Source organism: Grus americana, chromosome 26, assembly GCF_028858705.1.
Source record: "Grus americana isolate bGruAme1 chromosome 26, bGruAme1.mat, whole genome shotgun sequence".
NCBI classification, from domain to species: Eukaryota; Metazoa; Chordata; class Aves; order Gruiformes; family Gruidae; genus Grus; species Grus americana.
The window spans coordinates 331630-619987 of NC_072877.1; the positions used below are offsets into that span (position 1 = coordinate 331630).

Consider the following 288358-nt stretch of genomic DNA (forward strand, 5'->3'; position numbering starts at 1 on the left):
TGAACCTGCATTTTTCACATACAAAAAATTCTCAGTTATAGTAATAACTATGGGTATACAGTAAAATATGCATATATTTTTTCCCTTGTACAGAGTAAATCATGAGAGAACCAGTAGTGAATAGATGAAGCAGAATTTAAGATGGCCATGTACAAGCACTAGTGCTATGTGGTGTTTTGCTTATTCTGCAATGAAGTCCTGAGGAGCAGAGTTCAAGATTTCCATAGTTCCATACTCTTATTTCAGGTTACTGTCCTGTAAAGCCAGGAGGTAAATCATGGCTCAGTGCTGGCAGCTTTGCATAGTGGTATTGATGGAGAGAAACCTCTATTGGATGGGTAAAGCTGATCGTTATCTCTGCAACAGAGTGACTTCATATGTTCTGCAGTCTTTTCTATGGACTTCTTTCCTCTTACATTTCTCCTCAGGTATAAGAGGACCTGCCTGGCTGTAAATCACTGTCAATGTGCGTTACATTGCCTCTTCTCGGCTTGATTCAGTATGTGATGCTCCAACTTCAAGCGGTAGGATCTGCCTTGGCAGCCCAGGCTGTAGACAGTCAAGTCTTCTGTTCCAGTCCAATCCCTGGCATTGACAAAGGTGGTGGAAAGCACGTGCCACGTTAATGTGAGCGTACTGGACCTGCTGTGGTAGAGGTTCACCTTCTCTTTCATTGCAACAGAACTGTCTTTCCTTTACCATGACAGATGCAGATAAATCAGTGAATATTTTATTACCCACATGCCATCCAAATTGCAAGACCAATGTTGGCAAAGCAGTCGCAGGCAGAAGAGAGGAAATCCTTTGAAAAAAGAGAGAATATTTTACTCTTATATTAATGTTGCCCTTAATTTGATTTGTACATTAAATAGCAGCAAAAGTCCTACGGCCTCAGCATACACATGCGCACGCAGACCTGCCTAGAAACAAAAACAAAACAAAATGAAGGCAGTTTGGAGGCATTTCCTGGGAAAAAGATTCATGATTCTGTTTCCATGGAAGCGACAGCACATCCCAAGTGGCAGTGAGAGCTGACAGAGCACAGCTAGAAGAGTTAAAGTGCCATCTACTTCTTCCTAGCAGAGTAGGGAGGCAGAGGTGGGGGGAATCGCTTTTAAAAAGAATACAGAAAAATTTGAAAGGACAGATGGACATATGGTTAAATGGAAAGTCTGGAGATCTGGGTTGGTTCTCAGCTCTGCCATAAACTTCCTGTGTCCCTTTGGGCAACTCACATAAGACATCTTCCAGCTCCCGCTGAAATCAATAATTGATTTCATTGGGCACTAAATCAGAGCCTTAAGCATTCTGGACAGTGTTCAGACTGTCTCCTTTGGCCCCCAAGCAGTCTATGATGTTTCAAGTTCAAGTTCAGCTTAGTTTGCCTGTTGATCTTCTACTCTCTCCTTAGGAATAAAATGCTCTTCATTTTGCATGGTTTCTGAGCTCCTCAAGACTAAGGCTTTTAATATATGCCCGTTCAGATTTTTATACAAAAAATGTTTGTTAGATCCAGTACTAGCAACTTCACAGAACTAAAGATATGGCACCTTCAGGGAAGTCTTTCTTTGGATCAGATACTTAAATTTGTCACTGTGTATTTTTTTAATTTTAGATATGACGTGATGAGTAGAAGAGTTAAAGAATGAGAAGGGGACAAAGGATAAGGATTTTGGGAAGAAAATCACTCTAGAGTGTGTGCAAATATTAGTGATTGCGTTGAAAATTCTTTCTCCGTACCTGCGACAAGCCTCATCCAGAGACAGGAGAACAGATTGAAAGGACTGCTGTTCTCATGTGATAGGACCTGAGATTAATTGACTTTAGAAATGAAAGCACAGTGTAAAAGGACAGAAGAATATCGAGCTGCAGCTTATTACAAATATCACATATGTTTTTGTTCTGATCTCCCATGTTCTGCTTTCTAGTTCTTCACTTCTTTCAACCTGAAAAAGTGTAGTTGGCTCAGAAAAGCTTTTCTTTGTAATGTTTTAGGGGCATAGAGAGCAGATTGCAACAAAATTCTGTTCTTTTACAAAATTATTTTGTAATAATTTTGACTGAAGCTTATTTAGTTTGCTGTTTAAACTTAGCCTTTGCCCACTGGGACAAAGAGTATGATGGAATCTCCATCTTTCCTCTTCTCCACAGTTTGACCGAGTGCCTTTTTGGAAATTGTACTTTAAAGAAGCAAGAGTTGGTAAGCTCAGTTCAAGGGCAGTTGGTGAAATTCTCTAGCCTGTGCTATACAGGAGATTGGGCTAAATGCTCTGGTGGTATTTGCTGACCTTAAAAGCCAAGAAATAATTCTACGGGCTCCTGGGCCTGTGCAAGGACTTCTGCAGATCCCCACTAATAACAGTGGGTTTGCACAAGGTCTGGCTACAAGGACTTCCTTACGTATTAAGAATCAAACCCAGAATGTTGGCAGTGCACCTACTCACTGTTCAATGCATTAATTAATATGACTGTTGAATTTCAATCCTCTTTCAAAGAGCTTTAACTACTACTACATAGATAGAACTGGGGTGCAGGGTTGTAAGCACCAGGCAGGACTAATAGTTGTAGTGCTCTGGGTTGCTGGTTGTTTTTTGTTTTGTTTTGTTTTTTCCAAATGGTTTCTGGCAATGCATTACACTGAGGTAAGTGCTTTGTTTCTCCCTCAAGTGGCACTCAGGTCCCTAGGGTTTCCTTATGAATGCTTCAGGAGAATGTCTACTCGGGTTTATTTTTGTTATGTATGTACCATACAAGCTTTTGGCTGTCTTTGCCAAAGGAAAAGACAGGTTACTGCTACTTAAAAGAAATATTTTTAATTGCATACTATTGATTTTCTTTTTTCTTGGTGGAGTGTATGTTTTGTTGTTGATGGATGTAGTAGAATACAGGGCTGGTTTCTGTGGATAGATTAGCACTGAAATAATAATACAATTGAATGGGTTTTAAACCCATTCAGTTATTTTGGTGCAAGTGTGTCTGTATGTCAGCCACCCAGAATCTGGCTTTCCTTTTGATTGATTTAATGAAATACACATAACTGAGTGTTTTCCTCTTTCTCTCTCATACTTTCTGCACTATTGTAACACCATAGCAGCATAAGACAGCCACCAGTATCTGAACCGACCCGATGTGGCTACCATACGTTAGGTGTTAGATTCCTCCTGTGGCCCTCTGTGGCTTGGAGGGGAGCAGGGCTAGGGGAGATGGTCCTAGATTTTTATTTTGCTATGCCTTGCAAAATAAAACAAGCTGTAGAGCCCTCAGCGTCCCCAGATACACCTCAAGGGAAAAAACAGTAATTTTGCAAATGCTTGGATATAAACAGGTTAACATAGAACTGTGGTATATAACCCTTTCCTTTATCATTGCTCTTATGTGTTATGATAATGTGCAGTTCAGAGCTGGTAAAAGACACATGCATGTTGATACAGGACCAGGGAGTTCTAAAATTGTTTTCACATTTATATGTAAAGCAATTACTGATTATTTTTTTTCTCTGCCTCATAACCTGAGAAGTGGAGCAGACATACAGGAAGTCTTACTTTTTATTTCACTCTGGTAGCCTTGTAAAGCATGCAGCTCTGGTGTACAATGCAACAAGAGTCAAATGAAACTTGAATTTTTTTTTTTATTGCATTACTTGTAGCCCCATAATGCAGGCAGATACCTTTAGATTAGGGAAGGGGGTAAGTGAAAGAACAGCATATTCTGACAACTGACTGTACAATCATTTCAGATAGATATGCATTCATGATGATCAGTGTATCAATTCTAACACATGTTTCTGTCTACTCTGGTTGTTCTAATCTGTCATATTTAGGGCACTGGGGAATACAATTTTTTTTTTTTTTTTTTTCCCCCCCACCAATTGTTACTTTGGAAACTGCTCGGTAAGACACTCCTTCAAGCCTACATATTCTTTCATGAGGTCTAATTAATTCATTTGCAGAGTGTGTGTTTCTCTCCATGCTCATTCTGCAAAGGTGCTAAGTCTTGTAATCAGAGAGAAAGAACCTGAACAGATTTGTTTACACATTCTACATTTCAAAGCTGATTGAATCAGACCCAGCAGCTTTGTGCTGGAAGAAGAGAGATGATCTTGTAGACTAACAACAGTGCTTAGGTCAGGACTATCCAGAGTCAAGCCCTCCTCATGCCTCGCTTTTCCACCCAGCCCCTGGAACGTGTGCTTTATACTGACAAGCAAAATTGGGACCTATTTGTCCTCAGCTTTAGAGCAAAAGGCACGCTCTGCCACAGCCACTTGGTTTACTCAAGGAAAGTGTACAGTTTTCCACCCAGAAGTGGAAACTAAGGGAAAGCCACTGAGTACATCTATCACCAGTAATTAATAATCCATTACCTGACCATTACCATAGCCTAATCTGTGGCTCATGTTCATGCACAGGCATTTGGCAAATGAATGTGATAGTTTATGGCCTCCATAAATGGAGGGGCAGAGGTGAAGGTGAGCAGTGATGTCTGGCTACATCTCCCATCTACCTTTGGGCTTTATACTTGGGGTTCTGCAGCCTGTCGTTGCAATTTTGCATGAAAAAAACAGGAATGAGAATCCTAGATGGCTCTATGGAGTCTCTGGAGCATCTGCTTTTATTGGATCTGAACTCTGTTTCTGTAAGTGTGGCTGCCCAAAGATTTCAGGAGTGGATGGGACTCTGCACTGACGATGGGTTCCCATTGTTTGAGCATCATTTTTAAGGGCTAGAAGGACTCTATGAAGATTTCATCTTCTGAAAGATATTGGTTTGACACAGTATCTCTCAGATGCTGGATCCACATCCTTTAGCATTCCTTCATTTGGGGACGGGGACAGCAGTTATTCTCAAGATTTTAAAATCATAACTACTGCTATACCAAAGACTGGTGAGGGGTTTATTGTAGGGTCAAGGCCTAAAATGTTTATTTTCTGCAGAAGCTGGATGTGCTGGACCCTAAAGCACTTCGGTAGTCTCTATAAGCTGTATGGCATCCTAAATAAATGTATTTAAATGTGCTGAAAGGCATCTAATCAAACAAATTAGATGGCAAAATACCTCTGAATATTTCAACTTTCCAGGCACCTTCTGACATATGGACATGACTAGTTCAAGTTTGACTGTATATGCTTATTTTAGTCTAATATATGTAAAGGTGCTGTTAGAAAAGTACATGACCTAGGGTGCCTTCCTGGGGAGGAGGAGACAGGGAGAGGAAATGGCAAGGAAGTGAGAGGCTGTACAGTAGCTCTAGAAAAAGTCCACATTGTCAGGGTTACAGTTTTTAGAGTTCTTCCTGACCAGACAATTTTTTAATTTTTAAAGCTCAAGGCTTTAAAAAAATAAGGGAAAAGGCTGTTATTAACAATAATTTATTGTGGAAAAATATTTACATAGATAAAAACATTTCACTCAGCATGTTAGGACCAGGAATAAACCCCATCTCTTGTCCTGTAGCTCTCATATATTATTCATGCTTGCTGTTTGGCTCTTTTCATGTAGAGATCTCAAAGCACTTTGCAAATGAAGATGTAAATTGTTATCCTTATTTTATATGAGAATGGCTTAGAGAAATGACTGCACTGTAGGACTACCAGAGACCTAGAACTAAAGCCTGGTCCCTACTGTCTCAGTCCAGTGCCTTATTTGACTGGATTCTGTAGATGCCATTTTTGTTAAGGGTGAAAAACACGATAGGATTAATTAGCTCAGACGAAAAAGCAAGGTGGAGAGGTTACTGGCAGGGAAAGGAAGGGGAAACACAATACCAAACTTTGAGAGGATTTAGAAGAGACAGAGAAAGCAGATGTTGGGTAAGGAGTAAGTGAGGAGATTTTTCTCTATGGTTGGAGTGGACTAAAATTATCGAAGCTGACAGCAACAGGAATATATGATGCACGTGCTCTGATTCTCAGTGCTGTCCAGTAGCGTTCAGGGAGCTGGACAGAACTTCCAGAAGCAACTGCATCCATTGCTTTTCCAAAACCATCATAGGCATTTAACCTGCAGCCCTTTAATATGCCCAGGGGCAGAGGCACCCCACTTGTTTTTGTACTTTTGTAACGAACAACAAATATCTAACTAACTTTGCAAATGGGAGAATTCATACTTCAATGCCTTATGAGTCTGCTGTTAAAATATGACCCCCTTGTCCTTGTGCTCATTTGCAAATTGCATGACATAGAATCCACATACCAATAACGTTAATGGTTCTGCTTCTGAGTATTCATAATATGCCCATCCAGTTGACAACAGATCTTAAGTTTCTGAAACTAAAAATGTCACTCTGGGCCTGGAAGAATGTTTGATTTCATTCCAGGCATAAAGTAACAAATTGCCTTTAATAGCTGCATCACTAGAAATAGGCCTCCCTCACTTTTTCATGTCACTTTCAAGTGCCTCGTTGATATTTTTATGGATTTTTATTATACAGCTTGTTATGCAGCAAGAACAACCATGCCAGGTTCTTGGGGATCAGTATGCAGGGGGGGGCTAAGCTATAATAAGAACTTGTATACTTGTGGTTTTAATATCTTTTACTTCAAAGCAAGAAGTTGATGTGATCTTTCATCATCTCAGCTGTTGTTTACCAGCTTCCTACAGATGCTGTTTGAACTAACAAACCCCACATTTCCTGGTTGGAGTGAGTAATTCCCTTGGCAGTTGCAATCCGTTCACTTGGAAGCTTAGTAGTCCTGATTGAATGATGCCACTAACAAGAAGGGGATAAACCATTTAAACGTTCAGTATCACCTTTCAGTCAAATAATAACTGGCCAAATTAGTTTGGCTTAGCTTCTCAGCCCTGCTCCTTATTTACTGCTTTGAGGGAAAACGACCAACAAGTCCAGGGCTGTATTTGGGGTCAATTTACTCCACATAGCAGCAGCAGACAGACGTGTTCCTGATACAAGGGCTTCTCTTTGGCACTGATCTATGAACTGTGTTTTGTTTCCTAGCAGTCTTTTAAATCAGCTGAAATTTAGAAATTACAGATGAGGAAAGAGCTGCAAGGTCATCTGTTCTGAGAAGATCAGAGCAAGTTCTTTAGTGCCTGTGGTTATAGTGTGTGAGTATCTGTAATGGAGAAACTAGCAGCAGCCGCAGACAGGTTCCTTCCCCCCCCCCTCCTTTTTTTTCCTTTTTCCTCAGCCCATCCACAGAGTTGTCCTGCTACAGAAGCTGATGCAACTTTGAAATAAATATATTGTAATAAAAATAGGCTGAGGCATTTGTGTGCCAGATTGGCTCTTCAAACAGATGCTGCTTTTCCTTTTAGTGAACAGGATAGTAGTACCAGGACTTCTTTCCCTGTTATTTATGTCTGAAAGCCCATTCCAATCTCTTCCTGTGCTTGTATGTATGTTTATGGTAACAATATATTGTTTAGCCGTGGGAACATCAGAACATTACGCCTGTGTACCCCTCACATACAGTGTCCCTGTCCCAAGTAGCTGATGGTCTGAGGAAGGAAGTGTTGGGAAGAAAAGCAGACTTGGGAAGGGACTTGCTCAAGGTTATTTAGCAAGTCGATGGCAGCAATGGGAAACAGAATGTGATTCTATGGGCCACTTTTTGTTCTGTTGTTCTCTAACACATACTGTTTGATGGAGTGTTATTGGTGAAGAAATGCTCTTTAAAGTTGAGATTTGTGACAGACCTGGACAGTATGCTGCAGGAATCAGTGCTGCATTGAAAATTGTCTGCTTCTATAAAGGATGATCTCGCTGTAATGAGCTTCACAGTGCTAAAGAGTAGTGGTGGACAGTAATAATCATTTTAGAATTATGGCAATTTTATATCTATATATAGGCAATTTTATATCTATATATGTACGTGTAAATATATCTGAGTTTAGAGACCATGAATCCCATGAAGATGTGAGTCAGGAACTGTGTTATAGTCTATGGAGTGTAGCTGTGCTGAAGGGCCATAATTCCCTTTGGTTGTTCTGAGCATACTTCTGGAGCCTCTGCAGGTTCCCCTCCTCCTTTTCTGGGCATTTATGTGGAAAATTGTAGGCTCAGAAACCACTTAGGCACCACCAGCTTAAAATGCCCCTTTTTGGGTGCTAGCAGGTTACAATCAATACCTCATGTTCTTAGACTCTTGCCTCCAGTGCAATTTTGCTGAACAAAAGTTTAATTGACCTGAAAGAGAAACTTAACTGATTTTCAAAGCCATCAGTGCACCTAGCAAAATAAACATTCTGTAGGGCAACTTCCATGTTATTTCTAGGTTGACTTTCTGTTTTTTTCCCCTGCCAAACAGCCACCTCTTAGAGCAAAGGGCAAAAGCACCGTGTTGGAGTCTACTCTGCTCTTAATATTTCCTAATAAAACAGCATTCTAAAATGAAAAGGAATTTTTCTAAGAAGTGTATGTGGGAAAATGATGGAGAGTCTTGTTTCATACATATCCAAGAATAATTTTTCCACTGTTCAGGATGCTTGGCTATTTAGTCTGCATCAGAGGCATGGGACCTTTATCAATCAAAGAGCCACTTTGTCATTAAATGGAATCTGTGAGTCGCACTGAGATTAAACTCCGTGTAGAATCTGTGAAATAAGGGTCTGATTCTCAGTTACACTAAGGCTCCTTTGTGCACCTACAGTGGCATAAGGCCCCCAAGACGTTATTTGGTATCAGATCTTTCATAAAATCTATTCACCCAAAGTGCTTTAGGGTTAAAATTAATTCAGTTAATGAGTTAAATAACTGCCAAGGGAGAGAGAAATTAAGAGTCATGGGCAAGGGGGAAAAGAGATGCTTCCAGCTGAGTTTAGAAGAGACTGTGAATGAGTTGAAGGGGAAAAGAGATGCAAAGAAGATGCACTGATGGGCAAGAGCTGCAGAGGAGAAAGCTCTTATGCCCTGGGGGTCAAATTATATGAAGGAAGGAGGAAGGGCCCTCTTTCTGCAGGAGAATTGCTACCAATGGAAGTTGATGTAACACATATTACAGAAGTAGCAATATAAGCTGAGGTTTTCACTTACTGTAGCTAGTTGCTATAAAGTCTTCACAGGCTGTACAAACATTCATCTTTTATTGTTTGTTTATAATGCAATAGAAATTACCCATGGAGTAGATTCCTATTGCATCAGGCATTTTAGGGAAAGAAAGGCAGTCTCTGACTAGGTCTTTTGACTCCCAGGATCATTTGGGCCAGATAAACTGTACTTTTTCCAGTTCCAATAAAGAGAGTATCCTATCGTTAAATTCTTCCCTGATCTCATCAAAGCAAAGGCTCTTGTAGGGCTGTGTGGATAATCTGCCTCTGGATCACGACTGCAAACAGCTGCTCTTTCCTGAACCCCGGATTACTTACCTTCTACCTTCAGGGTTAGATAGAGCTCTCCAGCTATGACCTGCAAGTATTCTTTCCTGTTCAGCTGGATCTACAGATAGGGATGAGGACCATTGTGCTAAAAGATGCTTCCCTTTATTGGTAGCGATTTACAGCTTGTGACTATGCTTATAAGACAGATTTTGTAGCCAATCTAAAGCAAGTGGTAGCCAGTGTGTATTTGTGTACTCTCCACATCCCCGGACTGGTTCACATCGGTAAAATCAGGAAGACTGTAGGGTAATGTGCTTTCAGAGCTTGCCATCTTGTACTACTTTATGTAAATGTAGAGATTTATTTTCTTCTATTTAAATGTTCCTTTCTTCCTCTTTTTTCTCTTCTGACAGTGATTTCTATAGATAAATTACTTCCTGCAAATTAAAAAGAATCAAATTGAGCATGTGTAAATTTTCCATTCCTCTTAATTTTTAAGAAAGAAAATTTCACAGTCCCCACAGTAGCAATAATTTTATTTATAGTTCTTATTAACCAGAACCAGAAGAACAAAGTTTAGTTGGGCACAGAAATATGTGGACAGGCACCTAGAAGAAGCTACAAAATAATTTTAATCATGCCTAGCACCACATGTCAAAACTCTACTGGAGACGGTGGAGTTTATGTATCTCCTCCATGTTACAACTACACTGAAATCTTGAAAGTAACTGCTAGGCAGTGTGGCGCTGGAAGCACGGTACCAATGGCAACCCACAACTTGGAATGGACTTTAAATTTAGCTTTTTTCAGAAAGGTGGATAAATTAACCTCTCCTGCATCTACTTGCCTCTCTACTTTAGCAAGCCTTTAATTAATACTTGTTGGACTCCTCTGGGTCTGAATCTATCAGTGGTCTAGACAACAAAGAATATTTGAACAGATGTTTTTCAAGTGAGCCATTCTTTCCTAATTTTAATAAAACGTCTAACTTCATGCGAGGCAGGACCTTATCTTAAGTGGCTCTGAACCTAAAAGAAACTGTGCTAAATCAAGCTTTAAACAAGTCACAGTTCCTATCGTGGTTAGACTGATGACGTTCCTTATGCTTTAAGAAGCCTCTGAGGCTCACAAACAGTTTTACATTTAATAGTTTGGATACTAACAGCCTTGATTCATTTCCCTCAGTTTTATATCACTGCTCTATCCTGGTGCAAGAAGGTGCCTTGGAAGCTTGGAGAATAGTAAATGCAAACCTGGCTTTGCTCAGCAGAACTTGTTCAGGGCTTTACAAGAAATTTTCAGACAAACTCATCTGACTAAAGTTGGTTTTAAAAAAACCAAAAGCCCAAGAACCCAAAAGCCCAAGTGCCTTATTTGAGGTATATAAATAAAACACGTCCTGGATATTCTCTTAACTGGTATATAGCCAGCCTTTGGGTGATGTAAGAGGGAATTTGCCCTCGCTTAATGTTCACTCTGTGTGAAGTTTGCTGTTATGTCCCAAGTTATTGGAAGCTCTTTAAATCAAGGCAGTGAGAATGGATAGTGAGAGAATGAACTGTGAGCTTTATTGATTGTAGCTACACAGCATGGGGCTGAAAAATACCTCCCTTTACATGTGGGTGGGTTCAGTGTAAAATACAATGAGGATTCTCTGGAGACACATTTCTTCCAAAGTCCCACTTAGAAATTTGGGGGAAGGATTCCCAGGACATTGTGTGCTGCAAGTTCTGCTTGAGAAGGTCCTATAAAACAGCTCTGGGTAAGACAGACATCCACAAGGGTTTTCCTGCAGGCCCTAGAGCTTGAAAAGACTCGTATTTCCATAAATCCTTTTGTGAACCTGGAGGCAAGATGTGGATTTAAGACATTGACTTTGTGCCAGTTTGCCAGGTCTAAAACCAGAACTGAGTACCTGTTTTGAGGGGAAAGAACAATTAAGATAATTTTTCTAGACTGTATATATTCTGTGCTGATGCACTCATCCCTCCCATATGCTCTTGTTTCTTCTCATGCATGCAAGTCTGGTCTCTGTGGCACAGGGATGAAAATATAAACCTCTTTAAAACAGGGTCTGCCTCTAGTCTGTTGGTTTTGGATTCTTGTGCATGCCTCTGTTTGATTTGGACACACCTAGAATCACAAAGTGTGAGTCTAAGTGAGTTTCTCTGCAAGCCTCATTTTCTTCTCATCTGTAAAACAGGATAGATAATTTCTGCCTTACAGGCATGTAAATTTTAATAGTTTAGTCCCCAGTTCAGCAAAACACTTGAGCACATTCCATTGGAGTAAATGGGATTTTAATTCTGTGATTACATTGTTTGGTGAACTAGGGCCACAATAAAATACTTTGAGATCACTGGAATTAGAGGTGTTATTGTAAGATGCCATTATCAGTATTTTGCAGTAAACCACAGTGATATTTTTTCCCTACCTCCAGCAAATAATAGATGTTTGATGTTTGGGTCATCTTAAACATATTTTAGATTTGAAAAATAGCCTGAGATGCTAGGGAATAATGGTTTGGCTGGCTGGTTTTGGTTTGTTTGGGTTTTTTAAATGCAATAACTTGGTGGCCTAATGAACTTTTCTGGACTTTGGAAATGCAGTTTCATTTCCTTTCTCTTAGATAGTTGAATCCACAGTTCTTAGATATGTGCGTCTGTCAGAGAATGGCTGTTAGTTTAGGATTAGGAGTTCTTAATCCATCCTGTTGCTGATTCTGTATTTTGCATAAATAGTGTTATAAAATAAATAATACCTGTAAATGGCCAAACCCTAAGTCTCAGTGGCTAAAGTATTTTCTGTGTTCTGCAACTGTAATGTCTACAGCTGGCTGGTTTCTAACACCAGAGCCACCAGATGCAGAGCAGGAGAGTTGTAGAGAACAGCAGACACGGAGGAAGAGTACAAGAGATCCCCAGAAAAGGAAGGAGGAGGCTGAAAAGGAAAACGTGGTGGCTAGGCAGCTTGTTTAGATCACCTCGGAGAGCTGATTGCATGCTTATCACACACAGCACAAAGCTCAGTTGTCTAGACAATCGTCTAATTGTCTTTACTCAGTAAGTAGCAGCCCTGGTGACATTCCAGACCTTGACCTCTGCCCTGTCCAGCGCCAAAAAAGTGCCGTTAGGAATCATGTAACACTGGGTATTAAAGATTGTTGGAAAAGGCCATGGGGTCAACCTACTGTGGCGCTGTAGCAGCAATGCTGAATATAGCTGACTGACTCTCCTTCCTCCCTTCCTCTTGAGACTTGGGCTCATTGTATGAGAGTGTTAGTATGATTCCTGTGCTTAAACTAAGAGATGAGGCTGTGCCAGAACCGCTTGGGGCTGTGTTGGGCAGGAAGAATGTACAGAGTCTAAGACTGCTGAGGCATACCATCCTTCTTTTTATAAAGAGCTTGGGCAATCCTTGGTCAAGAAATGTGCTTCTGAACATTCTAGTTGGGCGCTGTGGCTTGGGATGTCAGAGAATAAGTCTGCAAAGAGACTGCTAGCTAGAGCAACTGGGTTATGTGTGTTATAGCACTATAAATAACAACAATGGCTGTGGTTTGGGGATTTCAGAGACAGGAATTAGAGTGCCAGCCGCTGCTGAAAATCTGTACAAACCTGCTGAGGGGATGGTGAGGGAAAAGGCTAAAAAAGCTTGTGATTGCACTAGGAAACATCTGGGCTTTCAGAAAAATTTCTGTATTCAAATCCCTGGTCTCCAAAAGGGAACCTGTGCATAACCTATCCTAGATGAGAATCCTTGTTGCTATTGCTGTGAAAACCCCTACCTTCTGCACATGCTAGTCCACATAGGTGCCATTGGAAATGTAGTTTCTTGGCACATCGGAGGAATAGGCACTGAGCGTATAAACTGAGGGTCCAGTTTAGGGAGATAATTAAGCATATTGATAGTTTCAACTAGACCTCACATTAGAGATGTCCTGAAATACATTCTCAAGTTAGACTGAAAATCTGTTGTTTAATAACAGCTATTCTTATTGCATGAGTTTGATTTTCTATGAAGTATTCAAGTTAAGTCTTTTCTTTTAAACGATGAGAAATTTGTTTGAGCCTTTAGATGAAGTAAATATATAGAAATTCTTAGTGAACTCTCCAACTGGTGTAAACTGAGGTAACTATTAAAATCAGTGGAGTTATGCCAGTTTACATCAGTTAAAGATCTGACTTTCTATTCCCAGGCATGTTAAAGGAGTTACTGCACAAATGACTGCAAAAATTATTGCTGAAAGGTTTTATGCTCAAAGGCAGATCAGGTATCTGGTCCAGGGAGGGTACATCCATTGCTGCAGCTTGAAATAAAGGAGAGAAAATTGTGAAGCGTTAACTGATATTTTTAGAAGCTTTATAATGACAGGTCACATTCCCAAGGACTATAAAGTGGCAAATGTAACACCAATTATTCAAGAGGGGCAAAAAGATACTGCAAGCAATTACGGTTTAACACCGGTTGTGGGAAAAATATTAGAAACCATTTTATGGGGTTTGGGGAGTGAACAGCTTGAGAAGTGTAATTTGATTAGAGATGGCCAACGTGGGTTTTTGATGTGGGTTTTAACTAACTTAGGATTCTTCAAAGGTATTGCTGCTGTGGGAGGTAAGGGATCTTGATTGGATGGCATGTACTTACGCTATGTTTTTGAAGTGGCAAACTGGGATGCAACTACAGAGCTCCTCTTAGTTTTGTTGAACTGTGCTGCTGAACCTATTTGAAATGTGTTTAAATGAGTGGAATGATGAATCCTCTTAGCTGGTGGGGGGAAGGGGAGGAAGCCAGAGTTCGAAGAGGTGAAATGAAGTGCTGGTTTTGGGGGGGGTGGGTGGGGGGGTGGGTTTGCTTTCTACTTCCTGAAAGTCTTAAAGACATGGGGAAAAATGGAAATTGGGCAAGCTGTACTCCCATGCCAAGCTGTGTCACCTCAGGGAAGCTACTCCAGGGAAGGTTCTCTCAAATGAGCTTTTCTAGGTGTCTAACTGCAATTGAGATGCTTTCCTTAAGTCATAGATAGATCAGAGCAGTATAACTGTATCAGCAAGTCTTTGCCTAGGCACACAAATCCTCTGTTTGTGTGAATCAGTTTGAAAATAAAATGCTGATGTTTTTTATATTGCAGGCTGCAGCTCAGGGAATGTTTCTGGTGTGTTCCACTCTTGCCTTGGCCACGGAGGCTGTGAATCTGGCCAGGTCTCTTCCTCTGTGCTCTTGTTCCCTCTCAAACCTTCTCTGTTACAAAGAAGGGGCTGGGACAGTCTCCTGCCAACCTGTGCAGCTAGCACGAAGTGTCCCTGGTCTCAAAGTCCCCAACACTCCTTGATGCTACTGGATAAAAAAGACTAATAGAAATAGTAATAAAAATAACTTTAAACAGAGAAATGGAGATAGGATTATACTCCTGAACTACCAAAAAGCAATTTAGGATCTGGTACAAGTTTTATTTACTTTTAAAAAAAATATATTTCAGAAGAGATTTGCTGATAATTTCAGGGATAAGGCCAGAAGTTAGGTTACTAAACTGTGACTTAGGCTAATAATTAACTGGATTATTTTTTTTTCTTTTCCCAAAGTATCAAGCATCATAACTACTATTTGTTTAGCATTTTCGAGTTTCGGCTTTTTGGGCATGATGCTTCAAAAGTACTTGCATGCTTTAGGATTTTAAGTTATGTAGGTGCTCTTGAGAATTTATCTTTCCAGTATTGCCTTGTGTATGTATGGGAACTGAATATCTTTTAGGTTATTTTTTTTCTGAAAGCGGAGGATGTACTGAGCAAGGAGGTAGCAGTGCCACGCCCTTTAGACGTGCTTGAGTCTGTCTGAGGCCAAAAGTGGAGCATATACTTTTAATGCAGACAAACATAAAATGCTAAGTCTTGGGGGCAGTGCACCAAAAGTGAGAGTACACATTGGATGGAAGAGTGGTGCAGCATACTGATCAGGGAGGGGATTTAAGGACTGTGGTAGAACAGTCCTTCAAGCCTTCATGCCATCATATTGCTGCAGATGGAAAAAAAAAGTAGCATAGTGTAAAGCATCAATAGGAAGGAGAAAAAAACAGCTTAAACGGACGATCATTTAATTGTTCTCTTTCTTTGGTGAGGCTTCAAGAAGATGCTTGCTTCCTCCCAGGGAGCAAAGCATTTGCTCTGTTTGTGGGACTCAGACACACAACAGAGTGCTGATTCCTTAACTTTTCCCAGTGCTTGTAACCGAGGACAGTCTGGTGCTGATGAAATTATTTCCCCGCAGGAAATGGAGGCCAGAGAACTTCTGTAGACAAATGGAAGTATTCAGAATTACTAAGGGGCCTGAAATGCTGGAAGTAATAAGAAAAGCGGAGCTGAATGCTTGAGGGTCAGGCCTCAGCTAGAATCAGCTGTCACAGTGCCACCACTGGCACTGGCACAGACTGAGCACCAGGACCCGAACCCCAGTTCAGAAATGGCCTTTGGTCCTTTGCCATCAGCCCCTGTCCCCGGTAACACCTTGGTGTGCAACATCTTACAACTGCTGTAAAAGCACTTACAGACAGAGCAACACAGCTCCTGTGTCTACTAGCCAGTAATTACCAGACTGTTAATATCTCTTAATGTGCAACTCTGCAATTACAGATTTCCCACTGAAATGTAACAAACATATTTCCTGCAACCAGAAAGTGCCCTGCCTATTGCGTTTGGTAAACAGCTGATACGCGTCCCAGGAAAGGGATGGCACTGGGGTGTAATGAGAGTCTATAGGACTTGTCCCACTTAATGAGGTTATTCCAAGATAAAGGTCTTTAAATTTCAAGTGATGAAAGATGAATCCTAATTCCTGAAAACAAAAGAGCTAATACAAAATGGGGGGAATGCTGGAGAAGGCAATGGGGAATCAATACAACTGCTATGGACTTGATCACTTCTGTGGGTCAAGTCAGTTAACCTCATTTTTTTTCTTTATGCTGCTATCTGTTCACAAGGAATAATAAGTAGTCATCTTTTTAGAAAAATGCCTTGTGGTGCTTCAGTGCTAGATGCCGCGTTAGGTGTAGAACTATTGACGAGATTCAGAACGAATAGGGAAACTGAATTAAGCCTTGGCTCTCCTCTCTATGTCTGTGCATGCAATCTGATTTTTGCTTCCACAGCTGATCAGCCTGCCCTTAAGTACCTCCAATGGTAGGCGCTGCTTTTGATTTCAAAAGTTGAATTCTAATATTTGAAATGTGTTTATTATTTTTTAAATACGTTAGCATCGCCTGGGTAGATTCTAAGATAAGATTTGTTGCTTGTGTATATTCTACTCTCCTTAAGGCCAGTTCTTTGCCTGGACATGATTTAGCCAATCCCTACACCAAGGAATTTGTTATCTAAACAGATGGGACAGTTACAGGGGGACAAAGCGAAACTGAGGTACAGGGAGCGTTATTAGCCTGTGGTATGCAACAGGTCTCTTGGCAGGGCCAGCAAGCAGCCTTGGTCCCAGACAGACAGTGTGTTAGACTGTGCTCTCCACTGGATCAGAAATGTAACTTTGTTACCCAGAGATACCCATTTGGGAGGGAATAATTGGAATACTGGAACCAGGTCTTCTAACTCAAAATGCTTCTTCAGCTCAGCTGTAAACTCTTTGGGACCAGCTATTGCCTTCTTTTTTTTGTGATTATAAACACCTTAACACAGTGGAGTCATGGTCCATGACTGTCTTCCCTAGGTGCTGCTTCAGTACAAATAACAGCTACCCTAAATTGCCATGTCCTGCAAGGAAATGGTTGGGAAACGTTGAGCAACTGTGTGCTTATGTTATTGTAAAACCAGAAATGTTTACTCATTATATTTAAATAGGTTTGGATCATTGTGGATGAAAGTGAAACAAGATATAAGCCTGCAATGACATGCATAAATACATAATTAAGTATATTTCCTTTCCATATGGAGAGGATTAGCTTCCTTGCCTCAGCAGGGAGTTGCTTTATTTGGTGTCTGCTTTGGTGTCCCTTTCTTTTTGACAGCTTACAGAGGTACACTGAAAGGGAATTTCACTCACTGGCTAATGAATGTTGGAATAAGGACTTTGAGGGCATATGGAAAAGAATAAGTGATTCCCTCAGAAAACAGAAGTTTAGGGACCTGAAGGGCTGTCCTATTATCCTGACTTCTCTTTTTGACCTTAAGTGGGCCCTATGGGATGATATTGCCCACCTTACCAAGACTTATTGCTTAGTCATAAATCAAGACAGAGGGAGAGAGAGACACATGTGTCTAGTAAATGCTGAAGCGTCAGCAAAAGCTCCTTAACTCAGGTTTCATAACTTGAGAAATATTTTATCACCCTTGTGAGTCAAGCCTCTGAAAAATCAATAGAACTCGAGAGTTGCCTGTATTGATCTGAAAGGCTGAGTTGTATTGAAATATTCATGGCGAGGGGTGTGTGTGTGTTTGTATATGTGCGGTTCGGGGACTAAGATGTAGGTAGCTTTCAGAGAGTGAAACATTCTCAGTTTTTGTTTAAACTAGATTAAGACTATTAGGTGACTTGCAAAGCATATACTTAAAAGGGAATGAATTTGTTTGTCTTACATCAAGGCTTCTGACAGTTAGAGAGAAATGCGTTCTCGTTATTACTATTTTTCTTAAATGACACACTGTTGGGAGGAAGAAGTCAAGGAGATCTGATAAAATTAGCACCACGCTCTCTTGGGGATCTCTGGGCTTGCTTTGTTTGCAAAGCCAATTTGGACACTGTGTCTTTGATCTTCACTTTCAGTATTTGAGCAGGCATGTTTAGTATCACTCATTTCACAGGAGATTTGGGATTCAAGTTTCTTCAACAATCTAAAAAGCAGTACATTAGAAGGGGAATTGTCTGCCAGTCGTCTTAGAATCTCAATACCCTTGATACTAATTTGATATGATGCATTTCACCAGATGTGTCTACCTGAACGATGTTTTATGCCCAAGAGGTTTGTGCTACTGTAGAGTATTAAAGTTGGCTCTTCCCCCTGCTCCCTCCCCTCCCTTTTTCTTCCAAGAGCAATTGAATGAAAAGCATCCGTGATTTTAATCTGCATATAGGCGTTACAAATATGTGGAAAGAAGAGAGCGTGTCAGGCAGGATTCATGCAAAGAGTAGAACAGAACCATGAAGTAAACCACTGTCAATGCTGCGTCAAAAACATTTTAAGAAATGTATATAGCCAACAGATTCGTATATTCACCCAAAGACCCACCCTTTCCTACAGTACCTTTGTCACTTCTGGGACATAGGTTCAAGTCTCTGCTGATCTCACAGACTTCAACTGGGCTTTGGGCAAATCACTTAGGGGCACGATACTTCAAGGCACTTGGGCATTTGAGTGTCATTGATTTTTGTGTGTTCCTTAGTGCTTTGGAGCCATTTCTGTAAAACCACAGTGCTGCCCTGCCTTGTGGGATTCAACAACTGGGAGATACTCAGTGACTCTGGTCGTGGAAGTTCTTCAGACAGATCCGTAATTATGGATGTAAAGGGAAAGGCTGAGTGGAGAAAGGAGGACTGGAGAAAAGGTAACAATTATTCTTTAAGAAAAAAAATATTGGCCATATAGGCTGCTGGTGGGCTGAAAATACTATTATGGGAATAGGCACCTCCATAATCTGTATGCCAAGACACATAATGCAGTCAAGGGTTTGTGCTGTGTGGTTATGGAGTCCAGATCTTAAACAAAAGGGAAAATAAGGGCAATTAGAACTGATTTCTTTCTTAACTCTCCATCATGTGTAAACTCACCCATGGTTAAAAATAGTTATATGAAATAAAAACAAGCACCCTTGAGAGGCATTACTTCAATCAGTGGCTCAAACTAGGCAGAAGACCAGGCTTTGTGCATCTGAGATTTGCTAGTACTGCTGAAGAGAAAGGGAGCAGCTTGTTCCCTCAGTCCATGGAAGTTGCATGTCCCCAGGGAATGGGCTGCGAAGGTACCTGCTGTTGGGTTAGGATCTGTGGTATCAGCATTTGCTTCCCTCACCCCCTTTAAAAAAAACAGCAGCAAAATATCAGAAATGTTCGTGCTGACTGGGGCTTATTAAAAAAGGGAACCTCTAAACTGTATGGCCAAATATCTTGGAGCAACGGCTGCAAAGTGTGTAAATACCAACTGCTGGTTGAACCCTATTCAGCGGCACTGTGTGCAAGAGGCATGCTGGCATTTCTGAGATGCCAGAGAGCTGCTGGCACATGTGACACAAGGTTTGGTTTAGTTAGTCTGGGAGGGCATCATTCTGTTGCACGAATCAGTTTTATCCAAAGCTTTCCTGTAGTAAGTAAAACAAAAGGAGGAAAAAAAACGCCCCATACTTGCCATTCTTTATGTATTTCCATTCCTCAATGGCAAAGTAAACTGAATGTTTAAGCAACTGACATCAAAGATTTGCTTTCTCTGAAGCTAAAAAGCCTACTAACCACAATTTTAAAGTGTTCTTTAATTACCCTGTAATAAAATGACACGCGCAGAGCAGGAGGAAAAATTGTATACTTTTAGAGTTCCTCATGCTTGTTTGTGTTTCAAATCTCATCGGAAATCCTTGTTGATCCCTCTTGCTTCTGCTGCTTAATTCTATTCTACCACAGCTATTGTGTATCGTTTAGCTATGTTAACGGTACACAGTGCAATTCTGAGGCAGAGAAAAAGCATGTAGGGAGAACAGGTTTCTAAGCTGGTTTTGGGAGGATATAATAGCAATGGAAACTTCCTCTTCTGAGACAATTAGGAGGCCATGGAGTGCAGAGTTTATCCGGGGGTTGAAGGCAGTGCTGGCGCTGAACCCCTTTGCCCAGCAAGTGTATTTATTTGGGCCACAGGGACCATTCCCATATGGTGAATTTGATGGGCGCTGTGGCGCATCAGGACTTTGAGTCTGTGTGGTGTCCTGGGAGAGGAGGAGCTAGAGTCCCTCTAAATAGCAAACTGGGAGGAAAAGAACCAGTTGATGGTGCTCAAGATGACAGAGCACAGCCTGGAGTGGTGCAGGGCCATCCAGCTCCTCCTGTCTCCACAGGTCTGGGCTTCACCATTGAAAATGGCCTCTTGATAAAAGGATTGAAACGAGGAGATAAGTAAGAGACACAGGAGTGGTTTTGGTTAACACTGTAAGGATTGTGAGCTATCAAAACAAAATAGCGATAAGGAAAAAGGCAAAGTAATTCTTTGTTAAAACCTCTTTGTAAAACTATCGATTTTGTAAAGGACGGAGAATGAAAAATGAAATCAGGGTGGACACCCAGCTCTTCCTTTTATGTTCTGAGATTGGTGCTCAGGGTCATGGTGGTAGAGAAAAGCTTGGAAATATGAAGCAAATCCAAAGGACACCAAAATCATAGACCTTACCAAAAATAAAAGTCCCACAATGTTTAATAAAACTTTCCAGGTCCTGGAAACCTATCACAAGTTTTTAATACTTGAGATTATTCATAAAAATGAGAACATCAATTGCCAGCATGGAAGCAGACTCCAGAGCTGCGAACCCTAGCTCTTGGAGCAGTATTAATGACTGGGAGGAGAAATGACTGGTAGCTGTAGGTGGAGGATGCTGCAGTCCCCTCTTCTGCCCGTAGTGGATTTGGCTGATATGGTTTGGGTTTGAATTTGCTGCTATTCGAAACTCAGCCAAGTGGGTAACATTGTGAGTTGATCTGTTTTCAGACCCAGACAGTTGTTAATGAAACAGTTGCTGTTTTGTTGACAGAACATTAATTACTTGATCTTAGGACTTGGTAATTGCACGGGCCCCCTCTGTATACATCACTAATTACATTAGCAATTATATGGCATTTTAAAGACAAAGAAATGACTACAGCAATTGCAGTGTCATAGGGACCCTGCTGCTAAATTTAAATAAAGTTCCTACACTCTCCGTGAAGCGGTGAGGAAGTCCTCTTCCATCCGAATCCTGCAGCAGTATTGGTCTGTTATGGCATATTGCTGCAGCCACTCAAACCATGCAGCCTCGAGAACAGGAGGGGTACTTGACTTCCTCATCAAGGTTAGGTGCATTCTCAAAATTGATTTGAAGCGTTCTCAAAAGCCTACTTGCTATTGGAAGTATTTCGTTCTACTGTCAGCTCTATTAATCCTAGACATAATTGAGAGTCATGTCTTAGAAAATCATGACTTGGATTAAAAATAATCACAATTGTAAACATACTCATCAGTGCCTTTCTGAAAAGCTGCATTGTATTTTTAAGGATCTTCCTTTGCAAATTAATAGGCCAGAAAGTTACTTAAGCAGCTGGAATTCCTCTGCCTCCGTTTATTCCCCCATCCCACTCTCCCTTTTCACTGTTCCCCGAGGGCTATTGCGCTATGCAATTTCTGACCGATTCTACCCAGAATCCCGTTCGTTAAAGCTTGACCCTGCAATTAAGTAAGGTAGGTTTGAACCTGCCACTGATTTTTAATGGTGGAAGGATTGCAGCCAACACCTTCTTGTAACAGAGTTACCAACTTGTATTCAAAACTGAGGGGTGCCAGCCTATATGTCCACGCTGGACTGCATTTGAGCATACACACAAAAAATGAACTGGGATGAGTTTTCCCCAAGCACACTGTGCTGTAAATCTGGCAGAAGACTAACAAGAAAACAGTGTGCTCCATCCCCCCCCCCCCCGCCCCGGAAAAGGAACTGGCAATGGACAGGCTTGTGTTTTGTCATTCCGTGTCTTTTTCTGTTGTTGTTGTGTCTTTGCATAAACACCAAGTAAGCAGGATAGCAGATCTGGCTTCCCCTAACCTTCTTATATTGCCTCCATGGGGCAGCATCTTGGTGCTTTCCGCTTTGGGAGGGGGAAGTGTTGGGTTTCCTGCTTCCCCTATCTCCACTGATGTTTGCTCAACACTGGCTCTGTCATGGCTGCTCTGTCTGCACCCTCTGCTATGGCCACCAGCTGTCTGTTTAGTCCAGTCCTGCAAGCGGAGTTAATGAGACATTCCTACTTAAATAACCTGGTGCGATTAAAGCTTCAGATCTTTGCACCTCAACAGCTGTGTGTTGTCACTGAGATAAATATTTTAACTGGTCTGGCAATTCCCTAGCTGCCCTGTGTAAGTGGTTGAATGAGTGGCTATTGTTTCACCATTTATTAAAGTGAAATTCAAGTTCTTGTAAAACAGCTGTCTAGAAAAGACCTGTAAAGGGAAAAAAGAAGGTGGGAGGAAAAAATCTGCTTTTCTAGAAGGTCTTTCTTAACCGGGGCATCGTGTAGTTGGCAGCCCAGCCGTGTCCCACTGCAATCGGCTGCTCCCTAGGTAAAGCCTAACAGGGCTTTCACTGGCTGCTTATGGGGGAGGCTCTGTTTATTGCTACTGTTAAGAGAACTGTTCCTTCGGTGTTCTTGGCACTGCACAGGTTAACAGCTCTCCAGATACCTTGCCTTTGGAAAAGGACCACTTTCTATGTTTGAGGTGAGAAATGTCGCTAAATTCTTTGCGGAGCATGGCAGCACTCTTACAAAGGAAGAACTATTTGGTCTTCATGTAAAACTTGGTGCATTAAGGCCTTAAGAAGGTTGCAGATTTCTGGCCTTTATTGGTCTTAACATGGGCCAAGAAAAATCTTTTCACCCTGGCTTTTAAGAATTGGGCAAGACTGATAATAAAATAGGTTCAGCATGACAATGTTAACTGATACTTGAGAGTGTTTGGGGTTTGTTTTTTGTTGGTTTTTGTTTTTTTTTTTTTTTTAAAATAGAGATTCCCTTTCGGTACAGACTTGGATGAAACCATCTAAGCTACTTGGGGTTGGAGGGAGTTGTTTGTATGTTTTTTTTTTTAATTTAGGCCTTAATATTTTTTTTCTGACACTGTCTTGCTGGAGTATTTTGTGCATCTCCTCCCCTCGCTCAGCATTTTATTTGCAATTTGCTCAGACTACAGGATGGCTCTGAAGGTGAGAGCGGCAACATATCACAGGCGCACGCTGCATTTGTACATCATCAAGTCGTTAAGAGGTAACAAAGCTGTAGTGGAACACAGTAGATAGCCAGGCTTTCATCTGCATAATAAACTTCCTGCTTGACTATAACAGTAGGTCACTGTTAAAGACTAAGAATATGTTTCAAAGTAACTGTTAGTTTTATCACTAAAATCGTCACTTAATACACTGCTGGGACTTCTTGCGGGGGGGGGGGGGAGGAGTGGAATAAGATTTTTTCAGCAGAATGGGCCTCTGTTCAAGAGGAGACGAAGGGTATTTCAGCAGGACAGTGGACAACTTGGGTTTCAGTGCTGGGAAGGTCATCTACTCATGACGTGTTCTCCCTGAATGAGTAATTGAAGCAGATCACCAAAAAAACCCCGTTTTCTTCTCTGCTGTTGGTTGATAGTGCCTAATGTTTTCAGATGCTTTCACTGACATCTGGCAGTAGTTTAAACACTGACTCATATTCCAGCTTCTGTTAATCAAAAAATGCCAATAAAAGTGAGTTTCATCATTAAAGAAAATTTTCATTTGTTGGAACCTTTCCAGTGATTTTTCACACAAGACAACGGAATATTCCTGGTTTAGATAACCAATTATTATTTTCCAAGACACTTTTCAGCACTCTGGTTTATTTTTTTTTCTGATAAGATAAAGCTAACTTACCTTTTTGCTCCATGCTCTTACAAAGGGAATAGAAATTCCCTATCTTACATATGCTTGCTCTGGGCTTTGGCAGCCAGCGTATCTTACTCATCCCGAAGACCAGGTAAACCGGAATGCAAGGGCAGGAAGGCCTCTGCGGCTTGGGCTCCTTCACTGGCCAGAGCCCTGGAGCCACAAAGAAGTGTTATTTATGCACCCCAGTGACTAAAACATGCACTCTGTTGCAAGAGGGAGTAGCTACACTGCAGGGTTTTTCCCTTAAGAGCCAACATGACTCATCTCTGCAGTGTGTTATCCTTTGCTCAGAGTTGTGCACAAAGACAGTGCCTAAGCGAGGACCAAGGAACAACCCCAAATTCATTCAGCAGTCAGAGCCCAAGAAAAGGCCAGTATCAGCCTGAGGTTTGTTTTCTGATTTTGTGCCTTGACCAATTGTACACAGTTAACAAAAAAGGGGAGGTTTCCAAGCAGGAAGCTACGGCTGTCCTACCTTTTGCCTCCGTTCCTCCCCCAAAAGGACTAAACTCTCACAAAGGTGTTGTCCACGTTGTAGCTGTGGAATGCTCAGAACAGAACATTACTGTCTTGTTCTGTGACTGGCATCATCTAGACCTGGCCCTACCAAATTGTGGGTGGACGTCTTACAGACAAGCATGAAGGCTTGATTTGAAAAACTGCCATATAGCAGATAATTAACCTTTTTTAAAGTGTTATTGCTGTAACAGTACCTTAAGCAACCCATGAAGATGATAAAGAATAAAGCATATTGAAAACTCTGAAATTAAGATAATGCCCCCCCTTGTTTACAGTACAAAAATTTTATTTTTTTTTTTTTGTTAGGATAATTTAAAGTTTAAAACTGAAGTAGACATATTCATTTTACAAACAAGATATTCTTCCATAAGTAGGACCATTAAAAACAGTAAACAAAAAAAGCTATCTTTACAAAAGCTCTGTGCATAGCAACTTTGTACCGTATATAACTGACAAAGCAAAAAAAAAAAAAAAAAAAAGACCAGCCAACCCCAAACCAACCCCAAAAACTATACAGTAGGGAGACATGAGGTCTTAATTTACAGAAGGGAGAAAAACAGTCTTTAAAACCCATGCATATTGGAAGTGTGCAAAGAAATAGGGAGAGATGCTATACCAAGATAAATAATGAAATAAAATGTACTCTTTCAAAGTTATGATAAAATTTGTAGTTACCTATCGCAACACTTTCATCTTTCTAGTAGCAAAAAGGAAAGCTGTTAGGGAATATTAAACAGTGATAACTAAAAGAGGACAGATTTGCTTATTACATTTAAAAAAAAAAAATCCTTACACATAAATTTTTTACATGATTTTTCCTTTTTTTTTTTTTTTTTTTTTTGGTGCTTTGCCATTGCCAAAGTCCCTCTTTCATGTTCAAGGATTTCTGATTGTATTTATTTACACACTTTTTTTTTTTTTCCTTTGTAAAGCTACCAGTAAGTTCTATGCTCATCTTGAGTATGATGATTTCCACACATGAGCAAAATCCACATTCTAAATCATTCCTATGTTTAATTTTTTTTCATTTGTTTGGCTCAAACCAGAAAAAAAAAAAGTCATTTTTCCATGTTTACCTCAACCTAGGCAGCTCCATTTGTTTCTCTTCCTACAAGTACCTGACATAGCTTTCTAGGGAGGTTTTCTTTTTCATTTGGACTCATGGCTCTCCCACTTGAGCAATTGGACAGAGCTAATAAAAATAACTGAAGGGTGAATGGAATGTCAAGCATTTCAGAACCTTTTCTTTTTTTTAAGCCAGTCATTTTTTTCCCCTGAATCTTCTTGAAATGTCAGTGATGATTTTTTTTTAATGTGCCTGTGCTGACTAACCAATAATTAAAAAAAAAAAAAAAAAACCACACAAAAGAGTGGACCATTAACAGAATAGCTTTTCCCAGGAAATGTCTCTTTTTTTTTTTTTTTTTTTTTTTAAATTGGAAACCTTTCTGACTGAGATTTTGTAATGAAAATCTGATTTGGTTTAAAAAAAAGTGAGAGGAATTAGGGTAGCAAGCTGCTGCTTTTCAGCATGTGGTCCAGAAATGCCTGTCATCTGGGATATTTGCTGGGCATAGAATTTTGAGTCTAAGCAGAGATGCTAAAATTTAAAAAGTAGGCTGTACAGGAAAGGGGTGGGAGGCGAAATCCACCATCTTTATGCTTTGGAGCTATTTGGGGGTTTTTAGTAGTTCAAAAAAAGGGGGCAGGGAAGATGAGAAATGAGTCTGGTTCATCAAGGTTATTTTGTTTGAAATCTAGGACTCAATGTAGTATTCACTGAAATTTATGGAAGTTCTAATGCCAGCTCTAATAATCCTCAATCTCTTTTTTTTTTTTTTCCCCCTGTATGAATGCAGAATTCCAAACATGAATTTGGACCTCCCATTCTTAGCCTCGCTGGGATATCAGTACCTATGAAAGTCTGAAATACTTTGTTGTTTTGTTTTGTTTTTATTCCAAATAACAACGATCAGGTTAGCCAGTGCACCCTGTTGTGTGCAAAGGTGTCCATACACAGTTACAGCTCCAGACTGCTTGACACCTGTGATTCCTTCCTATTTCAGAGATCACCTGGCTCCGAGGCTGGGTGCCTTGTTGACCTCCAGTGATCGCCACTTCCTCGATGGCATGAAGGGCACGTAAAGAATCTGCAGCATCAACAAACTTGCAACCATCATTAATGGTGAGTTATTTTATTTCATCTTTTCTGGAATGTAGACACTTTCAGTAGCCTGACTATAAGACTCTAACTATATTCATGCTTCTTAAAAACACATTATTCCCACCAAATCTCTCTTTAAAGTTGCTTCTAATCGCCTTTTTTTGCTGATACGATAAATTCGGCCTTGAGTTCGAGAGGCCTGTAAACCCCCTCCAGCTTTTAAAAAAGGAATTCAATAGCATTGAAAAGGCACCAAGCAAAGCCCCTACTGAAAGTCTGTGGGATTGACAGGAGTAGCCTGGCTTCATTGTCTTTCCAGTCCCCTGGCTTCTCCGCTGTGCTGCGTTCTGGTTAAGAAACGCATCCTGTAAAGCTTCACGTACACCAAATACATTCCTCTTGTAGGCTGAACCGTATACTACACTTCACGGAGGACCCCCCCTCACGCAGGGGAAGGGGCAGTCAGCTCTCCTGCACTGGGCTGTTGGAGGCAACGATTTGACACCGTTGCAAAATGCAGTCCTACGCCAAAGGCCTGTCCGTGGGCGAGGGTCTATCGAGTCGTATACCACACATCACCAAGCCTCAGTCGCTAATCACTGCTGCTGGATTTGAACCAGGGATCTAGCTGGAGGCTTTCTAGCCTATTACTAACCCAAATTAGCTCTGCAGTAGCTCCAAATGAGCTCCAGAGTACCTCAGCATTGCAAGTTGTCGCTGTTTTCACCCTCCTGAGTCCAGTACTGAATTGAATATCTTCTATCATATATAAGGATCACCAAGAACACTATTTTACTCACCCATCGATTCTGGGCAAACAGACAAGTACAGTTTCAGGGGGCCATATATTAAGGGTTTATTTATTAACATAAAGATGTTATCATAGGAACAACTATTCACGCAGCTATGAACCATGTGTATTTTAGTGGGGTGTAAGTAGTGTAGCTGATTTATTTTTTTCTTAAAAAAAGGCTTTCCAACAATCAAATTCTTTTGAGTGGTCTCTGGTTTAGTCAGATAACTAGTGATTTTTTTTTTTTAGCATTAGACTTGTGCTCACCTTCCAATTTCAGGAGAGGAGGTGTGAAGGAGAACTAAACCTATTTTATGCTAAAATGCAGGAAAATTCAAAGCAATTGCTTACTTCTATGAACTTCAATATATAAATGGAAAATACTTACCATTTTTAATGACTCAGGATAAAAGTGCATAAATTAGTCAAATACATATTTACCCTTTATAAATGCACCTTTAATGTGAAGTATAACTGAACTTAAGGTGTTCTAACTACATGGAAAAACACTATGTTAGAGAACCCTTTCCCTCCTAATTCATACATTGAATCTAGAAAATAAACTCAGTACCTCATGAAAAACCTGGTTTGTTCAAATCCCTAAGTGCCACTCATTTGCCATTAGGGTCTTTGACACTTCCCAGTTCGTCTTAGTACCTGAATAGTTTAATTGAAACCAAAAATGGCAGCGGGAAACATGGGGTGGGGTGGGGTGGGGTGTGCAAATTCATACATGAATCAGTGACCTGTATACCACAATGTCTGTAAAAGTTTCTGATGGTTTTGTTAACCAGAAAGAATCCTATACATCCTTGCACATGAATTCAGTAAGAGGGAAAAAGTGAGGAGCAATTGCAGCAGTAATAATATATCTCAAACTTATCACTACATTTTTGCATCATTTTTCTTCATTGTACAACTGGAAGAAAAAAAATCCAAAAAAAGGTTTAAGTTCTACCTCTACATACAATAAGTTACAAGTTTATTATTTAAATAATTGTAAAACATCTTACATTTTTTAAAGAGGTTAAACTATAAGCAAATACACACATACACCAACGTTCCATCATTCATGTCAGTTTGTCCTAGAAACTCTTTCATGCTGGTACCCTGTTTTGTTGATTTTTTTTTTCTGCATAAACTAAATTGATATCTGATAGAAAATAGAAACTTCAACTTTTTTCCCCTACAAAGTAAAACAAATTGTATCCAAAATATCAAGCTTGAATCATTTTGCCAATTTCTTTCTCCTGTTAATATTTTACAAATCTTAGGAAGGTTTCATGTCTTTCAAGAAAGACTTTGCATTTCTGATTCCGTTCTGCCAACTGTTGTTCGTGCTGGCTCCTGGCTGATTCTTCATTCGCAATGTTTTAGGAGTTGACGTGGTTGTGTCAGAAATATGAAACAGGTAAAAGATGCAGACTTCTATCTTGTCCAATTCATAAAAAAATGTTCCTTTTTTTTTTCCTGGGCCTGACTTTCCCCCAAAAAAGAGCTTGTAGTGCTATTTTTTTTTTTTCTTTTTAGTGGTCCATCACAATAAGTAGTTTTGTGCTGTAAAAGAAAAATGAAAAAAAGAGGAAAAAAGGGAAGAGGGGAGAGGAGCAAAGCTGCCTCTGCCTTACATCGGGGGAACGACAAGACCAGTCATGGCTGAAAAAGAAAATTGACAAAGATGAAATTCTGACAAATTTTTATGGAACAAAATATATTTGAGCCCTTCACCCTTCTGTGTGCAGTCATGAGTTGCAGCAATGGCCTCATCTGCAGGTTAAACTAGACCTTCAGTTCCTTCCAAGAATTTTAGGTTTTAGCAAGAACATGGTGAGACTGACAATGATGATAGACAAGGGACAATCTGCTATTTCACAGAAAATTCACCAAAAGCCATCTCCTGAAAGATGGCCTTGGAGATGGATGTTGCTCAGAACTGTCCCCAAAAATTCAGGCTTTTAATGCTTTCTCAAGTCGAACTCTCAAAGTCATTCTTGCAAAACAGAATCGAGCTGGGTCCTCCCTTTCCCACTTGGCCTGCTCATGCAGAAAGGGTGATGTTGTGGGTGAGGAAAGCTGTGAAAGCAAACGGGATTCACCCATGCACTGCTTATGGGACCTAGCCATAGAATTACACGTCTCAATTCACTGACAATGACCAGAGCTAGGGTTTGCTAATTTAGTTTCCGTGGCAATAATGGACCAGCCTCTTTCTCACTCAGTTTACCCCCTATGTCTGAATTGCTGTAGTCTTACCTGGCATGGTCCCAGAACATTGGGCCTATGTGAATTATTTTAGTCGCTCTCACTGCCTTTAATTGCAGCTATATTCTTCATAACTGACAACAGCAACATCTGAAGCTGTCTGGAACTGATGCTGTTCCCGAAGGTTTGGAAGGGTAAGTTAAGTTTATATGTATTTATATAACAAATGAGTGAGTCATATTTTCAAAGGGGCCTCAGTGCAGTGCAAGGTCCTAATCCTGCAAAGATTTATGTTCACTGAAATTTGCGGGATTATTCATGTGTTTACAGCCTTGTCCTCCAAGAAGGAATTTCACCCTTGTGTTCATAGTGTTTAAAACAATGCTTAGGGCAAGATCCTCAGCTAACATCACTCTTTTATTGGAGCTGTGTTGATTTTAAACAACTGTGGATTATGGCCTATGATTTAATACAATAGGAAAATAAATATTTTCATGTTTTGGCTAGAAGTCCCTGCCAATTTTGGCAGATAGCTGAAAGAGAAAGTGAAACCCAGCAGTCTTAAGTCAAATACCTACTCTTTTTCATTGCTTAGGAATTTGCTATTATTTTTCAAAGGGGCAATTTACATAACCTTAAATAAAGTAGGTAAATATTTGTATGCCTGTTTTCAGCAGGGGGGGCACATTAGAAGTAGAGAGATTTTCTGATAACACTAAGGAGGCTGCTCCTTTCCTTCTCCTCACCCCCAAAACCAAAAAACATTACTCCAATGGTAGTGTCCCAGCCTGACACTGGAGAGCCTTCTCCCTGTGATTAACCACAAGCCTGCCTTTCTGTCCTCTAGAAAATAAAACCTGATTTAAGTCTTGGATTGATGCCCTCCACCGGATTCTGCTGGGCTGGGAGCAGAGGAAAGTGCGTGCCCTCAGCTGCTCACCACCATCGCACAGGTATCCCAATGGAGCAGTCTGTGTGAGCACTTCTTATCTGCTTCAGGCAAAATCATCCAGGTTAGCTCAGAGAATTTAAACTGTTTGTCTAAGGTAACCTGGCCGTGTCTTTTGCCTGAAGCAAAGAAAGGAGCACTTACACAGACCATGCCTGGCCGAGCTGTATGTGCAGTAATCTGTCCTCCTGGCATAGCCAGAGTCAGGCGCTGTCTGTGGCTGTGTAGATTGTCTGTGCAGAGTGGCAGCAGACCCTGGTATAGCTAGCGTGATTTAATTTGAGACACGCAGAGTCTGCTGCCAGTGTAGTTGAAACTCTGTTCCCAAGGAGGATAGGCCATACTGGCATAAATGCTTTTTCTGATACTATTGTTATCAACATTATTTTCATTTTTTTAATCAAGGAAAACTTCCAGCAGATCAAAGCAAAGACAAAACCTGAGTTTCTGCTATGTGTCTTCAAAAATATTTTAAGAATAGTTGTAGGTGCAGCATTTTGGAAAGTTCCTTAAATTTAAGGGAAAGTACATTTTAACTGTACTATTAATATTATGTTAGCCAGCAGTCCTGGACTCAAACTAGTGATGGCAACAGTAAAATTGCCATCTGCAATCAGGAGGAGGATGTTATTACCCTTGGGGTTCTAGTGATCCTTCTTTTGCCTCCCTTCCTCTCCTGAGCAAGTAGGAACTCCCTGCATTCCTCACCTTCCTTGTGCCTCCCCCAGGTCAAGTCTGTTTGTCATTCCAGGTTGTAAGTCCCCCAGAGCACAGATCCCCTCAGAAGTTGCTAGGACAGAGCCTGTCAGCGGACAAATTCAGGTAAAACTATACTATAACAGAGAAAAGACATGCAAACACTAATCATTGCACTGGCATTTCATCCTGATGTTGCAACTTCACCTCACCTCCTTCTGCAACAAAGAACAAGTAGGTTGAGGAATACTGGCCATCATTTCTCACCTGTTTTCTCATCTAAAGGGCTTTGCTCTGTGGTTCTCTCTCTTTTTACATACCCTCATCTGTCCATTTCCACCCCACCTCTGCTCCCCTTTGGGGCTGCACTGTCAAAAGCCTATTCCCAGCCTGTATCGCTTTTTATTGAATGTTTGTGAGGTTTGGATTAAGGTCTTACACTGCTAGCAAAGCTGTAATTATTTTTGCCTGTATTACTAGATATTGAATCGATGTAACTTTTCAATAAAGGTGGTTCAATGCAGGACACTCCCTGATGAGTTGGGAATATAGAAACCACAGTCATTATCCCAGAGGGTCTTTTTTTTTTTTTCTTGGAGAGAAATGGAAAAGGAATTAGAGATGAGCCTTATTGTATTAACCTTGACAGCTTGCAATTATCAACTGAAACACTTGATTAAAATTGTCACAAGGTTGGAGAATTTTTTTATAAATAAATAATCAAACATGGATAGTACCCAGATGCTATGGTGATAGGCACCTTTAATGGGTGTAATTAATAATGATCATAAGCCTAGTGTGTATAAGTGGCCCCTGAAAATGCTGTCTGTCTTTGTAGAGGAAAAGAACTCTGCAATTCAAACAGCCATTTGGTCAGAACGGGAGAGGGGCTTAGTGCTCTATAAATGCACACGTCTATGCACATTTGCACACACTCATCTCATTTTTCAGAGACCCCAGGTGCTTTGTTGGTGTCTAAATTATGACCTGGTTTAAAACCCATGCTTTCTAGAGAAGATAGGTGTTGAGCATTTTCAATCACTGTCACATAAAACATCTTGCTCTTTTTGGTTTTCCTCTTGCCACTGAGTTTCCGGCAAACTCCAATCTTATCATTCTACAGCTCTTTGAAGAGGCAAATGAAGCACTTCAGTGGTGCTACTCTGAGGATCCAGAATGAAAGTCCCTACCCTGCAATGCCAGAAACATCTCTGTGCACAAGTTGTCCTGTATAGAAGGTGAGTTTGCATGTTGGAAGCCACCAAGCTGTTGAGATCAGAGCAAGTTTCTGTGTAACTTGGTCTAATAAAAGGTGCAACTTACACCTGCACCTTCACCTTAGTGATACCTCTGACTCCCAGCATGGCTACAAATCTGCAGTTTTACTTTCAATATTAAGACCACGGAGATGTTTGTAAAGCAACGCACGCATTCATTGTCTATCATTTATTATTATGAAACTGAAAATGATAGAGAAAAGAAAGGATTTTCAGAGGAAGGCACAGCTGGCTTTCATCTAGCAGAAAATATCAGTGGCTTGGACGAAGGGCACCATCTTCCTTTATACTAGAATGTAAGTGAACTAAATTACAGCTTCTGTGAAGGATGGTTCCAACTAAGACACTAAAAAGTAGCCAAAAGCTTCAAGTTTTTCCTAAAGAATTTCTTTTTATTTTTTCCTGCATAGGAAAATAACACTTTTTCTTTTTTTTTTTTTTTTCTTCAGAAATTCTCTATTTGGATGGAAGATTTTCATTCATCCATTCATGACCATGTAACCACAGCCAGGTGAGATATTTATAAATAAGCACTGGGTTTGTCTCTTTTAGATGATAAGCAGGTTAAACCATATTTTATGTAACATGTTTTTAAAAAATCTAGACAAAACCATTGATAGCTAAGAGATGGAGAAGTTAACTTGGCCTCATCTATTGAATTGCATTGATGTAGTTACTGTCTCACCATGGTGCTAAGCTGTACGTGCACAAAGGGCTGCCTGCACAATTACTTTGATTTAGTTCAAGTTAATTAGGAACACCCTTAAAATCAAAATATGTGTTTGCAAAGTCAGATATGCATTAGTTTAATTATTAAAGAACACAGGAATGTATAGCCACTCTGCGGTTATATATTTTTCCAATTATACTAGAAAGTGGCTAAGTTTTCATCTGCAAAGGAGAAGTCAATATTGAATCTAACCCCAAATCCTCTTTTTTGTGTGTGACAACTAACAGTCTCGAATATTTTCTTCCATTAAAAAAGGCAGATTTTTGTTTTCTCCCATTAAAAATGGAGATCTTGTCTAGCCTGAATAAGTCTGTGACATATGAGGAGCTACTAAAATTAACATCTCATCAACTGAAAGGTAAGTAATTAATAGTAATAGGAGATATTTTTGTTAAGTGTGTTAGCAAGAAGTTTTAAATATCTCTTAAGGTTTTCTTTATTTTGAAGCAGTCTGTGCCGCTTACATCTCTGCCAATAAACCGGGGAGAAAAATGTGCTTCATCCTTCCAATATATCAAATTTAATCAGATGACAGATACATACTTTTCAAATCTATTGACATCACGTCTCTATATAATTTGCAGCCTTCGGCATATTTAAATCACTGTCTAGGCTCTGGAACCATTCTGATTCAGGCGAAGCACATTGCTGAACGTTCTGAACATGGAAATGGCCTGATTATTTTTACCTGGTTAGAATATATGTTGAAAAGTTATTTTAAATGCTGACTGGAGCCAGGCTTCGACATGGAACAGCAGGTCAGGCCCTGGACTGGTAACAATCAGGAACCATTGCTTTGTAAATGCGAACCAGCCATTTCTCCTGAATCCCACCCCTTTGCAAACTTTTCCGAGCAACTATTTTTCTTGTTGCCTGTTTGCAGAGCCTTTTAATGCAAAGGGACTGGAATCCCCAGTGCTGTTGACTCCCCTAACTTTGTCAAGATAAGATATTAATAATTAGGGTCTTCAACTCAAATATCTGCATTCCTTTGGGGAATAGTGCAGATGTCCCCTTTGCTAAATTGAGGCTGTTCCTAAGGGTATCAAGACTTCAATACCTTTTGGATTGGCTAGGATCCTGATGGTTAATGGACCATCTGACCTTCTGGAGCTTGCCTGCTATTCCTTGTAACTGAGCTTGCATTTTTATGTTGAGATGTGCTGAGCTGGCCAAAGGTAATCTGGGCAGTCAGCGGTCCATGCTGTTCCAGCAGTTTCCAATTTGCTTGCTTTTCCCATCAGCTGCCTTCCATCTGAGATGAGATGATTAGGCATTTGTGTATTTATGATGCCGTGTTGCGTCATGTCACATTGTATCTTCCCGGTGCCTTTTTTAAACTGCCTTGACATATGACATGAACAGAGCATGCAATTGTTCTGATCAGGATCACCTGCTCTCAATTTGGAGAGTATATAGAAGTGAGTGGTGTCCAGTATGGATTGCTGCTTGCTCTCTACCTATCAAGTCCTGTTACACTGTAAGAATGTATAGCAGATGGCAGGTGAAAGAGGTGAGCAGGAACACATGGCACCGGGGGTTATCTGAGGGTATTCCACATGTCTTGGCTGTGGTGTGCAGCTCCAAGCTGAAAGCCAGTAGATAGGCAAGTTTCATGCTTAGCTAATACCTTTGAGTTACAATAGATTTTTTTTTACCAGCTGTCCTACTGTTTCCGGCAGCTTTTAAGCATCACCAAGACTTTCCTCCCAAAATACAAAATTTGCAGCAGTACTATAAACTGCCTGGAATAAAGGGAATGCTAATTTGAGGCTGAAGCTTATACAGCTCCTTCTGTTTAGACTAGTTTTAATCCAGGCTTAATCACTGCTGTGGTTAACATACGTGGAAGCTATATTCTAGATTTTCATTGCTGCTTGTAAGTAGCGTGGCATGCCCTGAGGTGCTGGTAGTATTTCTAACATTCTCACTGCAACAGGATGCAGTAAGTAGGATGGAGACCGTATCACCAGGAAACTTTTGCCTTTGAACAAAAGATGTAGCCAAAGTACATTGCAAACATTACATTAAAGCTCAAAAAAAACCTGGTTCGGGAGATGTTTGCTCCATATTATGGGTGGGGATATTGAGAGGTAATGTCACAACACTGGCCTGAAGCGCTCTGGGAGGGAGCCTGCACATACTGCTTGCTCTGTGCTTCTGCTATTCTGTCTCCATCAGTATTGGCTCATGGCTAAGTTTGATAAGTAAGTAAGTAAATAAATTACATTACCAGCACATCTATTCTTAGTTTTATAGTATAGGGTGATGGCATAGCAGAGGAGATTAACAATTTCCCCTAGCTGCAGCACAGTAAGTCCATTCAAGGAGCCTCTCTGGGACCCGCCTGTTGACTTTCTGGCCGCATCTGTCTGTCAACACTATGGGAACGTTAATTTGGATATCAGGCTGTGTGTATCTGGATCCTTTCCAAAGCATGTGCTCCCCAGCTTGCATCAATTTAAATATTTCAGTTGGAAAGAAGAATTTGCATCTATGGCTGAAATAGTTAAATAGTTACAACGACCTGGCATAACAAACTTTGGGCAGATGTATGTGACTCTGTGAAGCAACTACTACCTTTGCTGTGAGTCACATCTGTTGTTGCTTGTTGTTGCAGTCTGACTGTCAAGTCCCATTGTACTAGTTACTGTATCTGCTGAAAACTTATTTAAATAACAGTTGTAGCATATCACTTTATTTATGTATCAGGATGTTGATGTACAAGGGGATATCCCACAAAGAAAGGGATATGGTTAATAACTTTTGTATGGGTTTATCCATGCCAGCATCTCTATGTGCATAAATTATTTCAGTAAGTAATCATAACCTTAATGGATAGATTAATCCTAAACACCTCAAGAGTGGACTTTTGTCTGTAAAAATGCATGGATGTGAGGACTGGGGTTTTAGCTTTGAGATTTTATGTTATACTTAATATTGAAGTTCCATTTTTAGAATCTTGTAGTGATTACTAACTTATAGATTGGATAAAATATATTGTAAACACTAAATGGTATGAACGGCACCAAATGGTCTCTAGCACTTTACCTGTTTACAAAAGGGTTAAAAGAGTGAGAAATTCTTGCTAAGCAGACAGGACAGACATGGTAGGTTATGGAAAAGTATTAAATAAAAAGACAGTTTCATCTGTCCATTTTCTGTCTCCCAGAAACAATCTGAATGGTTTTCTCATGGAACCGATTTGTGGTTAGCACTACCTTAGGTAACTTCTTCATAATTAGGCCTTCTCAACATAGCAGTTAGACAAGTTTAACTTTAAAGCAGACTTAAATCTATTCTGAACGCACTGATTTGTCTTTAGATTATAGCACTGTCCAACTGGCTTAAGCTAAACAAGCACGCTATTCTTAAGTTGATAGGCCTTCCTAGTTAAATGTGTAACTAAATCGGTTTAAAATGACATTACCTTGGAGCAGTTCCCTCTCATTTTTTTATAAATATGCAGTGAAATCAATACATCCCTTCATAAGCTGATACAAAGAACACCTCCCACCCCAACCCCCCAAAAAAGAAAAAGGAAAAAAGTTAACTGCAGATCAGGTAGTGATGAGACTCTTCAGACACTGTGATCAGAGTAAACATTATCAAAGATAAAACCCTTTCTAAACGGTTTAGATAAATAGCTACAACTGTTGAGCCAACAAAACTTTCTATACCTATAGTTTAAAAAAATTGCTTCAAATCCTTCTTTTCATCTTCTTTAAACAGAGTGGAAGGAAATAATATTCCCTGTCAACGTGATACCTCTGCATTTACGTGGGTAGATCAATGTGTTTTATTACTGGGGAGAAGATGATCTTAGAGAAGCATGGAGTTTGGTGTAATTGGGGCAGAGGAAGAAGCTGTTTCAGATATATAGCAGAATTCTCTAAGTTAGCTTTTAAAAATGTAATTGTTTTTGTTCAACACACTTAGAATTTCCTTATTATATAAAATAATCACAGTTTATGTCAGTCCCTGTGGCCTAGCTAAGGATTTATAATGCACCCAAATCAACAGGTGCGGTTTGTAGGGCTCATTTTAGAATTACCACTGGCTCTTGGCATGGCTGAATTCCCAGAGTTGTGTTTTCTGTGGTATCTCTAGTGAAGTCTGAAGGAGCCAGATGACTTCTCAGGCCCTATAAAGGCTTTTTTTATGGAGACTTGGAGCATATTTATGTGCCGCTGCCCCCCCACAGCCTGTTAAATGAAAGAATTTAGTGCAGGTTTCCATTCTTATCTTAATACTCACATTTGTTTTGCAGATCACCTTTAAAAAGGCTGTAAATGCACTATAGGGTTCAATTCCTGGTATGAGCCTAAACCTTGCAGCAGGTTTCAAGACATCGGCTGTTACGTACAGAGCTGTGTATTAACTCTGCAGGGCAGACGTTTGTTTTACAAGTCTCTGAAGCCTAAGGAGAAGTCATTCCTCACAAAAGAGCTGGTATTGAAATGCAGCGTGGGTCAAATCCTTCTTGGTGTAAATTAGTGTCTGCCCCCCGTTGTTTTAAAACCGAACAGACAGAGCTTGAAGCATTGCTTTAATCCAGTTGGATTGGGTCAGATTTTCACTACTTAGTCCTGTAATATCAGTGTAATGGTATTCAGATGATTACTGTGTTTACCTAGGCTAGCACAGTGTGCTGTACAGGCTGGTTATTAATTGCACATTTCTTACCTCTAAACCCATTTCCATTGCCACTGGAGCAGGCAGGAGAAGGAGACCCTTGGGGTCTGATGACAGGAGCAAAGGCACTCTTCTGTTTGACAGCAGGAAAGACGGAAGAGGAGAATGGAAGGATGGAAGAAGTGCTGGAGGAGCCAACTGTTGGACTCGAAGACATTACTGCGAGAGAAAAAAATGAATCCTCATCAGAAATGCAATTATAGAAGTTTGGTAAAACTTCTTAAAATGTCTACCTTCTGATTACTCATTTTACTACTTAATGAAGATCTCATTCTTGCATTGACTTGGCTGTTTACAATAAGTCTAAAGTAGAGAGGTAGTTAATTTTGAATAGTTTAGCAAAGAGAGTGCTTAATTATTTACAATGAAGGGTGAGGATATCAGAAAATGGTAAATCATCAAGGGAGAGTCAAGATGAACAAACAGTAGACAGTAATGGCCTGTCCACTTATAGTCTGTGCCTGGACATTGGGAAGGCCTCCTCAGCTTTTAAAATGAAGATTTCCTTGGTTAGACATGAGGGGGGATGTTTTAAGCTGTTGCTTAGATTTTAATCTAAATTGGCTTCGTTTTAAAGAAGTCTCTTGCAAGAAAAAGTCCCATTACATGTCCAATAGCTTGTTAAGCAGCTGTTTGCTTACCTTCCAGGAAAAATATCAGCTATTTCTTAGCAAAATGAGGAACAAATAACCATATTTCATGTGGGTGCAAGTGAATCCCCAAGTCTCATGGCAGTATTAGTTTGAAATCAGAATAACAATACACTGCAGACTCAGTCCTTTCCTTATGAAAGTCAATGGCAAAGCTCCAGAATAGGAGAAGTATCAAAAGCACCTGAACATCCTTCGAGTTGCATCTTAGCCTTAAATCACAGCTCTAAGTGTGAGGATATTGTTTAGCAGGTTTCAGATCAGCAAGGAGCCTTCATCATCGCTGCAAAGTGGGTCAGTCCTTATGCAGATGATGGGAATGTAAATGAAATAGTATTTTGCAGGATAGCAGGTGTTTTCTGGAACGGCGCGATCCTGACGTAGGGAGCTATACCCTCCATCAGCTACAGTGTAGGTAAATAATTAAATAATAAGCGAATAACTAAATAGCTGTTTAACTGTTTGTCCTCTTTTTTATATATACTTTTTTTTCATATATATATATATATATATATATATATATATATATATGTTACACACACACACTTTTGCCAGAGGGAAATCAAGGCATGAAAGGAAGAGTGACTCGCTCATGGTAAAACTAGTAACTAGAAGCACGATAATACTAACTTCCAGATTCAATTCCATCGTTGTTATATTTCTGGTTATCGAGGTTATATAGTTTCACAGGAAATTAATCCACAATTCTGCTCTCAGTTATTGTTAATTAGAGTGACTTTTACATAGGATACAGAGTAACCTCTGTGCTAAAAGTAATGGTTACTTGCTTAATCATCTAAAGTTGTAAATTGTACCTCATTTCTCACTGTGGCCTTTGCCACTTAGGAATCTGTATAAGGATATAAGAAATGAAGGAAAAAACAAGTAAGATTCAATATTGCTCTATTTTTCTTGAAAAATGGGGACATTTTCTAGTTCGTACTAAAAAATACCAGATCACAAATCAGAATCTTTTACAAAAATCTTCCCTAAATCTTGAGAACTTCTCTTGAAAGACATCACTTGCTGCATTTGTTGATGTGCTAAATTAAATGGAGCAGGAGCAAGAATCAAATATGAAACAATATAAAAGCAGCAAAGCACATACATCCGTAGGGGGATCCTGTTGGAGAGCCGTTAATGAACCCAGGTGAGCCTGGAACGCCCAGGTTGGACATGGGGACATTGCTGTAGCCGTTCATACTATTGCTGGAAGTGCTGTAATTGGACTGTTGAGGTGTGGAACTGGATGAGTAACCTCGGGGTGAGATGCTGCTTGTATTACGGATATAACCTAGAAAAAAAACCCACACACATTTCAAAACACATCAATGGATTTGGCTTTCTCCTGTATAGTCCCTGCTTAAATAAAGAACTTATTTAAATCCAGATTAATTAAAACATTTAAGCAAGTACCATTACATTCAGTATTTTTTATGCACGTGCTATCAAGTTAAGCAATATTAAGTTTTAAAACAATGTGGGAAATTAACTTTTGGAATTGAACTGATGATATTTTGTTAATCAGATTTTATTTGTTAAAAAGTCGAAATTTGTTCTAAGACCTGGGGAAAAAAAAGTGTGTGCTTATCTTTTTCTGAGGTAGAATTTATAATATATGTGGGATTTTCTACAATTTGGGGGGGCGGGGAGGGGGAGTAGGTTATGCTTTTCAAATTCTTGATGAATTGCAAAAAAGCAAGTACGTTACTAAGGGCAAATTATAACCAATATATAATTAGCAGCTTGAATTTGAAGATAGTCTACTTGGGGGAAAGAATAAAGCGGCTAAGTAAAAACAATTTTTTTTTGTCTTTTAAAAAATAATCACAAATATTTGAGAACCAAAACTTACCCTCTTCTTTCTCCAGAGAGAGACTTGAAGAACACCACAGCTATCAGCATTAAAGTATGAGGCTATTATTACAGCTGCAGAAGGTGTTTTCCACACAAAGCTTTCATTAGAAAGATGTGATCCAATAGCTACTTTAAAAGTGGTTACCATTTAGATACCACGTCAGTTTATTTCTGCCTATTTATATTATGAAGTTGTAATTCAGGGCTAGTAAGACCTTATTAAAAAAACTAGCAAAATTATCTACACGATGACTTTTGACATGGCACATGCAATATTAACTTTATATGACATGGTTTTTCTGCCTTAGACTGTTAAACACAGCTATTCACGCAGTCAGCCACAGATTGTACGTTACTGGAATTGAGTGCTAAAAATCAAAATATTCAAGAGTCAAAAAAGGCGCAAAGTTGATATTGCTCCCATGACGTATTACTGTTAATATGTCATTTTATGGGATGTTTTCCTAACAATCAATAATATATCTGGAGTAAATGTAATACATACAACATATGCAAGTTGATAAAATTAACACTGAAAAAGAAGCCTTAAAAAAAAAAGAAGAAAATTCCACAACTCTTTAACTGTGAGAGTTTGTTTTCCAGTTGCTGTCCTTGTCTTTTATGCAAACAGAGATATAACCAAAAATTGAGGGGAACAGGGAAAGAATTCAGGGCTAACTTGGTATCAAAAAATACTCAAAAATGATTATTTCAGCCACAGCCAATGTGGCAACTGAAACCTAGTGCAGACACAGCATCATCCAAAATGGCACCACCCATCCATTTTGAATGTTGAGAGCCATCTTTCCATTCATAAGCTGAGCAGTTAGAGAAGTTAAAGAAACTACTGTGGAAGCAACTGTGATCCAATTTTTCGTTGTTTAAATTAACACTATACTACTTGCAGTGTTTACCTTGGTTGTTCCCCTGTGTTGACTCTGAAATGCTGACTCCTAACTGGCTGCCATAGGAGTTAATTCCCATCATACTGCTGTGAGCTGGAGAGCTAGACAGTGCGGGGATCTGCGCAGGATTCCTTGGTACGCTGTAGAGAGCTTCTGCGATGTCTGCAGCTCGTTTCAGAATGATGTCCTGCAGAATGAAGGGGGAAAGTTCAGAAGTGTGCTTGGAGAAATGTTCTAGGGTTTATTACTAAACCTGAACGTTTACCATTCCCCTGTTGAGAGTACTCGTTCTGACCTGGTTGTTATGTGGCGTTCCATACAATGCTTCAACTAGGTCAGCAGCTCGTTTCAATAGCATTTCCTGGAGGATGAGCAGATGCATAAAATTGAAATTTTAGTAGAAAAGGATTTCAGTGCAAATAAAACTATGGGCTGGTATTTTCTGAAGTGTTTGTGTGTGGTCATTTGGAAAACCAGCTCCCTTGAAGACTTGTTATTTGCCACTTATCTGAAAAAACTGAACCCCTTACAGTATCTCACACTAGACATCCAAAAGCATCAGCCCCTTGGGAAAGCGGTGACGCGCATGCAATAAAACGTCCAGCAGCGCCAACGGCTGCGCACACAGTGCTCCATCTTGGGCTCGGAGCTCTCCGCAGTCCTGAAGCTGCTGGGAACACTCCCCTTCCAAAATGGAGGCAGGCTTCAGATACCCACTTTAAACAGGAACCCCTTTCCCTCCTGAATTCCAATATACTCTTTTGCATAGACACATTAAAAATCTGATTAATCTCCATGACCATTTTTTTTTCTCAATAATGGTAACCAAATAAAACACTTTAGCTAGTAGCTATCTTATGTTACCTCTGGTTGTAGGGAAAAAAAATTACACAGTATACTATCTGAATTCAATAGTCTTTCATCATGCAAAGACAATAATATGTACTTTTGGTACTGCACTAAAATCTAGGAATATAGTCATTAATGCCACTGTCATTGTGCTAGGTGCTGCATCAACACAGTGTGCGGTACTACAGATAACACAGAATCCTGAGCTGTTTCAACACATGCATACTGCAGTTGTTGCTACAGAAAAAGTTGAGCTTTAAGTGTTTTTTATGAAAAAAAAAATCCCTTAAGCTTAGACCTCTGCAACAAATCCTTTATTTGTATCTTGTGTCATTTAGGTTCAGAGATTTGCCAGTATGGATAAATGCAAAGGGCCATGAATATGAACTGGGAAGGTATCTGCACTGGACTGTTGTTTTAGCAGCCGGAGAAGTTCACGGATAGTGTTTGAGCTCCAACAGATAAAAATTACTGGTAGCTGTGGGTTCTGCATGATTGTGTTCTTGTTTGGATGACCAACTAACTGGTGAACATGTTCAGATGGAATTGTCATTTAAGATACAGTTTTGTCTCTTTTATGAGTTAGAAGTGAAAGAACGTATTTAGTGGGCTCAGTGAAATGCTTAAAAAATATTTTACCTTAGCTAGTCTTTCAGGGTCACCAGGATGTCTTGGGATGACCTTTTGCAGTCTTTGGAAACCATAATCTATGGTAGGTTCATTTAAAGCTGAAAGGAAAACAGAAAAACACACCCATATTATATGAGTATATATCTTTGTATGACTTCAGGTTTCATTACCTAAGAAAGATGGATTTCACAGCTGCTCCCCAGAAAACCTCTCCTTGCCTGGGTTCCTAGAGGGTGAGGTACGTTGTACATTGTATCTACTGCTCAGGTGAGCCCTGATCACTGTGTGTAAGACAGGCTCAATAGTAAGCTCAGCTTGAAGATCCCTAATCTCTTCTCAAAGGGAATACTTTTTCTAATACAAATTAGAACAGGTCCTCTACTATGTTGGTTATACAGTCAGAAATCAAGGCTACCATATTTGCTCATCTAATAAACACATCACACCCCCACCCCCACCCCCAATATTTTGCCATCACAAACTAGGGCACAGCTATTCGTTAGACACATGAACTTCTTCAATTGTGTGCAGCTATTATGCATACATAGCCACTTCCCTGTAATGATGTTATTCTCTAGTGGATAAACCAAGAGATTTTTGACCCAGATCCTCAGTAATAGCTGGTAGAGCCTTGCTGGCATCGCTGATTTCATAAAACTTCAGACACTTTAATACTCTCTACTATGAAATCTTGGCAATAATGATGTAATTTCTGATTAGTCAAAATTTCTGATTATTCAAAACTCCAAATTAATACAGAAACCAAAAGTCAGTTCTTTAGCGTTCTGCAAGCTCACAGGCTTTGACTGCCTCGACTACATGAGGGTTACTAGTGTTTACTAATACAGTTACAGGTATGAGGTTTTTAGAATTTCCTTCTACTTCAGAATGTGCATTGTAATTCAAAAGACACATTCATGAAATCACATGCTGAAAACTTTGCTAAGAATTCCATGATGCATTTAATAAGTAACAGATGTAAGTCCGTTAGCACTATCCTCATTCAGTGCTAGCCGCTTCTATCCTCTTGTACCATTTGTGGTTCTTTTGGGGGAAAAAAAAAAAACAAAAACCCAAACTGGTGACATCAGCACAGCTGAAAACATGATTCCAAGAGACACTGATGGCACTTACTGAATCTTACAGAATATACTCAGCACCTTACAGGATTACCATCTCAGATGCTGGAAGAATGAAACTATCAAGTGAGACAGACTATTACACTGATCCAGATTCTCTGTTTATCTGTGTCTGTCTTTGGTATAACAACATGAAGGTAAAAGGTCATATTCCCCACTGAGATACATTTTATATTTACTTTTTATTAAATAATTATGGCATGGCATGAGGTTTAAATATTACAGGAGATAATCAAGTGGGAATTGAGTAGAGAAAACCCAGACCTGAGAATTTAGTCTTGGCTGTACTTAGAATGTCTTTGCTTTCCACTGGGAGCCATTCTGGTTTGCTTAAGGAGTTTAATAATACACATTTCAACTGCCACAGAATCTACATCCCATTTGGGAAGAGGGGGTTTTTTTTGGGGAGTGGGGTTTTTTGCCAATAATCCTGAGAATTATAGGCCAATTCTCTCAAGAGCCTATACATCATTATGTGCCATTTCTCTTCTTGATTACAAGTCTAATCAGTGAAGTTATATATCTTAAGCAAAAGCAATGTAAATTATATAGGAATTCAAACATATACGTATACATAGTTCACTAAAAATAGCTAATGGGAACATACAAAATGCTAATTCAAGAGGAAGAAATTGGCTATTATTCAACAAACATTTTTCCAATGGACTGACATGGACATTTTCATTCTGATAGATAAATAGCAGCAAATCATTTCTCAACAATGTTGAATTGTTCGAAGAAGTCAGCCATTTTGAATCAATGTATATATTATGTCTTTCAGCACAAAAGGTTTTCTGTACAGCTTGTAACAAAATTGCTTATTACTAGTTTTACTCATTAATGAAACAAAAATATCTGTGTCATGAAATCCTGTTAAAAACCAACATCCAACATTTGTAGAAGTAAATGGCGCCTTTTCAACTGAAGGGCAAGATGTAGAATCCACCAGCAAATTTAAACAGATTCACCACAATACCACTTCCACTGAAAAAAGAGCTACCAGATCAGTAGTGATTTATCTCTTGTTACAAATAAATATGCCAAAATTATATCCAAATGCTTTTGGGTTCATGGGTTCAGAGACCATTACTTCCTACAAATCAGATATCTGAGATGAAACCCCCAAGAAAACTGATTCAGGTACAGCAAAATCCCTTTGGCAACTCTCAAATCCAGGTGTCAGGCACAGGGGGGTCTCTCGAATTTCCCACAGCATAGTTTCAAAAATTGTGCATGACATGATATAATGTATGCAAAAAAGGAGCAACTTCTAGTGAATAAACTAAATTGCTGGTTAGTCTATAAACCTCACTCCAGCATAACTGTTTTAACAACAGAATAGTTACAGTCAGCAGTAGGGAGAGGTCTAAATACCCCACAGTCTGCCAGACTTTATGACAAGGCTCAGAGTATGGCACAGTGCTTCTTCTTTTATATTGTTCCTTATGCTCAAAAATCCATGCTCCAAAATCGATGCTTTCATTTTAAATACAAGTCTCCATATATTATGACTCACTAGAATAGGAGAAAAAAAAATTCTCACACTTGAGCAACCAATGCCATGACATCTGTCTGCATTTGCAAAACCTGAAACAACAGCTCAGTCCATTCATCTCAATGGGGACTAACTCAGATATCCAATGATAACAGTGCTGACATTTAAAGTATTAATTATTTCACCACACATCAAAGCACATAAGACTGCTGAAGGAAGATGATGTTATGAAGATCTGCACTATTTACCATGAGTGACAGCTCATTCCAATATTGCCAGTGTACGCCTTGGGAGAGGCGCACTCTCCCTCTGCGCCACTCAAAAAGGCCACACTCAAGGACCTCATCAAAGTTCTGCAGCTCACCTTTGCTTTACTCCATGATGCAGACCAAAGGGCAACAAGTCCTCTGTTTGCAAACTATGAATGAGAAGAAACAAAATATGCATACCTCTAGAAATATCCTGAACCCAGGGACTACATCCTGAGCCAGAGGGACTATAGTATTTGGAGTGCGATGCCTAATCTTCTTAAAGATGTTAACCTTGACAAAAAGGCACTAGCAGCCTTTAAAGCTTGAATTCCAACTTTGCACTAGTGACTACCTTTGCTCAAGCCAACAGCAGAGAGATGCTCACAGTGTCCACCCTGCAGAATAAACCATTTCCATGTTGTCAGCTACAGAAGCTCACTTGCTATAATCATGCTAATCCTGGGCTTGGGAAGTGCCTACACACTGGTCAGCCTCTTCTGAGGGGTACATTGTGGTCTGGAGCTGGAAGGATGCTGCTACAAGTGTACTGCAGTGATCCTGTGTTATATTTGCTGTGTTGGTAACAGCTCTTCCAAACACCCTACTCCCAACACAGCGTTGCCTCCTGTTGCCTGTGTCTTTCCTGGGCTAAAGCAGTGGTGGGAGTTGTTCTCTGCAAACACTTTGTGTCACATCAGTTGTGTTCTGGCCAAGTGAACTCGCTCTTCCAATTTGTAGAGCTCACTTCATCCTTTTAAGTATTGTTTCCCACAAGCAGATAACAAGACCTTCTCAAATCTACTTACGAGCTTTAGCAAACCAGTACCTACCATCCTTGGTACCTGGCATAGAGACTGATACAGTGCAACCCGGGAGTCCAACATAGCCTACAGATTATTTTATATTGCATTGCTCTGACAAGTTAACCCCTGGAGGATTTCTGCTCAGCAAGGAAAATTATGTTCAAAATCTCCCTAATATACACATTTCCAGGTTAGCGTCTCCATGACAAAGTAAATGCAGAGCTGTGATCAAACTTAAGATATGAAAGCCTACGAGACACATCCTCAGCTGGCATAAACTGATGTAAGCGTTATTAAAGTCAAGGGGACTATAATGGAACTACTTATAGCAGCAGAGAATTTGAATTTGTGTAGTATTAAAAGCAGAATATGAGGCTCCTGCTAGATTAGCAGCAGAGAACAAATTTCTTACTATTCTAGGAACAGCTGATGAAAGAAAAGTAATTCAGAACATGGAGATGTATGTATAACCTGTATTCTCACCACATTAAGGTTCACATGCAGACTAAATGTTTAGTTGCGGTGATTTAAAAATAGACTTTTTATCTCTCACTTTAAGTACATACTTAACTACTAAAGTATGTGAGCTGGTTCAGCAACTGCCATTAACATATAACAAGCCATTTCTCTAGATTTTTGCCTTACTCTGTAGTACATCGTTACATGTCCATGGAATCCTGTTGGCTTCACTCTCAGAAAAGTTTTCCATCTGGGAATCTTATGGAAAAGTCCACCCATCACATTTCGGCGATGACAGGAATTTGATGGCTGAGTTGCAGCACCCTGAATGATAGCACTTAAGAGTGGAAATGCTAGCACAGCACACTGCAAGGAACCCATTATAAACACACATTACAGGACATGTATGAGCTCCCATAACAGCTCCATTGTGGCATTTAGTTTTACCCTTGAAATTTATATCTAATTTTGATATTCATCTTTTTAACAGTTTATCATTTTCATCTTCAAACAACCTGTTTTATTGTGGCTCTTTAAAAAAAAAGAAAAAAGCTCAAGTATAATCAGGTCAAACATTAATATTTGATTGTATATTTAATATTGAGGACATAGGCAGATACGCACAATACTAAGATCTGTTTCCATGTTTTAAAGAGTATTGGTGTTCTGGTGATTAAAGGATCTGAATAGAACCTGAGAGATCTATTTCCCTATCGCCAGCTTTCCTGTATAACCACAAGCAAGTGGTTAATCTTTCTTAGGCCTTCTGTGGCAGTGTCTCATGTATAAAATGAAGCATGTGTCCTTCTGTAACTGGTTGCCCATGTCTGATGCAGTGATGCCCTGATGAACCCTCTGAGGTCTGGTTTTATATGAATAATTATTCTTGTTATACCTGTGAAGTGCCTACAGCCAGCTACTCACTATTTTTCATATGACTTGACCCTTCCTGCTTTTCATCTGAGGTTATATCTCAGCACTTAATAATTATGGAGGACTTAATACAACATGACCCTGAGAGCACCTGGCTGCTATTTGTTGCTGCTGTTACTAGTTCTGACAGAAGTACATCTTCCCATGCAGGATTTCACACTTTTCAGTCTCCTGGGCTTGATGTTAATGTCTCTGCATTTCTTAGGCTTTTGCCAAGTGCAGGCTGAATGTAAAGGGAAGGTGTTTTAGAGGAGAAATTCTCATTTAGAGAGGCAACTACCATTGAAGAGGGAAGTGGTCTTATTTGTGACTCCAAGCCTACTGCATTCTCTGACATGTTATCTACAAACTTTGTGACAGCTTGGAGCAATAAATTACAATATAAAGTACTAAAAGTATCAAGTAAATGATAAACTTCAATAATCACCAAAAAAATCCAGATTTTTGTTATGATACACAGAACTACCTCATCAATACTTATAAAATCTATTGAACTTTCCTCTTCAGTATTTTATGATACTTTTCTGCTACACTCTACCCAACAAATAGGTGCACTTCTGTGCTGCTACTGAGTATGTTTTCCAGAGTGCTATGGATACACACATGCATTCTGTGGGTAGTGGCATTTAAACCACCTGGTTTCCTGAGGCTGTTTGCTGGTAGCTTCTCTGCTGTTTAATAACATCGTTAAGCTCTTCACCCTTTCTTTTGGTGGAGGATTAATTCAGATCTCTCTCACCATTTTCTGTTTTCACAAAAACATGCTGGAACTGTGCATCTTTGATGATCCTGCCTTTCTGATAAAATCTGATACAAATTGGTCAAGAAGTTCAAAAGTTGTTGTGGAAGTTCTGAAGACAACTTACAGGCAGGAGGACCTGAACTGCCCGAATAAGGCTTGCCTAGGTTAAAAATCATTTGTTCATAGCAGGATCACAGCAGTTTTCTGACAGCACAGCCACGGAAAGAAAAAAAAAATGCCACCATGTTATTTTCATAGCTTAGAAGTTGTTTTTACTGCTGTTAGCAGCAACAACCTGGGGGAATTGATTACACAGGTGAGCCTCTACCTAATAGCTGTGTTTATCATTTTGCCTGCCATGGTGGGAGAACTGCAGGTTCTTGAATAGACAGATTGAAAAGTTGTCTGTTCTACCCTCGCTCTAACAGCTCAGCCATCTTCTGTGAAATGCTGTTTTGTAACATATGGCAGTAAGCACCCACTCACTCCTCAGAGAATGCTAACAGATATCCCTATGCCAGTAACAGCAGCAAAACAGGGATAGTATATTTAACTTTCTCCTCCTCTGCTGGCTCCTACATATATCTTCATGTCCTTTTTTGTGGAAGCAATCTAATTAACATGTTAAAGAACTGCACTGCAGTCTGACTCAAGCCCCCCCTAGATGGTACAAGTAAGTCTTGCACTTAGAACAGCTTTACAATAATAAGATGACTTTTCTCCACAGAGGAATGCACGTTTCTGTTACGCATCTCTGTATCACTCCACTCCTAAACCTCTTTCAGCACAGGTACCAACGGCACGAGGATGGTGGCCCTCAGTAACCCTTGTGTTGAGGACACTGTGAGAGCAAGGCCTCCAGAAGCAGAAAATGGCACAGAAGACCTTAACATTTAAATCTGCAACAGTAACTAAAGAATTAACAGTCTCTCTCTCTGAAGGTGAAAGCGTCAGGCCTAGTGCAGCCCCTACAAGCCCTGTCCCGCACATGAATCAAGGACACCGTCGCTTTGCTTAAGGACTGCCAGGCTCCGTAAAGTTAACCTGTCCCGTCTCTTTAGGAACATGATTGCATTTACATGCAAATTTGAATCTTTAACCTGTTTGATGGCTTTGCCAATTGTCTCTCAGGAAAAGGAGATGGGTTTAACCTGCTCAGACATCAGATTTGCCTTTTCCCAGAGACCAGTGAATCAAAGCACTGCCTCAGAAGAAAATGTATTTCAAAAGCTTTTGGCCAGATCCTGATCTCACAAGCCCAGGAATAATTCCAGAATGACTTTGCACTGCACTGGGGTTACTTGGTGCAAAAAAAGAAGAAAGTCCTAATCTCTTTGAGCTTGATTCAGAGTCAGTTCCAGTCAACGGATATCACTTCAGTATCTTCAATTAACTGTGGATCAGATGGACCTCTATTATAACAAAAAGAATCCTTTGTCAGTTAGGCTTATATTTCATTAGAGTACCTGGTATAATTGAAGACACAATTCTTGCTGCAGGTTCCTAGGTGTGGCAGTTGTATGAATAAATACCTTTCTGCATTAGCATGTGTACTAATAAAGGGTATATAAACTGGCAAAAGACAGTAGCAGGTTCTTCACAAATCCACTTTTGGAAAAATTCTAACCAATTCACTCAACAGGTGGTTAAAATTTTTAATAAAAAATTTCTTGGACTTTCATTATTATTTTTTAGTTAAATTATGATTTTAAATATGTCAAATATAATACACAAAGATTATTTAATGAGGATTGTTGGTGGTAAGAGGCTTTTAAACATTAAATAAATTCTTCCATTTTGAGAAATCTGAATATGATTTGGTGGGAGCAAGTCATTCAACTTAAATATAAATCTACCCTTTAGAATTTGGCACACCATTATTCTCCAGCATAACAAGCTACAGAAACTTTATTGTATACGTTGTATGCCATCATTGTTACTACTGGTACTGACGGTTCAATAAGATGGTCATCTGGTCCCATCTGATTTTTTTCTTTCAGATCTCTAGATAATGTACTCCTGCTAGCAGAGGTAAATATAGGACACTAAATAAGTTGATAATACATTTAAGAATAAAAAAAAACCCAACGGATTTATTTTCCACTCAGCCCATTGGTGTCTCTTGATACAAGATGCTCTCCTTGTCCTCTGGGATTATCTTGAAAATGAAAGGTTACCCCCAGCGAGAGAGAAATGTAAAATAAATACTGTTATAAATAAAACATCTTCCAGTATGTGGAACAACACTATCATGTTCCTGTACACTCAATATATCTATAGGCAGACCCATATCATAACAGCATGAGCGCTAATCTGGAAAAAATATTAGCATGTGTAGGAACAGTGCCTTAACACCTCTGCACAACAATGAAGCTGTCTCCTTACACGTCCAAATGTCGCAACTAGCAGAGTGGCCTTCAAACAGCAAGAGGCTAAATAAATAAATAAAGCAAGCAAGCAGAGTTGTCAATACCGACTACTGAATCGACAAGGGTCTGAGCTCCTCCAGCGGAAATTGCAATCACTTACCTGTGTAAATAAACCTGCCTGGTGCACCTTTGCAAAACTGTTTGGATTTGTATGACAATGTCACTTCAACCACTCCAGGAATGTGACGTGGAGGTGTCTGAACTCGAATGGCATGAGGTGTGATAAGCTGGGAAATAACAAAAGGACAGGCACGATTAGGACATGTCTGTGTTACTCCTCCCGCTTTCACTTTTCACCCTCCAAACATACTGTATGAGTAAATGCATTGCTTATTCCTGTATAGGAGCCACTATAGATCAGGCAAGTGATACATCTGCTCTAGTTTCTTGCTTCCAGGAGAGGAAGACACATTTTAGGGTAAATTGTCATCAGGAAAATTGTACTGTTTATGCCCATGGGTTAATGCTGGCTTATTTCTGGACCTAGGGGGAATTTTTTCTCCTTCCCAAACTCTAACCCTTTCTTTATTTCTTTATTTGTCTCCAGACATATTCCATGAATTTCCTTCACACAGGTTTCTATGGCCCGCCTTACATGCCACTGTTTTTGTACCATTATTGGATTAGGAATTAACACTCTTCCCCCTCTGCTTTCCTCAGAACAGGTAGGGAGGCACCTCTACCTACCTCACTCCATACAAGCATGGTTCCAAATACAACTTGCAGCCCATCAAAGAAGTTGTCTCCAATAATGATCACCATTGCACCCCCTGTAGTCCAACCCTCACTCGGGCTGATTGCTTTGATGCACGGTGTGGCTAAACAAAACAAAATGGATATCAGAGCATCACGTTGTTAGTTTTTTCCCCACACAGTTTTGCGACTGTTTGCAATCCTGAGTGTAAACCCTTGTAGCAGATGGGTGCAAGCAACTTCTGTGCACATTAAGCAGTCCTGAGTCGTATTGATGCAAACTGAAGCTTAGAGCAGCTTCACCTGTCCGCTCCTGGGAGTTTCTGCACTGCTGCAGCTTCACGGCTGGCGTGAATTCCCAAGGCCTAGGACAAGTTGTTTCCAGCCATTCACCCATGAAGCCTGCTTTACCATTCCATGAAATCCAATAAATAAATAAATAAATAACATGTTTTCTGCCTTGCTAGTGTTAATTACTTGCCTATTCATTACTGGCACTTAACATCGTGTCGTTAAAGCCTAATAGGCAAACTGTAGTGGGTGTAAAAATGAAATGCTTAAATGATTGTGCAGAGGCTGCTTAAACTGCACCCCCCCCCCCCCCCCCGAAACTCTTAGGATATGATCACACAAAAGCTAAACCCTGTGGAAAGAGAGGTAGATTAAGATTTATTAAATTTATTGATGGGTAAAAAAGATATGGGAATATCAAATGTTTCCTCCAATTCCTATCAGGAGACAATTTCTCATAATTTTCTTGATTTTATAGATGAGATTTTTTTTCTCCTCTCTTCCATATGTTCAAGGCCTCTGGACTATACATCCCATCAGGAACCCAATATGGTTTCCAGGCCATAACCAAAGTCAATCCATCACTCCATTCCCAATGCTGACAGGGTCAGAGGTGGAGGGGAACTTTGGCAGTGCTCCAAAAACATGAGACTCCTTTGAACAGCCAGTCAATCACATCCAATCAGTCAAGGAAAAACTGGATGGCTTCCTAGGCTAGGAATCTTGGGATTTTCCTTCTACCATTTCACTGCCCGCTGGGGGAGAATTAACACCACTCTGAATTCTTTACTGATTCAATCATTTTCTTCCAGTTCATTAATTCTTCTTTTAGGTTGATATAGGGCACAGTTAAGAAGTGGGGCAGCAAAACATTATAATGAAATAATATCCTTGCTTGTCTTTTCTACTAACATCACTAGCTCTTCTCACTTTCACTAGCTGCAGGGGAGGGAAAAGTAGACACAGATAGCATTTTCTAGTAATCCAGAGTACTGTCTGCATGAGAGAGGTGGAATGCGTTGGTAATGAATGTATGGGAAGAGGGAGAGGAGGGGGCCAATCATTTTGAAGCTTAGCAGATACAACTATTTGTAATTGCTTTAATATAGTCCAAAACCCATCCCGTGGATGGCCATGAGTCTTGCTTAGCCAAACAAACTAAAATCAATTAGTGTCAGCTTCCTTCTGTGCATCGTTATGCTTTACGCGTAGTTGTTTAAGGGAACCAGTGACACTTTTTCATACACATCTTGTGCTGTAACAGTTCTGTTTAACTAAGATGTCATGTTGCCTAATTTGCTTGAAATCAAATCTATCCCAGCTGAATGAGAAGTCTGAAATTTAGATAATACTTAGTGTTTCTATGTTTTTCATCTTTGCAGTACGAACTAATTAATAAACTGGGGGTGGGTTGGGGGAGCCAGTATCTTAGACATAAAGAGGATCATATTTTGCATGCAGTAGACACTGTTTTCCTGCCTCTTCCTTCTCTAAACCCCCTGAGGTTCTATAGTCCCCCCCTTAGCTGTCCTTCCTTCCTGAAAACAAATGGAAATTGAAGAATGGGTAATAGGCTTTTGCATTCATTTGTGTACTGTTCTTCATACAAAAATCTTACCTTCTGAGGGGTCAAGTCTCCTTGCTCTCCGTCCATGCTTGGAATTGTTGTGAACAAACATGTTGTCAGAAACTGCCAGTACGTGCCCATCGACATTCACTGTTGTTGATAGCACAACCTAGATATTTAGAAAGGGAAGAAAAAGGAGGCAGGTAAACAATTTACTTTGAAATTGAACTTGTAAAGTACTAATTATTCAGTTTAGTTAAAATCCTGTTCTGTTTGTAAAATGGCATCATGTCCTGCAGGGTTTACTCCCTAACAAGAAGAGGAGGAAGTATTTTCAGCCTTCATTCTATGCATTAATTCCATTTAACATAGCATCCTAAGGGCTGTATAAAGTCCTTACTGTATAATGAACCAGCTACTGCAGATGGCCCTAAATTTAGTTTCCTGTGATGCACTGTAGCATGGCTGATGGCAAAGAGGGCTATACATACCGACCAGGAGGGCAGGCTGCAGAGCACCACAGCAATTTGCCCTCTGATACATACATGCAGATTCAGAGCCATCTGCTGTACTGTGCACACATGCAAATGTATCTGCATCTGCTCCGAAAATACAGGTCTCCATTGACTGAGCAAAATGGAAGCTCCTACTACGTGCAAACAGTACCTAATATCATGTCTGGTTTTTGACCTATGCCTGCTTAGAGCCTTTTGAAAATCATCTGAGCTTGAGGACCCCAAATCAAGCAGTAGTTTTTAAACCTTAGCCTCCATGACTTATGTTGTTGGGTTCCAATAGCATACGAATTCTTAGAGGAAGTAACTGTGTATGTTAATTAATCCCACTTAGTTTTCCTTTACAATACAAGATCCAAAGCTGCAAGTGCTATAAATCCATAAATATATGTGCCTTTAAACCACAAACTTTTAGGAAAAAATTAACAAACTGTGTTTTAACTACTGAAAGAAGATGCATCTTATTGAAACTTCCAGGTTTCAACCATCAGTTGGTGTAAATCAGCTTAACTCCATTCAGCTGCCACACAGCTACAGTAATTCACAGCTATTGAGAATCTGATCCTGGATGTGTTCATGAATTTTCACAGATATAGCTGTCACAGTCTAGGTAAGAGAATGTCAAGCTCTAATTGTTGATAAGACTATATTCAGCATATAGCAGGAGAAACCTTGCCCTCCTACAGGATTATGCTATCTTAAAGAATACTTTCTTTCTTGAGACAAGTTTAATTCATTCCAAAAGGCTCTTGTCATACTGTACTCATACTTCTCAAGCATTCTTGTCACAAAATGTGTTGCTTTTGTGTGCCAACTGATTTCATCATTGCACATTTGGGTGGAGTGCGACTCCTATCCACAGTGAACATTTCCCGCATGACATAGCTGAACCCACTCAGATGCACTTCATTATTTTCCGTTAAACAATGGAAATAAATTTTAATCTCTCACTGGCCAGCACAGAGCACACTATGGCAACAGGGGAATAGACCTGAATTATTCCAGTGTCTGAAATATTTACGACAAGTGTTTAAATTGTAACCAAATGTAAATAAAAAGTATATCATATGTATACAGTTACACTATATAATATATACATATCTGACCTCACATACACAAGGTACGTATGTGATAAACACACACCCACATACTCTCAGTATGAGATCTTTAGAATATATGCAGACTTCAAGTATACACACATTCCCTGTTTGAATAACCATTTGGGTATAAATGTTGTGCGCAAAACAAGAGCCACATTTCAGCAGGAGCTGTAGAGATCCCTGTAGCATGAGTAACAGCAAGAGCTAATCCTCTGTTTAGAGATAAGCGCTAAGCATCCTCTATTCCCTGAGCCAGCAGGAATGGAAGATGCACTTTCAGACCTCTCTCCATGAGCAGTTCCATTTTTATTCACCTCTCCCATTCATCATAGGAGTGTCAAAGCCACTTGGCATTTCACAGGCTGGGACCTAGAGTAAATAAACACAGCATTCTCAGGGACAGGACAAAAGGCAAAGTTCAGATCTGGACCAGAACCTTCCTAACGATTTGGGCCTTATTTGCAGTAATCTCTAAGGTACTGTTGGAATTCAGCAGAGACCTTTGTCATCTTTGCTACAACACTCCTAGTCAACTCATTATCAACGAGGTGGAGAAAGAGCGTGTGAGATTACGGACATAAAAATTACTGAACTTCTTCACTTTGCTCCAGTCATTCCCTCTTCCCTGATGAAGACGACAATCCAATTGTTCTATACTGAAGATTAAAACCCAATGTTTTATGGATAAAAGGAAGAGGAATGTGCATTCCACCATGGTCTCTAACTCCCAGGCCCTTCCCTTTCACGAGCCAACTGCTTTCCCCCAGTGAGTATTTCCTGGGTCATGAAGGGTGACCCTTTCCATCTGGAATCAATCAGTCAACTCCTGACAACTTCCTGAAACACCTCACTCCATTTCCTGTTCTCTCCCCCTTCCCTCTTTCCCCCTGGTTTGCTTCACTCTTCAAAACTGCAGGCCACAGCAGCTTAATGTTAGAGGGTCAGACACAGTTAGACTCCAAAACACTACACAAGAACACCTTTGACCTTCAAAAATCTTTACATCTTAGCTAAACAAATCAAGGTCAACATTTCTTAGCGTTACCTTGTTAACCATTTATATGCATTTTTGCCAATACCCTTCTGAACACATACTTATCAATAACACTTGTTCTCCTAACATCGTAAAACATAGCAGGCCTTTTTTTTTTTTTTTTAAACCTGTATTTAATGCTGATGAAAGGTGATGTGCAAACTTCCCTGGAGATTTAAATTCTCAGATTTGTCCACAGCACTGGCAAATTACTGGCAAACGGTTTTGGTGCGTTTTTGTTTTCCTGATCTGATGGCACTACTTCTTGTGTATGATAATTTGGCTTCTATGCCTATTCAGTTGATGGTCTTTTACCTAAAATCAGTAGTTAATGCAAAACATAATCCTATGGGAATGATCTGAGAACATCAAAATATGTCAGGCAGGCCACGGATTCTGGTAATTGTAGCTTAGGGCCAAATTTGACACAGACAGCATAAAGACTAAAGATTTTGTGCCGCTCAACAGCTGGATCAACTCGCGACCTCTGTTGGAGTTTCAGAGGACAACCGATCAAGCAAGAGATAGACGGGGCAATGTGTTATTCCTTCATCCGTCCAAACGTGGGTTCCATCTCTAGGAAGAGTGAGGGAGTTACAGGCTTCTAAGTGCTGTTTTGGGCAGTTCTTAAGATTCTCTCTGCAAATCTGCAAGGGTCTTGTTATTAGCTGTGAACCCACAGACATAAACCAATGATTCCCCAGCAGTACTGAAGAAATGCATGCGCTGTATCTCCACATTATTTTTGTTTCCTGGGTATATTTCTGTAATGTAATCCCTGCTCAAAAACCACAATGAGGGTTCCCCTACCATGGCATTCAGTCAAACTGTCTTCAGCATGTTAAACTCAGGTTCTCTGAGCTGCACTGCCCCTCTTTCACTTCCATGCACAGTACAAAGTGGTGTATTTCTTTACAAATCCTTCCCTGGGTACTACAATCTTTCCTACCCCATCTACACATTAGATCAGTATTTCTATATTCTAAAGTATGCTTCTCTTCAAATCACATATATACAAGTAAATACACATCATCACGTATATAAAAGCTGTATCAGTCACAGACACCTATTTAGACATATGGTACAAACATTCCAGGCATACAGGCATTTACTTATATGTAACATATCTCATCACTGTGTAAATGATCTCTCTCAAAAAATTCCTGTTACCATTCCAAGTGTGGAAAAAATTCTTTATGACATTGTACATCTGGAAACAATATTACATTCCTGATGCACTTTCCCTTAAAACTCTCTGGTCACAGCACCATGTTATTTTAACTTTTCAAAAGAATAACTACTATGAGGATTTAAAAAATTATCATCATTATTATTATTTTCCAGCTGGGTGGAAGAAAAGATGTCAGGCCTCATCCTGCTTTCTTCACTTGGACAGGGCTCCCATTGATGTCAACAGGCGTTTTGGTTGAGCGAGTAATACAGGAGTAGATGCTAGAATATAACGTGTTGGCTTCATAGTTGGATTAGGAAGAAGATAAACAATGTGAAAAATGCCAGCAGTGTGTCTCTGCTCAAAACTTCCATTGAATTCTTTGGGAAATCCTCCCTGAGACCCTGAGCCTGCTGCAAACTCTAGGCTAACAGATAAAGCTATGCACATGGCCTTTGTTTCAGGAATGGGGCCTCCTCAGATTATAGGGGCACAGGCGTAGGAGATAACTCCTGGGTTGCTGACATCTAGTCTCTTGCTATTACAGACAACCAAAGCATGTAGCTACTTTTATAAAATTGTCTTCAACTAGTTCAAGCTTCTGCCTTTGGTACTCCTCTTGTTTTAAAGCCTGCTTGTCCTGATTTGTTAGGGAATTTATTCCTAGTCAGTTTATAGTTAAGACTAGCTTTAAAATTATTATTACTATTATTGTTATTATTATTTCCCATTTTGATGTACCTTAGGATATTTTTATACAGCAGTTATGTCCCTTCTCAGTGCATGTCACTGAAGTATTTGAGCCAAGCTCTTGTCTACTCCCCAGTCACCTTAATGACCCATTCCTGCACCTGTTCCAATTTAGTTTTCATTCTCTTTTGAAGATGGTTAAACCAGTATATTGTATTTCAAACAAGATATCAGTAGGGTACAATCGTACAAATGCATCCTTCCTTCTACTGGAAAAGCTTACCTGAGACATAGTGGAATCTCATCTGTGGTTTGTTTCTAATAGACAATACACAACTCTGGCAACTCACTGTCACAATGGCCATCTGGTCTTCAGATCTGAGCACATTAAGCTCCTTGAATGTGTTTTTTTTCTTTGGCAGTTGCAGTCAGTCCCTCCCTTACTCTTATAGAATCTAAAATAACATCACCTTTTGTTGGGTCAGTCACTGATAAAGAAATCTGCCACCCAGTAATAGCTCCGGACTCTGCTGATACCAGTTGCGTTTGTTTCACAATTTAGGCCTGGGAAATTAGTCTCCCATAACGACATTCATCTTTCTAACAACAGTTCAACAATCTCTATCCATATCCAGATCTGACCATGGCGGTCTCTGGCACAGTCTTTCACCATCAGTCTGAAAAGGATTTTGATTTAGACCAGTTATGTTTTATTCTTGCTATCCCATTTTGTTTCTTCACAGTCTACAACATTCCTAAGTCACAATATTATCCCCACCACTCTTACCAATTTTTTTTTTTTTCCTGAATGACACAGATCTTTCAGTGCTTCATATTAAAAGCTAGCTGGATGAATTCTCAAATGCAGCCAGCTTCGCTCACGTGCCTGATGATGAACTGATCCAACCACTCTGAGGTCAGGAAGGAAATCTCCCCAGGGGTACACCTTGTTATTTTTCCTTTCCCTTTCTCCCTAGAGCACCTAGAGGGGGATACCTGCCAGGAAACATTCCATGTCATGATTTCTGCTGAAAACAGAGGGCAATTGCTGACCTTTCTCTTTTTGTTTCTAAAAAAGCATGTTGGTTCAAAGACGACCATTGTTAGTATTGATGTTCTGTTACCTTGTACCACTCCCTCGACCGTAGCACTGTAGGATCTGTTTAATCAGGATGTTACTGGATGAAGCAGAATTCCCAATCAACAGGAGTCTAATGCATTAGCACCAGGTCTCAGCTGAAGCATTTTAGCTGAAGTGCCTCATCTTAATTCCACAGAATTATTGTCCCCCATTACACACCGGTTGTTACCATTAAGTATCACTGGGCTTCAATCAAGTTCTCTAGGAGGAGTCATCATTAAATGGAGGGGTTTTTTGGTTTTTTTTTTTGTTAATTCTGTTCCTGGGAGAATCACTCACTGAGAATACAGCAATGACAGTAAAGACAATACCTATGAAAACATCGATTCGCAGACTAGCTGAACTCAAATAGTCAGCACTATGGTCTGAATAGGTGATTTTCACATGCTTTTTGTTTTGGCTTTCCACTGACAATCTTTATTCAGAAATATTTTAATTAATAAATAATCAATATTTGCTTCAGTTAAATTCACAAGGGCATATTACTCAATCTGCACACATATTTGGGCAGCCATCAAGTAACCATGAAAATATCCATTAGTTCTAGAAAGATCCCCTTTAGCCACCGACAGACACTAAAGTAGTGAGTGATTCACAATAAAATTATGTTACTACTGGGGAAAAGAGCCCCACTAAAATAATGATCATACACCCTTTAACTTCTGAGGTCACATCACTTAACTTCTGAGGTATAACAAGTTTTTCAATAGTAGAGAACCTTTGTATTTGATTATAAAAAATTAAAGTTAAGAGATTTTCATTGTGTCTTTGAAGCTCTACTTAATATCAAAGCAAATTTCAAGCAGTTAATGTGATCACAAAGCAGCTGGTGTTGCTCTCCAAACTAAAGAATTATACTTAAAAAAAAACCCTCTTCAGGCATCTGGATCTGTATTAAATTTACAATGCAGTGTTAATGTAACCTTTCCACCCCTTTTTCTTCCCACCCCCCTTTTTTTAAGTGGGCGTGATATAAGTGAAATTTAACATTTAATTTCATTTAATATATCTTAACTATACTATAAAATATCTAAATCTTATACCGTATCTAGAAATGAGGCCGAGGCCAGGCTCAGAGACTGGATCCCAACGCCCTGGAACTTTGGTTATCAGCCAAATCAAGCCCAAACTGTGTAGCTTCACACCCATCTCTAATCAGAAGCATTAACTTGACACTTTTCCAGACATGAGTAACCATTCCTCCACGCTGGAAGAACTCAATAAGATGCATCGTACAGCACTATTTCCATGTCTCTTATTTATATTTGTGTCTCAACAACAAAGCCTGAGGTTTGGGCTTTCATTCAATCTCCATTAAAGACCAAAAATGTTTTTTGATGAGACCCTTTCAGTTCCACATTTCAATAGCAATGAGAACTTTGATGTAAGGATTCACTCCTGGTTTGGGGTTTGTTTTTTTGTTTTGGTTTTGGTTTTTTTTTTTAATAACCATAAAAAGGAGTATCTTAATGTCTCCTGGAGATCTGACAGGCATTACTCCATTGAAAATGAATATATGTGGTTCTGCAGAAAAACACAGGTACAAATCAAAAGATACTCAACTGAGCATCACTGCTGAAGTCTGTTTGCATTAGGAAAGTTAAATGTATAGAAATGTTTGAAAATGGAAGGCCTTAATAATAACAGCTGTTCAAATAATTTATTAGGAAAAAACAACAAAGGTTTTAGATGTGCCCCAAGAATAAAACATAATTAATTAAATCATAAAGTGAATAGAGTATCCTTTAGTATCCTATAGTATCCACTGTGCTTTTTGACCCTGCTTTTACTCTGCTCACATGTTCCTGTACTGGTAGGACGAATGACTGTCCTTTCAAAACTAATAAACAATTCTGCACATTAATTACTTTGCCTAATGTAAATCTTAACAATTAAAATGTAAATGAACATGTTCACAGTGTGCAAGCACACCACTAATATTTGGAGTGACCTATCTTTTTTCCCCCCACTTCTGACTTTGAGAGTAGCTGACAGACCATGCTCAACAAGCAGCAGGCAAAAACGTGTTTGCCCAAATTTAAAAACAAAAACCAAACCAAACCAAAAAAACCCACCAAACAAACCAAAAAAAAAAGGAGGATCCAGAAAACAGAGACAGTGGAGCATTTCAGAGCAATCTTAACTTTGGTTACATTCAGGGAAGTCATGCTTCTATCCTTAGAAACAACGAGGCAGACAGAAAACAAGCTGTCTTTGCTTATTGTCTTTACAGTTCATCATGGCTAATTTCCTTTGGAACAACAGTGCTTTTGTACTCCCAATGTGTAAAATTTTAGCAATTGAACTACTTTTTTATCGGTTTTTATACATACTGACCTGTGTAGCTGAGAACAGAGCTTATCAACCGACACGTCCAGTTTTGAACAAGCCTGAATGAAGATCCTGCTTTCACTCAAAACCTCAAGCATTTTGCCATTTGTCTCAAAGGATTCATTTTTGTAACTCTGAAACAAAGTCTTGTCAACATTTTTGGTTTTGACCAAAACTAAGATAAACGTATTTGTTTTGCCTGATCTTAATTAATTTGGGGGTTTGAACTTTAATCTCACAATGAAACTCAAAGGGTATGAACTCACATAGACTGAAAGTGCAAAAGGAGTTTAAGTCAGCCCTGCAAAACAGAACCAGAGAGTTTCACTTGGCTCCATTTTTCCGGCTTGGGATGGTGTAAGGCAGAAGAACCCAGATGAAGAGTCTACCAGCCCATTTTCTTCTCCAATAAACTGTTGATTTTGGTACAAAGATCAAAAGCAAGGCCATACTTTCTCACATACAAGAGGCATACCAGCTGGATGGGCTGAAGGAACGAAGGCATTCCATCAGTAACCACGTGGGTGCTGCAAGAGTCAGCTCAGTTTCCCTCTTCAATATTTCACTGGAAATTTGGAGCTGTTTAGGCTCTGCAACATCACGATTTCGAGTGTGGAGATAGAGGTAAACAAAGAATAAGGCTGATACTAGAGATCAATTTCTGCCAAAAAAACCTAGATCCAAAATCCTCCTGCAGTTCAGCACCTGATCAAAATCTAGGATTTTAGTTTCACTCACCGTAGTGAGGGGGCAGCTAGCATGAGATTGAAATCAGATCTGAATTTCTTCGGTGTTCAGGTGTGTTTGGATCCAGATTTTCTGTTTTGGCTGTTACAACCAATATTATTTGTAATATGGCAGTGCCTAGAATCCCCAGGTGCTAATCAGCATACCCTTGTGCAAGATTTTTTACAAATTCATAACAAAACAAAAAAAGCGACTCTGTATTTATGTTTCATTACATTCCACAATCAGCTATTCTTGCTGGCTCAGATTGCTAACAAGATCTGTTTACATGCTATACGTTGAGTTTTACTTTACTCCCAGATTTTTTTTCATTCTTGGCCGATCATATCTAATTGGTGTTTTTTCTTTATGAAAATTGCCACTTAAAAAAAAAAAAATCAGTATAAGTTTCCTAACAATGAGCATCTCTTTTTTTCTCACATCTTATCATCTCTAAAAACACAGAATGAAGAAGTCACTGCAGTCTCTTTAAACTACTAGTGAAAAAAATTAACTTGGTCAGGAATTTTGCTTTAAATTTATTTCTGCTCAAAACAAAAAATTAACAATGCTTTTATATTTTTTCTACATTTCTTTAGAGTTTTTTGAGCTTTCAGCAGTTTTCACTTTGCAGTATTTCACTTAAAAGTTGATTTAATTTTTTTTAATAAAAATATACCTCCTGTGAATTTTTCATTGCTAGTAAAAGTAAAAAAAAAAAAAAAAAAAAAATCACTTGTCTGTGAAATCCTGTTTTGGTGGAAAGTTTTAAACAGCTCCGTAAACTCGGAGTTTTAACTTCATTTATAAATGAGGAAGCTGATGCAATTGCACAAGTAATGAAAAATGAATTGCCAAACCTAAGGATGTCACCTTCCCATTACAAGTCTTGTGAGTCTACAAGAAAAATCACACATCCCTCAATTAGCTAAAATCCAATTTGTATCAGGGATGTGACAATGTGAAGGTACAACAGTAATCATAACAAGCGGTAACAGCATTGACGAGGATAGTCCTGATTTTCATCACTAGATTCCAAAGGCTCTGGCTGGCAAAGCACGCACTTTCTCAAACGCTGTTCTGAATCCAGACCACCAAGTTTTACCAAGGTGAGCAACCCCGTTTGGAGAGGTGGAAATACATACTAAAAGAAAGGGAAAATGGCTCATCAAAGGTCACCCAGTGAATTAGTGGTGAAGTCCAACCATCTGACTTGCAATCTTGCTGCCTCACCCTCAATTGCATGAGAGTTGGTTCTAGCACCACTTTTTTACAGCATTCTCTGCCGTGCCACCTTTCACGCCACACAGAGACATAACAGTGCAGCCAGGACGTAAAAGGCTTGACCATTCCTTTTACATTTTTGTGAGGGCTAAGTTACAGGTAAAATACTTATTTATTAAACACGGTTGTTTAAAAGGGTATGAAAGAAGGGAGACTAAGGCTGCCTTTCTCTTCACCACTGACACACTTCACCTCCTTCTGTGTTTTTATTAGCTGGTATTCACAATACATCAGCGACAGCTATGATGAAACCAGTGGCAGATTTCACTGCAAAGCAGCTGGGTCATTGTCCCATGGGTCTTGTTGCTTTGCTGCGTGAGATCTTAAAGTGACCATCACTATTTTGGCTCCTTTTTTTAAAGAAGTTGAAAGGGAAGGCATGAGAGAGTTAAAAGGCGAGAGAGATACGGAGTGGAGGGAAATGAGGAGAGTGCTTGTGTACCACGTACAGAGCTACTTTGAAAAATTCTGAGGCATCTAAGTATCACAAACATGATCCCTGCTGTGGGCAGCTGTATGTGCGAGTGCTTTGCCCGAGGGTGTCAAATCAAATATCCACTGCTGGTTGGTACAGTACATCACTTCCCCTTGGGGATTTAGAGTGGAAAAAGAAGAAAAAAGGGGGAAAAAAGGTTTAAACACAACAAATGGAGAAAAACTTTAACAATATCTGATATGGCTTATGATATACTGTCATCATATTTATTATGAACAATGTAGGAGAGAGGGAAAAGCAAAAGAAGGAAAAAAGCAGGCAGGTTAATGCTGAGCCTTATAAGACTTACCTGGAACCGTCTCATATCTCTTGGGTTTCCTGCTGTTTTCAAACAATTCTGATTGCACTTGAGAAAAAATTTTAAGAAGAATCTGGAAAGATAAAGAACCGTGTCACTCTTATTAACCATAACAAAACACATGTTGTTATATTCTTTTTTAAAGTATACATTGTAGTGATTTACATGATGGTGTGTCTGTAGACCAGGACTGTAAGAACTTATGAAAACAGAAACAAAACAAACAAAACCAAACCCTAACAAACAGAAGTTAAAAATCAATTGGGTAAAGTACAACCACTCTGAGCTGGGCTGCTAGCTGGTGTAAGTTAACGTATCTACTCCGATTTATGCCCGTTTCCTCACTGCATGTCTGATCACACGATTTTAGTCTCTTTATCTCTCCCTTGCATACAAGGTCTTTCTTTCACTGTCTGAAGGGATTTTCCGTGAAACAATATAGAAGGATAACGTTATTGTAAAAACTACAAAAACCGACACGGCAACTCTGAGGCAGATAAGCCTTGAAACTACCTAGAATGTATTAAAAAACATAGAAACAAATACAGCTCCCAGAAGAAGCTGATGAGATTTCATCATGACCATGTTTTTTGGTTATTAAGATTTCAGTAACTAAAGCAGAGAAGCAGAACTGCCAACAGTCCAGATTATAATCTTACACAGATTTTGAGAGAAGATAACAAAAACACAACCTGAAGTAATACATGACAGCTCATGCTGTCCAAGCAGATAAACCTATTAACATTGTACAAAGTTCTCGTGCCAATTATTTTTGCCCTGTCACATATGCCCATCTTTGGGTGTTATTATTCTGTAGAGTTTAGCTTGTCATGTACACAAGTTGAATCTTCAGCATGCTTGATTGGCTTGCCCAACACTATGCACCAGGGCATATAGATTTTACAGTTTAGAAATATTAGGCAGGCATTTTTCTATAAGCTTTTACACAAAATCTTGTATCAAATCCAGGGAGGAGAGGATTCATCCCTTTATCATCTGATTAATCTGATTAAATCTGTGCATTTCAGAGGTAAAGAAACTACATGAAAAATCACAGTTGTTGGATTAAACAGAAAAAAAAGCATGCCTTCAAAATTCAGACATAACAGGCAAGAAATTTTTTTGGCATCTTCTATCGCAAGTGAAAATATTTTCTGTGATTCTTTTCATTTCCATTTGTCAGATAAATGGGTTTAACTGCAACAATTAAAAAAAATAATCAGAGACTTTCAGATGGATTTAGAAGGAAAAAGACTTGTAAATAAGAAAAAATAAATAGTTGAAGAATTGATTTAGAATACAAAGAGCAATTTATTTATTTATTTCTCTTGCTGAGTGCTTTCCTTAAAAAAAAATTCTGCTTTTGCAGTAAGTTAAAGTCCCAGGTGAGCCAGGCCTATTTCCCTTTCTGTTACTATGACAACGATTTTTTACCGCAGTCCCTAAGTCCCTTCAGAACTCACACATTCATGCCTTGAATTAGAACTTTAAAGGAGAAAGATGTATATTTCCTAGGGTTTACCAACAACAACAACCAAAATAGTCTTAACGCAAGACAATAGAGCAGAAATCCACTCTCCCTTGTTATTGCTACTTTCTTTGCACCACTTACATCGCAGCATTTCTCTTCCATCTGCCCCAAACATACAAAGAAATATTGAAGGATCTGATCCATTTATGTGTTGCTTGAACAAACAAAACCCTTCGAAAACCTCACGACAATTGAACCCACAAAAAAAGACCCAGATAACATCATCTAAAATAACTGTCACAAAATACATCTTTCCAGTGAGCTTTTTAAATTAAAATGTTCCTTTTTTCCTTAAATCTCTCACAATTGGAAAATATCTAAAATATTCATTTTCTCCGTGTGTGCATTTTGCAGACTGTTAGTTTTATTTCCACCATTCCTTCTCATTTATGACTTAAAGAGCTCGCTGGTCCTTTCTGTGGCACAGATTAGGGTGAAAATGCAGGGTCCTGCTGCGGTCGCTCTGCACATTGGCATTCGGGTTCAGCAGGAGAGATGGGTTGGTGCTCGGCTATCAGAGGGCAACTTCTGGGAACACAGCCCTGCTCACCTCCTTGGATTCCGCACTAAAAATCCTGCAGAACTTCATGCCTCAGGATCAGCACTGAGAGAATATATTCTATCAAATAAGTCTTATTGACTCCTCGTGCTAAAACCTGTGACCTCTTCTACTTGAATGATTCAGTAAGCAAGATTTTATCTGTAAGAATGTTTTCAGAAGAAAAATGCTCTGCGTGCTGGCACACTCAAAGATTCACAGGAGAATTTGAGCCAGAAATGTTACTCACAAACACTCCTTTTTATCCTGCCCTCTTCTCACAGATATCAAAAAATATTTGCTGATACATAAACTGCTTACGTTACTGAGATCTATTGATGGAAGGAGAAACTGCAGAACGTAATCAAACTATATAATGAAACCAAGACAAGTAACTTTTGCATGAAAATCAATGAGCTGCTGGCTAACTGATTGTTTTGGAGGATAACAAACAAAAATCCACAAGAAGTTGTTACTTTGAAAGAAAAATAAAGGAACAAATCAATCAGGAAAATGTTCAGTTTCCTTTTTTTAATTTTTTAAATGCTTGCATCCCTATTCATCCACATGAGAAAAATGCTCAACACAAACTAAAGAACGAAGAAAATCAGAGCAAAGAAAGGTGTGTGTAAGAGAACTTGCTGTGTCAGCTGAACGGACTTTGGGAAGAGCTGAGATACTACGGTACTGTATGTTACACACACACACCTAAAAGGCAGATACTAAAAAGTAAAAATTCTAAATGTATGTCTAATGGTATCCATGACTGAACTCTGCAATACTGCATAGCAATGAACTAAATTTGTATTTTCTGTTAAATGTTTCCAGAAAATTAGGGTTCAGATCCCCAGCAAACGTAAATCAGCAGTGTATGTGAAAATTAACTTGCATTTCCATTAGATCTGTGCTGATTCATACCAACGGGTGTATCATCCATTAAAAATATACAGAAAACAAAACTCTCCTCCTCTCCAAGCTGTCTGCCTCCTACAAGATGGAGAGCATTCTCGTCGCTCATCAACTGCTTTGCAATAAACAGATTCAGCATGCAAACGCACTGAGCTTTAGGGTATTTAGCTAGGATATTTAACCAACAGCAATTTTGGCAGTCCCACTTGAGACAACTTGAAGGTGCCTGACTTTTGGCAATTGCTGAGCACCTGAGCTGCTGAAAATTGTGCACCTTTAAGATATCACAAATTGGGCATCAGTAATTCTTCATCTCACTTTTGAAAGTGCTGGCCTTGGGTTTTAGTACTTCAGCATTGGGGCAGTATTCATATCTATTGCCTCTGCTAAGACACTGGTAGTTTCTTTGGAGCTCACCAGATATGCTGCACTAAGACAGTTTTCCCTCCCATCACGCCAGATTTAATTTAGCTTTATTTAGATGCACATGTGAGAATTTTCATCTTTCCTCTAGTTGAACCACATCTCTTTTTTTTTTTCCTTTCAGAGTTTCTCCAGTCAAATTTTAGCTGCAAGTGGGCATCTGCACGAAGTATTTGGTAGGTCGTTATATATACATATATATTTTAAGTGGTTGCATCTGGGAAAGGCATTAATATTTATTGCAGCATTAGAATAAAAATGACTTGGGGGGAGCAAAGAGGAGGGAAGATTTAGCACTAAATGAAGCTGATTTAGGGGTAACAGGAGAATTACAGAAAGGCTTTGTTAATTTTTTTAAATGAGAACCTTTAGCCAGTTTTTGGCCTTAACCTATACATACATCAAAAAATTAAAACTAGAATTTTATAAAATTAGCTCATTTTCATGTTTCTTAGCTGGCCTTTGTTCCTTCCTAAGGACTGCATTCGCTATGAGTTTAACAGATAACTGATTCCAGCCAAGCAGAGAGAGCATTGCCCAGTCATCTCACAGATCAACATCTAAGGGCGCTGGGGGAAAACCTAAATACTTTTGAATGACTACCACTAAAATTTCTGGCATTGCTATAGAAAACCTGATTAACTTAATGCATAAATATAAAATTAATTAAGATATAACTAGAGACTTATCCTTTTTTCCCTATTGTCTCTCTTGTATAGTTGACATTTCTATCTACAGACCAATACACCTGCAGAGGTCTCCAAAACGCCACCTTAAATATATGTCCCTCTTTTAGGATTAGAAGGACCTATTTTAAACATTACTGCTCCTCCTACTGGGAGTTACCATCATGCTGAGGAGTTCGGTTGATGAATCATTTAAGTGCCCCTTTTTTACTTCAGTACAAAGACTGCTGAGTTATCTCAACTATTTTTCAGCAATACTATAAGCAATCCTATCTGACTGTGGGGGAAAGCAGACCGGGAGCGCTTGTACAATCCATGATGCATTTGAGAGGCGGCAGAACCAATTCCCCTGCAGAGGACTGCCAATGAACAGTGAGAAAGGGTAAGGGAAAAGTAAGTAAGGTCTTGCATCTCTCAAGCTCTTTCCAAAGCGATTGCAAACTTCCACTCTCACCTTGTCTACATATACCTGTACGACCAGGTTCTGCACATACCTGTGGCAACTTAAAAACCCGGCTAGAACTAGAAAACGCGTTCAACACCTTTGAGAATGTTTATCCTCCATCTTGGATGACTGAAAAGAACCTTCATCAAATCCTGTTGGAGTGAGAAAAAAAATCTTTCTTGTGACTTCAACAGGACTAGACAGAAGCCCTAAAGAGCAGTCCCACACGCAACAGAAGGTGTAGTTTAAAAAAAAAAATAAAATCCATTAATGCTTATTTTAAAACCCTGCCACAAGACCTGGGACTGATTAGTCTCACCACATGGAACCACAGAAACAGATAATACGCTTTGCACTTTTATAGCACCATTCTATGGGACTTAAACTTCAATTAATTCTGTCTCACAAAACCCCTCTGCAGCAGGTGGTGTAACTCACCATTTTACAGGCAAAGATGCCAGGGCCTGGAAACTGGGAGGGGATTGCTCCCCATCACATCACAGGTCTGCCGCAGAGCTGGGACTAGGACTCACATCTCATGACTCCTGGTTCTACATCTTAACTAACCTTCCTATCCACCTTTCGTGCTTTCTTAAAATACAGGTACAGAATCAAGAGATATAGCATTGGTTTTATCTTGTGAGTATCCTCTGGATACACTTCAAAAATATCCCTTGCACAGCAAATACTGAGATAATCCTGTCTCGTTTGGGTTACTGTAGAATTTGGATTCATGGCCTCAGTCATTTTTTGGCATGAGAACATGCCTACCATCTATAGTATGATTACGTTTATCAGCAAATCTTATGATGCTGCCATCTAATGAGAATATAAAGATATAGTGGCATTCTGCTTAAAGTACTCCCAAAAAGTCACAAAGTGAACAAAGAAAAAACTAGAAGCTGTTGTTATGAATATCTTTGCTCCAGTTAAACAATATTAAGATTAAATGTAGTATGAACTGCAAAACTATCATTACAGTGAGGGCCTGATTCCAACTTCATCAAAGCTAGGAAATTCTGAGATCAGGGTATCCCATCCTCCTCTCGACTCACCCATGTGTGTCTTGGCATTGCAAACTCTGAAATAAGTGTGACAAGTAACCCTACCTGATGTCACAACACAACAAAGTTAAAGGTATTGCTTGAAATTTCTTCCTTTCAAAGGGACTAGGTCAGATTTTGCACATACATTTGAAGGTCAGTATTTAAAATCAATTAATTGCATTTATTTGATATCATCAGCTTGATTTTAATGAATATCACAGTGGAAGGCTTCTTTATAATCTGAATATTTATCTCTGGAGTAATTTCGTTCTATTATGCCAGTGTGTATTATTAGGGAGCTGATGAGAAAATTTCCTACTCTTTTCCTGCAGTTATGGTCAATGTGGGATCAGGCATTGCACAAAGGCATTCTAAATGAACATACACCTTATACTGTGTGAGAAATGAGTGAAGTTATTACAATAATCCAGAGTAGTTATATGATACTCCACAAACAGCAGCTAACTAATCTTCACAAAACTCCTGTGCATAAAGTGTGAACCCAGTTTAACAAATGTGAAAGGCAACATATGTAGGTCAGAAGACTTTTCTGAGTTTATCAGAGACTTACTGTGAGAGAAGGGAGCAGAAGTGAGATGATACGGGGTCCCAAGCCTAGGCTAGGAGGAGTTGGCTGTTCATTTGTCACTTGTTTTTTAACAGAAAGACTCCAGTTGTACCAAAAACCACACATGAACATTATGCCTGCTACTCCTGCCCCCAACAACGTCCTCTTTTCCTGATGGGAAGAACAAGAAATGCTTCTCTACCCTTGTGCCTTAATTCAAAATTATTCCTTCAGTTATGGGACCACTGATCTAACCAGATCTCCAGCTCCACACTTCTGTGTGCAGAGGACAACCAGACTATGCAAGAGAATTCCTCAGCCTTGTGGGAGAGATGAGATAGGTGTGTGCAAACCTAAGGGAGATGGAGGAAGTGATCCTTTGAGGTCCCTTCCTCATAAATTTCTGATTCTCATTTTTACACTTCCATCTATACTTTCTGCCACATACAGCCCCTTACATTGCCATGACATCTTTCTCCTCATCTCACCTCTCTGATTGTCTCTCAGCTTCTAGGCACTGATCCCGACCCCTTTCTACAGGAACTTTTCCCTGTGCTCTACATTTCTTTTCCAGCTTTGAACTAGATGCTTGCCAAGGTAAAGTCTGCTTCTGCAGAGGTCTAAAGAGTATGGTTCAGGAGTAACTGCACTGATGTTAGCAGAATTGTAGTGGCAAAAGTGAAGCTGGCTTCAAGATGTGACGTGCTTTTTTGGTATTTATACTTGTATTATTAAATCAAGGTGGTTTGGACCAAAATCTACAGGACACAAAGATCCTTTGCACTGAGGAAAGTCTAGATCAGAAATTTTCTGTTTAGGTCCATCTTTATTATTAAATTAATATTTAATCAACCAATGAGAGCATGCTCATTCCAAGATGCTCACAATGCAAAGCATATGAAGACATGCAGATCAGATAAGTGTAATAGAGAACAGGTGGAATTAGTGCTTTTACTTAAAAAAAGGATAAAAGCTCAAAAAGGACTTTAAAGTGCCACAAGGCACTGTATTCCTCAAATGAATTGGAAACATCAGATAATTTTAAGTATCAAAACAATTCAGTTTTCCAAGGCTAACGGTCCAACATCATTTACCAACATCTACTGTTTAATATCCTGCTTTCCTTCTCCCACACTTAGTCAATCACTCCAATTTAGATTTTAAGTTTAAAGTTTGAGTTTTGGTGTGGGAACATTATTTAGGGCCTCTTTTTCTGTGCCTAGTACCAGACCTGAAACGCCACCTGGAAACACCATGAGAAGGCAGAAGACTATTAAAAGTTAGTGTCTGATTTGTATAGCCCTTTGCAACACTGAGCTCAGAAAAGCTAACATTGGAGATGGATGCGAAAATGCAACAAAAAAAAGGTTAGTGATTCAGCTAAGGTAGGCCAACAGACTATCTTAAAAGTCAACCTTAAAATTACAGGATGGCAATACCTATCTTAAAACTGCTTCTAATTATGATTTGTTTGCCATGCCAAGAGGTCCTAATCACACTTGGGTAGGTAACACTCTACGCAATGTATTAAAAAAAGATACAGGGAGAAAGTACTGGTATTCTGTATTCCAAATGGATCAAGATATAACACTGCCCCCTGAGTCCACAGCAATGCTCAGACTTGAATTCATGTCCGACTCCCCGTCTCGTGCCTTAACCACAGAACAATTCCTCCTCATATATCATTCTCTCTGCAGCCTAGAACATCTTTCTCTCTGCCTTAGTGGCTTTTTTAATACCTTAGTTTCCAAACTAGTAGTAACTGAATGTAAGCTTGCAATATGTCATCCAAACCCAAAACATGTCAGTAAACTTGATATTTATATTCTGTACATATTCCACCTTCTGCACAATTTTCATCTCTAACGTAGATTTGAACAGAATTGTGAATTGCAGTTGTGGATGCGTGTGCCTGCTGCTGCTGCTCAGAAAGAGTCTGTTCAACCCTTTCTGAGCAGCAGCAGCAGGCATACGCATCCACAACTGCAATTCACACTCATTTGGTAAATGCTTATTCTGTCTTGCAAAGTGATCCCATTTTCAAGAAACAAGGATCAGAGGAGAGCGCACTGCCAGTTATACAGACAGTCATTTCTCGGTGCTGAATGTCGTTACTTGGCATGGCCACGTTTGCTAGGAAAAAAATCTCCAAGGAAAACCTCCTTGTTTGTGCACTCTGATGAAAACCTGACACCACTAATGAAAGTAATAATTGAACTCTATGGGTTCGAATTGAAAATGAAATACAACACTAACAGCGTGTTTGTAATTGCAATTGTTCACCAAAAAGTCTTTGGAGGACTCTCTGCAATCTGAGCAGATTCCCTTTTCCTTTGGGTTTTTGTCCTTCCTCCCACACCAAAACTTTCCAGTAACTTACAAGACAATGGCTATAAGCTTATTTATACTGCAAGATCCATATTATTCATGCCATTTGGCACAGGACCAAATGCCATAGCATAATCAAAAGTCAATAGGCAGGGAGTAATAGAGTAGAGGATTGGGCTGACGGGCTGTTGAAAGGGACGTTCAGATAATATTCCCTGGTTTATTACAGTATCTATGGCCTCCAACTGTGCTAAGCACTGCACAGTCACTTTGTGAAATTGTTATTGGAGAAAAGATACACAAAGGACGGGAGGAAAGAAAGGCCTTTATACACATTTCACTGATAGGGAAGTCAAGGCACCTAGAAATTAAGTGACTTACCCCATAGCACAGATCAAGTTGCTCTTCCAGCCAAGAACCACATACCATTCCTGCAAGTCCATGTTTGTGATTTTACTGGTTCTTTTTAATAGTGACAAAAATTTCATAAAGCTCATTACCTCAGAACATAACACCCAACAGGATTTTGAAAACATGGCCAAATTCATCTTCATTACACTTATGTCAGTCTCAGCAGTACACACACGGTTTGGTGGTGGACCGTATCACACAAACATAGGCCTGATGATGCTCTGGTTACATCTATTCATTCTTTGGTATCGCTTTGTCCTTCTAGCTCTACGCAGGTGCAAATTCAACTCAAGTTCTGCTTTGCAAACCCTATGGATCCCAGAAAAGGCTTACAGAGGTGTTAAATGAGCACAGAATCTGATCCCCACGCGTTTTTCTTCCACGCCCAGAGAAGCCTAGGATTTCTTTATCTTTTGGCTCTTCTCTTACCCCATCACTCTCAAAAAATATCTGTCTATTGAGCCATGCTAGGCTGAACAGTGAGCACCAATTACACCAATGGCCTTTTTGCTGCTGCTGGGTCTGCTGGTTTTTACTATTTCTGCCAGATGGCAGAGGCCGACACATAAAAACTCTCTACCCTTCAGTTAATGCAGAACTTGGCAATAACTTTCTGGTGACTCCAAGAGATCAGAAAGTTGCACTGATGCGAATGTTAGAGATGGAACCAAGGTTAGGCACCTATTTTACACCTGCCACAGTGGATATCACTCAGCTGAAAGCTCTCACTTATGAAGGCAAGCGTATTGCCCGTCGCTAAACTGGTTTTGTATAGAATAAATGTGCATTCATTTGCTAAAGAGACAAATTTACATCCCAGCAACTTAGGTCCGTACGCATTTTGCCTCCTCCCTCTTCTGAGGTCTATTCAGCTGGTAGTTTTGCACCTATTGTACTTCTGGGTCTAGTCACAGATGACCTTGAATCTGAACAGTGGTGTAACATTATATTCCTATGACAGATTTATAGATTGGCAGATAGGGGTGCATTCAGTGCATTCCTTCCCTAAGACAGGACAGCATCCAATGTTTGTTAGCATCATTAAACTAAAACTGACTTTTCACCTGCTCCCATACCATATGCAGCTGCAAATTTTTAAATTAAACTATGAAGCCATGCATAAATTTACATATATTACAGACTAGCCTCTCCATTTAACATGCAAATGTACTCCAATGTTTCAGAACACCTTCTGTCGCTAATTAATTTGCTGAATTATAATTAGACTAATCCTGCATAATTAATAAGCACAGATTTTTTTTTAATTTCTAAGCAGCTTGATGAGATCATTCACTTCCTTCTATAAACTGCTAAGTAACTGTTAAAAAAAATCTGGAAAGAACATATGTGAAAAGGTATGTTTGATGTCGCATACAAATTTAAACTAGCGGGCAAGCTTCAAGAAAGTCAAGATTAATATGGGTATATCGTTGAAGCAAAGAGACCGTTGGCACATTATTTTCAGGGGCGAGGACCAAGATTTTCTGTGTCTATTTTATTCCTTTTGCTTTTACCCGTCGGACCTTCCAAGATCATAGACTGAGACAGAAAAGGATTACAGAACCGTATGTAGTATTAGGAGATGTTATGATATTAACACACCGTTGTATATCAAAACACTCTCCCTGTACATGCTGTGTGTGGATAAGCTCCTTTGATAGTATTTGGAATTGTTTTCATTTCGGCTGCCAAAACCAACGGAGATCATTCTAGTGAAACAATTAAGTGCTATTAGCATTGGATTCATTCTCTAATGATTAAAATGAAGGGTCTTGCTTTAATGTTGAAGAACTTGGATTCAGAGAAATATGCATGCCAATATGGTTTTTTAAACTGTGCAGTGTTACAGGCCATAGAACAGGGAGTCTACTACTGATGCACAAAGCAACCTTTGTGCATCAAACAGCCAAGTCCTAAGATCTCATCCAGGAATTTCATTGTGCAGAGAAAGAGGGAAAGAGAATCCTGAAATATCACAGGATATTTTGCAAACAAGAATGCAAAGAATGAGTGTATTATATTTATAAACTTATACGCACATTGTCTGTAATCTATTTGCTAATTACTGTATTTATTTATATACTTTTTGAGGTATATCTCAGCTCTATTGCTAAAATCCTTGTTTAGTCTTCACTTCAATCTTTCTCAAATGCAGCACTCACCAACATCACCGGGTGCTTGCTTCAATTGTGAGTTAGCAAAATCTGAAACAAGACCTCATGATTCAACCCAAACAAAGGAAGCAAGAAGAAAAAAATGAATTCCTGTACTAGGAGATCGCTGAACCACTTAAAGCTTTCAAGTGTGGCTTGTCTACTACAAATGATGTACATAAAATACTTATCAGACACTTCTGCCTGAAGTGTCTGTTGTTTTTTTATTAATTTGGACAAGTGCCCTTCTTCAGATAAATATATTGTTTAAACTGACTTGAGTTCTGCATATCTACGCATAAACAGAAAACGTAAAAGGGACCTGGCTTACACAGGACAACTTCTTGGTACTGTGTGCCAACCAAGGCACTTTCTAGTATTTCCTACTGGCCAGTCAATGGGAAATCACTTTAAAAAAAAAAAAAAAAAAAAGGCTAAACCAACAACTTTTTTGCCCAAGGAAGACAGGAAATTATCCTGCTGTGCTTTATCTCATTGTAGAGTTCCTCAGAAAAGATAGCTGCTTGTGAATGGCACGTGTTGAACAAAGACCTCTCTTTAGGAGAAGAAACACCACCTTGAAATTAAAAATATAGAAGAATTGCACACTTGGAATCCCAACCACTCACAAAGCATAGCAATACCACAAGACCTCTTCATTGTGGCAGATCACCACGGGACTAAAGGACTCCAAACACAGAATAGCTTCTCTAACAATTCTGTGTTATATATTTACAGACAGCGCCAATATACATTGCTTTCCTAATAGCCACTGAACATATCACCAGATGACAAGGGAACCTAAAGAGGAACGAAATGAGTAATACAAACAGAAAACATCTTTCTGTCTCATACATCTCCATTTCTTATCTTTCTATACCCCAGCTCAGCACACAGAAAAGATACAATAAATTTTAAAAAAATAAAATAAAATACAGGATTGGGTCTGTATTTTTTCCCTCCTCATTTCTGCCTGCACCTCATTTTAAACCATGGGTGAATTGGCCCAAAGATATACAGGTCACATGGCTGAGGCAGAAATAGAATCTGTATCTCCAGAGCCACGGTGCCGGGTACACGAGCAAGTCACTGAAGTTCTTTAAAGCTATTCTTGTTTTGTCAGAATAAGATACTTTGCAGCCACAGCATATGGCCAAAACCAAATTTCAGCATCCACATCTTTTAGAAGATTTCTGATATCCAGGGCTTTCTACCATTTCCCAATTCTATGACCATGGAATTTGCCACAGCTGATATGCTTTTGCACTTTGTTATTCTTTCAACTCCTGAAAAAAGATCATGCGTGCGCACATATTCCTATGCAGAGAGAGATAATTTTGTCTTAATGAGAAAAATTCCGAACATCTGAAACACACCTTTTTCCATGTTTTAACATATATCCTCAGAAATCAACTGATTTCCTAAAGGAAAAGAGTTAATACTTTAGACATATATGCACCATCTTGTATTTATGAGGAATATGAAAATTTCTAGTGTGCAGTAAATAAATTCATACATTTAAAGTGATTCCACCTTTCACTGCAAACATTTCATTCATCTCTGCTTACTAGCCTCCAAAATTTAATTAACCTTTTCAGTACCCTTTGATGTAGCACATATGTGCCACAGGCCAAAAAAGAAGCAGCATTTTGGGGCAGGAACTCAGATGAGAGAATACCAGTGTGAACTCTGTTAATTGGCAATGGGTGAGCCTTGAACGAGACAGCAGTTTAATTTGAAGATATTCCCCACAGTTGATATGCCTTCCCAGGACCTTAATATGGGGCTGCAGGGAAAGGAGGGAGGGTGGTGGGCAAAACAAGGGCAAATCTACTGCCCTTCACTTGAGTACCTCTGCCGGGGTTGACGCTCAAGGGGACTTGACTTTGTCTGGTTTGACTCCTCAGTTATTTCAGGGCAACTGTCCTACCCTAAGAAGTTATGATGATTATTTAGATACACAGCAAGGTAAGATATGTTTTCACTATCAGGCCCTTCAGAAAAAACACTGCACGAAGTCACACTGTACTAAACCCACTGTACTAACCTGCATATCTCTGCAATCCAACAGGTCCAGACACTGGCATGCAATTTCTCTGGGCTCACAATTCAAAACTGTGACTGTAGATCCGCACCCCACGCACAAGCTCAGAGGACAGGTTTCATGCAAGAAGAGCCATTTGGTGCAACTGCATACAGCGTCAAGTCTCAGTGTTCAAAAGCAGCCTGGATTTTCATAAAATATACCATGAGAACCATGCTCCTTTAAAGTGTCTTAGATTGGGCACCCAGAAATCAAGACAAGGTAAAATTCAGACACTTGGGCAATCAGTTTGCTATAAACTCATGGCTGCAGCAAGTCATTTTTCCTCTGACAAATACTTTATGCTACAGGAGAAATTGCTTCTCTTCATTTCATCCCTCTCTCTCTCACATGTGCGCACACACACACACCCCAAGTTGACTGTGCAGTGATGTTAACAGGAGAGGAAAATTGCTTCCTGACCTTTCTAGTGATCAATTTACACCCTGAAGCATGAGATTGGTTTTATTTTAGTGTGTATATGTAATACCTATTCCCACATCATTTTACACAATGCAAAATTTGCCATTCACTTGAATGGGTGCACATGTTCAGATCTGGTTTTAGCAGTGGCCTCCTTCAAGACACCTATCTAGTAAGTGAGCTACTCCTTTAGCACAGCAATTGGTGCCCATGCTTTTGTGGTGAAGGTCATAGTTTTGATTTCCCCCTTGATCACTACAGCATATCTATGTGTATATTCATAAAGTTGTAGAGCTTTGTGTTCAGCTACAGAGCCTTACCCTCTGGCTAGAGCAAAACACATTCCTGGGGCTTCCGTAAGAGATCCTAAGTTAACACTTTGTAACTTCAGCTCCTGACCTTCCATCTACTGAAAGCAAAGGAGGCCTGCGAGATGTACCAAAGGCAAAAAGCAAACATCTGATTACTGGGCCTCTTTACATGGCAGACACAGACCTGGCTTTTTTCTGCAGGAGGCTGCAGAATGGGGACCGTCTGGGACCATGTCTTGATTGACCAAGCTTTCTTTCGCCCCAGCCAGCTTCTGATCACATGACTCAAGCCAATGATTAATAAATGGCCGGTGTAACCAACAGCTTCCTACTCCTGACCAGAGCGGTCATTCAGGCACTGGGTTGTTTGTGCTTGTTTTTAATCTCATTAAGGTAAGACTTCTGCAATGCTCTGCTTTATGACTAGACTAATGAGCTTGTGTGAGGGCTCCAGATGTTTCCAAATGCAGCAACTATGGTCTGAGTTCTTCATTCACTTCAAATTCTATTATTCTTCCCTGATTTGTGGAGATCATAGGGACAGATTTAACTCAATGCTTAAGCAGGTATTGCAAAAGCCTGATTTGAGGCTCTTTCAAGAGTTTAGCAGTGTTAAAGCTGGATACAAACCCCATACTTAACTGACTGCGAAAGACTTCTCAGGGAGAAAATCCAACTCACTTTATCTCTTGGAGATGTACAACATGTTTTTATGCACACATATTACATGTTTTATATACTCCAACTGCAGACATACACACTTCCATGCAGAGCATAGATTTTAAGCCGACAGTTGGCTTATTGATTGGAAAATATTCATGTTTTGATGCTTTAAATAACAAGGTATCGTTCCAGATGCATCATCATAATGTGCTCTCTTGGCAGTTCCCAACTTTAGGACTTCCTGCCTGTGTCCCTGGTGCATGGAGAGGCTGATGTGTGCAGTGAATTTTGAATTTTTTCCTTCTCAAGTTCTACTGCAGTCATAATTTCTGGAGAAAAGTTTCAGAGTACATGCAACATTTGCTGAATGTTTTCTTCATTTATTTAATCCAGATGTTTGCATTTTAAATAATTGAAAAGCTGCTATGGTAAATAGACATCAAGGGAGGCTAATGGGAGTAGCATTGTCGTTAGAAAGAACTTGTATGACGAGACATTAGACTAAGGAGTCAGTCCCTACAATGTCAGGACAGGTTATAGGAATGAAGGCATGTAGCTTGTTGAAAAACTTTACACATCAATGCAAGACCATCCATGACACTTAAAGAGACTGCTGAGCAAGGTTTAATGTAAATTGCACAGAACTTGTAATGAAAAGTATATTGTGAGCTTTTCCATTATAAAAGCTTATATTTCTTCATATGGTTTCATTTAGTTGCATACAAAAACAAACAAACAAAAAATTAAAAAGGCATTATTTCCATTTCTCCACTTTGTAGACATGTTCACTAAGCTCATTTAACAGCGAGGATGGTTTCTCCAGCTCCCAAATGAAATACTGGAGTTGCTGCGTAACTTTGTCATAAGCAGGGTTGTTTTGATTTAAGATTTCGAGACTGACAGTGCAATTTTCAGTCTGAGGGTACCTGGGCTCTACTCAAAGCACTGTGAATTTGCAGCTTGACTCTTCAGCTGTCCTAAGTTTTGCCTCCATTGTTAAATTCTTGTTCTATTTTAATTTGAATCTCCTAAAACTCAACCTTAACCTCACTGAAGTCAGGTGAGCTTAAATAGAAGATTATATGCAGGTTTACAGTACTGAACTTTCTAGGATTTCTTACAGCTATTTTCCCTGAAGTGTTTTTAAATACTTGCAGCCATACCTCAGCTATGTAAATGGACACAGAAGATGTTACAGTTATAATGATTTGAACCAGGTAAAGACTTGCTCCATGGAAGTCAGCTGTGTATTCCCTCCCCTCTCCGTGGCACAACTGCGTTTTCCCCCAATATGCAAAAAGATCTTAATGGCTCCACATCTTGATTCAATCCCTTGTAAAGGCTCCTTTGGAGCTGTTAAGAAGTATCTACTGAAATATCTATGGAACAGCTATTTTACAGCAGTTATGGTCCACTGGGCTCAAAATCCATCTTTTATAAGCAGCCAGCGGGAGAGAAGAAAGTGCTCAGTAAAAGACCAAGATTTCCAAAGATATTTTTCTCTACTGAGACAATTAACTCTGCAAAGTTTCTTCGTGCATAAATATGTAATTACATCTCTGATGAATGCTGTGAAGCTGAATAGCATCCGATAAACCATTCTGACTTGGGTTTCCACTGTCACCGCCACTATATGCTTCTCAAAGGGCCTGTAGATGAAACTCTGCATCATTGTTTCAATAAGACAATTACAGTAACATTTGCTGTGTGAATCTTATAGCCAAACATTAAATTTAATACAGAAATTTAACCTTAAGTGGCTTTACATAGTTCACAGACACTAATTTCAGCAAAATGTGTTTTCCTGGTGACCCAGAAGAAAAATGTTGCATTTCTTTCTAGAAGATCAGCATTTACTTTAGAGATCAGCTAGAAGACTTGCACGTCTTGATATACTACGTGCCATAGCTTTGAAGCTCTTGGGGTTAAAATCTACTAATCACACTCATAAGGAATCACCAAACCAATGAATGTCATGGCAGAAAATCTGATCTCTGCCAGGACACTTAGAGATTTTTTAGAAGATTAATCAGCTGCTCTAATAGTAGATCCCTCCCTTCTCTGTTCCCCCTTTCCCTGCCTTCAAGGAAAAAGAAAAAAAATTAGTCAACATTTTCAGTCTAAATTCTGGTTTTGCAATAATTCAGTGAATGCCAACATAATTATTTGTTGCCTAATTAGACTACCAATTTGGAGGACAACTTAGGAAAATATTCACTATAATTCTCTAAGTGAGGCATTAGAAACCATTTAATGTGTCCCGCGTAATTACTTTGTACTTATCTATTAGCAAGTAAAATATTAGGGGCAAAGTGCCTTTTACATACAACACAGGGTTTCTTTCTAATAAAAAAAAAAAAAGCCTGCTCATTTTTTTTTTTTACTCGTTGAGTTATAAGCTCTTATTCCTAAGCACCTGAGCAAAAATAATAGAGCAGCTATTATGTTTGGCAATGTTTTTACTTTAGCTTAGAAAATGACAAAACTTTGGAAAAAAGTGAAATTGTTTTTCTAACAGGCTTTTCCTCTGCGTCTCACTGCCACGGTTTGGTTTGGCTCCCCGCGACTATGAATACCATTGTAAGACGCTAGACTGGCAAGCTGAGCTGGCTAACAGTTGGGGACTTGTGAACGTCTTTGCCTCTTAATGACAGAAATTATTTTTACTAAGAGACTATTCAAAAGCTTTAAATAGGGATGAGGGCCTCACTGTCCCAGCAGTTATAAAAGAGCAGGAGACAGAAGAGTCCCTTTCCCAAGCCTCTAAGGATCCAACAATGAGGGGATCCTTGCTTAGATCCAACACAAGTTTTTGCTTTACAAATAAATGTTTCCATCTCAGAGCATTTGCAGCTCAGTCATTACAGCTTTCACCTGAAATCAGAAGTAGAAAGTGAAGCTGACTATAACTTGTTATTCAAAAACATAACTCTCCTTTTTAATAAACTCTCCTGGTTTCTTAGAACCAATCTTCTTGCCATTCTCTTCCCTTTTGGAGTGGGAGGGTGGTTTCCATTTTTCCTACAGCATCCTGTAGGGAACTCCCTGTTTGGTCTAAGCTTTGGGCTAAATGTTGCAAACTCTGCCTGTTGAGCCTTAATGTGAATCTACCCATTTAATTATCATCCCCAGTGGTAGTTAATATTGTTTTTGTAATAGCTGTTTACAAGAACAAATCCCACTCTGACAAACACTACTACTCCAGCTTAATTTCAAGCAGTCTTTACTTAAAGTTGGTAGGAATTCTTTGATGACTAAAGTAAGACAATATTCTACTGTAGCTAGGGTTGTGTGAGTTCTTACATCTGTGAGCTCCAGTGCATACACCCTGCAAAGATAATGAACACCCCAAACTTTTCTCTACATTAAGTTATCCCCTATTAATCACAGGAAAATAATAGATCTGACCACAAAACAGTAGCGCTCAGAAGAAAACGGAATGGCATTTATGATTCAGAGATTTTGTAATCGGAATTTGTTTGATTATGCTGGAGATACAAGTATTTGTAAACATCCTAAAAATCATCACAGCACAGTTCAACACTGTGTGCACTCCCCAGACTTACATGGTCCATCAATCCTCAGTACTGCCTTAGGGACAGTCGAGAGTACGTCCAGCCATTTATCCTTTCATAGGCATTCTTATGGTCCAACAGATAGTACCCACTAATACACAACAAGCCTTGCCCGCTTTGGCCTAGCTGAACTTCTCGACAGGCAGAAAACGATCATACAATGGGGGACGCCCGAGACAAAACTCAGGCAAAAGGTACTTGAAAAGAGACAAGTAACAACCATCGCATTCACTAGAGATTGAGAATTACTATCTAAAGGGTGAAATGCTCCAGTCTGCAGAATACTCTTGATTATATAACATCAATATTTGCATGTGAGAGCATATTTTAGGTCATATGACAGAAGACTATATATGTGAGCGAGACAGCGCTAATTGCTCATACAAGCACTGAACTACACTCCACTTGTAATTGTTTATCATAAGTGTAATGAGCTCATGTAAAGAACTTCCCTTTGACTTACAGTTCAAGCTCAAGATCTGAGGAAGTTAGGCTTCCAGGAGAGCTCAGCGTACCTGAAATCTCAAAACTAAGTAATGGTAAGGATTTCTTCCAAAAAATATTCCCACTGCTATTAACACACACAAAAAAAAAGGAAAGAAAAGCGGCTGTAGTACTTTGCATCCGCCAACATTTCACATGTACCTCAGAGCTAAGCAAAGTTTGCAGAAGTGCCCAGTGACTCTGTATCAAGTGCCCAGTTTGAGACCTCTTCAGATGAGCCTAATTTTCTCCAAGTGCTGACACTCTTCAGCACTTCTTAAATTTAAGATCCAACATTTCCAGGCACTTTTACCCCACATTTTTGTGGCTGTTACCAGCAGAGTTCATTACTCAAAGACACTGAATTTTTATGTGTGCGCCTGCATGTGTGTGTATGCAAAGAGAGAGGCTTAGAGGGGTAAGAGGCATAAATCACTTCAAATTGCTACTGTAATAAATGTGGACAAACGAATAAAATTTGTCACCAACCTAATATTACCATCAATGTTTTGTCTAGCTACATTCCTTCCAATTTAAAAACAGTTCAATACCCCTTTTACCTTCAAGTAGCAGCACTTAATAAACAGTGATGGATGCTTTTTATTCCCTTTCCTCCCTTCCTGCTATTCCAGGCTTTCCTATGCCTGTTACAAGGGGATTGTTTAGCTTGGGGGAAATGTAGATCCTCCATCTTTCTTGCATTGACATGCATCCCTCAAGGAATGACGACCATATTTAATTCATAACCCCCGTTGGCTACACAAACATACAACTTCCCATCAATTAGGCAACACAGAGATGCTGTTAAAAATCAATGAGCTTATTATTAAATATATTTTCTTTTCATGTAACAATAATAGTTATTGCTGCTCCATTGTTATGGCTGTAATATCAGCTGGTTAAGCAGCTCTAAAAAACGGGAGTTGATTGCTTTTTGATCAGCTGGTGTAATATCAGAGAGTATCAGAACAACATTGTCCTGGCTGTACTGCTTGACACAGACGCTGAAGGATAAAGGTGATAAAAAGTGACCAAATGGATGCTTCTTGAATAAAATCACCTAGTGTGACTGGAACACAGCAGTTACTGAATATTTACCTGATTTTCATAGCCACACACAGAGATTCGTAGAAGTACAAGGCACTGAACATCCATCGCACACCAGACCCATCAAAACACAGATAGGCTCGTATTTGTGTTTTCACTGTGGTGTGTTTATTAGAAATTATTTGGATACTTTGACACATGCCACTACTGAGGAAGCTCCCTGCCTACAACAGAGATGTAAAGTCTGTGCCAGCTCATGCAAAGGTTAAAAAAAAAAAAATTACACACACACACAAACCCACAGTGCACAGATTTTGGCAAGTACATCATATGCTGTCTGGCCACAGCTGATCTGAAGCGAGTCCCCTGTAATTATGGGAGAAGGTGGAACAGGTTTCCTGCTAATTGGAAAATTCTGCAAATGGCACCAGTGAAGTAAATTGACAGTCGTTAGAATATTAGCAAAATGAGGGAACTGATTAGGAAAAAGCTCAGATGTGGACTTTTTTTTTTTTTCTAAATAGTGCCTGAATCTATCAACAAATTGATAATAAAGGCTGAACTTAATAATAACAGCTGTTATTTGACCTGGATGCAAATATATTTGTGCACATATGCATACGTACACACATAAAGACTATATACATATACCCACACACGCGTATAAATGTATTAAGCACATAAACACATCCATACACATATTATTCCTGTCACACTTCTCACATTAAGGCAAATACACAGAATGTTTGCTAACTTTTTAGAAAATACATATTTTCCCAAAATATTTACACACAGTAGGAGAGAAAAGCTGCATTTAAGAACACTATCAAGAGGATGTTCTAATGAAACTGTACTCGCTTTATGCTTCAAACAAATCTTGCAAGATATTAATTTACATCCTTAAATCTTTAAGTGATTTGTTCCTAAGGGAAGCTTGATTTCTATTGTAAATTCATTCTTGATTGGCTGCTGTTGAGAATTCTAGTAGCAACTCCTCTTTGTGTTTTAGTTTAAACTGTACAGGAAGCACAAAGTGGGATTTGGCCAGGACTTTGGCCATCCATCAACACTTCGGTATTTGTATTCATTATTTTTCAGCTACTAGGAGCAAGGGAAAAGCAGACGTGAGGGGAAAAAATAAGACATTCTAATTAGAGACACTCCTACAAATACCGTCAAATCCACCTCTCCATAACTTCATTATGAGTCTCTCCTTTCTTTTCCTACAATCCTCTGTTTAGTCTCAAAATCATCTCCGAGGGCCTGATCCTACCACAGTGACGTCACCGGGAGCTCTAACTCTCATCACGCTAACAACTTGTTTTGACACAGAACGATCTTTCTCTGGTCACCGAGGCCTCTCATTTACTATCAGCTTCACCAGTACAAAAAGATGCTCAGTTGGCCATTGGCTTTGAGGGGGGAGAATGTTGCTTCGCTATTTTTTTTTTGCTTTAAACAAGCTTAGATATTTACTCCCCTTTCTCAGAGAAAAGTCCAAAAGATGGGAATATAATTTAGCCAAAGATTCCTAAAATAAATTCCTCCTAAATCCTGTAAAATTTATTTTAAAATGATGCTATCAATAGATTAGTGATGTTTTTTAAACAATCCAATGGAATTATAGAATAAATATACAACTGACTACGAAATCCTATAGACAGTCCAATAAAACTTCAAGTTATCGTTTCAGTAAGACCTTTACTCGTAATGGCTACCACAGAAATTTTTATTACATCTAAACCAATGCAGACTATGCACGTTCGCTATGAATTTGAGATTACTTTATTCATCCCAGTGATACCATAGACCTAATAAAAACTCTAGCCTAGATGATTATATCACACTAAGAACCAAAATAACTACACAGTGTTCTCCATGCCTAACACAGTCTAACCTTGAATTGATTTTAAATATAACATTTTCAGACTAAAGAGATTTCTCTGGAATGTAGCACTTGTTCCTCTTACACATTTATAACATTTTATTTCCTTCTGCGTAATTTTTATTGTACGTTTGGTGTCTCTTTTATTGTACTTCACTATTTGGGGGGATGTTCTGATACCTATATCTTATCCAATAATAGAAACATTTATAACTAACACACTTAACGCTAACTAACACTACTTAAAAGAATAAAGAACACAGACAAAACTTTAACAAAGAATGAGGGTTTATAGGCCAGATCCTTAGCTAATTTAAATAAGCACGTGTTTGTGGGCATGGGAGAACCTCAGCTGTACCTCCAGCATCAGACACAATGGCTTTATAGAGCAATTTCAACAGAACAATATTAGCTTACATGCTGTTAAAATTCTACAGGACTTTTGTAGTATGATTTTTTCAGGATATTTTTGGTTGATCTGATCAGCAGACAGCCTACTGTTTGCATTTCAAGTATCCACATTTATTTTCACATATTTATTTAAACAAATCAGGGAGTCAAAATAACACCAGATCTAGTCTCTTCATAGTGGTCCCTAGATGACAAGAACGCACAGCAATTCTCAGTCCTCATGCTATTTTGGCCACTTCAGCATCTAATATCCTGCCCCAAAGCCAATTCAAATCAATAGACTGATTCTCATCAGCTGCTATGGATTTTGGATCAGGTCTTTTGGTGCCAAAATTCAGCTAAATGTTTTCTACAGGAGCAGATCTACATGCTCACGTATGTAGCTGGAAAATCCACACAGAGCAGCATGCAAAATGGAAGCAGATAGGATTCCTTTTTAAAAAATACTGAGAGAAAAAGGATGTGAATAAAAAGGTATTATGGTTCACTATGTTATTTTCCTTCCTATTGCTGTAGATGTTGAATGTACTGTCCTAGTTTTCAGCCTCCTCAGAAGGAATTCTCCCTTGGTTCAAGAGATACAAAGATTTTCAAGAAATTTGCTGTCAGTCCTAAGAGTAGGTGGGCTTTTACAGCTTTTATAGGAGTAACCAGACTCCACTAACACACAAACCAGGTTTTTTCTCTCCCACCTTTCCAGGGTTTTTTCAAGTTTTTGCTTCATTTTCTGTTTTTGGTATGCTCCATTTCCTAGTTTTCATTCATCCTGACAATTCTACTACATGAAAACAAAAGAAGGGAGGAGGGGGAAAAAGGAAGGGGAGGAGGAGAAATCCTTTTTTTTTTTTTTTTTTTTTTTTTGTGTGTTTGTTTGTTAAAAAAGGTCCAACCCAGACAGTTTGTGCTGAATACAGTTAAGGGTGGCTGGGGAGAGGGGGAGGGAAAAAAAAAAAAAATCAAGTCACTTTCAATCAAGTGTCACACCTTTAAATAGTGGTTAAATCTTTGCATTATGCAGCTCATCCCTTTTACAACATGGGGTTCCCGTAGAGAATTCCCTGTTTACACTGGGAATTCCTCCAGGAGAGCATCAATAAAGCTGAACAGATGTCAGGGTGGAATGCCAGCGGCAGTGGCTGTTGTCAGGGGTGGTGGGGAGAGAGTCAGGAAACAATAAGAGGCGGCATCTGCCGCACAAAGCCCTTGCGTGTGGGTCAGGTTTTGCCAGTGTGTTGAGATTCCACCCTCTCCTTTGTCTGGGCACATTGCCTCTCTTGTTCCTGGATGACAGGGGTTGACACATGTCACCCAACCCTATCAGAAAGGCTATTTGTTTGGCTCTTGCATATGCACCAGTGTTTTTGACCTCCTCCGCTTGGAATACATTGAACAACCCTGGAAGGGGGAGGCGGGGGAACCTGGGGGGGGGGAACCCCCCCACAAAAAAAACACAACAAAAAACCCAACCTCACAGGTCCTCCCTGATACACAATTCCATTATGCACTTTGTGTCCAAAGTGAGGATGAAGATGCCCTTCTTTTAATTAAAAGCGTGATTGATGAAACTTAACTAGCAGGAAAACTCAGAATTTGAAATACTTCTTAAAGATAAGTCCACACAAATAACTGAATCAAATGTTGGTTTATAATGAATGTATAAAAATTGAAAGTTATCAGCCTATAAAGAAAAAAAAATTAAGGTAAGCTTCAGGAGTAAATGACAATATTAAGTTGAAGAAGCTGAGCTCCAGTTTGACTGCAAATTTCATCACAATCTTAACTAAAGGCTTGCAATAATACAGACTTGAAACTCCATGCCAAAGCTTATACAGGATTTGAACCTCGGCATGACTTTGTATTCAGATCTTCTGATGGCTTATATGATAAAAAAAAATTAGAGAATTAAACAATAGTAAAGAATTAAACAATAGTGTAAAAGCAAAAAATATTAGGTAAATAAAGAGAGCTCTTAGTAGTACTAAATAAGAAAATAAAAAGGAGGTTGTGGTATGGCAGACAAGCAGTTTGCATACTGGGGTCCCTTCCCCCAAAACTGGTTAATTGTGGATATTTAAAGATCCATAATGGAATTCTGACAACGTCTATGAACTTACTCTTCAAAAATAACAACAAGAAAATAAGGACAATTTGGTTAACTTTTCCCCTTTATGAAGAACTTCTTGTTATTGTACTATCCTTCCTCTCAATTAATATTGAAAAGACTTATTTTAAAATAATCTCTACTAAAAATTAAAAACTGCCCAAAACAAGTTTACTGCTTTGCCTTTAAAAGTGCAATTTTGCTCAAAATAATAAAATATAATTCATGAGAAAAAAATGATTAGTTTTAAGAAGTGCAGTAAGTCTTCACTGAAAAGTAACCCCTAAGTAGTAATACTTGGCTTTAATTTTAAATTGTCAGGTTAGGAACTGCAAACAAAGCCTGAAGGCTTCTCAGCTGACAGAATTCACTCCATTACTTCCATGAGGATCTGCCACTTATGGTCCAAACGGGAACACCGCAGACGTGAAAGTAGTTGCAGTAAGGTATAGTGAATGTCGGATAGTCGGGGGTTTAAGCTCAAATGAAACGGTTTGAGCTGAGATTTTCACATCCCCTTTTGTCTCCTACTAATATCCCCTCTGTGAAAGGGAGATTTTTTAGAAAACAGAATCTCGAGTTACAGGGAAGGAAAGCCCAATCTTTCATCTGAAGGGATTTCGAGATATTTTACAGGCTGGCACTCTGCAACTGTGCAGAGTCAAACCTTTGAACTTTCTTCTCTCCAAATTTCTTCATTACTTTCAGAAGTCCAAAAAAGAAATGCACACAAGCAGAGTTTAGAATTTCCGTCTGATTAAAAGCTTGCAAAACAAAAATACCACTTTTTTATCTTTATATGCTTCAGAAGTTCAGTGTTTAGGGTTGGGTTTTTTTCCCCATTTGACAATTAGAAATTATTTTTGGCTGCTATGTAGCTAGCAAAGGTTAATTGGCCTTGCTGCTGTAAAATACTGAATTCTGATTACTTGATTAATGAGGTGTCAGAAGCCACAAGTAACCAACACTTAGTTTTTTGAAGGAAAAACACTGAAATAAAATGTACTTTTAAAGTTTTAACATTTCTCCCGCTCCTCTTCCCACCACAGAAAAGGCAGCTGATTCAAAGGCAGTTTTAGTTTTCAGCATGGTCAGAAAAAAATAAAATAGAAAAATCACTACTCTGAATCAATTAAGCAAAATTTTTTTGTGGGCTGTAACCCCTTTAATCTCTCAGAACATGAAATGAGAAATTCTTGGGCCAGGTCTCTGGCTGGTACAAAGGAGTCAGACCACTCAAGCGTGCAGTGCACACTTCCTAAATTCCCTACCTGCTTCCTTCACTTCTATCCCTATCATCAGTAACAGCATAGAATACATATATTGGGATGAATCCTCAGCTAAAAAAAATTAATAATAAAATCTTGCTTTGGGGAATTTAAATAGACTCCACACAATTTTAAGGAACATAAGTTTCATGTACATTTGTCTTATGTCTGCAATGAAAAAAATGTGGTAAATAGTATTATGCTCCCATTTGACTCCACTCAAGAGCAAACTGATCTTTCTCTATTTGTGGTATAGATGCACTTTGTCACAATAAACCACTGTATATTATGTTTATATATGTCCTTCAGGCATGTCACAACAGTTTGGCATTCTGAGTTGCTCTACCACTGTGTACATTAAATAGTCATGTAGTTACATTAAACAGTGGGGAGTTCACACTTCACAACCACTCAGTGTTTTAAAACAGATGTGGGCTGTCTGCTGTCAGAATGTAATAGAAAGACTTAGGAGGATCTTGGTGGGAATTTAATCTCCAGATGATTGAACGCTCCCCAGTCTCTTTCCACTAGAGCTCCCCTCCTCCTGGAACCCCAATTTTGAAGGAGGAGGATGTAAATAAATAAATAACTGGGACCTACAACTTTGGTACCACTGAGAGCAGAGCCAGGAAGGGAGGGGAGAGAGGGGGCGATTCCGAATTCGGAGTACTTTGTGGCTCAGAATATTTGTGAGTGGGGTGGGCTAGAAAGAGTACCCAGGGATTTACTGACAGGAGAATTTTTGACAGTTGATGGACAGATGAATTCCGTCATGGAAGCGTTAGTCGAAAGCGGCAAGGCCAGATGGAAACTCACAGCTTGTCTTTAATATTAATTTTCTTCCCCCTCCTCTTTTTTTTTTTTTTTTTTCTTTTGCAGGAGATCAGAATTCCCTAATTCCCTAAAATGTTTCAATGCATCTTGAGGTATTATTTTTCCAATGCCTTTACCCACCTACTCTTAATAAGAAGTGCTCCTTTGTGTTAATGTTATTTTTTTCTCTTTCCTCTCAGCTTATTCCCCTGCCCCCCCAAGAGTCAAAAGAAATCAAGGAGAAAGAAAAAAAATAAATCAGTATAGCTACACAGCTGTTAAAAAGTCTGCCTGGGTTAAAATACACATAGATGAGTAATATCTTAACCTTGCACAATATTTTAAAGATACAGATGAATCTGGTACACTTAGTGAGTTTTATCTGAGAAAGAGAACCAAATAAACACCTGAAAGAAAGGAACAACCAGGAAGGAAGCCCTAGTGACATCATCTATTTTTTAATAGAGGAAAAAGCCACAGAAGTGGGAGTGCAACTGTATGTCGCCTTCCAGAGAAGATTTTTCAGCAGTTGCGCAGAGGTCTCTTCTGATTAAAATAATTTGATACGACAGAGAATCAAATATAAGCCAACAAAAGTCACACATTTCTAGATTTTTCTTCCATATTTGTTCACAGCCTTGACTGTCAGAACATCTCTCTTAAAATCAAAATTGACTCCCAACATCCTACAGTGGCCCTTAAAAAAACAACAAAAAAAAAAAAGAATCTTTTAACAGCTTCATTGCTCTAATATATACGTGTGAAACTGATGTACATAGACAACGATGGTTATGCTGAAAAAAATTACGCTACCATCCTCCTTTTCAAGAGTCCTATATTCAGTTGGGAATAAACCATACGGTTCTATCATAATTTAGCATGGAGGATCCTATAGATATTTACTCAGTAGAATTCCAAGGGGGAAGCAATAAACATTTTTTCCAGCTCCTCTAGTGAATTAAATCACATTGATACAAAACTAAAAGATACATATATGGAAATGTCAAAAGGCTTATAGAAAGGATTTCCTTCTCCAGAAAACCCACTGGACCACTCTTAAATGTTCCTAACAAAAGGGCCACTTGTTCTAGCCTTGCAATCTCAGTGAGCAGAGATATTCTCTGGTAACAGCGTTGCTCTAATCCAGCTTTGTGTTAGCAGGCTTGAAGATTATTATTTCACATTGAAATTAGAACATATGCACATGTTGTATATTTGTTTTCTTCTCAATCTTGGTTATGTGCAAACATTTGCAATGTAAGATGATTGATGTGCAGTATGATGCCCTTATGTAATTGCAGTAATTAAACATTTGGCCAAACTGCTAAAATCAGGGGTATATGATGGAACTGTGGTTTGGGGGAAGAACAAAATACCACTTTACTGCTACAGGCACACTCATTTCCAGAGATCTGGTTGAAGCACTACTCAAACAGAAGTAAGTAATTGCACAGAACTTCAGCAAAGGTTTCCTGTAACCGAAATTGCAACTTGCACATTAGAATCCAAAATTTGGGAAACGTGCAAGGATCACGCATAGATGATGTAAGAAACAACTATTCGAAATTTAATGTAAGCACCATGCCTAGTTAAAGCATTCTTGCACATATGACCTATGATTGTTTCATCACGCACGCAGTATCTTTGCATTTTTGCTAGACTGAGACCCCTCCTCCTAAGAACAGTTACATTTCCTTGCTGCTTCACTCCAGCGTGATTCCGCCCTCCCTGACAACAGACTCTGAATCCAAGAGTTGCAAACCTTCACGAACTTACACTGTGAATTTGAGTTTAAGGGAACAAAACAAGCTAGAAAAGAAAACACAACAATCTAAATTGGATCTGAACCAAGGAGTAGCTCAGACTGTAATATCACATCCTGACGCCCATGACTGTGAATCTGGAAACGGATCCAAACCCTGTGGCTCAGACCCATCCTTATTCACAGCTGCAGTTTTCACATAGTTTCAACACAAAAACAGCAACGTTAGCCACCCACACAGGTCAGGAAGTCCTCTCAACCTTATTAGCAAATCTGGTCCTATTTTTGAGTCTGGAAATGTACCATCTTCCTTGTCCAGTCATCACCCTATCAGTCTCCCCAACTTACACAAACTTTAAGATTTAAAGATTTGTGCACATACCTTAATATGAAGGTTGTGAATTTTGACCTTCCTCCACTGTTAATAGAATACAACTGCCAAGAACCTTAATTGGAGATGAGTCCCACTGTGTTACAACACTTACCCTGTGGTCAACAATCTCACAGATATATTTAAATTAGTAAACTGGGATGTCCCCAGAACCAAGGTACCCACCAAACCAATGAATGATCCATTAAATGGGAATTACATCACAGGCTGTCCTTCACCAAGAGATACCTCAGATTGACAACTGCCCAGTTCATTTTAAGCATGCATGCAAAGATCCACAATTTTAAAACTGAGACCAATGTTGTCAGAATTGCACATGTGTTGGATAGCAGAGCAAGGATCTCAGCTGTGGAAACATTTCTGATTCCGGTCAATGATATAACCTTTCAGTCGCTGATCTAGATGCCATTCAGCATTAACAGATCATCCTAAATTAAGAAACTGCTTCTTGACAAACAACTGCTTCTTTGTAAGCAAAGGATTTTTTAATCATAAAATGGGTGATTAAGAAAAGGTGTCTGATCCATGTTCAGCAAGGGATACAGTCTGTGAAAAGGAGAATGAATCAGGAATGATTCCCCTAGAGCACGGCTATTAGATGGGTAACATAACCAAACCTCCACCACCCCTGGTGCAGTGGGCATAAGGAGGCAGAACAGAATCATCAAGCACTGGGAGATGGCTCAGTGGGGGATTCCCAGAAGAGATGCAGCAAAGAATCTTCCCCTAAATAGGCCATCTGATCACATAAGGATCAGCAACCAAGTCAGCACTTTGGATTTCCATTTAAACTGCTGGGTAAGCCAGGTAGACATAGACAGCTTCATGGAGTCTGTATGTAGCTAAACCTCTCATCTTGTGAATCGCAGCAACAACTCTCAGCATAGCAAAGGCAAATTAAGCAGAATGTGAACAGTGTATTACAGGGCTTGGAGGTAAAACCCTCCAGTTGCACAAGTTTCCACGGACAGTGCGCACATACCATCTTCTATTTCAGGGGAAGGGACTCAGTCGTGTGATGCTGCCATTCTGAATTCTTTTCACGGGTGCAAAGGACAGTGCATCAAATTGCTGTGCTTCATCACAGAGGCGGCTGCATTTCAGTACTGCTACACATACAGGAATTGGAAAATGACTTTGCAATTAAAGAGGTGCTATATGCAGCAACAAGCTTATCATTAATGTACATCTCTTCCCTTGAAGGATTCCAAATTGTTTTTAAATTTCAACAATTTGAAGTTTAAATCAACCTTCCTCATAAAGAGGTACCAAAATAATTTATTTGCATGAAAGAAGAAGAAAAATCCCTATTATATTTTCCAGTGACAACATCTAAACTGAACTTTCAGGTCTTAGGCTTTAAGGACCAGCAAGAGAATGTGAACAGAGAGCTAGCAACAAACAGAAGGACAAACAAAAAACCAGTTAATTCTCATCCTCACATTATGAAAATTCCAAAGCAACACATCCAACAAGTACAAATCTTCCGCATTTAATCCTTCAAGAGCACAAGGTATGCAGCTGCACAGACCTTGTCCCTAATTCCATTGCTGGCGACAGCCACAGGGCAGTGGCTACACAGCCAGCACCAACAAGGACCAAGAAACAGTCCAGCTCTAGTCTCGCACCAGTGTTTCCTCTGACCTTTCTCCATCATCACAGCTCAGTTCCCAAAGCTTCCTCAAGCGCTGCCCACCCTCTGAAGTTATCCCTTTGCACACTGCAGCGTGAATCAGAAGGTAGTTGTATATATACACCATATAAAGTGGTTTTATATTATTAGCAACAGGAAGGTGTCTTCAGATGCCATCTTTCAAAGCATTTGATAAACAGCCACTAAATATCAACCCTCTACAGCTCTGCAAGGTAAACAAGAACATTTCCCTCCAGACCCTGCTGTGGTTGTTAGTGGGAAGTAAAATTGAGGCACTGATTTTCTTCTCCATTTTGTTGGTTACCTTATAGAAAACCAGGTCTCTCAAGTCCTGCTTTCTGTCACCACCTCTGTAGTAAAAGGTCCTGTGAAGCAGTAAGAGCTCGAAGCTACTTCAGGAGCTCCTTGACTCCTGAAGTCAAGGTCACTGTTCACTGCTGCACTGAGCAAGCAGAAAAAAAAAAAGGAAAAAAACCCAAACAAGCTAATGTTGTAAGTTCAGGTGTAAGCTGAACCAAGCAAACACAAGGTGATTGACCATCACCAAATTACTGGCAGAAACATCATTAGAAACAGATATTTACTTGAGGAAGGAGGGAATAGCAACAATGAGAAAGCCATTGTCTTTGGGTCACAAAACATTCTCTTAATTGTGCTGTAGCACACTCTGCTTTTGGTTTCAAGCCCTGTAGCATTATTTTACCTTTTTTTTTTTAATAACCGTGAAGTGATATTTTAATGTATCTACCTGCAAAACCTTGATGAAAACATGCTCTTTGTAATGGTGATATTTACAGTGCTCTTGCTGGTGATGCAGTCAGCTATTCTATAAAAAGCTTCAGTTTGCCCACTAAATCCTGCCCTGGTCAGAGCAGATCAGCAACCATTGTTTACAGATATCTAGCAGCTAGCTTGCCTATTTTTTTTCCTCTAATTTTGCAAATCAAAAAATCTAGTCCTATTTTCCACCTGCTTATCTTCTGCTTTGTTGGGCTTTTTTTTTTTTTTTTTTTTAAAAAAGATGTTTCAATACTGCATGACCATCTCATCAACCCCAGCCTCAGGGTTTCAGGGGGTTAAACATTTTACATCTTGTGACATCTCTGCCTTGTGTTTACACAGGATTTGTCATTCATAATCCTCTAAGATTGCTTTCTCCTATGTTACTTTCATCTGGTCCAAAATTTTAATCCAGGATGTAGGACCACACCCATTCTCTAACAACACCTTAAACCCTCAAGCCTGGGTCAATCATAAATACTAGTTGACCATAATGTCTTTTCCAACTCCTGGGACAGGACCATTCTGGACACTCAGAGACTCTGAACATAAGTCAGTGGGAAAAGATCCTGATTGTCCTGTTATTAGTTCAGAAAACAATGTATAGAAAGGCACTGACCAAGTTAGTCCTGTTGAAGTGCTGTGACAAGAACTTCTCCCTCTTTGGTCTCACTTCTAACTTCACACAAGCCAGTAATCAATCTCTTCGATATCAATGCCCCAGATATTGGGGAGAGCTCAGATCAAAATCTCAATCTCTTTCTCTCTGTATTTTTTTTAAAAAACTGAAGTAAATAAATTATGTCTAATAATTGTATAAACATTCCTTAGCTATAATAAAGAGGTTGTGAAAAAGGGTGCAGGGGAGAGCAAAGAAGAGAAACTTGAGAGTGCACATGAAAACGGAACAATAAGAGGCTAGCTTCAAAATTAGAAGTCCTGTGCCAAATGCATTACAAAGAATCCACAGATGCATGCATTACAGAAAGCTGAAATCTGGAGTACGATAAGCCAGATGTCTGGGCATGCAGTAAGTGGTAAGAACTAACATTACCCACAGTTATGGCTAACCATCTGCAGTTCCTAGGTACCTAAAGATGCTTACTGTTAAATATCAACAGGCTGTACCTCCCAGCCTGTGCTAGAAGATTCCACATGCAAACCTCTGATCTGTCAGATATTCCCCACTCCTATCTCCTGCTGCAATCCTCTCTGCTTCCAGTGTGGACAGGGCAGCAAAGTTTCACAAAACCCCTTTGCTAGAGAAGCACATCTTATTTGTCTACATGTAAACAGTTCACAGACAAGACACAATAGGGTGATCTTCAGAAATATCCCAACACACTGCTTGCTTTTTGCAGTATTTGTTGCCGCACATCCTGTAGGTTCTATAAAGCCACTGTGCCTCAGTGAGGCATTCCTAGTCCTGCCATGCAGCTGACAACCTCCAAGATGCATGGTGCCAGCAGAACTCCCAACATAACAGACTGCTCATTGAGGACACCTTTGGGATGTATGTTATATCTTTTTTAAGAAGGGAGGCAAGATTTAGACCACTGCCGTTTCCCCCAGTGGCGATGGGATACCTGTGTAAGGCAACGAATAACAGAGATGGGCAAATTGAAGGATTAGGTGAAAGGATTGTGAAAGCCCTGTGTTTGCGAAATCAAGTCTGCATCCTCAGTGTAGGATGAAAGATAGGAATGTCAGAATGTGACCCAGTGTGTCATCTTGCATCACCACAGTATTTGTAAGTTTGACTATTCTTCTCTTTAAAAACAAACCCAAACTCAATATAAAGACAACTATACTCCCTTCCCAGGCTACCTTGTCAAAGGCTTCAGCATCAGCTTTCCTGCTCTAGCAAAAGGAGCTAAACATTGGTGCAGAGTTCGCCTTTATACTTCTTTCCCTTCTTCATAAGGGAAGAAGGTGAAGAGTCCAGGCCCCCGATGTGGCGACAGTGCTGTCCATCTGTGTATCTCACCCCTGTGCACCTCTGCGGCATTTACAGGGGGTTTGCACAGGTAGTTTTACAGCTGTTTAGGCACGTAAGTAGCATCTATACTTAAAAGACTCTATAAAGGTGGGGGGAGAGGGGAAGAGATATGAAGCAGAAATGGAGAAATAGAAAAAGGAAGGTGGCCAGATGCTGCTTTAAAAGCAGGGATGACAACCCTTTTAATGACCAGGATTTGTGTCCCTTAAAAATGCATTTGATTTTGGAGGTTTATTTCCTTCTTTATTAACATCATCCAGGAACTGACACAGGAAAAGACAAGTGTTCTCAGATAATATTTAGGCCACTTAATGATTTCATAATGGCATTGACATCCAGTTTTGCTGGTATTGTGCAGCACCTTTCTCAGTTGGCCAGGTTTGGCAGCTCTCTGCAGAGCTGCTCGAGTACCCATGACGAGTGTTCAGCTCCCACAAGAACCAGGCATGACCTGTGTGTCTCATTCTTTTAGGAAACCCTTTAAAATCTGGGAGTAAGGGCAGAGAATACACAGTATTTCACAGGCCTAGCCGTATGCAATCTAGGAATCTAATGAATGTAACTTCTTATTCTAAATTCAGGGAATTTAGAGTGTAATATTTGGCAAGATACAGCCTTTAGTTAAAATTATTACATACAAGAACACGTAGAAGAGATTTTTGAATGTGCTCACGCTAAGAAGTTAATTTTAGATGATCAGAGACTGATCCTGCAAACTTAAATTAGGCAGCACTTCCCAGGAGGGCAGTCAGAATAATGGCTGAAATATTAGATCTGTGCATCTAGATCCTGGAGATGTGCCAAGGGCCTTCAAATTTGCACAGGAGTTAGGCATACTGGGTACCCCCATGATAAATTCCATAACATCCATTAATTGAGTATCAAAACCGTCTAAATGTTAAGGGTTGAGAAGGGGTTGTTACTGCAGGATGGAGGAGCCTTCCCCACCTGCCAGTTCTTAGTTCTCCAGGGTTTGAGAATGATGGTTCTGGAAGAGCTGAGTGGCAAAATTCGTAATAGATAATAATATAAGACAAATAATTGGATTTTTTTTTTTTTTAACAATACCCTGAAATATAAAGGAAATGTTGTGCAACAACCACTCATAGTTAAGAGCAAAACAACAGCTGTGAAAAAGCACTACAAATTCCTTCTAGAGCTCAAAGGACAATAAAGATTGAGTCAAGACATTTTATGCTTGAGTAAAATATTAAATGATGCTTAGACACCAAAATATCCCTTATTTTCTGTCTTAATGGAAAAAATCCAGTCAGACGGCCAAGTCCTAAACTGCAGCAATTAGAAATAAAATAGCAAACAAACCTACATTGATTTAGTTAATATAGCTAATATTTCATTTCTTAAATACAAAGGTTTATTATTGTTGCTTTAGATTGCTTAAGGTCTTACTTCCTTTAAAAACAGCCTGCTGAATTGCCACAATTACAGATCTAAGCTCTCTTGAAATCTCAGCTAAAAATATCTATTAGAATAGTTTGCACAAACTGATACCACAAAGCAGAAAGGTCTAGCAAAGAGCTCAGAGACAATCAAATTGTCCATACTTCAGCTTCAGTTTGCCTGATCCAAGCTTTTGAGGCTACCACAGCTGCCACAGTTTTCATTAGCGTCATTAGTACAATCTAGCCACAGATATTCAACTGTCTGTCCAAAAAAAATCCAGAAAGGCTAGACTGATTTCACTGAATATCAACAAAATACCAGATATAACCAGTTTTTTGTATCAGAAAATTGTCTAGTGGTTACATAAAAACACAGATAACCAGAAAGCACAAGGATTGGCACACCAAATCAAGTCTTACTTTGTTCCATATTCTAAAATGGTTGATTCCAGGTGCCTCCAGAAAGAAGGAGAGAGACAACTACTACAAAATCTGCTCAAAGAGATATTCTGCTTATTCTGAATGCTGACAGCAGTCAGTCTGTGCACTAAAGCACATGGATTTCTTTCTCTTAAAAACTGTATGTCTGGCATCGCACTGACTAGCCCCATCATCCACACCAGTGCCACAGTGCCAGCTTTTATCATAGCATTGGGCATTCAAACCTAGTACCTGGTCTCTGACCTGAGCCACCATCAGACACCACTACAGACAGATGCAAGAAGGCCAGCAGCAGTCAGTCACAAGATAGCGCATCATAAAGCCATACAGAAGTTGGCTTGAGCCCTGAAATGGGAGCTTTAATGTCTCTTCCTAGCTTTTCTTTTAATAAGCAGTATAACTTTGATGAATTGTATCTTCAAAGTTGTTGGTGGAAGGGCTGGAGGGAGGGAAGAGATTTAAATCCATGTAAGTATTTCTCTTACTAAATCTCTGTTTTGTCCATTAAACTCATTGTTATCTTTGTCAAGATGGTTGTTCAACATCTCCATGTCTTGTTTTCCTCATCTGTGTTGCAAGTATCACAATAATAAATGAATTTCTGTTTGTGAGCTTTAAATTGAACTTATAAGTCAAATAACGTCTTTTGTAGGCAAAAAGTGTTACCTGCCTTTACGCGTGTGAATGCCTCACACGTGAGTATGTTCTTCGCAACTGCCTTGGGTTAGGTCCCAGCGTAGTGAAACAGTTTTCCTGGACAGGCTCTTAAAAAAGTCAACAGGGCACAGTACAGGTTAAGTTACAAGATGAGGGCCTAACACCATGAATCCATAAACCACAGTATAATTTAGTCAAACACAACTCAAAGACTGCCTTTCATTTCTGCTGCTGTTTTCAGAGAGCTGTGGTCTTGTGCAGCACTGCACTTCATTTATTAATATCAACTGTAAAGTAGAGACAAAATGCTAACTTTCCTACTTAGTAAATGACACAAGACAGGGGTCAGTGAAGAATCAGGCCCTTCAGAAACCTACCATCACATTTATAACACACATATTCAAATATATAAGTTGAGGACACAAAATGCCAATGAAAAGTAATTAGGTCTGTAGAATCTCTAGGGTGAATGCAGTTACACTGCTAGGAGGACACTGCTTAATTCTAGGACTGTTTTTTCCCTCAGCTACAGCTCTATAAGCACAGTATCGAAGGACTGTGGTTCAATGGTTGAAGTCCTAGCCTAGATTTAGAAGGCCCAGATATTACTCTGAGCTCTGCTACAGGCTACATGATTATTTGGCAAGTCACTGAGACCATATTTCTTATTTTATGTGCTCAAATCAATAGGAGACGAATGGCTAAATACCTTCAAAGCTCACAGTGTTGGGGTTTACCAAGTGTATAGCAGTACAAGAGGAGTGACAGGACTTCCCTCGGTCACTGGGGCAATCTGAAGCCAGATATATAGAGAAGTACTCAGAGGCACTGTAATGTGGGCCATAAAAGGACTTTAGGGAAAGAATACAACAGCATTACTCATCAGATGAACTGTAGAAACAGAAACAAAACTGTAATTAGCCTGCCCAACTGCAGGGAAAAATGGGTTCATATTCACAACAGTTTAAGCAAATAAGCCTACTTTGTAATTAGGAAGAACACACCCACTGTCAATTGCCGCTTGTTTAAACAATACAAGATAAATTTTGATTGTGCAACCGTATGCCTAGACTTAGGCATAAATACTCCATGGTAGAGAGGTAGAAAGGAACAAAAACAATTAAGAAAATGGTAATAACAAGAAAAACCTGTAAACAAGCCTTTTACACCCTTGTCTCTGTATAAGGAGTCCAGAAGCATAAACCCTATTAGTCCCTGAAATGACATCACCTCCTCTTCCTGAAGAGATACTGTCAGATGATAAATGAGCAAATCCCTAACCCCACCTCACACCTAGACACTGAATAGTGCATGATCCAAAAGAACACGGGGCCAAAACACACAAGAGGCAACAACAAGTTTTATACAAAAATATGCTCCCTGTAGAATGCAACAATCTGAACTAAGCCTAGACCTGTCGTTCTCTACAGACACACAGAGAAAAATTGTTTCAAAAAAACCCATTAAACATGAATGCACCTTTCAGCATTATTTCCCCTCGATTTTTTTTTCTTTTCTTTATTCCTCTCTCCCCCGTCAGCCCCCCCTCTTCCACTTTCTACATCTGTACTTTATTCAATGAACACATCTGCATTCTTTCTTTCTGTTTTTGGCGAGAAACTCTATCCAACCTTTATCACTGACACCTCTCTGCAGTTTCAAATTCCAACCTTGTGCCAAATCCCCATTTCCTGCTGCTTAATTTCCATTCATTTACTCTTGTTTTTGCTTCTTCTGCCATTCCCAGCATGGACCAGCTCCAGCCCAGCTTCTTCTAATTTTTTAAGGAAGGCTCCCTATTGAGTGCTATTGGAACTTGATCCTCTGCTCCAAGCCAATGGCTGGCTATTGTTTATACTACCTAACAACAGTTGCCAATATTACTGCTTTTTTCCTTTTCTTTATTTCACTCTCTAAGTGTATATCCTAAGACCCAAGAGAACTCCTCTCCACATATGGTGACCCATTAGGTCTGGTTTTATTATTACTTCTGCAGAATCTGAAGTAGCCTCTTTATGTATCTAAAAAAAAAGGTTTTAAAAACAACAAAAAAAAAAATCAAGAAGAAAGTCTGTGGTGTCTTGTTTATACAGGTCTGTTGACCTGGCCCTGTTCCTACCTGTGGAATAAACTGGTATTAGGATTGTGGTCTTTAGAGAAAAATCATCCTCTTAGTGGTTCAATAAAAGATATGTTTCATGCAGGTGAAACCCAAAAGCAGAGCTGCAGCAGAACTTAAGTCCTCACTATAACTGTCAAGAGTGCAGGAACTTTCCAAGTTCTAAATTACACAGAACTATTCTGGTGGGTTTGCAAAACTTCTCTCCCCTTTTCACACATAAAGGAAACACTTTTAATAAATAGGAACCAGAGTCTCTGTGCCCTCATTCACTCTAAGCAGGTGTCATCTACCAACAGATAATCAGAGGATCAGGTAAAGGACTAAGAAACTAAGGCAAAAGTAGCCCTAAACACACACTAGGGTTATACCTGAAATGCTTCCCTTAAGTTGCAAAGTGAAAGGGCTGCATCTCTCCTTCATGACTACTGGGTTTGGTGCCTCTCTTCCATGCTTGTTGGCTCTTCTTCCAGATCAACTTCTCTTTAAGATCTCCTTCCTCTAGTTTAGCTTATTCCAGTAGTCCTTACACGTTTTCTTGGACTCTCACTTCAAAGTATCCTGTCTCATCTGCTGGGAAAGCTCACAAACTTCTCCAGCTCTCCCTAAGCATTCTTTTCTAGTCTTGTAGGAGCTGACCACTCCATAAGCATTTTTATTCAAGGACTTTTTAAACTTAAATAATATTCCTGGCATCACTGTTTGTAGCACCCATCCCTTCTTCCTCTCTCCAAAATAAGTCCTGCAAACAATGAGTAATAGTAGCATTAAGGCCTTCTGCTCTTTCCCTTCTGGTGTAATTCACAGCTTCAACTTCTCTCTTCTTGCAGCTTTCAGCACCTTCACTCTTCTTAGATTTGAGCCTTTCTCCTCTATCCTAGGGACTGTAGATCTGAAATTTGGTGTCAGCTAACCATTATTATTCAAATATCTTCTTTATTTCAGACACTAGAGGATGTAATTCTGAGGACACTTGGGGGAATACCGTGCATTACACTTTGCTGGGAGCTGACTCTATTTTGCAGCTGGCAAAACTAGATCCCACCATCTCCCTTAAGCTTCTCACTTGACCTCACTGTGAGAGATTGAAAGAGAACTCAAGCAAAAGCTTTTCTAAAAACATCCAGACACACATGAAAACTTCAGGCCCACAGAGCGCAAGGGGAGCTGAAATGTACTCCAACACATTCTGCTGTCCGTGGCTTATGCAGCACTGGTGTTATACCTCAGACTTTCAAAGGGAGTTTGCCTTCTTGTAAGGTTTTACAACACAGATGTGTTGCACGCTTTGCTGAGTTACATTCTCTTTTTATTTATTCTATTTGAAGTAATAATAGTAAATTTTAAAAGCAACATGCTTCTTCACAGTTTTGGTCCTGTTTCCACATTTGCTAGCAGCACTGTGGGCTAACATACTGCACCTCACAGCTCTTTCACATGCTCTACTCAAAGGTAATACTTGTCTGTTCAATAATGCAACCAAGCCCACCTGCCAGAGTCAAATCTAATTATGAGGAAAATAAAGTGAAGTTTCAAATTCTAGACAGGGAGTAACACAGCCTAGCAGGTAAGGGGTAAAGGTTAAGACTTAGAAAAAACTGTTTTCTGGATGTAGCTCTGAACGAGACAGTCAAATACGATATCAAGGGCAATGTGCCTTTGATGAAACCAGAGGAACGCTATGGGACTGTTTGCAGTTCTTCTGTTGATCTATCCTGTAATCCTGCCACTTTCTCTTCCAGGTCAGTAACTGTTTGTCTCTATTTGGACTAGGAGCTCATCATAGCAAGTACTGTCCTTTTCCTAAATTGCTGAAAACAGGATTCTTCATCCTTATTGGTGTGTCAAAGACACTGCAACTTAGTGCTTCAAACTCTACATTCCAGACAAACTCAGCCAAGATAATGAAAGGCTTCCACTGACATCAGCAGTTTTTGGACTGCATCTTTTGAAAGAGATGTTAAGTGGCATACTTAGCAATCAAATACTACACGGTCCTGATAAACCAATGCTAAGCAGTCAACAAAGTGGAAATGATACCTCAAGATTTCATTGTCTTTCAGCCCTGACCATCTGCGGAATGTCACATTAGAAAAAGAAAAATTGCCTGCTCAAAACGCAAAGGCGCTAATGGAGCATGCTTGGAGGTCCTAGGTTTTGACATGCTCAGATTAAACCATTCCTTCTCCTGCAGATGATGGGAGTTTACCTTTCTTTTTTGGAGATGTAACAAAAACAGCTAAGCACATTCTTACTCCATGTTAGTTAATACACAGGTAGCTATCAAAAGTTAAGATCCTAGCAAAACCAACACAGTTCTGCTATGAATGAGTTTTAGCAAATCTAAATAAAGCTTCATCTTCTGTAATGTTATCTTGACTTGCTAACAAGTGTGAACATTAAAAACAAGCTTTCTCTTCACTCAGAATTTATCCTGCCACTTGAAACTCATGCATCTGTCTCCCATTTATTTTTATGAAGATATTCTTCTCAGTTTAGAACATTCCACTAACATGAGGGATTTTCTCTAAATCCACGCTTAATATTTCTTTACGCATGCTTCATTTGTTACACAGTACGGCCTGATTCTGACCGAACCCCACCCCAGAAGCAGATGTATTTCCCTAGTTCAGAGCGTACACACACTTTGGAGATTTGGGGTGTAAGCACAAATATTCTCTTACTGCCCGGCAACATTTTAATGGCACGAAGAGCAGGTAGAGCTAATGACTGCCCTTGAACTCTAACAGCAGCAAGACAGTGATAACAAAATTGTGTACACACATCCACATCACTGAAGTTAAATGATTTACTGGTGATCAAGATCATATGTAAACTGTTGTCTACTACAACCACCAGCAACCTTAAAAAAAAAAAAGGTTATTAGTCTGAACCAGGGCAGTGTACCAGGTTTTCCTCACCAGAGGATTTTACCTGACCCAGAAATAGAGATCACACAGGTAATACATATTTATTCTCAAATATTTTGTAGTTCTAACCTTCGTTATGGTCCAAATGACTTGGAAAAAAATAAAAATGTCATCATAATGATAAATAGCATTGTAACAAATATGGAAACATATATGAAGCTTTAATATGCAAAGCAAAAGAAAAAGCAAAAATATATTTACAATTTGTTATGTTTTTCATACTGACCAGAGGTATCAAAAGAACAAAAATATTTTATTATCACTTTTTAAAAGCTTTGATTTTAAAACAAAATTCTGTTTTTAGACTCAAAATCACACAAAAATTCTAGTCTAAGTCAAATTGAAAATTCCTATTTTTAGTATTCTGTTTTTTTGAAAATTTTTCATTTTGGATCTCTCAAATATTTTTCCCGATAAACTGAAAAGTCAATTAACAACATAGCTCTGTTCAAAACACTTAGTAAGTTCTGCTTAATGTAACCCCCATACACCAAAATCAGAACACTTTGCTGTCAGACAGGAAACAGCCTGAGAAGGACAAGACTCACACAAGAGAATCTGTAGCAGATTTAGCAAATGACTCAGATCTTCCACACCCTTTTACTGAGAACCTTTACCCACAAAACCAGCCATTCCCTGTAAAGCTTGTACAGGATGACATATGAAGACCAAAACAGCAGGTATCAAGATTCTGGCAAAGATTCTGCAAGTTTAATGCTAGCCAGTTCTAGAAACCGTCATTGTTGGCTATAAGGCTTTGTAATTACAAATGTAAGATTATTCACTTGGAGACAGATAGCTGATACATCCCAAAGTTAATGTTGAACCCAAATACAAGCTGAGGGACTGTTTTTTGTCCTCAACACAGAGCTGCTTCAAAAAAGGCAGCTGACTACTTCATTCCTCAGTTTCCCTACTAAAAAAAAAAAAAAAAAAAAAATCTGTGGAGTAATGCTATCATAACTGAGACTGGGATTTAGGGAATATGCTCTAATCCTAGCGCTGCCACTACCCCGCTGTGAAATCCTAAGGAAGTTGTTTCACATGCCTATGTGGTTTCTGTGCTCAACACCCTCTGTTTATACAATCTGTTTTGAATGCAAGTTGTCTTTGGCAGGAACTGTCCTCTGATGATGGTGAACAGTACCAAACACAGACCTGATTGCAGTTCAGTCTCTGAGTGCTATTGTAACACAAACAACAGAAGTTTTGTAAATTTTGATGGCAAATTTGTAAATTATTGTGGATCATAAGGGGGGGGGGGGAGGAGAAGGTACGATCCAAAACCTAAATGTAATAACATTAATAAACCCAGACAAATAGATGTCACATATTTTGTTGATGACTTTGTGTCAGTACAAATTCCATTTTGTAAGAACCCTCAAACTTATGACATCATTTAAAAAGTATTTTTGTGTTTCTTCCTCTTCCCAGATCCTACAGCAGGCCTGCTACTCTCGTGGTAGCTTTGCACCCCAGCGGCCTGTAAATCTTGGTAAGGATAAAAAATAGGGGTATCAGTACGAGGCACCCTGTGCATTTAAGCCCTTATAAACCTCCAAAAGGAAACAGCTTTCAGCTCACTACAGCGCATGACTGCAACACAGGATATTTTTCCAGCTCACTGATATTTCATAAATACCATTTGTTGTCATGTGGTTAAATTAAAAACTCAGGATATCAAACATCAAACAGTATGTTAATGTCAAGTATGCTTGAATAAATACTAAAGAGTTCAACTGACTGAAATATGTGGACTACTAGCTAATTAAGAAAGAAGCAGGTGTGAAAAAAACCCTAATTTAAGCAATTTTTTTTTATAATTAATAATGTTTACTTGTAGTTCCCCTTATAATAAGGCTCCAGTTTAGCCTCCAGAGAATTCATAGCTGTAATCCAGCATTTTAAAAATAATAATTGAACACAGCATTTTTAAAAGGAGATCAGTTTTCAAACCTGGATCATCTGCCTGGCACATATTCAGAGAGGATTTTTATTTTAAATAATGTTGAAGCTTTGTATCAATTGGATCAGTTACCAAATTATTCCAGCAAGTTTAAAAAACAACCCAGTCCAGTGTCCATCATGCTGATACCTGTAGGGATTACAGAAGTAACAAGGAGAAAAACGTTTGGTGTGATTGCTGCAAAAGCCATCCACTTAACTAAACAAACAAAAGACGACAGGTAATTTGGCGGCTGAGTTTTCTGGTGGGTCTGAAACTTCTCAGAGGAACAGCGTCTCTATGACATTATAGTCTAGTTTTACATAGGCAAAAAAATAAAAAAACAACATTAAGATTTTTATTTGAACTGTTTTGGCAGCATACACACAGCCAATCAGCTAATCCAAGACTGTATTTAATGTAGAATTTCTTTCCAAGAAGGCAAATGGAAGTAAAGGAGAAGAAAATGGCTACAGATGTAAAAACAGACCTGGAATATTTCATTGACATATCTACTGCATTTAATTAAAAGAAGAATGTATGGGAACAATGCATCCTACTCAATCCGGGTCGGGGGAACAAAATAGGACTGGATTAGATAGGACAACTCTAATCCCCAGAGAGATTCCCATATTTAATGGGAGCGCCACATGTTTGATATGTAGGGAAGCAAGTGGGTGTTCCTGGACTTGATCCACTATTCATCATAATACCACAGCCTTGTTCATTCCCAGTGAGGAGGCTTAAAACCATGAAACCATATGTAGAATATTAAAAATCATTTAAAGTTAAAACGAACATTATGAAACCATGCACTCTGGTTGCGGCTTCAGTCCAACAGCCCTCCAAGTGCTCGCTGTTCCTGTTGATACTGGGTAAGGGAGTAAACGAAATCACATGCACACATATGCGCGTGCACACACCCCCACCCCCATAGCTGCAATGTTTCGGTGCTGGTGATGGTTCCTTACTAATACTGCAGCGAGCTCATTATCAATAATTGATGCAACTTTAATACCTACAGCATCAATGCTTTAATTTATAATTAAAGATCAGAAACTCCAGTTCTATTTTTCCACTCCTAATATCTGGTGTTTAAACTTTTTTTCTTTTTTTCTGACATTAAATTGTTTCTCAGACACAGTCAATAACTTTACTATATTCTCATTGCCATTGAATTAATCATAACTCTGCCCTAACCACAAGGAATTTAATTTCCCATAAGAGAAATGTTTACTTTGGTTTACTTTGTTAGAACTCAACGTACTTATACAGTCTATAAAGATTTACTGTAACATATTTTGTTAAGCAACATTAAAGCCTGTGCTGACAGATCTTGTCTTACATTACTTCACTTACATTCAGATCCTTAATGCTTTTGCTATACACCATTGCACCAATAAGGCATCAGGACTAGCTTAGATACGCATGTTTCAAAAGTACATGAAATGTAAGAATCTTGGGGCCATATTCTGTCTCAAGTTTATTCATAGCCAACTACTCTTACTTTGCATGAATTTTTATTACAGACATTATAGCCATCGGAATGAATGAGCAGAAGACTAGAACTTTGCTGTTTAATTCCTGGTTACACATTAATTTGATCTAAACTGATTGCCTCTGAGAAGCTAAAGGAAGTTTAAACTAAAGATAACACCAGATAAAATAGTCCAGGTACAAGACTCGGAAGATCTGAGGATTGCAGCCTAATGGTGTGGTGAGTCACTTCATTCCTCCAAGCATCTCTTTCCTTAGTCTCCCCTTTTATTGATTTGGCCCATTTATACTAAAGCATCTTGATGTGCAGATCTTGCACTTTGCATGTGTGGATGGCCTCAGCAGAAGTTTTAACATGCGGTTTTAACATGTCATGTTTTAACATGACAGCACTGCCACCAGCACCAAAAACCACCAGCATTGCTAGGTGGAAGAGCCGGTGTCGTGGCGAACATCACGCAAGCACAGCCTATAGCAGAGCATAAATCCCTGCCTTCTAACGTTCCAGTTAAATATTCAGAGATTCTGCGTTATAAGTGCCACTGAAGTCCATGGGACTTGTGATAGATCAATGCCAATGGAAACTGAATTCGAGATTTCAGCAGCAGAAAATTCCCAGAAATATCCAAGCACTGGAATGCGGAGCTACACATACACGTTAGGCAATCCCATTATACAGACTGCATTCAAACATCATGCTTTTGAATGTTAAGTAACAAGAACTAAAATATTTACTGTAGCACTGAGCAAATTTGGTTAGGGAATTCTATTTGGTGCCCACAGGCTTTGTCAAAAGCTTCAGCATACTATCTGGTGGTAACTGTGACCTGGTCATTCTGATCTTGCCTTTCTGAGCTGATGGACTGTCTCTACAGTATATAGTTAGTTTATATTCTCACTGAGAGATGGGACTTTTACACCAGGATCCAAAAAGCACATAGACAGTGGGAGAAGGAAAAAAAAAAAAAACCAAAACCCCACAACTATTAAAAAATAAAAGTCATGATTGTATTAAGTTCTGGTGAAATCAGACCTATCATTGACTGCGGATGTGAATTCAGTTCACATGCATGCATGTGCATACACACATTATGGGGGTGGGAGTTGGCAGCTGGGTGGAGAAGAAAGGAAAAAGTGATTTTTAAATATATTTATTAAATCACTGCTGAGAACAGAGAGGAAAAGAAGAGCCTGGGAATCTGCAGCTGAGGCTCAGCTGGTGAGAAGACAAAGAGAGATCACAGTGTATGCCCTATAGGAAAGTCATTTAAAAAAAAAAAAAAAAGAAATCCCCCCAAATTTTCACAGTCCCTCAAGAAATAGCAACATTTGCCTTAAAGAGACACTGCAGGAATCAGCTATAGAATTTAGGACACTGTCTTGCAAATATTTTGCACAAAGCCGGCATTAAGTATGTCCCCAGCAGTTTTACATGGAACTACTCATGTTAATAAGCTTTTATAGCAATTAAATGTTTATTGCAGGGCATGCTAATGCAACTACTCGCTACAGACAAGGGGACTTCATCAAAGTCAATGCAGCTGCTCCCTGGGCACTGGCACAGCAGATCACCAACCCCCTCGCATAAGGCCTGTGCCCAGCATGATTGAACCATGCCTCCAAGATGGTTGGTCCCAGACAAGTTTCTCCTCACATGCAGGTCCTCCGGGAAACCAGGTGGTTCTAATCCTTTTCCTGACACAACCTTTTTCCTTCCTGGTGTCAACCAAGACCCTGGGGAGTGAAACTGAAACTTTATTCCTTGTTCCATCCAGATACCTACACAAACAAGGAATGGGAAGAGCAGCCCAGCAGCAGTCCTTTCCTCGAGCCCTCAAATAGCATTTCAGTTGGAAAAACATGTTTTTCTGAGGGTCACCTGGATGCTAATGGTTAGGATCACACCATTGCAATACCTCAGCACTGCACCAGGTGGCTTCAATAATCTGCTCCAAATACTCACTACACCAGATTAAACACTGTTTTGTGCCGCCTTTCAGTTTTAGCTTCTCTCTGAAGAGTGTGCAAATGCTCAGAAACCAGAAGAGGACTGGTTCTGGCTACCCGGAGCGCTTGCAAGACACGTATGGTAAAGGGGAGTGTTAAACCCTCTGCTGCTGGCTTGGACAAAGTTGAACAGAAACAGGAATCCTGCAGAAAACCCCATTTAATCAAAACTGCAGTGTTTCATGGACAATGATTAATTTTAAGGGCAATATTTCAACATTCCAATTTTCTCATTTAATTTCATTCATTGGTCATTACATTCATTTTATTACAGGCGGAATGTAAACAACATATAATCACGCATAGTATACAATTTACTTATTATTCGATGCTTATTACGTTGCAACACAACGGTGAAATTCGGCCAGAAGACTGGGCTGTACAAGGAATAACTTCTTGTAAAAATCAGAGCTGATGATTTTTTTTTTTTTTAAACTACCTGCTTAAATAAAAAATAACCTTGATGAAACTTTTCATTAAGGGTGCTTTCTCTCCCAAATTTTCCCATGTTTGGGCAAGAGTGAGAATTTTGTTCCTTTATTATTCTTTTTCCTGTCTTCTTCCCTAACCTCAATTTTCAATATAAAAATTCTGGAATAGGAAAAATAGGAAGCAAAAAGAATTGTTTAAGGACTATTTTTAAAAGCTGTGAATAATCAAATTATAAACACTATATTTTGAGAATTTCTAAAGTGTTTTTCTTTAAGAAAAAAAAATTTTAAGCACATGCAGAATTTGCCACTAGTTGGGAATTTCCCCCCATGAAAGTCACCTAAATTCCATTTTTCTTTCCACTATGCATACATTTGAATCCAAACATCCAAACCCAAGACTCAAAAGCCTGGATGAAAAAAAACAAATTGCAATATGACTCTCCTCTCATTTCCCCCCATCTGCCCCAGCCTTCTGGGAACACGAGCCTCTCAAAGCACCACAGAAGCAGGTGTAGGCGTATTTTAAGTAACAGAAAATCAGTTTAATTAAGCTCTCCTCAGACTTGCAAACTGGGAGAGTTGCTTTTCTTTCCCTAGTAAAATAGCCCACAACAAACAGAACTGCTTGTGGGTCAGTTCTCCCACAGATTCACACCTCTGGTAGTGAGGACACAGCGCTCAAATAGGGAATGCTTCTGAAGCACTTCAATTCTCAGTAAAGGTTGTGGGGGAAGTTTTTTGGCCCATCTGAGTTCGTGGCTCGAAAAATCCCAAGATCCCTCATCATAGGCCAGGATCATGATGTTGCGTGCATCCTGCAAACTCAGGAGAAAACACAGTCCCCACTGACACAGCCCTTCCCAACCAGAATCAAGCATTGTTAGTGCTGCAGTGGAAACACCATTAATTCTAAAAAAACCCCAAAAACCAAAAACCAACCAAAACCCCCAAAACCAAAACACCCCCCCCAAAAAAACCCAAAACGAACAAAAAACCCCCCAACCATTTGTCCATTTTTCTTCAGCATGTAACTGCAGGAAACTTTGAATTCCTCTACTTAGAGAGGTGCTATTACTCTTATCCATACATGGGAAACTGAGGTGCAGCAAGGCAAAGTCTTGGCTTTTCTAACCCAGCTTATTTAGTTCTTTTTTAAAAAAAACTTTCCAGAGTCTACATGCATTCTTAGATATCGCAGATATCCAGTCACAGAAATAGTTTATGACAAAATGCAACTGAACCCACAACTGTTTCCTTATTTCATGTTGTCCTAATAGCTGGCCCTCCCTTTCTTTACTCAGAGCGCTGCTAACAGTTGCAGTTCACGTATAACTATGCACTCTGTTTCCCCAACAAATACTGGCCCTCATCAGCAAGAACAAGCTCCAGCACTATAAAAGCTGCTCCATGTACACAACTGATTCAACTGACGGTATCTCTGAGGGCTAAGCATTTCCACAGTTTTAACAATATTTGTTGAAAGCTGACAGGAAGGTCTCCTCAAATACTTCAGCTAAACTGTATTTACAGTGATGATCTATAAAGGTTTAGAACCGGTGACTTGGTGGTTGCATTCACCTGTGGTGTTTATAAGGCAGGAAACAAACAAAAAATAAAAATCTCACTTGTATATGAACAACAAATGGGTTCCTGACAGAAAAGCTTTAGGAACTTCCAGGGGCAAGATGCAAGCAAGACACTAGTGGTTCTGGATATTGTTTTATGAACCTTGAATGATATTGTAGGGAAGTACAGAAGGAGTAGTTTACAAGAAAAATTATTGCAGTCAAATAGTAGTTGGCATTTTAAATCACTCACTAAAATTGATAAGTTAATGTATGTCACACTTGCTGAAGGTTCATGAACCAAAAAAACCCTCATCTTCTATTTGTTACTACCTCTAAGTCAGCAGATACACACACTTCATGCTGGTGAAGTCTGCTGTAATATTTACAGTTTTCTGAGCCGCTGACTTTTAAATTATACATCTGGATTTTAGAATTATATTCACAAAGTCATAAACAGCGACAAGCCATTCTCCTTCCCCAACCTCCCCTTTTTCTCTGGGGGAGTAGTGGTAAAAATTCAGCATTTTTCAACTTCCCTTTGTTTCAAGAAACTGAAGAATAACTTTGGCCTATAATATTGTTTGAGCCAAGTCTTTTTTTTCAATTTTTCATAATATTTCTGCCTCAACAAAACCTGAAAAAAAGTTAAATAAAGAAAAAGGTTTTTGAATAAGGTTAAATGTCTGGCTTAAGCTGACAAAACCCAGGAAATTGAAAGTTAAGGCTGATACTAACAAATTCTGGCTCTTATGAAAAAGAAAAGGCAAAGACAAAATGGTATGAGCTATAAATAATGCCTGCCAGAACTTTTCATCTTTAGGATCAAGCCCACTTGTACACAGATGGAAGTGCAAGTACACACACATAACCCTACTTATATTATTTAAATGTTGGTTTGTGTACTTAATTCTTACCAGCTTCATAAAACACATAATTTACGCCAGGGACCAACACTGTATCTAGGGTAAGCACATTAACTAAGCAGTTCTGTAAAGGGCTCATTATTTACCTAGAAGACCAGAAAACCACCGATGGAGATGTTTGGTCTCTCAGGTAAATAAGCATTTAGTCTGCAGGAATCAAGAATTCAAATACCTTTTTTAAGACTCCTTTCATAAAAACTGAATATATACCATGTTATTTTTATAACAGAGCATGACAAGCCCAATCTTCTTTATGTTAGGGCCTCATTACATTGTTTTGAAGATACTGAAGTGGCTGAAAAACAGAAGTAGTTGTGATTTAAACTTTCAGAATGGTATAAAGTGACCATGGTAAAGAAAGAAGCCCTTTTTGCCTTTCCTGTATACCTTAAAAAAAGGGGTTACTCCTTTGGCATCCTTCTAGCATCTTTATTTTCAAGTAGCAGACTTTACATAGTAATAATTATTCCTGTTTCAAATGTAAAAGAACAGGATCTTGTGTATGCAGTGCATTTATTTTTTTAACTATATTAGTTATATCTGTTGATTTTTCAGTTAATTAAGAAAAAATTTTTGCATGTCTAAGTGATTACACCTCATTAAGAATAGCATCTTAAAAAAAACCAAAACCTCATCATCCATGTCAAAATCATTCAAATTTAAAAATTAATGTACCTCCTCTATAAGATGTTCTGAGATCCACTAATGAAATCACAACAAGAACTAGGGAAAGTTAATAACAGTTTAGCAAATACAGTACAATGACTAGACTACGCTGCTATCTCAGCATCTATGCTGAGATAAGGTTCTCCTTTGTAACAGCAAATCATTTAAACTCCTTAAAAATCCAGTCTCAGTTCCTCTTAAGTCTTTTTTTCCTTCAAGTTACAGAAACCAAAGCATATGCAATGAAAAAAAAAATTATTCAAGCAACCCTAAGATGAACTTTTATTCTCAACTCCTAAGTCTATACGCAGCATTACACATCATGTTTGAAAACAGGAGAGAATACACATGCAGCGCACTAAGAGAAAGGGCGGGTGTGTTGAGAGTATGAATGGTGATTAGAAAAAAAAAAAAAAAACAAACACCACCACCAAACCCTGAAGAGGCACACTTTATAAACTTTAAATTGAATACACCCTTCTGTCCTCAAAAGTGGGCGGGGGGGGGGGGGGGAATTTTGGCTTGCTAACTGAAATCTTAAACTGTTGACTAAACTTTCTGCCAGTTTTACGCTCACCATACACATTTCTGGATATTGGCAAAAAAATCTGGAAATGCTTATAAATCCTAAATTGCAACATCAGTCACAAACAGCTAGTCTGCAATCAGATTTGTTATTATACAGTCTCAGGCTGTGCTCTACTACACTGAATAATACTTGGGAATTCAGAGAAGCAAGTGTATGATCCATAACCTTATATGTGTCCAAATGAAAAAACTGTTGCCAAGGAAACACCCAAATATCAAAATTGAAATATAGCTTGGCCCTTAATGAGTCCAAAAGGAGCTGTAGGAAGTTTACTCAAGTTCAGCAGAGGTTTTGGCTAAATGTGGGGAAGACATTATTAAAAGAGATCCCAACTCCATGGTGGAGGCAGAAGAAAAAAAACAATTTTGCAATGTAACCGTGTTTAAAATCCTCTATTACAGTTTTCTTCTCTTAGGACAACTGCGAACACCCTAAATGCAATGAAAACGTGACCATTACCGAAGGGACGGAAAAAAAGGAAAGCGTGCATTTCGGTACAAAACAAAACAAAAATAAGGAAAACTTACAATGTTAAGCACAAAGATGCAACCTTAAAAAAAAGGTACAGTTTTCCAAGAACTGCATTTTTCTGACATCTTGCACATACTGAGGTCCATGGAGACTTCACGTTTTCCACACTCAGCACTTTGAGGGTCAGAGAGGTCAAGGTACCAGTATTCCCAGTGGATGGCTGATAGTTCATCCAGAACAATCAAGCTACTGGCTGTGCCTCCCCCCTCGTTACCAAGCTGACACTGGGGTAGAGAAATAGCCACTACCACTAGGAATGAGAAATCCAGAGGCAAAAGATTAATTTGAGATAGTCTGTTTCGTTTAGATTTTAGTGGTATAATTCTTTTAAGTCATGACCCACATCTACCCAAAAAAATACAAGTAAAAGTTTATCCCCATCTCCAGCTGAAAGGAACTCAATCCCAAGCCACTCCTTGGCACCTATGGAAGCTGAGTGCGGGAAGAATTTCTAAGTTTCTTATAGCCTTATAGCATGTAAAATTAGAAACTCTTCTAAGTACTTTGACACAGGAACTGCCTTTTTTCTGGACCATTCAGAAATCACCTAGAACAAAGAAAATTTTGAAAGTTTTGAAAATTCAGCAACAGCTAAATTACTCTGTGATTCTATGAGAAATATATACCACCAAAACCAACATTATTATTTGTGTTGAGTCTCTTATTTCTGGTTAAAAACTAACAAGTGTTTGCTTGATAAATTAGGCAGAAAAATTATTTGCTCCAAAAGAAATAATGATTTAAGTAAATAGGTATAAGAGCAATCTTTCCTCCTTTTTTTCACAAGAAATTGTTTGCACACCATAACTAAGAATCCCTATTAGAATCACTGTTTCCATTCTCTACCACGTGTATTTGTGTGTTCATTCAGTATGTTCACTAATTAAATCATAATTTTAAATATTCCATCCAACCCATCTGTCTGAAAGAACTTTAAACTTTTTATGCAAAATAACCACATGTTTTTATATTTACCTAAATGGTAATTTTCAGAATATGTTGCTAGTTTTGTTCCAAAATAATTTCCAGAAGAATTAAAAAGAACCCCAAGCATTTTCTAACTACCTTACATCAATGTTATTTGTCAAAATAAGAAATTAGGCACCATACAATAATATATGTATATTTTAAAAATACCAGCAAGCCACGGATTTGTATTTAGATAATAATGATTTCTCATAAAATGTTTTTCAGAGTTTACATAGCTACCAATGAAAAGTAAAAATTTAAATCAAAAAAAATGAATTGATGCTTCTGGCTTAAATCTTTACAAGATTCTTAAATAATATTTCAACCAATATCCAATTAAAAAATAGACAATTGTGCACATATATATAAATAATGAGTCAGTTCTGACTTGTTCTTTCTGATTCTAATGAACAAACTCCTCATACGATAAATCACATTGCATCATGCATTTCATAAAAATAAATTAATTTTTTAAATAGGATGTGGTTAGAATTGTTAAATCATTATTGAATAAAGTTCTTAAAAACCACATGCAGTTTTTCCATGTTATTTCCCCACTTCAGAATCAAACCCCGTACAATTTAGCCAATTTGGCCATCTCCCATCATAGATTGCTATTAAACACTATTCAAGTGCTAAGCTTTCTGACTTCCATAAAGCTTTGTAGGCCCCAATAGATGCCGAATGGCTATTTGACATCTTTAGAAGCACTCATAATATTCTGGGCAACAGACTTAGGAAAATGACATAAAGTGGGAGTTAGCTGCAAAAATACACAGTCTACTTCAGCTGAACACGGCTGTTATTTGGTATGATTCCCCACATTTTCGTGCATTTATTAGTTATTCATATATAGTTTCCAGTGCTTGAAATGTCCAGGCTTTGTATATTTTAAAAAAAAAAAAAAAAAAAAAGAGAGAGAGAAAAAGGAGAAAGAGACAGAAGTTTACAGGGAAAAAAAAAAATTCAATTTCACCTTGGAAGTGTCTTTGCTAAAAAACGTAAAGCCTGATTTTTATTCTCACAATTCTACAGTACTAAGAATCATGGTTCTAAGAAGAGAGAAGAAACAGAAAGGAACAAAAAACCAAAAATGGTCGTTGCATTCTCTGCAGCTACTGTAAATATTTTATGAATGGATACCTCAGAGCAAAATATCAAGATAAAAATTCTCAATAATTGTCTAACATACTGAGTAAGGATTTGGACTTTGCCATAAGTCCTTAATGCAAAGAACTTGTCAACATCAGCTTGTTGAGACATTAAGAGGATTTCTTTAGGTGCCACCTTTTAAACTCCAGTATTAAGCCACAGCTTCTAGTAAATTTACCCTGTGGTAAGCAATTCCAGATGAGTTCTAGTGACAGGCTTCAGTCTCAAGGTACTTATTCATTGCACATTAAAATCTCATGTTCCCAGGACTGGGTTGTTTTCTGACCGATATCCAATTAGGGAATAGAGAAAAGAGGCATTTCCAAAGCTGGAGTTGAACAAAATAACCTAGAGCAGTAACTCACTGATAACCACCGTCAGCAGTTGGTACTTTCTATTTACTAACAATAAGGTAAGCTGGAAAGATACGAGATCGAAAACAGTAATAGCTCCTCAGAAATAATTGCCCAATAGAGCAGGATCAGGATTTCAGCCATATAACCGTCTTCAAAACAAACCATGGAAAATATTTGTACATACTAAACATTCAACTTTCAGTGCATTTAAGATCTTTCTTGCCAATCCATATGTGAAACACTATCAGCACTGAATCTCGGCAACCCAGACATTTACTAGTTGTAAGAGAAGGATCGTAATAACCATTTCATAGACAGGAAAACTAAGGCTTGTGGAAGTGAACTGAGTAACCCCAAGTCACTGAGGAAGCTTATGGGAAAGCACAGAATGGAAAGCAGGCCACTTAAACACTAAATTTTAACTTCAGATGATCACTCGTCTTTTCCACACCAGATAAAATTATCAGTCCCACTAGAACAAGTATTGGCCTCTGACAAACACCGGATTCCAATGCCTTTCTACAATGAATTAATACAATACATAGATACTGCTATAACAATATGCAGGGGTGCTTTCTTGACTTCCCACCAGCATTTTTAACAACAAAGAGCCTATCAACTTAAGCAGATCTAGTAGATTATTATTCGTATAGAACAAAAGGCTGTAGATGCTACACAAATCCTGTATCAATGGCTAGGGAACCAGGGGCAAGTGTCTGGCTTCACTGCGGTGACTAACACACACGTTGTGCCTCCTTGCCACTAAATCAAATGAGAGCTGTAGCTGGGTAGCACGGATCAGAGCGTGGTGTGAAAAATGTAAAGATTAGCTGTCTTGCTGCTGAATTTGATGAGTACTTTGCTATCAGCTTTGCTAAGAATATGAAGGGTTTCCCAAGTGCCAGGATAGGAGTGGGAAATTTTAGTTCACGTCTTGCTTTGGAAACTGAACGTCGTATCCATTTGGGAGCTGCCAAGGACCTGGTCTCTGTGAGCACCTGTGCAGACCTAGCCTCTGTGAGCACCTCTGCATGAAAAACACTTGCGGCACTTTACCCCCATGAGCTCCAAGACAAGTTCAGGAGAAAGCAATACTGGTATAATGACCACAAGAGAAGAACCAAAGGTTAATCTGCCTCCCTCCTCTTGTCCCCATTTACTGGTCCTTTTCCTAGTCACTTCAGAAAAATGACTTTGACCCACTGTCACTTTGAAGATGTAGGTAAAGCACCACGAACCCCATCCAACAGAAAAGCTGAGACACATTTACCTGAGGCTAAACAAAAGTCAGGTCTGCAGGCCTGCTGCAGGAGCATTAAAATAAAATGTACAAAGCAGCAATCCTTTCAAGCAGCAGCAGCAGGCAGCCTTTCCTTTTATGACTGCTAAATGCCTGGCTTTTTCCCTAAGCAATTTACAGTGCAGCCACATGTCAAGATGGCTGGTGAGAACCAAGATGCTCCAAGTTACTCAAAATAGATCAGGGATTCTACTGACAGATGCCTGTGGTATTTGCCTGGCTAATTTGCTTTTATTATGGTGAACAAGGCTTATGTTAAATGGTTGCTGTCTACTTCACGTTTATTATGATGGGGAGGTTTATATAGGTGTAGAACCGTGTCTACCTTTGTAATGCTGTCGGTTTTATCAATGTTTGTATTAGCCTACTTTCATCATGATGGGAATGCATGTTTTTAATAGCCTGCTTCACTTTAATTATATTGGATGCTTTATTTAAGAGGTCCTAACAGCCTCCTTTTAACACATTTGTGTGAAGGCTTTTATATTCAGCTGTTTTTATTAGGTAGGAAAGTTGTTGTCCCTATCTCTGCGACTGCTAAAAGCTTTCTACATCCATAGACTGTTCCCAACAAGATTTCAATGTAAAGCAACCCTTTTGCAAAGCACTGGTAGAAATTTAAGTGTGCTTGGCAATATATTGCACAAACAGTGGTTGTCTGTAGGGTTTACTATGCAAACTCATAAGCTAACATACTAAAGAAAGAAGGAAGACAAAGTCAACCAATATAGTATCAAGATGGCAGAGTGGCTCATCACAAAAGTTAGTGTTAAAGATTATTTTGATAGAAAAGACTGGGAGATCCTTTCTAAGTTCCCAAAGGTGTTTAACAAGTTGGGAACAAGAAAGAAAGAAAGAACACCCTCATGAAGACTGCTAGAATGGACAACAACAGTAAAGAGGTAAGAAACAGGTCTTGGTGCAGCAAAAGGGCACGATGAAATGGAAGAGGAACTGCATGTGGGTCATACGAAACCAGGAAGAGTTTTCAAACCCAGAGGGATGCAGAGTAAAGTCCTAATGATGGGAATGTTTTTTCTTTGATTAGGGACGACAGGAAGTTGTAGTAACCCATGTACGAAAAGACCAAGTCTAAGACTGGAGAGTAAAGAGGTCTGCTTTAAAGAGGGATCTACAAAGACAGGGAGACATTAGCAGGAAAAGGCAAAACAAAAATGGCAAAATTAAAGGAGAAAGCTGAAGCTGATACCAAGGGCATGGGCACAAATTACCAGGTGAAGGATGCTGCCCACAGATGTCAAAAAATTAAGATTGACCTTGACCCTGTGATTCTTTAAGGTAACAAAGCACTAAAACTTCTTGGCAAAGAATCCGACATCATCATCAGAATAAGAATCAGACAGTCAAATTTACCTTCCAAGGCTATTGCTATAGGCGTACAAAGCTACAATAGTGAGTGATGACCATGCAGGAAAACAGTGAGTACATGTGAGACAGGACAAAGGAGAAATATTTGAGGAAATATTAAAAAGGATTGGATAAGAGAAGGCGAATGTTGGAACAAAGTCAAAATCTCGCAGACCAATCTGAGAAGAGAAAATGAATGCCAAGAGAAAAAAAAAAGTTTGACAAACTTTGCAAAAAGCAATGAGGGTAACGATTATACAGACAGGAGCTGCTGGAGAAGACAGCATCTAACAAACTTGATAACATACTACCTAACAGGTGGAATAAAAAAGCAGCCAATCTAATCCATTAAGTTTTACACCCTGATGGGAGGCAGAGAAAGTATCTTAATCCGTATTGAACAGATGGGAAAATCTAAGGCAAAGATCCTTCCCCCCGCCCCCCCCAAGTCACAAACAGAGCAGACCTCATCTATTCCCTGATGTCCTTTTCTTCATCTCAGTACTAGACAATACACACTCCTCAAAGCAATGCAGAATACTGAGAGTCCTGATTTCCAGTTTCCTGATCTACCAGTTCAGCAATAAGACCCCAAAACTACAGGCGCTGGCTTACTTCCAAGGACTACTCAAGAGAGCAAAGTTAAGGATGTGTTTTAAGCGTCTCCAGAATCAAGGCTAAGGTAGTAATTGCCTCTGTTTTCACAAATATTGCTTTGTGAGTCAATCAATAGGAAAAGCACAATGCATTACAGATGTTAGATTTATCACCTCCCACATCCAAAGTAAAAAGCCCTTAATAATCATAGCAATGCCTGCATCACCTTGCACTGAAAAGCAGGCTCAAGTTGTCATACTATGCAAAGCTTTTGACAGAAGGCTTTGCAACATCATTTTACATCATCTTAGAGGCTTCACAGCTCATAGAGAACAAGTCTTATTCTCATTAAAGGAGGAAGGTTTCTGGGGCAGATCTGGATGAGAATATTCAAACAGGACTTTAAAGCAAGCACAAAGCTTTACCTAAAGGTAGGAAGAGGTGGAACAAGAGTGAAAGCAGAACCCTAATCAAATTAAAATGACCAGTAGGCCTGTCCAAAGAGGTAGGTGAGGGCTTATTTTTTTCATTTGATCTAACAGTTGAATTCTGCCACGAAGAGAAGAATTTTGTGTAATACAAAGTGCTTAGCCCCAATACAACCATAGAGCAATGAACTTCACAGCCTGTGTTGTTCAGCTAAGAGAACAGGTCTACCTACCAACATACTACATCCAAAAAGCAACACATAAACTGTCTCATCTGACATTCTCCCCTCAGAACACACAGAGAGAGGTGGAAACATTACTTATAGAGCACAAACTGCCCTCAGAGCTACAAAACCTGATTTCTGAACGTCGAGCAAAGCCAGGCCTTATAGTGCAAGCTCAAATGACCAAAGGAGGATGTGACAGAGGCATAGCATGCCTGGTGTTCACGCAGCCTCACACAGAGAGCAAAGGAGACGCTGGTGTGACTGCAGGAGGTGACTAAAACTTGGGCCCGGCCCTGTACCTCACGTTGCCATATATCATGGATACTTATTTTCACAGTAGTAAAAGGATGCATTAATATTTGGCCTGAAGGTTACAGTCCAAATCCCACTGACCACCTAACCAGAGGAAACCCTGTGGCTATATTTTTACTGTTTGTAATGCACAGGCAGCAGGAGGTCCCAGTCAAAGCCAGGAAGCTTACCGGACTGAGCACTTAACCACAGACACTCTGAAAATCTCGAGAGGTGAGAGAGAGGTGAAAGGTGTCCTGACCAGTCAATCTAGCAGGCTGGTCACAGAATCAGGAATACAACATTTACTTCATCAGCTCCCTGCCTCAACAAGGATATGCCACCTATGAAAAATCATATCAAGCCATCTCTCTCATGGACATGCTTTCCAACATGTCTTGTCTTCTTCTAAAAAATCAAAGATATTCTACCCTCAAAAAAAAAAAAAAAAAAAATCACTGTCTGAGCACCTGTATTACCATTTCCCTTCTTTCACCAGATCTAACTCTGGCTTTTCTTACTGATGAAAGCCTGGGTACATTTGCCCTGTTTGACCCTTGACTGATGTTCTCTTACAAAAATTGAACATCAGTGGTTCCTCTTAATTTATTACAAGATGGACCATACATCACCCAAAGCAAAAGAAAACTATAATTAAATCCAAAACCAAAGCCACCAGAAAAAGGCACAAAATCAGATTTACTTATGCAAAGCTTTGTTTAAATAATGTTTAAAAAAGAAACACATACATTAAAAAAAAAAAAAAACCACCACAAAACCCCCCCATCACCTCTGTGATGAAAACTGTGGTTTCAAGTCACACTGGTGAACATTTCACCTGCAAAAAGAAGGCAGGGGTGTACATGTGTTTGCGTGTATGATGGGAAGAAGAAAAATTAAAACTATGAGTAATGTGCACTCATACACGCTAAATAAAAGCAAACCCCTCATTTCCTCCTTTGCACTGAAATACAGTCACAGACACTCCCAGTCCCAGGAGTGCCACCCCCATGGACCACCAAAATAAAGCAGAACAAAGTAAGCTCATTTAGACCGTATTCAAGAAAAATACATTGTTTACTGGTCATCTTTATTTTTGGAGGAAGAGAGCAGCTGAAAAATCCATGCAATACTGAGAAGTTGTGGAGTGGGAGATGTTTGTTTCTGTGCTCTTGCTTTGCAGGCAAGAATAGGGCAAGGGAGGAGAAAGAAAATTCAGACAACTTTATCCTAGCAATCAGCGGAGCTGTTCCTAACATTGCTAAAAAGAAAAAAATATTAACATTTCACAAGTTCCCCTTGTGGCCTCTCTTGCTCCTCCTCCCCCATCAAAAATTCATAAAGGGAATCAGCATTCTTTACCGAATGGGTCCCTGAGGTGCCATAGACCTTGTTGGAGAGAAAGGCTATAAATATCGAATTATACACCTCATGGGAAGAAAGGGTTGAAGATTCAGCTTCAAACCCACTGCACTGTCCCCAGGGGAACTCACTCCAGACTCAAGGTCCAGTGTGGCAAGGAAATGGGTCAAGTGTGTCAATTTTGAGATCGCCGACCTTTGACATCTTTAACGATACCCGGAGTCCACCTCCTTGACATCCTGCTGCCCCCTGTGTGCCACAAACTTTCCAAAGTCCCTTCAAGTAAAAAAATGAGTCAAGCAGCATTGAGAAGCCATGCTAAAGGCTACTTCACAGATGCTTCTGGCCCATTAAGGCGAGTGTAGTGCCCAGATTTTCAAGGCTTCTTTGCTTACCTCTATACCACTGCAATACAGCGGAATTAAGGGCAACCACACTTTTACCATCAAGTCCTCTTGCTTGTGTTCTAGGTAATGTGTAAACTCCACATTATTAGACTGTACAAGGCTCAAAAACAAGCATCTGATCTTTTTTCTTTCTTTTAAAAATATTTCCAATTCAAGTTGCAATAAAAGGTAACAGGTGTTAAACAGTTAAAAAGCTAAACAAGCGCCTTAAAAAAAAAAAAATCAATAAAAATCCTGTCTGTAGGCACAATCCAGCAAATGTTTACTACTGAGACACAGGAAGTCAGAAGAGCTGCCTACAGCTCAGCAATAAGCATCTCCAGGATCTGGCCTCTCCCCACACTTTTATCATCTTTGGCTGAGACTAGTGGTAGCAAAAGCGACCCATCTCCAACAGCAGAAAACAGAAAGAATAACATACTCCTCTACACAAGCCAGCCTCAGTGCATAATAGCTGCACAGATTTTTAGGAAAATATGGGTGAAAGAATATATCTTCAAGTAGGTGCAAGCAGAACTAGGAGTTACTTGCCTCCTATAGAAACTCAATCATATATGGGGTGGAATGTATTTAAACCCAGTTAGATCATAGCACAGAGGACAGATGTTATTCAGTAACCTCATACGGAGTCATAGGTAGGAAAATGCAGTGACCCAGTTCCTAAACCAGGATCTGACTAGGACATCAGGGCCAACAATTCCTCTTCCAAAACAAATCATCACAGTATTGTAAGGCCACAATATATTTTCAGCATAAAATAAAAATAAGGCTTAACACACTGTGGTTCCCTGGAAACATATGAGAAAAATAATCTACTTGAAACCTGTCTGCCACCAAGCCAGCCACCACCACCCCATTAGGCACTGGGGTGTGAGCTGGTGGTTTCCTTTTTTTTTTTTTTGCAGTACAAATTCAATGGGGAAGCAATGCATGCAAACCCTGGAAATGGCCCAGGCATAATTTTTTCTGATCTCTGATCCTAGAATTTACTGAAGATGCAAGATTCATCTTCTAGGGCTGTGTACAGACACCACTAATAATTTGGCTCACAGTTCACCAGCAACACAGTTCTACTGTAGGAAATAGGCTTAGACAGCATCATTCTAGTTTACAGCTGCTATCATTAGGATGAATTACAAGGGAAAAGATGCCACAGTGAGATGGTTAAGACAAAGCATCACAACTCAGAAATGCCAGCTTCCATTCTCAGCTCTGCTACAGGGTCCTAGCGCGGCCAAGTGAATCGAACCCATAGCTGTGCTTCAGATCCTCAAAAGCCTAATCCTAATCACAGCTGGCTTTCTCAATGCTAATGTAACACAAGTAATCAAGAGTAATTGAGAGTAGCAAGCAACAACATTTTGGTGCTGCAATATATAAATATATGCATATGTATTTTTTTAAAGTGAATGAAAGTCTGTGCTTGCTTTTCTTTAACATCTTCTGCAGTCCAGCTTTCCTCATGTGAATTGGCGTGTTCCTTATGCAAGAAAATTTCTGACCCCCCAACCAAAATACTTCTGTGCTGCAGGAAGGAAACTTGCCTTTATATTGGGTTATGTTGGGTTGCAGGAAGACAGACTTGGCTCCCCAAGAAAGTCAAATTACAATTGTAAAGGTAAAAATAATTTAAAACCCTAAGAAATATACTGAGCTCAGGGAAGAAACCCTCAGCCCAACTTAGACAGACTCTCTCGTTATATTCCATTGAAAACTCTCTGCCAGGCCAGCTCATATAAAAGTATAAATCCCACTTATCCACCATCTCAGGGGAAACCAGGTTGCTTTGGATAAGCAGGGTTAGAGATGATGGGAACTGTGAGCCTCCCAGCACAAAAAAGGCCATGCTCCAGGTCCCCACCCCTGAGGCACAGTGAAGAGAAGACCAAAAGACTTTGCTGACTGGCTGGATTTTTCAGGGATTGTGCTCCAAACAAGTAAAAACTTTAAGGGGTGTACATATGCACACACTCACTCTGCAATCCCAGGGATACAGCTAAATGTCTGTTAACCCTCTTGCTCCCAACCTTAATGAAGTGAATCTAATGCTGACAAAAATCAGATGATCCTTGGTCCTTGTTTATTCCCAAGTTGGGTACAAGAGAGGTCGTGGCCAGACAAATACACTGTCTTACATCAAGGCTACCTCTACTGACCTATTGTCATTCTGAGACTACCAGCAGTACGTTGCTTAGTTCTAATGCAACTGTTACTGCATTTATGCGTACCAATTAATGTTTTACATGTAGTTTCTGTGGTCTCTCACGGTTATTTTTTTGCAGGGTAACAAGGGAGAGGAGAAGGGGAATGTGTGCAGTTGGAAGCATCAAATCATTAACACATCTGAGAGGGAATTGTTCTCTCAACACCAGAGGAGAAATGCCCTCCAAACTCCTCACCATCAGTTCTCCTGCCATCTTCCAGTCTGAAAGCACCAAAATTTTTAGCCCACGTCCAACACTGACATCCAAGTCCCACGTAAGACTACACCTTTACACACAACCTTCCACCCAAGCAGAGAAGAGCACTTTATCACACCTGTCAACATTCACAGGGCAAATGAAGCCCTCATGCACTCATCTGCATTGGACCTAATACACGTACTACCTGCTCTAGGTGATCCTGCTTTAGCAGGGGGTTGGACTAGATGATCTCCAGAGGTCCCTTCCAAACCCTACCATTCTGTGATTCACCTATAAATCAGCTCACAGATAATTCATTTAACATTCACAACAACAGATACAGGTTTACCAAATATAGGCCTCATTAGACACATGAGCAAATGGAGGTACACAGAGCTAGATATGAAACTCTGAAGATCTGTAGTTACAGAATTTGAGAAGCTTGTCTGCTAGTTAGAATTAGTATGGGAATCCACATCCAAGACCCTAAAGTCCTCCCTTTTATTTGTTTGAAGGCCATACATGAGAATTCGCTAGGGTGACCCAATGGGGAAATGACAAGCAATTAACAACAGTTCCCCACTCACTTTCTCTGGGTCATTGATAATTTCATATACCTCTACTCAATCCTTCATCAGCTTGGTAATTTCCAAGTTAGAGTCTCTATTTAGTCTCTCGTCACATGAATGCTGTATCATATCCTAATCAGGTAAGCAAAGAACGTATAACATACCTCAAACTATGTGGGATCTTTCTACTTGCAATAGAAATAATTTTTCTGTTATCCCTTCATCTATAGTTCTTAATTTTTCCCCCCACATTGCTAAAAGCAGGGGTTGCCAAAACAGTGTACGTAAGAGGCAGCTTTGGAACCAAAGCATCACACTCAGAAAACAGAAGCTGGCTGTATCAAACCAAAGGTGCAGGTAGCAGAGGAATAAATATTCCTAACAGAGAATAGACCAAAACTTCAAATCTCTCATTGTCAATGCTACTTCTCTCATGCCAATGTTATTTGCAGAACACCAAGTGATTTTGTTGAAAATTTTACTATACGCCTTCAATTTTGCTGAGTCAAAGCAATTTAGAGCATTGGAACCATGTTATTTGCCCACAAATTTGTTAAGAAAAGCTCTCCACTTTGATCAGAGACATTTTAAGAACGCTGTTATTTATGTAAACTCATCTTTCCATGGACAATTCATAACTGCCCTGTTTTCTTCTCTTTTGCTTGTAACATTTCCCACGTTGCACTTCAGAGTGTCATTAAATGCCCTTTTATTGCTCCCTTGTTATAAGTACCTGAGTATTAACCAGGGCTTCAAGATTTACAGCCTATTTTAAACTCAGATAATGATGTTTAATTTGTTATTGGCTGTGTAAAGGTTAACAAAGAAATAACTCAAACTATTAGCAAAGGAGTAACGCATTACGACAGGACAATTAAGAGCTATATCTGGCACTGCATGAAAAGACTGATCTCATTTCAAAAGGAGCTCGATAATCTGCATTCACAACCCATGAAGCACAAAGCTACCATGCAAGTTCATCCTTCACATACTTTATGTATTGAGTTGGTTTTCATCAAGAAACATGCTCTCAGAGCAGAGCTGGCAGAATGCAATAAGCAGCATTTACCTGGGGCTGCCTGCCTGTAAGACCCAGCTAAGCTTAGCTTAAACACACCTTCAGTTGCATGTTGAGCTATGTCTTTGTCCATAACTTGAATACGATGCAGGCACACTTCACTCCACCAGCTCTGCAGTGAAAAAGAGGCACCATCTGAAACTAATGTGCTGTAAATAAACACAAATCAAAGCCCTAAGTGAGAAGATTTCAAACTGATTTTATAGTACTGCTGCAACTGTACCCAAGGTCTTGCTTGTAAACTTCATTGCTGTGGACTCCGCTGATCATATGTTCTGTTTTGCTGAGGGGGGAGAGTGCTTATTTTATTCAAATTCATTGCACTATTACAATTGTTCTCATGCAGATAAATCTCTTTTTTCATCCTTACTCAGGCTGTTGGGCAACTGCCGGAAACACTTTTTGGAAGAGTTGGGGAGAGGCTCTTGGATGTAGGCCCAGCAGCTTTTGGAAAAACAGAGTAGAAAATATGCAGAATTCATGGAAGAAAGGCAAGCAGATGCTGCTTGAAAAGATGGTTATATTCTTATGTCAACAAATTAGTACATGAGCAGCCAAAAAGCCCACACAGAGGTAACATAAGCAAATGTGTCCTTAAGACGTTCAAGGGAAAACACAAACTCTCCCTGCAGGATCTACACTAGCAAGCATACCACTAAGACCCTACTTAGCAATGCACTTGAGACCAAATCCCATAAACTTTGGATCAAGGCAGTGGAAAGGCTGGGTACAAGGTAAATCCAGGCATGAAACTCCTGCAGCTGAGCTGTATTTTTCAACAAATCTTTGTATTTAAAAACAATTCCAAACCATCTTCCACGGGGCTGCAAAATAAGGATGGGATTTAAAAAACATGGATTCTGCAGCTTTGGCTCGAACAACATTCATTTTATTTCCTTAAACACTTACCCAACATTGCAGCCAAGTGCTAGTTCAATCAGTCTTCCCAACCACTGCTTGGGAGAGGAATAGACCTCCAGCTGGTATCAAATGGAATGTGACTTCAACAGCTTTAAGTCTATTTCCACCAAGGCCAGGGTCTAATTTTGTATTCTTTTTAATAGCCCTTTCTTCATTTTTTCTACCTGCAAGCCCTACTTCCAGATCTTTTCTGACACCTCCACCCAAATTTTGCATTTCTTGGCTCTAAACTTGCAAAAACATTGGGGGTGGGGTGGAGGGAGTATACTTTCCCTGTAGGATTTTAGCAAAAATTCTAAGCAGTCTTATTAAATTCTGTGGAACCTTCCCATCCTACCCTTCCCCCACCTTTTTCTTCTCTCCCCCCCCCCCCCCCGCCCTTTCCCCTCCTCCTAACTCTTACCACATGTTGTAAAGGCCAGACATGAGTCAGACCAAGCTCCTTAAGCAGTAAGGAGGGGGAGGGAGGAGGTAAGCAGAGCAGAGGGTCAGCAAAGAGAGGGGCCATTTCCCAGACTGCCCATTGCACGCTCCAGTGCTACCTTGCACAGCACCACAGCCTGGCAGCAACACAGATACACACATTAAAAATGGTCCTGCCAAGAGGCTGAAAACTGAGGACCAATAAGAAATTCAGAAAAGCAGTGCGAAAATTGTGGAATTCATCCTTTTATTGGCCAGTAAATTTCTAGTGGTTCAACATGTCCTAAATGACAATGAGCTGAACAGGGTGAGGTGTACAGGTTCCTGGCTGCTTCTCAGATCAATGGAGACTGAGGATGAAATAAACCTTATGGACTATGTCACACTTTCATAGTGAAACAAGGTGAAATCTAAGGCTCACAGCTGTGGATTAGCTTTTCTCTCCTACTGCATTTGTGGTTTATTTCCTCAACTTGGTCTTGCAATCTGTTGCTAAGAAGAATTTTTCAGCAGCTCTGCCAAACACACAGGCTTTGATCATGGGTGTTGCCACATCACACACAACATTTGACCCTTCAAATCCTATGATGAGCCCTTCTAGAAAATCCTGTGGTGCATGACTGCAGAGTTATTGACTAGTATCAGAACTCACTAAGCAGTTATCTATGTCCTTCCTAAAATAAAATTCTCTATTCTCAATATCACATCCGTACAGAATATTTATAAACCTCGATAATGCTGAATTCTGTAATATTGACTAGGAACAAATGCCAGAGGCCAACTATACCTCAAAATAATACTATTTCTTTGTCTGCAGTATTTCCACTTCATTGAATATTCTCTTTGCTTAAATTACAATAAACTATGCCCCTGTTCCATGCCATGTAGTATTTTATATTCCTCCATGTTACCTTTTTATCCATTTGCACTTTTACAGTGTTCCTTGAGGATGAAACATGCGGCTTGTGCCACAGGAGTCTCATCAGAAGTTTCAGGCTAGACAGAATTTTTAACCATCACTCTTTTATTTCTCCCCATGTTAAGCTGTTCCAGCTTCCAAAACCATTTTTTTCAGTTACGTTTGGTTTTGGTGGTGGTGGTGTTTGAATCATCAGTCTTTAATTTCAACAAATTTCTAATCTATTCCCATCAGTCTCACTGAGGCAAATGGGCAGCTTAAAGGTCCATGGATAAGTGCAAGTGATGATTTTTTGATTATAAAGTGCAATTCAGTTGGCATTACGTATTGCACTGGTAGAAGAATGCCCAGGAAATAGAATCATCCAGATGGATTTCCTGCAGAGCGAGCTGAACTATCTCTGCATCATATTTGCAAGTACTTCTGGATCCAGGAGGACTTACTTAGTTGTGTACTACACAGAAGACAACACAGAGCAGGTTTAAGGCCTGAAAGCTGGACTTTCATGTCCACGCAGCCCTGTATCTAAGGCAGTATGTCCTTCCAAATCTAGAAGTGCTGGAAAATATGATGCAGAAGTACAAGTGGCTCTGCCTGGAACCCGTTTAGACATCTATACGATGCATTTCATATTGCTTCCAGATCAGTGCAATCCTTGGCCCAGCAGGATTTCTGAGCTCTGGGCTAATGGAATAGCTACCAATAATCCAGATAATCGCACTCACAGATAGAAGAACAAGCCACAGTCAGTGCTATATTAAAAGACAAACTGCAGATTTCTTGATTAAAGGAGAACAGGGTTTCAGTATCCAGCAGCAGAAGCTCTATTACCTACTGCATTTCTCCCTAAGGCTACAGGAGAGAAGACTGCATAGGAACAGCGCACAAGATTTTTGCTGCTTCTAGGATATTGGTGTTAGGAAAAAAAAAATATATTGATGAACTACTTTGTCATTGTTAACAGCATTGCTGACAAACTCACAGCAGGCCCACTGAGAGGAAGACAGCAGCGTGTCTACTGAATGCCTGTTGTAGCCGAGACATGTGCTCTGAATTAGGCAAGGTGTGTAAATTATGACAGCCAGAGCTCTTTAGAGAATGCCCAGGTCTGAAGGATTCTGGTGCACTTTTGTTGTTGCGGCTGCTGCATTTCCCCATAGTTCTTCTCTCAAAAGAAACCTTGCTCCTTGGAGAGAGCATTAACAGGCTCCAGCTCCTGAAGTGTCATTTGACAGAAATAAAATTGAAATGCTAAAAAGAAACTCCAGTTTCGTCTCCTCTCCTTATTGCATTCATTATTTTATTCTAACTGTAGCTTAACCTCAGAGGAGAAACAACCACCACACTAGGCTAGGGGAGATGGGGGAGGAGAAAGGATGAGACAGACAACCAAAAAACATGGTTTCCTTTACAGAAAATCGTGCATGAAACTAGCACCCTGGTAACATCTGGGAAGACCTTGCCTGCAACACAGACTGCCAGATGGATCCCAGAAAGCTTCATTTCCAGGAATGCCCCTACCAGGGCAGTAATGCTCAATGCTGCATCATCATTGTTATTTCAAGAGGGAAATTAGGCTACACTGCACTAAAAAAATAACACTGAAAGAGACCTTGAAAGGACATCAGTTCATTCTCCTGCCTTCAGGCCTATACTCAGAGAATGGTAGTATTTGAGAAGATGTACTAGTCCATACAGAACAGAAGCAGCAGCAAAGGGAGTGAGATAACAAACTAGTAGGCTGGCTAGCATCAGCATAAAACAAAACGTAGAGACAGAACTACAGCTTTCTGCTGACAATACAGAACAGACAAATGGAGTGAGCAAATAAGCAAGCTAATTGTCATAAGGAAGGTAGATTATTCTCTGAGTGAACCTGCAGGCATTTGCTTTGTTGACCTGTTTCAGTTCCTGGGCTACGTGCATTTTCTGTCAAGATGAAGAGACTGGCAGTCTAGAAAAGCAACGCAAACTGTAACACAGCTGTGAAGAACAGGGTTAAAACCAAACTTCCTATCACAAAGAATTATGTAACCCTTTCAAGATGAGATTATTGACCTTTGCTGGAATGTCAGCCTTAGCATATAGTCTCATATTCTAACGACATAAATTCCAAACACACAGATCAAAGTCCTAATCATAGATTAATTTTGGCCATTTTACACTTTCAAAAGCAAAACCTATTAACCCAATTCAAAAGTTGTGGAGAAGGTGGTTCTTAATTAAGAAAGATGTCCTGAAATTAGCACACAATCATCAAAATGATAAGCTGGTAATGAAAAAATTAACTGAAAAGTATTTTTAATGCTACAAAAGATACTAATTAAATTCATTGGAGAAATAATGCTAATCAATCCTACTCCTTCACATCTGCAATTGTATCTTTGTTTTTGTCTCCAGCTCCCCAAACCCTTTTCAGATTCTCTACCAAAAAGCTCTGAAACAGTCATAATACAGTTATCTCCATTATTAGTTATGCTCCTTCCAGGAAATATTTTGACCTCAAGAAGTATTGCAGTGCAACTGTCCATCTTCTTCTAGGCATTTATTGGCAGGAAAAAAAAAGATGTTGGGTTTTATTCCTTCCAGTAATTGAAAATACACTTCCAAGTTTCAAGAGCTTCTTGCTAAGAGACGAAAACTTTGCATAAAAAGTCTAAAAATTAATGGTTACAAAGTACCAACCAACTTCCAACCATTTCTAGTTGCCACTATTATCATGCATTTGAACAGAAGTTTCCTTATATCAGCCTAAGTATGGAGATACTAAGCTGTTTACTGAAAAGAACAATACTAAATGAAGGATTTAACAATCAAAACCCACCACTTCCTCTTTCTGTTGAACTAGACTTATACTTTGGCTCTGAAAATGTGCCTTTGTTCTGTTCAGTATGGCAGCGTGTGGGAAGGCTGGGTGGTTTTGCACTCAGTGCTATCATAGTCATCTCAGTCCCATTCTGCTGCAATGCTCAGAAATGTTCTCATTTTGATATAATTAGTGTTTTAGTGCAGGGAAAATTAACCAAATGAAACTTTATCAGCTGTTTAATTAATACTCAGTTTGCCAGTGCTTTTTGCCAGATATCACCATGTTGGACTTGTTCATTCAACTGCTTCTACAGTGAATGAGCTCAAAATGCCAACTCGCCGCTGGTGCCTCCAGTGAAGTACGTATTAACTCACCTCTTTGCCAGTCAGCCAAGATATCCCTCACGGAAGAGCAAAGGAGGATGCAAAACTGAGGACCTATCGTGATAGATGAATGACGTGAATGATTTCTGGTGTCAGTTTCACTGTGTTCCAGGAGTCACAGCCACAGCATCGAATACAAATGGTTAGGACCTAAGCAAGAGCAAACACGGAGACACAGGGACAGCAAGGGAGGCCGTATCTCCTGTTTGGCAAGGAATACCTTATTCTCCTAACCAACTTGACATGGTATTAAAAAACTTTTAAAACTTATTTACAGTTACATTATCCTGATAAAAGAAATGTAGACATCAGTTGCCTCTAAGTCCTATTTGGAATATTTCCTGTTTAGAGATAAAGGAGCTGGACAAATTGTAGGTTGAGATCCAAAGCTGGGAGAGTATTTTGATCAAGAAAAATTAAGACTCATATTAGCTCAGTTCAGGGGTTTTCTCTGTGCAGGATTTTCCTCTGTGCTCAAAAGGCATGAAAGGCATCACTGAATTTCCAACACTATAATCTTTTATCTAAAGAGATATTTACCTCTAGTTCTGTGCCCAGTTCTCTTTAATACTTCAGTATCTAAACATCTTCCAGGCACGAATATGTACAATCAGTAAGCTAGGCGAGTATAACTGTCCTCCATTTCACCAACAAGACATGACCTACCTAAAACAGAAAGAAAGGGCACAGGCTCTCTGTGCTTCAGTCAGCAGAGACAGACGCTTCCGGGGGAGGTGATGCAGCAGCACAGAGCTAACTAAATGAGCTGGATTGACTCACCCGCTGGAAGAGTCTTACCTACCACAAGTCAGCCTTTTTGAATACCACCTGAGCGACAGGGACCTGAATGAGGTCTCCTAAACTCTGTGACTCGCCCACAGGACATTCCTTCCAATATGGGACCTTGTTATTTCCAACTTTCCTCTCTCTATTCCAGGCCTAAGCACATCAGTGTCACTAGCTGGGAACAATGGGTAGATTGAGTCATTTCTCCTTTGGAATGGAATTACAGACCACCAAGGTCTGTACATGGTACATGGTCTGAACCAGCCCTAAACCTAACCCTAACACTATACTGTCACAGCCTAGTATTGGGTGATGACATTTTACAGTAGGAGGTCACAGTGCATTCATATCCTTCCTTCTAAAATCATATCCTGCCTTCCCTGTCACAACAGATGGGCTACAACGTTCCTACCTGCTCACCAAAGTAGCTTTTAAGTTCAAAATAAGATCACACAACACATTTCCACTGACTTTCTGTACTGCTCGCTCCAACTTTAAGCCCTGATATTACTGTTCTGGTTTAACAATCTGCAACGTCATATGATAACAAGCCAGGCTAAGAAGGGGCTGTTTATCAGTACCTACATCAGGTTGAAAAGTTTCAAGTCAAATTTTCCATAAATTAAAGTTATAACTGAAAAAGATGGACTTTTGCATTATTTTTCTTCCACAATTTTCTTCCTCTGCGTTAGTTATGGAAGTCAATTGAAGGTCTCAAATTGAAAAATAGCCAAAACTGACTACTGAAATTGAAGCAAAGACATTGAATGACTTGGTTAAGGCCACAAAGGGAAACTGTATCAGATATCAAGATTACAACTCCAGAGTTCCTGGCTTATGCTCCTCTGGTTTTTCTATGTCTGCTGCATTGGAGTTACCAGGACTGTCTCATCTCTTCGGAGAACACAGCCACATCCTACAGAATGGATTTTACTAATGGCTGGAGTGATAGTGTAACGTTTCCTCATAACGATTCCTATAAAATACCTCTGTGCTTGCAGCCACCCTAGCACTAAGAGCAAAAGACAAAGGCTGACACCAGAAACATTTTAAAGCAGAACAACTGGTCAAGTAAACTTGAGCAAAAAGAAGCCAAGCAGCAGCTTCACAGGAGGAACTAAAAAAGAGCTCAGCTCAGCAGTTCTTACTGGCACTGTCTCACAAATCACAAGAAGGCTGCTGGAAACCAACACAGTATATTATTGGCACAACACAGCTGGGTGGGAGCAGGGCGTAGAGAAAGGTTCAGAAAGAGAAATGCGAATGAGACAACCCATTCAACATTGTCAGTTATCAGTGCAAACAGGAGGAAGAAAAGTCAGACAGGACTTCCTTATGAGCGAGCGTTCAAAACAGAAGGCCATGCCCTGATTCTGAGAAGGAACAAAGAATTTGGCAATCCCATGCAAACTTCTTATAAGATAGAGCGTGCGCCATGGGGAGAAGGGGGGCCCAGCATGCAGGAATAATAACCAAATGGAAAAGCTAGTCTTTGTGAAAAAACACGTACCATCCAACCCACGAGGCCATTACTACAGGTAAAGGGAGATGTAATATTATTATTGTCTAGCCATAACTCTATAAATACAGCCCGACCTGACAAATTCTTGAAGAAGAAAAAAAAAGTGAGTGTCTGCTGTTATTGGTCTAATGAGCTAACTCTGAAATACGAGCTAAAGACAGCTCCCTAGCGGCTGCTGACTACTCCACGAACTGAGAGGAAACCTCTTTCAGAGTCCATCAGTGCAAACCGTTGCTGACAGCTTGGGACTACACAACACACAGATTTATTTCACAGACAGCCACAGACAGGAATTTAGCACCCCAAGCTGGCCTCCTGCTAAGCAGAGAAGGTGTTAAAATGCAACCATGCAGAGCCTGCCCCTCTCTCCCCTTTTCTTCCCTGACCCTTCCTTGAACAAAACACAGTAGCAACTAATCAATTTGGTCACCTGCTCCAGGCAGCAAAACACTCACCAGGTTCCCCCTTTTCCCTTATACCTCTCCCAAAATTATATATCGGAGGAAGTTCAACAAGCCCAACAGCTGCTCCCAGTGCCAACCAAGTTCTGCTACAGTGCCTCCAAAACTCCCAAATATTTTGCATGACCTTCCATCTTACAGATTAATTTATTTCCAAACAGCAGCCAACTCCTTTTGGACCTGACAGCCTACAATCACTGAACTCACCCCAAAAGATTTAAAGGAGGAGAAACTGAGAACTAATATACCCTGCTGATATTACCTAACCTGAAGGATTTCTATCTTTATTTTAAACTTTGGTTTCAACTTTTAAGATGTAAGCCTTTATTACTATTGTTTCCCCCAATATTTGCTCTTAAAGATTAAAAAAGGATTTGCAGAGTTTCACAACATTTCAGTTTAGTAAGGTGTTGATAAATTTGGGGTTGAAAAACCCAGTCAAACTGATCACTGCAGGTTCTCACACACAAATATTTATACATATATACAGAGAAACTTCGTTTCTATTAACATAACTGCAAAAGCTCTGAGAGATCCCCTAAAACTAGAGGAAATTTGATACAGTTGGCAGTGCAGCTAGTACTGATAAGATGTACAAATCTTGCCTGCTCACACATCATGCTCCTATTTTTAGATTTTTAGGAAACAAAGAGCCCTTATTAATGGCTATCATCTTGTTTGGGAAAAAGGGAGGAGAATAATTTTGTTTATATTTCTCAATCAGCCTGCTGGCTTTCACACAAAGCACTAAAGCAATTACACTGGCTAGTGCACTAGATGAGAGATTTAGCAAACATCATTAGTATTATTATTCATTTACTTAATTAATTTCTTTCTTCTTCCATTCCTAGAGACAGCACACTGAGGATCTAATACATCCTTCTGCTAGTGACTGTAACTCCCATTAATGTTGGACACCTGCCTTTGGGGAAGCAACGCACCAAGTTACAGCAGGGGAATATATTAATAAAATACAGCAAGAGGGGGCCACACTAGGGAGAGCATTGAATGACCTAATCGAGGTGGAAAACACCTAACTTTTACAAGTCTGATTCCATTGACAAAGCAGCCCAAAACATAAGGATTCAAAGAGGAATACACCGTAAGCACATTCTGAACATTACAGGTTAAATTTTCTCTTTGGACACTGACAAAAGATTCCTCAAACCAACTTCATTCTCTCTCCTGAAAATAGGTCGCTAGTGTTATGTACCATTAGATAAGATAATTTGAGCAGAATTCTTAAATTCAAAAGCAACAGGCTAGAAATGGCTTCATTTTCAAAAGTTCTTAAGAGCCAGCAATTTCTGTAACATCAACTGCTGCCTTTAAGCTAATTTTTCCAAGCCAGCTATTAGATTTGGATTATAATTTCCATTATAAACTCTTAGGCAACACAGAAGATCTCAGTCTAAATAGTGACGGGGGAGCTAAAGCTTAAATTTTTAACGTTCAAGATCTTGGTCTGTAAGCAGGCCAGCTTCAGAGAGTTTCCATTTGCTGGTTAAGAAAGAGTCCGCAACCAGCAACAGTAAGATTCAGCCCTTCACCATGCTGTCACAGACATACAAATCAAAACCTTTCCTGATGTCACTATGAACAGCTTGAGATGATCTCCTCGCCATCAGTTAGAAGCTGCTAGCCTTTTAGCACTGATTTCTGATGCATGTTAAGAAACTCTCTTCCTGGCCCACAGTAACCAGGCACTATATTAACCAGATTGGTCAACAGTGACAAAGTTTATTTGCATTCCAAGGTGAAATCTCTTAAGGGGAAAAGATGAAGTGTGATATTTCAGTGCAGACAAGGTGATCAGATAATGACATTATCCTACACAATACAGGATATGGTTACCATTTTAAACTGAACTATTTGTTTACTCTCTCCTCCACCCACCTACCAAGTACATGAGACTTCAGATTTTAACACGAGATACAGAGGTGAACATCAGGGGTAAAGCTTCACACTGCTCAGGGTTTAGCTTAGATAAGCATTCAGCTGAAGCCTATGAGTTTGAAAAATCAGATAGGAAATCTCCTCAGTATAGACTCCTCCCCCTTTTAATCAGTTTTACACAAATTGTCCTTTCCCATTTCTCTAAGCACATTTACAGCCATTTAGGTATAGTAATTTATGAAGAGGCTTATACTCATCAAGAGAGCTCAGGCAAAGAACCAGGTTACTGGCTGAGACAAAAGCTTGAAAATAAGACACACCAGAATTCCTGCCACCACAGGTGAGCATTTACTCTCCGTGCTCACAGCAGAAGGCACTAAAGTCTGCTGGGCAGAACACTTCACCAAGGTGGCTTCTGTTGCTTCTGTTCTCCCCAAGTTGAGTTTGGACCCTCACAAAACTCCATTCCTTTTCTACTCTCCTTCGTAGCTCCAGTATTTTTAGGAGGTAAATTCTACAAGTACAGCCTGATCAAATGTTCATAGCAATAAATGGGAATACTTTGCTACTGTGATTTTTCATCAGATTCTGCTCTCACGTATAGACTAAGAGCAATGAATAAAGGCAATTAGCAAAGGCTGGTTCTTTTGCACCGGTAGAGGGAGTGAATTACAGTATCTTGGTGTTCTGCTCTACTTTCTTTAGATCTAACCCTTTCCTCCCACTCCATAAAACAACCTCGCAGGATTTCTCCCCTTCCCCCCGCAGCAAATCCTAACACAAACCTGGAAACGCAACTGAAACCCAACACAGCCTTCAGAAAAGGGGAAAGGTTCACAAGCCAGAGGTTCAGCTTACCGCCCTCCTGTTGTCTCGTCACCAAAATGAAAAAAGCACCACTGCTTTTTGAGTCCTGCACACTTTAGATCTCTGCCCACTCCTTTCCCCAGCATCAGGATACTTCAATCTGAGACCCTTTATTTGATTGATAAATTTACTAGTTCCACCTGTATTTCAGGCCTTTCCTTATCTCTGGTTTAAGAAAGAATTTCAAATGGGAGTTCCTTAATGCAGTTATTCTGATTCCTTATTGGCTTCTTCAACCTCATTTTCCCACCTTCTGGTTTAGAAACATCAAGAAGCCACTACAGTAAAAAACAAAGGCTGAAAGTTTTGATTTTTCAGCCCAAATAAAATACTACCAGATTTAAAATTTTCTAGTATGGGGTTTTGATTTAATCATGTATTTTGCTTGCGCACACACACTATCCAAGGAAAGCAAACACTCTTAAATTGTCTTTGGGGGGGGGGGGTGTCATGGAAACTCATTCCTAAAGATTTGATATCATGAAAAGCAGTAAGGGATATAACTTTAAAAATTAGTTGGAGAAAATGGCTAAGACTGAGATCCGACCCACAAAAATGAGATTTCATGTTCAAAACCCTTGCTTGTCTGACCACTGGCCTTGTTTTCTTATTCTGGATCTGATCATTCCCATTAAATCAACCTTATCTCACCAAATTTCTTTTCCATCCCCAGCCTCCTTTCCCATTCCATCTCTTCCTTGTTGCCCCAATTTCCCAAGACATTTCCACCCTAATATTTTTCTAAGCCTGTTCAGCTACCCATATAAAGCAACTGGAGATTAAAGAAAAAAAAAAAGACACAATGAGGAGAGATGAAGTTCATTACAGTGTATGATATTAAATTGAGCAACAGTAAATCTATTGTATACTTGAAAACATTAGAACTGCTTGTAGCTTTGGCTGTACCAATACAGCACACAAGGTCTCTGTTTCTCTCCAGCTTTTCCAGGCTAGGGAATTTGCGTGGGCCGATTCCTCCTTTGAGCTCCCAGTATCCCTCCCCACCAAGGTCTAGAGAGCATCATTAAGATACGTTAGATAAAAGCTCAGAATAACAACCAGATTCAGGAGCAATACACCAGGCATGAAGTGTGGTATGGTTGGGTTTTTTTTTATCCACCTCTTCACTTTACCCAGCAAGATGTGCTCTGCCTACAATCACATACTTTTCTTCACTGCAATCTCGCCAAGGGCAATATTGCCTCTTGATAATATAGTCTTTGTACGCACCTACAGAATTAAGAGAGGTGCAGGGGAATTGGGGGGTTGGAGGGAGATAATTTCAAACCAAATGTGAGAAAGAAGTACCATGCAGAGCCAGGTGGTGCAAGATCAGAAAAAACTTCTCCTCTCTGATCCATACTATAGATCTCACCTCCTAGTGTCCCACTTCACCTACATACACATAAGTCTCCCTTATGTCAGCACTGTATATTGATGGAGGGGAATAAAAATAAATTTAAAAAAATAAAAATCAACAGTAGCAGCAAGGAACTGTCTCTTTTACTATCGGCAGTACAGTAGGATTAGAAAGGTCCACTGTGCTAGACACTATATACATTGGCTGCAAGACAATTTTTGACTCAAAGAGTCCACAATCCAAACCAATCGCAACTGAACAACAAGACCTTCCTTCTGTGAAATTTAAATTAAAAGGTGTTAAGTATAGTCATTTCACTCCCATAGTCTTTACCAGTTAAGCTAAGTGTTCAATATGGTCAGGTTACCTTCTAATTTTGATTTGTTCCCCACCCACGTTAACTCCAAAAATTGATTTTAAAAATTAAAATCACTGTTGCAATTTGCTTAGCTTAATATAAAGCAAGAGCATAATGTCCCCTTATGAATGCTACTGCAAGTGGCTACATAGCCTGACCCTTACTTATAATCCCCTGTAAATTCACCCAAAAAGTCATGAACTACATAATATTAGTTCTTACAGACTGACATATTTCCCTGATCTTTCATGAGCCACATGGGGAAACAGTTTTCGCCTGATCTGAATGAAGAAGAAAAACAGTGATCCTAATCAACCGTTTACCCTTAGTGGCTTCCCTAAACAAATCTGGGAAAGAGCTTAAAGGCTTGGGAATATCCTCGACCCTGCTTGATGCACTGTAATAACCCTACCTAATTATACTGATATAAAAACTAATTGGAAAGATAGCAAATGTCAGGGTAAGATGCAAATTGTAGGGTGTTAATTGCTGAACAGGTGCTGGAATAGAATTAAATGAGCATCTTGATTAGGAGAGTGGAAAAAACAAATGTGGACCCCGAAATCAAGTTGGCCACGTGAATTATTTAGCAGCCTCCTTGTACCAGCAAAAGGTCATGTTGATGTGACCTCTGCTTTGTGATGGGTGGGCTGACAAAACAATAGTGAACTCCAGGAGAAAACATGGCTTAGGAGAAAGATGAGACTGTACAACATATGAAATTTTCAATGGGATAAGGGAGGAGCTTTTTTTATTGGTGGACTTCTAGGTGGATAACATGCTAGTAGAAAGTTTTGGATCACTGCAGTAATACAGAGCCGCTAGTCCTAAAGCTAGGGGAGTCCCTGACTGCAGGCAACCATGCAGGTATACCGCCTAGCCCTCTTCTGATCTTGAAAGCACAGAAACAAGTCTACTGCCATTTACAGTAAATATTTTGGGATACGAATGTTGGTCCAAACAAAAATGGACTAAAAGCCAGTTTTTGTATTTGCACAGAACTTAACATGGTTTTCATCCACAGCCAGAAGTTCTTTAGTGATGCTATTATGGCAGTAAATTATTTTTCACACAGGCCCTCAGAAAGCCATCTCATGTTTCAGTTGCCACTGAATGACCAGCAAACAGCTCAGATTGAATAACATCAATTAGAACCAGCAGTCTAGAAATAAGAGACCCTATCGTTAGCAGTTATTATTTGGGGCATACAAGTAGAATAGTTTTCATGAAGGATTTAATGCAGGTTCCGTTATCCCTAAATTTGACTCTTTTTCTCGGTGAAAAAAATTAGAATTTTGCAAGAGCATGCTGGAGATAGAAAAAAGTTTTCTAAAAAAACTTTATAAAAAATTTTTTACTTTAAGACAGTTTCAACAACTGACAGAACCTACTGAAATGTTTGGCCAGTTAGGAGAAAAGTTATGAAGAATTCTGGAAACCAATTTTTAAAAAAATACTGACAATATTTAAACGGTTATTCAGTTAGTTCTATGAATTATTTACAATATATCACACTGGTTCAAACAACTGTGGCATGGGGAGAAAGGAGACTTTTTCCTTTGAGTTCACTTAATTAACAAACACATCTCAATGGCTGGTAACAATCACTATTAGGTGCTACTTGAGGTGATCGCATTATCACTTATTATGAAGTGAGCTACAGACTCAGTCTAGAGCAGGACTCCAATCCATTAGGCACTGCACAAAGTCACAGTACAAAAGCCCCTGCATTGCAGAGCTTCCAATCTAAGCAGAAAGAATAGAGAACGAATGACTGAAACAAGAAAGCAGGTCAGTTGTCCTGGACAGGCTTAAAATATCAGGAGCCTAAAAGAGATCTTAAAATTAACATAAGCAAGAGACCAATTTAAGGCTTTTAATACTGCCAATGAACTGCAAAGGACTCACAACATAAGAGCAGGATCTTATTTTTTTTGCCACATACTAACAAACTACACTCTCCTTTTAAGTAGTGCATTCCCAACTGTTCATGCAACACAGTGCACTGCAGTTGTCTCTAGACTAATTCGCCATTAAATAAGTTTCTACATATCGGACCCTTTTTACAGAAGACGGAACTAAGCACAGCCTTCATACAGACAATAAGACATTGTTTCCAATATCATTCTAGCAGCAGGTAATGGATGGTGTTAAGTCAGTGGTGAGAATATGACCACCTGTGCTTTTTGACAATTCCTCAAGAGGAAAACTAACTTGCACAAGATGATAGCCTAAGTCAGTGACAAAAAGAGACACTGAGCATAAGACAGCCAGCTCCCTTTTCCCTACCCAAATGCTAGAAAATTCAATAAAGATATCTGCAACAGCGCCAAGTCATACAAAAGGCACGTTTCCGCTCTAAGAAATGGAAGAAAGGGACAACGCTTACAATGCATGCTGTAAGGTGGGTCTGCACACAGATAAAGGACACACTGCTAACACACTGCAGTCAGAAAGGAACAGATACCATTTCAGAGGAAGATGAAACACTTTGTATGGGTCTTCGGGGGCAAGGGGAGAAGCATGCTTAAGACTGAAAACTTAGATTTATGACACTAACACCTGAAGTTCCCTTTGTATCTAGGGGATATCAGACACCATGGGTGACTGGAGAATAGAGTGGGTACCACATTGCAATGCTCACTCTCCTGGGATAAAGACACCAATTCATTATCTGCACACCATCCTTCTCGGGGCCTCCACCTGCTAGACGAGGTAGCTGCCAATCACGTGCCATTCTGCAGACTTATATTTAGTGCTTGCAGTGTGGGCTAGAAGCAGCTGCAGGGAGAAACAGACTCAGTTAATTTTTCAAGTTCAGATCCATGTCTTAGAGGGGAAGGGCTGCAACTCAAATCAAGTTGTCTCTCCAATGACTTCAGCTTTAACTTTGTCATTCAGGACGACTACAGAGATGCAAGGTATACTTGAAATGTCGTGTCTGGGGGCAGAGAGGAGAACATGACAGAGAGGCTCAATTCGTGTAGGGTTAAGCTGAGCAAAATCTTGGTAGTCTCTTAAAATCCTGTAGGTATTGTACACGGGTAAGTTTTATACAGCTACATAGAACTAGTATGTTAACATCTATCCTGTACTGCTCTTTGCCAATGCTGACACTGTCCCAAAACAGCTCACAAAACAGCTCTAGATTTCTTATATATAGAAAAATAATGTACATGAAAGATACAGAGGATTTTTTTTATTTTAATCACTCACATTAAAGCTTGCAGGAAGATAAAACTTCACCCATACCTGCAGCTCACAGTAACATTAATGGGAAGTCTTTCACATGCCAAAAATCTGAAGTTCAGGAATATTACTGAATTAATAAAAACTCATTCAGAAGCTAGAAAATGTTATAATTAAGATTAAAGAAGTAACTCTGATTTAAATCCTTTTGGACATACACAGTACAATTTTTAATTATATTATTATCTAATTCCTCCCCAATGTGTCAGCATGTACCTCACCCCCCATCCCCATTTTCACCTGCTCATTCTAGCTGTTTCTTGCCACTTCCCTAGCCTCCAGCTGAGCCCGACCTATTATCAGTTCCTAATCTTCCAGTCAAGACTCCTAGTCCAGTACAGAATTCCTCACCAAACCCTAAAGCCTAGTTCTCTGGACCAGAAGTACCATTTCCCCAGGTTGCAAGTCAGCCATCAAGAGGATGCTCCCAAACTATGCACAACATATATCCACAAGTGTCATGGGCAAGCCTTAGCTGATATAAACTATCTTAGCTGCATGACAATTCACATTAGCAAAGGAATCAGAATGCAAGCTGCTCTAAAATCAGCTTTGATCTGTGCAAATAGCATTTATGTGTTGTCTGCTTTTCTCTTGCTAAAGCAGTGCTCTCAAGTGGAGCATATAGCCATACAATGTATGGGTGCAGAAAAAGACAGAACTTCGCATACCTTCATCTATAACACAAAGATAAATTTTGCCTGTAAAAAACCCCCTGAGGCTACAGAAGAAAATAAAGGGGAACACTGTCACATTAGCCATCTCAGAAATGATTAAGGTCACCGCTTCTGAAGGGCAACTATATTTTAGGCAAGTTATCAGGCAGGGCTACTATCCTGCTTGTGGTGTTTGGCTAAACAGAAAGAAACTGACAGTGACACTTTTTGAAGGCACCAAAGTAAAGCTAGAAAAATGAGAGAACCAGATGTCCCTGAAGGAATGCTGGGAAATGCTTGAGATAAAGGGGAAGGAAAAAAAAAAAACACAAAACACCCCACTTTAACCAAAACATCCCAGAGGATTTTTTTTTTTTTGAGGTTCTATGTCAACAAGGGACACTGACACAACACTGTATACTTTTCCTCCCCTCTTTAGCAGAGGATTTTTGACTGACCAGATATTTTGTCAACATCAAGTAGAATGATTTATACTGGCATGGATTCAACCTTAAAAGTCGTCATTATTTTTCTTCAAGGTACTGAGTACCCCTGTTCCTAATGAGAGTAGAGATTTGGAAAAACATCACTGTTCAAGTATTCACTCATACTCCAAATTAGTATCTAGCACAATCTAGTTTGAAGACCCAGTGAAATTTCTAGTAGCTATAAATTCAAGGATCATTTAAAGCCATCCAGCATAAAAACTTAAGGTAGATCCATAAGATAAATGGCGTGTATGGAGGAAGACCTCTTCAGTTTTACCGATCGTCCAAATTAATACTTTTTGGTTTGGATTCACGTGAACATGAGAATCCCAAGTTTCATCTTTTCAAAGAAAGCAATTTCAAGAACTGGCGGCTCTAATGGAAAGTTTGCAAATGTGACACAAACCAGAAGCCCAGATGGGAATCTTAGCAGTTTCATTTTTCTTTTCAGGACTTAGTTTCAACAAAATATTTAGGTACATGCATCTTGATGTTGATGCTAAATAATAACAAGTGCTAATTGCTTTGCTGAATCGGGACCCATTTGCTTTTTATCAGTGTTGCATAAGAAAACCTAACCACATCTCTTCAAAAATAATTAAATCCAATTTGTATTGGCATCAACACTCTCGGCTTCAAGTCTAATTTCTTTATGCCATCAGCTAATTTCATCTGTTCACTGTGTACTGGCTTTCAACTGCTTTAAACGCCTCTGTAATTACCCTCCCTGTGCCACCTCTTTTCAAACACTCAACAATCTTCCTCTAAGGTTTGACGTTTTTAAAAAGAACATGTGTGTATCTGGATAATGCAAACGTACCTTGTGCAGTCGTGCTTTTGCAACATAGCTCTTGGGTACAGAGCCATAAGAGCAAGGCAATTATTTCTTTCCTTTCTGATACAAGCCTCTTGCACAGAGCTGCAAAGATCAAGACAAGGACCCAGCGGGAAAATATGGTAGTGGAAAACTTTTCCCCTGGAGCAAAGGAACAGACCTAACTAGGGCAAGTGAACACCTACAATAATCAGGCTGAAAAACCAGCTTGGTGGCACAGTCAGCAGCAACAATGGAAAGCATAAGAAGCATGCAGAACTGATGGCACATCCCGTGGAGAAAGTTGACTAGTTCTTTGAGGGAAGCACCGGGAATACAAGAGAAAGACTGTCAGAGGAACAACTCCCTATCAGGCTACAGAGCCTGAATCCTGAAAGGATTGGTGGTAATTGACAGTATCATTTTAGTTTGCTTGGGATTCACATTTCCAATGAGAATAGTTACTCTTTTTTTCTTTAAAGGGATGAAAAATGCATGGAGCAGAATTTTCTGCCTTCATGCCAAAAACTGAGCAGAGGGAGAAGGGCTCAATGTTCCACAGGCTGCAGAGCCAGAGTCACTTTGCCCACGAATTGCCTCAGGCCATGTGGCCATGAAGTTATGACACTGTGAGCTGCAAAGTTTCTATAACCCAGACTCTTCCAGCTCAATCACTGGGCTACTTTTTCAAAAATAAATTAATTGGTACTTAACTGTGTGTGTATTAAACTGACATCACGGTGTACACACATGTGAGCAACAATGTTCTTTTCAGAAAGAGGTCAGCCTGTGTGGACTGACTCTGCTCTGCCTTGTCTAGCTGTCAGTGTACTCAAAACATCTTCTGTTGCTGACAGACACCAGCAATGTTGTTTCAACTGCCATCATGATTAGTACTACAGAATCACCTAGCTCTCCTAGTCAAGATGAAGCTCTCCTCCTCTGCCCCCCTTATCCCATCTTGCTTGCCAAACGATCCCCATTTCAAAGGTCTTGCAATTTAACGAGGCACATCAAGGTAGGTTAAGGGAGAAGTGATTTGTCCAAGTTCCACTGCAGGCCACAGGAAGAGGAGTGCTGGAAATGGACTTCAAACATCCTAATTTCCATCCCTTCCACTAGAGCATACTTACTTAATACAAAGTACTGGGTTAATAACAGGTGTATGTCTCTGAGGTAGGACCACAGAAGGCCAGGTCCCCAATTTGATCTGTGAACACCGAATTTATAAAGCTGTGGCCTTCAGAGTCTGATTTTATATAGCCTGTTGCCCCAAATTTACTCTTTCCTCTACATGACCTCTTCTTTATTGATACAGGCTTAGGGGGAGAGCTGAAAAGGAGGAGCTGTATGTACTGATTTCACTGATCATTATAGGCTTCCTCTAAATCAGTCTCTTCATTTCATCTTGCTTTGGTGGGAAACCTAGGATAGGAATGGGTTAGGACAATTCCTCAAGTTTGATACAGGATCTTGAATAAACAGAAAAACAAGAAGCTTAAAAAAAACCACAGGCCAAAAAGAGAACATTGGATTATAGATTTTCTAAAGTCAGTTAAAATTTCTCATCATATTTCTCTTCCCCATAGAGAAATACTGATCTTACAAAAAAATCTTACCTTGGAGTTCTGCTTACTGATTGGTAACACACTATGCCCTATATAAAACTCTCACCAAACTGCATTAATTTCCCTGAGAACAACTGCTCATGGACAGTGGAACGACTTTCATACATAGCTGTAACAGAGCCTAAGTTGATGGGCACATTTGTATCGTCATCAACAGCTTTACTCCTCTTCCCAACTGCAGGTTACCCTATTTTGGTACCTTGGGTGCAGTGCAACAGTGGAAGGACAATCTGTGTAAACTACTGCACTGTCATTTCCTACAGCCCACAGAAACTTTCCTGCTGAAACGAAGAAGAAAAACAGGGTGTCTGTCAGGCTGATGGGGACTGACTGTCCTAGATGGTGTTTCTACCTCACACATCTCCTGAAAGGTACTAAGGAAAAACACAACACTGTTGGACGATACTTGGTTCAAAAAACAGTAAACTGGTTAAATGTAGGATGAAGCTCAGTTTTAAACACTCAAGGAACAAGAGTGCATGTGTACTTGGAGAATTATCAAGCAGCTTTGGACTCCCAATTTAAAATAATAACATAGCTTGATTTTCAAAGAACAAGGGTAAGGGCTGCAAAAGAACTCACGGAAAAATATAAAGTTTTCTTTCCCAAACTGCAAGTCTTTACTGGAAAAGCAGACTGGTTTTCAGTCCTTGTTTTTTATTTTGATTTGTTGGGTTTTTTCCCCCCAGTGAAAATACATTTTAAGTGCAGATTAAAAATCTGATTTTCATTTTAATTATCTCAATGAAAATGTTTTTGCTAGATATAGCACCATCTGGAAATGGAACCTTTTGAAAATGGCTCATAGTTGGACTTCAGAAAGAATTTGGAGGCACCCAAAATTGTTAGTTTATTTTGAATTTTCTTCTGCTAAAATATACAGAACCACTTCCAGAATACATGTATTCAACCTTGCTCCTGCTTCTGCTGAAATTAAAAGAAATTTTGATGTGGATTCGCACAAGATAAATCCCCAAAGCCATAATACACCATACAAATAGGAGCCCTGGTGGTTGTTCTCTGCTGGAATTAAAAAAAAAAAAAAAAAAAATCCCTTCAGCATGAGAAATGCTGTCATCTGGTGAAATCAGCTTTATGCCATCTCCTGTCAGGTGTGACAGTGCTTGGGAGTTCATGAGAGGGGCAAGTGATTAAAAGCCACCATAGGGCAATCGGTTGCCACTTCATTTTATTCTATTTTCTTGAAATAGCCTTTGTAGGAAAGATACAAACCCATATAAGAATGAGCAACTCCTTTTGCTTAATGGGTTCACAGTCACCGAGACTCAAATAAGCTGACTGCTTAAAAACAACTCGGGAGCCACAGTAAAAGATAGAAAATTATTGCTTCCTGTCATGACCAAATATTAAACACAGCACACACCTAATGGCTCTATCACTCCCTAGGGAAGAAGCTTTATGAACAATAAAATCCCAGCAGACTTGCACTGTTTGGACTTAGAAGCCTCATTATAGGCTCACTGATCCAACACAATTTACAAGCTCAATGGACTCCACTTGAAGGAAAAGCCACCAAACATGGAGTTATAAATGGAACGCCCATGGAGAAATAAGCATTTATTACAGAAGGAAATTAGCAGAGAAGAGGAGATGGAGAGGAAAGGGGGGAAAAAAAAAAAAAGATGGGTTGGATGACAGCTGCACATTAGAGATCCAAATCAGAGAGAAAGATGGGATTATGAATTACACTTGCAGAAAGGAAATACTGTTCCAAGACATGCTTACATGATCCAGCCTGGAACACACAAAACTTGGATTCCACTCCTCACTGTGTCACAAACTGTGTCTCCTATGTCTCCTAATATCTTTAAAATTACAAGCCCATCTCCAACTGACTTAAGTATATAACGTATATCTGAAATTTGCTTTCGATCTCAACCTTGTCTTCATTTTAGAAGGACTTTGGGTGATGTTCTGAGCAGGACAAATTATTTCATACTCTGAAGGCAGGAAACACTATGCAGTAATTGGGAGGCCACCTTCAGATGTGAAGCACTCGCTTCAGAGAGGCTGAAATCCTGGGATGTTTACAGGGTAGAAAATACGTGAAATCCCACCAGAAACAGATGGTGAAAGAAACACACAAGGCAGGCATGGACAGAAACAAAAGGTTCAAAAGGCAAGCAAGAGGCAGTAACAAAAAAGGCTAGGGCAGATGAAGTGACAAATCCATAAAAGCATGTCTAGACAGAGGCCAAGAGGAGTGCAAAAGTGATAAGGAAGTGTATTTTAGGTCATAAATACACAGAGGATGCTTTCATTAGGATGCAAATACTCTGAAATATTGGCATTTTCAATGATGAGTGCAGATGGATCCAGGCCAATGCAGACCCATTTTCAAAGTTGAGTTGTGGAGATCCCACGTCACACACTACTGCTCTACATGCTCAGAATTTCTTTTATGCTGTTTGCGTAGTGAATTTATCCTCAGCTTCTGTTCCCAGAGGTGCTTTAGTTCATGGGAAACTTCTATTCCATTCCCCTCTCCACTACTACCAAACTCATTGATTCTAATGGCTCCTTACACTGCTATCTCATCTGTCCTTCTGAGACCCCTTATTATCAGCTGGCTGTGCAGCCATTTAACCACCTCACTTGCTGTTTCTGAGAACACAACACAAACTGGATAAAATTCTCCTTATTGCAGGGACAAAGCTTCAATTTAAAAGAGAACAAAGATTTTTCCACACTATGTTTGAACTCTACTATAAACTTTGGATTGCTCAGTCAGGATTCAGCCACCCAGTACCATCAATGTTTTTCATCTCAGCTAAAGCACAACTAATCTAACAAGATTGGAATTTATCCATACTTGCTGTCCATACTGCACTAAAGCATCATGGAAGCTTATCTGATTTACGCAGAATTGCTAAAATCCTTTGGGTCTTGCCTTCATTGGACTTATTTTCTTAAGGCTTCCTTCCAGGCAGTAGTAGCAATAGTCAGATTTTATTTCTTTAAATTATATAATATGTCCTTGCTCAGACTTAACCATGCTCCCCTCGCAGTTCTGAAACCAGAACACGTGCTAACTATTCCAGCTACAGACTTAGTGGAACTAAAGCAATCAGTATTGGTTAACACTCCCACCCATTACATTTTTCCCTCTAACATATCCAAAGGAGCAAGTGTTCCATTCAGAGGGCTCAGGTGATGTGCTCAGGACACAATGGCTGCACAGTCGCACAACGACAGCACACAGCCAGGAGCACACATATACAAAAAGCTAGTGGGAACAAGGTTCCAGTTCTGTTAGCTTCCTAATAAAACTGTGCTTGAAATCAGCAGTGATTTAAACCTGTGTATTTTTGGCTTAGTTTCAGAAGCGGTAACATCTTCAGCCCAGGCAGCAGCAACTAACAGTCTGGGAGGAGAATAACTTTTTAAATCACTCCAAAACAATCTCCACCCTAATGGCAATGTTTTTCACATCACTATAGTATTTCCACACATCAATTTTCAGCATATGTATCTCTGTTATCAGGATAGCTAGAAAAGCACATGCTTAGACTTGGTTTACTGTTAAACAGAGACTATGCAAATGGCTAGCAAAATACGGAGTCTGCAATGGAGAAAAAGGAGCAGAACCCAGGACTTCCACAGCTCAAACTAGTTCCTTAACCACAAGTCCATTCTTCATTTTTCCAGCACATTCAGAGATCTTTAAGCTTATTTTGACACACCAGCTTCCTGGAAAATCTGTTGTCTGTTGACATAAAGAAAAAAAAAGATAAGGTGACACAAGCTAGTCTTCAGTTTACTCCATTTACAAGCTTTAAGTGATTGTACGTGTCAAAGATTTCAAGATGCTTTGGACAGCAAATTAGTAAAGAAATTTTCTTTTTGCCTAAAAGAGGGGTTGGGGGGGGGGGAAGAAACACACAAACAAATTACGCACTAAGAGAACCACTTGTCAAATGGCTAGGATAGTGCACTTTAAGTTACTGACTCTCTGCAAACATCCAGTCTACTAAAAAATTCATAGAGAGACAGATGGCACAACAGCAGCTCTTTGCAGGAGAGCAGGGTTTAGCAGTGAACAAAGGACTTTGACTCCCTAGGACAAGAGAAGAGATCACTGTGGGTTTTGGAGGCTTGGAAGGGGGGATTGGAGCATGCGGGGAGCTGAGGAGGGCTGGGTCTATCTGTGGCTCCTAGTTTCACCCCACAGCAGCAACAGATTTGAAACATTTATTCTACCTTGGCAGACTTAAAAGGAGCATGGAGGACAGAGTAGAACAAGAACAATCCAACTCCGCCAGGTAGATGAAATCGTCCTTGCAGTAGAAATATGAAAAATAAAACTAAAACTCCTCTCCAAGGATCTGAAATCACTTTCCACAGCTAGGTTATTGCTAACATTTTGCATTAAGGGGGAAACTGAGGCATAGAGTTATGTGACTTGTCTAAAGTGACAGGGCAACTCAGCATCAGTGAGAATTTGATCCAGGCCTCTCCATTCATGGTGTTCTGCCTTTAAGCATTAGGAAGTATCCTTGTGTTACCCAGTGTTTTTTGGGATCACTGTGAAAGGGAGATGGAAGGGATAATCTCAGCCATCTAAAAAGGACTTTAAGAGAAAAACAAAACAAAAACCAGGACAGCCAGAAGTCTGCACTTATTTCAAGCCAGATTCTTCGACATGAAAGCTAACCTATATACTCTTTTGCCTTTTTTAGGGAGAGGGAAGTGGGGGGAGAACACAAGAAGACACAAAACCCAGTCCTATTAATACGGACATCTCACACGGAGCACTTTTAACACACAGCATGGACACTATAGGGGCACAGTCACAATGTTTAAGCCTGGCAACAGCTGTCCTTCCTAAAGTGAGTTTTAGTACTTGTGAAATGTGCCGTACAGCCTGGGAGAGTTTGGTCCTCTGTTTATCTATACAGCAGGTAGGGCACGAGTATCAGCAGGGAAGAAAATCTCTATCTGTGCCACCCCATTTCTGCATTGAAGGGATGGACCCCTATGGCACAAGAATGTAATCCAGTCTCTTCTGCTTCTTTATAGAGATACTAACAAGGTGCCAGCTGTGTTCATGCTTTGGGTTGTTGTTTGGGGTTTTTTTTAATAATAATAAAAGCCTAAATGTTTACAGCACGTGTCAGCTGACCAATATTGCAGTTCACCATCTAGTGAAACCACTGTGCCAAGTGCTCAGCTGGTGCAAGTCAATGCAGCACTGCTGACCCAGCTGCAGACCTGGCGCCATGCCTCCACCCACTGGTTAGCACATGTCTCAACCCAAGGTAATATTCCACACAACCCAGCAGTTCATTCAAATCCCATCCATCACTACAGCCACTGCCCCAGTAACAATTGCAATAAATAAAAGGCGGTAGCAAAACACATTAGATTCTTTACAGGACAATTAGGAAGAGTTTAGGATAACAGTAGGAGGAATTGAACCCAGGATCTCAGATTCTTAAAGCATCTGAGCTAAGTTACCTCATTCCATCAGCTCAAAGACAGCAGAGGAGACAAGAGCCTCCACACAGTACAACCATAAAGACAGCTAGCTACACACAGCGCAGAGCTCATGCTCACGTTTTGCAGTGGTGTTCCAAGTAATTTCCCCTATAATAACAAAAAAGTCTGTCCCATCCCAGTTGCATTGCATTGGTTAATTAAATTAAGATGTTTCATTTGAATTACATAGTAATTTATTTTGACTATTTATCTCTTCTTAGAAGAAGAAAAAAATAAGCAAATAAGTTGTTCAACTGAAAAAGTCACCCAGTTCTCCCCAGTACCCTGGAGGCTTCAATTAGATCACAACTTTAGTAAAATAGGTAAAGCACTAAGAATAACAAGTGTACAAAATAACCCACTCTAAAGAGCATAAACCTTCAAGAAACATGAAGAATAAGAAAATGTAAAAAAAGAGATATCATTTCCACATGATGAATGGGGAATTTATATCCAAAACTATACAACTCACCTAAAATGAGAGAGAAAACCTGCAGTAAAATGAGGAATTGAATTCATTTGCAGTATCCACAACCTCTTAATTCAAGATTCTTTTTATTTGCATAACTAGGGTGGGGAAGGTAGCAAACTAAGTAATTATAATATAGGTGCAACAAAATACAGCTTTCATTTGGGAAGTATCATCTGCAAAAGAACAAACTTCCACCCTTCTGTCTGAAGGCCACCCCAACCCATCCACTTCATACCCCTGTCTACAAATTCTACAAAGAAGGAAATGTCAGTATGCAAAGTTCACACTCTAATTTCCAGGAACTACAAGGAACCTCAAGAACCACCATTTCGGCCATGAGAAACAGAAACAAAACCATTTACATTTCTGAAGTCTCATAAACCTACCAATTCCACAGGTACTAACTTCAAAAACTAAGCAGGAAGACAGGATAAATAAGAAATTAAGATCCCTGGGAATCCACCAGTGCTATGATCCACTATGGGAACACACTAGAACCAATTTAGCTTTGATGAATTCTGATCTTGTATGCAAGGTTAAAGCTTGCTTTAACATTTTGAGAAGTGACCGTGGCTTGTGTTACCTAAAAAACTTGGAGTGCATATTTTGCAAGTGCTTCTGGAGTAAACATCTGTCATGTAACCTCCTGTCTCTGTTCAGGTGGTCCTATCAGTCCTATGCTCCAGTGGAGTTATGTCCATTTCTGCTCTTTGACACCTGCAATAGCAGCATTGCAGGATTTGAGCTGTATTGTTGCTGTTAAAACACAGGCAGCATTCTAGGTCAGATTCTGATCCGAGTTACACTGGAATTCTAACTCAGAATGGTGCAGGAACTTAAATGCTCTAACGTATCCTACAGATCTTTGTCAGGGGAGAAGGTACACAGTAAATTTCAGTGAAGCTCCTTTTCATGTAGAAAAGTGCTAGTTTCCAAGAGTGAATGGAAAAATAACTGCAAGGTCCTTAGGATCTAAATCTAGTCCCCAGAGCAAAGGTCACAGCAGAAATGTTTTATTCAGCATAATAACTTTTGGAATTCGTTCAAGGAGAAGAAAAAACCCAACAACAGCAACATGGCTGACATTTTTTTCCCACTGAACTGTTTCTTCCTTTTTAAACAGGAATGAAAGTTTCCATGAATTGGCAAACACCAATGAATTGTGCAGTAAACAGCAGTAAACAGGTAAGCCAACACAATAGTCTAAGCATCAGTCTCTGGAAGCATAAAAAGCAAAGAAGTGAGGAGAGAGACCAATAAAGGGGGAAACACTGTACTGCTGATGGAGTTATGTTCATTTGCAGCAACTTATAATGTAGTCCCTGAACTCAGCTAAGTTTGGTGCGTGTTTAGTTCAGTGTAACATTGGCTGGCAGGTTATAACCTCAACCAATTTGAATGCTTCATTAATCTCATGAGGTTTGTAGGATGCATCTATAGCATGGTCAGAAGTGTGCAATCATAGCACAGACAGGCATACCAGATGCAGTCTCTTAGCTCAGGCAAAAAAGAAAAACAATAAAGAATAAAGTTGCAGTGGCACAGACATCAGTGTATATCTCTACCCAGTAGAAATGCCTCTTCTTGCTTCTTCATCAACCTTAGAGGTACCCAAAGTAGTTACTTTAACTTGTGCCCACTTGTGATAGGAGTATACCTCTGAGTACCATAGAGAGCTTGCTTCATCTTGAATTCTCAACAGCAAAGGAGTTACAAGGTAGAGGGCTTTAGAGAATCTGCTTGCTGCACATGGGCTGCTTGTAGAGTAAAGCAGCTTAGAGATTAGTAACATGGTGCCCTCCCGAATCCTTTGCGTTTGAGTAGGCCACTGCCTTTGTGGGAGTTGCAAATCAAACGCAGAACTTGCTAGACCTAAGCTGTACACATCTCAACCTAAAACTGAGTTCCATCTCTGCTCTCACACTTTATGATAGCCACCTAATATAGCTTTGAAGATATTGGTCTCTTCTGTGCCTTACAATCAAACCATGTTTTAACCATGTAGATCCACAGCCAGAGCTAGAATTACAATGCAGATGGCACCTCCTGAGCGCCAGCCACAATTTTCTCACACACTCTTGCAGCAGGAGCAATGCATATTAATTAAACTAGGCTCAAAGGGAGAACCTGGGACCTTCAGACAACCAAGTTCTTCTCTGGCCTCTGTTGTCCTTCTACTCTAAATGGAAAGCTCTAGTCCTGTTTCACTTTGAACACACTGCTTAGACATGGCTCTGCATAACAAATGTATTTTTGTAATCCCTTCCTTCTCCATTCTACTTTTTTTTTCCCCACTTCTCTAGAAACATGCTAGAATGTAACAGCTGCAGTGTTACATGACAATTTTTTACATTTGCCTATCATTCCAAACAGTGGGAAAAACATCCACCTTCCAATTATTATTTGTTTTTAAAGAAAACCTGTAGTTCATTTTAAACGAAGAAAAAACCCACCACAAAGGCAACACCAAACTGAAAATCTTACCATATTTATCAGCCTGCATGATTGCAGATGGTTGCAAGCTACGTTTCAGAAATTACATTCCACCTGCTATCAAGTTCTTAAGCATAGATGTTTTCTTCTAAAGAAGCCATATAAAGACCCCCTAAAAAATAATAACACTGCACCCGAGATTCTCAAGCTACTTCAGAACACACATGACTCCCCAACAGAGTTTACTGCTTGTCTGAAAGACAGAAAGATTAGTCCCATTGAATGTAGCCTGGGAGAGTGGACTGTGCAGTTAAACTCCTAAGTAGTTGTACTTACTGCTGTGAAAATGTCTGGAGGATGACAGACTAGACAATGAATTCCTCTGTGCATAGACATGTACAGCATAACTTTGTTATTATATTTGCATTACATGTGTTGATTAAGATGTAGTACACAGGATTACTCCTCACTCTTCAAACCTTGTTTAACTGGATAAAGTGGTTGAATAGAAATAACTGTACAGAAGAGGGACTCATTTGCTAGATGCTGCAGTACTGATTAGTGGTAGAACAAGAAAAAGATTTAGCTTTGAGTTTAGCTACTATTCACCACATTGTTCACTAAACCATGCCACCTCCAGACGGCAGTGCAGATTTGTAATAATGCTTTTCCTCTGTGGCCTAAATCTGATTTAGTGACTGCCTTTAAAACCAAGTGAAACAGCTTTAGTGGGCTCTATCCCTTATTTCTCTCATCTACCTTATTACTGCCTCTACTGAACTCCAGATTTCACTTGCAATTTTGAGACATACACACACAGAATGAAAGGGAAGAACTGACACTCAACAAGAAATTGCCAGACTGAACCTAGAGGATGCTTCCATGCAAACAGAATGCCTACGTGCAGAATGCCCACTGGTGTTAGCAGGGGAATTAGAAATAAAAGTTCTAGGCTTAGAGCAAGTCAGGAAAGCTTAGGACTCATTGACCACACAGATGACTTGTGATGCACATTTTACACACAGTTGTTAAAAAAAAACAACCCTGTTCTTTCTAATATTTTTAATTCCATTGCATTTTACATCAACAGATCTCGGATCCCCACTGAAACCATCAGAATCTTCATTTTGCATGAGAATGAACAGCTTGCTCAAGATGACAAATTCAGTTAGTGGTAGGAACTACCCCCTTCATTGTCTTAACTCACAGGCTCATATACTGCCTTACGTCATGCTGCTTCTCCAGCAGTAAGACAAGTTTCAGAAAATTCAGACTTCAGATTGGAAAGTTCCCAAATGCAAACTCATACCAAACATCAACACAGCCAAAAATAAGCTAGAAATTTCATAGAAAAGGTCAAGATGGCATATCTAGGACTTTGCTTCTAGTCAGGAAACTGCCCGCCACACAAACAACCCAGTTTGCTGGAATTTCCAACTTTGGCCACAACCACAACTTTTAAGTACGAAATTAAAAGGGAAAACCGTGAGGTAAAGGGAGTGAAAGAACCCCATCAAAGTTCCAAAATTATTTAGATTAACTCTGTGATGAAAAAAATGACGGAAATAATTGTAGATCTTTATTCAAACCAGCTTGACCATTCTGAATGTCAAAACAAATTCACAATTCTGTGACAAATAATGCTTATTAAAACGTAGATAGAACATGCCAGACACATACAGACATAAAAACTGAATCCACAATCAATCCACTTCAGCACCAGCTCTCCACTGGCCCTTTGTACCAGCTGCTTCAGGGTAAAGAAACTGACTATAGAATAATGGGGGGGGGGGGGGGAAGGGTTCTTCTTGACTTTTCCTTATTTACTGCTCTCCCTCTAGAGCTCTTGGTTGTGTACTTTTGAAACAGCTCTGTGTATTATTTTCCCTTTTTGAACCTTGCTGAACGCCAGATCTCAAATGACACTTTGAGTCAGTCAGTTCCACAGGCTAGTTTTCTAAGCCTCCACAAACACAATTTTTAATGTGCCAGTTCATGATTTAACAAACTACTGCTCTCCCCTATTTATGTAATTTACCCAGAAACTGGCAAGCAGAACCTAGACCTGGATCTGGAACCAAGTAATACATGAAGCTGCTGTTCTACATAAAATTGCTCACAATCCCCAAACCAGCAGTTTTAATCCTGCCTGATACGTTGCATTTCTGCCCTTACCCCTTCCTTGCTCTCCACATTTCTACAAAACTATTGTTATTTTGTTCAAGAATATTACTGAAGCTGCCAGGTTGCTCAAATCTTTATCTGTCTCAGTAATCCAGTTGGATCATATCCCCGGTGAATAGAAAATGTTCCAGATGCATACATGGAATATTTGGTCACAATGAAAATGATACACAGAGAACTTAATTTTAAAAAATAAACATCATCAATTTTGTCAAGGTAAGCCCAGATGGACTAAAGCTAACCAACTATTAGGCTGGCTTTTTTGTAAAGAATCATGAAGCGCAGACATCCCAGTATGGCACAGAACTATCAAGAAAGACCCTGAGCCACCTCAAAGCACAAACGATTCGGGGTTGCTTTTGTGGGAAGATTCATTTCCTACCTGTCAATGATCACAGGGTCAGATGGCGTCTCGTTTCTGTTACCGCAACTTTTCTTCTCACAGCACCGACTAGAAAGAGGAAGAAAACCAAAATTAAAGAATTACCGTGACAGCTGATAGCAAAGCAACCAGCTAAAAGTCTTGTCTGTAAACCTTCAGGACTCAATATATGCCTAGAAGAGTGACTGAGAAAATTCTGGCTAGGCTGTCCAGAAGGGAGAAGAACCAAGAGAATTGGGTGGCAAGTCCTGGTTGATTCCAAGTGGAGTTTGGCACTTGGCTCCCCATAGTCTTTTTTGAAACTCCCAGCCAAAAAATGAACAGCAATATGGTCACATTTTAGAGTGAGGCGCTATTTATAAAGGCTTAATAAATGATTAACAGATGTCATAATGACATTACAGGCATGAGTATCATGTGTTATGTATGGTTAAAAGTCCACCAAAAGAAGGTGTCAGAACTGATTATAAGCAACCTAATGATTTCTTATATTCTAATAACTGATTTGTTGATTATTAAATATCTAGTAACCCCTAAGTTTCATACATCCACAGAAAACTTCAACACGATAGTAGCACCAATGAAAAAACAGAAACTGAACATACTTTAATCTTTCTAAGGATCCAAAGAGATATTTTTCAGGTTGGCATTTCATCTGTAAACCCCTTTGCAATTGTTTCAGTGATGATAAACCCTTAAGATTAAGCTTGCATTTATATACACTTTATACTGTGTGGCTGCCAGCACAATTGTATAGAAATTAGAACTCTCTGATGAGCTTACAACACAAAATAAATATATTTATCTGACTCGGTGAGAAAATGCAAGATAATACTGTTGCACTGAGGAGCGTGCAGTAAGGTATGTATTGCAGAATGATATCAGCGTTATGTCCACATCTATGCATGCATGCATGCACACATACGCAAAGACAACTGCATGTGTGTACACATGCATGAATGTGTACGTATATACACAGATACATTGGGAGATGATACAGAAGAATACAGCCTACGGTCAGGAACTATTTGATGTTCTACACTCCCAGTGAATTAAACTTTCTTTAGGAAAGAAAAACAGAACCACTGCATTTCCTTTTCCCATTTTTAATAATAATAATAGAAACCAAACAAACAAGAAAAAAAAATCCAGATAGGTCATTATTTGATTTCCATTGATATACTTATTGACACGGGGGATGGTCCTTGCATATACAGCAGCTGAGTACCAAAATTTTAAGAGATTTTTAAAACAGTCCTTGCTCTGAAATTCTCAATTTTAAAAATCTGTAGCAACAAAGAAGTCTGTTAGAAGATTTAAGCTGTCTTGATGCTCAGATAGTTTGTTCCAACCAAACGTAACATGGGAGGGGGAAGATGGAGGCATTAAGTAGACTGTATCAGAAGTCCCATATGTCTCATAAGTCACCAGATCAGATTCTGCCTTAAGTTACACAAATGCCTTTCCAAAATATGTTTTTCACATTCTGCTGAGATTGTTCAAATTTACATGTATGGAATCAAGAAATTGTTTCGGGTTTCGTACAGTGATATAATAGGTGCTGAATACATTTGCGAAATTCTCAAGTTAGTCTGAATCCCACAGTTTTCCAACTGGAGAGCAATTCCAAGCAGAGGAATTTTAAAAAAAAAAAAAAAAAAAAAAAAAAAAAGCTTGATTTCACTGAAGGCAGTACAAAATAAGAGTAGCTTTTTTTCCTGGAATGCCTAAAATTAAATTATAAATACCTAAAATAAACAATTAGAGAAAAAACCTCTTTCAAATGTGAAAAATTTCAAATGCATGTATTTTCTCCTTAAGTTACAGTGTGTGCCAGGAACTTCCCGTTTGCAAACTGAAATTGCCCAGCAAGATGAGATACAACTAGCAGATCTATTTGAATAGCAGCTCTAACTGTTTCAACATTTCTACATTCCCTTTGCCTCAAACCCGCACTTATTCATCGATGCTATTCCTTTTAAAATAAAAGGATACACTAAATATTTAAAAATCCCTGGGGCAGACCCTCTAGCTGCTGTAAATTGTCATAGCTCCATCGACTTCACTGAAGCTATGGTAATTCACAATAGCTAAGAATATCTCTACTCCTTCCTTCTCCCAACTTTGTTTTAAGTGCATCTTTTATGCATTTCACTGCCTAATGACTGTTTATAAAGAATTGCATATTTTTGTACTAAAAGCCAAGATGTGAGATATTTTCTAAAGAAAATAAATAAATCCCCAAAAAAGCAGAAAACCTTCACTCGGAAGAATATAAGTTTGGCATGTACTTCTGACACGTCCAATATAACTGCAGTGGAAATAACACCAGGAATAAATGCCCTGGTAGTTTACATGCCACTATAATAAAACAGCAAAAGGAAATAAATTTTTTAAATATTTTTGTAGTGTTTTGTTGTTTTTGTTTTTTTTTTACATCTAGCTGAAACAGCAGTCATTTCCTCTCTTTGCAGTAATACTAAATGAGATATCCTTTAGTTGTGTAACTTATGCGGATGGTCATCAAAAATATTTCTGATTGCACTACACCACGGTAATGTTCAAGCAGAATATATTAGCACTAGCAGTACCTCTAACTGCATCTCATCAGCTTCAATACTCTTCCCAGAGAGGTTGCCATTTCTTGGCATAGTAAATGTTTTAGAATGAATTATGCGAGATTGGAATACAATGTGGCTGGGTTCTGAAACAAGTGCATTTTGTTTTGTTTTAGTTTGCACAATTATCACAGTTAGGAACTTTACATTTGTAAAATGTGAAATTTTTCTGTCCAAAACTGTGGCTTACAGCTAAAGTTCTGAAAATATTTTACAAATATCTATATTCTTATCACACTCAGGTAACAGATTTTTGTTAGTGCGCTAGATTTTTTCCCCCCTTTCACCATAATACTTTTTGAGCCCAAACATATATGAAAAAAATGTCTTGATTAGGTAACACAGTCACTCACTTCCAGTGAATGACTAGTTCACACGTAAATCAAAGTGCTTTTAAAGATTAAGGACGTTTCAGCACAGCATTTTAGCTAAAGTACCTCTGAAATCTTTAAATCCCTGTTTCCAAGTATTTCATCACAGTATCCAAGCACTGACATTTCCACTGGGTTTGTTTTACAATTGCTGTCTGTAACAGAATTGACGTGTTCCGATTTAAGGCAATGGCAAAAATACCAAACTCTGGTGGTCCGGGATCAAGCCTACAATAGTCTCTTAAAGCAAATTATTGGCATGACTTCACCAGTATTTACATTTCCACTACAATGTTGTACTAGGAACAAACCTTTAGAGATGCTCATTTGCTTAAAATAAGAATATCAAGACTTCTATTTTCTACACCTTTTCGTATTATACTTTCCCTTCTAACTAGGTCTACATGGGAAAATAATGGTTTATATGATGAACAGTCCTGAAAAAAACTAAGGACAAACGCAGAAACCAAAAAGCTGCTACAGACACCACCAGATCTATGAACTGAATACTTCTGAAGGCTTATGTCAAAGGCAAACTTGCATCCTTTCCCTCCTCGCACTTGACTAAAATGGTTTTAAAATTCAGCCCTCAACTTCCCTCCCCTCACCCTCCCCACCAAGGAAAAAAAAAAAAAAATCTGTCTCTAATTTCAAACTCAAATAAGCTCACAGCATGGTGGCCTTTGTTTTGTTTTCTTCTCCCCAACTCCTCCCTGCAATTGCATAACAAAAGTGTCTAAATTCACACCATCTGGCCGATAAAGACACAGGCCCCAGTGGCCGCCTGGCCCAGCTGATTAGAGCTCCTGTCTAGTCTGAGCCTTGTGGCGAAAGTCACAGCTGTGGGGCTTGCTTGCACTCAATACAACTCTGTTATTAGCCAGCTGTAGGCCCTGAGACTACTTCTGTTCAAATTATAATACCTTTTAACCCTCTGAGCATTGAGGGCATAGAGGGTTGCTGGCAGCAGCATAACAACTAGTTTCCTCTTAGTCGATAATTGGAAGAAAAAGAAGAGAAAAAAAGTTATTCCAGGAGAGGAGACTGTTTACCTTGATTTCCAACCACTGGGGGGAAAGACTGTGTATTTAAGATAGACCCACCTAATAGGAACAGTTCCCATTAGGCCATAATAACCCAAATGAAAAATTTCAGATCTGCAAATAAATAAATAGAACCTCTCACTGAAAGCACTAATTATTGAGAGTTGAGAGTTTAACTTTCAATTGGTATGACAGATTGTTGTAGCCGTATCAATATTTATACAACTTTCCTGCTAAGCATGCATCTGTCACTGTCTGAGTGGAAGATGCGGAGTTTTGGATGCATTTGTCTCTACACACCAAGAATATCTGCGTGTATGATTACACACAAAAAATACCCCAGAAAAGCCTACCTTCAATGAGCGAGGATTGGAAGAAGAGGAGCAGAGAGACAGGCAGACCCTTCTTTTTAAAAACAGTAGGCATCAATTTGGACAGCAGAATGGGTACAATGCATTAAATTTTTATATACTGTTACTAATGAAAACTAAACTAGGGGCTTTAAAAATTGATGCTGCCACTTAAGCAGCACACAATGAGGAAGATTTGATTATTGTACTTAAAAGAAATAAAATAAAATGTCAAGTTTAACTAGAGTTGGATCCATTCCCTTGGCATTATTCAAAGTGATATGTGTAATGCCTTTTCAGAATACGCAGCATCCTGTTCAGAGATACTTTAGGAAAACACGACATTTAAAATCAAATGTCTTCATTGGGTTATAGAGTGTTTTTGATTTCATTCACTAATCTGTGGTTTACATGGAAAGGATGTCCCCGAGTTGTAATTTTTCCTTGGCTAAGCTATCAAGCAGGGGAGTTCTGTATAATCGGAATAAAGGCTTACAGTTTAGAAATCAAACACGGAATGTGTTTATAGGCATCAGTGGAGGCCAGGTATATAAAAGCTGAATAGTGTGTTTGATACTATAAAGGCATGGGGAGGAAACGGGGGAAAAAGCCAAATTAATTTTATTTTAAACAAGTACATTTGGATGGGAAGGTGCTGGTGTTTGCTGAAATATTTTAACTTCTAAAATACTACACTCCATACAAGAAGAGTGGAGAAGGATGAAGTATGCTGTTATTTTGTTATCACAAACCAGGACCCAACTGCACAGCAGTTCGGTATGCTCGCCTAGTTATAGCGAAGACTTTCAACAATACAGATAGTAAATATATTTAAATATGTATGTAAATTCTAGATGTGCCAGAAAGTAACATATATACCTTTGGTCTTTGCTACTACATCTACAGGTCCTTGTAAAGCACACCGTATGCATCTCTTACACATGATATACACTGTGTTTGTGCATACATATGTGAATGTTCGTCAAAAGTAACAATGCTCATTTTCTTAGTTAATGAGAGCAAAGCACAACAGATAAACACTATACTTTTTACACGTAATAAGAATCAAGTAGATGTAATGGAATAGTTGACATAATTGCTAAGTACTGAAACTGAGAATTTCCCTTGACAAGAAGTCTGTCCAAATAAGCTGCTCTTACTACTATGTTAACTTAAAAGGCTACTTAAAAAAAAAGAAAGAAAAATCAAGTAGCAAACTGCAACATTAAAAGAAGCAACATTCAGTCCAACAGCTTAACCCCCTCCCATTAATACAATAAATCAAACTGTGTTTAATAAAGGTCAAGACTGGTTTTGCCTTTCATTTTATGAAAGAACATTCTATGCACAATTTAGCACATTTTAATATAAGAACATTGACTGTTTGCATTGTTATATGTATTGAAAAAAATTTAATTATATGAGAACGGGGAAAGTAATAAGTTACCATGGAAGCACGATGTACATACATAAGGTACATGTAACTTCAGACTTATACGAATGTTATTAAAAACATCCTTAACTCATTTAACTCTCTAATTTATAACTTTACATGCTAAAAATAGCATGTTTTTTAATTAAAAGGTGGAAGTCCCTTAAATATTGCTTACATGGTATGGAAAAGAAGGATTTATGTTTTGGTTTGAGAGGGTTCTTTTTTGCTTGGGGTAGAACTAAGCAAAATTAAAGAACATTAATTATGATAATTAAGAAAATTAAAATATTTTACCAGAGAAAATTATGTGAAGAATGCCTTTTAGTTTCCAGGTAAAAATCTGTATGTCAAACTGCTCATCCTCAAAAGGTGAACAGGAATTTTGTAAGAAATAAGCATATGAAAAGTCTCGATTTAAACAACACATACAAAGGCCTAGTTTAAACAAAAATAGCGCAGCTCAGACTGGGGACTTGGGGTTGCTAAATCTCTTGCAGTAAAAAATAAAAAACACCACACAACCAAAAACCCCAAAATATCTGTATCGAACCCAAATCAAATATTATCCACATGTAAAAAGAAAGTCTTCCTACACGAAGAATCTCTCTGACTCAACGACAAAACAAAAAAACAAACAAAAAAATCAAACTCTTCCTACCTACAACTTCATCAGAAAGGCCATTTTGGCATCTATGGAAACAAACTTAACAAATGATAGGTCATTAATAAAGTCATCTTACCTGCACATGACTTCATGGGTAAGCAAAACTCTGCACATTTCGGGATTCTTGTTCTGTCCTTCGTAAGTTATGGGCTACAAAAATTAACAAAAGGGGTAAGCCAGTAGCATCAGAGGGTTACTCATTTGTCATAATATTCAGATCTGAGGTGAAGGCTTTTTACCATTGCTCACCATTGCTTGCAAATAAGTACCTTTCCCCAAAGCCTTTATGAGCAGGGAAAGCAGCTTATACATAAACATTGATAAAAAGTGGATAAAAACCTATAATCCATAGAGGGGAAAAAAGAGACTTAAGAACATTTTCAATTGCCCTCAAAAATAAGGCCTGCAATACAAATGAACAAGAGACAAAAATGAACCAGAGAAGAAAAAACATGCAGGGCAATGTTAAGAAAAAAGGAAGGATGAGGCAGGACAGGATAGCATGGCACATATTAGCTATGCTCACCTGCTTAGTGACTGAATCGATGAGTCTAACATACAGATCCTGTTCGGTCCTGACACCTAGAGTGAGAGAGAAGAGTAATAAATAATGCTGTTACATGCATCTTTCCCTGAACATCAGAACAAAAACATTTAGTTTCATCTAGTGCCTTACCAAACACCCTCAGAAAGACCATTTAGTTTTGTTCCCTCTCGTGTGTTTCCCAAGCCCTTCCACACCAGATAACTTTCAGAGCCAATCCCTACACTAAAGAGGCATCATGCAGGGGAATTTCTGTGTATTTTAGAAATCACAGCAACAGCACCTACAAACCTTGCCTCGCTGTACAACCTACAGAAGGTGACTGGAAAGGGGACTCACCATTGCTATAAAGGAGCTGGAGTTTGTAATGCGTGCCGTTGTTCGTCTTTTCATTGCCTTGCTCCTGAAAGAGAGAATTTAAAAAAAAAAAAAAAAAATCTTCCAGAACTTACACTTGGCACATTTAAAATGCAAAAGCTGATAATCATGATGGAAGCGACAACAAAGTTCATTAAAATTCTGAGAGGTGAATCCACTGATTGGGGTATATTAACCTTCCGAATGACCCAGGACAAACTACAAAATACTGCTGACATCTTTTCCTGTAGGAGTTCAAGAACTTTTTTACTCTCGTTTGCTATTATGCTCTCAGTGTTTTCAAGGCAATACATTGAGATGAATTTGTACACTTCAAGTCAGTTAATATAAAGCAGATTTATAGTGGGAAAGCTCAGTGGGTTTTGTTTGTAATGTGTTCATTATTTTGCAATAGTGTTATTTTGAGTCTTTATTGATATTACCTAAAGGTTGTGTTACAGGGATGTTTCTTACATGGTTTTTTAGTGTAATTTCCTAGAAGATAATTTTTTATGAGCATCCTTCATAATTTAAAAACCTTGTCCATGACTAAGAAAATAATTGTAAAAACAATGTGAACTCATAGATTTAAATGCAAATACTTTTCAAATCCTGCCAGTGACTTTGGAGTCTTAAGAAATACATATAATGAAGCTCAACAGATAATATGACGTATTATAGGGTACTAATAAAACTTGGCAGATCTGGTAGGTACCACAAAAAAAAAAAAAGTATTTGTCCCCCCTGAATTTTTTTCATTCTATTTTTTAGTGGGTGTATGAAATTCCCATTGTATTCCCAATACAGCAGAGGCTTGCAAGCCTTTTTAACTACAGCAGCACGCAGAGGGCAACAGCTCTACCAAAGCACCTGAACCCTTGACCAAGAGCTGGTTGTATTTTGTTAGGGACAACAGGTATTAAAAGTTAGCAGCTCAACAGGGGAAAAGATCAAATTTGGAGAGGAAAAGAGGAAGAAGAAAGATAACAAGCCTTACTTTATCATTTTCTACAAAGTCCACAAAAGCTGTCCTCTCTATTTCCACGGGCTGCCCCTGTCTGTCGTAGAGAGCCAGAACAAAGTGAAAGAAATTGGATTTCCTCAAGTTGGAAGGTGGCTGCTTTTCAAAGTGAGCTCTGGACAAAGCTACTCCGCTGTGGAGGAAACATACGGGATAGGGTGTGGGGGGAGAGACAAAGACATTACCAGGTTGTGCAGTAGTAACGGCAAAACAACAACGGAAAAGGCAGAACACATTCAGAGAAAAGCCGGGAATCATCCACCTTGTGCGGGTGCCACACGAGGTTACGAAGAGTCACTTGTCGTCGCCTTTCCCCTGCGGGCACGCACAGCGGCTCCGCTCTCAAGGCGGGACGGCAGGGAGGGCTGGAAGCGGCTGCGGCCGAACACGGGGCCGGGCCGGGGGCAGGGGCGATGCCGAAGTTTGAAGCTGTCATTGTAACGCTCGTTTCAGCTTTGCCCTGCTATCTTCATAGTTATGCTCTGAGGGCAAGAATAATTTACAGACCCTGAACGTTAAGAGATCGGTTATTGCTAAATGCACTAAGCGTTTTACTTCCTCCTCTATTTTTCTTCTTGCCTGTCACACTCATTTCTGGAATGCAACGTGCAGAGTGGGAAGTAGATGCAATATATCAGAGAGTCTGGAAGTGCTATCTGTACATCCCAGCATCGCTCACTCTTCCTGTACAGGAAGACAAACGACCTTAAAACATTTTCTACAAGCAGACTGTCAACTTGAGGGCATCTACATTTTAGGTAAAAGATAACTAGTTTCTAGCAGAGCATTCACTTTCCTCAGCAGCGAAGTTTGTCAATGTAGTCTTTAGTCACTGATCTATTTGAACCGATGCCTGCATCTTCAATTTCTGATTTAAATTGAAAGAATTTAGACTCAAGTTAATTAGCCCTTGCCCAGATCTTGTCTGTGACTGCAGAAAATGCAGTGACATTTCCAACACACTTCCCGGCTTGGAGCAATTCAAACGCTTTTGCCTATCCACAATATCCCTAACTGCAGCTACATTTCTTAATGAAGTTAGTTGTAGTTCTCTCTCCTTAATGCCGATTGCTATCTACTGCAGAGAAAATAGGTGCACATGAGCACCTCCGTAGTATTTAATAGATTAAGTCTATCTGCCAGACAAGTTAGGAGTCAAACCAGCTTCGGTTTTCAGTCCCCAAAATAACTCCAGTGCATTGGCCAAAGTATTTGAGTCTTTTGGAGAACTACAGATGTTTCCCTGTGTTTTTCATTGCCAAATAGGTACAGTGTGAACTCACCACATCCGCCACAACTGCACCTAGTTTGGAACTTCCTCTCATTCTGCATGTAAGAACTCGGATTTCTTGGTTTGTTATGCATCTCTGAAAAAAAAAAAAAAACCCGGCGGTGCCACCACCCAGCACCATGCGACTGCATCTCCACGTCTCCCGCGAATTACAGGTTTCTTAGGAGCCATTTCCTTTTACTTTCAGTTTGCCCATGAATAAACCTCTTCCCCCCCCCCCCAATAGTATTTATTAAACCGTCTATCGACATTCATAAAACTCTGATAACTCCTCCCATAGTGCTTGAAAAACCTTGCTCACAGATCAGGCCGTGGGTGGGGGCATAGATGCACTTATTTCTATAACATCCCTGTTTCATTTGTAGTCCCATCTGCTGCTACATGCCCTTCACCTTGTCTCTACATTAAATAAAACCCAACATTCCCGGGACCAATTTAGCCTTCCCCAATGCTACTCCTTTCTTCTTTCTTTCTAAGGTATCCAGAGAACGAGGAGGAAAAAAAAAATATTTTACCTAAAAGGGTTTTTCATCATCTTATCCCTAATGGGAAGAGACTGGAATAACAGTGCTGTGCCGACTGGGAAGAGAAAATAAAAGGGGGGGAAGATAACCTGCCCAAACAAGTAAAACGCAAACAGACAAGCCCCCAGTTCGGTGTGTTCACTAGCATTGCAGATCAGCAGAGATCTTTCGTACACGCAAGGTGCTACAGGCAAGCAGGCATGCGGTTTGCAGGTGGGCTAAGCAGAAGCCGGCAGGCTTTGGGCTCCGCGCAGCCTGCGCGCCCACAGGGCTCCACGCTGCTGCCGCGGCACTGCCAAACTGCCGGCACCTCTTCCCTTTCTGCAAACTCCCCTTTCTTACTCGAAACCTTGCTTTGCTCGCTGATTGCCTGTTTTAGTCAGCTAGCAGCCTTGAATCCATGGGTTAAGGTTTCGCCAATGCCTACAGTAGCTGCAGAGCCACTTGAATTAAGTGAAACAAGATGGGCGGGGGGGGGGGGGAATCTACAGTTAAGTTAATTCTGACTTGGTCCACTCCTATTCGGCTGTCTGACCCAGAAAGCGGGAAGGAGTACTCTATCACTGGGTACAACCAATACACCCCACACACGTACACCTCCCTTCTGCAGAAAAAGAAAGAATGATCTGATCTCTCTGTCATCCGATCCCCACACTGGATTTTAGAACTCTTGATGCTCTCCATTTTTGGAGCACTTCTCCCTAGCTCTAGCTGTACTACCTTGAATTTGCACTGACTAGAAGAGACTAGGAGGGGGACAGAAAGGGAGAAAATACATTTAATATCAAATGCAAACAACAACAGGGAGTGAAGAAAAGGCTTGTTTAAAAAAAAAAAAAAAGAGGCGGGGGAGGGAAGTGGGGGAGAAATAGTCACGGTTACCTTTGTGCTGCTACGTTTGCATCCACAACCCCAACGTTTCTGACCCAGGACCTGACGGAATCCATTTCAGAACCTAGAGATTTATCTTTCAGAATTGGTCCTCTTCCTAAAGTATCTTGAATCCCAAACATTTAAAAAGTCTATTCCAACTAGCAACAGTTTCCTTTTGGGGGATAAGGGAGGAGGAAAAAAAAATGCACCCTTTGAAATTGACACACACAAATCCCAGGAAATGGAGAAGTTCAGCTTTAAAACCAACTTCTTCTGCTTTTAAATGCTACGTGTTTTTAATGCCTTCAAATAGGGAAAAAAAGTTTTTCCTCTTGCAAAGTAAAAGTTACGCTGATTCAGTCTTGCCTGGTATCATCATCCTTCAAACGCAGGAGAGGAAACTGCATCCAGAAACTGATCGCTGTTAACAAGGATCACCTGTTTCTCAGACACAGGGAGAAGGATTGATTGCTGCCTAATCCAGGAAAAAAAAATAAGCGGGATAAATTGTAAAAGAAAGGAAGAAATGGAGCTAAAGAGAGCCTGATGATACACTACGCCTGGGAAGAGACGATCCTTCCCAAACCGGTCACCATGAATGGGTTACAGCAATGGGAGCAGACATACCGGGAAGGGGGCGGAGCCTGTTCCAAATAAGGGCGTCACATTTGCATAGCCTCTTTCGATTGGAGGGCAGCGGGCAATGCTGCAGCCGCTCTGCACTCGCCTCAGCTCCCGGCTCCAGTCACCCCGGGGCGGGGGGCGGCGAAGCTGGAGTTGGCCGACTGCTGGCAGGGAGAAAGTACGGACCGGCGTCCGGCCACGCGCTAATCCCGCTGCCGCGGCAGCCCGGCCGAGCTGACTTTTAGTTTAATGTCATAGCCTGTCAGCCCCACGCCAGACGGTCCTGCCACATAACAACTGAACTGTGCTAAAAGCAGCGATGTCTATAAATCTGTTCCATACTATAATAATAAAGCAATCGCACAGGTAGTTGTCTGGTTTGCTTTCAGACGCGATATTTAAAAAAAAAAAAAAAAAAAGTGCTCGGAGGGAACGAACTGGGTCGCGGTCACAATGCCTGCGGGGGCTTTGTATGCAGAGACCGCCTGCACGAGCAAGAGCGAGTGAGAGAGACTGCAACGCACCCAGAAGACCCTAAAGTTCTCACTCTAGGCGAGCTGTCAGGTCTAGCCTTCCAACTTTTTACAACATCCTATGTAGGCAAAATTTCCCATTAAAGGAAGTTGGAGCTCTCCCCAGCCCAGCCTGCTGTGAACCAGGACGATACCTGCGTCTGCATTTATTTTTTTTAAAACCACTGCCTTGGTGATATTTTCCTCCTGGCCCTTTTGTATTCTGATCGGTGTAGAGATCTGCGTCTGAAATCTATATAACACCAACACGAAAACAGATTTCAAGACAATGAATGCAAATCTGTGCTCAGAGACCATCTGCCAGATGAGGGAATCAGATGTTCGGTAGTTAAAGGGACAGCGCAAGGATTTCCTTGACTCATTATGTGCAGCTCCTCTCTTTAACCTGCTCTATTATTGTTTTTAACGGGATAGAAATATAATCTCCATTTCAGAATAAATCCTAACTCCTTCCATCCACGTTCAGCTGTTATTTCAAAAAGCCACCTATTAAATGCTAGATTATTTTCATGGAGTTTCATACAGTTCTCTCCAAAAAATTCGCAAATTAAAATCTTCCCATAAAACTTTGATAAAAACGTATCCCTAATTCAAGCACGATTGAGGGCAAAGCCAGGACTCCGAATTATTCTGTCTACATAAGTGACAGACATGGCATTGGATAAACTAATACATCTCGCACCATCTTTGTTCAAGGAAATTCACCGTGCTAACCCACCTCCCCAAATTGATAAATATGCAGTAAGTGATTTTGCCAGGTTAGCAAAAGGCGAGGCTGGCGTTATTTTAACGTTAAAGAAAAGCAACAACAGTTTGATGGCGTTACAGGGCAGAGGCCGACCTTTCATGATATGATCTTAGTATCTAAGATGCAATTTCTCAATCTAAAAAAAACCAAAACCAAACAACGGTCCAACCAAATAGGGTAAGATACTTTAAAAAAAAAGTGAGAAAACAAGAACATACGTTGTAAACATACAGGCGATGGTAAGGCATATTACAGTGATTATTTTTTTTCTCCCTTTCGCAATAGGCGTGGGTACATTTCCTCGAATAAATCCCCCTCTTTGTACTAAGATAGTTTTTGGCAATGCCACTCTGTCCGTTTCTGCATTTATTCTTAAACCTGGGGCAGGGACGGAAGGGGAGGGGGCGGAATTCCCACTTGATCTAACCTCGGCCGATGTATTCATAAGGAGAAAATGTTTCCTAATAACAAAAGTCCCTCGCTCCTAGTGATAAAGCCGAGTCTGTCCCTGCAAGGCGTTAAAGGGAGTCCGGTCGGATTCAACCCAGATGCTTATTCAGTTCCAGCCTAGTCGCTTAAGTGCCCGGGCGCGCACGGCGGGACCGTGCCAGCTTCAGAAACAATGGGGGCTCGTGTGCCGTGGCCCCCGGGGAGCCTTGCTTTTCGGGATTCATAGAGGGTCAGAGGGCAGCAGCGCAGGTCAGAGGAGATGCACTCCCTTCGCCCCAAACAGCTGCCACCAGAATTTTGCACTTCGGGGACAAATGAACGGAGCCTTACCCTCTTGCCCCAGCGGGGGCTGCTCGCCGTGGGGCGCCCTGCCCACGCCGCACCCGCTTTGTGAACACTTGGGAAGCGCTGCGCCGCAGCTCCGCCGCGGGCGGCACAGCCCCGCGCCCGGTCGACTCAGCGACTCCTGGAAGCGCTTTCAAGGGTAGAATTTTCTCCCCCCAACTACGTTTCTCTCCTTTGCAGCGTATCTTTAAAGGACAGGAGTTCTTAAATACTTCTGAAATTATAAACTCCTGATCTAGATTCCTCATTTCAAGCACTTCGTTTAAATACAGTTTAGGAAAAGCCCATTTCAGACTCTTCTGATGTAAATTCGCTGAGTAAAAGCAGCATTTATAGTAGTGCAACTGCCGCTTAATTTGGATTTGCACTTTAGAGGTTTCTGCGGTTCGGCTAAGAGAATCGGTTCCACCGCCAGGTAAATGGCATCATGTAACTCCGGGAGCAATGAGCGCGTAGGCTTGGGAAAAAACCCTGCAAGACCTGACGAGGACACCTCGGTAAAGAGAAGGAAGCCTCCAGCAGAGCTTCTTCCATATCGTACTTGCACCCAGTTCTAATTACGATTTAAAGGCATAAATAAGAGCACACCAAAGGCTTGAGGAAAGGGTTTCTCAGAGCCAAGCGGCGCCGAGAGTGGAAACGAGTCTGAATCAGCAGCGGTGAACAGTGGCGGGGCGGCTGTCGCGCACGAACCGAGCGCGCCGCGGAGCCGCCCCGGGGCGGGGAAGGGTGTCGGGCCGCACACCCCACCCCCACCCCCCACCCCTGCGCCTCCCGGGCGAACGGCCGCGGGGCCGGGGTCCTGCCCGCAGCAGCGCCGGTCTGTGCGCAGCCCCGCGCCCCCACAACTTTCACACGCGCCGCGATGCGCGGCTTTCCTTCTCGGGAATCGCTAGAAGGGATTTTCTTCCTCGTACTAAAAAGAAAAAAAGCAAATGGTTCGGTGAGAGCTATTCCCCCCACGACTGCCACACTCGTTTCCACATGCCGGGTCAAAATGACAGGTGAGGCAATTTTGACGTGGTAAAGCGAGATGCTCGTCTTTGTTAGGTTTTTAACAACGTCGTTTTATACACCAGAGTCAACTTTCACGACTCGACACATCTTAGAAATTCCCGGCAGGAAGAAACATATATATTTAAGATAATAACTTAAGCCCTTTAAAAGCATAACCTTAAAACTACTATTTTTTCCTCTCACGTTTAAGGAGAAAACGTCAATGACAAAGTTAAACTATGCCTAAAGACGACACTTGGAAGGAAGCATTTCATTCTTGTTCCTATTAATTTGTGAGAATTCAGTATCCTTCAGGTGTCTCACGGGAACGAAGCATAGGTTAAAATTATCAGTGTCAGAATGGAGAAGGATAACTAATCTTTCTTTGTTTACCCAACAATCTCACTGGACATTTCATTTTCTGGCACACCTGTACCAGAAACATAAACGTGCCTGTTATAAGCAGCTTAAAGTTTTAAGTCATTCACAATGCAAGTGATTCGCGTTCAAGCACGCATCAATCACATTTTTGGCAATATAATGGTATTTGACAAAGAAGTTCCTGAAAATAACTTTCAGGAGCCTACCATAAGTATAAACAAAATATTTACTTGCCAGGATACCCTGAAACAGAAACGTGGCTACAAGAAACAGGAAGAAGCTGTGTTTGGAACTCGTGTAATGAGAGGTGTATGGAGGGTAGTCAGAGCACTACATACTGAACTGGATTAGAAGTCTGCTCCGACTGATGCAAGTCTACTCTTGATTTACAAGACCCTCGATTTAACTGAAATAAGAACGTACGTAGCTTAAGGAAAAAAAGCTTCTCAAAACGTTTTCAATATGAGAGATTTGAAGCCGTTCAGGTGCACACAACTAAATCATGAAAGCAAATCGAGCTCTTAACTGTGCATGGAAAATGCAAAACAAGGACTTAAGCACTTAAGTACTTTTGGTTATATTTATTATAAGCCCGGTTTTATATAATCAGCATATAGCTTCTCCCTGAAGAGAACTCCCCCATTTGATTGCTGGAAAAAGTTTAACCCCCCAAGTATAAAATAATTTATCGTCTCCACACACACTCCCCCACCCCTCCCATACCATTAGCAAATAACCAGAAACATGGTTTTATAGCTGTAAAATCATGAGCTGTACCTGGTGTCCCCCTCTTTCTCTCCCCCTTCCCTCTTGCATCATAAAGGCTCTATTTACTGGAGGCAACTCTCCACACTGATCAGCACTTAACAAAATGTGCAAGTTTCAGAGATTCTACTGATCACATTTACAAGCAGTGAACAAAGGAATGCTTTCAAACTTACAAATGCATAAGTAAACATTTAATAACTTCTTCTCCACCCCATCTTTCCCAAAAGAAAGAAAATATTGTATCCATCAGATCCTCTTTTGAGTCTTCCATTCATTCCAGTAAGTAGGTGCTTTTTTCACTAGAACAGAAAAACACATCTGCTAGGTTTTATATCCAACTTTTTTTTTTTTTTTTAAAGATACTTTTACTGCCTTTTGCCTAGCATGGTTTTTGGAACAAGTTAGCAAATAATATTTTACCATCGGGAGTGCATGTTCCGTTTTATTTTATAATGCAGATTTGAGAAGTATTAGTGTTGAAGTTTGTTTTTCTAACCACATGGAGATTTGAAGCAACAAGCACATTCAGGAAAAATACTTTAAGTGGGTGTATATTTGTGCTGGGATCCTCTCTCTCATTTTGCAGTTTGTCGAAAGCAATCAAGGTCAGCTTTTCAATATGTCTTTGTACATAAACTGTCTAAAATATTCACCAGAAAGAGAAGTTTAAGTTATCATAGCTTTTCTAGTTCCAGGTACATACTTATGACCCAACTCCAGCTGTCAAACAGAGTCTCCACAAGCAACTGGATAAATGCAGACATACTGGAGAGCAGAACTAAATTCACTCATTAACATATGAACCAAATAAAAAGTGGTCCCCAGTATTACAAACATTCTTATACTGGCACTTAACCTATATTAGTCACTCGAGTGGTCTTACAAGAATTACTTGACAATATACACATGCCTAACCTCATGCTTAAACATCTGTACAGCGAATGCCTCATTTTTATTTCTTGACTCAACTCAATGCAGCTCTGTCTTAAACAGGTGTCTAACTTTAATTACATGAATAGTCACTCTGAAGTGATGCCACAGGGACACTTCATCTGCTTAAAAGTCAAACCTTAAGCATCTTGCTAGAGAAAAACTTCATTTTTAAAGCATTTGAAAATACAAGAATTGCAAACACCTGTATATTTCTTTAGTCCTTTTGTGTAGCACAGCCTAAATTTTAAATCCGGGCACTCAAGTTACAGTAATACAAATCTGCTTTGATGCAAACTAGTATTGTGGCAGGAACGTGGAAATTGCACTTAATTCCAAATTTGCCAGGTCTGCCTCCGATTAATAGAAGGGGGGGGGCACATATCTAATGCATATCTTATTGCACTGTTTTGATTGGCTGAAAGAACAGCCTCCAGCTAGGGCTAGCTATGCAGAAAAGCTTCAGCTTTCAAAGTTCTGTAATCTTCCAGGCATATAAATACATATATATGCATATATATACACACACGCACACCAGAGTCGTCTTAAAGAAATATTTGTTTTCAATAGAGTATACTGATTTTCATCCTCACATAACTCAGATAAGTAGACCCACCTCAGGCTTTCCACTAATCTTTCACTGTTAGGATAAACCCAGAACTTCACACACAAAAATACAGAAAGTTACAAGGTTTGACTCAAAGCCTAGTATATTGGTGGAAACATTTTGACTTCAATTTTATGTTATTGAGGGGTCATTATTAGCTCGATTATAGCATTTGGTTTTCTTACTTTAAGATGGTTTTCTAGATAAATTTCAGTGTTTGTAAAGCTTTCAAGGTACTGCAAGAGACAAACTCACCTAATCCATGCAGCATTATTGTTTGATAGGCTGAGAAGCTGAGGCACCAAAAAGTCACATTACACAAGAATAAAGGTCCAGCATGCTCATCACCTACAAGACCATCTTTCCCTTACTGGACCATTTTTCCAACACACAGGAGTCCATAACAACTAGAAGAGTACCCAGGCAATGCAACACATGCATGAAGAACTTTGGCTAGTATGAGCTCAGGGAAGACTATGGAGGCAGCCTACTTTATGCTGCTGAAGGATGTGGATATATTGCTGATGCAGGCTATTTTCAACTTCCAGTTACATAAATTAGCGCAAACCAGTTCTGAAGTGGCATTGAGCTCTGTGGTTTAAAAATAAAACCAGGTTATATTATTAGGCACTGCAATTGCAGGCTTCTTCAAGGAGGAACTAGCTTTAACCATTTTGTATAACACAGCAGCTCACCAAAATTCTGAATCCCTGACTGGAGTTTATTGGTGCAACCATGATAGAAATTATCAGAATTAGGAAAATATCTCTTGGAGATGGTCAATAATCATAACATGTGCCTCCTGCAAAGTTTCCTGTGCCTTCATTTAAAGCATCTGGTACTGGAAGCTAAGATATAATACACAAGAAGCCAAATCTAATCTGACTATTCCTACGTTCTTTCCATAAGGGAAGAAAGAGATAGTTAAAAGCTCAGTATATCATAATTAGAGCTTTAGAACCTTGGAGAGACAGTTCTGTTCTTCTCTGAAGTATATTAAGAAACCTGAAGAAGGTTTTATTTTGTTTTTTATTTTATTTGGTGGAACAGAACTATTAACACACCTAACTTCATAAAGCCAAACAGACTTCTACCTCAGTACACGGCATTTCAAAAGCTGCCAAATTACACAACCAGATTCTGATCCTGCAAACATTTGCACTTGTCTTACAAGCAGTGAAGCTGATGGTATGTAACACCAACTGCTCTCCATAGATCTTTCCAAGGTTAGGGTCCCATAACTAGTAAAATTCTGAGCTTTTGTTTTTAAGAGTTTAAGTCATTAGGATCTAGTTTAGTCTAAACATTATCTTCTGAGGTGAGAAGTCTACCCAGAGTTTTATGCCTTCTGTGCTATTTAAATATAGGTTACCATTTGAACTGTTTCTTTCATCACTGATTTTAAGTATTCACAGAGCAGGCTAAACATCAATGCTTTGAAATTTACACACACCTAAATGGTTCTGCTACTTAAAAGGATTTGATCAGCCTGGTTGTATGGCATCACATTTCCATCAGCAGTATCAGCTGGGTAGGGAAAAGTAATATATTTCACTAAACCTGATACTATTAAAGTATTTCAAGAGAGACCATTGCTACTGTTTTGTTTTTTTTTTTTTTATAAAAAAGTTGTACCATGTGCCCCCCCCAACCCAGTTAAGCTACTACAACAGAAAGATAAAGAAAAAAACCAGTTTGCTAGCTTTATGCCTCTGACAGACATAGTGTAAATTTGTAGATTTAAGTAGATTTTACAGTAAATCTGTATATAACAATCTTAGATGTGGCTCCTCAAGCACATTTTCCATAACCAGAAACTAGGAGCAGCAAAGGTGGAACCTGAGAATAGAGAAGGAAATCTGTACAGACCTGTAGAAGATGATGGGCTCAAGACTGATTGGCAGTATTACACCTAGGGAAGCAGTTAAGTCTTTTCTAATAGTGGTCAGGAGAAAAATCCAAACACCATTAATATACAGCACAAGAAGTAAATTTCTTTCTACAAGCTTTAGGGTTCAAGTCAGTTTAACTTTAGAAATCAAGCTAAGGGCATCAAATGAGAATTAGCAGATAACAGACAAGTTCAGAAGTCAGGTTAGACTCATGCTGGTGAAGAACCGTGTTAACACAAAAAGGCACCTTTACAATGCCCAGCCAGAGCCAGGCTGTGCAGCGGGTAGATTTACACAGCATAAACTTCATTACAAACCATGAGATATTTTAAATCGTGGCAAGAGCTACAGTAAATCATTACATAAACTCAGAGATGTTTCTATTTACTTTGTGTTTCTCCTGTAGATGGAATAATTGCCATGTTAGCTGTGATTCATCAGAAGATGCCTCTATTCAGCATGATCCTTTCTTGACAGGCAGCACTAGCTTTATAGATTCATTGTGTACCCGTTGACTAATACGGGGTAGGGGGTGAAGGGGTGTGGAAGAAAACCAATTCTTCATATGCACCCTCCCTCTTTAGCTACTTGCTAAAGACATAAAATAAGCCTTTGCTGATTCTGAGTCCACAGGACATCAATGACAACAAAACAGATGAGCGAGTCCAGAGGGGTTCAGAACACCACCCTGAGCAGACACAGCTTTGTGGTCCACATGCATTCTTTGGCTTTATGAAAGGAAAACACCCTCTGTTGTTTTCAAGAGCATGTGTTCAGAGCATCTGAAGACTAGAATATGTTGAAGCATATGGCATAATTTCCTTTCTTCCATTCATAATCTGTAGCAAGATCAGTTCTAGTAAGAACAAGCTCCAGCTTTTATTTGAAAATATTTCCATAGCCATGTCCTTCTAACAAGCCTATTTAGGCATCATCTTGATGCAAGTGAATATCAGAAAAGTTACCATTGCTATGGATGGCCTTACAGCAAGTAGATGCCTGTCCTGGTTTTGGCTGGGATAGAGTTGTCTTCCTGGTAGCTGGTATAGTGCTGTGTTTTGGATTTAGTATGAAAATAATGTTAATAACACAATAATGTTTAATTGTAAACACTACTTGGCAACAACTAAGTCAAGGACTTTTCAGCTTCCCAGGCCCTGCCAGCGAGGAGGCATGTGCCTTCTGCAGGAAGTGCACAAGAAGCTGGGAGAGGGCACAGCCAGGACAGCTGACCTAAACTGGCCAAAGAGGTATTCCATACCATACGACATCATGCTCAGTATATAAGCTGGGGGGAGCTAGCCAGGGAGGGATGCAGCTTGGGAACTAGCTGGGCATCGGCCACTGGTTGATGAGCAATCGTGCTGCGCATTACTTGTTTTGTATATTCTTTTATTATTATTATTATTCACTGACTTTTCCGTCCTATTAAACTGTTTTTATCTTAACCCACAAGTTTTACTTCTTTCCGATTCTCTCCCTCCATCCCACTGGGGGTGGCAGGGAGTGAATGGTTGGGCTGTATGGCTGTTTTAGCTGCCTACCAGGTAAGACCACAACACCACCATACGTTTTTAAGACTTTCCATCTGCTTGCTACCTCCACTGATATCTCACATTGGAAGTACAAACACCATATGATGGTGCTATCAAACTACTTTGTGCTTGTATACCATCCTAGTGACTAAAGTCTAATCCAGATATGATAAAGCTCCTTCACTGCACTGCTCACAATCCAAATGTTAGAAGAAACAACAAGGGGAAAGAGGATAAAGCAGAGGCACAGATAGGGCAGCCAGGAGATAGAACTTCAACTCAGAACACTTAAGACCACACAGTATAACTAGTTAAGTAAATCAAGAACAGCCACTTGCTTTCAAAGACTTGCTATCTATTTACTTTCCCCTTCACTACAGTCCCCTATTTGGTCAAAGCACTCTCCAAGTACCCGTAAGACAGAGGGAAAGGGAGTATCAACCACCTACAGAAGTGAGAGCATCCTCAAATATGGGCCCTGCCTCATACTTAGCCAAGAACTGAGAAACCACCTGATGCCCTACAGGCTTGTGCCCCAACAACTACAAGATCTGGGACTCTCTTGAATCTCTGACATATGGCAGTCTGGGTTGTCACTTAAGATAAAAATCTTCCAGTGGAGGTCTAAGACTAGCTTCTGTCCTAGCTGTGTGCAGGCACCCTTATACCCAGGATTTGCTATGCTGACCTTGACTCAACTGCGCTGAGATTGCTGGGCAGGGGGCCGGGTAACTAGAACACACACTGTGTGGAAGGCCTAACTGCAAAGCAGCACAGCATATACAACCTCCAGAGGGAAAAACCATTTTACAAGATGGTTTATGGCATCTTATTTTTCCCCATGTAGAATATGAATAATGTTAATGGTGACAGAACCTACAGGCAATAAAAGGCCTTTGCAGGTATCAAACAGCTTCAAACTTTGCTTTGGCTCTCTGCCAGCTGCTACAATCAGCCAGCACTTCCTACTGAAGGCTAGGACCAGTGTCCATTATGTAATTACACAGCCTTACTGGTTTCCAGTGAGAAAACAGATAGAAAACCTATTATATTTTGATTTTAAAAAAACATGTGAAAACCAGAAAGGAAGAAATTTGTCGTTCGTGCACACCTGTCACTGTTTTAAATATACATTTCTAATAGATAAGAAAATTCTTATTATTCTCATATTCAGCTGCTGAGGCTCAAAACAAAAACATAGGTTGGGAAGCCAGACAATGAGAAATCTCTACTTTTATTATCATCCCTTGTTCAAACAGCACGTAAATGCTCAAACCAAGAGTCCATGGCTCCCCTGTGCTAAGCTGCTCACAGCAATTTGTAAAGGAGTTCCAAAGAGAACTTGAGCATGGCAAGAAATAAGACTGCAAGATGAAATAACAAACAAGAATTTTCCTGGACGTTATTAGTCTTGCACAGCACACAGCTTAAGCAGATTTGGCCAAGTGGTAAGGACCTACATTTCAAAGCACAAAAACCACATTCCAATGTTTCCACTGCTTTTCAATTTTTATCAGGCAGGGTAATCAGCATGACACCACCAATTAGGCAAAATACTTTGTATAAACTTAGTCATCTTAATAAACACTTCTCATTCCACATTTCCAAATCATTAACAGCAAGAATCAAATTTTCTTCAGTGATTAGTCCATTTTGCAAGAGTGCTTTTTGAAGAACTGGCCCAGTTAATTTCTTCATGTTTTCCCTTAGGTTTTCATTTCTTTATTTTCCGTTTTTGTTGACCACTGCAAGCTAGTTTCCATAAAAGTACAATTGAGCAATAGTCAAATGGGTTGTTTCTTCATTATTGATACACAAGTTGACAAAACCCATTTCAATGAATATTGAATATACCTAAGCATAACACACACTTATCCAACGCCCCCACAATTTTTTCTTAGAGTCAGGTTAGTATGTATGTCAAAAGTCTTCAGTCACAAAGCACCAAGAAGCCCTACAAAGCGGGTTATTTGATATGCTTTCCGTTGTTTCTTTTTCCCTTTTTAATACAAGCACCAAGGCAAGTTTCTCAGCACCTCCATTAGGTAAATGCTGTTGTATCACTCCTATTCAGTAAGAGAGGAAGTGGGAGCACATGGAAGTCAAATTGCAGCAGGTCTGCTGCAGGGATGGGACTGGATCTCAGGAGCTCCTGGATTCTGGGACAATGCTATTCGTGAATGTGAAAATATTTCCCCAAGGCTCAATTATTGGCACATTTGCCACATACCCTGCAAAATAATAACATTTAAGAAGTCATCAACAGCCAAGACACAAACATCTGTTTTAAGGAACATGCTGCGGGCTGGGAACGAGACAACCTTTGCCTTTCCACCAAGTATTGGTTAAATGAGCCAAGTACATTCACTTGTATTTACAGTATTATCTAAAAACTTGAATTACTGCACTTATACACTCTAACATGTATACAGTATACATAAACACATACATTTATAATGTATATAAAATTATATGTGTTTAACTTGCCACTAGAGGTAAAACTTCAGATATTGATAAAAAGTCAGAGTTCTACTCAACAGTTGGAACGTTTCCACTTCCGCACTTTTTGTAAAATGAGGAATACAGTTTACAAGTCTTAACAGTTAACAGAACTGCTGTTTTACACCTGGCCTTATTATTTTATAAGATAGGAACTAAATATTTGATCATCTGACATATTTTAACACCTGCAATCATTTCCTGTCCCCCAGTATCTTAGGTACATTTGTTGTTCCTAAGTACAACAGACAGAATTAGGGAGCTGGACCAGCTGTAAGTATTGCCATCAGTTTTGGCAATAGCGAAGCTGCACTTGCACATCTGATCATTGACTTCACAATGCACACCAGCCTTATACTTTGTCATAGTAGAACCCCAAGTATAAGAGCAGATTTTTCTTGTGCTGTGCAGTCAAGTCCAGAAAGAAAGTCCATGTATCCAAGAGTTCAGACTCTGTGTGCAAGTCAAGAAATACAGGTTAGAGAAAATAAAAAGGCATATGCCTGTTGGTTATATGTAAAAGCAGATTTAGTAGAAAAGCAGAAGTCCTTACTGACCATTCAGTTGACAGATGCCAAACAGATTTACAAATCACAATTCTATGATTTAATCCATATCACACAATTAAAAGCTCTTCAGAACAAAGCAGATGAATTCTGACCTGCATTTTCTCCCTGCCCTCCTATGAAGCTCATCTCCTGATCAAGAGAATTCCTAGGAAAAGATTATCAACCTTGTTCTAAACTTTCCAAAGTCTGAAAAGTTTGGCAGGCAACTTTCTCCTCAGACACTGATAGATGATCTAGAAGGAAGGGCATGTGCAGGAAGGAGAAGAGTTGAACTAAGCCCACACCACTGTCAAGGTAAAGATAATGGTAAGCAGGCTATTAAGACAGCAGTTCTGATAGCGCTGGAGAAAGGCCCTCAAAGAGGCCGTGGAAAATTCTTGGAAAAGGAGAACCAATGAAGGAACAGAAGAAGGAGGCAGTGTAGTTGAACCGATGACCTAAATTGATCCCACCAGTAGCACTTTCAACAAGCTGGGAGGAAGCATGGGGAGCACGGCAGCTGTCAACATGCCCACAGAGGCAGGAGACCCCAGTCCCAGAGCAAAAGCCTTGACAGTTCAGGTAGAAAGACAAAAGTCAGATCTTTAAAATACTATTAAGGTGGGAGTATGAAGGTTCATTCATGGTTCAAGTCCACAGGTCAATGAATAGGGCTCAGCACCAATATGGGCTGCCCACTGGTGCACATCTCCACTGAGCCCCTGTCACTCAACTCATTTGTACAAGTTTATTAGCAATTAAATGGAAGATGTTTTGGTGCTGTACCTCTTAATTTTGCAAAGATTGCAAGAGTACTTTAAATACTCAAGAAGAGACAGGATGCTAGTGAATTAGGCACTATATGCACATGCCATGCCTGAAGAAGCTGCACAGTAAATAAGAGAACAGAAAGTGGAATAGTATATTCCCAGTTTACCTATAAGAAACAGAGGTCCACAGAAGTTAAGCCACTTGGCTGAAACCACACAGGAAGCCAGGAACTCAACCCTACTTTCCCAGTTCCTAGAGCTGTTTTCCAGAGCACAACTGCATTCAGTCCTTTTGTAGGATAGGTAAACATTATTCAAATTGCTTAATAACTAGGGTTGTGGGAAGCAGAAGAAAAGTGTTCTAAGAGAGAAAATAAAAGTCTCTCCCATCAAAAAGTGTATTTTACACTCCTGATTAATTATGCAACAGATTAAAAGATTAAGCATGTGATTTCCTTTCCCAAAAGAAAGCTAACAAAAAAACACCAAACAAAAAACAGTATTGCAAATACCGTTTACCTGGGCAATGCCACCACCTTGTGGTCTGTACAGTCACACCACCACTAGAATCTTAATGTCTTCAACAGTATGTAAATCTAATACCGTTTCACTGTTCTCTTTTGAGAGAACTTTGCTTAGACTTCACTCAGGAACAATCTTAATAGCTCTGTCTGGTATGCACTAATGGAATTTAATGATGTATGATTATTTAGTTATTGTTTTACAAAGTTGATACCTGTTCTCAACACAAAGCCACACTTGCTGAATGAGCATAATACTATCTACTCATGTAATCCTGAAAAAAAGGCCTTCCTAGCCCTGTTATTCTGGATGTCTTCTCTGTCTTCTGAACCATATTGTACTCCAACAGGCTTTCCCATCTAAACTTTTCTTTTTCCTTACAGCATCTTAAGGTCAAACTGATTCCTATAAAGTCTTGCCACTCCCCACTTTGAGTAGTGTAAATATACACTTTGCTTCCCAAGTAACTCTTCATAGATGTGTTTGCTCAGTCTTTATGCTCAGAGCAGACTCAAGTGTTCTGCCACTATTTTCTTGCCTGGCATTACTGATGAACAGTGCTGTCTGCTATACAAGAGGGTAGAACAATTTTCCTGCCATGTAGCACACACACAGGAGAGCATCTCCATGCACATAGACTGTGGAATTACTTTAGCACTAGTGGCAGAGTCAGATAAATAGCACGCAAAAGTTAATCCTCCACAAACTGAAAACATTGCAACTTCCAGTCGGTTTCCTACCTGTCACAGAACACTGGTGCCACCAGCTGTTAGTCAGCCACTACTTGCACTTGGTTAGCTGCTAGCCTTGGGGAAAAAAAACCAACCCAAACCCCCCCCACATATTACTATCCATCTTGGGAGTTCTAATGGCAACCTCTATGACGAATTTAAGGCACATCTTTCGGCTATAAGATTATGGACACGCTACCTGTTTCAAGTACAAGATTATCTACAATAAGCAGTTTCTCAAAACAGTACCATGCTCCGTATAACATGTACGTAAATTCAGCAGGTTGGATGGACTGCTTTTATCACAGCACCAGTGCTGTTACGTCAGCGGGGGCAACTCTGCCAGTCACTACAGCAGGAGCCCAATTTTACAACCCCTTCCCAGGAAAATTTGTTGGGACATGATGACATCAATCAAAACCAAGTTCCATAGAGTCTGGTACACAAGAAGCCTTCTGCCACACTGAGGCTCTTTGCCTCTCCAAGCACAAACAGCAGTGTAGACTTAAAGTTACACTACATACAGAAGTAAGAGAAAGCACTATTCCCTGTCACCCCAGAGCAATTCTGCATAAGGTGGCCTTCTGGATTAGACCCAGCTTTCAGTGCCTACACAGACCACATCAGTAACAAGCTGGAGCAAGAAGTGGAGGATCAACAATCCCACGCTTTTCTAATGAGGCATTCCACAACCCAAAGCATGTCCATCTCTTCTCCCCTACTTTTTAAATCAGCATATCATGCCTTTGCAGTGACTAAAGATCGTCAGGTGACAGGCAAAATAGAAGCAAACATCAAAGTTATCATGTTCAGTCACATGACTATTTATTGCAAAATTCAATTCTACTCTAACTAGAAAGCACATATCTGAAATTGCCATAAAGAAATAAAAATACTTTGGATATCTGCTACTGATATAATCAAGACATCCTGTATGATGTAAAACTAGGCTGCTTTCCAGGATACTAGCACACACAAGCATTTACAGCATTTTTTCCTGCAGTGACCAACACAGAATTGGTTCAGGGTAACATTAGAGCCAAGAATACACCTTTCAAGAAACAGACATTGACAGCCTGCAGTATCCTCCTCAGGGGCAGAATTATATCCTCCATTTGGATTACAACTCTTCGATGCAACACATACTACCTTGCTGGTTTTATACTTGTTTTACCAGTTAATTTTGCAGCTCTGCTACTCAGTTTAGCTTACACTTGCCAAATAGTCACGGCCCTCAGAGTTTTACATCATGGTCAAACTCATTCCAAAAATATCAAAAGCTACTATCTCCCCTCTTCTTTTACCTTGCTGCTTCTTTCAGGTCTATGTCGAACAGCTTCAGAACTCTGCTGGTGAAATAACAGAGGCTATACTCTATGGGGAAGGATGTCTGGAATGTTTTATTACAGAATCAGCCATTTTACAACAACTGTTCTCATCTTCTCCAAAGCAGATCAAGACAAACCAGGATTTCTGGAATGGAAACATCTGCTTTGGGAGTGATTAAGAACAGTTATCAAGTCATTCCTGTCAGTTTTCTCACTCAGATAAGCTCTAGGGTCTAATTTCTATAGGCATTTGAACACCCTGTTCCCTTGAGTTCCTTTTGAAAGTTTTAGCCCATAAAGTCTTCCCCCCATAGCCCAGTAGCATTTGCTACATTCATGCACTATATTTAATCTCTTAATCCAAATTACAAATACTATAGTCTCTTTACAGCATTCATAGTACACTTAACACAATAGGATCCTCATCACCAACATGGATTTGTGCAGTTATTAGCATAAAAAACATTTATTGGGAGAAATTAACCTTATGGTATAGGGATTGAATTTGCAAACACTGTAAATATCTGACAGAACAAGTAGCGAGAAGGAAATGTTGTAATGAATGCAACACAGATGACAGTATGTCTGACCCTTGCTATATGCTTACATTTTTAATATTTCTAGGTGTATTCAAAACTCTCAGGGGAAAAAAAAAAAAAAAGACCACATCTTAGATTATCTGTTTGAGGACTTGGCAGTAATAATAATAAATAAAGCTCAAATCTCGAGTACTCTGGAATTCACCAGAGGTGTCCAACTCACACAAAACTAAGAGCACAGAAGCACTGGCCTCAGACCCCATTAGATGCAAGAACGGTGCATGAATTCAGATGACAGTCTCTCTGAAAATTCCTGCTCTACTACTACACCACACGCTGCAGCTAACCAAATCCTACGGCTGAAAAGACACTGCCTTGCTAGTGTATGTCTTCACATTCACTCATTACTTGACTTGTTACATGATAATCCATGAGATTGGTCAAGTCTTTCTTTGTGAAATAATTCTTACTGCAATCAACCAGGCTGCATTCCCAGTGTTACCGTGGACTGTTACAGACACATAATTTTTCCCAGAAGATCATGAACTACCTCATGGAGGCTTTCAGACCGGTGCTTCTATTTTGTTGGGGAGGGAAACAAGAGGCTCCCTTAGAGATCCAGGGCATATGACTTGCTTGCCTCAGACCTGCCCCGAACCAGAATTAAAAGGGAAGACAGTCAAGAGAGAATACATTGGTTTTAGGTCTCACCAGCACCCCAGGTATCAGGTTGGAAGCAGATGCTCTGGGAATCAGTACATAATTTTGTGACAAGCAGTAGGATCATAAATTTTGCGCACTACAGAATAAAGTCTAGGCCTCAGCATGCAGCTGTATGCAATATATGGTCAGTGAGATGTGCTCAGCATGTGGTCCAAGTCTACCACTTATGTTCGATGTAGAGTGGCACATGCTGCTGCTTCTTACTGAGGTAAAAAACAGACCCTGTAATCAGAGGACACCACTTGGTGTTCAAACCATTCACACCTATAATACCTCCTCTCCAGAAATACACTTTGCTCCATTCCAAAGAGAAGTAGAAAGATCCAATTCAAAGCCAAAAGAGCCTTAGCCAGCCTCCAGTTCCTGCACAGCACAGACTTCCCACTGAGACTAGACAGATTACCTGACAACACTTGTAAATACCATACTCATCCCTCATGCAGTCCTTGCAGCAAACATGAAATAAACATTTTCCTACCTTAATAAAGCTAAGACTCATCAAGGTAGGAAGACAGTGATGCTCATTGCATCCTTGCTTTTAGGGGGCTATCTTTTCCAACAGCCATCAGAGAAAGGCTGGCACCTGCGCTCATCTTCAAGTATGCTACTCAGAAGTTAAGAACTTAATGGAGAAGAATTTCTGTAATTCACAGCAGCCCCAAATTACATCACTATAACAGCTCATTCTGATTTTTTTCAAATCTAGAATCATTACACTGTAGTGCTAGGAAACAGAAACCTCTGGTACTTGGTGCTGTACACACATAACAGGGAAATATTCCCAGCAACAAACAACTATTACCACTTCATTACTTTTTATTTAGACACTTCTTAGATTTGGCTTGAGACTATGCTGAAAACATGACAAGATATTGCCCACCTTTGTTACCTACCTTCATATCCCTTGGCTCAACTGGGCCCTGATTCTTGTTTGTGAGTCTCAGGTGATACATTAATATAGGGTAATTTAGATTATTATATTTTTAACCAGAAACTACTCAGTCTGGTTAAGTCATTAATGCCTTCTAAAGAAAGCCTAAGAAAAGGAGTAATTGCTTTACAAACCAACTTGTTATGCCTTATTACAAGAAGGAGACATCAATTATTGTAACATTTCTGCATAACACATTGGATTTTTAGATACTTGTCTCAATAAACAAATGGCTTAAAATATTTCAATGTGCAAAAGTGAAACATATGGAACAACTACCCTCCCTGAAATACACTTAAAAGACATAATTAGGTCACAGCCATACTGCAGCATACTCAATTAAGAACAGTTCAGTCTCTATAGTTTTTATCCTGCATTTTTTAACTGTCTACAAAGATTGGAAGAACCTAAAATCTTTTTCTTCCCCCACCACCCCGGAAGGATGGAGAGAGGAAAGGAAAGAAGTTTTAAAGGGTTTGTGCAAGTCACCTAATAAGAGCAAGAATATAAAGCAACTGTCACAAGCCCAATCTTATCTGAAGCAACCAAGTGCCAGATTTTAAGCTGACACAAAAGCCCATGATGGTGATTGCTGAACCTTGTCTTACAAGCACCACCTGAGTATTTGAACTTTTGCTCCTTACTACTAGACAGTGCAACAGCAATGCCCTCATTTACATCAGATTGGACTTCCCTGTGTTCCTCCTCATATTGCCTCCTGTGCTTAAAGTAACAGCACTCCACAGATGAGCTGAACAGCTGCCAAAGCATAAGCTGTTGAGTATCTAATTCAGGAAACATTAAACAGTTTGTAGGATTAAGGCCCCAATAAATACTCCTCCTCCAAGAGGGTCTCCAAAAGAGGTATCATTACATATGCAAAGCAATCATTTTATACCTCCATTTTCTTCTTCCCCCCCCTCATCACCTACACACAGTTTGATGGGAAGGCAAGAACTGGAATGTTGAGATTGCTCACAAAAAGAAAAAAATCTAGAAATCCCTCCCTGAGGAAATGCAAGTAGATCAGATTTGCTTTAAAAAAAGTGAGAATTGGGTTAAACCAAAACAAAGAACAGAGTCCACTGTGTCTACTACATCTCCACAGAGCAGCTGAAATCCTGTACCCGCTGTCAGAGAAAATCATATTACAACTGTGCTACCTTTATGCTTTAATTCTCTGTGTGGTAACACCTTTCCTTCTGTTTGGCATGGACAAAGAGCTATGACCCACACATGCTAGTCCAAGTCTCAAAACTACTCTAGCATAACATCCTTTCTCCTAGCACTATCCCAGGGAAACAAGAAAAATTTGTAGAAGCAACGGCTTATACACAATGGCATATTAGTTTGGATTTAGATAGGTAAGAATACAAAGTACAGCAGCTACAGCCCTATGTGTAGACACTTTTCTGTAATAGAAGCAGCCTACATTTGTCATATTTACTGAAAAAAAATCAAGCTAAACCAGAGAACCAGAACACTTGTGAATATTTATGAAGAAACTCCTCTTTTTCTGCAGGCCTTGGTTCCTTACCTCTGGATATCTATACCAACACTGTGAAGAAGCTTTCACTACTGATTATTTCACCATTATACCAATTACAGTAAACCCAACTGAACTGGCAATACTATATGCAGGATACCACAAAAAGGGCAAAAGAACTATTATTACAAAAAAGAAGGGGCAGCCCAGCCCTTAGCAAAGCCCTTCCCACGCCATTACAAAAGACAATAGAAAACACTACCATTTAGACAGGACCACAGGCTGCAAACCAGCAACAGTTAGCCACAACCAGAGGGAAAAAAATAAATTTCAAGCACCACAAAAGGTGAGCCCCATCCCACCACCCTACTACAGCAAACTTAATAGTCTCCTACCTGGAAAGCATCCTCATATGGCTATTTTTGACAAAGATGACCCCCCAGGCAGCCAGGACTGCAGCCCGAGCCGCAGGACACTTCACCTCAGCAGCCAGGGACTGCCCCACCCAGTGCTGGAAGGTTCCGCAGCCCCTCGGCAATCAGCAGCTCAGTGGAGGCACCTGAAGCAACTTGCACCTGAGGTAACTTTTCCCCTCCTCCCTTCACAGCCTTTATGTTTTTCCCCTTACACAACAAATAAGAGTAACACAAATATATTGCTCAGTTCTCTGTTCCAAGGCTATGTGCAAGGCTGGGGTAGGGGGCAAGCTGTGCTTTCCTCTCAGGAAAAGGCACTTGCAGGCATTAGCCCTACCTCAAGCCTTTGGGGTTGGTTTCCACTGCACTCCCTCAGCAGAGAAAAGCACATTTCCAGCATCTGTGTGTGTGCATTGTGAGTCCCAGGGTGGGAAATGGGCAGTAATGCTAAAACATGCTTTCAGACTGTACAGTCTGCAGTGACAGCCTAGCACACCACCCTTATTCCTTGCTCCTAAAATGCGGCCTCTTCCCATACCTAATACACAACATCCCTGTCAGGTTTCTGTTCTGACAAACAAAATGACACCAAGTTACAGGGCAAGGCCTCATCGCAGTCTGCAGTGCCACGTGAACTGCTCCATCATGTGCATACAAAACAAACGTCTTACACAGATGCAGCAAGTCAGGTATATCCTTGAAGAAGAAATTTTGCCTGATGCCTTCCTCAGCTGTGTCAGGAAAGATGGGGGCTAGAAGTGCTGCCCAGCTCTTTCTGATGTTTTTACAGCACTTGGCATAATGGTGCAGTGATATTTTACACTGGGGCCTTGAGGTGCCACTGTCAAGCAAAAATACTGTCTTAAGGACCAATTTCCAGAACCAATTTCAATTTAAAAACTAATTTGTTTGGAAGGAAGAGAGTTTGAGCCACCTCATGTCTAGATTAACAAAGATCCAGTAAAAAAATACAGAGTTTTATCGGCAGATCAGAGGTGCATGTTCAAATCCTGTTTTCACAGCTGCAAATGTGTCAGCCACACTGCAAAGGTCAGGTCTGTGAAATTTTCCATAGGTGGCAGCATTACTGCAAAGTTTCAATGAGAAATACAGATGAGCAGTATGGTTGCTTCAGCATCAACAAAAACCTCCGTTATGGGAAAAAGCTTCTAAGAATTACTTTTCTACTGTGCTGTCACCCAGCACAGGCAGCCATACAGACCCGGAGGATGAATTAAAAAAGAGCCAGTAGAAAGGCTGTAATTGCATCCAAACAAGGCTTAATAATGAACTGGATATGTGTATTGCTAATTTATAGCTTTTAATAGGCCTGTTATTACCAATAAAGACAGCCTTTACTTTCAGAGCTTTATTAAGATTAAGAGCTATTATGAGAGTGAAAAGGCATAGTTTTGCCATAAGCGTCATCTTTGGGGGGTCTTCACCTTTGGAAGAATTCTATTCTTTCAAAGGATAGCTATGTTATATGAAATGTGCTGTATGAAATGGCTCACAGGTTGGAAAGAATTCGGTAACTCTCACATCCCTCTGTTATACGCCTGTATTGTATTCTATGGGCTGTTTAACAATTGGTGCAATCCCTGTGAAAAGCTATTAGCAACAACCACCAAATAAGGGTTCATGTAAAGCACTGGCTTGACCACAGCTTCTTGCTGATATCCATAGTGCATATAACAGAGCAAGCTTCCTCAGATTGCACTGCTAGCAGCACATCCCACACCATGCTCTAAGGAAAAGACAGTATCTTCCATGTGCTTGGGAATGACTTCTTCAAGCATGTTGGGGGCAAAGGAAGAGATCAACACAGCCACTTTTTTTTTTTTTTTTACAAAGCTGTTTCACATGCAAATAAGCCTCGCCTAAAGCAAAAAGATGGACATTTCACAACAGCACACCAATACTCTCAAAATATTGATCCAACAACAAGTAGGTATTCTTAGAGCCAAATAACCCTGTATATGGGTTAAATTTGACTTTTTGGGGGGTCATCACCCAGAAAAGATTTCTCAGAGCTCATTCTTTAGCTTTTCTGATGTCCCTATGAATAAAGGGATAGATAGGGAACAGAAGGAGGTGATGAGGAACAGAAGAGGAAGGGAAGAAATATATAATTTCAATCATCATCTTTCAGCTGCTTGGAAAATAAACAATCAGCAGATATATTTCACTGTATGTCTAATATGAAAGCATGATGTAACATCATTTCTATGGGTCAAAAAATCTCTCAGGACAACTAGGGAACAAAGTAATGTGTCTTTTCTTAGTTGAAAATGTGACATAGCACAGCTATATAAAACATTTCCCACCCAAAATTGAAGCAATAAACCAGCAGTAATTCATTAATCTAGCGCTGATTTAGAAGTTAAACCAGCAAATTTATTGAATAATTCTGTAAAGACAAGAAAGAAACTTATAAAATGCTTTTTCTACCCTTCAACTCACCTCTTCCAACCAATTTCATTTCCCATTGTATACATTAACACAGAAACCTACCTGAAATATAAGACTTTCTGAATTCAGTCTTTTCACAGCACTGGAGAAGAATGCTGAAAGGTCCAAACCTCACTAGAATCAAGACCACTATTTGCAGTATTTTAAACCAGTTACATACTCATTTTGAGTTTCGGCATTGGAAGCAGCTGACACATGCCCTTAACATCCCCATAATAGGCATTATATTGCTCTGAATTTTATCATCATTGCACAGTTTCACTGGTAAGCATAAGCAGGAGTTACCTGTATTTTAAAAACTGAGTAGCAGCTTTGGAAATGCATACTCTGTCGTCTTCAAAAATCTTGCAAATATGTAGCTTTTTCAGGTTAGTGAGTAAATTAGGGAGAGATTCTGGGGTTATAGAGCGCACTCAGAAAAAGTCCTGCCAATAATGAATTCTGACCCCTCCAAGGCTAGGGCTCTTTTTCTGTGTTACCTGTATAGCTGCTCACACAAGGCACCCTTAATCTAACATTTCTGCTTTTTGGCATGGTATTTTCTCTTTCACCACTCATTAGATCAGCAAAAGCTCCAATACCAATGCAATTAAAGTACCACAAAACATGCTGGTACAATTTAGTTTTCATCGTGAGACTTGAATTGGTTGTACTGGCATTCACACATCTACAGTGCTATGGCTGAATATAGACAGAGAGAAGAAAACTAGAGGGTTACTCCCCAACAGAGGCACACTCATGACATAACTCTGAACTGTAGACAAAGTCAGTGTCCCATTGCAATCCACACAACAGTAGCAGAAGAATCTACAAGCTGATTTTCCTCAGGTACCCAGGCCTCTGCTTAATCAGCTTCATATGTGCATGTGATTCCAAATTCCTGCTTACCCTTTCACATCTTGTTTTTAGGATACAGGTAAAAAACATCCCAAAGGAAGCTGCCTATCATCTCACTGCTGTTGTTTCACATCTGCCTCATCTGGTTATGCTTTTGCTTCCCTCTCCTGGTTGATTTCATCCTAAAAAATAAGGAGAAAATTGTGAAATATAAACCAATACTTTTAGAGAAGGCTGAAGAGAAGACATTCCCTGTTCTACAAGCTGTGTTGGCTCATCATTTGACAACTGAGAACAGAAATTATCCAGAACTTGTGAACTCCCATCTCAAACTTCCTTGCCATCCTGATACAGCTAACACTCTGTCCACACACCAAATGTTAACCTTAGGCACATCAAGGACAAATACCCTGAGTTGCTCTGAAGAACTTGGAAGTATTCCTGGATGATAGTATTAACTGAAATGCTACATACCATTGCGAACATATAAATGAGAGAGACCTGACCAAGCCTGTCTAGGATTTATTTTTGGGGGGACTCAAAACAAATTCAAAGGGGAAAGAGTAGGGCTTTTTCCACTTAAGTGTTAATTTGAAGCATTTTTAGAATTTTGTCAAGTCCCTACCTCAAAAAAAATCACAACAAAAATTTAACATAAACTGGAAATCTCACATAAATTCTCATTTTGACAATGAATATTTTATATTTTTACTATACAGGTCTGAAAGTTAGTTATAACTTCCCTAGGCTTCCCTGTTTCATAGCATTTTAACAAAGAGTTCCCACTAAAAATAAGGGGACGTATGCATTTTTCCTTTAGATTTTCCTAAAAATGAAAAATTTTCTGATTTTTTGTTTTCCTGACTCTCCAACATTTTCCTTCCAGTCAAGTTCTTCTCCTTTGTCTCCTCCCCACTTCAACTATTACACTTAAATTCCCTTTTCTAAAAACTGACCTGTAACAAATCGCCATTCCTATTTTAGTACATTCTCCACGTCTTTTCTAAATACTCTCCCTGAAGCATGGGAATCTCTTCCACCATGACCCATGAATACTACAAAGGCCAGCTAGTATCTGTCACATTGATTAGATCAGTGTTTTGTGAGGTAAGCAAAATTCAGGGAACGATGATGAATTGATTTTTGTTTTCTTAAAACAAATTGAAAAATGCAATGAGCCCACAATTAATTGTTCTATCTAGTCCACACACTGAACTTAATTAACTAATTAAACAATGAATTAACACTGTTAGCAAAATATGATATGGGTCATGCCATCCAGTCTTCCTCTTCTTTTCCTCCCCTCCTCCATGCATCCACTCAAGTTTTATCTCCACAACAAAACAGAAGCCTCTCTTTGTTACAGCTGCAACACTAGCATCATTGACTAAAGCACTCACGTGTCCAAAAATAACCAAGCAAGTGTCCATTCTGTTTGGAGCCATCTAGCATCATGTCCTAGGGCTTGGCACATCCCTTGAAATTCTACACCTTCTCAGATGTGAATTAAAATACAAGACCCTGACTACTTGTATACGTTTAAAGGGACAATGACCTTGTTTTCCTCCAGCTGTGAAGTATTTCTAAAGAGCTTAGGATACCTGCATATCTTAGCAACAATTGTTCAGAGAGTTATTTTCTTTGTTCTTGGCCAAATTCCACAAAGGGTAATTACTCCCTACCTTGAATTTCCCAGACAGTTTTATCTGATGTTTTCATTTTGGTTTTTGTTTGGGGTTTTTTTTATAATTTTCCTGACATCACATAAAATGTTATCCAGCATACATTTTACACATAGATCCAAAAGAATTTCAGGTCTTACTTAGTAAATAGCAATCATAGAATCATTCATGTAGCAAAAAAGTCAGGCTCCTCATGTTACGTGCAGTAAGATAACCTAAATGCATGAACCTAGCTAAAGAAACCATTATTGTTCCTGCTTTTAGAAAAAAGGAAGAAATTAGATGATTTGCTTAGCTCACACAACAAATGTGAAACAGAACAGAGAACAAAGTCCAGATCCCTTAAATTCCTCGTCAGTCTTCTAATTAGGAACTTACCCTTGATTTTTATAAATAAAAACTATAGGATCTGTCCCTTTTTGATTTGTGCTGTAATCTTTTTCACTAAATAGATTTCAAAATCTACCCCAGAAATGGCTACGTGAGGCAGATCCTACAATCAATACAACTTGTATAGCAAAAAAAAAAAAAAAAAAGGCAGTTTCAGATTAAAAAGCATTATATAATCATTGGGATTACAGATCATTAGGGAATAAAGCTCCTTTCCAAGACCAGTTAACTTTTTTTACCTTCACATTCAACTCTAGAATCATCTTTGACAAGATGCAACTGGAAACATTAGCCTGAAATATTTTGTTTTGTTGATGTGTATCAGAACAAAAATGAGGAACAATATTTAACAGTGCATGTAGCTGTACCCTCTTTAGGAGTCCTGGAAACATCAGACACTGGGAAAACAAAGGTTTGATGGTTTATTACTGCTGTCAATAGAAGTCCTAGGTGGGCTGGAATGCTTCCTATGGAGATCTTGGTTTGAGTTGTCTCATGGCCAAAACCACATTTCTAAATGCAGGGAGTCACACTGGGATAAACATCATTCAGGTTCATGCAAATGTATGGCTGTCAGGTTGGGCCCTGTGGATGGTATTTTCCAATCCACTGTTTATTGCTTCTCCAGCCTCCCCCTCAAGACCAACATTACACCAGTTGCAGAGGAATCTGGTGAGGCATCCAGGATGAATACATTTCAGAATTCACTCATGGTGACAGGGCTTTCCTGGTAAATAAAACACCCATCACAGTCACAACAAAAGCAAGGTACTTATTCCACAGAGGTCCCATTTTATTTAGAGCACTCTGCATCACATAATCCATGCTGTGTGGATGGCAAACACAACACTGAAATCAGCATCTGCCTGCAGCTTGGGAAGGAAGGAGTGGCCAGGCTCTGCCAAACTGCAAACTTGCCTACATGTGATGAAACTAGTACTACACCCAGGCTGGTTGCAAAACTTATACTGGTACTACACAGAGTAGTCAGAAGAGCAGAGACAGAACCTATTTCAAGCTGCTGCAGAAAACCTCTCTGCAAATTAACACTGCAGTTTCATTTTCAGTGATGGCTGTTCTCATTTTTTGTGGTAGATCCAAAGTCCAGTTGTCTCATTACTATTCTAAAAGAACAATAGAGATACAGTGCTTTAAGAAAAAATTGCCTTCTATGTAATACAAGGAGAGAAATGCTGAGTAAAAACACAGCTAAAAACTGAGGAAAAAATGGAAAATGAAAGGGAGCAAATAGAGAATTTAAGAAATAAAAGGATCTTTCTGAGCAAGACAGCAGGGAGACAAGGGTGCAAAGGAAAGGAATACACAATTTGTGATCTCTTCTTTCCTCTTCCATGAATTACCAAAGTGATTTGAGTGGCCACAAGTAACTTTTCAAGTGCTCAAAACCTGCAACTGAAGTCAAAGAAGGATTTCACAAAACACACAGCACCTTACAGCCCAGCTGAGCTCCTGGCTGTTAACCCACTGAGAACACGTGCACAGCTCCAACTTCTCCTACCCTGTATGTGAGACATCAGACAGGAAACTCAGAAGACGTCACTTTCCAGTACTATCACTGACCCGCTAAACGACCTCTACCGAGCCTTGAGCGGCATCTGTGCCCCAGGCCAGTACGTGGCCTGTAACGGCAGCCCCATCACTGACCCTCCCTGCGCCATCTTGTGGCGCCACCATCAACTGTAGCCAACAGGCTGCCCTCCCACTCCTCCTTTAAAGGAGTCCCGGGCGCCCGGGCCAATCAGAATGACCGACGTGACAGAACAAGGACGTGTAACATCACGTGAGCACTGCCTATAAAAACGCGCAGCCGTATACCTCAGGTGAGGTTGTGTTTGGGGTGGGTGGCAGGCCTCTTTTTCACCACTGTGGGCCTCTTCCGAGGATAGTGTAAGTTTTTTTTATGCATACTTTAAAGTGAGGTTATAGTTTGTGTGTTAACATAGCTTGGTACACAGTGGGTCTTGGATGCTAGTTTTTTGAAATAGACTGTTCTGTAGAGGGTCCGGGTTAAACAGAGTTTTGATTGGAACAACAATTTTGTTGTGCCATCGTTCTGCTGAGGATCCCTAAAGAATCTGCCTGCCTTCATAGTGTTGGATGATGATGGTGGGCAGAGAAGATTTTATGAGTCTTACATTTTATTCTTATGCTGTGGGAAAAGGAAAGTTTTCCAAGCTTTGAAATGTACTTTTTTTTTTTTACAGTGTAGTGAAAAGCTAAGGCTTTTCAAAACCCTTTTGTTGATATTTGGCAAAGAACAGGGAAAGAAAGAGACTCAGCCTTTGCTGGTGATGGCCAGCAACAGATTTAATTAGGGCACTTGTTTGTGATGTGATAGACCACGTACAAGATCTTGGACAGAATCAAGTAGAACAAGAACTTAAATTGAGTCTCTTGTGAGAAATATTTACTAGGAAAAATAAAACTAAAACATTGTACTTTATGTTCTTATCTTAAATAATTTCATGGAGATTATATCCTTTCTTTAAATAAATGTTGTAATTACCTTGTCTCTAGGTATGGTATGATACAATTGCCATCAATGTGTTTGAATAAACTCACTATTGTGTTCACAATATTGATAAAAATATCCTTGAAGCATCTGTTACAGCCTACAAAGCCTAATTGGAATTGGTCATTGAGTTAAAGGCTGCTGTGGGGAAGTGGACATAGAGCATGAATATTTTGGTTTAAGCAGTAGGGATGGAAGAAGATTACTTTTTACTTCAGTAACCATAAAGGAAGAGCAATGAAACTGCAGAAACATAGCTTTACCCAGTAGTCTGGCTTAATGCTAGGAATACTACTTGTAGCTCTGGTAGATAGTGAGAGAGATGTAAGGCACTGTTAGGATTGTTTAGGCAGCTAGGCAAGCCTGCAGCCCCAATGTTAGTTGGCCTGTGAAAGGGCCACTGAGGGAAGTTTCAGGCCAGAAACACACTTCAGTGCTGGCATTTTTTGTCTGGAAGCATTGTCTGGATGCTTCTAATTTTGAAGCTGGACACTGGTAGACAATGAGAGATGTAAGGTGCTGTTAGGACTATTTAGGTGGCTAGGCGAGCCTGCAGGGCTGCTGAGGGAAGTTTCAGGCCAGAAGCATCTTTCATCTGGGAGCAGGGACTGGATGTTTTCAATTTTGAGGTAATCTCTCAATCTACTGTTAAGCAAAGTAAAAGGAGTCAACCTGAACCACTTTTTAATAATTAAACCTTTGCTAGTGGCTCAGATGAACTCATTTCACTTTGCATGCAACACTGTAGGGAAATGTGATGTGACTAATTATTGCATCTTAGTGCAGTGACTTGTTAGAGGTATCAACAGGATCTTGTGTTCTTGTGTGACTGTGCTCTAAAGTTTACGCAGTTTATACAGGTGGCTATTTCAAAGCTACCTGGATGCCTTTGGGATCTATCTGTCCCTGTTTACTATGCCTCTCATTGTTACACAGATATGCCATGGAAGTATTAAAACCTCTGTGGCTCTTACTTGAAACAAATGGCAATACTTACACCCCTCTCTCTATATATATGAATTGTGACCAAGATTTCCCTCTTTGTACTTCAGCAAAACTTCCTGCTCACCTGTCAACACCTGATTTTAAAGTTGTTGGCAGGGTCTGTACCTAAAGCTTAATCTAAATGTCACTGAAACTAAGATCTGTCCATATTGAATTCTCTGAGAGTGGGCAAAGAGTACAACATACGCAAATCATTATTATGTATTGTGCTAGGTTATTGATAACATTTCTAGTTCTGAAATTAACTTTATTCTGTGTTCACATTTAAATGAACATTGCAGCAGTTGTTCTATCAAGAAAATTTCAGGTTCATTTGCCCAGTCTTTGTTTGTGTCAGAGAAAGCACCAGCTCCCCCTTCTAGGGACTCTGAAATCAGTGTTTGATGATAGAATGATGAGAAGCTGGGAGTATAATTATAGATCATAAATGGCTGAGGTGCCCCAATGCCAAAAGGTCTTGGGGTTGTGCATCTTCATTCTCTGTGACTTGATCTCCAGGAGGGGATGGAGCACATACCTTGTGTTTGTGCAGCTGGGGTAACCAGCAGCTGAACAAGGGGTAGTAAAACAAAAGCAAAGATGGAACCAGAGAAAATACCAGTGCCCTATGGGAGGGGGAGTGGAAATCCACATTTCCACTTTTTTCCCCTGCTTAATATTTAAACTGCTTGCATGACAGGAAAGATCAGCTTTAAGTCTAAACCCGAGTGTTAGAACAGATGTGTTTTTTGGAAGGGCTAGCTATTAGCCAAAACTGTCAGTATTTCTACATTGTGTTTAATATACCCTTTTGAGAGTATATTTGTTTTAATAAAACAGAGAATAGAAACAGCATAACAATAATAAAAATGGACAATTTAATCTGATGATTTAGAATGAGGAAGTTCTAGTATTCTTCTGCATACTTGCGTTTGCCCAAGAACAGGATTCATGTAGTTTAAATGAATTGATAATCAAGTATCAGTAAAGGAGTTGTTTACTTTTCTATTCCTCCATTGCTCTTGGAGTCTTTTACAAAGTAACTTCTGGTTTAAAAAAAATTTTTTTGTTTGGTTTTGTTTATTTTTCCTCCCTGGGACACACGTACCCAAATATCTCCACTTTACTGGCAGAGAAAGCAAGAAATAGGATCATGTCAAAACCAGTATGTACAGGGAACCTCAAAGGAAAATTTGTTCTGGGTAGTAAAGTAAGTGCAAAGAAGGTAAAGGCACAGAAAGGGAGGAAGGTCAGTAAGCAGAGTGATTTAGGGTTTACTGTTGTCTAGGATTTTTAAATTGTCTCTAGGCTAGGTGAGTTAAGTATCACTGTTAAACAACTTGCCCTTTTTCTGTTTCTCAGAGGTTCTCTTTACACAGCTACTTCAAACCATATCTTCTACTGCAGACCTTGAATGTATTGCAGGTCTGGTCTTTTTGAAGGAAGTGATACATTTTCCTCCTGAATGACAGCAGTTGTCTGTGGCAGTAATATTAGACACATCTTGGCAGGCTTAATTCCAAATAACTGTTTCTTTCATTGGTATCTTGTAATTAGTTTTCCATTTGCCAAGCTGAGAATGACTTTGAAGCATGAGCATGTAATTTAGTGATCGGAGTTCTGATCTTGAAACCACATGAGAGTTACTTGGTCATCTGCATGCACCAGTGCTTCCATGTGGAGTAACTTGCACAGTGGAGACAATGAAAAGAAAATGGCTGGGCCTGCTGCAACTTTTGTTCTGTTCTTGCTTCTCTGAGGATCAAAGATACGTTTTGGATTTTCAAGGGAAGTGAAGTAGGGGAATATGTGGAAAATAATTAAGAAGGAATGGAGAAGCTTGAGAAAAACAGATCCTGCAAACATTGGAATATGTCTTTGGACTAACTAGGGAGATTCCCACCAGTTAGATGGATTTTTTTAACAAAGCAATAAAAGAGAATAGAGTTCTACACAGGTAAAACTTAATGGCTTAATTCAGGATAGCACATTAAGCTCAGGACAAAGGATGTGCAAACCAGGACTAAGTTTCTTTAGGTTCTCAAAGCGAGATGTCTTTCAAACTAAGCCTAATTCACAAAGCTTTTTTTGGCAAGAATCAAACGGGGTTTTATATAAAAGTAGTTACAAATAAGAATACTGAGAAAGCTCTCTAAATTTCAGCAACACTCATCAGCAGTTTTGACAACTCAAAATCCTTGCAGCTAAGTGAACAACAAGGTTTGGTAAGTAACAGACAATTGTTTAATGAGTTTTCCTTCTCTAATTATGTGATGGAAAGAAATTGTGTCTCATTTCTAGAAACATTTCATGGGCTTCTCTGGACTAGCATGAATTGTGTGTGCTCAACAAGTCTGAAACTCTAGCTGTAAGCACTAGTTACAGAAAAAGTGGGAAACTTGAGGTGAAGGCATACTTTTTAGGAGTCTGGACTTTTGCCTTTCCATGCTGCTGTTAGTAGATCATCTTACTGCAGGTTCTCCCTGATTGAAGTAGGATACGAATGTAAGTATGATTCGTCATGGTCATTTACATCGATACAGAGAATCTGCACTAAAAAAATCAGAATCTCTGCCTGGACTCCATGCAGGGCTGTCACACCTCCAGTCTCTATGCTGCTGCAGTATTCCCAGCCCAGCACCATCATCTGCTGGTTCCAGGACCCTTCACATCAGAAACAGCTGAATGGCTTGCCAGACAGCCGCATCTGGTGCGTGGGGTCTCAGGGCACAAGAGACTGCCACACTGCTCAACAATCAGAGCATCTGGCTTCTGATGAGGGCCTGACACACAGAAGAGCCTTCCTAAGGAACATATTCTCCTCAGCTGTAAGCCTTTCTCATGTGTCTTCACTTGCAGGTGTGGTCCCTGCAACCCAAGGGAAAAAAGAAGTCTGTTTACAACAGGGCTTAAATGCAGCCATAGTGTGTACTAAGGATGGCAGAGAAAACTGACCACAAATCACATCAGACAATGGCTATTGGCTGTAAGGCTACATTTCGTTATATCCCTGGTAAAGCATCTGCTTTGCATTGTTGCAAGTGAGAAAAACAAAGCCCATACATGCGCACTGGTGACTCGGGCCCCCAAGGGTCCCTGGTCCTCAGAGCAGGGTAAGGAAATAGCCTCAGAAAAGTAGCCAAGTTGATTTCAACCCTGTGTGCCATGAGCTGTTTTTAAAGCATGTTATAAATGTTTTAACTGAAAGACTGCACTTATGAGCTAGTTAAGTGCTATTGTCCCCAATTAAAAAAAATAGGGACAGAAAGCATTTGCTCAAAGTCTCCAGTGGAATCAACAGCACAGCAAGGATTAAAATTGAGGATTTCCTGTCCAATCTGCAAACCACACCTCTCTCCTGTTTACAATGTTAACTTATTCCCTAGCAGAAAAGCCATGTGAATGGAACAATTCATTCTGCTATTTCGGCCTCCCTTCCTTCCCTTGTCGGTTCATTCCTGGCATTACCTTCAGATCCTTACAAACCTGTTACCAGAAGAACTGTGTGGCAAAGCAAAGCAAGTAAAGAATGTTTCAGAACAGTTTCAGCTGCAAATACTTGAATAATGTTTGCTAAATTAAAGAAAGTTTGAAACACATAAAAAAATACTGGAGAAATATTGTGCTCTTGTTAATGAGAAATGAAACCAAAAGGTAAATGAACTCATACATCAAGGAATAAGTTAATGAATGGCTAAAGCTAATCATGGTAGTTACCTGCACACATTGTTTTTTGCACGCGTGACTCAAGCAATAGTGCTACTACTCAGAATAAGTTACTACTAATACTTCTACTTAGTGTGGCTCAAGAATCAAGAGAGTTTTAAAGAGATAGTCTCTTTAGGCTCTTTGCTTTCCTTTTTTTTTTTTTTTGTTTTAGAAATCTTTCACATTTTCCTCTGGAATCAAAAGCTAAAAAGTCTTTGAAAAATATCAGCTGAATTTCTTATGTCTTTCTGTGATTCCAGGGCTTGGGACATCAATCTGTTTGCACCCTTTAAATACCATGAGACGTTAACAACACCGAGCTGATTGCAAGTACAGAACTTGACTAGAGCCTAGGATCAAGACCAAGAATGCTTGAGTTCAAAAAGTACAGTGGCATTTTATTCCAAATTATATATTTAATCATCGCTTCACACAATCCATGGTTTTTAAGGAACGTTTCTCCTGGCAAAGTCAGATTATTAATGTGATAAGTTCATACACCCAGCTAGTGCCACACAGAGCTAGCAATTAACTTCTTGCTGCAAAATACTAGTAAAATTACAGGCTGCTTCAAAGTACGAAAACATGATTCCAAAGAGCCGATTGTGCTCTTTTTAGATCAGCTGGCTTTTTGTGTATGTTTTAGTAACCATGGCTTCAGTGATACATACAAGATAACCACAGGGCTTGAGCTAAGACTTGTATTTGCGTATTCCTTTTGAAATAAACCTGTGCAGGTGTAATTCTTCCAGCTCATAGGAAAGGATAATAGCTTGTTAATTAATGCATAAAAGTACTTTGCCTTAATAAGAGTCTAAAATAGAAGATGCTAAACCCAACTATTAAAAATAACAGGGAAATCCTATGGACGGCAGTGTTTTGAACACACTTGCTTTCAACTTCCTGCTTTTGTTGAGTGAAATTGTTTCATAAAAGTCTCTGAGGCTCCTCTTTCACTTATTTGGATCACCTACGTAGGTTTATTAGTAAGGAAAAATGAACCTTTCTGTTCCCTCAATAACACTGCAACCTTCCCCCAAGAGAAACCTTTCTGTGTATGGGCCACGAGAGTTTGGAGGTTTTAAAAAAAAAAAAAAAAAAAAAAAAAAAAACAACCAACCAACCCCAAATGAAAACTATTCAAGGCCCTTTGCCATTCTGTACCTTAGCTCCTCCTCTTCCTGCAATGTGTCTCATAAAGGTGGTGACGAGTAAGGCTCTTTTCACCTCTGAGTTACTCTGTGTGCCTTAGAGATGCAGCGTGTTATCAGTTAAGTCTATGCATGGAGTGTTGGTTTTTCTCCCCCCAAGACAGCTTTTTGTTATAGTTGTTGGTATTGCTGTTATGTTCCTTTCATTGACTGCAATGTATTCAAAGAGACTGAGGAATGTTAATTATTCCCTTTCTAAAGACTAATAGAAGGAAATCTTAATACTTTTTAAAGTATTCTCTGACTATGATTTTATTGGGCTTGGTATATCTTGATTTTGTCACTGCTATAAAGAACCTGTGTTTTCAAGCCGAAGAATGTTGTTTCTCTGTAGAATGGTGAAAACTGGGGCTGGAAAGGACTAAGGCATCCCTTACTCTTAGGCAGGGAGAGCTCTACTTAGACTATTCCCACTAGGTGGTTATCTAATCTGTTCTTAAAAGTGCCTGGTAGTGGATGTGCTGCAGATTTTCTTTTGGCAATGTAATTCAGTGTTTAATCATTCTTATTAAAAACACTTTCTGAGTGCCTTGCCTTGTATTCATGGTGCTTAGTTTAGGCTGACAGTTCTCATTTTGATTCTCTGTTTTGTTTTTTCTACTGCTAGTAGGTTTCAGAGTTGCAAGTTATGTCCAAGTTATGCTGAGGTGGAAGATTCAAAATGGCAGGTTATCCTGAACTACACCCTTTGTTAATGGTATCTACTAAGTTACAGGCAGGGCTAAATCTAGGTCTTGTAACGCTCCTGGCTTTTCCTATGGCTGCAGTTTTAGTTTCAGTAGGATTGTTAGCTTCCCCTAACAGTTCTCTTACTTTTTTGGTTGGAATCATCCTCCCGTAGAACTAACTACAGTTTGTAAAAGTTGTAGCAAGAGACTTAAAAAGAATAAAACCGCAATTTTTCTATGCATCTCAAGTTACCCCTCTTTTCTAACTTTTTAACCCCCAAATACTGGCATACCCCCTACCCCCCCCAAACAAGCCCTTCTAATTGAAAAATACTTGTTTTCCTCTGTCCAAACAGGTGCTTCCTGTCTACCTCTAAGACCGTCTTTCTTCTTTTCCAGAAGTCTTTTCCCTGTTGCATTTGCTTTAAAATAAAACTCCTGCCAAAATTCAGATGCATGAATCCTGTACAAATTGTGCTTAAATAAGCCATTAAACTAATATTTTGCAAATTGTCATTTCAATCATTGTAACTTAGACCTGCTTTAAACAAATCAACTTTGGAGCTTGTTTTAAGCCTGTCTTGCAGACTACTACCTTAATGAATATGTGAAATTCTTTCCAAGCCTAATTAGGTTTTCTTTTTGTTTGCACCAGGCTAAACTTAAGAAAAAAAGCCTTAGTAATTTCTGAAAGAAAAAATGGAGGCTTCCCCTTATAATAGTGGAGCTTTAATCCAATGAACTTTACACTTTTGAGATGACACAAGCTGCTTGTTTACCAGAATTAGTGAGCTTTCATTGCATAAGCTTGCTCAATGATGAGTAGTTTGGGGCAATTGTTCATGGAACCATTAGATAGTACTGTTACTTTTTGTTTGGGAAATGGCTCTCCAGAAAATTACTGGCAGTTGCAAAGTGAACCGAAAGTTATGTACCATCCTCTTCTGCTTTTTATCATTGTTAATACTTAAACTAAACTGCTCAGTGACTGATCAGGAAGGATGACATTTTATGCCACTTCTGAGTATTTCACCAACAGTACAAATGCTCGTAACTGCTAGAAAGTTTTATTTTTGGAAAGGGAAAAAATGAAATAAGACCCTTAAATAAAACTGACTTGAGTGGAACTGCTCTGGTGAAGTAGGGTGCCATATACGTCATTGTAACGTTCAAGTTTAGGATAGTGAGGCAGGAACTGGAAACGCTTAAACCTGTGTTAAAACCTTGGTTTTAGCTGAAAAGCTCTGGCTACTGGCAGTTGGCGCCTTGCAGGTGGGACCTGGCTAAAACGAACTCAGGCTGAGTAAAGCCTGACTGTCAGAAAAAGCAGATGAAAGTTCTGCATGCCCACAGAAGACTTCCTGGCATGGCAGCTGGCACCCCACAAATAGCATTAAGGGCCTACCTGCTTGAGCGAGGTCGGTGTTGATATAACATGAGGAGGTTAGATGGGTTGGGACTTGCACCACATGCCGTTTACCCTGTGAGTTTGCCTGAAACTCGTTGCAGAATCAGGGTCGGCCTGACCTTTCGTTAAGCGTGAACTTCCATGTGGCTGTAGTGAGATGTGACTGTCAACTGTTTTGATAATTGTTGTTAAGTAAGTGGCTATGTATGTAGAGACAATTATGTGAAATTAAGAATGGGGAAACATGAGGTGAATATTAGCAAACATTTTCTAGGAGCAAAGGCTGTTAGGCTGTGAAGCGCTCTTCCAAAAAGCAATGGAAACCTCTTGCTGAGACACTTCAAGCTAGACAGAATGAAGTACAGAAGAGTACGCTGTAGGGAATTACATTGCCCTGATGTTAACCTGTGTGCGACCTCAGATGGCTCAGCTATTACTAAATTCCAGTGATAATTACTCCCTTTATTTCTAAACTGAATTGTTGTAATTCATTATAGTCTTGTCTAACGGGTCAAATTACTGGGAAACTAAAGCAGATACAAAATGAGTTGCTGATAGAGTTCTTCTTTGGGGCCTTAGTTGTTTGATCAGTGATTTGACGTTAATATACATATCTTTTTATTGGCTGCCAGTCACATTTTACGTTTTGATTTTTAAGTTCTGATTTCTACAGCTCCTGATTTAGGCTGCTGTGAACTGATGACTCTGTATGTAGTTCACTGGCCTTTAACAAATATAACCAGAAATGCTTTTCTGTGGATCCTTGTCCCTATACGTCCCTCCCGTTTCCTGGAGATGTTCTGTAGTCTGAGCTGAAGGGGGTTTTCTGTAGAGTAAGAATTAGTAATTAAAGCATGATTGGAATAGATAAATGTTCATTAGAGCTTTGTGCTGTTGGTGGTTGTGTATAAATTTAACATAATACAGTTCCTATCTCCCCAGAGCACCTGAACAAATGTTTAAACTCCAGTGAAATCAAAGGGGCACAAGTATGTGCTTACAAACTTTGAATCAGAGCTGTGAAATGCACTCTTGCTAATTTGCACCAACCATTCATACTAGTGTGAATACTTGTGTTGTCTGAATTAACTAGCAAGTGAACACCCAGGCAAAGGTTGTGATTCTCTTGCTAATTACCCTGTCATCTGATGTTAATTATTTATTATACTTCATTATATTCTGTAGCTCACTTATTTCATGTTTTTGTTTTGAACTGTTGGAGATGTGATCCATCCTTCTGGCACTATGATATTAAATTTTGTTTTAATTATAAGGCATGTACTAAAGCTTCATTAATTTATATTGCAGAGCTAATTGTAGGTCCTTTTTGCCTTTTTTTTTTTTTGGCAACAGAAGTTCTTAAAAGAATGCCCATTCTATTATGAGAGCCAATTTCTGCAGTAATTGTACAGAAGGCAATGGATGAATTGGACTTTATTTGCAAATTTTCTTGCTGAATGGCTGCAGGACAATTCTGTTTAGGGTATAAAAAGATGTTTTTAAGGAATCCTGAAAAAAGAGGAATGCCAGCTTTCATTCTGAATTTGGTATCGACTAAACATGGCCACAGATTTGTAGAACTGAGTAAATTTGTTCTTGAGCCCTGGAAAACATGAGCCTGGGCGTGAAGAGCCTTGATGCTCTAGTGATCCAGAAGGAGCCTGTCTTGATTGTGAATGTTTTCAAACTTGCACTGTGCTTGGTTTTAGATTTTTGGATTGCTCTCAGAATGGACTAAGCAACGTACTTGGTTCCAGATATTCCCAAACTTAGGTGAGTTGCAGTTCTTTAGAATGCCCCGTATGCGTTGAGTGCTCTTTCAAATGTTACTTTATTGTTGTTTCCAAGATTGATTTTATTTACATGTGCAATATCTATCACAGATGCAGAGGTAAATCTGCATTTGTCCAGAGTAGCCTATAATCCGGGCCAGTTGTGGGTTTTTGGTGTTTACTGTCAAACACTGGGAGCCTGACTGTGTTTGTGTGTTTGTTTAGAGGTGTTCTGTTCCCACAGTTCTGCGTTTTGTGCGATGCTTGACTAGGAATTGAATGGTCTTTCGTTTAAGAAAAGCAGCCTCTTAGGTGGTTTGAGCTGGAAATGCAAAATTAGCGTATGTGATGACTTAGGAGACTTGTTTCAAGGCACATAGCGAGTTTGTGGCAGTGCTGGGCTTGCAGGATGAGCTCATGAATCTCAAAGTGAGATCTGGATTAGCAAGCTTTACGCAGCCTGAGAAGAAAAAACGTTTGCACAAACATCTGCAAAGGGAATCTGATGACTTTCACAAGATCTTAAATAGATTGTACTGAATCAATTATCCAAGTCCTGTATGTTAACTACAGCTGAGACTTTAACTGGGACCCAGTGAGCTAAAAAGGAGCCTTCATCCTTTCGAGCCAGCAGGAGCTGTGCCAAGCTGGGCTCGGCTGGAAGTCTTTCTTTGTAGATCTTGCTGGCTGTCAGTGTGAAAGGTGGATGGAGGCTAAAAATGGCTCAGAAGCACGGCTGGGTGTACGCAGGGAATAGCAATGAGAATGGCAAAGGCACGCTTGGGTTCTCCGGTGAAATAAGAGACCGAATCTGCAGACGTTATGGAAAGCATCCAAGAGGGTGGAAAATGTGCATCAAACAGGTTATGTGGCTACAATGAGGAACTGCTTGCATGAGGAAATGGCAGGAGAAGGAAGTGAGGGAGCGGAGGAAAGAAAAAAAAAAAAACCAAACGAAAAACCCCGAACAAGATCGAACGACGACGCCGATGCCAAGCAAGGGGGAGATTCAGGGAATGAGTAAAATAGAGGGTGAGCCTGCAAAGCCTCCTGCCGAGCAGGTAGGGGACAGAGGTAACTGGTGCCCTCGGAGGAGGCTTTCCCGGCAAGAGGCCCGGCGCTGCGGCTGCCGCCGAGCCAGGCGCGGAGGGGACCTGCCCCGGGTGCGGGCCATGCTGCCCGCCCGGCCCGGCCCTACGGGGGGCGGCGAGGGACCCGCCGCGCCGCCCTCTCCGGAGCGCCGCCCCGCCCGCCCCCCCGCCGGGTGACGTCACCCCCAGCTCGGCCGGCGCCATTTTGAAAGTGGAGCGTTTGGGGGGGGCCGGAGCGAGGCGCGGAGCGGGGGCAGCCCCAAGAGCGGAGCCGGCCGCACCCCCGCCGCCATCCGCCGCCATCCGCTCCCTGCCGCCGCCCCCCGCCCGGCACCGGCGGCCCCGCCGCGCAGCGCCGAGACCGCCCGACCCGCCGCGGCCGCTATCGCGAGCCCAACATGGCAGGTAAGGGGAGGCTGCCCCCGCGGGGCACCGGCCCCTGACGCCGCCGCCGGGTTGGGGGCGCAGGTGAGGCTGCGGCAGCGGCCTGCCGGCCGGGCGGCGGGGTTGCCGGCCGGGGGCAGCGGGCAGCGCCGCCTGCGTCCCCCGCCTGCCCCGGCTCGCCGGGGTTTTCTCCCCCGCTCGCGGAACGCCTGGCAGCCTGCCTCTGCCGAGCCGCGGCTGCCGGCGTGCCGACTGCCCCTGCCTCGCTCGCTCCCCCGGCCCCGCTCTCCCATTCCGCCTCGCCTGCGCGTTCCTGATTTTTTTTAATCCCCCCCCAATCTGGGAAATCGTGCTTTCTTCCCACCCACCCCTTCTTCCTTTCCCTCCCTTTGGGGGTGGGGAGGGAAGCATGAAAGAAGCAAGGTGTAGGGGCTTCGATGGGGGAAGTGGTGTATTTTGAAGTTCAGTGTGCAGGAGGCTTGCAGACAGGGTGGGTCTTTTGCTTTTTTGCTTTTTTTTTTTTTGTCTCCCTGTAGGCTTTTTGAATTTGTATACGTGCTTGTACGTTGCATTTATTTCTCAGGTGGAGTTAGTGAGGACTGTGCAGAGAAGTGCTGCTGTGCATGGAGAGGTGTTCCAGGGTGCAGACGTGCTCATGTCGAGTACAATTGCACCCTTCTGCAGGGTGCAGCTTTTAAGCATCTGCAAATGAGAGTAAAATTTGGTACAGGATGTAATTAAATAATACAGGTCTTACTGTGTTTTCTTTCTCGTTCCTTCCTGTGCTTGCTCCCCATTTTGCATCCTAAAGTGCTCTCGGTAGGCTAGAAGCATGTATGCATAAGGTATCTCTTCCTTCTTACTTTTCCTTTGCAATTTCTTAATTTGCAAATATATTCATCCCCCTCCTCTGCAAATGAATTGTCTTTTCAGCCCTTTGCATTTGCAGGAGCAAGCATGAGAGGCTGTATTAGGTTTGTGCTTTGCTTTTTTCCCCCTACACCATATACCCATGCTCCACCCTCCTCTTTTTGTTTTAGGCAGGGGGGAGAGGAAAAAGTACCAACTCGGTTCAAGTAAATTGTATGAAAAATAGAAGTTTAGCCTTAAGTAGGAAGAGGAGTGATTTTTCTTACAAGCTGTCCCTGTTAAATGCCTCTGTGATGCCAGCTGCTAAATGAGAAATGAAGAGGTTGGAGAGAGGAAAGAAAATGGGTTGTATGGGTTTTAGGGAGTAGTGGAGAGGTGTGTGTGGCAAACCTTTCCAGTGTATCTGCAAAAAACCATTTTGACATCTCTTGTATAGACGGTTGCTTGTGCTTGCCTTCACCTTGTCAGGCTATGTAGCTTGCATATCTGTAATCCTTCAGAAAAGAAATGAAGGCAAGCAAAAAATGTGAACTGGACTCTGATTGTATTCCAGCACTTTTCTTAACATTCTGAAACACTTGGTCTTTTTTGGAAGGATTATTGGGGGGCTTCTGATTTCCTTGTCTTTGACTTCTCCTCCTCCCCCCCCCCCCCAACTTAGTGTAGAACAGGGAAGTCCCTTCTGTATTCTTTGTTATCCCAAAAGCCATACCAGACCTCTGGATTGACGTGTAAATGCCATCTGTTGCTCAGCCTGTTTGAATTGTGCTGAGGAAAAGTTCCATTTTGACAGTGGCTTTCAAAAAAAAAAAAAAAAAAAAAAAAAGGCAAGCCCATTTCAGTCTCTTCCTGTATGTACCCAGGCCTGCAGTGATTTGCTCAGAATGAAATGCAAAAGAAATGGGTGGTGATTTTTCTGTGTGTTTTGGTGGCAGGGTTCAAATGAATCACTGCCTTCCGCCGAGGCAGTAATGTTCCTGAAGTTTTCTCTTCGATCCGTTTTCTATGGTAGTAGAACTTGTTAACATCAGATTGTTTGTTTGCTTTTCTGCTCGGACTTGCTGCTTTTTTTAAGGCTGATAATTGCTTTCATTACTTCTGGGAAGAGACTCTAAAGCTGTGGTAAAATTTTTTTTCTTTAGCCTTTAGTATGTAGGTTCAGTTCAATGTTTTTGTAATAGAAGGAAAAGAATAGCATGCTTGGTTTATATTGAATGAAAGATTGAAATTTTCCAAAAATGTACATCTTTTTCTGACAGTTACGGTTTAAGTTGTTTGTGTGTGTGTTTGTACAGAGTTCTGACTTTTAAAGTAGGAAGAAGCTTCGTGTGAAATAAGATGTTCATGCGCTCTCGCTTTAAATGCGGGGCTAAAGTTAGCGCTAGCAATGTTACTTAGTCCAGCAAGATTTTGGCGAGGGAGGCTTTTATCACTCTTACTGCTTATGCTTACGCTGTTTTTGACAAACGTTGCATTGAATGCTGGCAAACCACTAATGACAAAAACAATATCTGTAAAGGAAAAAGGTGGGGAGGGGCAATTTGTAATTGTGGCGACAGCATTGCTGAGGAAGTAGGCGGGTACAATGTTGTCTGAAATTCTCGGTAACTATTGTGTGCTCTTCGTGTTGCTGGGGGGGGTGTCTCATTTTTTTTGATTGTGTTTTTTAGGAGCTGGAGGAGGAAATGACATTCAGTGGTGTTTTTCTCAGGTGAAAGGCGCTGTAGATGACGATGTAGCAGAAGGTAAGAGCGATATTTTTTACTGAATGTTTTCTGACTTTTTAGCTACTCCTTAGGTAGGGAGATGTGAATGCAATCTCACTAAAATAGCTCAGTGTTGCTGCATGCAACTTGAGCAAAGCAAATAGACATTTAAAGTGCACTCAGATACCCAGATTCAGGATTAAACTATGGCTTGAGAGTACTGTTCAGCACACTTTTAAGAAGGGCTGAATTCAGGTTTCTAAAATGTTTTGCTGGAATTGTTTTCTGAGATTGTGAAGTTTTTCCTGTCACTCAGCTTTTGACTTGTGTTTTTTCCTAATCTGCAAAATGGGGAATGTGATACTTGCATTCCACACGGAGGTGTTGTGAGAATTGATTAATCATGTTTGTACTCTTTGAAGATCTAAGTACTAGATAAAGATCAAGTAATTGCCCCAATCTTTCCAGCTTATATTAACCAGGAGGGGAAGAAATCTGAATATTTGTGCTTACTTATTAAGAGGGGTTTTGTGTTTGAAATACTACTGAAAATTGCCTAAAACTTTTCTAAGCTGGCAATGACAAATGTCATCTTACACTAAGATGGCTGCCTCTGATTGTGACTGCAAAAAATGTACTCGTTATTTTCTTTTACTTGGATTGGGGATCATTAGAGGAATGATGCTTTGTCTGTGCTGCTCAGTTGCTGTGCTAGGGAGCAAAATTTCTTCTGTGATCTTTTTTGAGGGAAGTCTCACTGACTTTTAAATTTCTTTGGCCATGAAGTCCTGTTTACACAACACAGCCTGTAAGATCATGATTAAATTTTTTTCTTTTGCAAGCAGTTGGCCATGTCACGTATGTAATTCTTAAGGTTTTTCTTTTTTATACGTATTTTGAATGCTTTGACTTACAAGTGAGATTAATGTTGTATTTGGAAAAGTGGTAACTACAGTTTCCATTATTTCTCCATTTGATGTGTGGTTCAAATTAGTTTCCAAAGGCCAAAAAATGAGTATAAACATATATGCGTTGGTTTTATTTATTAGGTGCAGCATGTGGCAAATGATGCACTTACAAAAACTCCTGTCATTTACAAGCTGAAAGATGGCTTTTGGAAACAAGGAAGCTGTAACAATTTTTTTAAAGTTTAATTTTAAATTCCTCAGGAACTATATTTTAAAGCTTGAACTCAAAACTACTGTAAAATGTAGTATAATTTTTCCCCAACAAACTTTAAATTCTGTAACCTTTATTTTAATTACATATCAAACTGAATCCTTAATTAAGTACAAATATTGAAGAAGTTGTGGTTGTGTGGCAGGTGTTTGCAAATAATTCTTCACTAAAATAGGCATGTTAACATGCATGTGATAATAAACTTTATCTATGTATGGTAAAGTGGCTTTTACAGGGATCTGGAAATGCAGAAGTCAGGAAATAGTCTGTCCTTAACTTCCTTAGCTGTTCAGAAGTATTGTACTTTGTGTTACGTAAGATGACTTGCTAGCCTTATGCTTCCTGACAGGTTAGCAGCTGTACTGTGTATTGCTGGTGTCATAGCGGGTGGAGTTCAGGGAGGCCTTTGCTGTAAGTGAATTAGCTAGCTTCAGTTTCGGCAAGCCAGACAGCATGGTTTCAAAAAAAATGTAAGAATGTCCATTTTTGATTTTATGGAAGATACAGCCTTCTGATTTTGTGACCCAAAGAGCAAAGAGAAGTTTCGTTTCATTGTCAGCTATAGCTGACTTCAGATGAGTCTTAAGGTACAAACCCCAGAGTCTTGATATACTGCAAGACATCCTAAAATTTAAATGCCTAGATCCTGGAGAGAGGTCCCAAGGTTGGCATTACATTTGGTTGTAATGAGTTTGTTGAGCTGAAATTCTCTCCTCTTCTGTGTGTTCAGCTCCCACAATTCATGCTGGAAGTTGTTGTAAGCCAGCTAATCAAAGTGCAAGTTTAGCTTCCATACGATCCTTTGAGTTCTTGTTAAGCTTTGTAATGTCTCCCTGTGATACTGTTGGAAGGGTTAATAATGTATCAAGCTGGTCACATTTTTCCTTTTATTAGCTATATTTCTGGCTTTAAGGTTCATTTTAATGAAGCAGAGCCTTGTGTGGTTCTTGCAAAAATTGGAACAGCAGCTTTGTGTGCTTTTGGTCCTCCTTCAGGATACCCAAGGACAGGTTGACAGTGGCTCATAGTGTAGTCTGAGGACCTTTTTTCCTTCCCTGCCTTTCTGTCTGCTTTCTTGTGGCAGACACCATGGTGAAAGCTAAAGAAAATCTTGCTGTCTGAAACTTAAATGACTGTTTAACCCAGTGGTCTGCAAGCTAACAAGTATGGACTCTAATGCTGTCTGTGACTGAGGACAGTACCAATTTGTGTACGGTAGTACCTAGGGTGTGGATTTTTGGTTTTTGAATGGCTTTAGAGCTCAAATTTTAAAAACTAACTTTTTCTGTGGAATGCTGAAACCTCACTGAAAACAAACCTGAAAGAAAGGGAGGTTTCACTTTCTGTTTTCTTCCTGTTTGTAATACAATGTTGCAATATTTGTTTTGGAAAGCTAGCTTAAACTAAACTAATAGAAGCCTTAACCAAGAAAATGGCATCCATTTAATTGCATTACTTAGTAGAATGTGAAACCAGTGGTCTCTCTACAATGTTGCCTATGAAACAGGCCAATGGAGAATAACATTTTTAATACAGTAATAGTGGCAGGAACTTTAAAAAGCTTGCTAAGAATGCTAGTACATAGCTTCCAGTATGTTTGAGGTCAAATCTGACCTCCTAAACTTCACATAATATGTATAACCTATAATTCTTTAGATACTTAGGCTAGAATGGCTGTCTATTACAAAGTCAATATTTGGTGGCTTTGATGGCTGAAACATGAACACTGATACATATAGTTTTTTATTTTCTGGCTTTCTAAGCAGATAGATGGATGTGACGACGTTTCTTTTAGAGCTAATGAGAGTGGAAGGGAAAGAAGGGGGAAAGCTGTTACTAAAGCTTGAGGAAAGAAGATGGCAATGAGTTTATATCTGGGGCCTGCCTGTGGTGTTCTGCTGTGACAAAGCTTTTCTAACTTGAGGAATATGGATGTGTGAGGAGCAGAGAATTTAGCCTCTCTTCTCTTGGTATGTATGGAATTTATCCTTGGTTGTAAGCTGTGGCCTGGCCCTATCAGATCACAAAGTTAAGCACAGAAACTCGGTTATAAATTGAAATCTGAGTGTCAGCTTCAGATTGGGTCCTTAATTTTAAGTAATTGCAAAAGTCTGCCTTTTTGTGATTTAGCAGTCCATTGCATAAGGGCAAGGGTGTTGTAGCTTGTGCTGCCTCTGTTTCTGAAATAGCTGATTCTTTGCTCAACAGAAGTTTTCCTCCCTTCTTAATTTTAGCCCAATCCTACAACGTATCTGTGTTCAACTTGTTCCGTATACTCTGGAGACTCAACAGCCAGGACATTAGATTAGACAGGACTTCTGCAGTGAAGAACACAGAGTCATTGTCCTTGATAAGTTCAATGATCAGGTTATCAAAAGCATCTGTAAGGCATGGATTTTTCTTCTTTTGTGCCATCACTGTTTTGATGTAAGTAAGACTTAACTGTCCCAAAATACTTGAAAGCACACATTACCATGTTGTCTTAGTGGAAGTTTCCTTTAGGGGAACGATTATAGAAAAGGATTACAAAGATTTTCTGCAGCAGTTTTGTTGTTTTGGGACTTGTTTTTACTCTTCTGCTGTTATGTTCTCCAAGATGTGGCATAATGGCAACTCTAGTTGGAAAAAGCCCTAAGAATTGTGCGTTTAAACTGTTTCTGAAAACTAGACACTTGCTTAGTGGAATGAGTTCGTACTTCAGAACAAATTAAGTCAAATTTGTTTAATTACTTGGCAGAAGGAAAAGAGTCAAGCTGCTGTATCTGAATGTTCTTTCAAGTGTAATCCAAAGATCTGCAGAAGTCTGATAGTCTGGGTCCAAGGCTGGGAGCCAGGAACTTAAATCCTAAGCTTTAACCCTGAGTGATTACCTCTCATCTTTGACAAGTTGTTTAACTATTTTATGCCTGAATTGTGTCTGGAAGAAATACTGGAATATCTGCTGTGGGTGCTGATTACTGACATAACTTTAAAGTCTGATGCTTAACCATTCTGTACGGCTTTGTTAATAATCTATGACTTGTTTCATGTTTCCTCTTTTATAGCCAAAAACATTACTGTAATCTGTTTCAGTTTGTGCAGATGATGAACAGATGAAGTCTCTTTATGTTTCTATCCCTAGCCAGCTCATGTTTATGTCTCTGACCACACACAAGATTTGACTTTTTTTCTTGTTCAGGAATGCTTTCTGTATTTGATTCTAGGTGTGTTGTATTTTTCAAGTGTAGTTTCATGTTTATTTTTGGCAGACTTCAAAATTGCAGAGCAGCTATGGGGAACTGTTGTTGCTTCAGTAATGGTAGTTTGTCTTCGCTGCGTGAAAATAGTTATCGCGGAGTAAGGAAAACTGAAGCCAGGAATGAGGACTGCTGTAAAAAGCAGTTTACCACCATCTGGAGTTCACCATCTTCTTTTGCCTTATGAAGAAATCTTTTCTTTGTCAAGTAATGTGTATCTGTTATAGCGGGTTAGAGCTGTTGAGCCTCCTTCAGAAAGTTGGTTAGCTCTGTCCTACCAGACTGTTACTCCTGGTGGCACATTTCTGTGGGCTTACCAACAACTGACTAATAGGAGCCTATACCTTGCAGATGGAGGGATGTTGCTGGGATCAGTTGGGAAGAAAGGCTTCTACCCACCTGTGTTGGTGGGCAGGAGTCACAGAAGAGAAACAGTGGCATTCTAGAAGCCACTGCTGGGTGTTTTTAATGGGAGTTGACAGAAGAGGAGGGGAGGAAAAATTTTCAGAGAAAAGTAGCAAAGGTGTGAGAAGTTGCAATAATGCTGCTAAAGAAAGATTGGAGTATAATTGTGGGAGGGAGCTTAATTTTGAGGGCTGTTCTGTTATGTTATGTTCTGCTCATAAGGTAACATTAGTTAGAAGGAGTAAGGACGAGTAATAGGTTTGTTTTTTTTAAGGAGTAGTTTGAAATACGCTGTAGATAAGTAAAAAGACCCAAGCTTATAGCCCTATTCTGTATTCCTAAGTCTGCTTCTGTATTTTAGCTCTTTTATCTTCAGCTGTTTGTAGAATGACTGACTATCTAGAGAGAGAAATAGGCTACTGTGTTCTAGGAACTGCTGGTCTAGATTGACTAAAGCGTGCATTTAAAGTGTGAAGTCCCCCAAAACAAAGAGCATTTAGCAAAGGGCTAAATAGTAAGTGGCTGTTTAGCTCCCTAGGAGATATTCAGTACTCTCTTGACATGGCTTTGGTAGCTAGGGCACTTGAGCTTGTCAGTCATGCTGACCAGTATTGTTCTGTTACTTCTGTCATGCTTTGCTGTTCTTGGAATCTTTTTGGCTTAAATTAAAAATAAGGTTTTTTTGTGTCTTAAATACAGCAGTTACAGTGATCAAGCTGTCGGACTCCAACAGTACAAATGAATGCAGCTTGGCTATCAGTGGCAATCCTGGTGGATTACAGCTCTTGATTAGCTTTGTGAAACTTCATAGCTTTTAATTTTAAAAGTGCTACCTAAATGATTCTGTTTTGGGTATTTCTACCCCAGAAATGGGTTTCTGTGGTAGCTGTAGCTTCATAGAATGTGTTTTGGAAGAACTAAAATAAAGAATAGAGCTGTGCTGTCTGCCTCTCCCCCCCCCCCCCCCCCCCAGCTTTCTGTTCTCTCTGACTTGCCTATTTAGGCCATGGCTACATGTTTGGCAGCATTTCTGCTTAAAGAGGCACTCCTTCCCACTTTGCTGGCACAAGTGTTCATGTAACTGCACAATGAACTTGTTTGGGAAGCTGATCCAGCTGAAAAATACTTAAAATTGTGGTTTTGACTGGATTAATTTTCAGCTGAATTGAACCCCAATCTGGTTCTCAGTGCTTTGTGCGTGTGTGTGTAGTGTGGAGAGCGATCAAGTGGCTCAAAGGAACACGAGGAACTCTGGAAGAGGGTTGGTCTCTTTATAGGATTTTATGTACAGTCAACACAAGACTCTGATCTCTAAGTGCTATGCTGCTACAAATGGTAAAACCAACTGATAAAAAGGACTTTAAACCTTTCCAGTTCAGGATATATACTTTGAACATGTGCTATCTGAAGGCCAGCAATAGAATATATCTAATACCAATACTGTAACAGTAATCTTAAGAGACTGAACTAAAATACTGGCCAAATAAAATAGTTGAAGCTTTGTATGGTGAACTAATGCTTGACAGAGATCTTGGATCACTGGTGATAGGTGCTGCTATTGAAAACAAATAGACCTGTAGATTTTTACTGGGTTATGTTGCAGTTGAATCAGATCCCTGAACTTAAGGCTTTGTGGACGTGCAAACACTAGAGGTGTAGAGAAGGGGCAATGAAAACGTGTGCCTGAGGGCAGGTGGAGAATGCAGAACTACCTCATTCGATAGCAGCACAGATTTAGGTAGGTATAAGCCAGTTGTCAAACTGCTGTGCGGTGTGACAGTTCTAGATTTTTTCAAAATTAGGCATCATGTACACATGTGCAGGGATACACAATGTCATTTATCACTATGTTGTAAATAATCTTTTTGACATTTTTTTGCAGCAAAACCAGTACACATGAAATAGGTTTTCTTCCTTCAGTGTCCACACAAGCAGTATGTGGAAGTGAGATTTGTTTAGCAGTGTTGCTGGCTCTGTTAGGAAAAAGAGCTGTGTTAATATTGGTACCATTTAGTTTCTTGGAAGCTGTTGTAGAAAAGAATGCCACTTAATTGGGAGATGGATTACTTACTGATTGCTTTACTGTAAAGCACTTTAAAAAGATAATCTGGCAAATGATAATCTTCTCTTACCATGTCTTATCACTCTTAATATGATTTGCAAAATTGGTCCCTTGTTTGGGGTTTTGACTTCACCTAAACTAATGGATTGTCTCACATTTAGATGCTGTAGAATTAGGCTTTCTTTGTTTTAGATGCTGTTTAAGCGTGCATACAATTAAATCTGCTATGTACTGTACATCCTGTAGTAAAAACATCAATTACTGATGGTACCAAATTAAGGCTGCCATTTGTTCTTTCCTCTTTAGGAAACACTGTGCTCCCAAAGCAATTTCCTTAGTGTAAGATGCTTTTATAACTGCCTTAAGGGTATTTTCCAGGCATTTTTTCATATTTTCAATGCTCTCTAAGATGCAGTAGCATAACTGTGCCTAGAGTTTTGTTTAGTATGGAGCAAAAAGTTTTGCAGAATAAGTCAGAGTTGAGTAATTATTTAAAACTGAGGTTTATCCTTCTAAAAAAATGATCGAAATGAAAATATTTTGAAATGAATGAGAAGTCCTAGCATAGGTAGGCACTTATGTTGTGAATGTGAATGGAGACAACAGTTACCATGTTTCTATGAAAATAAAAGGAGAAAAATGCAGGAAGTATGATATTTGATCCAAACCAATTTAGAATAATCTCTTTCAAGAAGCAGCAGTAGGTCTTATAGTCAAAATAACTACATCTGGATAGTCTTCTAGATTTTAAACTTCAGTGGAATATATGTAATTATAGCTACGTTATATTGCTTTATTGCTCAGTTATACTCTTAAAGCATGCATTAGCTAAGTGCTACTTTTGTATGGTTAGTATGCAAGTTAACTGGAGATAGAAAGGACATTGTCATTCTTCTATGCTGTTACATGAGGCCTCATGAAAAAGAGGAAAGTCTAAAAAGGTGTCTTAAGAGGTAAAATTTTGATGCTTTGTGTGTGTGCACTTGCTAATGGTTTTATATAGCAGGACTTCCTTTATTGAATATCCTGTTGCTCACTTTCTGGCTCCCCAAACAAGACTACTTTAGGACGTTGCTTGGGGAAGCAGGCAGTATTACATGATGGTGGTCTTGCCTTGTTCTTTTCTGTGACCAGAAGGTTTTGGGTTGTTACATTTGCCTTTAAAATGAAGATGCTGGCTAACAAGCCATCAGATAGGATGTTGCTACTGTGAGTTGATAATATTACTGAAAATAATTGAGGATTCTCTGCATGACTGTAATTCAGTTACAGAAACAGAAGTGGCTGCAAGCTTCTCTCTGCTAACTTAACATGCTTTTGTTAAGCACTGGAGGAGAAATTATTAATTTGGTCAGCCTTTCTTTGTAAAAGTGTATTTTCCTCTTAGCAATCTACAAGTGATAGCACCATTAAGAAAACCAGCATATTTAGGTCACATGTTAAACCCTTAGGCAGTTAAGCTTGCATCTAATTTTAGAAGAAAATTTTAAGGTCAGGAAAAGAGGATTTAAGAGCTGTATTATAAGAAAGATCGATTTCCCAGATACATAGAATGCCTGTTGCGTAGAAATGTTTCTTTTTGCATTTTCAGTTGCAGTTCTTAAATGAATGCTCTGGGAATAAGATGATCTCCAAACTAACTCAGTTGGCACTCTGTTTTTGAGAAGTTGAGAAAAGATGCTTGCATGTGTTCAGGATCAGTTAAGGTAATTTAGACTTCAGACTATAGCTGCTTATTTGAAATTTGGAATAATTTCTAACACTTTCTTGTCTGTTAAATGCCAGTGGCTGTATTTTCTTTTTCCCTGATAAATATAAAAAGTGTTCCAGGGATCATTCTTTGATTCTTAAAAGTTAGTCATTTCAGCTGGCCTTTTTTCTGTTAGCAGAAGATTAGAAGATGATTCGCAGAAATTATGACCTATGTGCATTTGTGTGTAGTGCTTCTAAATGGTAGTCTGAAGGACTTATTTTTTTTTTCTCTGGATAACTTAAAATTTTAAGGTAAATTGGTCCAGCAGACAGGAGCTACATACTAAAGTAAATCTTAAGATTCAACTCTCATAAATATATAATGATTCTCAGACACTTGTTTGAGAGTTCCTGGACTTTTTTCCAATGGAATTACATAACAAAACTCTTAACTTCTCAGGTATGGTTCTTGGTGCATTGTGTAAGGATTCATTTATAGAAATTGGAGATAATTTAAAAATAAATAATCTTGGATTATCTTTTAGTAATTGCCCTATTCAGCTTGTTTTGAAGTGTGGCCTTGGTATAGAAAGAGGAATTAGAATTCAGATTGCATCTTGACTTGTCTGTAGGTTCATTGTTACTTCAAGTAGCTGCTGCTTCTGGAAGAGGTGGTCCTTCTTTGTACCTTGACCAGTTACTGTGAGCTGACCCAGATGTCCACTTAGCTCAGAGTGGTCGCTTTGGGTAACTGACCTGAGTGAAATTTATGTGTCTTGGATTATTTGCTATCAGATTAATTTTATCCTGAGTTTGCTTTCCCAGATTGATTTGTCAAACTGTAACAAATGTTTGTGGTGGAATAGGTACAGGTGCTACAGAAATGGGACAAGAGATGTGAGAGGTGAATGGATGGATTGCTTCTCTTGGAGATATGATAATGGGTTTTAAATGTGAAACTATGGCATTGTGAACAGCTTGCTCAGCCTGTTCCTCAGCCTTTTCATGCTTACAGTTCATATGTGCTTGTTCATAGACTGCCTTTCATATGGAAAACTCTACTTTCAGTACATTTTGATTCGTGTGTGAGGACACCTCTTCTAAAAGATCAATGTGAACAAACAGCAATGGAAGCTGAAGCCCACAAACTTTTTCATTCTATAGTCCAGTAGAGAGAAAATGGTACTGCTTTATAAAAGTTATAGTGAAGCATTCATAAGCTGTTTTAGTGGAATGTGGAACTGTCAGGAATGGCTTTTTGACCATAATTGTAAAACTTACTATATAGTCCTTCTGCCTGTTTTCAGTCTGTTCTTATCACAGCTTCATGTTTTTGTTGAGGTTTTGGGGTTTTTTTGGGGGGTGGGTGTAGCAGTTTGGTTTTTTTGTTTGGTTGGGTTTTTTGTTGGGGTAGGGGGTTTTTTGTTGTTTTTTTGTTTGTTTGTGGTTTTTTGTTTTCTCCCCAAGAAAGATCCAGGATTTTTCATTTTACTCCAGACCCTTTTGGAAGTAATAACCCACTCTTGAAAGTGATGGGGGCTGGAGCAGAATACATGCTGTGCTTAACCCAGCAATTTTGTATCTGACAATATTTAGATGCCTCAGAGGAAAGTGCAGTAGGAAGACAGCATTTAAAACAAAACAAAACAAAAAAACACTTGGAGATTTACACATCAGGTTGTTGGCTCCCTGGAGCTTGTAGAGTCTTTTCCTTGATTTGACCTGAAGAAGCTCGTACCAAACCTGGGAAAAACAGACATCTACTTGTTTCTGCAGCATTCTCATTTTTCCGCTGTTTCTGAAAACCAGGAAAGTATGTTCTAAATTGCCGTCTACAACTGTGCTACTAGGTCATCTCTCTGTTCTGTTGCTCAGTGTTCCTGTGCAAGTGTTATTAAGCATGCATGTTGTTAGAAAAAAATGATACGACCAAGTGATTGCATCCTGTGTAGGAGCACTTCTGGCTTAGTCTTTTCCTCTTGCTGGTTGCTATCATTTTGAAGAAGTTATCAAAAGAAGATTGTGTACACAGCCCTCTTTGGTCTTGTAAGCTGATATATGTAGATGTTGAAATTCTTTTTCCAGTTTTACAATTATATAACGTTCAACTGGAAGTTTGGCACCTTCCAATTTGTGTTCTTTCTAACAGTGTCTTTTGACTGAGGCTCCAGTTTCTTACAGAGCTATTATTACTCTTTTACTTTTTACCAGGTTTAAAGTTTAGATTTAAATTTAATTATCCTGGGGATGGGGTAGAATTGACAAAAATGAAGACTAGAAATGGAGATAACCGCAAGTAGTCATCCAGACTTGCTTCATCTGGAAGGTCACCAAGTCATTTTAACCCCTCCATGCTTTGTTTTCCTCGTCTGTAAGACTAGTGTGCCTGTTGCCCAAAATGAAGGTCCACAACTTTAAAAAGTTATTGCAAGGAACTTGGAGATCCTTGCAGGACAGCAATACTACTGAATATCTTGTTTTCAACTGTTATGCAAATCTTCCAAAATCCAAGGAAAAGGTTCTAATTTATAGATAAGGTGAGAGACATAATTAATTTAAAAGTAAAGGTCAGTATTTTGCTCAGATTAGTAGACTATATATATATTTTTTAAGAGGTGATATAAATACAAGTGTCTGCCTTACAGAGTAGTCAAGATTTGTAGATTCCATTTTGCATTGTTTAGAGAAGTGAGTGTTAAGAATCTCTGAAAGTCCAGGCCAGAAACTAGCAATGGCCTCTGTTTAATTATTTTTTTTTAAGAAGCTGAGGCATGTATGCTTGGGCCAGAATAGAAACATAGGAAAATACTTGGTGGGGGAGGGGGCAACAGGGCATCTGGTAAAGGGAAGTGGTTTTTTTCAGGTTCCAAGTGCCACTAAAAATGCATTAACTAATAAAATGAACTGATAAAGGAGTGAATGCTCATAGTGGGTGAAGTAATGAGAAATTTTTATTCCACGGTTGCTTAATAGTCAGAACTGTGTATTCATCTCTGCTGGAAACTTCAGTTGTACTTGTGACCTTCACAGGCGCTGTGCTCTCCGGCAAGCTGCCTGAAATTCAGCTGGTGAGTGTGCCTCCCTCTCTCCTTCCCTCCCTCCCTCCCTGCCTTCTGTTATGGTAGGTAAGAGTGATTTTTTGCTTTCATTTTCCTTCCTTAGGAGGAGACACTTTACATGTTGTCTAAGGCACAATGGTCTCGTGCATTCTACACATGCAGATTAAAATCTTTAGAAATTTTTGGCCTTAGCTTTTGCACCTGAAATAAAAGCTTTGGTCAAAGAATGTATGAGAGGTCTGAAACAGCATGATAGTTTCTAGGGTGTTTTTTTTTTTATATCTACAATAGAAATGCACACCAAGTCACAGAATTCTAATAACTGATTTTGAAAGGCATTGCCAAATTACAATATTTTTCTAAAAAAACGCTACTAATTCTTAACTTGCAGTGTATGTTTGGAACGGCTTCAGCAAAAAGAGAAAATGAAGGTATTCCAGTGCTCTTAGTCTGTAGCATTCTCAGTGACAAATCAAGAAAGGCATTGCCTAAAGGCTTCTGTTATGTACATGCAAAACAATAGCACAGTATGTTATTTCCAAATATATTGTTATTTGCAAACAGAAAACTAACCACTGGCTTTTCTGTGCTGTGGAGCCTATTGAAATTCTGACTGTGATTCCAGCAGAGATTTTTCCATAAATAGCTCTGTACTACTTCGGAACACAAACAGGCCCCTGAAAAGATCTAAAGTAAGCTCTTCTGCGGGGACTGTTTAGCCTATGTTTTTAGTGTGTACTTTGGTGTAGATACCATGGTGGATGTGAGGAATGTTTCTATAGTTTGAGGTGGGGGGGCTGTCAGCAGGAATTGAGAAGTAGATAGTTACCGATGCAAATTGATTTCAAGGACTCATGAATCACCTGGCTTGAGCATGGGGCGGAGGGGGAAGGATAATAAAAATGAACAAATGTAAGCAGAAGCAGGTATGTTTTCCTTTTAGTATTGAAGTTGTTTTTTTGTTTTTTAATAAAAGCCATCAGATAATGACTTCAGGCATTAGGTAATGGTTCAAGTAAATACAACTTGAAATAGAAATGCTTTCTTCTTTCAGTGAACAGACATCCAAATTAAAGCATCCTTTTAAAATTTTTACTGATTGGTTGTTTGGTTATGTGAATTAATACGCAGCTGATTTTGTAGTGCAGGTTTTTCAGTGCTATGTAGGTGAACATCCTCTTGAATAAGTAATACAGCAGCAACTTTTCACGTAGATATGTTCAGTTATAATTGGTGTAAGCTATCCTGAGTAAGGTAATTTGTAATCTTGATGAGAAGCTTGTAAACATTCTGTGAATTAGAAGAGGTGAGTAAATACTTTTGTGATTTGCCTAGCTCACAGGGCTGATTTTCTGCTAGTCCTGTTGCTGCCAAATATTTTTAACAAAGCAGAAATCCCCTTTTAAAAGGAATCAAAGAGAATGAAAATAGCTTTGGCATTTGTGAGATCCATGCTCTGAGTGGTAGGCTTTTCGGTGTCCTTCTCAGCCCCTGGTTATCACACAAATGTGTTTATCAGCTGTCACAACAGAATGGGGATGGTATCACAGACAATACGTCTGACAGGACCTTGGGAGCTTGTTAGTGTTCTCTAAATGCAAATCTTTCAACTATACCTATTACTTCTGTTAGATGTTTATTAAAAAAAACCTTCATCTGCGGAGAGTACAGTCTCAGAAGCATATATTTGATAGCTTAGCTACCCATAGCCTTGAATGACATTTTTTTCATAATGCTTACAATCTCCTTTGGTGAAGGAGTACCTACAATTTCTTTGTGGGGATTGCACGCTGGTCTTGAATGGAGAATAGCCCTGTTACCCATACAAGGCAGTGACTTTGTGCTATTAACTGGACAGAACTTAGTGGGAACAACAGCTTAACTGCTGACACTTTTTTTAAGGCCTAGATGGTATTTCTGAGCTTGTAGAGATTTTTTTTTTTTAAAAAGAGCATTCTTTCTTGTTCTGCCTAGGCATATTGAGAACAGTTCCCTAAGAAAATGGAAGTATAAATAAAACAGGTAGGCAACACAGCAAAGTACTTCTAAGGGGTAATTAGCATGTTTTTTGGAAAATACATACATTGCTAACACGTTTATCACAATAGGAAGAAATAAAGCTTGAATAAAACTTAGTCTAATTCTTTTAATGCATTTTGGGGAATCCTTGTACTATGTATAACTCGCATTTCATAGCGTGTCTTATGAGAATTGTGGAGCGCTTCTGTAAGTATTATGCATAAATCCTGAAGGAGTATGTGATATTGTGACTTAGCTCGAGGAATACAGGTTTTCCAGAGAGCAGTGGCTTGAGATGGAGTTCTGGTCTCCTGAATCTTCACTCTGCGTATGGTTAATAGGATGTCCTTTACCTGCAGGTCAGCAGGAATGTTTTCAGAGAGGTCAGAAATGGCAGTGCTGCTCTCCTCTGAATAGACGATATTTAATTTCTCTCTTCCAGCATAAAGTTTATTCTGGAAAATCAGTAAACCTGAACTTTTGTCCTCAGCAGTGCTAAAACCTGAGATGTTACTTTCTTGGAGATTAGGCATGCAGAAACAGTTTTGCTGTAGCTTTATTAATGATACGTTGTAAAGTACAGCTCTGCAGGCAGAAAATACGTTGGAACAAGTCATGTACCAGAGTACTAAGACTATACAAATGCTGCGTTAGAGCAGAAATAATAAAATCTGGTATTTGTAATTTTTTTGTCTCAATTGTCTGTCTTTGCCTCATATTGCTCAGTAAGCCCCTCAGTTTTGTGAGTGATAGTGACAGAACGTTCAGGTACTGAAGGGGATCTTAGATGAAGCAATTGTGGGCACGAAGTTCGTTCCTGCTCGAGTTAATTTTGTTCCCCTATAATTAGATATGTATGATCTGTATGTGATTGTACAAAGGACAAAAATGATGAGTAACTCCCCAACTAAATTCTACACAATACAAATAGAACTTAACCCTTGTCATCTCTGTCCAGGAAGACCTCTCATAAATCAGCGTAGGTTTTGCTGGCTGAAGGGTATTTCTGTAATGGAAGTATCACTGGTGTGGATTGTTTATCATACTGCTTAGTACGATTACTTTGTTTAAAAGGATAATGTATGGTTGAAAGGCACAATCCCTGTGATAATAGATGTTTGAAATAGGAAAATTCAAAGGGGAGGAAGCTCTTTTTCTTTCTTGTGTCATTTAGACAAGTTATCTGCAGTAATACTTAAAATGCTTCCTTTATACTATAAACTGTAGAAGCAGGGAACACTGACACTGCCAGTTTCCCCCTTCATAACCATAGACTTCATATTCTACTGGGCTTACATTTCAGCTAAGATTTCACTTGGAGTTTAAAAAAAAAAAAAAAAGTAGTGTTTAGGTAGAGTTTTATTGCTGCAGCACCAAAGAATGCATGTTTGTGTTCAATTTTTTAGTGTATTTAAAACACTCATGGAGGAGGTCTTGGTTATATGACTGTTCTGGGCTGTTATAAACTTTGTTGGTTGCCTGAATTCTGTGGCACTTGATAAAAAACCCTAAGATTTTGGACTTCTTTATTTTCAGCTAAACAGAGACACTTCTTTTTTCGAGGTTAAGTGTAACTGATGGGTGCTATGACAAGAGCGGGGCAGAAGCATGCCTAGGCCAAGTATCCAAAATGTCAGATGGCTTTTTATTTAGTAGATGATGCTTTCAAAAGGAATAAGTTAGAATGGATTTCATTTTTTAAACACAGATGTTGTTTAGGTAGTATATTTTCTCTACTTAATGTTTCTGTTCTATTTGTTTATATTTCACATCAAAAACATCCTTTCTGATGGTGTATTTGATAGCAACTTAATTTAGGGGTGCACAGCCTCTGAAGGTGATGTTATCCAGAGGCTGAAAACTGCTGTTCACAATCTTTTTTTTTAATAATGCTAACGTTGAGTGAAGAGGAGTTTTCACTGCAATCAAAAGGAGATTGATGCAAATCTAGGTGTGACACATCCTCAGTAGGAGGGCCACCCTTCTTTTCCCCTTTCCTCACCTGAAAATAGATGTAAACTTCACAGGTTGGAAGCTCTCGGCAGCTGAATTTTGTGGTGTTCAGAAAACTGAACCCTATGACAGCTTTCACATTGAACTGCTGGCTGGTATTTAAAAATGCTGAAATATTTGATTTGCTGTTGATAATTTTTTTGTTTAAAAAGCAGAATAATTCTGCTGGTTGGAGAGAGGAATGCTTGTGGACTTCAGCTTTTTTTAAAATTATTATTATTATATAGTATCGCAGTGGCTGCAAAGAACAGGCGCAAGGAGAAGCTGTAACCTTTAACTGCTTGTTCCTAGTTGTGAATAAATGTTGTAGCTCCACAACCTGTGAGGTCATTCACCCGCCTTTCTAAGGTTATTTAAGATGGGTACCAGGAGTGGGTCTGGATTTCTGCCACTTATGCCTCTTATGTTTATGATATTAATAAACTGGTGTCAAATGTCCTGGGAACGGGTGATGCAGGTTGAAAGACCTTTGTTTCAGCCAACAATAGACCTGACTTAGTGTGAATAGGAAAAGCAAATAGGCACTTCCTGTCATATTTTAAGGAATACTTGAGTTTTCTGGAAGCATGTGTATTAAGAGATTAAAACTAAATGCTAATTATTTGCTCCCCCCCCAGCAAAATGTTCCTGTGCATGTACGTATATCTATTAGTCTTTCTAAATGTGCTTGCAGTACTAATAAAGTAAGGTAGAGTCCCATTTGTTTGAATGGATTCTTTAGGGTATTCTTCAGGGGAAAAACTCTAAACCTACATAAAGATGATTTAAAGAGTGGAATTGTCTCAGTTGTTGCTTTCCTAACCAGGTTTGTTCCTCAAGTTAAAACTTAGAGGCCTTTTGCAAAGACTAGAAGCTTATTTGAATAAAAAAAATATACGGGTGGTGCTTCAGACCACCTTGAGGATCGCTTGCCTTTCATAGGGTGTTGTAAAAGTCCAGAAGAATGCTATTTGTGGTTTCAAGGCAAAGGATGCCTTTAGAGACTCAAGGGAATTCTTGTCAGGTATTAAAAAATCCCTTATTATTGAGTTTGAGGTATTTTCAGGCTGATCTAGCTTGTGTTGAATTGAAAAATGGCCCTGTCTGGAACTGGTAATGTCTCCGCTTCGCAGTAACTTGCAGATTGAATTATTTCGATAGTGTTGTCCTCCAGAGTTGTGGAGGACTATAAGAAGCTTCACACCATCATCATCCGAGTCCCCGTCTGCCCTCCCCCAATTCTAGGATGGGAAGGATCACAGGATAGATCAGCATAGGTGTATGTGTAAAATATGCCCTCAGAGGCCCTAATAATACATAGTTGAAGGCAGCTCCCAGAGGACTTGGAAACTGCAACTGATAGGGCTACAACTAATGTTTCACTGGTTCCACAGTGTGTGATGTTTTTTATATCAACTAATGCTGGAGCTAAGTTAATGTTATAGTTAAATATGCAGTGCCTCAGTGTGGGCAGCCAAGTCAGCAGTAGTTTTTTGTGGTGGTTGCATCTGAACTGATCCATTGTAAATGTATTTGGTCTCCCACTTCTCTCAATGCAATTAGACTGACTGCTCCTTACTCTGTTCTCCCAACTAGATGATGTCCAGCGTAGGGGCAAGCCAAGGTACTGGGAACTCTGTTGGTTTGCAGCTTCTTGGGAATTAAAGATGCTGCTGTGGTCAACTTATTCTCTTTCACCTAGTGGAAGAAGAGGATTTGTCTGTTGGTTTCCTATGCATGTGTTCTGAAAGAAAAAAATATCGTAAGGTTTAAAAATAGAAAGTAATTAATCAGGGTGATGAGCGTTAATGGTTTCTATCCAGCAACCACACAACTTTGCATTTGTTTATATATAGAGAACATTCTTTTACCTGCTGCTGTTAGACTTTAATATGAGAGGATTTTTCACAGTAATTTTTGAAGCACTTTATTAATAACTAATTTGTGCTTAAAAAAAACCAAACCCAAAACTATTTAATTCTCTCATCAGGTGAAATGGTTTCAAGGCACCATTTTAAGATCGTTTTCAGCTAACATACAGTAGCCCTATAGGTTGGGTTTTTTCCTTCTGTAGGTTTACAATGAAGTTTGCAAAAAAGGAATTATAGAATGCAGTGCCAGATTTGGTGAGCAGAAATAAAACCTCTACAGTCAGGTATAGCACAGTGGCCACAGTAATTGTGGTACAGGTATTGCTTCACCATGGATCACAGCTTTAAATCAATTTAAGGTGTAAAAGTTCTTTCCCAAAGCTCATACTAGTTATTAATGTGAATGCTTTAACTCCTTTCACAAAGATCAAACTTTAAAGCAATTTTATGTCATTTTAAGTGGTAGGAAGCATGGACCAATCAGTTCACATAAGTGTATAACACATCTGGTTCCAGAGTGCTTTGACTTGCTGCTGTTTGTCATCTCTATTTTCTCTGTGCCACCACAGGTGTCTTGGAGTCGTGTACTGGAGACTCTGAATTTCCTACTATAGATGGAGACAGGAAGCCAGTGGTCTGAGGTTTAAATCAGTTTCCTTTCTCTTCTAGCAATGCCAAATTCTGACCTTGTGTAGGGAACTGTTGTAAGCGTAAGTTTGTGGATACTGTGTACATATAGACAGAAATGTACTTAATTGGCATTTTGGTTGTGGGCTTGATAGCCTTTTACAAAAACAACTGTACTGTCTGGAGATGGGGATGCTCCTCAGCATGTTCCTTGGCGGGCTCCCCCCTTCTCCAGCGAATTTGCTCATATAATGCCTTCAGTTTAGTCTTACTGAATTCTGTTAGCTTAGCAAAAACCAAGCTGCTTAATGTAATTGAAATGTGTCAGGGATCATTCACAAAAGTTTGAGGTGGTGGTAGTATGAGTCGGAGGTGGTGATGATAGTATTCCCTCTAGTGATTTCTGCTACTTCTGAAAGTCACTGCTTGTTCGTTGGCCTCTTGCCTTGGTCCAAAAATGGACCACAGGGGAAACTGGTGATAAGTTTGATGATGGAAACTTGAACTGAATGGAGATGTTGAAGCTTAGTAATGTTGGCCCACAAACAGCAGTTGCCCAGTGAGACACAGCGATTGTTTACCAAACACAAGAATTAAAATGTTTAGTATGCTACTCCCTATACAGCTTAGATTTTAATATTGAACAGTGTTCATTCTATGAATTGTGTTTAAATAAGGAAGATGCTTTGATATCATGGTTAACGTAAGATCACTTAAAGATTTCTGAATGTGTCAGGAGCCGTTTTTCCAGATGAGAGGTACTGTATTTTGGTAGATGGTGATTTTGTTCCCTGCTTTACTACCATCTTTGTAAAATACTTCATATTCATTATTATTCCAACTTGTAAAGGGTTTTGAGAGTCACTTGTATTTCAGTTCTGTTCTCTGCAGGTCTAATGCCATCTTCTCACAATGGCTTTGTAGACAGGAGCAGCTTCTGTTACATAGGGCAGATGGATTTGGAGTTGTATTCTTCTCTGAGCATTGAGCCTCATAAAGCTATTTAGGAGAATTACTAGCCTTACATAAAACGAATGGCAACAAGATTAAGGCTAGTACTGCTGTATTATTTCAGTGGGAGGGAATGGAAGTTTGCTGCTCAGTAACTGTTGTGTTTTCTAAGAAGTCCCAAGGCTCAACAAAAATAGTTGTTTGCGTAAAGTTACAAAACCACAGAAGAACATTTTTTTGACCTTGGAACTTAAGTTGCCTTATCTTTAGACTATCTAAGGACATGTCATAAATGCATCTGTGAATTCAAAGCCATCCTAATACACGTATATCCTATGAAATGGTTGTCTTATGGTGTTGGTTCCTTCCCTTAGCTTGTATTGTTCCTGCTTCCATTAAAAAAAAGTGATGGAATTCAAGCTGCTACTTCTGAAGGCTGGTGATAACAGTGTTCTTACTGTCACTGCTAGTATGTAGATTTGACAGCAGAAAGCGTAATCTCAGAAGGACGTGGTATACTTAAGGATAATGTGAGCCCTGCTTTGCCGTTGAAGAGTAGAGCCCTGCTTACCTGTCGGCCCACTCTGAACTGAATGAGAGTTGCAAGGTAGGCATCGGTCATGTTAAAGTAACTTAGGAAGCTACAGGAAGAAGCTTTATCAGGAGCGGTCCAACTTTTATTTTAGGGAACTGAATAGAAAGCTAAAAATAAGATGTGTAGTAATAATAATAATAGAGTAAATCGCTCGGGCTTTCAAATCCAAAGTTGAACTCCTAGTTGAACTAAGACTCGCATGGTCTAGAAAGCGGTGTTTTTCCTCAAAGATTGGCAAAGTTGGAGAGAGAGGGGAAGAAGAAAGACTGAATAAAAGGGAATATAGGAAAGTCCAAGAAATGGAGGGAAGACCTGGAGTTTTAGGACTGCTTGACAAGTTTTACGTTTGGTTATTTTACTTAGGTAGTTTATGCAGTGAACTTCCAATGTGAAGTGCTATGTATATTCACTATTCAGAGACTGGTATCTTGTGTGTGTATATTACATAGAGATACATGTGTAAATATGACTGGGAGACTCTCAACACTTAAATACACTTTACCCAACAGGACTAGAATGCTTTCAGAATCAATGGGGAAAATGACAAGTTCATGATGATAGCATTTTTTATTTTCAGCATCACAGGGCCTGGAGCACTTGGAGTGAAGTTGGATGCTAGAGAACACTGTAAATCTTTCTCCCTGTGTGTAAATTCCCCAGCTTTGCACAAACCAACAAAACCAGCTTAATTACTGTCTTCTGCTTGAACTGCCTCTTTGGCTCCCGCATGTTTGTATTCTAACACTGGTAGGGCCAGCAGCAGTGTGAGGCTGGCTGGCCATCATACAAATTCCACTGTGCTCCCTGTTAGGGAGGGGAGGTTTGTGTGCTCTTTGTGTGCAGCAGCATTGCAGGACTGGTGCTTAGGAGAGAACAAGTAACCAGCTGGCTCTTGCAGTGCTTCACGGCTCAGGAGCGAGAATTTTTGCCACAAGGGTAACCCTTTTTATTTCTGTGTTGCATGTATTTCATCCTGTCCCCATATTTCTGAGGAATTAATATATTTTTAATGCCCTCTCCTAGTAAAGAAGAGATCTACTCTGAAATGACTCTCGAAGTAAATTGAACAGTAGGAATGCCTTATCCCAGCTGCCTTTGGTTTTGTTGCCTAGTCACTTCTGAGAGACGGAATGAATGCAGAGAATCACTCTTGAAAGTGAATGAAGAAAAGGGAAATGAAGTCAATAGTAAAACCGGTCATGGTAACTTTAAAGTATACAATCATTGTGTTCCCTTCCCCCTCTCTACATACATAAATTAGGGATGAGGCTGGAATGCAGAGGGTTTTTTCTTTTATACCATCAGTATTAAATAGTGCTTGCCATTTTGCTCTCTTATTCCTTCCCTGCATATAGTTGTGGCATCCTATGCTGGGAGCTCTCTTTTCTGCAAACACACATGTATAGTCACTCTTTCTTAATCTTACTTAAACAGCCTTCCTGTTCACTTTGAGATTAACACTTTGCTATCAAGCTCCAGAGAGTTAATACACAATATAGTAGGACTCTTGATAAGCATGGTAAATCAAAATCATGCAGACAATGGGGTGATGTTGGGATGACTCAGGCATTCAGAGTGCATTGTGTAGCTTCTTAAAATATTTGATGCCTTGGAGGAGCTTTTGTTTTCTTCTAGTGTTTTATTTTGTGTTGTTTTGTTTTTCCCCAGCAATTAAGTACGTAACTCCAAACCAAAACCATTACTGGAATCAAGAAAGTCCGATAAAAAGTCACAATTTTCTGCATTAGTTGTGACTTGAGCTAGAGTTTTTGGAAGTTGCATCTGTTCAGTAGGCTGAAGCAGGAAGGTTTTGCTTCACCCTGGATTAGAAAGGACCAAACAATTTACAAGTGATTTCCAGACACTTAGGGTCTGCAAGTTGTCCTTGATACTCTTGCTCAGTTTTGAGCACATTATCTTTAGAGGTAATCTAGGAAGAATGGCTCAGGCATGCTCAGTAATTGTGTGTTGAATTCAAATATTTCACTGTCTTTATGCCTCTTGATGTTTATCCATTCCTGTGCTGCTTCCTCAATTTGAAGCTTTTTGAGCTTTCTTGGATTTTCATAATAATCCTAAAAGTTGGTTTCTTGATGTTTTCTGTTCCAGACAGTTTCTGAAGTATCCTTGAAATGATCAATTGATGTTTAGTTTGATCAAAATAGTTTCTTCTATACTTAACACCTGCAAACTGAGGAAGTGGGCCTCACGTTTGGTCAGCGAATTGTCTTTTTACTCCGTAGGACACAGTTACCAACCTGTAAGCAATCTGCTCTACATTATGGATGAGACTTGTTTGAGTTGCTCCTTTGGAAAATTCCAGAAATGGTATTTTGAGCCACTGGGAAGATGTGTAAACAATGCAGAAGTACCAAAATGTTTTTGAAATACTACTATTCTTTGTGCAGTCCTTGGAAACATCAGGAGATTGCTCCACTTGTGTAAACATACCAATTTACTTGCTCTCTGCTTAGGCAGCAGATCAATGTGATTCCAAAACTTGCACAGAAACCTTTTAGGTCTGGTGAAATAAAGACACTCTTTGTTCACTGCCATGATTGACTTGCTGCTGTAGAGTAGGTGACATGTTTTGCCTACCAAGCATCTTTTATAAGCAGAGTTTATATGAAGTTCATGGTACATTAGAATAGATAGCCTCTTCTGTACTAATAAAATACCTCTTATTCTATTATTGGAAACAAATTTAATACAGAATTGCTTTTCAGGTTCACAATGGGCCTTCTGGAACTAAGTCATTGGATTACAGTATTATTATTTTTTTTCTTGTTTGGATTGATAAAGCTGTTTTATTCCCTTATTCTGTAGACTTGTCAACAGTGGTAAAATTTCAGCACAGCCCTTTCTCTAGTATTTCAGAAAAGTTGCTCGTGGTAATGGATGTGTGGTTCTTGTTCAGCATTCACTGAAAAGTGTGGAAGACCCCCAAGAGTGTGAAGATGGTTTTTTTTAGTATCTGTCACTGAGTTGTTCTTATTTCAAACAGTATTATTAAGGGGGGAAAAGGCATTTGAGATGTGTTGGATTCCTTTATTCATCTACCTTTGAACCGTGTAATCTGCCTATTTTCATTTGAACTCGTCATCTTTCATAAGTATGCTGCCTCAGGGCCTCAGTTTTTCAAATCGTCTGAACCCTGCCTGACATGACAGGTGAATTACTCAAAATAGCAAAACTTTGTGTAATAAATATTGACTAAAAATTCTGAAATTGTGATTGTTATCTTCAGAAGCCCACTAGGAAATGTTAGGTTTGTGTTGAGTGGCTGTTCTGTTGCGAGATGATTAATCAGAAGTGTGTCTGCTGCTGGTTACGAATTGCTCGGGAGCTTCTGGTATGTCTCCCTTTCACATGGCGAACATGTTACTTGAAGCATTATCAGAACTTGGACATAAATGTCTTTCCCCGTTGTCCCACTGTCTGTCAAAGCTGGACACCTTGTTTTGATTGCTTTGGTTCTTCTGGCTCTTGTCTCCATGTGTACCATGGGAAAAGCTAGTCTTACCTGACTCTCGTGAAGATAAGTGTCCAGACCTTGCGGTGGGTTTGATTTCTATTGGAGCACTTAAAGTGAAGCAATACATAAAAAACTTAGAGCTGGTTGTGAAAAATAAAGATCATGTGCAGAAGAAAAAGCAACTTCAACAGCAGTTGCAAGAAACTGCTGTAGCTGCTGTATCCAGGAGAAGTGTCAGGAGGTTTTGAGGACTCCTGGGGAAGCAGACCGCCCAGTTGGCGTGTGCTGCTAGGTCAGGGACCAGAAGCCTCTCTTTACAGTTCGGCAGGATTTTTAAGCTCACTGGCTTGGTTTGGCTGTAGTGTTTTGTTTCTTTGAGGTAGGGATACAAATGTAGAGTAGTTCTGTGTTTGATTCATAGCGTTTCACTCAACCTGCTGGAAAACATTTTTCCCTTGGTGATGTACACGTGTGACAACAGTAAATGGACTTCAGGTTGTGTAGGTGACTCCCCCCCTCTTTTGCTTTCAGGTCACTGAAAACCATTATTTGAGAGTATTTAGTAGTCTCAGCAGTGTTTCTACAGTTAACAATACCTGTCTATGAAGGGATATTTAAGAGGATCTAAAGGACAACTATAGACATCTGTGCAAAGTAGCACTTTTAAACATTGTGGTAACCCCTGAGCTGTCTATCCCAAGTTACAGAAGAGGGAGAAACTTAGTACAGGTATTGCAGGTACACTGCAGGAATGTAGATATGCATTTCTGTCCTGCTTTTTGCTTTTGGCAGAATGATGTCTTCATCTTGTGTGTTCATTGTTGCCCTGTAGTGGTTTAAAATCACAGCACTTGAAATGTCACGATTCATCTTGACATCAAAGATGTCTCAAGATGCCTGGGGGGAGGAGAGAGACAAATCTGGTCTCTCAAGGCATGGGTAACTTTGTGGAAGTGTATTAACAGATAATGCTATCTAACCGTATCCTGGGATGGGTACGGTTATCAGATAAGGTTTTGGTGGTTATTTATCTCTGATACTGGTGCTTGAAGAGGAAGGCATTGAAATGAGTTCAGCAGTAAACAATAGAACACAGTATATTTCAAAAAGCCATTGGTCTTGGTGACAATAGAGCACCTATACATCTACTTCTGCCTAACATGTACCTCCCTAGTGCTCTTTGCCTATAGAAGGGATCATTTCCAAGCTTCTGGGCAGTGAGAGGAGCCCTCTCTGTGTTTGCAAGACTCCCACCTAGAGACTGTAGCAAAAATAGCATGCACAAAAGGGAGGAGGCAGAGAGAAGGCAGCGCGTTCTATAGATGCTTTTTTGCCCGTTGCAGTGCTGAAGGACTAAAATAACCCTACGTGTAATTATCACGGGAATTATAGTTACTGTTTGAAAAGAAAAGGATAGTATTGATTTTATTTGGCAACGAGGGTGTTAATACAGATGAAAATACACAAGCGAATCAGTGCACTGCGGAAGATGAAGTGCTTCCCCTGTCAATTCTCAAACACTATTAAATCCGCCCAGTTCAACACCAGTGCCTTGATGTCTGTCTCTTTCTTTGACCAAGGTATGGGAATACAATATTCATAATGGTGAGTTACTGACTTCTAAATGTATGATTGGTTGCTTTGCTCTCCAGTACTGATTTTTTGTATAAAATGTGCATCTCAGCCCTGTTTTCGGACTAGTTAAGCAGAAACCGTTTTTCTGTCTACTTTTTTAGCACGTTTGGTTTGTCCTTGGAAAGGGAACAGTCCAAGATTACAATGTCGAAGGCATATCAGATTCTGTAGATGTATCTTGAGCTTAAAAACTAATTACTAATTTTCTGTTGTGATTGCTGCTAAAGAATGTATTTTATTTCTAATTTAAAATTGATCCAGGTACTTGGAAAAGATCTTCTGCATAGTGTCAGTCAGGCACTGGAGAGTTCAGAGTGCCTTGTCACCACTGACCGAGCCTGCTGGACTTTTTGGAGGTGTGGGGATGTTAGTACCGAAAGTTTGTTGATGCAGTTGAGCCCATAGACAAAGCAGAATTTGTATCAGCTTGGAAATCTCTGATACCAAGCTTGGCTGATCTTGCAAGTTAAAATAAATGCAAAAAGTAAGAATGTCTAGAATGGTACAGAAAGGTGGTTAGCTTTCTGCTATATATGACTTGTATAATTATTAAATGAAATATATATTACATCAGCAGACCTAAGAAAATGGAGGGTTTATCCCTTAATTTAAGGCTTTTCTGGCTGTGTTGCTGCCTGTTGTAATCATAAGGCTTCCAGCCTAAATCTTTTGACCTTGTAAAACTTTTAAGTGATTTTCACCAAATAAGTACTGTGATAAATTTATCCATCTATTCTTAGATGGATATATAAGATTTTTAAGGCGAATTTTTTTTGCTGTTCTCCTTCTGCATACATGCACACATTTAGATCTGCTGATAACTTGCTGTATTGTCTTCTCTAAGACTGGCTTAGCTTGCAGTGTTAAATCTTATTAAAATGTTTTTCAAAATAGTAATTATTCTGTATACCTCACTATTGAGAGGTGAGTTACCTTGTTTTTCTTTAATTAAATAACTTCCTTAAGCTCTCCTCCTTTTAGAGGATTACAGCAACATGGTTTGCATTGTATGGAATAGACAAAATTAGATTGTTTGGTTTGCACTTCACTCTTTCTTCATGCTGGATCTGATAAATTCTATGTTACCTTTATGCCCTGTTTGCCTGTGCAGGGTACATATTGAATGCCTTATCTTCATCTGAATGGCATGCAGCCTTCAGTCTTAGAGATGTGAGATAAAACACTTCATCTTGTTCACAAATGTGTTAATGAATGGCTAAAGTCACCGTTTCACCTTCCAGGAAAAAAAAATTACGTGCACTGGAATCAAGGTTTTTCTATGTGCGATCTGGATCCTGGTTTATCTACATACAAGCTTACATCATATTTATGTCCTTAACACAGTGTTCTTGAGAAATTTCAGCCTGTTTGTGTTCCAGCAGTGTCAGATAATCATGGCAAGGGAGAGGATGATCTTGTGTTTATCCTTTGTTACATGGCAGTCTGCGCTGTGTATTAGAAAACACAACTGAGCTGTACGTACCCGTCTGTGCCAAGTATCTGACTCTGCATCTTTTGCCTCTGAGGATTTTGCAGCCACGTTTGGCCTGCTCATCTAGGCTGTCTTTGCATTGTGCAGTTTTCCGACACATCGCTGCGTGCTTGTAGCTGTCTGTGTAATGCAGTTATTAAAGATCAGCTTGCTAATGTCCTCGGAGGCCACTGCCCATGTGTTTGGGACAACCCGAGAATGACCTAAGTTTCATTTTGGTCTTCAAATGAATAAGAGGAAAAACCTGCGTGTTTCACTTCTTCTAAATGAAATAACCCTTTTACCATCTATGATAAGATAGCTTCTGCGATATGCTGCACAATAGTGGCGGTTTAAATTCAGACTGAGTAGCTTTTGTTTAGCAGTAGCTTTCAGTGTATAGAGCAGGTACCAGACCTTTCTAACTATAAAACACAGAATGAAGAAACATCCAACAGAAAATGTGGGTACGTTGTTTATCTACATTAGACTGCTGTGAAAGGCAATAGCCTGAAGACTTGCATATGCAAAAATCTTAGGTACTTTCTTCTGCAGAATATTAGATTCATATAGTTGTATTGCAACTTGAAGTTGGCGTTCAAAGAATGGTTTGGCTTGGAAGTATGAGGGGCACGCGTGTGTTTGAAAATGTGAATGGGTGTGCTTGAGCTTAGGTCGTAATTTGTCCTTTCTGCTTTATAAACAGATCAATTTGATACTAGGCATGACTGTATTTTTGTCAATGTATGTTAACAATTTAATTTTAGCACTCCATATAAAAATATTTGTGGTAATGTAAATCTTCCTCATCCAGGAGAGATACTTGGTTTTTTAGAGACGATCTGTTGAATTTATTTTCTGATTTTCTCTAGCTGTTTTTGTTCTCCATCCTTGCATTCCTTAGACACTGATGTCTGAACATCTCTACCCTAATATGTTTTGCCCTTAAGTTGTCCAAGGTGTATAGACTCCTTAAAAAAAAAAATTAATAAAATCTTCTATCAGAAAGAACAGAGAAAATAAAGGTTAGACTGTATATACACAGTCTCCGCTGTTACAGCACATACTGAAAATCCATTCCTACACTATACTAGAGTAGCAATCAGAAAAACAATTCTAAGAAGCAAAGATGTAAAAACTTTTAAAACAATTTAGTGCACAACACTGAACAGGTTTTCAAATGTATAGCTTCAAAAATATAGAAGAAAGTTTTTAAAGAAATCCCTGCTTGCATTTGATAAGTATACTTCAACTGAATCCAAGTATGCATTTTCTTTTTTTACTTACAATCACAGCTTTCTTGGCCACTTAGTATTTAGAAGAATTATTAACTTGTGGGGTTTATTTTTGTTCCTATGCAGCGGATATAATTTCTACAGTAGAATTTAACCATTCTGGAGAGTTGTTAGCAACAGGAGACAAGGGAGGTAGAGTTGTCATCTTTCAACAGGAGCAGGAGGTGAGTGCTAACTACTTAACGTATATTTAATGTTCTCCTCTGTTTCTGTTCATTTTCTTTTTAAAGAAAAGGAGCATGCTTTTACGAGAAACTTTACACAAAGCACATGCCTGTGTAGTAAGTGATTAAAATAATGAAATGTAAGAGTGAAGAAATTATTGATAACCTTGTGACGCTGTTAGAAATTAATTTCTCTTTTAACACTCTTTAGCTGTGGTCTAAAAAGTGTTCAAAGTGAAAACAAAAAAGGGAGGGTAGGACACACAAAGACCTTGGGGATGCTGAAGTTGGTTGTTTTACAATTACTCTACTTGGCTGTGACCGTTATTTCAGATTTCACTGTAGTTGGGAAATAAAAGTTGCCTTTAAGTGAGTATGTAACTGTGACCTAAGATGCCCTTTTCCATTCTGATACCAATCAGGTAAAATCAGTAGTGAAGGTATCTTTCCATTTTACACTTGTTCTTTTGGTCTTTGCAGAATTCTACAGACAAATCTTCTAATGCTAGGAAAGGGCCTCTACTCCCATGTTAAAGGTGGGAACACTGAGATGGAGTGCTTGATTTTTAACTGAGGCTGTAGTTAGAAGTTGACTTGGTTAGAATTTATTTCAGGGAGAGGATAAAAAGGCACTTTGTGTCATATCACTGTCTAGAAAAGTCATGCTGTTACTTCTTTCCTTAGTGTTTCAGTCCATTTCAATTCTAAAAATCCTAAACCTTAAGAATTCCAGAACAAGTTGCTTTTCTGCTGGTACACAGGCAACTGGGAGTGAGCAGGACCCTCCCTTCACAAATAAATCCCCGCGGTCAGTTGGTGCCACCTACTGGGACATTTCTGACTGGCCTCTTCCCAAGATTCTCTGGCTGGAGTTGGAGATGAACAGAGTATATAGAGTGTCCTTACTGTAATCTTCCTGTAGTTTCAGGCACAAATTCTTGTGGTGTTTTTGGAGTGGAGTTTTGTTGTTGTGTTTTGTTTTGTTTTTTTTTTTTTTTAAAACTCTTGAGTTTTAGCTTGCATCCTTTCAGGATCCTTAAATGTAGCTGAAAGCTTGAATAGCTAATTGTCTGTTCTCAAGTGCGTAGCCTTTAAATGACCACTTCTGTTTTTGACACACAACCCATGGCTCATACCCTTACAATTGGTGAATCTTGGTATAGCAAGAACCACCTGGGTTATCAGATTAAGTTGCGCAGAATTGTTTTTGGCATAATGTGGCTTCTCAGTGTTTAGGGAATGAATGAACAATGGGGACTTGATTCCCTCATGCATTAGTAGTTAGTTATGCCACAGGCACAACTGTCTAGAGCAAGTTTTATGTGGTTTTAGTTAGATTTATGTACCACCTTCTATCACACTGCATTCGAGTGCTTTACAGACCGTACGTATAGGAAGAAAAACACTAAAACACAAGTGGTCTGCATAGAGTTGTACAAGCTTGTGTAACTTTATCCCCTGCCAAATGCTGCCACCTCTGGGCTGGAATGTGGTGGCCCTTCTGCAATGCGAAGCAAGTGACATTACGTAAGTATGGGGCAGGAAATGAATACTGTATCTAATTGAAACTGAAGGAGGAATTTGCGTGGGAGCCTGTAATTACCTAAATTGGAATTCAACATAAGGCACTTGGGCCAACACCTCTTCTTATTTTGATTTTTTTTTTTTTGAGTGCCATGAGATGGTCTGATGGTTTAAATACTGCTTTTATCCCAAGGATGGATTTCATATATTGTTGCTTTTATGTATTATTCGAGTCCTGTAGAGTTTTACTAGAATACACAAGAAGTGTATTTAAGACTCAATCACTATGGTAGGTATGGAATTGAAGGAAAGCTCCCTGAATCATGACCAGCATTCTCTAAAGCATGATAGATTTTTATAAGTCGCCTGTTCCATGCAGTGACCCTGCTTCACTTGTTGGGTCGAACTTAGAACAAAGTTCCTCCCTTCCTTCCCTCCCTCTGGAGTGGGAAAACCACTATAAATGATAGATATGGTACAATATTCTCATGCCAAATTTTATTTCTAAGCATTTTGTCTGCTTATTGTAAAATGTAAGCATTCCTGCCCACTATGAATGCAAGGGTATGGAGCAAGAGATAATGATGATGCAAGGAATGTGGCTAATGTGGGTTAGCAAGGATCCTATCAACAAGTGTGCGTTAGTGAGGTAGTAAGGGATGAAATGAATGGATGGACATGAGACACAGAAGAGAAGGAAGGAGCAAAGTCTCTAGTTGAGAACATACCACAGGAAAGGCATCTGATGGTGCAACCTCTTGAAACAGGTGGAGTAGGAATATATACAAAATTAAGCCTGAAATCATTTCAGGTACACCTAGTGAGCCACTATTTCGGAAATGGCCCCAGTTTTCTGTCACCTTACCCCTTGGAGGGAATTTAGGTTCAGTCCATGCAGTGCAGTATTAGTGCTAGGAAGCCACTACCTAAAACAAGCTTGTAGAAAGAGGAATTATGGAAGTTTGGAGGTGCTTCAGTTTTCCAAACAGTTCCATCTTGAACAGGCTAACTGCAGAGGTGACTTTTAATGTCAAAGATCTATTCAGCAGAGGTGTTAAGCTTTTTGCCTCTAATCTCCAGACTGAGGAAGAAGCTGCTTAAGCAGTTTAGATGGTCTCAGGGAACGTGGAGATTATAAACCAGAATAGTGGAGCTGCTTGTATAAATTTAGAGGTGATGTGGGATTTTCATAACATGCCTAGCAAGCCACACTTACCCACAGAGTAGATTTCCCATATGTGTGGCTGTGTAGTTCTCTTGGACACTATTCTCCCTAAAAAAAAACAAAGGTGGAAAAATTAAAGGTGAGAGAATGATGAAGATTCAGTTTTTTTAAAAGAAGAAAACTTACAATGCCTAGAATGTTTAGGGAAAATGTTAGTTTGTACATTCAGCTGCTTGGAATTAATATGAGAACTTGCTGGAAATATTATTCATGTGGCTGAGGGGAGTTTCTGGAAACTTCAGGAATCAAAAGCTGCTGTGGTAACTCTCTCTTCTCTGATGCTTTCTTAGCCAAAATAGTAGAAACTCTAATCAAGTTCTTGCAAAAGAGACAGTGCTCGTTTCATCTGTTCTACAGGCTCGTTAAAATAAGGCAAGTTGTACACCAAAGGATACTCGCGGAAAATGTGGTGGAGGCAACAATAGAGTGTAGAAGTCTTAACCTGTTCTTATGCTAATTAGCAGTTTGTATATCTTGCTGCATAAATATCTAGTTCTGGCTTCTGCCTGCAGCCTTGAAAAGCATTCTGTACGTTGCATACATATCTTGATCATGTATTCTCTTTTTAGAACAAAACGCAGTCTCACAGTAGGGGAGAATACAATGTTTACAGTACCTTTCAAAGCCATGAACCAGAGTTTGACTACTTGAAAAGTTTAGAAATTGAAGAGAAGATCAACAAAATTAGGTGGTTACCCCAGAAAAATGCTGCTCAGTTTTTATTGTCTACAAACGGTAAGTTATGACTTAATAGTTACTTTTGCACAGTAACCTATTGTTCCATAGGCTCACTATTAGGATTTTGTCTAATCCTCTCCACTTTCAAAAGGCTGGAAGCAAGTTGGTTTTAAATGTGGGTACGTAGGATGTGGCTACACAGGAGTTGCGCTGTTTAACTACACTGCTGTTCTGTCTTACCTGGATACAGAAGCCCCACAACGTGGGGTGGTATATTAGTTATTTCTGGCTTGGTTCCTTTATAGTACCTTCATATGTGTATAACTTAACTGTGTGAGAGCTTATATTAGTCATTCATAACAGTCCTGACTCTAACTGAAATTTGCTTTAACTTTTATAAAAAGAACTGTGGAGGAGATCTTTTAATGCTTTTTAACTTGTCTTGTTTTCTCCAAGCAGTATTTTTGTCTTTTTTGGTACACGTAGGTGGTCTTGTCTTGAAGGCTTCATGTTAAAATGCATCAACTGTGAAGATAGGTATCTTTGCTAGAGCTTTGATTTTAAACTGTGGCTGTTTTATTTCAGATAAAACAATAAAGTTATGGAAAATCAGTGAAAGGGACAAAAGACCAGAGGGTTATAATTTAAAGGAAGAAGATGGACGGTATAGGGATCCTACTACAGTTACAACACTACGGGTGAGTAGTTCACTCATTTCTCCTCTCCCCGCTCCTGGCGCACCAATTAGCCTGTGGCTCAGTGAGGAACTGCCCCATCAGATTATTAACTTTACATTTTCTGGCATGCCAGTTGGCAGACACATTTACTTCTGAGGTGATTTTGAGATATTTTAATTGGTTTGGAGTAGTGACGGACTGTGATTATGAGTGCTAATGTGTTTGTAGTACATCTGTCTCTCAAACTTCCATTGCTTTGTGTTCTGCAGGTGCCAGTATTCAGGCCCATGGACCTCATGGTTGAAGCTAGTCCACGAAGAATATTTGCCAATGCTCACACGTATCACATCAATTCCATCTCCATTAATAGTGATTATGAAACGTACTTATCCGCAGATGACTTGCGGATTAACCTGTGGCACCTAGAAATTACAGACAGAAGTTTTAGTATCTTTTTTTGCATTGTTTCGTATGATGGGAACAGTTTGGTTACAACAAAACTGTTGGATTTTATTTCCTTCCGTGAAGAACTTTCTGTATAGCACGTTTTTCCATATCCTGGTTATTTCTCCCTAGTAGTTGTAAGGACTTTTACTTCTGGAGAGGTAGCTCAGCATGAGCCATATAAGGAGAAGCAGTCATTTGCATGGTGAAAAACACTTTTAAAGTAGAAAAAAGCTTAAGGTTTCAAGTGAGATGAGCAGTTCTGGAAGGCAGTAAACTATCTTGTTAAAGTTTTCTTGACTTTACGGTAAGAAGCAAGTCAGCAGTATCAGCCTTATCTCAACAATTTGTATTCTTTCTTACCTTCTGACCTAACCACTGGCCCCTCTCACATGGGCACCTGCAAACGTTGCAGGCAGTAGGATCACAGGAATACATGTTCAGTCCTGTTGCTGGGAGCACAGATCTGTGGACAAATCAGCAGGATCCTGAGCAGAAATCACACCTGCTGTCTTTATAATGTGGTAGTGCAGTTAGAATTTAAGCAAAATAAAGTTCTGTGTGAAAAAAACTGGGTGATGTGTATATATAGTATAGAATTAATTGCTGCTGAAGTGGAGCAAAAAAATAAGCAAGCTTTTGCTGTTGTAAGAATTAGCCTCAAACTGATACAGAACGTGATGTTACGGTCTTGCTTTCTAGACAAATTGTGGCACCTAATTATAGCTTTTATCTGGTTTTTGACTGGGTCCCACAGTCCTTGGCATGGAAGTCTTGTCATGCTTCCAAATTTCAAGCATTATTTTGATTTTATTGGCTTGTTTTAATTCTGTTTGGCTATTTCAGAGATACTTTGAACTGAAGAAGCATTGCTGAATACATTTAAAGCTGAAAACTAAGTTATGAAAACTGGAGAAAATTTCTTAACCAAATGCTGTAGATATTGTAGATATTAAGCCTGCCAACATGGAAGAGCTCACAGAGGTGATAACAGCTGCAGAGTTCCACCCAAACAGCTGTAATACATTTGTATACAGCAGCAGTAAAGGAACGATTCGTCTCTGCGATATGAGAGCGTCAGCACTCTGTGACAGGCACTCAAAATGTAAGTTCTGTCCTGCATTGTTTGTTGTCTTTTTGTGGAAGTACGTGTATATTTGTATTGGATTTCTATAGATCTAAAACCTAAAATTAAGGAAATCTTAAAACTTCATTCATTTTTTGCCAAAGTAGCGAATAAAATTATTAGCATCTTAAGCTGAGGAGTCTGCATAGACAATAAGATGAGGAATGGCTTTCTGCAGACTTCAGGAAGCTGTGTACTAGTTGAGTTTGTTCTGTAATTGATGCTTCATATCCTACATGTGTGAATGAAGACTCCAAATATTAGTGAGTAGTTCACTTATTTAGAAGCTGACCTTGACTTTCTACAAAAATAAAATATTTCAGAGTATGACAATTACATTACACAGCTTTCTGGTTGAAAATTATTGTATATAATGGAGGCAGACTAGCCCAATGTGGCAAGCTTATTGAGAAAATGTTAACCCAATTTGGGTGTATCTTGTATTGGAAGAGACATAAACTTACCTCTTGAAATGCCCATCTTATTTTTGTACAGTGTTTGAAGAACCAGAAGATCCTAGCAACAGATCATTTTTCTCTGAAATCATCTCTTCCATATCTGATGTCAAATTTAGCCATAGTGGTCGATATATGATGACTAGAGATTACCTGTCAGTGAAGATCTGGGATTTAAATATGGAAAATAGACCTGTGGAAACATACCAGGTATTTGGTGAAGATCACGTAGGCTAGAAATTAAAACCTTGAAGGATGCTGAGTCTTACTAAGATGCAGCAGTTAAATGTTTGTCTATAGATCACTTATGTCTAGGCAAAGCGTCAGTGAGATTTGTGGGTTCCACACATGTGCTAAAGGATCTTGCTATTTGCAGGCTGACTGCAGAACCCAAAGCCATGTTTGGGCATGAAAAAGCCTCCCTCTTACACAGTGGAGATGTGGAAAGGTAATCTTCAGCACATCTCTCTTAGAGCCTTCAGTTGACTTTATTATCTCCTGTTCTTTCCTGGAGAAAATGGGAGGTAAAATATTTCCTCTGCAGAAAATGCTTTTAGCCAGCACTGAAAATTGCTGTGGTGTTTTCTTTATAAGAAAATTTGTGAAGGGATTCTCTTCATCATACATAGGAGGAAGATCAGCAAAGCATGATTTTTAGAAATAAGCAAAGTCTGATAAATCCTTTCAGATATCTGAGAGGGTGGTGAGGGTATGACAGCTGCTTGGAGAGGGGAAGCATTCTGCACAACTGCCAAGTTTTGGGAAACATCTGGTTCCCCACCCCAAGTGACTGGCTACTATCTGAGATCATTTGAAATCTCTGTAGAGAGAATATGTTAATTCTTGCATCTGTTCATTTTGGTCTTTATGTGTTTGGTCAGAGGGAGGGAGCTGTGCGTGTTCGTGTGGATAGGCCGTAAGCACTGTTAGATACTTAATTACTTTTGGGGTGGGATCTATGAAGGTTATTTTACAGGTATGCAAGTTCAATATTCATTCAGTTCATCTAACTGATTTTTTTTTTCCTAGGTGCATGAATACCTCAGAAGTAAACTTTGCTCACTGTATGAGAATGATTGCATTTTTGACAAATTTGAATGCTGTTGGAATGGATCAGACAGGCAAGTTGAAATCTTCTCTATGTGCACTTAAGACTTTTACAAGTTATTCTTCAAGTGGGCAATTTGAAGCACGATCTCAAATATCTGTCTGGTTAATATTTTAGTACTTCAGTAGGCTTTAACGCATGTATATTAGCTCTTAACCCTTGATGTTGTAGCACAGGATTACAGAGTTGCCTTAGTGCTCTAAAGAGACGTAGAATTTGACTAGAAATTGAGTTTTGTCACTTTGCCAGAGTGAAATATTAATCAAGTGTTCCAGCCGCTTAAATTGGAGAGATGTGCGAAGCAGCAGGATTAGAGATGGGTTTCTGCAAACTTTAACTGTGGAATACTACTGATGCCCTAATCCACTAGGTTTGTTATCCCTAGTGTTGAACTTTTTTGGGTGTGTGGTTTTGGGGATGTTTTGCTGTGGCATCTGCTATGATCCGACTTTGGAATGATTTGTATGGGAATAAGGGAATGTCGTCTGATTGTGTGCTCTACCTGCAGGAATCTGCACTGGGCCTGCCGGGGAACCGACGTTGTGTGTCTGTATTTAAGCTGCCTTGTCAAAAGGTGGAACGCTGGGGAAAAACCTTCTAGGAATTTTCTTTCTTAGAATGAGTTGTCAAGTTTGCCTCACTGGGGCATGGTTGACTAGCCAATGATACCACTGAAGACAGCTATCGCTTTTGTGTTAATCATTAACTGCTTATTTGTTAGATCTCTATCAGCTCCTTGTACCCCTGTCAGTACTGTCAGTTTGTTGAGTTTTTTAACTTTGTCCAAGTATTTTTTGAGGCAAAGGAAGGACAGGGAAACCTCTAAGTCTATTTGTCTTACTGAAGAGTTGATACAGAATAAGGATCTCCTATAAGGTATTGTCACAAACTACATACGTTAGTACCTAAACTCACACAACTTGTGTGTAACTAAAACTACATGGCTAAAAATCCAATGTATTTGGCTTTCATTAGATCACTTCCCCCATGTGTGCATGAGAAGCAAATTGAATGATGGCATTCAAATTGAAGTGCTTAGATAACAAAGTGTGTACCTTAAAAGGTCTAGTTAAGGAAAACGATACCTTTTTAAAAATCTATAAAACATTCAAATGCTGTAGCTTCACTTTAGATTGTAGGGGGTACGGGCAAGGATGCCTGCTTTCTGCTGGTATACTAAGGCATGATCTTAGTGGGGACCCTCAGGTTTAATAAAAGGAGAGGTTATTGTCAACTGAACCCTTCCTTTCTTCCTTCCCCCTCTCTGCAGCATTGTCATGACAGGATCTTACAACAACTTCTTCAGAATGTTTGACAGAAACACAAAGCGAGACATCACTTTAGAGGCATCCCGGGAAAACAATAAACCCCGTACGGTTTTGAAGCCACGTAAAGTATGTGCAAGCGGTAAGCGAAAGAAGGATGAAATCAGTGTTGACAGCCTAGACTTCAACAAGAAGATTCTACACACAGCCTGGCATCCTAAGGAAAACATCATTGCTGTAGCTACTACAAACAACTTGTATATATTTCAAGACAAAATGAATTAGGGTTGGCATTCCTAACTGAAGAGTCCACTTCCTGCATAGTTGAAATAGTTGAATCTAGCATTTGTACCTGTAAACGAAAGAGAATGAGGTCCATTATGGCACCCCTTTCCAGTGTTTAAAAATGTGCCATATGACAACACACTTTTATAGCTACATGGAGAAAGCTCTGTTGATCCATCACTGTGTTCTTCTCCATGTCTGCTAGCCATTTAGGTGAGGATAGGGCACTTTTTAATTTAAATGACTACTTGCACCATCTTGCCTAATGGACTAGATTGGACTGTATCAACATCGGTTTACTCCACTTTTTATGCCTTCCATTGTGATGACGTCAGACACAGGGAAAGCCTTCAATCATGCTATGGGATTTAATTGTGTAACCTCATTACTGTATCATTCGTGGCCCCCTTTTTTATTAAATACAGCTCATTCTTGCTGTGGCTTGTAGCATTCCTCCTCCTCCTGGCCTCCTGGACTCCCCCTTTCCCTTTCATCCCCCTCCACCTAGCCTTGGTGGTGGTGTATAGAAAAAAAAAAAAACAAACCACAAAATAAAGCACATGAAATGGGTCCGCTTGGGGTCAGTGGTAAAGGGGGTCTGTGTTGCAACAAATGTTTTAATAAACAGTTGACTGTAATCACTCCTTGCCATGTCTGGCACCAAAAAAAAGAGAAAATAAGGAAAAAAAAAAAACAAACTACTGAATAAAAGTGACAAAGAATGGAGAATCTGTTTTCTTTTTTTTAATCTACCTCTTTATACAAATACTCTGTGTTTTACCTTAGATGCATGAAAATAAAATGATGTTTTTTGTAATGATTTTAACCAGTATTAATTATTTTTCACGGGAATGAAGAGAGGGAGGGATTTCACAAGTATTTGCATTCTTTCATGAATGACAAGAATACCAGCCGTTGTATGCGTTGACCACTTCCCTGTCAAAACCATAAACTGCTGTCAGATTTTGCCGTAATCTGAACAGGTCAGTTACTGTTCCAGTAGCCCCGAAGGCTCTTTTTTTAAACTATTACTTAAATTGGAACGGTAATAGAATTTTCAGGTTTCAAAATCCATTTTATGGGACTAATGTCTTAATGATTAGTTTCATCCTGGTTTCTTTTAATGCCTTGTTTTAGGATACAATACCTTTAATGCCTTGTTTAGAGTACGAAGTCCCCTGTGGCTTTTTAAAAAGTTGTCTGAATTCTTGTCTGGCAGTACGATGTTCTGTTGTACAAAATACCAAGTGGTTACGTAGGTAACTACCACACTGCATTCTGAGATGCTCTATTTTCTGTATTTTATTGCTATCAGTAACTGAGTGGAAATGTAGTTTTACCTTGCAAGTGTTTCTTCTGGCTTTTGGCTTTGCAAAGTTACTGCACTTAAAGAAATGTTAAATGGTGCAGCGATCAGAAAATACGTGGAGTACAGAAGCTGCATGACATAAGTGTTCGTAGCTGTTTGAGAGATTTAAACTCTTCAGCAAATAAGGCTTATCCAAAGATGAACTACATATTGATGCTTTATAAGGCTCATGAGTTTTTACCTCCAGATATTTTTGCCAATTGTGCTTTTAGGTTTACTCTTCCTTCATGGAAATGTTCAAAATGAAGTTTGAAGTCGTTGTGAACTTACCTTGACTGGGAGAATTTTCACTTTTCAGTTACCTATATTTAAATTATTTCTGTGGCTTAGTTATAGGTAGTTATTATAATGCCTCTATTATTTGATCAACTAAGATACTCTTTCTGCTGTAAAATTATGGCTGGGTTAGAGATTGTTAACAAGACTACTATTGCAACCATACTTTAATTTCTTTAAGTCTTTGTGCAGTGGTTTGAAAATGTAAAAATTCTAATATTTATTAGATCTGGTTCTCTCAAATACAGTATTTGTCTTGTAACATGCATGCCTGACCATGAGCCTTTGTAAGGATTTTACTTTTTTTTTCACCTGTTAGCCTTGTAAAAAAAATTTAACTGCCCCAGGGACAGCAACTGTTTTCCAATGGGTGAATAAACTAGTAGGCACTCAAATGACTATACTTGCTAATAGTTAAGGAAACAACTTGTTGAGTAATGTTAATCATGTGTTATAGGTGTTCACAGGATTGGGGCCAAGGTTTATTCTTATTGCAAGGGCAAAGAGGTAATTAGACTCTTCTTTTGCATCAGAGCTGGTACAATTCACCTCCATTTTGCAAAGAATGCGTAGGTTTAATGACTGCTATTTTGGGAAGACCAAGGGTTGTGGTATTAAGACTGCTGCTCTTGTGTGTATCTTTATCCCAAATGATGCACTGAATACCTGTAAAGTTGCTTAGCACAGACACAAAAGGAAGCGAGGATGTGAGGACGACACAAGAGCTTAACAGGTAGATTTCATGTAGAACAAAGCGCAGCCTTCTAGCAATACTACATTCAAGCGAAACTGCCTCTCGGACCTCAGCTGTGCATGTTGGGATGGAATCTGGGGTTTTAAAGCTAGTCTTGGGAAAGATATTTTTGGTTTTGTCAGTAGCGGTGATCCCTGGCATGTCATCTGAGGTTTAATTTATCCTCACTGAAACCAGCTACTGACTTCGGTGTCATACTATTCAGCTAGATAACTCTCTAAGCACACACTGTCCATTGAAATATGCTGTAAATCTTATATTTTATTAATAAAAGTATGCATAGAATAAACTTTGTCAGGTTGACTTTTTATCATTTTTCCTGTCCCTCTTCTCTTTTTACAGCTATCTTTGCAATTGCTGATCTCTTCCCTGTTGCATGTTGAATGACACCTGGTTCTGCTAGCTTCTGTATTGTGATTAGATAGCCTGCCAGGCAGGGGGGCGTTGGGGTAATTCCAATTAAAGTTCAGTGTAATTTAGTTACCCGACTGGTACAATGCCAAGGTGTAGCAAAGTTCTGTGGCTGAAGTCCCTCCACCATTTTCCTGCTAAGAAGCATCTGCTGCCTTGAAAACATGTTGACTATGCAGGAACACCCTACTTCCCCTTACTGTTCTAACTTATACTCTAGCATTTAAAATTTAAATAAATACTGGTTTAGTCTCAACCTAATTGGAAAAAGCTGCTAGTGCTGATAAGCAGAAAGCTGTACTTTTTTCCCCTCTTGAGAGGGGCTGCTGGATGATGGAATACTAATTTTTCTGGAATTGCGTGTTCTTAGGAACGACATAGCTAGGAAATCTTGTGCACTGGTCTTCAGCTCTTCATCTCGGACTGCAGAGAACGTGCGTAGGCTCCCTGTGCACACTGTACACTTCTGACTGTAATCGAACAGAAGATGTTTCCTTTTCCCCTTTCCCATGTAACCAGATGGTGTAAATCCAAGGATTGGTGTATTGAGTCGGGGTGCGGAAAGGTGTGCTGGAACCGCGGTTGCTGTGTAATGACTCGGTGGCCTGAATGATGTCTGTATGTTTGCTCTTAGCAAACATCTTATTTAACGTGGTATAGAAAGGTTTGAGCTTGTAAAAATGAGCGGTGGAAGAAAGTGATAGCAGTAGCGGGAATAAACACAGTTAAGTGTTTCTTTCTACTGTGATACAGGTGGGAGTAACGTGCAGCAGGAATCCCATTTCTCTACACTACCAACCCTTGAATTTTAATAATCTCAACCTTTTGCAAACGGTTCACCTGTTGCCTCTCTTTTACAAGAAAACGGCACTCGCAGTTTTTTCTGATGCAGGTTTTTCTGTGTTGGTGCTCTCCACTAGGAGGCAAAATGTCACCAATGAGAGGTGGGTGCTTCAAAAATGCAAGGGATCAAGCTAGATGTCGTGACTATCCCTCAAAGTCATCTTTGGAATCGCCGGTTGTCTGCAAGGACTGTATGTTTGATAGTTGTTAAATATAAAATACAAGAAAAGCGTTTCTAGTACACATCATCGCTACCTCCAGCATAAAGGAACCAACTGAGGCGTGTAGGGAAAAGACTGCCTTTGTGTTTGCTGGATGCTGTGGTGGCGTGCATCTTAGCAACAGGTTAGCATTTATTTATTTTAGATTTGGGGCATATTACTTAGTACATAAATTCTAGTGGAGGGTGTCCCTGCCCGCAGCAGGGGGGTTGGAACTAGATGATCTTTAAGGTCCCTTCCAACCCAAACCATTCTATGAGTCTATGATAAATACATACTAAATGAAGAAAATAAAAGTCATTGCTGCAAGTTTAAGACTTTAGATCATTCTTTACTTAAATTGTTTCAAACATTTAGAACACCTTGAAACCATGAGAATAAATCAGTGGGATTGGTTTGGCTCAGGTCTTTGAGATAAATCAGGTGGCTTGTTACTTGTCTGATTTCCATCAACTTAAAGCTTTTTATAACTTTCTAAAAGAAAAGCCTTTTTATTGCACTTCAATACAAAAGACCTTTCCCAGGACTTTATGGCTATTGTTTCTCTTCTATTAACGTGGTTTTCTGTCCCTCCAACCTTGCTATTGTCACAGCATTTTCCATCCAAGTATTCAAATTACTTTACAAACATTAATTACATCATTCAACTGCCGTAAGGAACCTCTGTAGTGGTTAGAGCACAGGGCTGAAAGTCAGGACTTGTGAATGCTATTTCTGGCTCTGCACTGACTCACTCTATAATCTTGATCAATTTATTTCTGACTCAGAAATTTTAATAGTCCCACTTTACTGATAAATATTCATGCCACAAGTATTACAGCAAATGCTTCCTGAACAATGGAGATGACAAATACTCATGATGCTAGCCTGTGCATGTTAGGGTGGCAAAGTAGATCGGGTTACCTAGGCAAGTTTTCTATTCAAAATCCTACGTAGCTCATTGTTCTGCTTCCACTCTAGAATGTATCTGCAGCCCTTCTACGTATAACCAGCTGTTTTATTAAATTATTTAAATTACTGCTTTCTTTTTACCACATGTAACTAATTCTGTTCCAATGATGTCCAAGGGACATCCAGATTTTCCACAAGATGAGACATTCGGTACAGTCACACAAGGTATGAAGTCAATTTGGTAAGAAAAGTCAGCATTATGAAAGGCAGATTTCAAATGTCCAGACTTTGGTGTTTGGACACTTGTCTACATAGCATAGATGGACAGAAGATGAAAAAAGTTTGAAAGTAGTATTCTAGTATGGGACGATTGCAACAGCTGTACATACAGGCTTGAAATAGTTCTGACAAAAACAGAAAAGATGATTTCTTTACATGTGTAATGGGGACATAACAAAAGAAATGGAGATGCGGCTGCAGTCTCTGAGGGTATTACTGTTACTGAACTCCTACCGTGGGTACAGTAATGTAAAAAAAATCACAATTTATATTACTGTGGCTGCTGATGGGAGGGGTTTATGATGTAGAAGGTTCCTTTACTGCTGTTGGGAAGCAAAATGCTTACATAGGTGTGCGAGATGGGACTTAACTTACAAAGTTCCACCAAAAAGGCTCTAGGCCTCAAAGTAAACCTTGATGTTTAAGTGATGTCAAACGGAGTGAAGTTAGTGAAGTTCATTTCTCAAGCTGTGAAGGCAAATTAAAAAGTCATCTGTGAGGAATTTAGTCTCACTGGTTCTTTTTGGTACAGAACATCAGTGAAAAAGGAGGTGAGAAATAGCAGAACCTTTCTGCTGTTTCTTCTAACTGCTGTACCAAGTATCTATGAAAAGTCACTCTGCCTTGAGGAATAGACTCATTTGGTTTTCAAGATAAAATTAGCTTTTATCTTTAATAATTTAGAAGAACCTTATTTTCTATATATGATAATTTCATAAAAGCTACTTAGAATAGATAATTGGAACAGAAGCTACTCATGTGCAACTGAAGAAACCTCAGCAGGGTAATGGTAGATGTTTGCATCCATAGTGTGCTGCATTTGAAAGTCTCTTCCATGGAAATTCAGCATTACTTCCATTCTCAGTACAGCAGTATGCACATAAATAGCCTGAGGTTGCCTCTTCGTTGTCATATGGAAAGGAAACCGTGGTGCACTAAGAATTTCACTTTTTGTAGCTATACTTTTGCATCCCAGTTAAGAATAAGCCTGACCTTGTTACACAGATGCCATCTTCTCTATTTTAACTGTCTGCCAATGGTAAAAAAACCTGCCATGCACGATGCTGGTTTGTCTGCTAAACACTATTATTTCAGATGGCTATTAATCTTAAAAAAACATTAGTTCTTTCAGAGTGTCTTAACTATGTTTCATGGCCTACTAGCTGGCTTACAATTATCTGAGGCAAAAGGAAGACTGATGAGAGGGGAAAGAAGCGTTCAGAGACTTATACCATTAGGCCGTGCAGGTCTGACAGGTTACCTCACGCCCGTTGTGCTTGGGGAGGAGGATTTGCTGCAGTCTCTCATGTGGAAACACGCCTGAGCTGGAGGCTCGATGGCTACCGCGATACGGGCTGACAGCGGGGAGTTGTGAGGCTGATCTCGTCCTGTCTGGAAGCGGAACGGGACCGGTGATGTCCGATGGCTGCAGGGAGCCGTGTGGGGATGGCCAGGCGCCCCCAGCCCGCATTTCCCGCTGGCTTTGGGCGGACGAGCCGCCCGGAGCTGACGGCCGCTCACGCCTCGCCGCGCTCCCGCGCCTTCTCCCTCACAGCCCGCACGGCGCACGCGCGACGGAGGGCGGCGGGACGTGCGCAAAGACGGCGAGCGGCCATGCTGCGCGGCACGCGCCCCGCGGCGGGCAGCGCGTGCGCAGCGGCGGAGGGTGGGAGCGGCGCGACCCGCGCCTGCGCAGTGCGAAGGAGGCGGGGTGGCCGGGCCCGGAGCGGAGTCCAGGTTTGTTGTTGTTGTCCCCAGCCCCAGCGGCTCCTCAGTCGCCGCCGCTCCTGCGCCGCCATGTCCAACCCTCAGGAGCCGCCGCAGCACAACAACAACAACAACCCGCCGGCTGAGGGGACGCACACCGAGCCGGGCCTCAACAGTGAGTGCGGCCGCCGTTACCGTATGGAAACGGGCGCAAATAAAGGGGCCGGGCGGGGGGAAGGGGGTGCTGTGAGGGCTGCCCCGGGGACCGCGACCCCCTTCCCCCCTTCCCCGGGCCGCGATTGGCGGAGGACGGGGTCGCGCGAGCCGCCGGGGGCCAATCGGCGGCGGAACGGGCGTAATTGGCTCGGCGGTGCCCGCTGGGGGGGGGGGGTGGGGGGGGCTGCGAGGAAGAGGCGGGTGGTGAGGCCTGAGGGGCCGCGGGGGGCGGCAGCGCTTCGCCGGGGGCTGCCTGGCGGGGAGCGGGCTCGGGAAAGGGGTGGCGGGGTGTCCGCGGGGCTTTGGGGCGCTGGGGGCAGCGGGAGCCGCCGGATGCGGGGCTGGGAAAGTGGAGGGGGGATGCGCGGAGGGGGTTGCGCGCCAAAAATGAGGTGAGCGCTCGGGGTGCTGTGGGGAGGGCCGCGGCCGGTGGGTTTGGGGGCCGGGCTGCTCCTCACAGCAGCGCTGGTGGCTGAGGTGAAACGGCCACGGCGAGCGCAGCCGGAGGAACGAGCTAGCGCCGTGGCTCGGTGCGAGCCGAGGAGAGCAGGAGCAGGTTTGTTTCGTGGTTAAACTGAGTTTATTCGGTGGCTGATACTAACAGCTAAGATGGGGATACAGCAGGGTAGGGGGAGGAGCGTGACTGTGGGAATGAGTTTATTCAGTGGCTGAGTCAATACCACTGACGTGAGCTATTTTCCTCTATATCCGGCATCTATGTCAGCTGCTCTGCTGCATCCTTTTGTTCCTAGGATAACACTACTAAGGCACATCGGTGGTTTGTATGTAGGCTCTCGTACTTACTTGGCAGATGCTCTTCCCTCGTTTTAAACAGCTACTTCAACGTGTCCTTTCATTTGTTTGTCATTATTAAGGATACTGCAGTTGAAGAGGTGAATAAATTGCATTAATGATTAACTGTTACCTTTGTGGTTTACAATGAAGTTAAACTGACCACGAAATATATTGGTTGGTTGTTCTCCTGTAACTCAATGGGAATTGTATTAAAGAAGAATCAACTATGCCCATTTCATAACACTGCTATTGTGTTATGGTAACACTACATCTTGAGATAACGTTGGCAGTTTACAACAATGTTCACCTGAGTCAAATAGGTATTTTAGCAAATTATTCAGGGCTGTTAGCATACTTAAATAACAATTATGCTGTCTTAAAGTTGCAACATGCCTAGTGCCTAACTCGATGCTTACTGTAGAAATTATGATCTTTGATGCTTCTATATTTTAGTATTTCCTTTTTGTTTCCTGTTAGTATGTTAACTTACTCTGTGGTACACATTAATCTGCTGTAAGATACGAGCAACAAGAGATGAGTGCACTGTAAGCCTGTGCTGGATCTGCCCACATAGATCTTATTGCTGGATCAGCACGTAAAGGCTTAGCAAAATCAATGTGATTACTGAAGGTGGTGAGCACAAGGTGCGAGAGGAAATGTTTGATAGTCTGTGCTCAGTGAACAAAACAAATGCAACCAATCAGCTCCCATGTAGGCTTAGTCCTGCTTTCAGATGTTCAGCCGCTCAGCAATGCTTTGGTGTTATAGGTACATTTTCTGCCATTATATAAGCTTTTCAGTGAACCTCTTTAGGCTAATGAGCTTAGACACTTATTCATTTTGTTCTGTATGTCATTTGTGCATGTCTAGGGCTTTTCATTCAAAGATCCCTTAGCACTTGAATCGAAGGTCAGAAGACCTAGGAATAAAACTGGTAACTGAACCTATGCTTTGTTGGGTTCATATATATACACACACACAAAAAAGGCTTGCTTGCTCTGGGAATTCTAGATGCTTCCTATATTTTAATTATTATAAAGCTTGGTTACATATTAACAAAAAGAAGAAAGCCCACCTTAGGCAGGAACTCATCTAGCTCTGTTGTGGAAAATCTGCTTAATAATTACCATTATGGGAATCTGAACAGTTTTTTGTTTGGTTGGGTTTTTTTAAAGTAGTGGTCTACTTCATTGTAGAAGTACTATTTCTGAGTTTATTGAAGTTCACTGTGGCTCATACTTCTTGTGAGTTTGGAGTATTTCTAAATATATAAAAAATGTATGTATGTATATAATTGTTCTTGATATCTCCCACCCACCCAAGTGAAATCACAGAGTGAATAAACAAAATGAGACCCTTCTTCCTCCGCACGTTTAGCTACTGTTGTTTAAATAGTCCACCAGTTATGGAAAAACATGTAATTAAAGTCAGTGTATATCAATTCATAGTGAAATAATTAGCCTTAGAGCATGGTCAAAATTTGAACAATTCTGGAGAAAAATACCATTCATATAAACAGTTGGGTTCTTTTTTCCCCCCAAAGTGTGTGTTATGTGATTTATGAAGGGAGAAGAATTCTACCATATTTCTAAATTCTACCACTCTTAATTCTACCATATTTCCTGTTTTACTGTCAAGTTGGAAATACGGTAAAATTAAAGAGTTCTCATGTGGGTGATTAATGTAGCTTCCTTAGTTTTGAAGAAAGCTTGGGGCAAAAAGCACTCTGTATTACTTCTGCAGTTTATTCTCAAATATATTCCTGTGCATCTTTTCAAAGAAGCAGAGATTTATGTCCCTTTAATCGGAGTCTTTGAATAGGGCTCTCTGGCTCCCTCTCCCAAACCGGTTGTGACTGCCAGTGGGAGTATGCAGCATGTTTAGCTTGATGTCAGATTATGCATCCTTGAATGTATTTTGACTCATTAAAAGTGAGGTCAGATGGAGAACGTGCTGCTTGTCATGTAAACTATTGCTTGACTTGTTGGGACTCTTTACTCACAGTTTAATTTAAGTGTTCTTCCTAGTATGGCCACAACACATTTTAGATAAACAGCAAGTTTTGTCAGTCCAGGATAAACGTTAATAAAGATTTTATTTGCACATAATCAGAACTGCTGTGGAGGTGTGTTTAGTAGCTGCATACCAGAGTAACCAGTTCTGATCACCTCCTGCTCGGCTTTTCTCTGCCTGTGCTTGGGGTCGGCAGAAGACGTCCCCTTCCACCTTTGCCGTCTCTTCTTTTCACGTTGTTTGCCACTCACTGCTGATTTTTTTTTTAATAACAGATGTCTTTGCAGATCCTGAGCATTATAATTCTCCCAATAGATGCTCTCTACTCCAAAATGGTTATTGGGTAACATACTGCTTTCTGGCCTGTCTTCTAACTGCAGTTGCCACATGCTTTTCTGAAGGTGTGGCCTCTTGCTGTAAAGGTGTTGCTACAAGGCAAATCCACCTTCCTGATGTAGTTCTTTGTGTGGCCTTTTTATTTTGAAATTTAGACACCAGCAATCATCATAAATCCGTAATAATATGGTCTGTGTCTCTGGCTGACTAGTCTGAGCAAAGGCTACCTTTTCCCAGTTAATACTTCGTTATCTGAAAAGCCCAGTACATAGTACAGAGTTGGTGTACGTCGTATGATTGTGCACAAGAGCTCTGTGCGCACCCTAAATGCCTTGTTTGTGTGTACAGCTCGGGGAAACCAGGCTGTAAACCACCAGGACTCTTAACGAGTATGATGCTGCCGTGGTCATCGGTATAATGGTGTAGGTAATAATTGGTACTAAGGATAAACTCTGTTTCAGCTTCACAAAATCAAGTTGAAAATAGGTGAACTCGTTATGACATACATCCCTTCCTGTGTCACTGATAAGGTTCTCAGAGCAAAATCTTTGCTATAGAAATAAGTGCAGGCACTCTAAGGTGCATTTCAGAAGTCATAAACTCAGCGTTAAAATTTAGAACCTATACCAATAATGTTTAAAAAGCAGTTTCAGCTGTTGTATTCGTATCTTTAGGCTTTCTTTTTTTTCTTTCTCGAGTATTTTTACCTCAGTAGTGAAGATATCAGAACTTTAAAAAATAAAAAATCAACCAAACACAAAAAACCTGAAAGCGTTCACCTTCAGGTGGCGAAAATTAAATTACATGGGAGTTGTGATCACATAATACATGTCTGAAATCATTATCTGACCAATAATGGGAATTAATGTTGCATTGGAAACAGAGTTCTTTTGAGAAATTGGAGATCTTTCCCTCCATAATCATGGTTAATAAAGTGGCTCTATGGTCAAATGATTCTTGTTATATGTTTTAATGAGAAGGTTCAAATTGTGGTTGGATAGGGAATGTATTTAAATATTTGGAACAGATAGAACAGTAGAAGTCTATTCTGTCTTTACCCCTCAGGATATTAAATGGTATGTGTATGAATTAAGAATATTTCAAAAACCTATGAATTGAAACGTTACTAATGAACAAAAATACTGTTTTGCATTTAGTTAATCTGTACATTAAATACATGTGAAGACATTTAAAAACAAAAATTCTCAACCTAACTACAGAGTATATGAGCTCTTTAGCAGATGCTTTTATCATTCAATGATACACACTTCCTCTTTTGTCAAATCTCAGTGCACATGTGGATATCCCACAATTACAACTACCAAAAAAAAAGGGAAAACCAGTAGATCTCAACTTGTAGGCTACACAGCCTTTCCCAGCTAAGGAAAGGAAAAAAAAGAAAAAAGAGGCAGGCTGAAGTGATGGCATTGAAATTATTAACTGTTACTTTGTGAGAGAACTCTGGATTTCTCATGCTACTCAGTTCTTTATTTTGGTTTATTAGCAGTGAAATCTTTTAATCTAACTGCAATGAAATATATGTTAGCATGGTCCTTTAGCTGTATAAGGAAACATAATGCCTACCTCAAGGTTGTGATGGTTTTAATTGTGGTATGACCCATTTATTAAGGTTATGGTAGGACTGGAGAGGTGGCAGATGGTGTTGAATGGGAGATGTTTGTTAGAGGGCTAGGGCAAAGAAAGTTGAATGAGGCCTGAGAATGGCAGTCTGCCTGATGCGTATAAAAATCAGGGTTTGATTCAGGGCCTTTGGAAGTAGAGGGAAGAAGGAGAATATAAAATTGCAGATGGCGGAATTGTATGGAAAGGGGCTAGGGGATGAAAATTCCTTTTCAAAAAGGAACGTAGAAGTAGAACAGGGAAGTGGAGTGACTAGTGTAATTGAGTGATACATGGGTAACTGAAGCTTCAAACTGCAGAGAGAAACGTGGCCTGTTAAAGTATTAATAGTGGAGGAGAGAGGGGGCATTTTATTTGACTAGCTCTGAAGGTAGGTAGCAACAAAACATAACTTTTTAGGGGTGTTTTTGTTGATGAAAGAGCAAGAAACATATTACTCTTGTATTCAGTACGTGTTTATGAGCTTTCTCCCAGCAGCAGCGTATGTTATCTGAATTCACCATATTTGTGGTTTTTTCTGTGTGTAATTGATAAACTTAAGATGGGTTTTAGTTCCACTGCTTTTAATGAAATGACATCTGGATGGCCCAACAGGTTCCTGGGTGGAGTTACAGATGAACGGCAATGGCAATAGCAATGATAATGGCAATGGGAAAAATGGAGGTCTGGAACATGTCCCTTCATCATCCTCCATCCACAATGGAGACATGGAAAAAATTCTCCTGGATGCCCAACATGAATCAGGACAGAGCAGTTCAAGAGGTAGTTCCCACTGTGACAGGTAAAGAAGTGTTTGCTGTCCTGCATGAGTTTATTGCAGTTTCTATCCTGTGGATGTTAACGTGGGGGTAAAGGTTTTTCTCAGGCTTAAGTTTGTCATGCTCCAGTATTTGGAGTACTGGCTGGCTTATGATAACTGGCTATCAAATAAGACATCTGACTGGAAAAGTACATTGTTGCTACAGAAAGCTAAGGAATCCAGGAGTGGGATCAACACCGCGGTTAGATTTCACATTGTCATAAAACACATATGCTATAAAAAAAAAAAAAATCTAATTTTACTGGCTTATTAATAATAATGTTATGTACATGTGCTTTATATTTAATCAAGCATAATATATCATTGAACTTCATAGAAAAAAAGATTCTCAGAATTTGTACTCCCTGCTTTCAGTATTCTCCTTTTTCCTGTGAAGGCAAAATATTTCTTACCTAACAATATAGTCCTTTGAGGCACGTGTGAGCATTATGATATTCTTATGTGTGTGTTACACCTTTTTCCTAGGAAGTCTTGGGGCAGTTTTGGAAATCCTTGAGTGGTTTCTGTATATAATTTTAGCTGTCGTCCTGCTTATGCCTCCTTTGGTTTTGCTGGATGAATGCTATCTGGCACGTCTGCTGTGTAGCTTATATAAGCAGTTGATCAGATATAAATGCTATTTAAAATTAGTTAGGCCTGATTTAATTACTGAATGTAGTAGACTGAAAATAATCCACACTAGTATTTCGGATAGAATGGTTACGCTTACAGAAAATAAAGCTTGTTACATCTGTGTTGCTAAGAAACTAGCTGTCAGTAGTTTAGTACTTTCCAGTCCAACCAGGAATGTTTGCTTAGATGATGGTTGCATAATTTCTTTTTCTTTTACTAGCATAGGATTTTTTCAATCATTACCCACATTTTAAGTGAATGAAGACAGATTCCTTTTTTTGTTATTATTTTTTAAACTTAATTTTCCACTTGCTAAGTTTTTGGTAATTCTTTTCCCCTTCTGACAGTTGAAGTAACATACAAGAAAGGGGAAGTGCTTTGATATTTTGCGTTCTTTTCTAAAAGTTCTAAGCAGTAAGTTGCTCTTAAGTGTGGTGCTTTGTGTTCTTTGTGGCTATTTCTAAAATACATCTTTTTCATGAAAGCTTAAGTCAGGTTAAGAAGATGCTCTTAGCAATTTAATGAGACTGACCTGCATTGGTGCATCATACAGTATTTTGTGTTGTTCCTGTCTTAAATTTGCTAGCATTTCCTTGCCTCAGGTGTGACAGTTGATTAATTTCTTGAGTAGCTTACCAAATTTTTAATATTCAAAGTGAGACTAACAAGAGGAATATATATTCTTACCAACCATTAAAAGGTGTTTTACATGTGATGTTTCCACTTGCAATGACATAAAAAGAGGTATAATTCACAATACTGGCAGCGTTCTCTAAAAGAAGGAAGGGATGTACGTCTTTTGTGTTGAAGTTTAGGGCAATGTTTTCTTTGCTTCAGTGGAAGGATGATCGACCCTGTTGAGAAAGGTAGGATTATAAATGGGGAAAAAATCAAAAGGACGAGGGGTTTTGGAAGATTTTCTTCTACTGATACTTGTGATCTGAAGGGTAGTATAGTCTGTAACTCGTCTGAATAGTGTGCAGAAATGCATGTGGAAATGGTTCAACTGAGATGCTATTTACACTAATGATTCTTTAAGTGACAAAGTGTAGTATGACAAAATGACGTGAAATCAATTTTTCTTTAGCCCTTCACCTCAAGAGGACGGACAGATAACTTTTGATGTGGAAATGCACACAAGTAAAGACAGTAGTTCTCAGGTATTTCCTTCATTAACCTCTAAAATACATTAACTTTTTAAAAATATGTTTTAAATTTTGATATTGTATATAGATCATATGTTTATATAGATCGGTAGAGCAAGCTCTCTGTCATGTCAAAAGGTCTAAAATGTTATGTATTTTATGTGTCAGAAAAATGCGTTAAACTACTGCTTTCTGGCATTTTTTTTTCCATTGTGAGACCCTAAACATGGCTGTTACCTGCAGTACAAGCAAATAAATTATATAAACCTTGTTTATTCAAAATTTGGAGGTGTCCCTTAGTCATTTGGGTAAGGCTGTTTACTTGTCTTGTACTTGTTCTTGCAGGTTTTTACTCAATCTTTTTTATTAGAACTTTATATAGTACCTCCCTGTTAATAGGTAAAGAATTTTTGTGCACTCAAACTTATATCAGATGAACAAAATTATCTTTTCTTTTAAGAGGTTGATTTCAGAATGAAGTTTTATTAAATTAAAACACATTCTGGAACAGTTATTTTTAAAAACAAGGCAGAGTTAGTAAACTTTGCTTGGGCTTACATTCTGTATTAATTAAAATTTGACTTGTAGAGTTTAATAGCTTTGGAGTGAGGGGTAAAATGAGGCTCCATCTCTAAAGCTGAGAAATGCCCTGTTTAGTAGCAGTCAGTTTGACGCTCTGCTTGCACTGTGAGTGTCAAACCTGCTTTGTTTGTTAAATGTTTATATTGCTGCACAAGATTTCAGGGTGTTCAGTTTATTGCTCTACAGATAAGTCAGCTCACATGATAGTGAGTAATCTCCATAATACAAACTGAGAGGAGACTAATGCTGAGCTCTTAGTTTGATCATTTAATAGAATTTGCTGTCTTCAGCAGTATAAATAAAAAGCATTCCTGGAAGAATGAAACCTTGCATTTAATTTTGTCAAAGACCTGGCCGAACAGTCGGACTGTTGCAGTTCTGCCCTACAGAGCCAGAACGATCTGAATGAAGTTGTCGATTGCCATCTCACTTTTGTGACTGTCATATTTGATTACTTCTGGTTTTGGTATGGTTCCCACTGTAATGTTCTAAGTTGTTTATCTTACTTTACTAAGGGTCACTCAGGGAGTTGTTTTAATACTAAGGAGGAATTTGTACCAAAGTCAGAGGTGTTCTCTAGCCTAATGTTTTTTTTTCCTATATGGTAACATTGGCATCTAATGATGTAATGTTAAATGTTTGGATCAAGATAATTGTAGTAAGTGCTTGCTTTTCCCTACTGCATCTGGGATGCACCCAGTAGAAGCTGGTAGTTGCAAGTATTATAAATTTTAAATGACTAGTAACATCTTTAAAAAAGTCAAAATACTTCCTTTGAAACCTTTTTATTTGTCTGTCTTGCTGTGCTTTAGCCATGTTCGGTATGCTTTAAATCGAATGCCATCAGCTTAAAGTTTTTGCCATTTGTGAAAACTTCGTTTAATATTTTTTGCGTAATGCTGGTTTATTACATTCAGGATTAAAATAATCCTTTTTTTGTTAGTTTAAAAAAAACCAAAACCACAAACCAAAAAACAACCAAACAGCTTGCAATGATGTGGAGGTCCTGGATATAGTAATAAAATTTGTGGTATACTCACTTCTGCAAATCCTCCTGTTAGCATAATAAAATCTATTCTAAATTACAGTAGTCCAGTAACACTTGCTTTTTTATCAGGTGCCACCATTTGGTGTTTATCATTTTACCACTGTTGTTGTTGCTCTCAATTTAACACCATAAGGAGGAGCTAATTGAGTGTTATAAGGCTTATCCCATGTATATTTTCAGTCTGAAGAAGAAGCAGTAGAAGGAGAGAAGGAGTTGGAAGTTTTGAAGAAAAGTGCTGACTGGGTGTCAGACTGGTCAAGTAGACCTGAAAACATTCCTCCCAAGTGAGTTAAACTCTTTTTTTAATGAATATGCTTTTATATGAAGGAGAAAAGAATCATAGGTCACAATTGCATGGAATTACTCTGGCTCTCCAAATAACATCATCTTAGAAAAAGATAGATTTCTCTTTGGGGAGGCTATAAAAAGTCAAAACAATGAAGTATGAAAATCTTAATAGCAACAGAATTACCTTTTTATTAAAAGTAATATAAATCCACAGCAAGCTGATTACAGGGCTTCTTGACAAAATTATAATTACTGGGAGAGCTGGGTACTTGGAGCTGGGATTCATGGGATTTAGTTTTGACATATTGAATGGAATAGTGTTGAGCAAGTCTCCTAAATTCTCTGTACCTTTTTTTCTTTCTATGTAAAATATGTAATGCTCATCCACGGAAGGGGAAACGTTGAGATCCTTGAATGCAAAGCATTTTTATTAAAATAGAGGATGCTGTCTAAATCTGGCAGACTTCTGTATCTCTGTTTGGAACAAAAAATGAGGCTCTTGCTAACAAATCACATCCTGAAATTCCCTCTCTCGGACCTACCTCTCTCTTCAGCTACTGCTCCCTTTGTCTCTATACTGTCTGTGTAAGTGGTCTCTCCACAATACCTCCTATTATTCTCTTTGATTCCTTACTCTGTGTAAGGGATCTCTTGCTTTGATCTCTAGCTCTTTGCACTTAAAAAAAAATATGTTCATACTGTGTGCATATGTGTGAAAGAAAACCCTCAAAAACCCCATAAACAAAAAAATCTTGTTGAATTTTCCTTCCCTCCCCCTCTTCTTTCAGGGAATTTCATTTCAGACATCCTAAACGTTCAGTGTCTTTAAGTATGAGAAAAAGTGGAGCAATGAAAAAAGGTGGCATTTTCTCTGCAGAATTTCTTAAGGTTTTCATTCCATCTCTGTTCATATCTCATGTTTTGGCTTTGGGACTAGGGTAAGTATTAATCTAATTCTCACTTCAACTTTTGCATCTGGCTTTTCCACTTTACTTGTATGTCAGGTGCCTGCTGAAAAGGGCTTTATGTAAAATAACTAGAGTATTGTTACACCTTGCTCAAGATAGACTTGGTGCGCTTTTTGAAATGCAGGAAAACTTTGCAGAAATTAAAACTTTGCTGCCATTAATATGTTTTATTTCTAGAACAGATCAAGTTTCTTGTATTGAAAATGCATGAATTATCATGAATTTTGCAAATAACCTTTGCAATTATAACATGCCATTTGATTATTCACACCTTCTACTTAAATGCTTCAGGTTACAATATGTAAGAATAGAATAGGTGGAAAACTGCTGGAACTTTTACTAACCACTACAAAACACATTGTACAAATAACGATGCTGAAGTTCTGTGTGTTTGACACATACTCTGTAATTTCCGATGTCTAATGTTGTGGTTGTGTGATATTACTGAAAGTCAAAGTTTCAATACTTAAAGAAAGATACATGAAATACTGGATGTGTCCTGCAAGTTCAGCTGCGACTCTGCTCAGCAATGTTTTCATTGCCTGCATAATCCAACATAATCTCTGAGCTTGCTCAAATCCTTGTGTTAGGTTTATCCATTTTATGTTTTTCTGTGATGGGGACAAAGACACGTACTCAAAATATGTTTTTATTTAGCTTTGTATTTGTTTCTGGGGGTGTAGTTCAAATGTCTCTATATTCTCATGTATTCTGTCCTCCTAATTTATTTGATAGCTTACAAGAATTTATTGTAAGGTATTTGTACTATAGCAAAATTGTGTATTTCTGCGGCGAATTAAATCTTGCCTGGATTTATTTGTTAGAGGTCAGCATTTGCGTAGATCCTCAATGCTCAGTGTTTTAAAGCTCACCCCCTCCCTTTATAGGCAGTACTTTATTTGTTTTACTGTAGTAATCTGGGAGTGTTGCTCAGCAGTTTCAGGGCCCCTGTGTCAGGTACTCTACAAACAAAACAAAAGGTTTTGGACTGGGGTTTTCAAATGAGCTTGGGACTGGAAGAAACGCACTTTTATTGAATGTCGATAGCATCAGTCCTTCTAGTCTCATCTGAAAATCTCAGTCTTCAAGAAGTTTTATGGAAGACAAGTGAAGTCCTTGGAAGAATCTCATCAGACTTAATTGAAAGACAAATTAGAATAGCTCAGTGCATGAGGACTGTTTAGAAAACAGGGAGTATTCCTCTGAAATACGATATGCCTTATATTTTTTATTTCAGCATCTACATTGGAAAACGACTGACCACACCTTCAGCCAGCACTTATTGAAAGTTGGATTGCAAAACCTGGAAATCCATGTGACCTGTGAAGGTGTTACTGTCTCATTTAGTACATTTGACTTGAGACCATTTTAAGCATGACCCTGACTTCACCCTTTCCTTACGTATCCAGGTTTTCGCTAACTCTGGAATTCAGTATTGTGTTGGAACTCTGCTGAGGTGTTTCGCTATCCACATTCTTTCCCTCTCTCCTCCCATTCCCCTGCCTCTTGGCCTGCAAGACACGTCAGAGTTGCTGAATGGAGTTTACAACTGTCTATATGTTGCAAGGGCTTTTCTCAATGCAAAACGCCACCAGCAAGTTTTAATTTTATCAGTGATGCTGTTGCCTCCTTAGTGCAACCTGACTTAAATTGCAGTTGTGCATGGTATAAATGTTGACTGTATTATGATGATAAAATTAACAGTCTCTTTGGAAGATATTGATTGGAGTAAAAAATGAATTTTTCTTTTGAAAAACAAGCTGGTTGTGAAATAAACTAAGAAATCACTGGCAATAAAATACAGTTTAAATCACATTTTGGGGGAATTTACTTGGCCCCTTGTATTGGCTAATGCCATTTGATTTGCAGGAGGCAAAGACTGCATAAATTTTAAAGTAGGATAACTAAATCCATCAGCGTATTTTAATATTAGGTAATTGTTGTAATCTTGTCTTTTCTATGAAGTCAGCTCCTTATTCCTTGTAGGAAAACCTGTCTGATGCCTAGAAAATATTAGAAAAATTGCATTGTTTGCATGTGAAGAAGCTTTTCCTTACCTGTTTTCTTAAGGGAAAATTTTAAATGTGAAATTTTCCTTTTAAAAGTAGTTTTAAATTAAGGAAAAACCCAACAGCTGTAGGTGTAGTTAGACTCTGTATAAAAGAATATGATTCTGTTTGTTGTGGAACCATTTACAATTATGACGATATGGCAGTTTCAGAAGGTAAAGCATTTGACTTATCTTTAAGGGGGACAATCTTGCGGGAACGTAGAGATTCAGAAGTTGTAAAGCTCTGAAATGTCTTCTGCGAATGAGTTGTCAATATTCCTGTCTCACTGTTTACTGTACAATCTCCTTTGGGGATACGTGGAATCTGAAAGTCACTCGTGATGTCTCATGTTAGGTAGACTTCTCACTAATGTTGTTGAACTTTTATCTTAGGGAACATTAAGCCTTGTCCTCCTTCAGTGACACTTCTTTTCAAAATGTGAAGCTTTAGTACCAAATTGTTACAAAGCATTGGGACAGTCACGTCCTTAAATAGATTTTATTGGATTTCAGAACATGTAGCATGACTCTGAAGGATAGGATACTCTTTTTATATATATATATATGAATATATAAAAAAAAATAAAATAGACTTTAATACTAAGTATTTAGGGAACCAATGCTAATTTTAAGACTAGCAAAAATCTCATTTAAATAAAAACTTTAGGCTGACTTGTAGAAAATGATAAGAAAATATAGTCAGCCAGTTTGGAGAGAACAGCTACCTATAATTGTTTGCTTGCATTGGACTTTATAAAGTTGATTATTTGATATAGCAGTGATCGCTTGAAACAGTTGATGCATAGAAACTAAGTACCAATTGAGATTTGGTTTAAAAGAACTTTGTTAGCTCCCAGGAAGTGTAAAAAAAAAAAAAAAAAGTTAAGTATAAATCCACTGCTAAACTGTATTTATTTTTCTTCTCTACTTCTGAATGCTGTTAGAGAATGCTTTCAGGGTGAAAGGGCAGTCTAACAAAAAAATCTGTTGAAGACATCTGCGTTTTTTCTTTTAGTTGTGAATACTAGTGGCACTCAAGTTGCCTACCACTGCATATTTGTTTCAAGCGTGGATATTGGGTTTCACCCAAAGGTGGGGGAGGGAAGGGGGAAGTGGTGAAGGGTGTTTTAGATAGTATCAAGTACATCATTTTACGGGGAAAAGGCTGAAACACTGTCAGTTCTAATTACAGCACCTTGTTTTGTATGGAAATTGGAATAGTGGAAAAATAGGTTTTTACTAAGTAGGGAGTACTTGGGGGGGGGGGGGGAGGAAATTACCCCTTTCTAAATTAAAAGGTAACTCTTCTTCAGAATATCTGATAAATAATATTGCAAGCTTGTGGCTAGAGTATCAACACAGCTTATAATGTTTGAAGGAGCCGTAAAGTAAAAATTGTGAAAACTATAGATGAGGAATGGGTATATGATCACTGTAACACTTGCTATAATACAATGCAGTATTTATTGATACCCTACTATAAGCTTTGGATGAAAGTCTACAACTTCTAGTTTTACAATGAACAGAAACCGATTGTTGTATAATTTGAAAAGGGGTTTCAACTATTGATAGTTGAAGTTTTGTTAAGATAAATGTTGTTTAAAAAGCTTTATACCTGTTTACAGTTTTGGAAAAAAAAAATGCAGGCTTCATTTTTCTTACATTCAGTGAAAACTGGCCTAGAATATTTGTAAATAGGATCAAGGAAAAAAAAATGCATAAACTCGCACATTAAAAATGCAGCAGGCTAACCTAACTGCAGCAAATGCATATTTACTTACTGTTTTAAAAGGTGAAAGCTGAAGATTGTTAGAAATTCAAATTTTTTAATTGAGATTTGTTGAAATATTGGAGTTAACTGAGCCAAAGTGATTATGCATTCTTCATAAATTAGTTAGCACTTTGTAACATTATATACAGTTTACAGTACATGTATAAGTTGTAGCTTATAAACATTTTGTGCCATTAAAGCTCTCACAAAACTGATTGTCTGAAATTACTTTGTACTGCGCCTTTCTTCTCTTTTTATTTTCTTTGTTTTTACAGGACTACTTTGTATAATGTTTTATGAAACTATTGTGTTCTGGGTTATATGAACATTGAAGCTGCTGTTCATAGACTGGAATAATTTTTTTGAAAGATTGCTTGGGTTTTTTTGGTTGGTTTTTTTTTTTAGTGACTTGGGATCATCTGCTTCTTTTCCTGAAGCACTTAATAAAAATATTTCCATTGTATACCTGCACCAAATCCTCCAGCACCTTGTCAAGGAAAACTTTTAAAGCAAAATTATGTAGTGGCATATGAAATGTAAAGTAGAATTGATGAGATTTTGTATAATTGGTCGACTCTATTGTACTCCTTGTATTTCTCTTCCTAATTCTGTTAAATTTGCAGATTAAAGAATAAGGGACATAAACCCTAGTTGTTAATCTGCCTCTATATTCTTGGTTCAAGAGCACTGGTTATTTCTAGGAGTATTGCATGAAGAGTTGTTCATTCCAAGTGTCATCGTTCTGATACTGTTACTGCCCATTTTAGTTACCCAGTGAGTCTTCTCCATGGTTTTTAATGTAAAAATCCAGAACTTTGTGAAAATGGGATTTTTTTTTTTTCTGAGGGTTAAGAAAATTATAAATCCTACTTTCAGAAAGTAGGACTTACTTGGGCTTGAAGTTTTGAATGACTACTACTTTGAAACTGCTTTGGAGAGCAGGGTTACAGGGGTTTTGAGCAGATTGTTTCTCTGCAGTCAACTGAGATAAACATTTATTTAGTAGGTGTTGCAGGGGAAAAAATTCATTGTGTGCTTCAAAACTTTCTAGTTGCAGTGCAATGTTTTGCAAAAGAATAAAAACAAGATAATATTGCATAAAGCATCAGTATCTTTGCACTAAGATAATTCTAGTATAAATCACATTTTGATGGAGTTTGAGGACTGTCTTCAGGTTTCTTTTCATGCTGGTACAAAAGTTCAAGTAAAGACTAAAGAGAAGGGATTTATTTGCATACTTAATTTAGAGCAACATACTGATATTACTTACCTGTTCAACTAAATGCAATGTAGCTAGGCAAGTGAGCTGCATAGTGCCTTGCTTTCCTCTAATCCGCCCTAGGAAGTGTGTTTTATGTTACATTCTGGAAAAGTTACCTTCTACCTTAACTACAGCGCACCTAGAGATTTAGCGAAGTTAGCTATTCACATGAGACCGATGGGGGATGTTGAGTGCTACTTGCACTCCGTCTTCAAACTGAACTGTAAACATATGAAAAGATTAGAATTTACTTTGAATTGTGTTTTATGAAAAAGTTCCATATAAAAATGTTATTTATACATTTGTGTGTGTATGCATACATGTAAAACTTCTGTCTAAAAGTGAAATCCTGATTCTGTGCAAGTGTTTGTAGGATCTTTGCCTTGTGCGTAGTTACATTGAAGGCTCCTTTGTGTTTTGGGTCTTGAAAACCAAATAAAACGCTAGGATTCTTGAACTATGCTGTATAGTTCAATCATCACTTCAAAAACCACACTAAAACCTTAAGATACTCCTGGAAAACTCTTGTGCTGTGTACAGCATCCACTCAAAAAAGAAAAAGCTAAATTAATTTCCATTTCATTAAATCACTCTGTGTCCTGTACTGTGTGTCAGCTTGGCTAAGCGCAGCTGACTCAGCCAAACTTCTGCTTGCAGTATTTAAAGCATGATTAGTCCTGACATTAGGGGGAGAGCGAGTGGTTTCTTTCCATTAAGGAAAGTAAACATGACTTAACTTTTTGAGCTGCTGCCAGAAAACTGAGAGTATGGAAACTAGCATTTTCTGTGTTATACTGTTTCCTAACACTTTTCCATAAGATTGTGGAGTGTGTTTAGATAGAGACTTTTTTATTATTATTGGTACAGTTTGTTGTCTAAAGACAAATGAACTTTAAAGCCACAAAATACCATGAGTGCTTACCTGGTATGTATAATGAAAGGGAAGAATAGCGAGTCCTTCACTTGTTTAAGTTGTTACAGTTAAGGTATATAATTTAGGCCACAGAAGGACACACATATCTTTGCAAAGATTTCGGTATATGGAGTTGTGCTGAACCTCCCACTTGGTTCAGCTGTTACAGCCTTTAACTTCCATCTTACCTCAGACTGAAGTTTACATTTCAGCCACTGGATCCTGGAATGCCTTTTGGTGGAAGCTGAACTAGCCTTTGACTCTCAGGTGCATACTCCATCTAGACTGTGTCTCCTAAAAAAGTGTTTTAATGAAAATCTCTGTATTTTAAGACAAATCTTCTCTGGGAATTTTCACAACCTTTTGCTACTAATGTGTAACATGCATCTACATAGATGCTGGGAGACAGTCATTTATCCGTGACCAATAGAAAAATTACGTGTGGAAAATCTTCAGTGAAAGATACTTCTTCCCCCTCCTTTCAAAAAAAAAAAAATTCCTCGTTTACTTTAAAGATGTTACATGAGCTTTTGCCCAAACAAAATGTTAAAGAGGTATGTGTGTGGCATTTCAAACGAAAGCTATGCTCATCATTCTTCCAGATTGTTTTGTGAACAGGAGCAAGCAATTTGGTTGTCTTCCAGGCAGTGTAAAGAGCTTTTGTGGAACCCTTCTGACAGATGTGCAGCTGGAACAACATGCCTCCTCTGCAGCTTACTATTGATTGAAAACGTCTCACTTCTGCTTTTGCATTGTTCACCGTAAAGTTCATTGCTTGGATGCTTCTATTCTCATCTTGTTTCATTGTGCTCCTCTGTCCTACGGTCTGCCCAGTCTTCTCTGTTGAGTGCTCCTTCTGTTTCCTTTATTTGCTTGTATTTTCATGCTGCTTCTCACTTCTGCTCAAATAACACGAGGGAGCACAGTCTCTGAGGACCCACCTATTTCATGAAGAGTTTCTGAGAAAACATTGCCTTGTTTTGTTGTGTATGTCCTGGTTCCATGAGATGTGCAATTTCTTCAGGTAGGTATGTGGTCACTTTGCACGGCTTCAGACCTTGCACTCTGTTAATCTGTGGTTGATCTGTGTAAAGCCCAGGAGGGCATGTCTTCAAGAGTCACTATTCTGTTTTCACCACAAAAAGGAAGTGGGTTATAAAGGAAGTAGTCTGTCGTGTTTCTGGGTAAGAGGGTGATGCAGGCTTAGTAAGTAAGCTAACTTGGGATTGAGCTCCAAACTTGGAATCACCCTCTGGACCGTTCTGTCTGAGAAGTCCTCCTGAAGGCCCGGAGGATGCTTTGTGACCAGTGTTCACTTCCAGTGGTGCTGGACAAACCATGATTACTTACAGCTCTCAAGTTCGTACAGAATGGAGCTCACAGAACTAAGTTGCTATTTCTGGCGGTGGTGTTTGTCATTGGAATGAAGAAGAAGCTATGGCTGCCAATATTTGAGTTTCAGAAAGACTAGGTAGGTGCCAGTGAGAGGGTAGTTAATCAAACAGGCACTGACAGAAGTCCCAGTCGTCTGCCTGGTGCAGTCGGGTTTAGATGGACAGAGGTCGGTAAAAATCCCTATCTGTACCCAGCAGTGTAGTGGAGCAGCCGAGGTCTGGATTACTTGGGGACACTGGCCTGGGATGGCAGGGCAGGGTTTGGCATGGGTCTGCTGCCCCAGTGCCGGGGAAGAACGGTGGCCCTTTTCCTGGGGTTATATAGTCATCTCTAGTTGCAGGATTCTGCTTTTTGAAAATACAGGTATTTTAGTAAATACTGATAAAGCAGGAACAAATGTTCGTATTGGAGTCAAGTGCAAGATGGATACCAGAGTCGGGTTTTTCAGCTTGATCTTTGCAAACTCAGAAGTAAAGCCTTGTAGTGTGTGTGACAGTGCTATCCGGAGTTGGAGCAGTGCTCAAATGCTTTTGCAGTGAGTGTGATGTACAAAATCTATTTGTACTCACAGGCTTTTTAGGTGCTGCTGAGTTACTTGAGTGTAAAGCTGAGTGCCTAGAGTATAACCTACAGCGTCCTTTTGAATTCTCACAGAGAGGGCATGTCTCTTCTTTATTTTTTCCCCTTTCACTTGAGTAGGCTGTACCAGTACCAGAAGGCTATACAGACTTGCTTACTGGATGTACCAATTGCCATTTTAGAGGGAGAAGCAATTGACAATTACAGGTGCTTCTTTAAGAGCACTGTCTGACAGGTAGAAGAGATCTCTGGGGTTCCTACCAATTATTTTAGTAGCTTGCTTCATCCCGTGACAGTATTATGTGCCAATTTCCAATTTCTCCTCCTAGATGGCAGCTGCAGTGAAGTATTTCTGGTGTAAACAGCGTACATTCGCAAGCCTTCGTTTGCAACATTGCAGCTTCCCCTGATCTGATGGTGGGCTTAGCTTCTGTGTGCTAAGAATTAGGTCTTGTCTCATTAAATTAACGGAGATATCTGGGGAAAGTCAGAATGTAACCCTAGCTTTAAATTCTGTGCTGTCATTTCACAGGGTCACAGGCATGATTGGGCTATCTGGCTCAATGATGAATTGCTTTTAATATATTTGGGGTAGAAATACAAAGACGGTTAGCTGCACAGCATCAGAACAATGAGTTAAAATGATCAGCGACTTAGAAAGGAAGCTTCTTCCTCCCACTGAAATTGTTGAACAAAAATGTGAATCTCCAGAACCAGCAGGAAGTTCTTCTGTGAATCGCTGCCAGAAGCCTAATGCTCAGAAACGGATTTTTGCTCTGCGTGGTTGTTTTCCCTCTGCTGTGTCCTCTGTGTGTGTGTGTGTGTACGCTGGAGTGGGAAAGGGGAAAGGGAGGAGGTGTGGCACAGCAATAAAAGAGTGAGTCCTTTCCCAGTGCTGTAACACTTTCCTATAGGCTTCCCTGCTAGGTGAGAAATAGCGGCTGCGTGAGGAACCTCCCCAATTGGCTGGTAACACGGTGGTACGATAAGTGATGTCACCTCGGCAGGCCTATTCACAGGATTGTGTTCTGGCACTTCTCAGGCTTGGGCTTTTATTTCTTAGCAGAAACGTGTATGAGAGAGAGAGTGGTGCTGAAAGGTGCTATGTTCCATTGCCTTCTGCAAAAGTGAGAGTCGCTTCTAAATTGTTGCTGTTCCACTTAGTGCAGTCAGAGCAAAGTTAATGTCGAATTAGTTGGAGGAGGGGATTAGATTTCAGTACTTCTGCACAAGAGTTATGGGTTTCTGAAAAGTAGGCAAAGAGCTGCCGGAAATACGCCAATGAATGCATGAGGAAGAGAAATGCAATGGCACTGAAAGTAGTATGTTAGTCGTGAGCATTTATGAAGAGGTAATTGGATGAGTGTAACAAAAAAGGAGAAAAGGCGCAACAGCAGAGATTTTCTTCCCAGCCTGTGTCTCAACCCTCGGGTTTTGTGATACTCTACAAACAAGGGAAGATGTCTTTTTTGCCCCAAAGCTCTTGTATGTTGTTCATGACGTACACACCTAGTTGAGCATGCAAATTTGCATGCATAATTGACACACCCACTGAAAGCCAAATCGGCACAAGCTACGCAGCTTCACCATTTACAACTGTTTACACCTTTTTCTTACCAGTTTTACTATTTGCCCCTTCTGGTGAATTTTACCTTTTTTTTTTTTATATGTGGTTTACTTCGAAATTGTTTTCAAAGTGTTAAGGATTTTTTTTTTTTTTTTGGTTAGGCTAGAAATATGAATTGTTTCATTTTCCAGGAGGAGAACTTAAAGGAGCAGCCTTCTTTATGCCACTGGCTTAATACTGGCTCTAGGAAAGTGTTTGTGACTTGATCCTCATCTATAAAATGGAAATATTAACCTACTGTTGAAAGGTGTTAATGATGTCATTTAAAAGCAAAAGATTTCTATAATCCTTTTTGTGTAAAGATCCCAAACACTAATGGTAGCTTTTCCAGATTTCCAGCCAGTGTAGATAATTTTAGTGTCAGCAAATTGTATGCTGATGTATGCTCTCTGACCTGTTCTGGTTTGATTAGGTTTTGGATTATATGGTATGTCTGGTTTTGCTTATAAGGCCAGATTTGATGACCCATGAAGCAATTACTAAATTTATACTCCTATAGAAGAATATTCCTATGAGAGTCAAATTTGTTTGGAACTCGATGATTTTTGGTGAGCTGTTTTTGTAGGCCATTATCTTAGCGAAGTAATGAGATGATGGTCTTTAATCTTAAATTACTGAACTGGACTCACATGTTGGCACGCTGAGTCAGTAAGCATATTTTTAATCTCTTATCTTTGATAAAGTGTAATGTGAACATTTGTTCAGTGTGATCAGGCAATGTGATTGCTATATGAACTGTACTGTGAGGCTCAGGATCTGAACATCTATTGCCTTGTTTCTGCAATTAGCTAATACATATGGAGCCTCACAGGAGAGCAGTGGGTCTGTGTTCAGTGTCTGTGGGCAGCAACTTACTTGTGTGAACCAAACTCTGGGACCGTGGAAATTCTGTCGTGCAGCATAGCTGAAGCCTATAGACACACTTGTGCATTACAATGATATGAACTGGGATGACTGATGCTGTCATGTTGAGATCCTTTCTCTTTCAGTGCATACACAGAGCCTGTTATCCAATCTATTCCCTACTGGTTTTATCAGCAAGGAAATCTGCATTGTTCTCCAGGCAGAATCCAGAGGCCTTCCCAGACCTCCTGTGGAGAGTGAGGAAAACCTCATTGGTAAGCCTGAAATGCTTTTATCACATGCAGTGGGGCAGTGAGCCAGAAACCTAATGATGATCTCCAGAGGTTAGGCAGAGCGATTAGAATACTGGTTGGACAGAATAATTTAAACCTCCTGAAGGCTTTTCTCCAGTGCACCACTAAATATCATCTTCTTTTGACTTTAGGAGAAATGAGGCTTGATTAACATTCAAATGTACTATGCTGGCACCACTGCTTTCTTCCTTAGAACTATGATTATATTCAGTCATCAGCTGCTTTTTCCTTTTCCTGAAGTATGTTTCTATGTCTTTGTGGTCCAGCTTCTAAAACCTGGCTAAATGTATTTGATTTTATCATCTCTGCCTGAATTTGCTAGCAACCTGAAACAACAGGTTTTGGATGGTTGAGCTGTCCCACGCAGGACTGTGTAGGCTGTCAGACCTGCTCTCTAGTGTCTGTGACATCATCGTGCTGTCAGAGGGCTCTGCATGACAGATAGTGTGCTAGAGCTGGGTCACGCACCCGAGCTGCTGGGGGAAAGCTGTGGCAAAGAGGGTCAGGGTGGGGAAGGTTCCTACAAGGGTCCTGGAGGAGCAGTGGATGCTAACCAGCGTCCTTGCATCTGTCAAAAGAGGACTGGTCTAAAGTATCGGGCAGAGAAGCTGAGGCTTCTAGGCAGGCTAGGCACTGGCTTAGAGTTACAGTAACCCAAGTTTGTGCTACGCCTCATCCTTCACTGGGAGTTGCTGATTTCAGCAGGGTCAAGCAAAGGCTTATTTTCTGAAGAAAGGCTATATGAAATACAAGCAGCTCTAATTAATCAACTGTACTGATAAGAGACATGGGTCAAGTTCCCCATGCACAGGCTTTCTTTTGTGGGACATAAGTGCTGCCCAGGCCCTACGCCAGATCTCTGCTCAGAAGCCAGCCTCACTCAGACCTCTGGTGAAGCAAATGCGAAGCTCTCTTCCAGTGTCGTGACCTCCCAAGCGATTCTGGGTTGCCATGGCCACGCAGCATATTAGCGGCAGAGAGCCTGATTCAAAGCCAGGGTGAGTCTCCCCACTGGCCTCTGCAGGGTGAGGGACAGAGCACAGCAGCCTCAACTGACAGCAGTTCCTTCTGCCGTCTTGCTAGTGATCTGCATTCCCCAGCCCCAAGCTGAGATTTAGTAGCGGTCTGGCACTCGGGAGCCAGCGTGCTAAAATGCTCGTTCTGCGAGCTCTTTCACCGCATTGCGTTCAGTTCTGTCTCCAGATGCTCTCCACGCAGCACTCAAACGTGCTGTGCTGCAATTAGTCTAGCAGGTGCCCAGCACTACAGTTTATTATCAGCCATCCCCAATACTGCGCTGCAGATGCGCCTGATGCTTTGCAAAAAGAGGGATGGAGTTTCCTTTGCCTTTTGTTCCTGAAACCTCTACTCCCTAGCAACTCCATGCCTCACAATGATTTCTTCCCCACCCCATGTGTATTCTGACAGATAATTAACCTTTCAGCAGCTTGATTAACCAAGAGCTCCTGCAAGCACCCTTCCTGGTAAAGCAACAACTTCCCTAGAAACCCACACTTTCCTCTCCTCCTAGCTTGATTTAAAAAAAAAAATTAAATTGATGGACACTGATACTTCATCGTATGACCTTTGTGTGTGTTGGTCCTGTGTAACATATGAAGGAAACCCAACATCTGGCTTTTGGCTAGGGGAGATTATAATTTTGAAAGGTTTAAAAAAAAAAAAAAAATCACCTATAACCTAGGTAAAACTGGCACCATATTTTCTCACAACTGTAGAAGTATTTTACTGTTACTATTTTGAATGTTTAAAAGGAAGTCTGCGGTCCTTTTTTTTTTTTTTCCCTCTCTTGAGTGTGGGGGGGTACTTCTCTGAGAAGTTTCACTCAATGCGTAGATTACATTGTGTTTCACTTTGAGGATGAATACAAGGAGATTTGCCCCAAGATGGAGGGGGGATAAAATGAGTAAAATCTGTATCTATTTGAATGGTCATATGAGCAAAGAAGAAGGTGTGATACACATTTGTAATATTAGGATTGGCCAGGGAAATAAGGAATAGGATTTAGTGTAAAGATGCTTCTGTAAAGCATTTAATCGCAGCAGCCTGGACAGCCTTACATTTTACTTGTTAAGTTGTATTTTTTTCTATCTGTGCGTATTTTTCCTCTCTAAACATATCAGGGTTGGATAACACAAATTTTTATAGGCCCTTTATACATAAGTTGAGTATAAAGCTTGTAACTACTGTCTGTGCTGAGCTGTAGTCTCTGGTAGATGCATAATTTTGGATTAATCTGACGAGAAAGCAATGGCCAGCCTAATTACAGGCATAAGAGAAGGCAGACTTTCTTTAGACGTTGTCTAGCTTGTCATATGAATCGGATCCAAGCAGGTTCACAAAGCAGTCTGCAGAGGGAGGGCTAGCAGCTAGGAAGCGGCTGGTGTCTCGGTGTGGGTAATGGCTGGTAAACCACAGTACAAATGCAGTTGAGTTTCTGTCCTGCTTGTCGGTCCGCTGGGGAGCCTTTGTTTTCTTCCCTTCAGCCAGTTTCTTGGTAACCATTTAAATACAGTGACATGTATTGCTGCTGCCCTGCCTTTATTTTTGCTCGGCCAGGTAGCAATCAAGCAATGTGGTTTTGCATTGCAAAAGAAATCACTGTTGTCTTCCCTGAGTTGCAGCTGTATTCATCCTCCCACCCCCATCGCTCCAAGCACCTGCATTGTTCTGTCCCTTCCGAGAGGGATGTAGAGTTCCCTAGATTTAACCAATAAGCAACGTTTCGTTTATGTGCTTTCACAGATGCTTGCAAACAACTCCAGCCTGAACAACATCTCGTAACTCTTCTGTGTCAATTAATGCCCTGATCTTGCTGTAGGCTGTTCTGGTCGACTACTAGAATATCTCTGATTCAGAAAGATAATTTTCCAAGAACTTTATAGCAAGAATTATAGACAGATTCCTGTCGATTAAAACCTGGTATTCCCTGGGTGGTAATTTTAGGGCACTTTGGGTTTACTGAAGAAGCTAAACTCTTTCAGAGGGCTTTTGCAAAACTAGGCCATGTGCATTGCTACCACACTTGCTTCTCTCTGCTTTCTGTATTAGCAAAGCACTACAGACTCTCACCAGCGTTTAAGGTTGTCTCCAGGGCTTTAATGCTCCCTGCAGCTGAGGCCCCTGTTTAGTGACCTCCTCCTACCTCCTTCAGGGTCCCCGTCTGACAAATGAAGGGGGTGGGAAAATAAAGAAATAAAAATAAAAAAGCAATACCTTCCTTCTTCCCTGATTGTCATCTCTCTTTCTTTGCCATGGAACAGAGAGACGGGAACACTTCTCTGTTCCCATGTGCCAGGAAATTTGATGCGCAGTTTGCTGGAGGCAGGCACACTAATAGTCTAGGCCTCTAAGATGTCTCAAGTTGGGAATCTTAATTGCTAAGCACTTTTGAAATCCTTGCTGTAAACACTTCAGGGGTTTTCCTGTCAGGATGGGCGTCTGGCCAGTGGGTTTCTGTTCTGCACCCTCCCTTTAACATCAGGATCTTCAGAAGAGCTGTTCGTGACAATGGTGTTGAGTGTTGGGCTGCTCCCAGCTGTTATTTCTAGGATCAGCTGCCTGACTTTCCTGATTCAGAAATCATAAGAAAAACAAACACCGTGGCAGGAAGTTGCTGCCCTCCAGCACTGCAGCCTGGCTGTCAGACCCGATATTTCTGAAGTGCCACAGCAGATCCACCCATTCTGGTATGGGGGTCTGTTTGCACTAGCTTACTTGTTCTGCTATGCACTCCTTGATCAGACTGGTGTCTGGTGCTGTGCTATTGTTGAATTCATTTGGGCTTATGTGTTAATTCAGGGGTGAAGGATTTTTTTTTGTCCAGCTCTACACAGAACCCCATGTAATTATTAAGAACTGCAGGTTTCATTGCCTCTCCATCTCATATGACAGGGATGAGCTGACAGAAGGACTTGTCCAGCTGAGAGCCTCTCCTTTGCCTGTGTCTGAGCGAGCAAAGGGAAAGGAGGTCAGCATAGAATGAGTCATAAACTGGATGAATTGTTCTGGCAGGGCTTGACCCTGATGTATTCAGATGTATCCGGGCATAGCTGAATGAAATGTAATGGTCTGAAGTTCTGTGATGATCCTTGCCTAAATTAGGGTGGGTTTTTTCCAGTGGAAGTCTGATATTTAAGTCCCTTCTATTTCTTTATCCAAGGTTTACTCCCCTCCTGCTCCCCGAGTTTTAAGGTTAGATGGCCGTGCAGGTGCTGTCTCGTCCTCCTGCAAAAAAAGAAACCTGCACGTTTGCTACATCCAGAAAGATACCAAGCAAATCAGATGTATTGTGGAGCTGTTCATTGTGGAGTTCAGTACAGGATAGCAACCCCAGAGCATTTTGGAAATATGTTGCGACGAGCATAAAGGCCTTACGTGATTCCAAAGGATTGCTTAGGATTTCTTTCTTTTTTTTTTTTTCCCCACTAGAAGTGAAATGATGTCACGAAGGTGGATGAAATCCTTTTTTCCTCACAGGCAGAGACTAGTTCATTTTGTTAGTTCTAAGATAAAGGAATACACTTCTTTTTTTCAGCTCTGGGGAGTAAATAGCAAAGTGTGACCACTTAGAGTAGTTTTTCTTTCAGGATGATTTCCAAGTGTTTTACTAATGTGATGTCATGGAAGAGAGAGTGGCAATTGAGTTAAAGAGGGAGCATGCAAGGTGGTTGGAATGGGCTAAAGTAGGAGGAGAGACTTGACATCTGTCAAAGTCAGTGTAGCAGTAGGAGATAGTCTGAAGAAAGAGCCAAGTAGAAGCAGCAAAAACATCTGGAGCTCTGTCAGCAATGGCGACTTTAGGCATTGAAGCAAATGATAGTTTTCGGAGTTTGGAGCAGGCGCAGTCAGACAGAAGGGACTGTCTAGCACCCAGAGCAACAGCTTTGCACTTCACAACTGGAACACAAACAATTGCAATGAAAACATGAATATTAAACTCGTAGTAGCATGGACAGCTCAGCAGAGTTCAGTTTGGTAAAGATGATCTAGCCTCGATCACAGATGTATACGTAGAAGTATATAACTGCTTTCTATGGCACGGTCCTGACTGGGACTTCTGAGCAGTAGTGCCCACTTGAGAGCAGCATGGCAAGGGACAACTGGCAGCATGGTCAAATGTTTGTCCACACAACAGGAACAAAGTGTGGCCAGCAACCACGTTACACCACCCAGCCTGCAACTACCAGGAGAAGAGAGGTCCCTCATTGTGTCTAGGGGCCAGTCATCAAAAGGGTGATTTGTGATGCTGAGGAGAGCAGGGAGAGGGCTCTGGCTGGTGTGATAAGTGTGTAAGAATGATCATAAGCTGGGTCCTTTTGGATAATTGATTAATTACTCTCATTTTATTAAGCAATGTATTAAGTAGGGTTCAGTGCACTAAAACCTCATTAACTAGGGCAATCAGGGACAAGCACAATGAGTGCATGCAATTTGATTTTCACAAGGGTTGCAAAACACCCTCACGTATACACAAAACCCCTTTGAAGTCCCAAGTCATCACATCCTGCAATCTGGAAGAGCAGCACAGCTAAACTGCTCCACCTAGTACTGTGTGTCCTGCAGAAGGCCTTTGCTGTCTTTGGAAGTTAGTGGGACTTTTGCTTTAACATTTCTATGGTCAAAACTAAAAGCTTCTTGTCAACCGCTTTAAAACCGTAGCGAAAGGAAGGCAGCTGTATGTGGAGAGAGCTGGTGGAAGAGTTCAGAGGCCTCAGCAGCTGAGCGATTTAGCCTGCGCCCTTCGTACGTAGGAGCAGGTTAGTTGTCTGGGTGAATGTAGGAAATGGTCATGCGTCCGTAGTCCCTGCCTGGCCTGGAATAAAGTGATGCGGAACTGAATTTGGATTGGAGGTTCTGACAGGGTCTGGGCGACAGGTAACACCAGAGTCAAATAAGTCCCTAAGCAAGCCACACCAATATACATCCTCACGACTCATTTTGGTGCTCAACGGAGCACTGCCTGCTGCACCCGCAAGCCGAAATGGGAGCTGGATCTTAAGTCCTCTTGGCAAATCTTTGGCTGTATTGTCAGTAATTGGGTTGGCAGTCTGTTGTCAACCTTGAATATTTTGTGGAGATTGGGACCACTTTTGTTATCATAATGGAACTCATAATGAAAATGCAGTTTGTTTTAGTGTGCAGTATGGCTCAGTGAACCATATACCATGGCCTCACAGACATTAGTGCTTTGTAGTAGGAGAACCATTGACTTAATGCAGTGCTGAAAGGTAATTTTGCTGTTACGGTGATGGATACAGCACAGTAACAAGGGTAGAAAATAATGTCTATTTATAGGCCTCTCATCAGGATGTATGAGCTATAGAATGAAACATTTTCTCAGCGACAATCTGAAGAATCGTGTGAGAACTGCTGACAGCTTGGACTGCGGCCTGTGGTGGTGAGGTACAGAGAAGCAGGAAAGATGGATACAGCAATTACGATGAAGGCAAAGTCAGCTGAGAAATTGGCCGTTTCCTTTTTTCCATTCAGTTTGGAGTGACAAATGGTTTAATTAATATTACTTCCTTACATTAAACTACAGCATGGCTGACTGCCTGGAGATTAATACAGCCTATGGATCTTGCAGATCATATTTCTTTTAATGTGCTTTCTTTTTAAAGGTTCATAGTGAATTTTTGCTTTTGGTTCTAGTCTGTTAGGTCCCTGAAATGCAGTGTTTGCAAGAAACTTAGCTGAAAATGTTACAGTGCAATTAAAATTCCTTGTCCTTGTTCCTTTCTGGCACTCCTGCATGTAAGGTGGATTGTTTCTGTCTGGAAGATCTAGTTAAGCTTGCAACAATGAAAGAGATGGTAAAGAGTTAGAGGTGGCTTTTTCAATTCGATATGGGTTGAGCATGAGCGCTGCATGATATCTTATTTATTTCATGTTCTTATATAATTGATGTGACAATTTAATACCATAAACATGGATAGGAGTGATTGTTTAATGGAGTCACATTGATTTACAGTGCTTAGAATGTGGCCTGTACTTTCCAAAAATGGGATTAACCAAATCTAACTTGTTCTCTATGCAGGAGTATGCAGAGACCTTTCTTAGTATGTATTAACATTTTAGTGGGCTCTGAATCAATTCTCCCAGCCAGTGCTAAAAAATAAAATCAGGTGTTATTAACAACTGTGTAATAGTGGATACAGAAAATAGCTAGCTTCTAGGAACAGGGGAACAGCTAACAGAAACTGTAAGCATTGTTTTCATTGGATTTGGCTTAATTTTCTCTAGATTTATCCACTGACACATCAAAGTTTTTCTCAACGTATCTGTTTATCAAAAGCAACCACTGATTAATCTCTCTGTGTAAATTTTGGTCTCTGCTACGTTGATGAGTGTTCGGCACTCTTGGTCCAAGCTGGTTCGGCCCCCACCCCCCGAGCCAGGCCCTGCGTGTAGTCCTCACATCTGACTCACGTGCTGTTCTGTGTAGGTCGAAATAATGCATAGGCCTAAAGTCGGCTCCTCTCGGCAGAACAGAAATCACGTGCCAGCACTTACCTGCTGAGGAAGAGGGGGATGCCGACGGATCCGGTGCCAGGGCAGGACTGAGCAGATGTGGTTTCAAAACAGGCTCAGGTGAGGGCTGTCTCTTTGCAGCTCCATCTGCTGCGCTCTTTAGAAAAACCTGCCTCTGAGCTTCCGTTCTTCCTCTGTACGATGCGTATAACGGGATTTCTTTCCTCCCTTGCCCTCACTGACTCCGAAGATGTGGGGTTTGTGCAGCAGGGACTGCCGAGGACCTGAGGCACACGCAGCCCCAGTGATGCCCCAGTTTCAGTTCTGTCTCGCCGCCGCTGCTAACTGACGGCAGAGCGAGTGTCAGCTCCTCGGGATGTAGGCTGAGGGTGTTTTGCTGTGAAACCTACTTGCTGTAGTCTTTGTAGCTAAACTAATACAGCGCTGTGTCTTCTGCTGCTGATTTCGTTATTTCTCACTGACTTGGCAATTTATGTAAGACCTCATGAATGATGCACATCTGAGGTAATTTCCCTCAGGTTTTTTATTTATTTAATTTATTCATTTAAGTCCAGCTTTCTGCTGCCCTGTCTGAGAGCAGAAATCTCTCAGTAGTACAAAAAAACAGGACAAAACCAAGGTGAAGGTAGATTTCACCAGAGCTTGCAAAGGCCTAGGCTTGATGATTGGTAACCAAGGCAACGAGGCCTCTTTTGAAATAAGTGCTTGCTGCAGACCCTCATTTTGTGCGGAGAACTGGTCAGCATTAAAAATTAGAGAAGACAAGGTAAGATCTATTAGGCAAACAAAGCCATCAGACAGGCAATCAGAAGTGCCTGCCAGCCAGCTGACTAAATTAAAGCAGGCACCACGTGGGGACAAATGTTCACTGCTGGTTTGATCATTGCCTTGCAAATGGTTAAAAAGGCTGGTACTGTTAATCAAGAAATGAAAATATAGATTGCAAGGAAAAGTTTTTTATCTAAAAGTGGCTACAGTCTGCACTTTTTTTTTTTAACGCTGTAAATCTGTGGCAGATCTCAGATGGCAACTGTTGTAATAGAGGGTGCAAATGTAGCTCAAAGCCTTCACTGAATGGGAAAATTCCTACAGGTCTGATTTTAATTGCTCAATTTGACATGGGGATGAATGGGAGGGAGATACGAGTGACCATTTTAAGCCACTTTTGTGCTCCCATCATCTGTTAAAAGACCCTGGGGTTAACAGGTATTATGGCTGCTTTAATTTACATTGATAATGTAATGTTCTTTGGCTGATAGTCTCTTTCTTTTCACTTACTAGCCCTTCAACATGCCCTGCATGTCTCCTGGGCAATACTGAAGTTGTGATTTTAGTCTTTTAGAAAATAATCTGTGGTCTAGCATGGAGAATCTTGTATGGATGCATCTGAATCAGACCTCTGTTGTGGGGTTGCTTGCAATTGCAGGGGCCTGGTCTCTGTCCCAGTCAGTCCTTCTGGTCTGGTATATCCCAGGGCTTTTCCACGTTTGTGTCTGGACCATTGGATCTGCTAAGAGATGAGCTTAGGTTTTGCCTCAGCACATACGGAAACTTCGATCCCTAGAGCTGAACCAACAATATTGTATTCATTTCAGATGAGCCACATCCAGGACTCGTGCTGCTTAAGCCTGAGTCGTGTTGAATCCTGTTGTAGGGGTTAAGTCAGTCAGTGAGTCCAGCTCTGCAGGTGATCTTATGGCAGGGCTTGAATCTGATCCTGAACATCAGAATCCCTTGCAAAATGCACTTGTCATGCTGCTGGCCAGTGTGATCACGTCCATCCACCAGCAAAACTCCAACGTGTTGGAAGTGGACAAATCTATTCCAAAGCTAAACGTGTGATAAACTGTCTGAATAAAGGCATTAGCGGAGGGGTCTGTAGCCACAGATGGTTTTACTGTCCAGTGCTTTTCGTCATATAAAGTGAGGCCAGCCTTTTAATTGTGCAGCCATGGGTTACTCTTTGGTTGCTGCAGCACCTGGAGACTAAATGGGTGGATGGTTGTCTTTTGTCTTCAGCTGGGCCTCATTTCAGTGTTGTTTAAGCTGTTGAAGCTAAAATTCAGTGATCTGCAATAAGAATTATATATAGAGGGGGGTGTATTGGGGATCTGGAGCTGATCTGTGTTTGGCAGCCTTGAAGGATGAATAGAAGCAGACCCCTGCATTTCTTTAAGAGCTCTTCCTGCCCTCTGAGGAGCACCCATTCTGCATTCTGTTGCCATTGCTATAGTAACTTTCTGCCTCCTGATTTTGTTGTGAATGGCAATGGGAAAAGCCTCCATGCAGGCTCCAGCTGATACCCTGCTGCTTCAAACATCCTCAAGGCTTGCTTTCATTTTTAACCCGTGAATGGATGGTGCTTTTTAGCTGGGGGTTCCTTTGTGAGCTTGTGTTTTCTTTCTTTTGTCCCTGTGCATTCAGCAACATGCCATATGTCCATTGCACACAAAGAGGAGAAATTGGAGCAAGCAGCTTTATACAGGCAAAGGTCTGGATCTTTGGAGGAGGGAGTGCTGGGCGTTTTTGGGAGGCGGCAGTTTATTAGTGGTGGTTTTGCGAGATGAACGAGAGCCAGTGGGGTTCAGCAGCTACCAATGCTGGGCTGTGAAGGCTGACTTTGTCTTCCTTTATCATGATCCAGGCATCCCCTCTCCAGACACAATGCAGCTCTTTTCCTTCTGCCAGCAGCACGCTTTCCCTCTGGGACTTGCTGCTACCATGGAAAACAGCATAAAGCATGGGTGAATCTATTCTTTAACCAGTTGTGAGCAGCAGGTCAATATTATCGCTGCCATTTAACAAATGTGTAGATGGATCCCACGGAAGGGAAGTGGCTTGCTCAAGTCAAAAGAATGAACATCAGAACCGAGGAAAGAGCTCAGGAATTTGGGGGTGCTGGCACACTAACAATGTTTGTTTAGAACAGTACTGAAATGACCTGACGTGGAAAATGACCTAGTGCTAGAGGCTATACATATACAGGTAGCTACCAAAAAAAGGACGGTGGCGGAGACAGTCACAGGTGAGAGAGAGACTGAATTATTGTCTCCAGTGAGGAGACAAGTTGCCAGAGACAGACTTCCTTGTGTTCTCATACAGGAATCAAACCCAGCTTTCCATCTTAATTACTGTGGTAACCATTTCCTCCCAGCACCCTGCAATTTATCTCAGTTAGAGCATCTTTTCTGCATGACCAAAAAGTGTATCCCCCCATGCTGCCCAAGGTGCTATTGAAACATTTTTCAAGATTTGCCTTAACTTGAATTTTGCTGCTGCTTTTTAAAGTTCTGGGGTGTGAATATATTTTAGGCTCATAGAATCTGTCCTACCTTGAACTGAAAGAGAGATCCTTTGAAAAATGATGTGCTTTAAAATCCTGCTCCTCCCAACTGATAGGACTTTCATGGATTTTCAGATGATGGGTATACTGTTTGTGTTAAGTTGTGCACATGTTCTTATTAGAAAATAACTGCACACCTTAACACTAACATTTCTCAAATGTGATTTTTGAGATACTGATTAATTAGTGTATACTGCAGTAGACCTCTTAAGTAATTTCATTTTGTTACTGTGGTTTTTTTGTTCTTTAATGCCTACATCTGAAATAATTTTCTACTCACTAAAGAATTAATGAATCCATCATCTTTGCAGATAATTAGTATTATGGCCACTTAATAGGCACAGGTGAATGCAGTGACATGCCAAAGGTCACAATGTGAGGCAGTTGCAGAGCCAAGCAGGGCGCCTGAGTTTTCTTTCCCCCTCTGCTATAGCAAACAACTGTGACTGCTGCTTCTCTCGGCAGGTTTTGGTATGCAGTATAGAACAGAGAAGTAACCATGCTAAATTAGGCTGGTTTGCTTGTGAAGACTCACTTAAGTATGTGTATTTATTTCACTGCGTACTTAGCCAAAGAAGCCTTGCAGATGAGAGTCCTCTACCTAACTCTTACATTCGTACACATTAGCAAAGCAAACAGGAAATTGTAGACCAGCCAGTGCATATTTCCCACTGTAATGCTAATTTGTTGGCTTCTGTTTGGGAAAGAAAATGGTGAGTAATCTGATGGAGATTGTTTGTTTGTTTTTCCTCTGTAAGACTGGAAAAACTGATCTGGATTAAAAACTAATTGGGCACTACTGGACCGGGGGAGAGTTCTGCTGTATTCTGGGGCTTAGACTTCAAAGTGTGGAGCACTGAATCCTGCAAAACACCTGAATGGTAGCTTAAATCTCAGCGGGAGAATTGCTCTACCAATACTGCTGAGGCCATTGCATGTTCCTGGTTGTCTGCAAGGAGATGCACAGATCAGTCAGGAGATGTAGGTGTGATCCATTTTCTTTTCCACATCAGTACTGAAGCTGCTGAAGAGTAATCTGTTGTCAGATACTGAAGCCACGACCCTTGTTTGGAAATGTTCTTACACTTGCAGTGGGGCAGAGTTAGCAATGCTGGGATCCCTGGGGCGTTCCCTGTGTCTCCCAGATGTCAGCTCAGCTAAACTGGTTTGGGTCTGGGCATTGTCCATGCTAGAGATTTGTAGTGGTTACAGTGTGAGACCTTTGTGAATATTCTTTATCCAAATGTGTGAAGTGAATATCAAACCTATCTATTGAGCCATGCTCAAAATGGATTTGAACACTTTGCCAAAATGTTTGAGAGAGAATTTCTATCTCTTTTTATTTTTTTCTTTTTAAAGGGTTAAAATATTCATGCTGGTTCTTGAAAAACTGCAGTTCTTCATTCTTCACAGAATGTCTTGCTATGCAAACATTTCCTTTGATCCTATGAAAAGTACAACTCAGCCTTAAAAAAAACCCCAACTGCTTAGCCCCCAAATGAGATGTTTCATACCAGATGGAAGGCAGGTCAGTCTTAAATTTTACATTTTGATTCGCTGAAGTTTGTTTAACAAATTGTTTCATGTTGACCTCAGATCATTAAAACAAAACCCCAGCATACAAGGGGGAGGAAAGGCTGTTTTGCACAGAAAGAAACACAGAGCCTGACCTCTTGGTACTGCTGTTCTGGAGGACTAATACCCTGCGTTTTCACTGAATTACAACAGGCTCTTTGGATGATTTTAAACAAATATTTCCATGTATACAGCCCATATTGGAGGGTATGCAACTTGTACTCTTTTTGAAACACCAGTACCAAATTTATGTGGATGTTAAAGCAGCACCTTAGGTGCTCCCATCCTCCCTTACTCTTTGCCGGAGAGTATGCATTTCACTGGCGGGGGAAACTATCGCCCTGTGTGTCACTCCTCATCCTGCCCAGGGAAAGTGGGGTGTGACACTGGCATATGTCCCTGGCTGTGCAGGCATACCCTGGCAGAGGAGGATGCTGGTGACACATTACTGTTCCTTTCAAAAGCAGCAGCTGGCAGCCCTGATTAGTCTGCTACAGATGGCAGCAAGATGCAAA

At 39.7% G+C, this 288358-nt stretch overlaps 3 protein-coding genes across 10 annotated transcripts; 2 read left to right on the plus strand and 1 right to left on the minus strand.

Moving 5' to 3' along the window:
- Positions 1-25236: 25236 nt before the first annotated feature.
- Positions 25237-169481, minus strand: EBF2 (EBF transcription factor 2). Of its 3 annotated transcripts, none has more exons than XM_054804673.1 (16): positions 168922-169481; positions 166201-166357; positions 165186-165249; positions 164829-164884; positions 164379-164452; positions 157822-157890; positions 64400-64481; positions 53675-53792; positions 51760-51890; positions 51173-51299; positions 42831-42919; positions 41638-41703; positions 41352-41529; positions 39689-39874; positions 37922-38089; positions 25237-29037 (listed from the first exon to the last, which is right to left on the minus strand). In XM_054804673.1, the coding sequence occupies exons 1-16, from the start codon at positions 169050-169052 to the stop codon at positions 29006-29008; spliced, it is 1728 nt and encodes a 575-aa protein (XP_054660648.1). In that variant the 5' UTR covers positions 169053-169481; the 3' UTR covers positions 25237-29005. The 3 variants fall into 3 exon arrangements, with proteins under 3 accessions (XP_054660648.1, XP_054660649.1, XP_054660647.1); XM_054804674.1 differs by lacking the exon at positions 25237-29037 and adding an exon at positions 37675-37824; XM_054804672.1 differs by lacking the exon at positions 25237-29037 and having other exon boundaries at positions 37675-38089.
- Positions 169482-202186: 32705 nt separating this feature from the next.
- PPP2R2A (protein phosphatase 2 regulatory subunit Balpha) lies at positions 202187-248260 on the plus strand. Of its 5 annotated transcripts, none has more exons than XM_054804415.1 (11): positions 202191-202205; positions 210895-210969; positions 222535-222572; positions 238561-238658; positions 241977-242142; positions 242671-242783; positions 243032-243209; positions 244147-244311; positions 244828-244997; positions 245817-245908; positions 247166-248260. In XM_054804415.1, exons 7-11 carry the CDS (start codon positions 243050-243052, stop codon positions 247443-247445), a joined length of 867 nt encoding a protein of 288 aa, XP_054660390.1. In that variant the 5' UTR covers positions 202191-202205; positions 210895-210969; positions 222535-222572; positions 238561-238658; positions 241977-242142; positions 242671-242783; positions 243032-243049; the 3' UTR covers positions 247446-248260. The 5 variants fall into 5 exon arrangements, with proteins under 5 accessions (XP_054660389.1, XP_054660390.1, XP_054660391.1 ...); XM_054804416.1 differs by lacking the exon at positions 202191-202205 and adding an exon at positions 208146-208375; XM_054804414.1 differs by lacking the exon at positions 222535-222572 and having other exon boundaries at positions 202187-202205.
- A 5911-nt stretch (positions 248261-254171) lies between these two features.
- Positions 254172-268696, plus strand: BNIP3L (BCL2 interacting protein 3 like). 2 transcript variants are annotated; one of them, XM_054804602.1, is made up of 6 exons: positions 254172-254371; positions 259792-259978; positions 261717-261789; positions 263585-263688; positions 264481-264630; positions 265898-268696. In XM_054804602.1, exons 1-6 carry the CDS (start codon positions 254287-254289, stop codon positions 265944-265946), a joined length of 648 nt encoding a protein of 215 aa, XP_054660577.1. In that variant the 5' UTR covers positions 254172-254286; the 3' UTR covers positions 265947-268696. The 2 variants fall into 2 exon arrangements, with proteins under 2 accessions (XP_054660577.1, XP_054660578.1); XM_054804603.1 differs by lacking the exon at positions 254172-254371 and adding an exon at positions 254847-254968.
- The last annotated feature ends 19662 nt before the right edge of the window (positions 268697-288358 follow it).

Coding starts and splice junctions, on each gene's coding strand:
- BNIP3L (XM_054804602.1), top strand. CDS start 254,287: ATGTCCAACCCTCAGGAGCCGCCGCAGCACAACAACAACAACAACCCG. Junction 261,790..263,584: donor GTAAAGACAGTAGTTCTCAG/GTATTTCCTTCA, acceptor GTATATTTTCAG/TCTGAAGAAGAAGCAGTAGA. Junction 263,689..264,480: donor CCTGAAAACATTCCTCCCAA/GTGAGTTAAACT, acceptor CTCTTCTTTCAG/GGAATTTCATTTCAGACATC.
- EBF2 (XM_054804674.1), bottom strand. CDS start 169,052: ATGTTTGGGATTCAAGATACTTTAGGAAGAGGACCAATTCTGAAAGAT. Junction 157,891..164,378: donor ACCCATGAAGTCATGTGCAG/GTAAGATGACTT, acceptor TCCTCTTTCTAG/TCGGTGCTGTGAGAAGAAAA. Junction 41,530..41,637: donor GAACGCCACATAACAACCAG/GTCAGAACGAGT, acceptor TTCATTCTGCAG/GACATCATTCTGAAACGAGC.
- PPP2R2A (XM_054804413.1), top strand. Junction 244,312..244,827: donor CTGTGACAGGCACTCAAAAT/GTAAGTTCTGTC, acceptor ATTTTTGTACAG/TGTTTGAAGAACCAGAAGAT. Junction 244,998..245,816: donor GACCTGTGGAAACATACCAG/GTATTTGGTGAA, acceptor TTTTTTTCCTAG/GTGCATGAATACCTCAGAAG.